At 41.3% G+C, this 288,358-nt stretch overlaps 2 protein-coding genes across 2 annotated transcripts; one reads left to right on the plus strand and one right to left on the minus strand.

Moving 5' to 3' along the window:
• Positions 1–21,833: 21,833 nt before the first annotated feature.
• Positions 21,834–222,790, minus strand: TMEM135 (transmembrane protein 135). Its single transcript, XM_068423686.1, has 15 exons — positions 222,537–222,790; positions 208,057–208,184; positions 200,247–200,339; positions 180,277–180,310; positions 140,300–140,365; positions 97,097–97,143; positions 46,101–46,142; positions 43,277–43,423; positions 41,047–41,116; positions 33,807–33,974; positions 30,924–30,987; positions 30,133–30,209; positions 28,409–28,507; positions 26,770–26,837; positions 21,834–24,154 (listed from the first exon to the last, which is right to left on the minus strand). The coding sequence occupies exons 1-15, from the start codon at positions 222,675–222,677 to the stop codon at positions 24,022–24,024; spliced, it is 1,377 nt and encodes a 458-aa protein (XP_068279787.1). The 5' UTR covers positions 222,678–222,790; the 3' UTR covers positions 21,834–24,021.
• Positions 222,791–244,387: 21,597 nt separating this feature from the next.
• On the plus strand, positions 244,388–250,631 carry FZD4 (frizzled class receptor 4). Its single transcript, XM_068425010.1, has 2 exons — positions 244,388–244,626; positions 245,766–250,631. The coding sequence occupies exons 1-2, from the start codon at positions 244,495–244,497 to the stop codon at positions 247,092–247,094; spliced, it is 1,461 nt and encodes a 486-aa protein (XP_068281111.1). The 5' UTR covers positions 244,388–244,494; the 3' UTR covers positions 247,095–250,631.
• The last annotated feature ends 37,727 nt before the right edge of the window (positions 250,632–288,358 follow it).

The following is a 288,358-nucleotide window of genomic DNA, read 5'->3' on the forward strand; positions in this document are numbered from 1 at the left end:
AGAACCTGAACCTGCCACAATGCATCACCTACCAGGTACTGCCACTCTTCAGCAGTGGGGAGCTCAGTGTCACGCACAGATTTCTGTGAGCACTTGCATATCATACAACGCATAGAGGATCCTACAAAGTCTCTATTTTGCATGGTAGAGGTGTCAAACACACTCTCCATTATATCTTACACTGTATGTGAAAGAGGGTTTACTATTTGATTTGAAGGATGGTACCATTAATTACCAAAATTTTACTACTATCTATTTAACTGGCCCTGCTGACAACTGGTGATTTGGTCCAAAACCCAAACTGTCAAAATGAAAATAGAGCCCAGATAATCATCAGCTTTGGCTTTATCTGATGAACTAGAAACTCGAAGCAGCAAAGATTAAAGATATATCTATGGTTTTGCAGTGCTTCGTGATACCTAATAGAGCTGGCCAGACATAACACTAGCGCTCCGCCATAGTAAACTCCCATTCCTCATCTTGCATCATCCTCTGAAAATTCACACAAGCCTGTTTTCCTAACTGATGTTCACAGAAAGCAGATTTCAGTGCCATATGCATGAAGGCAAGCTGCAAAAGCATTCAATAATCGACCAAGCTGGATGTGGTTATACTGCCGTGCGTTGCAGGGACAGTACAGACACCGTGTGACTCCCTAGCCAGTCATTACAAAGCCTAAGTAAGATTCATAGCATTTCTATACCGATCTCTTCAGAAAGTAGTTTGTGATCCATTTGTGGGAAGTGTCACTGCCTGCATTTTAAAGCCAGGAGGAAACATGACACTGAGAGATCTGGGATCATGAGGGCTACTTGAAATGCTCAGATTCCCTCTTCAGAAATGCTGTGAAAAATTCCAACAGCAATCCTGAAAACAAGGCTGCTAAGTTTGCCTTCTGTGTACCAAAGGCAATTAATCTGAAATAAGCAGTTTAAAAATGTAGTAGTGGCACTCTCTGCTTCCCTTTCTAGAGTTTCTACCCCTCGGAGCAGCCGCTGTTTTGGTATTTGGCTCAGCTCAAGGGGTAAAACATTTTCTGGGGAGCAGAGAGGGAATAAAGGCCTAGTGGTAGGAAGAAAGAGGAGAAGGCTGGGAGATCTGCAGTTTTGTGCAAGGGCCCCGTTCCTCAAGTAGCAGCTGTGGTTTAGGAGACTTTTGCCCTACACCTTCCCTTCTCTGCTCTTCGGTTGTGTCAAGGGCCAGGCAAGCTGTTTCTGTGGCCACGCAGCAACATGACAATTGCAGGAGAAAGAGCAACCTCTTAAAATGTTAATGCCAAGCTAAGTCAAATATTATTTCTGAAAATAAAAAAAAAAAAACACAAAGCTGGTTACCATTTAACAGCCCTATCTCAAAATAAACTGAGGAAAAGGAAAATCTATCCACGAACATCCATGAATTATTATTTTGCCTGATGTGCAGGTGATGTGTAGATGTGAATCCCAAAGGCATGGCCAGAGTAGAGCCCAGGACCCCTCATTCCTGCTCAAAGCACCCCAGAGGTTTCCTTATCCTTTTGTAAGAAAAGAATCAGTTATTGCAGTTAAGGGCAGCAGCAAAAGACCCTCAAAAAGAAAGACAATATCCCACAGGCAGAAAGGAATCCAAATTTGTCATATAAATGATTTACTGTGAATTTTTGGCTCAGCTCTGCAACTCAGATTGAAATTCATCCCAACAGGCACCTTCCATATGTCTGAAATCGTGTGATGCTCATTCTTGTCGGTACAATGCAATAATCGCTAACTGGCAGGTTGACCAAATACTTTCCATAATCGCAAAGAACAGATGTTGCACCATCCCCTCTGGCTATTAAAGTGAGAAATAATCGGTCTTTGTGCTAATATACTGACTTCTATTGCCCCATGATCTCAACACTCTTTCATATCCCTACCGTCTCCTATGAAATAGGAACAATAACCCATTAACACAGGAAAACAGGCTGTATTGGCTAAAAGTGCACTAGGAGCGGGTAGGCAAACACAGGAAACTTTTCCTCAGCCAGTTCAATTACTGAGGGCTGTTAATCCTTGCGGCATTCAGTTCTTCTCCAGAGAGCTCAAGACTGAATTAGGCTTTTAAAATAAAACAAGAAAAAAAAAAGTAGACTGTGTTTTACAGGGTTCAGTTTGACTAGATTTTTGGTTGGTTTATTTTCATCTTGTGAAAAACATACTGTAAATCACCATCTATCAAAGCCATCTTTCTACAACAATACAATTGCTTTAAACAGTTTACTTTGTTTTAAACTAAACTAAATAACCTCACGAAACTATGAGTTACAACCCTGACACAGATCATTATTTCTTTTTTAAGATTAAGATTTGTTTTGAAATTTTTAAATGTATTTAAAAGAGAATACAATTGACCAAGAGAAAAATAATCCCTATTTAAAAAATAACTTTGACCAGTTCTATTCCCTAAAAATTTCCAGAATATCACTCTTTTTTTTTTTTTTGCATTGCCCATGTAAGCCTCCTCCCATCTGACCAATGCCATTAAGGTAGCTTGGTCTGCCTCTGCAGGTCCCTTAGGGTAAGCAAGGATGGATTTCCCCTAACACACATGTGTAAGTTTCTAGCTGCAATCCACATGCTTGCTTGTTTAGGGTGCACGGATCTACAGTACATTGGGATGAGTATCAGACAGCCTGCTGCTTCAAGTATCTAAAGACAAATGAATTTCCCATGTTTAACATCAGTACTACTGACATGGCATGGCAGTTCAATTACCAGACATATTGTTTGGTTAGCCATCCAACCTTAAAATATTTCTTGTGTGAAATCACCCCAGCATGAGAAATTTCAGTCCAAGCATCAGAAGCATATTAAAGACCTAAAGTCAGTTTCTTTTACATGCTCCAGCACGACCAAGTATTTGTATGCTAGCCCACAGCCATAAACACAGCTCTGGTCATAACCAGCCTTTTCCCAAAAATGAGACTGCACACGTCTGCCACTTCTTTCCCTAAGCAGCAGAACACCAATTTTGAGGCAGTCCTGCAGGGCACAGATCACTCTGCCCTGCCTAAAATAGTTACAGATGCTTATGAAGTTGGAAGCTTGAGCTACAGGCTCAATGACAAGTGAGGCTAGCAGAGAAGCTGCTGTTCACAAAATCACAGAATATTTGACGTGGGAAATTGTCTAGTCCAAGTTCCTTCTCAAAGCAGGGTCAGCAAGAGTAGGTTGTTAAGGGCCATGTACAGCTGGATTTTTAATATCCTCATGGACTTCATACTGGCGATCACAACCCTTTTACCCCAGCAGTTCACGCAGTTTTTGGTCCACCTCCCTGTTTATTTAACTACTCTGTACTTCACCAGTTTGCCTATGAGAATGTTACAGAAGAGAGTGTCAAAAGCCATACTACGGTCAAGATAAACAACAACCACTTGTCTCCCCTCATCCACTGAGCTTGTCATTTCATTGTAGAAGGCTCTTCATTTGGTGTGGCACGACTCCCCCTTCTTTAACCCATGCTGACTACTCCCAATCACCTTCTTAAACTTAGTCTGTTTGGAAATTATTTCCAGGACTATTGTCTTCATTGCCTTCTCAAGGTGAGGCTGACCAGCCTGTAGTTCCCCAGACCCAACTTCTTGCCCGTCTGGAGACAGGAGTGACTCTGAGTGAGAGAAATACCAGAAATGAACCAAGAGACCATAACCAGCCAAGGCATCCATCCTGTTTTCCTCATTACCGAGGTTTGTTGCTGAGCTGTTTCACTACTGTAAAAATTGGAGCTGTCCCAGATAAGCAAGGTAAAGTTTATTCCTCCTTTTTGCCCTGCACCGGACACAGCTAAACAAGAAAAGAAACACAGCTGTGTGTTGACACCTGCTTAGGAAACCCACAACTCATTCTGTCTGCTGATTGTCCCTCCAGGAGATATTGGGATGTCCCCCATAAAGATCAGGATCTGTGAATATGAGACTTCTTCCAGCTGTCTGAGGAAGACTCAACTACTTTTTCCTGATCAGGTGGTCTGTAGCAGACATCTGCAACAACAGCACCTTCTAATCCTGACCCATAAGCTCCCAGTTTATGGCTAATCACCCATCCCAAGGCAGAGCTCCATGCATTCCCAGTGCTCTCTTGCATAAAGGACAACTCCTTCTCCTCGCGTTCCTGGCCTGTCCTTCCTAAAAAGCCTGTATCCAATCTCTAGAGATTGGTGAAGACTGTAGTGTGTTGACTCCAGTCAGTTTTGCACTGGTTCATCAGAGCCCATTTCCCCATGGCAGTCAGGGTGATGACAGGGCATGCATAGGAAGATGTACCCCAAGACCTGCACTGCCTAAAAGGGCTGAGCAATGAAGAGGATTTGCTCTCCTGTGCTGTCCCCTTTACTAAGCCCTTGTCCACCTCAACGTTCAGGACAGGTATGTGAAATTTTGCCACTTCCATGAAAAAGTTTCATCTGGTGCCTTTAAAGCATCTCGTCTTTCTGTATGCTCCTGTTTTGCCAGTGTGGACATGATCCTACTGAGTAATTTCACACTTCAGACACCCCAAAATCTCCCACCATTGACAAAAAGCAGATTCATTTCCCCCTGTGATGTACATGACCTGTCAACACCCTCTTATTTGGTTTTATTGGTATTTCAATCCTGTTTACAAGAACTGGGACCATCACACAATCCTAATGTGATCCTTCAGGGGCACAACCTACCTTACAAGTGTTCTTAAAAACAATGAGGTGAAATTCGTTTCAGAAAACTGATGTTCAACAGGTTGTGGTCACACAGAAACTCATTGGCCACCTTGGGACTGAACCAGCCAGACTTGAAGCCACTCATAAAAGATATGAAAACATGAGGCCTGAATCTATTCTCATTTATATTCCAGAAAATACTGTTGTTCAAGAGTAAATATCATATGCAAATAAAAGAAAGACTGCGAACTGTAGATGTTCAGCAGTAGATGAAACCATGAAATGTAGATTATCACTGGACTACTCCATGCATTTCGGTGATGTTAAATCCCTGAACTACAATGAACAGAGAACAAAAATCAGTGAACAAAACCCACATATTTCAATAAGATTTTCATACCTGATCATTCCTTTCATACCTGATCATTTCCTAAACAGAAAGATAAAAGTACAAGGCTTTATATGTATTTATACAATGCCACCTAGTGTCATATTGATCAACATTTTTTAATCTAAAGATCACACAATATTTTCAAAAAATCAGTGTCTTCTGGTAAATTGTCACCAAAATGCTTTTCAGTTACTGAAAACAAGCAATGACTTTATACATTCAGAGTTCATTCATTATCTCCATTTTCCCCATGTTGTTTGTTAGAATGCATGGAGGAACGTGCCTGTGAATGTATAAAAGGCATTTAATTCTTATTGTTCTAATCTTACAGCTATTTTATAAGGCACTTTCTGATGGTAAACACTGAGAAACATAGTTTATATGGCACTTGGAACACCTTTGCAGCCGTTGGAGAAAACTAGGCACTTCTAGGGACTATGTTGTCTCACCCTAAAACAGATATATGAGATATAGGACAGATGAATCACAGCCCCAAAGTGCCTCTTTCTCTCTCCAGACCCTCTCCACTATTCTGCAGTAGAGAAGCAGACAGTGTCTACCCCCACTAGAGAAGGGGAAGAGTGAAAGCTAGTGACTTCTGGCGCCAGGATGAAGGCTCCTGCCCCGCCTAAGGGCTTACAGCTTCAGAATAGTTTCACTGCCATCAAAGCTGAAGGGGAGTCAGATGTGACTACACGCAAAAGACCCAGTCCACTTAGCCTTAAATCGTGCAAGACTACTAGGTGAGTCATTGTAATGGGTCACTCCCTGCTGTGGGGGACAGAGGCACCTGTCTGTCACTCTGACCAAACATCTAGAAAGGCTTGCTGCTTGCCTTGAGCCAGGATCCAGGACATTGTGGAGGGACTGCCAAAGTTTGTCTAGCCCTATGAGTCAGGAAAAAATTCCAGGAGGCCTGCATGGTTGAAGGAGGAGCTCCTGGCCAAACTCAAACAAAAAAAAAGGAAGCATACAGAGTGTGGAAGCAAGGACGAGTAACCTGGGAGTAACACAGACATATTGTCTGAGCACCCAGGGACAAAATTAGAAAAGCCAAAGCCCAGCTGGAATTGAATCTGGCCAGGGCTGTCAAAGACAACAAGAAGGGCTTCTATAATTACACAGGAGACAAAAGGAAGACTAGGGCAAATGTGGGCTCATTGTTCACCAAGATGGAGGACCTGGTTACACAGGACAGAAAAATCTGAAGTGCTGAATGTCTTCTTTGCCTCAGTCTTCACTAGCAAGATCAGCCTTCAGGAAACACAGGTCTCAGAGACCAAGTAGAAAGTCTGCAGCAAGCAAGGTGTGCCTTTGGTGGAAGAGGATCAGATCAGGGAATACTTAAGCAATCTGCATGTACATAAGTCCATGGGCCCTGATGGGATGCACCCACAAGTTCTTAGGGAGCTGCCACATGTCATTGAAAGACCACTCAATAATCTTTGACCAGTCATGGCGAGTGGGAGAAAAGCAGATGTCTCTCCTATTTTCAGGAAGGGCAAGAGGGAGGATCCAGGCAACTACAGGCTGGACAACCTCACCTCAATCTCTGGGAAGGTGGTGGAGCAGAAAATCCTGGAAACTATTTCCAGGACCGTTAAGGACAAGAAAATAACCAGGAGTAGTCAGTATGGCTTCACCAAGAGAAAGTCATGCTTGACCAACTTGATAAACTTCTATGACTGCCTTGGCAGAGAAGGGGAGAGAAGTGGATATTGTGTACCTGGACTTCAGGAAGGCCTTTGATGCTGGCTCATATAAAATCCTCATACAGAGGCTGACTTGGAAGGAAAGGATAATCAAGGTCAAGGGCTAAAACTGTGCCTTGTCTAAGGTACATACCATTCAATGAATTGGACATCTTTCAGGAGATAATGGACTTCTTACATAAGTATAATGCAGAGTTTCTTTTTAAGCAAATATTTGATATAGTGCTTCATGTCCTAAAACAGGGTCTCCTGAAAGAGGAATTATCAGGCTAACAAGAGGTTATTAGTGCTGTTCCTCAATAGTCATTCTGGGCACTAAGCCTATTTAATGCCTTCATTTGGCTGTTGCCCTGTATCCCACTAAATTCAGGATTGCCATTCCTAGTCAAAGGGCACAGGCTTCATTCTATCTCTGCAAGGCCTCAGGACTTGCAAAGGCTTTGTTCAAACATGTCTTGGCTTGCCTAAACTTTTGCTTTATCTTGTTCAGCTGTAACAGCAGTTTTTCTAGTGAACATGGTAGCAATTGCCTGATTTGTTTTCTTTGTAATAATAATACCTTAAAAACATAATTTTTTATATAGACAATACTTATTCTGTACTAAATGAAGTATTTATGACCCCAGGATAATAATACATTGTACAGGAAAACAAGGCTGGTATGATAGCTGAGGCCTTGAGAATGGGGACACGGGATGTGGTGTCGGCAGGCAGGGGTGATTGGAGAAGGGACACATGTTGGCACTGGAGACCCTCAAGCCTATAAACAGCTCACCAGTGGTCTGTTTAAGAAATGCACACCTGGAGCTGGGCAAAACAGGTTTAGAGGTAACAAGAAGACCAAAGTAGTAGTCTTTTCACTTAAGTCTCATTGACAGCTGGAATTGTCACCTGCTATCCTGGGCATTGATCTAGAGAAAATGTTAAACCTATGCTTAACTTGAAAGAACACTAATGGAAATCAAAGCTTGAAGCAAATAGGATTTAAGCAGAAGTTTAAGTAGCTTCCTGAACTGAATGGGTTGTTTATACAAAAATATTGCAGCTCTGTGAAGCTGAGCAAAGTTTTCCAGTTCCCTCATGATGAAGTAATATTCCAAATACAAGAAGAATTATGTTCCCAAAATGTACATATAGTTGTGAACACAAGCTTATAAATACTTTCTTATTTACTAGGAGAATGATCTGCCTTCACTGTTACACTGCTTGCTACATACCTACCTAAAATTTTATGGTCTTAGTCTAAATGTTTATGATTTAAAAATCACATGCTTAAAACAGTAGTGCCAAGGACAAGGTAGTGCCTTACACAAACTCAATCTCAAACCAGCTTTTCTTCTGAGGATTTATTGATTTACATATATTGAGATTTTCGTCTTTTGAAAATGGGCTGTTCTCTCCCCCAGCCTCTCTAGTACAGCTGTGCAGCTTCGCTAGGCTGAATCATGCTCTTGCACCAGCTACAGCCCCAGTGAAGTGCTGATAAAGTTAGACTCTAGTTGGGTGGATTGCATTTAAATGAGGTGAGAATCTGACTGATTTCAGTAGCCCTGATTTTCTGAAAAGTAGAGGGAAATCAGGCCACAGATTTCTAAGCCTTCTCGTGAAGACAACCAGCATCACGCTGTCTCCTGTGCTCAAACATAGAGAGTTCCGTGCAACAAGTCCTCAGCTGGCATGAACTAGCACAACTAGGCAGGCAGAGCCCTCCCCAGTTTGTACCTGCTGAGAGCTGGGTCCAGAGGCACTAACGTCCTGGGATGACAAATGGGACCTCAGGTTCATTAGGCTGTTTCATCGCTGGTTGTCTTAGCTGTAAATTCAGCTATTACGGGATTGGAATGGCAGTGGGTGGGAAGGGAATTGGGCAATATGACATCCTTTGGGGCTTTTTCCTGGCTGGTAAAGTACTGCCATTTCCCATGTGGGTGTAATTATGCAGTACTAACCTTTGAGTTGTTTCTGGTAATCCTCTACCGACATTAGAAGAAATTTCCATTTTGGGCATGTCTTGGTCTTCTGACATCCTGGATGATGCAGTTTCAATGCACCAGTCACCACTGGGCTGGCAATGAACAGAAAACAGGAGAAATCATCTCTTTTAGGCCAAGCAGTAAGAAGTGGGTGAATTCTGTATAGCCCATATTAAAAACAGGTCAACTCTTATTAACTGTGGCTTTGACTATACCGTTAGTTGCACTACGATTCTTGTCCCACTCTTGGAGATCAGAAATATCTATTTCTACCTGTAGTTATCAGCTGCATAAAATAAAGGAGAATAAAGCATGGGAAAATCTAGCCAGAAACAAAGCAGAACATTTATTACCACTGGCAAAATCTCATGGTCATAGAATGATTGAATCTGGGCAGGGAGCTGAGCCATATGACCTTCCATGATCCCCTCCAAATTATATTACTCAGTGATTCCGTGACAGCGGAACCTCCTTCTGTTGTACAACTGCATAATGAAAGATCATCTTTAATAAAAAACAACTTTCGTTGTCTGCTCCAAAACCCACATACTTACAGTTAAAATGAAGTATCCTTTTGAATGAACAGGGCCAGGCAGGACGTGACGGACACTGAATGAAAGAGGAAACAAAAGAAAGACATTGAACAACGTTGCCCAATGTCATAGAAGAGGCTGAAAGCAGAAATGGAAATAAAACTCCATGCACAAGTCAGAACGAAGAAGGAAATGGGAGTTTTGAATCACTAAATCAAGGAAGATTGAGGAACATGATTGCTGAGGAGGGAAGGTTTTCAGAAGTAGCACTCTGCATGTGACAATTATTCCCTAATGCTGGCTTCCAGATGTGTCCAAAATCCCCTCAAAATCCCCATCTTCCCTGGAACAAGAGCTTGTCATCATGACTAATGGTGGCTCAAGACCTGGCCACATGCTGCAGAAACTCACAGACAGGACTGACTGTGGGGAAAACCCACCCGGTTGCTCGCCAAGCCATAAAGGGAGAAAGGGGCCCACATTTTGCTCATTTAAAGATCTCTGTTCAGGAATTTGTCTTTTCTTTCCTTAAACCAGGATACTGAGCAGAGGTGACCTGAGGACTACGTCCATGTTGGTAAACAGAGGAGGAGCCATGTCTGGTCCCTGGGGCTGCTCTTCCAGCAGCACAGATGTGCCCAGGAAGGCCACACAGCAGCAGGGTTATCACCATCCTGCCCATGTAGAGCTGAATTTCCATATCAAAGAGCCCCAGCAGCCTGCTCAAAGACGCTCATCCCCACCACTGCCCTGGGGAAGCCCCATGCCTCCCAGCACTGACTGGCAGCATGGGGCAGGCTGGATTTTTAAGACAACAAGCAGCATGAACATTTCAAAGCTACTCAGGGCACCGGCAGGCCTGCATCTCTGGTTTGCCACATCTCCACAAGTACTACACTGTGGGTGACCAGTGGTCATCATGCAAGTTTCCAGAGCAGAAGGTGACGGGAGGTGGCGTGTGGTGCCCAGGTGGGTTGTTGTGCCCCAAGTGCAGGACCAGGCATTTGGCCTTGTTGAACCTCACACAGTGGCCTCAGCCCATCAATCCAACCTGTCGAGATCCCTCTGCAGAGCCTTCCTACCCTCCAGGAGATCAACACTCCCACACAACTTGGTGTCATCTGCGAACTTACTGAGGGTACACTTGATCCCCTCGTCCAGATCATTGGTAAATGTATTAAATAGAACTGGCCCCAATACTGACCCTGGGGAACACCACTTGTGATCGTCCGCCAACTGGATTTAACTCCATTCAGCACAACTCCTTGGGCTCAGCCATCCAGCCAGTTTCATGATGTGAACATGTTTGGTGTTGCTGCTTGCTCAGGTACCTATAGTAAATATCTCATTTAACCTGATCTTTTTTAAGAAGTCATTGACTAAAAATTTAATTTCCAGTTTTCTGATGAAAACTTAGCATCTTATGGGAAAAAAAAAAAAAGATGCAAAAATAATTTTTTTAAAAAAAATGTTTCAGCAGAAAAAATGAAAGGACAGCTGGAGCCCTCCCAAAGAGGAACAGGAGACAGGACAAGTCAGGGACCCTCGCACAGCCTCTCATGGCCTTGTGACTCTGCAGGACTGCTGTCCCTGTGAGCCAGGAGATGCTCTCCTTCACTGTCCTCCATTACCCTCCCACCTGCTGCAGGGGAAGAACATTTATTCCATAAATCTTTACAGAGACAAATACATCAAACGTTTCAAAACAAAGCCAACGCAACAAACAGCAATGCCCATGCAGGAAAAAAAGGATACATCAATTCTGCAAGTCCAAGGTGTTCTGCCTTTTGGCAGGGCACAGCGTTTCACAGGCACTGTAGGGTGTAACTCAGGTTTCTCCTTTTTCACCTGCATCCTAATGAAGAGAGGGAGGATGCCTGTAATGGGCTAATTTGGACAAGTGGGCTCAGCTGCTCTTTGAGCCCACGAGCTCCCAGCCTGAATTGCTGTAACCTGGTACTCAGGGTCTTCTCAGAATAGATGCTGCTGACAGCAACTGGCACAGAGTATCGCAGCTCACATTCCCACGGGAACCAGGAAATAATATCTTTCCAATTATTTCCAGACCATATTAGCTTTTAATCTGACTATTCAGTGATTTTAAAAAAAAAAAAAAGATCCTTCTGCAGGGTTTGATTTGTCTGTGTCAGGGCTGCTGAACATTGGTCCAAATTGATTAGCACCTATATAAATATAATTTACCTGTCCTGTTTCTCCCCCCTCTGTCACCAGCAAGCCTGATCTCTTCTGGGCTGTCTGGTCTTGCCCTCTAAACACCGAGAGCAATAGATTTCCCTATTTCTATTTCATTTCCGTCAGCTATTTCCACTTCTTTCTTCTTTTCCTTCCTCCTTTATGATATTATGAACAATCTTGTAAGCATTTCCAATTGTGTGTAATGGTTCAGGGTATTTCACTGGTCAGCTGCTTGACTTGAGACCCCCTCAGGGAGTCTGATCTCTAGGATGTGAGGATTTTGTAGGAATCCAGAAAGGAAACCTTCCAGAGGTTTGGGGAGGGAGGTCTTACATTTTGCTTGGTTTTTTTTTTTCCCCTAGTGTAAGTTCAGCTCTATAAAAGCCTTTCGTTCACCAGCCACCTAATTATGAAGGGGCAGAGACAACATAGATTGCCAAAGACTCTTTCCAATGACTTCTTCCATCTTAGCTCTAGGTATGCTCTGACTTCGAGGGTGCAGATAGTTCTCCAGGACAGGTGTAATCTTTGGTGCTCCTGGCAAAAGTTGCAAAAGGTCCTCCACCCTCTGGGTCATTATCACAGCACCCAGCTGTGTCCCCGTTAGGCTCTGTGCACCCAGGGCTGTACAGCTGCAGCTGCTCAGCAAATCAGGTCACTTGGGCCAGCTGTGCCTGGTACCTGGAGGGATGAACCAGACCACAACATGTACTGCAAAGGGCCCAGCTCATGCAGAGTGCAGGAGAGGCAGCAGTTAGAATCTCAGGCTCAGCATGTGAGCATCAGTCAGTCCATGGTGGTGGGTCCGAGCCCATGCTTACACCCTTTGCTGGAGCAGTCCCCATGACAGGACATGGATGTGGCTTAGCTCTCTGTTATGATGAAGCAAGGTGAGGTCTCGTTGTACCAAAAACCTCACAAATGAAGTGCAGCATAGCAGGCCCAGACCTCAGAAATATTTCTTGGGTACTTTTGTTCTCATGCGAACTCCAGCTGGGGGGTCATGCAGCAAAAATAAAAGACAACTCCTCTTCCTCCTCCCACGATGACGCTATGCCCTTTGGCTCAGTGCATCCCTGCCATGGGCAACCCAGGGCTCACAGATCTGGGTGCTGGAGGCTCATCTCCCACTAGGGGTTCAAGGAGCCAAAATGTAGCACTCACTGCACTGAAAAGCACCCCAAGATCAAACCTACCAGCACCCCGGTACCTACTGTTTGGGAAATCATAAAAGTGGGCGCCCCTGTCCTGCCCTCTGACAGCATTCATCAACAAACTACAACCAGACAAGTCATTTGAAAATTAACTAATCAAATTACACCTCTGTTTTTTTGGGTTTGTTATCAACAGTTGCAGATCATGAGGTTTTTATGGTCATCACACGAAGGTTTCTGAAGAGATGGGTAAGCTTTGGGTCAGGCTTACGCGCTGGATGGGATCCAGCTCCTGCTAGAGTGAAGTCTTTCGCAGCTGCATCAGGGGAAGCTGCATCCAGAGCAAAAACTACCTCATACTCCTTTGCCCACCTAGAGACAACCCAAAAATCAGAAGGTAAAATTTTGGCCCCAGTGAATTCAAAGACTTCAATAGGGCAGGACATCATGCAAACAATCCTCACTGAAGATAGACTGCTGAGGAGTGACAAGGAAGCGTGTATCGGTGTAAGAAATGAGTCTTGACCAGTGTTTATTTGATGGAGACAGTTTAACTGTATAGTTTTATTTCCTATGGTTCATTTTTAATAGAAGTCTGTATCTTTACAAGAAGAAGATTGGTATCAACACTCAGCAGTACAGACTTTTATAAAGTACTGATGGGAGAGGAATACATACACACTTCATCTTTATTAAAAATGCACTTCCTTTATATTCTCCTTTGATTAAAAAAGAAAATCAAATGTCCCTTCTCACTGTGGCATCCCATTAAATGACATGAAGCAAAACTAAGCAAAATCAGCAAGGTTCCAAACCTTTTGTAGCCCACATTGTGGTCATCCATATGTGTGTACATGCCTGTGGGTGTATTTTTATACACTCCTAAGTCATCTCACAGTGTCAGGCAAATAGGGATGTGAAGGATTCCTGGGTGAGGAGTTTTGGAAATGTTTATTGATAGGGAGGTATTTCTCACCTTGGCATCTGAACACTGCGTGCAGTAAAGAGCCCTTGCCTTCCATGGGGGAAGCCCAAGCAGAAAGCAGGGCTGGATCTGAGTGTTCATGACCATCACGTAGGCAAGGGGTTGTGTGACTGGAGAGTACGAGCAACCAAGTTTGTAATAAGAAACTTTATTTCCTTCAGTTCTTTTAACTGGAGCAAACCTTTAAAAGGAGACAAGAGCAGAGCAAAGGCCAAGCCCCACGGCAGATTACAGGCATGTTGCAGATCTGAAGGGCAAGCTTTTCCCAGAATATCTGTATGAGAGATGGGTGATTTCCCCCAGAAAGGGACAATCTCTCAGACACAGGGACAGTAGGAGAGTAAGAGCAGAGGTTCCCCTGACCTGCTTGAAAGATGATGCCACATTCATGTACTGACCCCCCCATCTCTCCTACAGGGTCCACACTTGCTGTCTACCCATTAATGCTGATCCACTTTCTTATGCATGCTCTCAGAGCCTACTGCACACACTAAAATTAAACCTACGGAGCAACATTTCCTCTGCTTCACGTGTCGCTGGACAAGGAGCAACCCCAGACAGTTCACAAGACACATTAGAAATGGCAAATGCCTACGAGCAACTTGCAGTCAGAGGCAACCCTTCCTCTCCTCTCGAGTCCCTGTCTCTAACCAGGCTGCGCAATTCTTACTGCCTACTGGTTTTGTTAGCACAAAATGTACTATCATCTTCCCTGTGGAGTTGAACATGGGCCCACCCAGCCTATCATTAGCTTTTTGGAAATCTTATATATGTCGGGAGGGGCTGTTTTCCCTTACACGGTAGTGACTTGTTTTCCTCCTTCATTTCTTGAGCTTAAAAGCAAAAAAGGCGTTTTTGTTTAAAGAATAAGCAGTGAAAGGATGCTGATGAGAGCAGAGAGGGCTGCTTGGGAAGTCAGAACACCAACCAGACCCAAGTGGCTGGCCATTGCAGTATGAAGATACCCCTCTGGAAAATGAAAATGCTCCTTCTGTGCTGCAGGAGGACCCTGCCCTTGGTAGCACCTCTAGGAAGGGCTTCTCTGGCCGAGGAGGGAGGGCAGAGATGCGTCTCCTGCCCCAGGACACCCGCTGCAGCAACCCCTGTGGTGGCCCTGCTTGGGACACACTCGCTGCTGTTCCCTGCAGCCTGTGTGCAGTGGGGACTGTGGTTAGCACGGCTCTGTTGGCAACGTAAATGTGACCTTCCCAGTGATTTCCAGAGCGCAGACCAAGAGGTGAGCAAGAGGAAACGGGCACATCCATCTTCGCTCCGCACGCATCCGGTTTCCTCCCCTGCTCTGCCGCGTAGTAAATTATGGAGGTTAAATGGCATAAAATGCATATCACCCTGTCTGATCCCAGTCCTTGACAAAGCAGCACTGCTCCCTCCTAGAATGATTGCCCACAAGGGAAACATGTTTATGTCCATTACTGGCTCAGGTCATTAATTTGCAGCCATGCTAATGAATCTGAGAGCTCTTTGCCCGACTTCTTCCTCGCTGCCAGGCGCTCGTTTGTCTGGACAGAGTCCCTCGCAAGCAATTTCTCTGCATATTTCCTCAGGCCAATAGGAAACACCGTGACTCACTTTCCTCCCTTGCAACAGCAATAAGCGATGGCTGAGAATCAGAAACTTCCTGTGAAAACAAAAGGACAAAGCCTTGCCTTGACAAGTCCCATCAGGACTTAAACTTCTAGACCACAACAAAATCTTTGCAGATCTGCCAGCTTTGCAGAGCCCCTCTCGCTGCTTTCTGCTCTGCAGCAAGCACAGCAGCAGCCCCATGGAAGTGCTGGGGGAAGTGGGAAGCCCTGTCACACCCCATGCACTAATGCTGTGTCCATACCATAAATTGAAGAGTGCCAGGGGACGTTGCTGGACCAGGAATGGGTGGACTCTCAATGATAACTCATTAGCAAGCTCCTTGGCATTTGTTGTCCAGGACCAACCAATACATGGCCACTGGGTCCTGGAACACATCCAGGAGTTTGCATAGGCCAGACCTTGTTCCCTCTGGACAGTTTTCTCGGTGTCTTGGAGGTCTGGCCTTGGTAGAGGGACACCCACATTCCCATGTGCATGTGGGAGATGGGAGGCAGCTTAGCACTGTCACAGCTGAGGGCACCTGTGCAGAAGTGGTAGCACAGAAGAACCTCAGAGACCTTCACATCTGAAAAGAGCACACAAATGGCAAGTTAAACTGCAGTTCGGGTGGAAATTGAGAATCATGATTTGAGGCTGAAGCACCAAAAATGACAATGAGATTTTAAGTTCTCTGGGAGTCTAGTCCATGCCCTCACCTACTGCAGGAGACAGCAGACAGGAGTGGAGGGAGATCTTTCTTCTACATGATGGCATAAAGTCCTTAAATTGTCAAGTCTTAGGCCACTTTTCCCAACACAGCAAGCAAAAGGTTGCTCCTTCCTTACACCACAGAAAACTCTTAAGGATCAAGAGCTCAAAGAAAGATTTGGTCTAAGGGTCTGAGCTAAGGACTGAAAATCTGGCCCCAAGTCCCTAGGCTCCCAGGAAAATAGCTTTGCATTGGTACACACACTGTTTTATTTGGACTCATTCTCATCTCTGTGAGAATATTCTCCTCCCACCCCAACTTATTAAAGCAAAATAATTTCAAAGTAATTCATGGAATCGAAAATTAATCCCATGCTGAGTGGTATTATGATTGCTGGAGCAAGCAGTAATTCCTGTCCAGCATCCCTGTGTATGTACAGATCAAAGCCAGCATTATGGTAAAACACATCCTTGGCAGAGAAAGGCAGCCCCACTGCTGCTGTTCCTAGCTGAGCAAGAAGTTTCAGCTCACCCTGTTGGATCACCTTTGGATTTCACATGCCCTGGAGCAGGGATGAAGATAATCTTCAGCTGCTGTAGGTTACTGTTGGGTTGAATGAGAACAGTGAGGATGAAGGGGGACAGACAGGTGAGCAGAATCTCCAGCTGGGGTGAGCAAGACTTCAGCACAGAGCTTCCCACAGGAAGAGCTCTGGGGGCCCCCAACATAAGAAGGACATGGAGCTGTTGGACCAAGTCCAGAAAAGGGCTACGAAGATGATCAGAGGGCTGGAGCACCTCTCCTATGAAGACAGGCTAAGAGAGTTGGGGCTGTTCAGCCTGGAGAAGAGAAGGCTCCAGGGAGACCTTCTAGCAGCCTTCCAGTACCTGAAGGGGCCCTACAGAAAAGCCAGAGAGGGGCTTTTTACAAGGGCAAGTAGTGATAGGATGAGGGGCAAGAGTTTCAAACTGAAAAAGGGTAGATTTAGGTGAGATCTTAGGAAGAAATTCTTGACTGTGAGGGTGGTGAGACACTGGCACAGCTTGTCCAGAGAAGTTGTGGGTGCCCCCTCACTGGCAGTGTTCAAGGCCAGGTTGGATGGGGTTTTGATCAACCTGGTCTAGTGGAAGGTGTCCCTGCCCATGGCAGTGGGGTTGGAACTAGATGATCTTTAAGGTCCCTTCCAACCCAAACCATTCCATGATTCTATGATTCTATGAACATTGCAAATGCTGTTTTTCAGACTCCCTCTGTTTCCTGGAGCTGCAAAGCAGAGAACATGAAGCCCGAGGTTGTGCTCAGAAAGCAGCTGATCGTCAGAGACTGCATGGAGCCAAGTTTCCAGGCAGGCCAGCATGTGAAGAGCACTATTAAAGGGGGAGGATTTTCATCAGTGCAGCTTTGTTCTACACTTTGCAAATTGCAAATTGCTGGAGGCTGTCGGGCATGTCTCTGATGGCAGCAGCCAGTCTGGCTCAGTCCAGTTCGCTAGGACTGATCTAATCAGACTGGTCCCTGGTTCACTCCAGTAGCTTCTTGAGAAACAAACTCCAAAACATCAGAGGAAGACTGTGGTGGTGAGTGGCCTTGGGCTTAATGATCCGGAGTTTTTTCTTGTGGGCCTCTGGAGGCCCCCAGCCAGGATGCCTGGAGTTTCCTCTACCCCTGGGTAAATAATATTCCCAGCATGATGGGGCTGACCCAGAGCACTGGGTAACAGAAACATATGGAGGGAACAGGTAAAGGTGCAGGGTCAGGGCCACCTTTTTGGGCAGCACTACTGGAGATGGGGCTGGTGGAAATGCACCTGGTTTCCTTTCGTGATTACATAAGCCAGGATCACTGCGGGCATCAGCCAGGGCACCTTCTAGGAGCGAGGGAACATGCCCAGCTGGTGGATATCTCACCAAGCTGGTGAGAAATAGTAAATTTTACTGCTTGCAGGCCATACCCTCCCAGAGACAAGGGCTGGTGCCTCTGGTGCCTGAGGACTTGTGGTGGGCTGATGGGGCCCATGGCCAGGCTGTCCTGGGAGGTGACTTTTGTCCAAGTGCCTGGTCCTCATTACACAGTACCCAAAGCACCTCTAGATGAACATTATGCGCTGGTAATACGGTCTCAAACCCACACGGCAGTGAAGGCAACAGGGTGAGAATTGCACTGTGTGAGCCGCTGTCTTTTTGAAGCTTTCAGGTGTAGTTAGAGCTGAACTTTCGGCCACTTTTTCAACTCCTGGTCACAGGCAAGGAGTTCCCCACTTGAGTTACACAACACGGTGGGGGAAAAGTTTCTTTTTAAAATTTGTTTTAAGTCTGCTTAAGCTTAAGCTTCGTTTGGTGCTGCCAGTTCTCACAGCAGAGGAGACAGTGAGCGCCTGCCTCATGTTGCTGTAGAAGAAGCCAGATGTTGCCTCTGTAGAGCCCACACAGCCAGCCGAGAGCTGTCCCCCCACATCAGGCTACAGGCACCACCCAGAAGATGCCACAGGTGAACCAGGGGGTCACTTTCTGCTTCGGTTTCAAATTGTTTACAGGATATTATTTTTTTGTGTCCAAGGAGATGTTAAGACCATCTCAGCGCAAGACGGTTTGAGATGTTAAATCTGCTTGTGAATATAATCACAAGTGACCTGGGCTGGAAATGCCTGGTTTGGTTTTTTTTTTTACACCCAATAGACAATGAGCAAAACAACATTTCTGTATAGTTCAGAACTTTTCCTGCCTTTGTATCCCAATGGTGCAAGCAGCAGAGTCTTAATGTGGGACTGTCTCACACCACATAGAATCATAGAATCACAGAATGGTTTGGGTTAGAAGGGACCTTAAAGATCATCTAGTTCCAACCCCACTGCCACAGGCATCTGTTCATCCCAGCCCAATCTGCCCCTTCTTGCAAGCTTTTACTGACTGCAACGGGAAAGCAGGCCTTCACTCTTTAAAATAATAGGAAAACACAGGAAAAAGTCTTGCTTTTGTCCCTGACCCTGTGCAATCAGGTCTTCTGTAACCTTTGAGCAGTCCTGGGAACAGTCCTGTCAGCTCCTGCTCCGACAGCCACGGCAGCGTTTTTTATGTCTCTGTTGTGGCAGCTGAGGGGAAAAAACATCGACTGGATTCCACCGCCGTGAGAAGATTAATCATCTGCCTTGATTTCCAACGAGCCTCTTCTACCCTGGGTAAAGCCTTGGCATTAATACTTAAAATTCTTCTGACCGCTCACTGTTTTAATTAGCAAGTGGAAAACTCCCTGGCCTGTGCCAGGGGGAAAAAAAAAGTCCTTAAGATCAAAGTGGGCTCTAACTCACGTTTCTGCTTGCCACGTTCAAAGGAGCCTGTTGGTAAAACGAGTGTCCTATTTGATGGCGATGGAAGGACACAATCCCTCTGCTGTCAAAGGTGGGTGCTGTGTCCCAAGTGAAGCGATCCTGTTTCAAGGTGGCTAAAGGCAAGGGAGAGTGCTGGGTGATTTTGCCAGTACATCCACAGGGGCGAATTTAGGCTCCTTATATGGGAAAACATAGCCTTGCCTCAAATCTTACTGTAAATGTATCTACAGGATAAATAAACATTCATGACTTTCTATTAAATAATAATAAAACCCATGAAACTGTGTAGCGCAAGGGAAAGCGTCAAAGTCTTCTGTTGTATCCTCAAAGTACTGGGAGGAAACATATTTGTTTTGTAAAAGGAGGCGACCTGTGAAAGTGAGACACACACAGAACCCCCCCCCCAATTGAGTCATCAGCAAGTACCCCCCAGTGCAGGATTCGTCCGGGTGCAGAACAAGGGGTGAAGCGAGGGAAATGCCAGTCTCCCTGGAGAAAGGGTCACTGCTTAGAAACACGAATCTGGGAATGGAAACCTCCAGACCAGTATTCAGGCACAAAGCTCTGGCCACCAAAATGACCCCGCTGGCTCCAACTGCGTTTTGCTACATATCACCCTCTCCCTAGTCCTGCGTTTCTCCTGTGCCACGGCAAGGATTCATAACCCTTATGCTGTTGTAAAGAGCCTCAGCCCTACTTGTGCTCCACGCTAAATGTTGTGGAAAAAAAACCCCATAAACTAAGTAAAAGCTCAGTTTAAGCATCGGTGATTTTCTTGCTCTCTGTCTTTTTGTGCCTTGTCAATGTTCCCACCCCAGGACGATCTGTCCAGAAATATTTTGCCCTGGCAGAGATGGAAACTGAAGCATTTTCAGACAAGCTCTCCTGAATTTTTACCTCACCAAGCATAGGGCTGAGCTCAGACCAGAGCAGACCTCTGCCTAGGATATCACCAAACATCTGGAATGAAAGCCTCCCTCCTTCCTCAAAAAAATACAAAAGCACGGTGGCCTGGGCAAAAGGAAAGGAAATTCTCACAGGAGAAGGGGAACAACCCAGTAAGTCTTCTGAAGATTATTTTTGAGACTTACTGACAGTTCTCGGAAATGTCCCATCTCAGATGGCTGGGGTAAAGGGATCCCAGGTCTGCTATGAGAGGTGTGGGAAGCTGCTAGGAGAACAGGTTGTCTGCTAGGAGAGCATGGAGCTTCTTGACCACACAACAGAAACCTGTATTTTCTTAGAGCAGCCTTGCCCGGAGAGATGTCCCCTGCAGCGGGCAGAGCTTCCGAAACTGTCCTGGAGACCCAGGTGTGAGACAACACAAGGAAGCTCAAGGTTATACCTTCAGCAGTGAAATCGCTTCATCTACACTGAAGTAGTTCCGATATTACTCAACTTTCTCGTGAACTGAGACAGAGTTATCTACAAAAACTAAAAATGTGCCATTTTTGGCACTCTTGGCTTTTATTATTAGCTCTCCAAAATTCCTGCATTCAGCTCTGGGGCTCCCAAAATAAGAAGGACACGGAGCTGTTGGAGAGAGTCCAGAGGAGGGCCACGAAGATGATCAGAGGGCTGGAGCACCTCTCCTATGAAGACAGGCTGAGAGAGTTGGGGTTGTTCAGCCTGGAGAAGAGAAGGCTCTGGGGAGACCTTCTAGCAGCCTTCCAGTACCTGAAGGGGGCCTACAGGAAAGCAGGAGAGGGACTTTTTACAAGGGCATGTAGTGACAGGACGAGGGGGAATGGTTTTAAACTGAAAGAGCTTAGATTTAGTTGAGATATGAGGAAGACATTCTTGACTGTGAGGGTAGTGAGACACTGGCACAGCTTGTCCAGAGAAGCTGTGGATGCCCCCTCGGCAGTGTTCAAGGCCAGGCTGGATGGGGCTTTGAGCAACCTGGTCTAGTGGAAGGTGTCCCTACCCATGGCAGGGGGGTTGGAACTAGATGATCTTTAAGGTCTCTTCCAACCCAAATCATTCTATGATTCCATGATTCCTGCGCAGCCTCCCTAAGGACAACCCAAACCTCCACCTGAAGGAACTCTGGTATTTCAGGTTGACCCAACTGCTTCTCACCATCTCCTGAGCAAGTCTCCCCCTGTATTCTATTCCTCTTTGAAAAATCAACTTCTTTTGCAACACGTTTGATGGGATCAGACAAATACCCATCATATGACCAAAAAAATAAACAGCCGTGCCACATCAGGTGGTAGGAAATGCTGCCATTTCAGTCACATGAGGCCCAACCATCTAACCACGTGGCGAGAAGAGCTGGAGGCGTGAAGCTTTTCTCTGCCTTCATAGCTGGTTCTGTGGCTTTCTCTGTTTAAAAAAGAAACATTAAATAACGTCAACCCATATTGCGCAATTGCCCGTGGAAGCGCAGAGCTGAAGTTGTCAGCTGAACTGCTCTGGCATCACCTCTTCACTTTCACTGTGTTAGGACTTTATTTTGTAACAAATACATACAATTTAAATGCTCAGTCACATTCCTGGCATTCTTACACCACTGAGTATTACTTCACTCACGACTCCAGGTGGCTTATTAACAACAACATAGACAAAAAGTCACTTTTTCAAGAAGCAATTGTTTATTACTGGGAAAAACATTAGGACTCTATATTTTTTTTTCTCTTACATATACTTGATTTGAATAAAAATAATTTAAAAATTTTAAATTTCTTTTTATATTACATGAAAATAACTCAAAACAAAGACTGTGAATTTTGGAAGCAAGAAAACATAGACAAAATTGTTGTTTAGCTGCTGAGATGTAGTACTTGGATTTTTTTGAACTCAAATAGAGAAACAATCACAATTGTCATTCCAGTGAAGAAAATTAATCCATCTATAAAATATCTTGAAGTTTGAGAATGGTATAGAGTTACACGAGAAAGTACTCATAATATCGTGTGTGAGTTCTAACATATTACCTAAAATATATAACTTCTCAGACTTTACAAGGTCAAATATTTTAGACCATATTCCAGTGGAAAAACACTACAAACCTATTACAATCATTTTAAAGTTCTTGTTGAATTAACTTTTATTTCCTTTTGAGGAATTTTAATATAATATTTCAAGCAATAAAACATTGCATACGAACTAACTTTCAGAACTTTATTCACACTAACTTGGACAACCACGGCTTTAAAGGATGAATCACCTTCAGTAACAGTGACAAACCATCCCTGTTACAGTAGCTGATGAAGAAGCAGATTTTGTGCACAGATTGGTACAATTTTCATGACATCTCTCTAAAACTGATAAAAATTACTGCATATTCGGCAATAAGAAACCAATGGGAATTAAAATATGCTTAAGGTTGGGGTAGGATTACAGTGTTACAAGACAAAGATTTTATTAATTAATCCAAATTCATATTATCTGACAAAGACTTCCAATAAAACACTGATTTCTTTTTTTTTTTTCTTCTTAAAATACATGCAACCTGCTGCATTTTCCATTCCCTGGCTTACCTCGTCTCTTTTCAGCTGAATGTGAATACAGTTCATCTTTTCATTAAGTTCTAGGGTAACGAACACCATTCAGCATCACCTGAACGGATTCTAATAAAAAAAAAAGCCCCCAAAAGCAAAAAAAAAAAAAAGTAATGAGCATGTCAAGGTCTCGCTTTAGGACACAACTATTATCTGCAGAAATACGCAGGGTAAAAATGAGATGGGATCTGCGTAGGTAGTTATTTGCACTGAGTACCATATTAAATCGAATGCATCTGTCCCAGTTGTGGCTGTCTGATGGACCGACGGAAAACCACTCTTCAGGGAGTACAAGGAAAAAATACTATTAATACGATCGTCAAAACTGTTCTCTTGTAACAGTCTAACCTCAGCTGGAAATGCTGGCGGGCGTTGCAGCTTGACAAACAAGCCGATGCCATCTAAAGCGACAATGTCAAGCCCTTTAAAAATAAACATTTAATTTCAGTGTATTTTGGGGGAGTTTTGTTTTGTTTTGTTTTGTTCTTGGCCTTGTTATTTTTGTAACTGCTGTTTCCAGCACCATCTCAGAGCCCGGAATGTTTCATTCCTTCCTCTGCCGGTTTTGTCATTTTCCACTTGGCAGATGCTGACCACCACACCCCGCTGCTCCTCACGGCGCAGCACTCACCCGTACTGCCGCCTTATTTTCCTTGTCTCTTATCCGTATCTTCAGCGGGATTTACAGCCCTGGAATGTGATTTCTGAATTAATGCGCATTTTCTTTTCCTAAGGAATGCCTTACTTTGCAACCGTAGCTGTGCAAAAATATGGTAATTTTAAATAATGAGTGGGTGGTGGCTCTTTTGAGATAAATCAGTGACGCAATTTAAAAAGCCAACGAGGCTTTTTCACCCGACTGCAATAGTTTTAAGAACAGGTAAAATTTTGGACCTAAACTACGCCATTTGTCTTCCTTTTGTAAATTAAGAATTACTTTTAGTTTTACCAAGAAATGTTCTACTGGTGTGAACTACAGAATTTTTGAAATTATTATGCATATTTATGTTTTACTTCTCTAAATATATTACTCATTTGTTTAACTCATTCAGGAATCTACCATACTGTCAACCAACTACAGTAATCCAGAAATATTTTCTGCTTATGGAAGGGGCTTAATCACTAAGCCACATCTTCCTGCAAAGCTTCAGTATTTTTGATTGGTAAAAAGCATTTCTCATTGAAATAATACTGAAGTGGAGCCCAAGCCCTCCTCCATATATATGACTGTTAAGTTATGAACTTTTCAGGACAAAATGCTGGTCACATTCAATGACAAGATATACTATCGTTTTCAAGACAGCTCCAGCGGTAGCTCTGGTGGTACAACTGTGTATCTTGGGTCAAGCTTAGGTATAAAATCCTTGAAGTTCTTAGATGCTTCAGTACCAAATACATCTAAAACCTTCCTGTTCATGAGAGCAAACCTGAAAAAGAACAGACATGAGAGATCGAACAGATTATTAATTTACTTTTGAAAAAATAAATTATTAAGATTTAGTTTGTTTATAAAATATTTATTAATTTATGTTCTTTATTAAATTATTAAAATTATTTCACTTAATGAAAGTTTACCCAAATCTTTGAAATACAGGCTTCTGCCTGCATTGCTTAGAGATTGTAAGTTTTTCATCTTGAGCAATAAAGATTTAAATAAAAAATACATTTGACAAATCTGATTAACAGTGCTTGGTGTAGATACATTTTATACAACACAATGTGTGGAAAAGAGGTGAGGAGAGAGCCCCATTCCACTTTTAACTTCACCAAAAAAACTCACAGAATCACAGAATGGTTTCGGTTGGAAGGGACCTTAAAGATCATCTAGTTGCAGCCCCCCTGCCATGGGCAGGGACACCTTCGACTAGACTGGGTTGCTCAAAGCCCCATCCAACCTGGCCTTGAACACACTGCCAGGGAGGGGCATCCACAACGTCTCTGGACAACCTGTGCCAGTGTCTCACTACCCTGAAAGGAAAGAATTTCTTCCAAATATCTAATCTAAATCTACCGTCTTTCAGTTTAAAACCATTCCCCCTCGTCCTGTCACTACATGCCCTTGTAAAAAGTCCCTCTCCTGCTTTCCTGTAGCCCCTTCAGGTACTGCAAGGCTGCTAGAAGGTCTCCCTGGAGCCTTCTCTTCTCCAGGCTCAACAGCCCCAACTCTCTCAGCCTCTCTTCACAGGAAAGGTGCTCCAGCCCTCTCATCATCTTCGTGGCCCTCCTCTGGACTCTCTCCAACAGCTCCATGTCCTTCTTATGTTGGGGGCCCCAGAGCTGAACGCAGCACTGCAGGTGGGGTCTCACAAGAGCAGAGTAGAGGGGCAGAAACACCTTCCTCGACCTGCTGGCCATGCTGCTTTTGATGCAGCCCAGGATACGGTTGGCCTTCTGGGCTGCAAGCGCACATTGCTGGCTCATGGTGAGTTTCTCGTCAACCATCACCCCCAAGTCCTTCTCCTCAGGGCTGCTCTCAATCCATTCTCTGCCCAGCCTGTATTTGTGCTTGGGATTCCCCCGACCCACATGCAGGACCTTGCACTTGGCGTTGTTGAACTTCATGCAGCTTGCCCAGGCCCAGCTCTCAAGCCTGTCAAGGTCCCTCTGGATGGTACCTCTTCCCTCCAGCGTGTCGACCACACCGCACAGCTTGGTGTCATCGGCAAACTTGCTGAGGGCGCACTCAATCCCACTGTCTGTGTCGCTGACAAAGATGCTAAACAGGACCGGTCCCAATACCGGTGGTAAGTCAAAACAAAATATAATACTTCTCTTTCTCACCCCAGCAGAGAAAACTCTGGCCATGCCTCCCCAAGTCTGGGTAACAATTTTATGGGTGTTATAATATATTTCCATCTCTTTAGTCTCAAAATTGTTGAGTGAAAGATCTACAAAATGTCAAAAGAATCTGCCTCTATGAAGAGTGTCAAAATTACTATTACAGAGATTTGCTTTAGATATAATAAATGAGAACAAAATTTCTTCTCCCTTCTCTCTTTCAACTAAAGCAAACTTAGGATTAGCACAAGAGGGAAAAATGTAGCCAAAAGTGGACATCTGCACTGACATCATCCCCCATATCATGTTTGTGTGGCCTCAGAGGTTGCCTGCAGTCTGCGTCCAGGCATCCCAAGGAAAGCTTCCCACTAAGTCTAGCAACGTATTCAGTCACGGCATGTCCAGCTAAGAGTGTACTGTGCCATGGGGAGTGTCGGTTCAACATGCTCCAGGGACTGGCCTCTGATTTCACTTCTATTTTTATAGTCTGGAGAGCTCACTGTCACGACAAACATTACCTTTTATAATCCCATTCATGAACTGATCTACATCCCGATCTGGATGCCTTGGTTCTGCCACATACTACATCAGTATAAGAGCGTATGCTTCACTAAATTGTACTTTTATGCATCAATTACAGCAAAAGCTATTTTAAAAGGTATGCATTATAGATCCCGACAGCAAATAAGAGAAAAAATATCCAGTAAGATATTACAGTGTAAATTTATGGTTATAATCAGTGAAAATTTTTCATTAGTTTTCCAAGAAAAAAAAAATTCCCTTCCCAACTGAAATAGATGTCCTATAGAAAACTACTGAACCTTCAAAGTATTCTTAGGAAATACTCTGATATTTCTAGTAACGCTTTTAAACACGTAGTAATACCATGTTGTCAATCACTAAGTGATTTCTTAGTTGTACACACTAAGTGATTTCTTCAACCTGTATAGCTGTCTACTGGATTCTTCATATTCCACTGAAATCCGAAAGCATTCTACCCTCCAAATGAACTAAAGACAGAAAAGCCTTCAAGTAAAACACTCATCTGCTAAATAGTCTTCACTAGATTTAAGTCTTTGCTCCTGTCATTAGACTAAACCTAGCAGTGTCACTCCAGCAGCAAAGAACTTCAAGCAAAGTAAATACCCAGGAAATTCGCCCATACGTACTCCGACAGCTCTGCTCTTGACAGCGAATGACACAGAAAAATGAATGGGATCAAGGGCATGTTTACCCAAGCCGTAACATAGCCCTGATTACATACCTGCCGTTTGTTAGTCGTAAAAGAAATTTCCAGTACGAAGGTCTGAGGTTCTGAACTTCCATGACAGCCTGCAAGGAGAGTATTCTGTCAGAGCCAGCTGACAGCGTCAGGGAAAAGCTTCATCTGCTGCATTATATTGCCAAAACCAGTGAAAGGATAGTTATGGAAATACACATATATTTTTTAAATTTTTTTTTTAAATTATCTCATGATTCATGGACCAAAAGCAGCTGTGATCACCTGTCAATGTCCAGCGCTGTCAGTAGACAAACCACTCACAGCTGAATTCGATGCTCTATATGACCACCACCAGCACAGACTGATATTCCCGGAGGACTATCTTTCAGAAGTGGTGGTAATTAACTTAGATCTCATTGCAGACAAAGCAACAATAATCCTTATTATTCCTATGTACACGATTTTGCACTTGTGGATGCCAGATTTAGCTGCTATTTTATCCCCCACTCACTCTGCATTTTGTGATGTCCCATTTCTTGCAGTCATCTTTATATTTCATGTTACATATCTTAAATAATGTTATATACCAACATCCTTGTCTTCTCTCTATTCCATTATTTTTCCGGGTCACTTCTGAATATAGTGAGTAACAAACACCTCAGCAAAGATCCCTTTGCTGATTTCCCCCTCCTTCCTCCCTCCTAAACCTAGTAATTTATTTCCAGTCTTGGGGTCCTTTTCCAAGTAGTTATCAAGTAATGAAAAAACCCTTTCCTCTTTTCTCATATTAATTTTATTTCTGTTAGCCTTGTACGAAGGTCCTTGCCAATAGTAGTTTGGAGATATCAATGCTGCAGACTTTCAGGCATAACCCAAATACTAAAATATCAATTCACCTTGATACCAGAACGAGAGATATTCCCAAATACATGGGAGCAATGAGGAGGAGGAGCAGAACTGTTCTGTTAAGCACGAGACAGGAGACTGCTTTAGGATAATTTTATATTCTCTTTATTGAGGGGTACAAAAATATATTTCGTTATGGAAAAATTAAAAAAGATTCAGGGACATTTCAGCAGATCTAGAAAGGGGGAGATGTAGTGGAATAACGTAGAGTAATTTGGGTACCACTGAAAAGGAGTTTTTACAGCTGATGCAGCTGATAAAGGGACTTGTGGCGAAAACATGTAATTGGCTTGGAAAGGGCAAAAGATGGTAACCACAGCTTGTTTCAGACATAAAACTTCAGATTTTCTTGCTATTTCTTTCAAATAGGCAACCTGAATTCAAGTTTGCTAAAAAATTCCAGTTGATTAAAAAACCTATAAAATAGTACAATATATTGTTTGTCTCCTTGAAAAAGTCCTCTCATATGCTTATGAAAGTCCGTACATTTATGTTCATCTTCTGGGTCAATGCATTTTAAGATCTTTTCCAAAGAATTCAGGGCTTTGTATAATGTATTCATCTATAAAGATATGAGAAACTTGAGTCCTAGAAATGATCTTCCCACTGTGACATGGAAAACCAGGATGCAGGAGCCCTGATCCACAGCATCTTGCTGGAATCACTACATCACATCATCTTTTCTATATCACTGTATTCCTCTGCTTCTCATTTCATTCAAAATTTGACTTAAACTAGAAGAACTTCATATTCTTTTAGAAGACAACATACTTACTGCCTGAAAGCATATTGATGTAGAAATGGCATAGATGATGCTGTCTGCATGAGGAAAATAGGGAACCTTCCCTGCTTCAATGCCTTTGAAGTATATAGTCTACAAAAATAAACAAAAAATGCTGAATGAAACAAATTAAACAAAGTAGCTTTTTACTTTTTATTTATTTTACCTTTTCAAAGCAACATGTCAACCTTACTAATCTATGCTTATATATTTTTGTATATGTCCACAAAGTGACATTGATTGAGCTAGCTTATAGAAGTTATCCAAGATCAATAGAATAAGAGGCTATAAATGCATAGAACAGAACCTAGCAGCAGCTTGGGTGTTAAAAGGGTAGTATAGATCTTGAAGATAAAAAAAGGGAAAGTTAGCTATATTAAATTCTTCATCTTAAAAAAGCAACAGAACAATGCAATAACTCTTCCAACAAAGTGAATATTCACTGTTCTTAAACAGCTTGAAATCACATACTTTTCTTTCTGAGAAAACATGTACGGTTTATTTTCCTGAGCACAGCTTGACCTTCCAAAGCAGCACACGCCTCTTTGGTCAGTTACCCTTGGTTTGCGTAAGATGATAAAAGTAGGTTAAAAAAAAAAAAGAAAAAAAAAACAAAAAAAACACAGAAAGAAAGAACACACAGCACTTTTCTTATTTCACTGCAGCCACAATGTCTCAAAGTCCAGAGAAAACCATGAGCAATACAAGACAATATTGGGTTTTTTACAACTGGTGTTCTAAAAGTCAATATGGATAACTCAGAGTTGCTTTTATATAACCATTATGTGATCTACCTTCAGAGCTTGATCTAGGATTCCAAGGAGCAAGAATAAACAGAGTATATCTTCCCTTTTTATGTTTAATTATATGCTTAAAAAAAAAGTTCCTTCTTTTTATATTCTTTGAAATGAATTCTGCTGTAGTAATGGAGGTGGATAAATATCACTAGGGAATGGGGCCCTCAAGGTCTGGAGGAGAAAGCTTTGTGATTTGGGGATGATGGATAATAAAAGAATGCTCACGACTTATTCCAGTGGTGCTGTTGGGGAAAATAACCACGACTAAGTCCCGACTTCATGGAAAAATCACAGTAAGAAATCAAAAGCTGGTTAGCAAAGTATAATCGACACACCCAAACTCTACAAACTTTTTTTTTCCCGGGCTTCTAATTTTAACAAGTTCATAGAAATAATTCAAGTCTGAAAAACGGTAATTAGAACAAAGTTCATTGCAAAGCTGGGAATTCAATCAGTTGAAGTATGCTGACAAACACCTCCAGCTATAGACTAAAACCTAAGCTATTTTGAGTTATCTTAGATTGCTGAATGCCAAAATTAGGGAACAAAGGCAGGAAGTTAAGCTGTAGCTTTTGGCAATATATCTGCAATTAAAGACTAGGTTTGATTTATGTTTGATTTAACAAATCTGCAAAAGCTACAAAGCAAAGGACTATCAGGAGATTAAAAAAATTCATGAAGAATATATATGGAGACCAGTGGATAAAGGACTTTTAAAACGAGACACAGAAAGGAAAATAAGAAAGAAATGAGACCACAGAACGGCCCTGCCTCTTGGCACACACCTACTGAAACACACGACTGCCACACAACTTTGTATTATACTGGAATTGTCTGATAAAGCCTGCGAAGCTCATTTTCCTTTTCTGCCTTGAAAAAACAGATGAAATAAAGAACTCTGTTTGGAGGCTAACATCTTACCTCTACTAATTTGGATACCAGATACATAGAGATAGTAGTACTTTTGTAAAACATCATAGAAATTCCTGCTAGACACCCTGTAACAATTAGAAAACAAAAGTAGTGTTAAGACTGTGATTTATTGCTGCTGTTGCAGTACATCAGCTCAACAGACACTGCACAAGATTATGCTTTCTGTTGCTACAACAAAGTCCAGTGATGTTCCTGGGCTGTACATCAGAAGATGTTTTATGTAATTTAAAAAAAAAAAAAAAGAGAATTTTGAAACCCTGAAACAAATCTGTAGTTCAGTGCTCAGGAGCACAGTATCAAATCTCCTCTCTCATCCCACAGAGAAGAGAGACCTCTGAGGTTCCAATACGTGGTAGATGCACAAACAGCAGGGAAGGACCTGCAACGCTACACAAAAGGGTCCTTGTTCGGATCCAGTGGAGCCCATCTTTTCGAATGTGTACTCTGCCATGTATGGGAGAGTCAATATTTCAACCTCACATCTCTACAGTTGGAAAATAATGTACAAGTTTACATTTGTGCATACAATGAAGCTGACCATAAAAACCACACCATTTGACTGAATTTGCCTTACAATTTTAATTGCAACTCTTTATCTGAGACCACTTGAAACATCACTGTCACTTTGATGCAACCTTCATGCATACAGTCATCTATGTGATACTTTCATCACACAAGTCCGAAAAGGGAAGGAGAGAACAGACGTCCAACTATGCGCACAAGAGAAATCTCTGCAGAGTCCCAACAGAGGCAATATAGACTTCTTTTCATGGACTCACCAGCCACCAGTGCATGAAGCTCATCGTCTAGGTTTCGTACCCAACGCAGGAAGCAACTAGTACCCTGGAGATGAAGAGAGAGCGGGATTAGCCCTCGTTACTTCTCTTTCAGAATGCACAGACTGGAGATACTCCTCTATAAGCTAGTCATACAGCACACAGTACGAATTAAGAGTGTAGTGCGATAAAACCTATAATCCACAGCACCTGAAACATTTCAGTGTTTTAATTACCAGTTTGCGATTACTGTTTCTTTCAAAATCGGAGAGCAGACCAATCAAATTTGAATACCAATCTAATTCCAAAGCTAATCCTGAATTCACACCATCTTCATTTGCTGTAGTTGTCTAGACTCTTTCCTGTGATAAAGTCTGTTTTCAACTACACACCAAACACCCTGAGATTTTTCCATACGTCCAATAAATTCTGGAACCAGGAAAACACACTAATCTAAAAAGTTAGAACTGCATATGATTAAAAGACGCAGTGAAACATGTAATAACCTGTTTGTTGACACAGACAACAATACACAGCTGTTCAGGCCAGAATGGATGTAAGTAATTGTGGCTTAGGCTGCATTAAAATATATTTCATTTGTATGACCATTGGTTTCAAATATATTTCATTGGTCACCAAATGATCCAGATTGTTCCACATCTGCCACATCCTCCGCATTATTTTTTCAGCTATTTTGGAAATCCATACTTTGCCTCCAAATTTCATCCCTGAAAAATTTTCTGTTTGCTTCTAAATGGCTGGAGATCTGCTCAGTAACGCCCAATCCAGTGCTGATGGCACCAAGACAACATTATATAATTCCATATGACAGCCCACTGATGTCTATGATGAAATACGTGTGTCAGCCTCTTAATCTATCTGATGTGTGCTTTTCATGGAATCAAAGAATGATTTATGTTGGAAGGGACCTCTGAAGATCATCTGGTCCAGCCTGAAGCAGGTCTAATTAGAGCAGGTAGCTCAGGAACTTGTCCAGTGAGTTCTGAACAACTCCAAGGATGGCAACTACACAGCCTCAGCGGGCAACCTGTTCCAATATTTGGCCACCCTCACATGAAAACATATTTCCTTATATCTCTTCGCTATCCCCTGCATTTCAACTTGTATCCATTGCCTTTCATGCTATCACTTCACACTTCAAGAGGTGTAGGTAGCAATAAAATCTCCCCTGAGACTTTTTTCTCCAGCTTAAAACCCAGTTCTCTCAGCTTCTCCTTGCACATTGTATGACCCAGTCTTCAGATCATCTTGGTGGCCCTCAGGTGAACCCACTCTTGAAAAAGACATTAAAATTAAAAGAAGAAATGAAGTAATATCTGTGTCCAAAACGGGACACAATACCACAGATGTGGTCTCACTAGCTATTTTACAGTTCACATTTTTAATAAATAAATTCCTTGTAAAGCCATCGATACCTTGCAATTATGACAGTCAACTTCACTACTCCAACTTGTAAATTAATTTAAAAAAGGAAACCAGTCTACCATGGCCAACTTATTCTCTGCAAAACCATGTTTGCTGACGTTAATTAGCAGTAAGTTGAACACAAAATATTAAAAGTACAGCTACTACAATCCTACAATGGCATTTCAGACTGCTTTTAGGAACAAGATGGACTTTTTTTAAACGCAGCTCATAATGCAATTGCTTTGGGTTCAAAATGCATCAAGCATTTACTTTTTTTTGGCTGTGGTCCAATCTTTTGGAGTGACGAGAATCTCTGCTGCCCTACGTGCTTATTTCAAACTGGAAGAAAAATATAATGCAGCCCAAATCCATGTTGAGTTATGGAATGCAAACAATAACAGAAAGTACATACATAATAAACTATAAATAAAAGTCAGGGTATGTCACCCCTGTAAATGAGTGTCTATAGAACTAAATTACACTTTGTAATTGGAGCTTTTAAAAGACATCAAAATCATTTTGGCTTTTGCAATTTAAAAAATTTTTCTTCAAGTTTAAGCAAAACTTTAACTTTTAAACAAACTCTTAACAGCCCATTTGCACTTTGCTATCAAAAATTTTAAATTCTGTAACCTTCCAAATTCTTGTGTCTTAATCTGACTGCAAGTCAAGTGAAATGCTGCTTTGCTTACAAATAACACTTGTTTTAATTTTTAATAAGTAATATTTTTCCTGAATAATACAGAATTATCTTAACTTTGCAGAGCAAGTAAAGAGGCATGTGTGATTAAGAATACAAAAGAGCAAAAGCCCCTTCAGCACTGCACTTTGCAATATATTCTCCCTTAGGGTGTGTGCTTGCTCACATTGTCTTTTAGCATAAATAAACATAACTCAATTAACTCCAACAATGTTGTATGAATGCGTATCAGTTCACAATCTGTCATCTTAGAATGGCGTAGAAGGGTAGATTTTCAAGCGGTAAGTGCAACGTCTCCTCAGCTGCATATGATATATGTTCTGCAATCTCCTGCTACTTAGCGTCAAGTAAGAATTCCAGATATTTGAGCCAAAAAAAATCTGCAAATGGTTTCTCTCTGGCAACACTGCTGCTACTGCAGTCACTACTTGTGCCTGCTCTACAATGTTTTTGTGTAACAGCAAGTCCCTTTGAAACCTGAATTCACTTTCTCTGGAGTACTCCCTATCTCCTGATCTTGATACCATGCTGCAAAATCCACCTGGTTTATTCACAAGTGATAGAAAAAACACACAGAATGGAAGATTAGTTTGCTATTTACAATTTGATTACTGCAATACTATAGAATTTGTCGGTGACATGCTGTAGCAAACAGTATCAGTAATATCAAGCAGCTAGACTTATTTAGCTCTTCATGGTAGTCTGAAAAGTGAAATAGAAAACATGGCATTCGTCATTTCTGTATGTTATAAGCTTACTTTGTATATACTGACAAAAGATCCCAGAAAAGCACCAAGCTGGAAATTTTCCTTGTTGTAGAAGAGGGAAAGGAGCCGGGTTGGTTCTGTAAACAGATGCCGGAAGGTGGATGGAATCCGAAGGCAACACTGGATCAGGTAACCAATGCTAAACATCCTAATGAAGCCCTAGAGAAAAGAAAGAAAGATTCTGCGGTAACAAACCACAAATTCAGAAAAAGGAAAGGCAAAAACATCTACAGAAGTACTTATTTTTGACATTGAACAGTTTAAAACCCACTCTGCAGATACTGTGTAAAATGCATCCCCATCTTCAAACTCAAGACCAGTTTTTTTTTCCCGATTCCCCCGTAAAATAGCAAAGGCAGTAAAATCATAGACAATTGACTCTCCTTTAACTTCTGTGAATATCTGAGAGGCCTCTCCTTTAATTTCTATGAATATCTGAGAGGCCTCAATGGACAAACTCTATTTCTCTTCTGCTCCAAAATTCTGTCCTTTGAAATAATCCCGATGACTTCATTTCCAAGTTACTGACCAGCTTTTAACCACAAATGGGTATATAGAGGAAGGTAATGAGGTGGGAAAAAAGAGCACTTCTACACTCAAATATCTGGAGAAAGCACTAAAGGAGGAAAAAGTCCACAAAAAATAAATTTCAGAAAGTGTGAGAATTAGAAATTGACCCTGATGGCTTGGCATGCGCTCACTTACTTTCCCTCAACCAAACTGGAGGCTGAGTGACGCCTGCAGCAAGAGAAAGGGTGAAACTGGAAGGGAGATTATGTGCAGAGCTACTGAGAAAGGATAACAGGGGTTCCAATGATTTTTTTCTTACTATTCCACCTTGGATACAGATCTGCTTTTTTATACCATGTCACAAAACCACACTGACTTTTTATTTCCAAATTCTTCTCCCCAGTTTCTTATAACTTCCTCCACAACTTCCTATCATTATTCTTACCCTATGGCTGAACTTCTCTAATAATTCTGAATAAAATCTATCCATTTTTCAGTTGGAAGATGCCTTATCTGAAAACTATCTGTGCATTCACTATTGGCAAATAAGGCAGGCACCCAGTGCTGACGATCTCTGTAGTTTATATTTCAGAAGATACTCAGGGACACTAAGACAATTCCAGTTACAGGGATAACTGGCAGAGCGTTTGATTGAGCAACCTTTCCAACTCAGAAACTCAGAACATTTTTGCCTCCTACAGAACTTTATAATGCATCATAAAACTCATAAAATTTTATTGTGGTTAAACATCCAGTAATAAACTCTTCCTGAAGCAATTGCTCTCCCTGCTACTCACGAAGTGGTTTATGAGAATCAAGCGGAAGAAAATATATTGTGTTATCTGATGATCCAGTAGCTATGAGTGAAAAATTGCCATTTCTTCCTCTACTCTTGAAGTTGTGTAAATTCTATGTACTGAACAGCTAATGACACAGTGTTTTCTGATCTTGTAATGAAAATGCCTACTGAAAGGTATGTAAGGTAGGCAGAGATGTAAGTACACTGTAAATTTTGTATAGTTAAAATGTCAAAATCAAGATGAACGTATATTCGCACCTAAAATAAAGAGGTAGCGTGAAGTACCCCTCGTCTCCCACAAAAAATGAGATGATTACGATACCCAGTACCATTATATAAAAACAAAGTCCTAAACCCAGCAGTTATGAACACAGCCCAAAACAAGAGAACAACCATCAGTACGGTATGTTTGACATTTTCACCCAGCTGTAGGAAAGGTTACTCTGATGGGGTGAGGAACACTGCATTAGGAAACACTTACACTTCAACTGGAAACACTCAAATATATCACAGAATCACAGAATCACAGAATGTTAGGGATTGGAAGGGACCTCAAAAGATCATCTAGTCCAATCCCCCTGCCGGAGCAGGATTGCCTAGACCATATCACACAGGAACGCGTCCAGGCGGGTTTTGAATGTCTCCAGAGAAGGAGACTCCACAACCTCTCTGGGCAGCCTGTTCCAGTGTTCCGTCACCCTCACCGTAAAGAAGTTTTTCCTCATATTTATGTGGAACCTCACATGTTCCAGCTTGCACCCATTGCCCCTTGTCCTGTCAAGGGATGTCACTGAGAAGAGCCTGGCTCCATCCTCATGACACTTGCCCTTTCCATATTTATAAACATTAATGAGGTCACCCCTCAGTCTCCTCTTCTCCAAGCTAAAGAGACCCAGCTCCCTCAGCCTCTCCTCAGAAGGGAGATGTTCCACTCCCTTAATCATCTCTGTGGCTCTGCGCTGGACTCTCTCTAGCAGTTCCCTGTCCTTCTTGAACTGAGGGGATCAGAACTGGACACAATATTCCAGATGCGGCCTCACCAGCGCAGAGTAGAGGGGGAGGAGAACCTCTCTCGACCTGCTAACCACACCCCTTCTAATACACCCCAGGATGCCATTGGCCTTCTTGGCCACAAGGGCACACTGCTGGCTCATGGTCATCCTGTTGTCCACTAGGACCCCCAGGTCCCTTTCCCCTACGCTGCTCTCCAACAGGTCTGCCCCCAACTTGTACTGGTACATGGGGTTGTTCTTGCCCAGATGCAGGACTCTACACTTGCCCTTGTTATATTTCATTAAATTTCTCCCCGCCCAACTCTCCAGCCTGTCCAGGTCTCTCTGAATGGCTGCGCAGCCTTCCGGCATCTCAGCCACTCCTCCCAGTTTTGTGTCATCAGCGAACTTGCTGACAGTGCACTCTATTCCCTCATCCAAGTCATTAATGAATATATCGAATAGTACTGGTCCCAGTACCAACCCTTGAGGGACTCCGCTAGACACAGACCTCCAACTGGACTCAGTCCCATTGACCACCACTCTCTGGCTTCTTTCCTTCAGCCAGTTCACAATCCACCTCACTACCCGATCATCCACACCACACTTCCCCAGTTTAGCTGCGAGGATGCTGTGGGAGACCCTGTCAAACGCTTTACTGAAATCGAGATAGACCACATCCACAGCTTTACCATCATCTATCCACCGGGTTTCATCCTCATAAAAGGCTATCAAGTTGGTTAAGCATGACTTCCCCTTGGTGAAGCCATGGTGAGTGCCCCTAATGATCCCCCTATCCTTGATGTGTCTAGGGACAGCATCAAGGACAAGTTTTTCCATCACCTTTCCGGGGATGGAGGTGAGGCTGACCGGTCTATAGTTACCCGGGTCCTCCTTCTTGCCCTTTTTGAAGACTGGAGTGACATTCGCTTTCCTCCAGTCCTCAGGCACCTCTCCCGTTGCCCACGACTTAGTAAAGATGATGGAGAGTGATTTTATTTTTATCCGTGATTTTATTTTTATGAGTAGCCTACTTAGAAGTGCTGAACTGAAGGACTGAGGCTTACTTTTGATGTGCACCAAATAGCAATGAGTAGTGCACAAAATCTTTCTATTTAGCTCATTAAAACAACCTGGTGAATCCATATCACACTTATAGGTGTTTTTGAGTGTCACAGAAAGTATTACATCTTATAATCAATGCACAATATTGTAACTTCTATCTCTCATAAAAAGACCTCAAATAACAATGGAGGTAGAAAACAGTAGAGTATACACAGGATGATATAATAAACATAAGTGAGCAAAGAAAACTCTGCTAAGAGACGTTTCTCCACAGAAGTTTTGAGCTGGGACTCAGAGCAGCCAGAAGTAGCAGCACAGTGAAATTACATATCTGCAAAACTCATTGAATAAACCTTTTTTTCCCCCTTTTGGGAAACAGATTTCTTAAAAAGTTAATAATACAGTTAAGATATTGGCTATAACTCAAATTCAGAAAAGCATGTGCATGCACATAAACAGAGTTCAGTAACATACCAAAACTCAGTCAAACTGTTGTAATGTATTAGGAATTAGTCAAGATATTTAAAATAAATTAGTTAAGATATTTAAATTTTTTACTGAGTATATAGTTGCCGTTGTTCCTTCAAGAGACAGAATGCAGAGATTACAAACATTAGAAAATAATCTCATATTCTTTTTAGTCATCCTAGTGATTAGGTAAATTTGAGGGTCATCTGCAGCATCAGCAGAAAAAATGGACAACTGGACTACTACTGTTGGCTAATGTCTCCTCATTGTAATCAAGTAGAATCCAAAAGAGGAAAAATATTGTTTGATTGCTTCTGGTAGCTCTTTTCAGACATTTACAAACCCAAAACATTTTAAGTATTTAATGATATGAAATCAGATGGTATGTCATTACTAAATGTTACATAAAAGCTATCATGGATTATCTCCACTAGCTAACGTGCATTTAAATGTGAAGCAGGAGAAAAAGAGCATGCAATGACAATTAAAGCACAGCTATGACAATGAGAAGATGAGATGTTCAAGGGTAAGGGAAAATATAGCACGGATGGGAAATTTTGGCAACAAGCAGCTCATCAGATCATGATCAGTTTTGAAAGCTCCCTTACAGATATGGAATTATAAAAATATGCTTAAATCATGTCAGCTGACAGTCAACTGATCAACTCCAGGAACAGCCCTAGAGAGAACTGAAAATGCATTAACAATTTTGGATCTTTAAAAATCCCACTACATCAAAACTAATGTTTTCACTCATGTTTTAAGTTTTAAAAAAAGTCACAGAAAAGACAGGAAATTCACAGATCTGACTGCCACTTCAGTGATATTTCCCTGATTATATTATTGTAGTCAAGAATAATTTATACTAAAATATTATACAAGACTGGTACAAGAATGAAGTATAGTTCAAATGCACAACTGGTTTCTCTAAAGAGAGAATAGCCTTATAAAAATGTCTTTTTTTAAAAAATATTAATTTTAGTCAAGTCAAGACTTAGTTCATCTCCATTATCAGTTGAGTTTTCTTCTCCCCTTATCCCCTTCAAGGGTATACGAAACATATGCATATGAAAATGATGCTGAATAAACAACTGAGGAGGACAGAGACTCCTGAATATGCCCTTTTTGTTTTTCCTGTTGTTTTCATCATTAACATGTCTCCCTACACACCTAAGAAAGGACAGAAAGTAGTGTGGGGATGGCCTACTATAATCTGGCTCACAACCTGAAATGAGATTTGAGTCTCTCAACTAGAGTAATTCAACAAGATTAACTCCTATTTCTTGGTCACTCTTCTGTTTTAAAGGCATTTCAAGCTCATGATATTCCATAATGGTCAGATCACCTCTCTCTTTACCCACGAAGTCACACACACAATCATTTCTTCCAGCAGATTATGACAGTTTCCCATGGAGAAGAGGCATCAGTTCCATTACAAGTACTCTAACAGAAATCCTTACTTGTTTGTTCTAACTGCGCTTGTAAAATAATAGTGTTATGAGGGTCATAGAATCATAGACTGGTTTGGGTTGGAAGGGACCTTAAAGATCATCTAGTTCCAACCCTCCTGACATGGGCAGGGACACCTTCCACTAGACCAGGTTGCTCAAAGCCCCATCCAACCTGGCCTTGAACACTGCCAGGGAGGGGGCACCCACAACTTCTCTGGGCAACCTGTGCCAGTGTCTCACCACCCTCACAGTAAAGAATTTTTTCCTTGGGTCCTTATAGATTTGACTGCTGAGCATGTAGCACAGAATGCATAAGGATTTTGTGTGAGATTAATAAAAAGCTCAGAAAGGAAGCCTGGACTAACAGTAGTTAAGAGCTATTTTTACTGTAAAATATGCATAAGTAATGAAAGACAGCACTTCATGTAAAAGTGCAGCATATTTAAGTGACAGCAAGGCACCCATGAAAAAAGATGCATGCTAGGAGATACTACCATCAGCAGAGATCTGGAAATGCAGAGTATCAACCCATGAAATCACTTCTGCTTAATTTTAATCTTTGTTTGAATACAACCTTCACTGCAGTGTTGGACATTTATTCTGAGGGCCAGACACTGATATCTATGGGGAAAACACAGAGTACTGTGCAAATGAAGGCCCAGGGAATGTTTGCTCCCCAGGGGATACTGACCAAACATGAGCTCTCATGAGATGGGAGAGACAAAGTTGGCCAGGAAGCATTGAATGGAAAGTCTGTGTCCTAAAGATGTTATACCTTGAAGAAAAGAACAGCCCATGAATGAAACATTAAGTGGACTGAGACAGTGGTGACAGGTTGTAAAATTGTAATTTTAATCTGGGTTCTGTTAAATATATGTCATACCTACAACAGAAAAGGGACATAACTATCCTGAACTATTTGTGAATGCTCTATTGCATATTCTCATCCTACTTCAGCAGAACACTTAAGCACCATTGCAAATCCTATCAACTCCAGTGCAACTTACATCCATGCTACACAGTGGTACGGTAACATGCAGCAGTGTAAAAAGAGTGTAAACAGCTCTACAACACAAAATGACGCTGTTAATAAGCATACATGAATAGATGTTGTGCTAGATCTCTTCCGATGCTAAATTTAAGCATAGCTTTTCTGAGATAACATTAATTGTACATAAAATTTTAATTTTAAAAAGTTATTTTTGAAAGTAATATGTATCAAAAGCATCTGAAGATACTCAAATCTGTTTTTCCTGCTCCATAAATAAAAACGGGTAAATTATGAAGTGATTGAGATCTTCTGGAGTCTTACCAACTCCTAAAACAGGCATAGCAGGTGGTACCACCTGTGCCAACCCAACGCCAGCCAAAACAAATCTCCTCTACACAGTACCCCTCTGAAAAAAAAATGTGCTGATCACACATAAAGGAGGATGAATTCTGCCACCGGACATAAACAGCTCTTCCTGGGCACAGCAACTGTGACCAATCTCTCATTACCCTGAGCCCTTAAAATATCCGAAGGGAGAAGCGAGCCCAGCGCTGGGCAGCAGCGTGCCAGCCGCGCGCAGCTGTACGTGCGCCGGGGCTGTGCCGCCTGCCGAAGCAGCACATTCCCGGTGCTTTATTTAGGGTGGAGCCACAAGTGGGCTCAGACGTGGAGTGCATCACATACTTAAACAAGTTCCTTCCTTGCTAGTCTTTTTTTTTCCCACACATTTTTTGTTATTCATTCACTACGGCTAATCTGGAAGACCAGAGAACTTCAGCCCCACCACCACCCCGTCCTAAATTGAGAAAATCTGTTTTCAGGCTTGTCACATTTTCAATGGAAGAAGAATGAGTAACAGGCTCCTTTCTCACTTCCTAAGTACATGCTTTTTCTGACTAAAGACTTTTACCCTGTCTTTGCCAGAGTTGGTCAATTTAACTTTTTCTGCACTTACTTTAATACAATACGAGATGCAATTATCTCCATAGTGTTTACAGCATCTATGCCTTGGGCCATGTTTGCACCTGCAAAAAGCACAATGAAACACATATTAACTCGTAGCTGGTTTTTAGCATCATCGACAGGAGACTTCATAAATTTTTCACACCTAAAAATACATAAAGCGCTATTTTCCTACCACTCATTCTCCCTGTTACGCACTGAAGGGCACTGTGAACTTTTATGACACCATATAAGGACAATTAAAACTAACAATACTTTAGTTGTACAGCAAGAAGTGTCTGCACACTTGTTTGGATCCAACCTCTTGCCATGCTACATGTTAAAGACAAAATTAAAGAACAAATTTTCTGCTGTGGTCAACAGGGAGAAGTGATGTGGCCCTTCCTGGTTTGTCTCTGCTCCGTGGTTCTGGAAGGATATTTGACCAAGCATCCGTTATCTGGGTCCTCACATCTTTCATACCGTTGTAAGGTTCATTGGAGGGCAGAACATACAAATACACAAAGATACCCTGTCAGACTTCTCTCAATTACAAGCCTTTCACTGCTGGGCTATTTCTTCTACTGTGTTGATTTTTATGTAGCTCTTAGTTTGGACTGAGAATTTGACCTTGAGCATTTAAAAGAGACTGGCTTGGGATGGTGGGACGCGTGGATTGTACAGTTGTTAGCCCTGCATTATGCAGAATTAAAAGAAGTAATGTCATACCAGGTCTGAACATTATATTTTCCTATAGCCAAGTATTTAAGTTTTAATGCAAACTAAGTTACACAATTTATATACTGTGGCAAATATCTTGGAAGTTTTGAATCATGTACTATAAAGTCTAATGGCCATAAATCATCTGTGAGGTCAGTTTATGTAGCAAAAATTGTAATGAGAATGTGATCAGGTTACAGGCATTTAGACTTAATTATATTGAAAAGAACCATATGGAAGAGAAACCTGTGAGAGTATTAGGACTGAAAATTGGAAGTTTTCTGAATGTCTGAGTCGGGAGTTTCAAAACTTTAAAGAAAAAATGCTCTTCACCCATAGTCCCTTGATACTTGTATTTAACGAGCAGCTAAAGAGCTATGAACTGTATCTAGCAAACTGAATAAAGGGTATTTAAGGCAAAATAGGTATATGCAACTCAGCTAAAAGAATCTGAGTATGGCTGGAGCTGTCTTCTCCTTGTAGGTCTTTTGTTGTCTAATACAGTTGTGCCTGAGAAGCCACTGCCAACTTCCCTTACATTTTTCAATTAAAAACCACAGCAAATCATAGGAAGTCACCATGTGGTGTAGGTCACTTCATTTTTGTTCATTATCTGAGCAAGTAAGATAAGCCACTACTTTGAGAACACAATGCAGCACTTGGAAGACTTGTTTCTCTCCTGCATGTCAGCAGGTAAAGATCTGGTCATAAAACTGCTTCTGGAGAGGTCAATGGAAGCGAAGATTCATAGGTGTGGTACAAACAGACCCCTAGTCCATTTTTTATTTCATCTTCCCTGTAAAAAAATGACTCCTTGTGGTACCCAATGTGCCTAAACTGGACAAATCAAGCACAGCAGAAGTACATCATCTGAACATACTACCCTGAAAAGCTATCTGATGTCATTTCTTTAAGTTCATACTAAAGCACAATAAATCAGATCCTGTAGACCAGGAGGGAACCTCTCTTGCCTAACTTCAGATGTCTAGATCTGACCTTTTGCAAAACAGTTTTAGACTCACTCTTTGCTTTGCAATTTCCTATTTCCTGACAGAGGAGGCAAGCCAGGTGCTACCAATCCTGTTCATAAGCAGTTCTCCTTTATGCAATACAGGGATGTAGGTCACCAAAAAGATGATGTTACAGTCACTTAAGGCGACCTAAGTAAGGTCTCCCGCTGTGCAATTTCCCCTCCTTAACATCAGAACCATGCCATGAGCTGGTTTTGCTGAAAACTCTGGAAAAAGCAACCACCACTCTGCCACTTGCTTGAACTTACTCTCCCTCGTTAGACAACTGCATGTTGCAAGTCACTGCTACGACATACAGGTCTTAAAATTTGCTTTCATTAGAGTTCATCACTTGTCACTGCTAACTACCCAGTAAAAATGAAATGCAAAATACTTAAATACAAAGCAAAAGTATTACACTACATTGTCAAATACAATATAACAAACCATTAAAAAGAGCCAAGCAATAATGATTCATTTTGGTTTGTTTTTCTTTTGTTTTCTTCAACTCACACTTTGTCCATGAGCTTTTTTGTTAGAGCCAGTATGTTCGTTGGCTGTGATGTTTTTTCACAAGGCTTTATCTTTCTATCTATTTTTGAGAACGCTGCTTCAGGCGAAAATGAATGAGTGGGGATTTCTTCTTTCCCTACAATGAACCTGAAAGAAAAAAAACAAAACAGAACAAAACAACAATTATATAAATAACTCGAAGAAATACATAAAGTCCAATATAAGTCTCTAAGCCTTTAAGACAAGCTTGAAGTTACCCACAGGTCTGTAAAAGAAAATGCATCCTATACGGCTGTCAAACCTTCTATCTCTTTGAAAATATTGCTCTACCGACATATATTTAAACTTCAGATAATGGTCAGAATAGCTGCCAGGAATTTTTTAAAACTAGAAACAAAAACTTCACTGGGGAAGTCCATCTCTCCTACAAAGCAAGTACACGAAGTAAGAAAATAAAAAGGCACATGAAATATCTCAACTGTCTCCAGCAAAATGGGTTTACACAAAGGTTGATGATTACTATAATATTTTTATAAAATATCTACTTTGTAAAATCTTCAAAATGTTTTCACTCCCCCCAAGAGCATCAACTTTGTTTTGCTTGGTTTCATCTTCATCCCTCTTTCTTCACCCAGAAGTTGATATTGTCAATATGCCGATTCATCTTAGGTGTAGAATTACTGTATATCGAGGGCAAAGGAGGTCTTAACAGCAAGATGTTTCCTAACACTGCACTATGATCCAAATCACACTGTACTGTGGTAGTCTTGCTGAGGGTGACGAAGGTATAAAAACTTTGTTATTTGGTACATGACTGAATCTCCCAGTAAACTGGTGATTTCAGAAAGCACTGTTTCTGCACATTGCCACAGGAGTGTTTCATGTCCAGATGACATTCTGGACTATAGACTGAATTATTTAACCACTGGCACCTTATAACAAATTCCACAGTTGTTTCACAGGAGCAAACTCTATAAAATATTTTCCACTACCAATGACAGTAAGTCTGTCTTGCTTGACTTCAGCTCTTCTATCCACCTGTGAGTTGACACTGTCCACAGACTGAGCTGTCTGAGTGGTAGACAGGTAGCAGAGTATGCAAAGGACAGATAAGAATAACGTGTCTTTGTACTTCTGACATGAGACACAAAGATGGGAGAAGTTGGCATAACTACACAAATGAGTGAGTAACACCAGTGGGTCCCATCGCAAAGTAAATTCCAGGAGAGCCTGGACCATTAGGGCAGACATCAGGTTTAGTGGCACATTTAGGGTCTCTCAAGTGAATAAGCTACAAGTCCATGCTTTATTTGAGTGTTGGTCACGGAACTACTGATGTATTCATTCAACAATTTGTAAATACAGCAAATAAACTCCAGGTCAAAACACAGCAGTCACTTGCTTCCAGGAGAATATCAGGAAACATTAATCTCAATTTTAGAAAGAGAAAAGATTAACGCTCCTTCAAGAAAATGTAACCATATATCTGCATTTCCTTTCAGTCACGGTCCCAAATATTAAAAGATCCCTCTCTTGCCAGCGTATTATGCCTTATTCAAAATATCATAGAATCATAGAATCATAGACTATTTTGAGTTGGAAGGGACCTTAAAGATCATCTAGTTGCAACCCCACTGCCATGGGCAGGGACACCTTCCACTAGACCAGGTTGCTCAAAGCCCCATCCAACCTGGCCTTGAACACTGCCAGGGAGGGGGCATCCACAACTTCTCTGGGCAACCTGTGCCAGTGTCTCACCACCCTCACAGTCAAGAATTCCTTCCTAATAGCTAATCTAAATCTACCCCCTTTCAGTTTAAAACCATTCCCCCTCATCCTATCTCTACACGCCCTTCTAAAAAGTCCCTCTCCAGCTTTCCTGTAGGCCTCTTCAGGTACTGGAAGGCTGCTAGAAGGTCTCCCTGGAGCCTTCTCTTCTCCAGGCTCAACAGCCCCAACTCTCTCAGCCTCTCTTCACAGGAAAGGTGCTCCAGCCCTCTCATCATCTTCGTGGCCCTCCTCTGGACTCACTCCAACAGCTCCATGTCCTTCTTATGTTGGGGACCCCAGAGCTGAACGCTGCACTCCAGGTGGGGTCTCATGAGAGCAGAGTAGAGGGGCAGAATCCCCTCCCTCAACCTGCTGGCCACACAGTTTGTGATGCAGCCCAGTATACGGTTGGCCTTCTGGGCTGCAAACACACATTGCCGGCTCATGGTGAGCTTCTCATCAACCATCACCCCCAAGTCCTTCTCCTCAGGGCTGCTCTCAATCCATTCTCTGCCCAGCCTGTATTTGTGCTTGGGATTGCCCCGATCCACATGCAGGACCTTGCACTTGGCCTTGTTGAACTTCATGCGGTTCACACAGGCCCAGCTCTCCAGCCTGTCAAAGTCCCTCTGGATGACATCCCTTCCCTCCAGCGTGTCAACCGCACCTCACAGCTTGGTGTCATCAGCAAACTTGCTGAGGGCGCACTCAATCCCATTGTCCATGTCGCCGACAAAGATGTTAAACAGCACCAGTCCCAATACCGACCCCTGAGGAACGCCACTCGTCACTGGTGTCCACTTGGACATCGAGCCATTGACTGCAACGCTTTGAGTGCTACCGTCCAGCCAATTCCTTATCCACCGAGTGGTCCATCCGTCAAGTCCATGTCTCGAATTTAGAGGCAGGAATACTGTATACCCCAAAAGTTGGAAAAGTTTTAGAAGAGCATGATTTTTCTTAGGAATACCCTTTTCATACAATGCAGCTGCCACTGTGCACAATTCCTCAAAATCTTCACTTTCAGCTATGTACTCACACAAACTTTACTTACTTTAGTGCAGAGTATGTAAATCCTTTCAAGCCATCTTTGCACCTGAAACATAAACACAACAGTATTTTCTGTAATGAGCTGCTTGAAATACAGTATAAAGTGTTATGGATTAAATATTACGTGGAAGGGCTGCAGATGAACACCAGCTTCTCATTAATAGAAAACAGCATGTCTGTAAACAACTCTGTGGCTATCCCTGACTTCACAGTTGTCACCACGGCCTTGGGACATCTCAGAAACAAAGGGTGCAGCATACAAATGCCAGTGCTTCTCTCTTTTATCCAAAGTGAGAGTGGAGAAATTTTTAAAGGATGGTGACAGAACCACCGGGGTGACAATGGAAGATTTCATATGACAAAGAACTGTTGCTTTATGGAAAAGAAGTCATGATGAGTTTTATGAAACATAAATGTTACTGCAAGGAGAGAAAGGAGGGTTGGACCTCAATAAAATACCCACCCTCTTGTGAAGAGCTGCAGGGTACAGTTATTCTGACTTTGCGATAAACTGTTCTACTTTGCACAGTGCTGATCTCTGCAGCTTGTTACTTTAAGAAGATTCTCAATCTGAAAGTACCAGTTTTTCAATTACGTAGTGGTTGTTCTGATTCTGAGCTTGATTATATACATCCTTCCTTACAGACTATAAGGTTCATTGTGTGAATAATGACCACAATAGAGTCCATAACTGGCTGTGAAAGATTTAAGTTATTGACTTTTTTCTGTCCAGGATGCACTGAAAGGAGCTGAAGCTTGCAGCTGCTACAGATTCTTCCTGGAAGACTTCTCAGTGTCATGGTGGTAGAAAAGCAAAGAACAGATACTTGGGCTTTTTTCCCTTTCTCTTTTTATAGAATTGCATGGGGAATACATCATGGTAACAACACATTCCTCACACAATAGAGAAAGCACAAACTAGTAACTTATCAACACCATCATTTCAAGAACACATTTACTCTAAGAGAAGACAGGACGGAAGTTGTAAAAGCTTCGTAAGCAGAAGTAGATGAACACAATCCTTTCCCTTCCGCCTGCAGAGACCAAGTTGTCCCTGGAAAGTCTGTGCCTGAACCTTCCCGAGAGCATGTGACACCATGTCCCAGAAGGCACCATGTATGGTCAACACATGCTACCAATGGCTGGATACACACGAACAGTAGGAAGAACATAATGAGATGAAAGATGGCCACAGATCAAGAAAGTCTTGCTTTGTCCTGCCAGGTGGGTGCCTGGTGCAGTGCTGGTAAGATGTCACAGCATTAAACACTCATGGGAAACTCTTCCCAAGGGTATGGCCTTCAACACAGATGTTTCCAAGGACTTGGTTTTCTTACCATGTGTACAGTGCTAAATAAGTATCAGGCACAGTTACGTACAGCACCAGAAAATTCACCCTAAAGAGTTTCTCTTTTAAAATGGCTGCCCCTAAAATATTGGTCACATATATATGACCTATAGGGGTTCAAGGTAAACACCTACAAATAAAATTGCTCACGGTATCTTTAATTAATATAGAACATTGTAACCAAAATATGTAAACATTTCACTTTTTATGATTCTTTACCTATGGAATTCAGAAGCTGAAAATTATCATAGCACTTTTAGAGAAAGATGGACTAAAAGATGGAATGAAACAATTGGTAAGCGAGGGACTGAAACAAATGAAATCAGCTTTGCCCAGAGATCACAGCAAATCACTGGCAGAACTAAAATCAGAGCTCAAATGCACAGGGTTTACATACACTCCGTCTATCCACAGAACCATGGTCTGGTATCACAAGTTTGATTTTAAATCTCCAGTCGACCGTACGTTAAATGCTCTTTGAGCTAAGGGCATTCAACACATTACGTCTGCAAGCTGCCAGCTCAATAATAGGACTTTAGTTTCTCCTTTTCTTTTCCAGTAAATTAAAACCATACACAACCTGAAATGTAAACGTGCATATAAGTGTTTCTAGAATAATATCGAAACAGAAAAGCAATTACAGTATGAGCATAACGATGTTTTTTGCCTTAATCACTCCAATGCAACAGCACTTGGAGCTGCAAGTGCTGGATTGTTCCTTGATCGCGCCACCAGATGTCCCTGCCCAGCTGGTGCTGAGACCGGCCCCACCGCCCTGATGCCATCCTGCAACTCATCTGCTTTAAAGCCTCCCAAAGAAATAGTCAGTCACATCCTTTCTCCGCTAATACAGAAAAACAGAAGACACTTGAAGCACTGAAAGAGAAAACAACACTCCAACCCCCTCCTTATTACTCCAAGAAACATGAAAAAGATTTGTAATGCCTATTCTAATTACACGATTAAAGCCAATTCTATGCAGTATTTGGTATATTGAAATTTTATTATTATTTTTTTCTTATTTTATTAGCTATTCTATATAATTACAGAGCTACAGCTATGAATCTCCCTGCAAAATGCACCAAAGTTAAATATGTAGTTCAATACGGCAGTAACACTAAAGATACAATTCCATTTTTTCCCATTAACTTCCTAATTTTTTTAATTATAGCACAGTATAAAAGTGCTATTTAAGTTGTTAAATAGAAATTAATTAATTCATGCTGCTTGATGTCTAAAATTTCTTGCGTGAAGTCATTATGTGAGCTAACGGGTATGTGAAAATATCGCATATTAAAGGATTTCAAAAACAGGAGCCCTAGAGAAACAATACTTTTAATCAAGAGTAACTTGTACTGTAACTTTCCCTTCTCTGACATGACAAGTTTTGTCTTACAAATGAAGCAGCAACTACCAACAAAACTTGTATTTTAATATTTCGCTTTAAATCATGAATTCAGTAATTAAAGGCTGCAGAATACTGGTTTACAGACTGTAATTGCCTTATTTATTCACTCACTAGGTATATTGCATCACCAGCAGCAAAAAACCCTCCACGCTGACTCCAAACATGCTTCTTTTTTGGGGGGAACAACAAAAACCCATGCAGGGACAGCGCAGAGACGTCACAAATTCAGTTCCTGGCCTTGACGGTGACTGCTGAGGCCCAACGCTAGCTGCACATGGCACATTTCATGGACACCTGGCTGCTAATAACTGAACTAAGACTAATGATTTGCTTCATGCAGCCACTAATTGGTAATAATAATGCCACCACTAATTGGTAATAATAACTTTTACTCAATGCTTCATTGCTCAAGGGGTGAAAAAGCCTGCACTCCGCTGCTGACCCCCGCGAGCCATTCAAGCTGCAAATGAGCACAGTAAAACGCATTACATGTGCCCAGATATCCCTGAGAGGGGAAAATTCTCAGCAGTGTATTATAAGCTTGTTTTTAGGGTATTATTCAACCTGGAAGGTCTGAGATAACGGGTGAGTTCTACACCATTACAGGTACTCGGTGTAACTTACCTCCGCTACCATTCCCACCACCCTGAATGTCCCAGGAACCTAATTCCAAGATGCAGGAGGGCGGCACCATTTTTTGCCCAATGAGCAATAATTTAAAGGGTGCATAATCCGGTGACATTTTCCCATCAGAGGGGAATTTGCCCCTGGTACAAAGCCAGCGGCACCAGTGACTCTGCCAGTTGTCCCCGTTGGGCACTGTGTACCTGATCACACAGCAGAAATTCTCTGCTCTGCTCTGCTCCAGCTTGGCTTTGGCCAGAGCCACGGTTGGAGTCAGAGGAGCAGAAGAATCGAGAAGCCAAAGCAATAAATTCGGTTTCTCCAAATTCCCCTGCTGGGACAATTTTGGCACATGAGCAAGTAGGGTCGATTTTAATCGAGCAAATTTATAACATAAATGTAACTTACGGCCACATGCATTTATTTTTTCATAAAGAAAACAGCAAAACAGAATAGAGCCAAGGCTTGATACTAACTATACTTCCAACAAGACACGAACTAACTCTAATTATTTATGTTTGTGTATGTAAAGAGGTGCTGTACATGAGCTTACACTACTCTCCCTCCATCCTGTGGGAAGGAGAAGTTCCCACACTGAACTGTAAGGCTGGATGCCAGCAATTATGTTTTGGAGTTTTTTATTAGTACACTTTGTCCTAAGCCTTCTAAAGATTTTCTCCGTGACCAATTGATATACCCCGCGCAAGAACCCTTCTGAGGAAACAAGTCACTTTTCACCCATGGAACTGGTAAGGAGAAAGCAGCTCACAGCAACAACATATGCCATGTTTAACAACATCCCCATACTGCTTATGTTATCCTTCAGGGCAAGAGTAAATTAGAAACTCCTATATGCAGAGCTCTCATTATGGCCACGTGGGAAGGAAACACTGCAAGCACAGGACATGTGTGGCATATTACTGCAGCATATTTGCCCGTAAAGATTGGCCGGGGGGGACACCACGTTTCCGAGTTAAGGTGTCTTGTTTTACGGAGAAGGGAGGATCACAGTGATGAAACGTGACCGTGTCTGAGCACACAAGCTATATCGCTCGCTATTAAATCCCTTGCTATTAGGAATTAAAGGCTATCTGCGCTCATTTGTGAGCTCTGCTGAACTCTAGAGGATAATCCGTGTTCTATTTTAAGCTACTTAGAGAGGTTACTACGCCTTCCTCCTGTTTTCCTATCCTTCATTCCTTGTCTTCTCCCCAGTGTTAACAGTCAACAGCAACAGGCGTCATTTTTCTGAGATGTCTTCTGTATCCATTTCTCGTCTTCCTTTTCCATCTCCTCTTTCGCTCTTTCTTCCTGCAGGTCAAACTCCTATTTTGTGTTTCCCCCCATCTGTCCTCTAAATGTTGTTCTCAAAAGCTCATTTCTTTTTCATAAAAAAAAAAAGCCATCAGTACCTTTTCCATACCTCCTCACTGTCTGACACTTTCCACCACGCTAATCAAGTAGGTTGTGATTAGAGATTGAAAGTGGAGAATAAGTACCACTGCAGATCAGGATTATAAAGAAATTCAAGACTCAGGGACACGTGCTTGTACATTCTGAATCAGAGAAATGGAAGAATTAGTTCAAGCTCAGTTCTAAGCTGTTTTGAGACTAATTTGTTTATGTGGTGACTGTAACATAAAATCACATTTTGGAAATAGTAGTTTTCCAAAAGGCTCTGGGAACCAAAAACAATTCCAAACCAGTAAGACCTTCCTCACCGATGTAACTATGTAGAAAAAAGTTACTTTAAAATGAAATATTCTCTATCTGTGGATTTAAAATAAGAGCTAACCCAATCCAGTGTGATAAGACAAAGGAAACTGAAATCAAAGGTTGTTCAGAAATGTGTACCACTAGTATTCTTCCCAGTGGAAGAACACACGTTTTCATTTTTAAGTGGAAAATATGATTTCTAAAAATTATGATCGGTCATGCCACAAAATCTATTTTGACTTATCATTACATACTTGTGGTGAACTTTCCAACTATCTGAACAGTATCTAGATCCTCCTCAGTGACCGCAGAAGAACATGATTATTGTGCTAATCCTAATGCCCAATCCACCAAGCTGTCAGAGGTTTAGGACAATGCTGCAAAAAGACATTTTGGTCCTCATTTAGGTAAATCTATGGGAAACTGGATCCTAAAAATCTTTGTAGATATGGCTATACAATAGTCTTCTGACTTTAGGAGCTACTCATGACTTTCACATCAGCTTAAAAAAATGAATACCCTGCTTATATATTTTCCTATCGGAAATAAAGCACATCAAATCTGAAATTGCAGCACCCTACTTAGAAGCAGAGAGGCATTTAGATTCCTTTGGATCAAAACCACTGCTTGCAACTGAGTAGCATCTAAACACAAAGGAGCTTCCTTTCTAGATCTACAGCTACATGCGGCACAGGAGATCAAAATGCAGGAAGTTTTCTTCGCAGATGGTTAAGTTCCTTTAACATGGAAGATTTAATGCAATTTTATTGCTTTTTCTTTTGTAATTATGGTTATTTCAACTAATCACCTTTATTTGTATCTTATTAAAGACATTAAAACTTGCATATCTCACAAAGATAACTCAACCCAAAAGGAACATCCATATTTCGAACAAAGTTATGGTCCCCTTTATACACGTGCATACATTTTTGTCCATCCATCCAGATGGAAACATATCTCAAGACACTCAACAATCATCATATTAAGGCACTTGGAAATGTAGAGAGCAAAAATAATCTGTTCCATGCAATAGCTGCTGTTAACTTTAACATTTTCCCCAATATCAAACCTAAGCCCTTCCTTCATGCTATGTCTCCATATCCCAACTTTTCCCTGATGATGCAGGAGCAGGAATAACCTCCCGCTTTCCTCTCATCCTCCACTTTACGAGGACTGGGATGGAAAAACTTATGGAAAATTTTTTTCTTCCCCTCCTCTCATCAGGGGTCAGGTAGGAGGCCCCATCCCATTGGACCACATAACCTCAGGACAACCAGTGATAGCTACAGGCAGAGCACACATCACCATCACACTCAGAGCTGCCTCCTCCAAGGATCATGAGGCACGACTTGTGACTTGTGTGGAGGAAATCCAGAGGCAAATTTAAGGTAAAAAAGGATTTACACACGGATTCTTTCTCCTCTGAATTTCCTCTTTTCTGGATTAAACATTTATTTTCATTCTATCTTTCCTCACAGGTCTTACCTATTCAACCCAGGATTATGAAAAACATTATAAGGAGCAATTATAACAAAAAAATCTAATCTTGCACCCCACGGACAACACATAGCTTTGAGAAGACATGCCAGAAATCAGATTAAAAAATAACTGAAGTCAGAAGAATTGTAGCAGAAACTCTTACGAAAATTATACTTCAAGCTATTAAATACATAATGCGATTGGGATCAAAATGCAATGAAAAGTCTCATTGCTTGTGTTTCCAAATCAGATTGATAGTTTAACATTTGTGTGTTTAAATAAGAGGTGATAGAATGCATCCATGACATTTCTTTTAGTTGTATTTGAAGTATAAAATGATCTTTTATCAAGACCATATTTTTGTAACCATTAAATGCAGCAAATATAAAACTATATTATAAAACAAAGTAAATGAACAAAGAAAGAGCAAGTAGGAACAACATTCATAGAATCATAGACTGGTCTGGGCTGGAAGGGACCTTAAAGATATCTAGTTCCAACCCCACTGCCATGGGCAGGGACACCTTCCACTAGACCAGGTTGCTCCCAGAGACCCACCCAACCTGGCCTTGAACACTGCCAGGGAGGGGGCAGCCACAGCTTCTCTGGGCAACCTGTGCCAGTGTCTCACCACCCTGAAAGGAAAGAATTTGTTCCTCGTATCTCATCTAAATCTACCCCCTTTCAGTTTAAAACCGTTCCCCTTCGTCCTATCACTACATGCCCCTTGTAAGAAGTTCCTCTTCAGCTTTCCTGTAGGGCCCCTTCAGGTACTGGAAGGCTGCTAGAAGGTCTCCCTGGAGCCTTCTCTTCTCCAGGCTGAACAACCCCAACTCTCTCAGCCTGTCTCCATAGGAGAGGTGCTCCAGCCCTCTCATTATCTTCATGGCCCTCCTCTTCTGGACTCGCTCCAACAGCTCCATGTCCTTCTTATGTTGAGGGCCCCAGAGCTGGAGGCAGTACTCCAGGTGGGGTCTCACGAAAGCTGAGTAGAGGGGCAGAATCACCTCCCTCGACCTGCTGGCCACGCTGCTTTTGATGCAGCCCAGGATACGGTTGGCCTTCTGGGCTGCAAGCGCACACTGCCGGCTCATGGTGAGCTTCTCATCAACCATCACCCCCAAGTCCTTCTCCTCAGGGCTGCTCTCAGTCCATTCTCTGCCCAGCCTGTATTTGTGCTTGGGATTGCCCCGACCCACATGCAGAACCTTGCACTTGGCCTTGTTGAACTTCATGCAGTTCGCACAGGCCCACCTCTCAAGCTTGTCAAGGTCCCTCTGGGAGGCATCCTTTCCCTCCAGCGTGTCAACTGCACCACCCAGCTTGGTGTCGTCGGCAAACTTGCTGAGGGCGCACTCAATCCCACTGTCCACATCGCCGACAAAGATGTTAAACAGTGCCGGTCCCAGTACTGACCCAATATGGACATTTAAGAAGAGCAAAAGCAGCCCAGTAGAGCACGTACATCATTTTTTTCTAGACCTATACTGAATGCATCACTTACAATACTTGGAAAGAAAGGCTGAATGGAGATGGCAAACAGTGTAGTCAACAATGAACTATGGTCTCATTAAGCTTTCATGTAAATCCAGGGAATTACATTTGTGAAGAAAAATTCTGCAATTCTGGCAATAATGTGACACTGTATTTGAAAAGAAAGCTGTTTATACTGAAGCTAAATTACAATACTGGATTCAGGGTTGTAAACCAAAGCTGTTATCAATCAACACTTCACATCTGACTGCTAATCAAGTTTTGTGTGTTACTGCCAAATATGAAACCAGATTTCTAGTGATGTTAATTACCCTGCTACTTACAACACTCTCATTTCTTCAGAGATTAGTGCTTCCTGAAATATGCATTTTTGAGTAAATGCAATATCTCTCAAAAGATCTTAAAAGCGAAGAAAAAAATATTTTTCATTATTTTAGCTGGATGCAGCCCTGCCATGTCTTTGTGTAACAACGCTGTGCTGTGGGTTCAGGAGCAGCAACTGAGTCACTTAGATGGCCACGTTCCCTTCTCACAACCCTTCATCAGCGCCCCTGCCTCACCCAGCTAATTGAAGCAGCGAACATTAATTAAAAGAGCTGACTAAACAATGAAGTTAAGGTTTTATCTGCTTAGTTCAATTAGTTTGCTAAATTTTGGAAAGTGATGTCATTTTTCCACTACCCAATTTTAACCTTTTCCTTATAAGTGTTTTATCAAAAAACAGTAAACTTCTGCTCCAGCAAAACCCAAACACTCTCTCCAAATCAGGCACAGAACAAATATAGGAAATGGCAAAAAAACTCTGAAGGCATGAAAATGGGAAGTCAAATTGCCTCTAGGGGCAGGAGGATACACAGAAATGTACCTTGACGCGTGCACAAAACCACGTCCACCCCCGCGGTCGAGGTTGTGCCGATGCCGTTTCATTGTTGTTAGAACAAAGAGAACAGTCAGTCTGTCACCAAAGGCACACACTGTTATGAGATTAAAAAGCAAATCATCTTATATTCATACCACGTTTGGCTCAGGTTAAATAATGATGGCATCTGCAGTAATTCTATGTTACACTGAGACCTATGCTAAATTTATCTACTGCCAAATTCCCCTCCGGCTTTTTCTACTGGCTCTCTGCAGTTGGGGGAAAAAAAAAAAAAAAAAAAGAAGAAAAAAAGAAGCTAAGCTTGTTGGAACCATTTTCTGCAAACATAGTTCATGCTATTTGCAGGTGATTCAACATTTCAGTTAGTGAAACCTCTCTCATAGAGACTGATTGATTAATTCAAGTGTTCAAGAGAACTGGATACAACATTTGCTTTCCCCAAATGATCCAATAATTGGACTTGAGGGAAATGTCTGGCTGTTTGCTATTTCAATTTGGGGAAAATGTGAATACGAGGACATGATCCATTTATTTTTTTATATTATATTACCCATATCTCTGACATTTAATAAAATTGACATATATAATCAGAATAAACTTATAATGAACTGAAAAGCTATAAATGTATTTTAAAGAAATTAACAGTCATTCTGAACATGCCCAGGCCGTTGCTGAGTTAGGTTGAAGAGTGAAGGCGATACATGCCTTTTAGATCAGTGAGATATTATTTGTAATGACTTGAAGCGAGATTTTCATTCTGTTACTCAAAAATGTTCTTCATTGTCTATAATGCAAAACATTGCTGAAATCACCGAGACTGTTACAACTACAACCCCTTACTACAAGAAAGACATCGAGGTGCTGGAGCAAGTCCAGAGAAGGGCAACGAAGCTGGTGAAGGGTCCAGAGAACAAGTCTTATGAGGAGCAGCTGAGCGAACTGGGGTTGTTTAGTCTAGAGAAAAGGAGGCTCAAACCTTATCGCCCTTTACAAATACTTGAAAGGAAGTTGTAGCGAGGTGGGTGTTAGTCTCTTCTCCCAGGTAACAAGTGACAGGATGAGAGGGAACAGCCTCAAGTTGTGCCAGGGGAGGTTTAGATTGGATATCAGGAAAAAATTCTTCACCAGAAGGGTTGTCAAGCATTGGAACAGGCTGCCCAGGGAAGCGGTAGAGTCACCATCCCTGGAGGGATTTAAAAGACTAGCAGAGGTGGTGCTTTGGGACATGGTTTAGTGGTGAACTTGGCAGTGCTGGGTTAACAGTTGGACTCGATGATCTTAAAGGTCCTTTCCAACCAAAACAATTCTATGATTCTAACTAGGTACTGAGCCGTAAGCACTAGGCAGCATCAGTTTGTTACTACACTCAAGCTAAATGACCATGTTGCAAAGTTTGTTGTAACTTAAACTTTTATTTCTGGCTATGTAATATTTCTTTGTGATGACTGCCCCATGCAGATTTACCTGCTTACCTGGAGTTTACACACAGATCTCCAGCATGATGCGGTGCTGTGCAGACATGCCTCTAAGGTTCATAAGTATCATAGGAAGTCTTGAAAATAGATTAAAATCTCAAAACTGTGCTCAAAGAACCACAGGGTGAATAAAGTATTTGTGCATAGCCTCAGAAAACACTATTTTGAGAATCAAATTTCAGTGTTACCACAGAAATTCACTCCTGAGTAACTCCCTTGCTGGCTTATACTGTAGCAAGGGACCAAACTTTATTCTAACATAGTTTTGTCTTAAATTACTACAGTGCTGTTCCAACAGATCATATTTTTAGTACTGCAGATCCAGGTGCAGTATTTGAAATAGAAAGTTGCATCACCAAAAAAAAAAAAAAAAGTTGAGAGACTGGTCATGAAACTTGGAGTGATATAACACAAAGCCCAAGTCTATAGGTCACAGTCGGAGGAGGGAAGGATCAGCTCTGAGATAGACTTCTGGTCCTTTCTTATTCTAATAATCACATAAATATGGCTTCTGAACCTCTGTTTCCTTCCAACTTTGAGTTTTTACAACAAACAACTTTTAAAAAAATTAACTCCATACCAAGAATGTGTTCAATCATCCAGATAAAACACAAAATCTCCCCAAAAAGATGAAGAAAAAAAAAAATTTGTTATTAGGTAACAACACGGAATACTTTCTGCAACTAATTTAACTAAGTGAAAGAACATGATATTTATGAAAATAACCTTCCAAAAATTATTGCTGGGAATTTAACCACTGTTGATATCATTGTTTACGAGATCAATAAAACCTCCCACAATTATTCCGCTCTGCAAATATACTGGGGCACTTACAACTACTACGCCAGAGACAGTATCTACGCCAATTCCAATCACTATAGAGAGAGTGCCACCATGGCTGGACTCCATCACAGTGTCCACGTTCTTGGGTTGACTGGGTTTCATGAAATTATCAACTTTCTTTATCTAATTTTCACAGGGTAATTTCTAGCATCTCCAAGATGCAAAGCATGAACACAAGAATTGAATCAAGGAAATCAGAAACCCTAAATCCAATGCATACGTGTTGGCAGATCACAATAGATAAAAAACTTCTGGGAGAGGCATTGTGGTGGGTTTTTTGAGGTTGGAGTGTTGTCTTTTCAGACTTTGAGATTGGAAACAAAACCCAAATTTCCATTACACTTCATCTATACAGAGAGCTCTGGACACTTGCTACATCCTTTGCACTTGCACATGAGAGAAAGGAAAAAAAAAAAATCAGAGTTAAGATTAATCAAAGAAATATCAGCCCCACTTTCCAAGCTGGGGAAGGAAGGTATGTCACAGGGATATTATTATGAGCATTTTTTGTACTTTTCTTGCGGAGCACAGAAATTACACCAGGCAGCTGAGAGAATGCACCCACTTCAAAACCACAATATAGTGTGACTATATTGCTGAAAAATAACATTAGAAAACTTCTGCTACTTTCCTAACCCAGTCTATATATAAAAATTACATTTTGTTGTTCTTCAGTGCCATGTGCTAAATATGCATGCAATTACATGGTTCTCCATTTCTAGCATGCTTCAAGATGCACATCTACATACAACTGATGTGCCTTTTCCTAAAATATATGATCAACCAAGTATTTAGTATCTACTGATCAGATTTCAGCACAGTGGCAATGTTGCCAGTGATGTCTGATATTGGGAATGTGGCTTTGGACTTCAAACTGTACCTTGTTTCACCTCCATCCAATTTCTTATAAAACTTAAGAAAGTTTTAGATGCAAAATACTCCTCAAAAAATAACAAAAAACCCAGAAAACACAACAGATAAAGACACTTAGGTAAATTTTGGGCTGTATGAACCTGGGTATAAGTAACCCCCATAAAAATCAATATCCTTAAAAATGATGCAATTTTACTCCCTGTCCTTCCAGGAGTTATCCAGAAGTATAATGATACGCTATTCTGATGTAATTTTGGGAGCTAGAAGTAATGGCCACTTTGGTAGGAATAAGACTATACAAGCGGAAAAAGCAAATGGCACTGTGTTCAGAGCCTCTATATGTCTTTTAAAAAATTTATAGGGAATGATAAACATTTAAAATAGCTCAAAATTAGATGAAGATGAGTATTATTAACCCCAGTTCAGTTTGTGAGATTTTAAAGAACCATTAGCTACTCTCACCATTTCTCACCTCTTTTAAACTTCAGCTACTTGAGATAGAAAACATGTGACACTACACTCAGAAGCCAGAACTTATACATTAAAAATGTACACTTATTTGGCAAGGTAAATAAGGGACACTGACAAAACAGAAACAAGCTATCCAGAAGTACTGGCTAACATTGCCTCAATAAAGACATGCCAGAACCTCTATGGTAGAGCCAAATCTTGTTTAGGTCTACAAGTCAAAGTTTGAATCCCAGTTATTTGCATAAGCAAACATATCACCAAAGTCACAGAGAAATAATGTCAGAAAATCTTTAATGACTTGACTCATTTTTAGTCAAAAAATCTCTAATTTTCAACAGCTTCTACACTCTATCAGGCACAGCCATCATCAAACTCTGCATCTGTGTAGTTGCCACTGCTCCAGTAACAGGGAACAAAAAATACATGCAAGTTCCCAAGTAATATATACAATAAAAAGCACAAATAGGAGAATATTTTCTTTTCCTTCCATACTTTTTCTTGTTTTCTCGCAACATATATGGGGTCAGTTTCTAGGGGAAGTTATTACTGGCAAAGATGGGGATCTTCTCTTTATCATTATCAAGGAAGGTTGTCAGGTGTCCTACAAGAGTATGGCACTGGGGAGTCTGGCTACTGAACACATCCTTACTCCAGTCCCCCTGAACCAGTCCTTCTGCAGGCAACTCTTTGAGGGTACACTCACTTGATCAAAGCAATCTCACATGGAGCTATCTATCGAGTTAGCTCAGAACACAAGCTGAAGCACTCCTGTCCGTGTCACCGTCACACCACGCCCAGGTGAGTTGGTCCTACCAAGAAAAGCAATGATTAAACTGATCGTGGAAACTGGGCTAGCACTGCATGACACTACCGTGCCATGAAAATGTAACAACTCAATGGAAATGAACTCTTGTGTCTCCATCAAAGACCTACCTCACACAAAATCAACATGCCATTGGAAAATCACAGAAAGTTGGTCTTTTATAATAGATAAGGCCTAACTGTTGCTATTTTGGGAAAAAAAAAATATCTTATTCAGCCTTAAATTCAGGATAAGCATGGGTAACCAGCATAACTAATAGCATACTTGTGATGTGTTCACATCTGCTTTTGTTGACTACTAAATATGTAGCATAATCTTCATCTTCCTGTTAGCAAGTCATCTACTTTCTAGAAGGACAATTATGGACTGATTATGAGCCACCAATGGGACTGCAGTAGTGAGAAAGCTTCAGGATGCTTTAGACAAGGTATTTTTAGTAAAGGCAAAATTAAACAATAAATATCATACCGTCTGGGAAAGGAGGAATTAGACAAAACTGCAATTCAATTGGCTTCCTAAGGAGGAAGGTGCCTACTGTGAGAAACCATCATACATAAACAGCCATTGTAAGCACCTGGAAGACAATCATGAGGACACATCTAACAATCAACATACACTTACCAAAAAAAATCCCCAAACCCAAAACCCTTTTAACACTGAGTAACATTTTGTGACTAGAGAGGAAAAGCAGTATGTGTCATACACTACTGACTTGATTCAAGCTTTGGACACTGAAGCACATTACACTTTCTTTTAAAAACAATCAGGGAAGAATAATCTAATGGCAGGTATCTAGAACGAATACAAAACTTGTTAGACAAGAGTAGTAAAAGAGCAGTTATCAACGGCTCCCTGACAAACTGGAAGGACATACTAAGTGGTACTCCACAAGGACCTCTCCTGGATGTCTGCTACTCAATAATGTCAGCAATGGGAGAGGTGACAGAGCAAAAAGTGTACGCCTATTACATTTGCAGATAATGTCAAGCAGAAAAGAGCTAGAACTGGAAGAGACTGGCTCATAAAAAATAGGATGCCACGCATCGATTGCATGTGCATTATATATACGTAGAAACAATCAACTACACAAATACAGGATAAGAACTGTGGAGGGTCAAAAAAGCAAAAGCTACTCTGGGATGTAGAAGAACGGCCACAACCTGCAAAACACTGAATTAATTCTCTTGCTTTACCAGGTTTATCAGCTTTATCAGCTGAAATAAATTTCCTTATGCATCACAATTCAAGGTGGACTCATTTCAGGGAAACCAGAACAGAGCAACGAGAATTATTTATATGGAAATTTTGAAATAGCTGGGGTTGTTGGGACTAAAGAAGAGGGAAGAATGGCAGAGGGAGAAGCTGGGAGGACGTGGTGCTTGCTATTTAAGTTCACTACAAAGTGAAGGGAATAATCTGTTTTCTTCAACATTTGTGGAAGAAAAAGTAATAGACCAAAGTTTTATCAAGATATATTCAGATTAGACACTCAAAAAATCTTGTGATAAAAACAGCTAAGAATAGGAATAGATTGTTTATGGATGTCATGGACTCTCCATTACTGGAGATTTTAAAGAACAAGTTAGTCAGGTATTTGACATGAATGGAGTAAGTGATACTTCCTTAAGGTACAGGTAAAATTAAACAATTTCACATGATTGCTTTAAGCCCTTTTATTCTCTATTAAGAGACAGAAAAGTTTAAATAACGCTTTACTTAGGTGTTCTCAAATATCCAAAGGTTAAACCAACTACAGAACCTTATTAAGGTTGCCCCTGAAAATACGAAGTCAAATAAAATGGTGTGGCAACAAACCTTCATGTGGCTGCAATCCTAGCAGGTCTGGGAACAGAAGGTGTTGGATTGTGTTTGTTATCCAAAAGTAAAGGTCAGTTTTGGAGCTTAACTTCTAGTATGAGAACATGAAGAAAAAGTACAGATGTTGCCCAGTGCCCCTCAATGATGGGCCAACAGAAGAGGCACAACCAGGTAAGCGAATCCATATGGCCAGAGTACACACCTGGAGAAGCGACACAACTGCCTTAGTTGTGAAACGCAACCAAGGGACATCCGTAGAAGGGCCAGAAAGCACATCTGCCACTACTTCTATTTGACAAAAATGCGCAGCCAACAGGAATTAACTGTTCTACTTCCTTGTGCCAGGTACTTTTTCCAAAATTAACATTTCATAAGAAACGATGTCAGGCATGACTGATAGGCCCAGGACTCTGAGCATGAAGATGTGGGCTGTGCTTGTACCCATCCAAGTTAAGCAGACCACCCTTTCTCTATGGAGTGCTTCATTTTATGTCCCAGTCTTGCTTCTGAGATGCAAGATCCCTTTATAAGGTTGAAGCAAAAATAAACAAATAAACAAGTATCAGGAATTTCCAGTGACATATCCCTTTAATTCTGTTAGAGGCAACAAGATGTAGCAAACTAAAGAGTGTAATATGCAAAGGCAAATTTTGGCACACTGGACCTGCTAATACTACACGTTTTAGCAGTAAAGGAAGAAAATGAGCAGACAAAGGATTTGCACCATGAACCATTCCTTCAGCTCTGACAGCTTTCCAGTGAAAAAGTTCAGTTTACAGTAAAATATCCAGGCCGTTCGGACTGTTTTCTTCAGGGGATTACATTGCTTCATCTATCTCTCCCCAAGCCAGAACATGTCTTTTTTTCTAACTACACCTGATGCTGACTCACAGACTGCTCTGGATGCTGCAAAGCCATGAAAGCAGATTAGACAAGGCTGATTAATTTTTAATTTGCAGTAATTAGGTGGAGATGAATCCAAGTTCTGGTGGCATGTTCTTTGTCTTTTTTTACCACTTTAATATACTCATCAACGTTCTGTAAACAATTTTACAAGCTTCATACAGCAGATGGTAATTCTTGGACCTATACCATTTCAAGTGTTTATAATAAAGTTATACAACGTAATTCATGCAGAAGCTAACTGCAGAAAAATTATTACAGTTTCAAAATTTCACTTGTAATCCAGCAAGTAACTACAGCAATAGCTTTACTTTAGTATGGCAACCACAAGTCAACAAAATTACGCTTAAATCGGGCAAGTTATTATTAAGTATGTAAACCAGGCAGGACATAGCAGTTGTATGGTCATTCAGCCTATCAATCACTTACCAAAGTTTAATGTTATTATTTTCCACTGGCTACTGGCATACATCATTGTTTAAGAACAATGTTTCAGTATTATACATGTTTCACCCAAAATATACTAATAGTTGAAGGTAAAAAAATATAAGTATTGGTAAAAGCGGAAGAAATTAAAGGTTTATGAAATTAGGTAATTGCATGAATGTGCAGATTCATGGTAAATTTTAAATATGTACTCACAGAAGACAAGTTTTTAAATAACCGAAAATAAACTGCTCTTCAACAGGATTTGGGAAACCCACAGCACTTGTGAAAAGAGATGATTAGAACTGTAATCAACCAAGAGCTGACGTTTTCCAAAAAAAATGTGAAGAAGCCATGTTTTGAAATAATGTGTTTCAGTCTACAATACTGAGAATAAGGAAAGGATTCATGGCAAGGATTAGGATGCTACAAATCATATGGAACATATGAATAGGAGTCTGTTTCCATGTATCAATAGGGGTTTAAATTCTGAATGAGAAGCTTAAGCAAGGGCACATTCTTTTGTAAAACATCCCACGGGTTTCCTCGAATATGCAGACTTGGTAACATCCTCAGTTCTAACTTTCCTCAATAGGTTCTTGTAAATCTCTGATGAACATTTCATTTAATGCTTAAAAGAGTAAAAGATTGGAATTGATTTTTGAGGAGGATAATAAAAATGGAAATAAAGTTCATGACAGGTAGAAAATTAAATTCTCTCATTCTATAAAGAAATATTTATCAAGAAGAACTGGCTGTAACTTCTCAAAGTTTGCCACTCTGGCTGCTATCTGAAACGAAGATTTCCCAGGGTAAAAAAAAAAAAAAATAATCCTCAAACAGCTGGAACCCATCCTAGAGATATAAAATAAATCACTTGCGAGTGGATTCCACACTCAAAGCCGTAATCAGTACTCTATACAAGCGAGAAAACAAACAAAACCCAGAAGGAACATTAACATCCCTGGTAACTGGTGTCTACTAATTGCAGAGCATCAGGACAGCTTCAATGGGAACGCAGAGACTGAATAGGATTGTCTGATGAATCTACTGCTCTCAAACACTCCACACAGTATTCTTGACCCTGTAGGTCACAACCTTTTGCTCCCAAGTCACTCATGCAAAGGGGGATAAAGAGGTTTAGCCCATTCTATTAAATCCTTGTAATTATTTGTTACAGTTTTAAGTCATCTAGCATTACATACACAGTAATTTGGTGAATTATGCATGCCCTTTTCAAGTGAAAATACAACAGACAAAATGGATGTAATTCAAAAACCTTTAAGGTAGCCCAAAACTTTGTAAGTTTAATTACTTTTATATTTAGTGGGTAAGAATTCTGTGTAGTAGAAAAATTGTAGTAGACAAAGTAGATATAATGGTCTCCAATTATTCCTAAACCAAAGAAATGTGAATGGAAGGACATTCGAAATTTATCTAAAGCTTAAATCTACAACAAAGATGGGAAAAACACACATTGACCACAACTGGGTATGAAAATCAGGGTACCATCAGAGAGCAGCACAGTCATAAATAAGTCTTTGTATAATCAGTTTTCATTCTCAAATTTCATATCACTAACAGTTTGCTGTCAAATATAATATTTCTTTTATGGTGTAATTTGGGTGAAATCTGCCAAATGCACTGTATAAAAATGATTACTTCACCTTATGAATCACTTTTCATCAACATACTTTTAAATACAGCTGCGAAACTTTTGTTCTAGAGAAAAACAACAATTTTACATTGTTGATTTATCTGTGATGGAGTGAAGGGTGGATTCTGAGGATTTGTGATGTTTTCTTTTTTGTATTCATTTACTTGTTCAGAATTGTAAGTATAACTATTTCTTTTATAAATATATTTCAAAATACATAAAACTATGTGCATTTTTATCTTGCAAAACAACATTATATGGCAATCAGTGATGAATATGTTTCATGATGTGCTTGCAAAAAAATTGACCCGTGGAATGCAGCCAAGTGAGATTTGGGGGAAAAAGTCCCACCTCCAGTCCAGCGTATCAGAGTTCTGAAGGGAGTTTCATGAGGGAGTAAGTTTTAGCTGTATTTCTAATCCTACAACTAATGGTGAGGTCTAAACCCCCTAGAGACATGTGCTCTTCAAGGGCCGTATCTTGCAGCACAGGCAGAAGTATCTAAACTGACAGTTTAAAAGGACAAAATAACCAATGCCTGTCTGACTCATGCCAAATACTACTGGAGTATTTCATTAATTCTTTCCTCATTTTCAGATTCATGCTTCGTTCCTATGGGCCAGAAGAAAATATGTGCAAGAAAGTTTAGCATATAAGGAGCAGAGGAAAGTTCATCACAAGCAATTTGCACTATGAATAGCTTCAGTGCTTTCTGAGCTGTTTCAGAAAAAGTTCTCATAGGGGTTTTTTTTGTGTTTATAATGTGGACAAAATTACATTATTTAAAAGATCTTCTCTGGAAGGCAATCCTCCAAAATGTTGTGTATTCCTGTTCTCAGTGCAAATATTCCAGAGTTAAGAGGCTTCTTGACACAGGTGAGCAATGCTGATGTCTGGGATACTCATGAACCCCGTAGGTACAACTTTGACAAAGCAGCACGTGCCTTGAAGCTTCAGAATATTTTTGTGGTCAAGTCAAGGAGGCTCCACAGAGCCCTCCGCTGCATTTTGATATGGTCATACACATTTTACCTCTCTCTTGATCAAATGGTATCATTTTCTTTTATCTAGAATACGCCCCAGATCTTCCTATGCCTTGCAAATGAGTAACACGGGTTGCAGAATGCCTTTCCTCATGTGAAAGGCACATCAAGATGGAAGAGGCTCTGTAGCCTCAGTGTCAAATAAGAAGACTGACTAACCCTGCACCCCTGCATTAAACCTACCGGCTTGCCAGGACAGGTTTCTGTGTGTTAAGAAACTGTGAGGAGAAGTGCATCTGGTGCACTTCTTTATTTGGACTTGGCAGTGCTCAGTTAACGGTTGAACTCGATGATCTTAAAGGTCCTTTCCAGCCAAAACAATTCTGTGATTATCTGTACATGCTCCAGAGCTGCTGGTGTTTTGTATGATGAAGCTGTAGAGACAGATGATGGAAAAAAGACATCCTTTGTCTTCTCTTCTCAGATTTATGTTGCACTCCTGGAGGATTCGGATTCTCTTACTGGACCTGAACGTTGCCCAGCCTGTTTTCTGAGGTTTGTACACAAGGTTTTTCTGTTGTCCCATCGATACAGAATTTGCATGGTTGCAAACAATAACTGTAAAATTGATATTGAAATGATGTTCCAAATTAATTTAAATTAAGAATTAACAACATTCATCACCTTTTTTCTGTGATACTTCAAAGAATGCCAAAATTCTTGCTACCAGACATTTCCATGCAAAATACCACTATTTATTCATTCAATGATCAAAATCTGGAACAAACACTTTGTGAGTTCAATAAATGATGCTAACTACTAAACACACCACTAAACACATCCACAGAATTTTTTTCTGACATTTAAACACAACTGAATTATATTCTTTTAAAGAAGATCACATTAACATCACAGAAGACAGTAAACAGGACTGCTCCTGTTATTCTTCCCTTGGGTCAACACAGGGAAGACTTTATTCTGCTTCTATAAACTCCTTCTTTAATAGACCTTTGATTAGAGGAAGGGTTTAAAAGGTAAAGATGACCTTACATGTGCTTTCAGTATTGGGTTGAATTTCAATCAGAGAAAGAATTTTTTGATTCATCAATTAAATAAAAAAAAAAGTATAGCATTTTCTGTTTATTTTGAATTGAGTTGAAATTTTTATGAAAGGGTAGGTAAATTCCTGAATTAATCTGGCATCCTGAGTCAGCTATGTGATTTCATGTCCTGTACAACTTAGTTTTTGAGTATCTGCATACAGATAGTATTTTGTTGCTATTTACCTAACTTGCCAGCACATCATAGTGCGTCATGGTTAACTTCTTGTCTCCCTTCAAGTTTTTTTAATAAAGGAATTTTTCTTCTTTTTCTATTTAGAGTAAAAAATGAAAAATAAGGAAGCTATATTGAGAAAAGTGCACATAAACAGTTATGCCTTTTAGAGACAGAAAAAATACCAAGACTTTTGAATGCCATTTATTATTGACCATACAAGCTTTAAGGCATTTTGATCATCCACATTAAACTTCTCTAGCTATGGATAAAATACAGGAGAGCAGCAAAGTTGTTTAAAAACAACTAGGTTAAATAAGTTTTTCTTTTTTCATTAACAGTTAAACCAACAAGTTCTTCCAAGAGCAAACAAATCCACTGAGCCTGATTTCGTAGCAATTTGCACAGCAAACATATTCCATGAGCGTAACAACTTTGTGTGCTCTCTGGGGTCTACAAAGGTTCACCCGGGAGCCTGTGGTTGCCCGTATATCTGTCTTGTCTACATTGCTGCTTATTTTCATTAAAAAAAAGCTGAATTTTCTGTATCTTTGGGACCTTTATGCTTTTGCAAATCTGACCAAAACTGGCTCTCGGGTTCAAAGGTTCTTAGGAAGCAGACTGGTAGAAACACAAGACAGTGCTGTTACAAACATCCCTCCTCCTTCGGAAACCAGGCGAAACACGGCTGCGGGGTCAGGATTTCACTTGACAAATATACATGAGGTTTTGCAGTTATCTCCCCCGACAGAAATGATGTCTGTTAAAAGGCTAACGTGAAAAAGATACACTTAAGGAAAACAAACTCTCCCTGCATCTTATCTTGTTCACATCTCGTCATCTGTTTTTGTGGGAAGTTTCTATTAACATGTGTTCACAATATGATTTTCAGAAGTTGCATATTAAATTCAATCCATTATATTTTGAAATGGACACTCTCATAAATCATTTTTTACCCCCTTTTTTTCCTCAGACTGCCTCACTCCATAGGCACAAAGCAGCTTAATTTTAAATTCACAGTGAATTTGAAAATCACACTATTTGTTGTTTAAAAACTCATTAAATGAGCAGTTTTAAAACTTACAAGAGACATTTTTCTAAACAGATGCACCACAACTACAGTGATATTTCACAACAAGGTGCCTCCTCTTTTGCAAAACGTTCAAGGAAAACACTACAAAATGATACAAAGCAATATAAAACTGCAATAGTTTGCTTGCCACTAATTTCCTAAATCAATGCTTTAACGAGTATGATAATTTGAGCTGTAAGTACCTTACAAAAAACCCACACTCTCTAACACATCTACGCAAAACACTAACTGTGGATGTGTATATAAACTACATGAAAAACTAAATATAATCTACATTATAAATTACTCCTCAGTCCTTACCCTTCTCAGTCCCCAGTGTTAGTTGAGAAAAATTAAAACATTACACAAGCTTGAACATTGATGTCTATAGGTATAAATTAATATATATCTGTATCTAGACAGAATTACTCACTTTACTGGCAAAAATTTACTTATTTCTCCCAGACGGGTCTCGATGAAATTTCAGAAACTATGACGGAAAGGAAAATTCGCTGTTTGATGCTGTTCCTTTTTTATATTGTTCGGAAACACTTTGGCTCAATGTTAGATTAGCTGAGAAAGTGTATGTTAGTTACGGCAGCATTAACCACACAGCACAACACGAAAGCAAACATTATAAAGAACATTTTCCATTGGCAGGTAAGTGCAGAATAAAATGGGAATCTAGGTGAAATAGTAAAGCATTAAGATTTGTATATCCACATTTTCTTCATTTTTAAATGAGATTCACCGTATGAGAGAAATCTACTCTTTTTTCCTGTTGATGATTTTTAAAATGGACAATATATGGTGGTCCACTCTACCATCTGGGTGTGATGGTAGAGTGCCAGAAGGGTGTGAAGTTTTACTGGATTTTGCCAAATTCCTTCATGGATCACAATCACTCATGATACATACACGTATATATTTTTATATATACACATATGTATTTTTTGTCTTGTTCTCTAATAGAGGTACCTATCCTCAGGGATAAAATTTCTTAGATGCCATGTCCAGACTGTGGCAACACAGAGACATGGTTAGAAAGCAACTGTATTGCAGGAACATGCCCATTTTTCTCTCGAGTGGTTAAGTGTAATTATTCCAGGAGTAAGTAAATCAATCTCTCGGCAAGGAACACTGTATTTCTGATACGCAAATCTTCTGCTGTGACGTTATTCCAGAAGCTCATCAGGCTTCCTTGCTGTGAAGCCTTTCAGTAAGGAAGATGTGAAAAGAAAGGGAAATTAAAAGGTAGATTTTCCTTTTCTAAGTGCGTGGCATTCAGTTGGACTCAGGCAGGCCGTTCAAGGCTTGGTTGAATCTATTAAGTTTTAAGAGACACAAACATGACTTCAGATCTGGGTGGTCTGTGTAACATCTAGGAATATATGAATTGGCTCATCTTCAAAATAATATTTCTCTGAATTCTTTTTCTCAACTAATGAATTATGTCCACTTTTGCAATAAAATCACAGGGTAGTGTCTGACAATACTATTCCTCTACATATACTGCTGGGTATATCACCGATATCCATGTGTCTCTTCAATTCAAAATAGTGGGATCACTTCACTAAAACTATTACTACAACAGGATGAGCAGATAAAAAGTTGGAAGGCGCTGGTTTTATACAATTTTATAAACAGATTGAAAGCTTAATTTCAATCATGTCTTAATAAAAGAAAAAACAAGTCAGCTCTCCCTCTGTAAAATTAGCTATGTGCAAGGTGTAGATCACATTTTTTAGCCAGAACTCAACTGAAGCCAGGAGAAATCTGACAAAGCAGAAAAGAGCTGTAAAACTGAGTCCTGTCATAAATTGCTGAAGAAATCAAGATGTCAAGCTACTATCTTCTGTAAGATGTTTTCTGTGACAAAATCAGAGTTTCAATAATACAAACACCTGTATAGTGCTCCAAACATCATCACAGCACCTCAAGCTTAATCAACACTTCACGAATTCTTAACTGTAATATAAAATTAACGTTCAATCAGATCCAATCTTGTTAAATCATACTACACCTCTGATTATGTATCTCAAGTGTATTGATTAGTTTTAGTTTTTATTTTATATTTCCTAGTTCCCAATTATACCTGATTTTTACACAGGAAACAATTGTTAAGTACTAGTAAGTATTAAAAGAATAATTTTTTTTTGTATTACTGATGTGAACGTAAGATATTTCAAGAGCAAATGTGCTAAATAGAGTATTTAATTTTCTGAGACCAAAACCCACAGTATGTCAGCTTTAACTTTGTACTAAGCATCCATATTAAACCATTAAAACACCTTGCCACCCGACACACACTGGGCCAAACATATTTAAAGAAACACTGTCATAGTCACCTGGTTTGAAAAAAATAAAGAAAACTGGCAGAGGAATGAGGAGAAAATTAACCAAAAATCTGATTTCTTCTGCAAATCTGGCATGAACACGTATATTACTTGTTCTGCATCTTTTCACCATCAAACATTCATTATTGTAGATGTGCTGCTTAGGGACATGGTTTAGTGGTAGACTTGGCAGTGCTGGGTTAATGGTTGAACTCGATGATCTTAAAGGTCCTTTCCAACCAAAACAATTCTATGATTCCGTGATTATCAGGTTCTCTCACCCAAAAGTTTTCAATCAGCTTTGAAACCCAAACAACTTCAATTTAAATGAACCAGAACATCACTTGCTAATATGCGAGATCTCTAACAACATACATACCTCCAGCAGAAGTACCACTAGATATCCATCAAAACACATCTTTGCCAGAGACCACAGCAGGAAATGTGCTGTCGCAAGCAGGACTCCAGTTGAGCCTAACAGATGAGTCTCTCTGGACACCATTACCTGAACTCAGCTCATCACCCACCAACAACACTCATTTCTTCAATATTGAAGGATTTCCCAGCCCTGAAAGAGCCAGAGTAGCCCAGCAGACTCCCAGCAGGACGACTTCCACATGGCTTCCTCTGTAGTTCCTCAACCTACAACAGCCAGGCTTTCAAGAACATTATTAATATTTTCTTCTAATTGCTTCCAAGAAAGAAAGGGAAATTCCTTCTTTTCCATCCTCCAATACAGGATTCACAACCCACATGCCATGGACTACTCGGCAACCTGCTCCCCATCACATTTTAGTAGGCGCTACATCAAACTGAAGATACCTTAACCAGTTTTTCAAGAGCAGAGGGTCACTCATACATATCTTAAATTCATGACCAACCACACGTAGACCTGTTTACATATTTTGGGTCCTTACTGCAATCGTGACAGACAGACATAGCTACACATCTGAAGACTGTTCCCATTTCTTCAGCTACAGATGATCTATGGTGTCTGGTTTGCACTTTCACAAGACACACTGCACCCTGCAAGCGCAGCTCTGAGCTGTTCTGAGATCACTGCTTAAGCATCTTCCCCCAAGGAAAGGGGCAACTGCTTGTTAATTAGCAGAACTGAAATACATATGGATATCATTTAACAAAAAATGATAGAATCATAGAATCGTTTTGGTTGGAAAGGACCCTTAAGATCATCAAGTCCAACCATTAACATAGCACTGCCAAGTCCACCACTAAACCATGTCCCTAAGTACCACATCTACTCGTTTTTTAAATACCTCCAGGGATGGTGACTCCACCACTTCCCTGGGCAGCCTGTTCCAATAATTTTTTTTTATTATAGTTTACAGGGTAGTTTGACGCAAGTTCTCTCCCTTCTACAATCCACCCTTTTTCCATCTTACATCAGATTCCTACTCTTCCAGGACTTTGCACAGGCATGAGAACGAGGAGCTACCTTCTCTGCTCCTGGGGAGGGCAGGATGGGCACAGAAGACCTGGGGTGTCAACCTGGCTCTAACGGGCACTCCCGGCTACACAATCCCATTTTGCAAGCATAGAGCAAGCGCCCACAAGCAGTGGCCTCCCTGTGACAAGTACAACCCAGAAGAGCACTGCTCCATTATGGATTTTTTGGAAAGTACCTTCTAGCACTGAGACTTTTTAAGTCATTGAAGGAATGAGACCTCCTGTGGGGGAGGAAGACAGAGGTGGGGGGAGGTTAGTCACCCATGATTTGTACCCAGTTGGCAGGTCTCCAGCTGGGTTAAGCATTGCGTGACAGACTTGATATCCTGATCAAGTCCCTGATTTACACTTTGGCATGCTTCACCAGCACTTCTCAGCAGGACTAGATGAATCATTGATCTGTTCCAGTACAATAATTTCTATGTATGTTCATAACCTTGGAAGAATCTATATAAAATTTGAACAGGCATTTAGTCTGCACAGTGCTCAGCTGGATGATTTTCAGTCTTTAAACACCGAATTTATTCAAGTTGTGCAGTTACATTGGTTTGCATGTTTAAAACAAAATTAATTTTGAGGAAAAAAAAGATCATCTCCTAGGTCTTATTTTAGGTCTTAAACTTCTTGTGAGATAAATAGTTCATAGATTAGTTGTACCAGACAATGTTACTCTTGAAAATCCCTGACCTCAAAAAAGCTTGACTTAATTGCTGAATAAAATAAATGTAGCAAGAGAGACAGTCAGCCCTTGAGCATTTTTTCTGAATTCTGCCTCAGCCAAGCTCGTGTGGGTCAGACGCAAACAGAAAGAGACCTCATAGACAAATGGAAGTAACTATAGCTGCCAGCACTCAGAGAGCTCAAATAACTCTCCACCATTGCACAGTCAGGAGCTCACTGACATCACTTTTTAAAACAAAGGAAAAAGTTTAAAAAAAACATAACCAGCTAAAGAAATTTCCTGTTATTCTGCACAAGAGAAAACCCCCATCCCACGTCCTTCACATATGGCAGAGACCGTCAGCATTTGCAGGCTCAAGACTAACCGAGTGTCTCCTTAATGAGCTTTACAGACAGTTTTCTGAAGCTGTAACCTGCGAAACCTTCAGAGCACCAGGAGCTCCAGGCTCCCGCCAGCGCTCAGTGTGTCCGTGACCTCCTCTTCGCAGGTGGGTGCTGCAAGGCTGAGGATTGGAGGAGCTCTGCTTCCCACCTGCCACCTCCTCTGCTCTGAAAAGATGGATTTTTCAGCCTTGCCTTCCCTTTCGTTTTCCTCGAATTTTAGGCTCAAACTGATCCTTACAGCTCCATTTCATGTCTAACGTTCCAAATACTGGCCATTAGTATAAAAGAGGAGACAATTATCTGATTATAGAAAATATTTTATACAATGCAGATGTGGCTTTTTCCTGTATATATCTGAGAATGCTTGAGCTTTCATAGAATGTTATTTAAGAAATATTCATTATACAATTATATACAGGAAACACTGAATATTTTGCATTACTGAGTCTTGCTCAAGCTGGGGGACACCAGCACATTTCCTATCAACTATCAACTGACAGCTCTTACTTGAAAGTGAAAGCTAAGCAATTTCTGTGTCTTTCTTAGATATACATATCAGAAAACATTTGAGATGATTATATTAGATTAATAACCTAATTCCTGAGTGTTACTTTTAATACAGCAGGGAGAATAATTCAGGTAATATCCCACTTAAAATCATAGAATCATTTTGGTTGGAAAGGACCTTTAAGATCATCAAGTCCAACTGTTAACCCAGCACTGCCAACTCCACCACTAAACCATGTCCCCAAGCACCACATCTACACGTCTTTTAAATACCTCCAAGGATGGTGACTCCACCACTTCCCTGGGCAGCCTGTTCCAATGCTTGATAAATAGTTCATAGAAACAATAAATCTAAAGAAGTGTTTATCTATTATTCCTACAAATTACAGCAAAGACTGCTTTAATGGAAAGAAAAATTAAAATAGACCTTATGCTTCCTCCCTTGCCCTTTTTTTATTGTCAATCAATAAATCAAAAAATCAATATCAGAAGTAAAAAGTTCTTAAAAAGTCAGGAAATGTCATTGTAGAGCTACAACACCCAGTATTCAAAATTTACTATTAATTTTTAAAAACCCCAGATGAACCTTAAATGGTAATGCCTTCTGAAGTACCAACAATGTAATTTATTAAATTTTCTTTTATCTGTCTTTACCTTTTAAACTGCAATCCTTATACAGTGTGAAATAAAGCACATGGAAATTGCTATTTAAAAAAGGTCATTTGAGTGCACATTTTAAAATAATAGTACTTGACAACTCTTAGGTGAAGAAGAGATTTCTGGAGAACCTTTGTCAATCTAAAAATGCAGATAAGCTCTATCTATCTTCTACCTGCTGTGATAAGAAACAAACCAAGATATCCGCACCAAATTAGATCTGACATAAGACAAGAAAAGCAAAGCACAGGAGAAGGGACGCCGAACAGAACAGGGAAGGCATTGAGTTGCTGAGATGAATGCCACGTATGCCAGGCAATCTTTTCCAGTTAAGTGGAAAAAAATAAAAAACGTATTATCAAGCACATGGCTACCAAGAGTCATTCTCCAAAAGCTCACTCAACATGGTGGTAGAGTTAAGAGGTATGTCCAATTACCACACTGAGGTTTACTAGCAGTCTAATGGTACATAGTATGACACAGAGTACTTGCATAAGTGAAAAATTATCCTTCACTGTGTCCTTCTTAAAGCACTTTACACCTGAATTAACTTTATCCATACGTTATCAAGTAGCTTCTGAAATGTTGAAGGCGGCTGGTTTTTTGGGTTTTTTTTTCCCTTAATTTCCTGTTTTTGCAAATAGAATAAAATGACAGAAAAAGCAGAAGTCTAGCAGACCATCTCATTCATGGAAAGGAAACCTCCAGGACTGATCTAATGGTAAGGTTAGGATAATTTGAGGTTTAAACTTTTGCAGTTTCCCAACAAGAAAAGCACCACTAAATAGATTACTTCTTTAGGATTAATGTACAAAAGAGAGCAGAAAAGACTGGGATGACCATGAGATGGTAGAGTTCAGGATCTCATGTGGCAGGAACAGAATAGCTAGCAGAATCACAACCCTGAACTTCAGGAGGGCCAACTTTGGCCTTTTCAAGCAATTGCTAGGGGAAATCCCATGGGACAGGGTACTAGAAGGTAAGGGGGCCCAAGATAGTTGGTTAGCATTCAAGGACTGCTTCTTCCGAGCTCAAGATCAGTGCATCCCAACAGGTAGGAAGTCAAGGAAGTGTACCAGGAGACCTGCATGGTTGAACAGGGAACTGCTGGGCAAACTCAAGTGGAAGAAGAGGGTGTACAGATCGTGGAAGGAGGGGCTGGCCACTTGGGAGGAATATAAGTCTGTTGTCAGAGGATGTAGGGAGGCAACTAGGAAAGCTAAGGCCTCCTTGGAATTAAACCTTGCAAGAGAGGTCAAGGACAACAGAAAGGGCTTCTTCAAATACATTGCAGGTAAAGCCAACACTCGAGGCAATGTAGGCCCACTGATGAATGAGGTGGGGGTCCTGGAGACAGAGGATAGAAAGAAGGCGGAGTTACTGAATGCCTTCTTTGCCTCTCTCTATACTGTTGGAGGCTGTCCTGAGGAGCCCCGGACCCCTGAGGCCTCAGAAGAAGTCAGGATAGAGGAGGAATCTGTCTTGGTTGATGAGGGCTGGGTCAGGGACCAATTAAGCAACCTGGACGTCCATAAATCCATGGGCCCTGATGGGATGCACCCGCGGGTGCTGAGGGAGCTGGCGGAAGTCATTGCTAGGCCACTCTCCATCATCTTTGCTAAGTCGTGGGCAACGGGAGAGGTGCCTGAGGACTGGAGGAAAGCGAATGTCACTCCAGTCTTCAAAAAGGGCAGGAAGGAGGACCCGGGTAACTATAGACAGGTCAGCCTCACCTCCATCCCTGGAAAGGTGATGGAGCAACTTGTTCTTGGTGCTGTCTCTAGGCACATCAAGGATAGGGGGATCATTAGGGGCACTCAGCATGGCTTCACCAACGGGAAGTCATGCTCAACCAACTTGATAGCCTTTTATGAGGATGTTACCCGGTGGATAGATGATGGTAAAGCTGTGGATGTGGTCTATCTCGATTTCAGTAAAGCGTTTGACACAGTCTCCCCCAGCATCCTCGCAGCTAAACTGGGGAAGTGTGGTCTGGATGATCGGGTAGTGAGGTGGATTGTGAACTGGCTGAAGGAAAGAAGCCAGAGAGTGGTGGTCAGCGGGACAGAGTCCAGTTGGAGGTCTGTGTCTAGCGGAGTTCCGCAAGGGTCGGTTCTGGGACCAGTTCTATTCAATATATTCATTAATGACTTGGATGAGGGAATAGAGTGCGCTGTCAGCAAGTTCGCTGATGACACAAAACTGGGAGGAGTGGCTGATGTGCCGGAAGGCTGCGCAGCCATTCAGAGAGACCTGGACAGGCTGGAGAGTTGGGCGGGGAGAAATTTAATGAAATATAACAAGGGCAAGTATAGAGTCCTGCATCTGGGCAAGAACAACCCCATGTACCAGTACAAGTTGGGGGACAGACCTGTTGGAGAGCAGCGTAGGGGAAAGGGACCTGGGGGTCCTAGTGGACAACAGGATGACCATGAGTCAGCAGTGTGCCCTTGTGGCCAAGAAGGCCAGTGGCATCCTGGGGTGTATTAGAAGGGGTGTGGTTAGCAGATCAAGAGAGGTTCTCCTCCCCCTCTACTCTGCGCTGGTGAGGCCGCATCTGGAATATTGTGTCCAGTTCTGGGCCCCTCAGTTCAAGAAGGACAGGGAACTGCTAGAGAGAGTCCAGTGCAGAGCCACGAAGATGATTAAGGGAGTGGAACATCTCCCTTATGAGGAGAGGCTGAGGGAGCTGGGTCTCTTTAGCTTGGAGAAGAGGAGACTGAGGGGTGACCTCATTAATGTTTATAAATATGGAAAGGGCAAGTGTCAAGAGGATGGAGCCAGGCTCTTCTCAGTGACATCCCTTGACAGGACAAGGGGCAATGGGTGCAAGCTGGAGCACAGGAGGTTCCACTTAAATTTGAGGAAAAACTTCTTTACGGTGAGGGTGACTGAACACTGGAACAGGCTGCCCAGAGAGGTTGTGGAGTCTCCTTCTCTGGAGACATTCAAAACCCGCCTGGACGCTTTCCTGTGTGATATGGTCTAGGCAATCCTGCCCCGGCAGGGGGATTGGACTAGATGATCTTTCGAGGTCCCTTCCAATCCCTAACATTCTGTGATTCTGTGATTCTGTGAAAACAAGACCTCAAACTTATCCTTATGGCACTTTAAAGCATCATATCCTTTCTAATATGGAATCTTAAGTTATTTCAAGTAATAGAGGGCTTCTGTATATATGCACACAATACAGCATTTATGTACAAAATTATTTTGCTCAAACTCAAAGAACAGTTTGAGCTAAAATTGTTCTTCAGGAGAAGAAAAAAAGAGCTAGCAATCAGAGGGCAAATAATAGAAATGCACATTTTTAATACAATTAAGGGGAAGATGGAAAAACAAATTGTTCCTGGAACTCAAAACATACCATCATAGCTTTGATTGTTTTCCAAGTCTTGTTTACTTTATATTAAATTAATACAGTAGTATAAATTAAATCCTTAAAATGCACTTGTAGATCCAATGACAGAGGACTTTTTCAAGATTTGAATTGAAAGGGATCTCCAAGACCAGACATTTTCACCTTTGAGTACATTACTTAGTGAGACTGCATTTAAGAATAATCACAAGAAAATTAATTTTATATTCATTTTTTCCTTCCTGGGAAATGCTGCAATTTTCTGTAATGCCTTTCATTGAAACCTAGATAATTGCTTTTCAACGGGTGCATGTGCGCACAAACGTGCCTATCACTAACAGCGTTATCTGTAATTCTGAGTACCAGGTGGCATGTTCAGGATACTTTTATTAATCACTGCTATGCTGTTTAATTGCAAGTGCACTTTAAGAAGACAGAAATGCATGGGATTATGCATAATAAATGATTTTAATGTGATTTTTAAATATTTTAAATTAGTATTTTATATTTTTAAATTAATATTAGCTGTTTATGAATCAAATGTGTCCGAAATAAGGATGTGCTGAAAGACTGAGAGTGAAAGTGCAGCAGACCAGATCGCTTTGGCAAGTCACAATAATGACTTCTGGGTAACTCACTATACGCTTCCCAAAGCCAACCGATAGCGTATACGTAGACAGCGAACACACTATAAATGATCACATCTTCAACTTCAGCTTATCAAACATGTAATGTAAGCGAATATTTCTTATATACCCAAAGAGAAAAGCACGGATATTGGGTGAGAAACCTGAATAATTTATTCCTGCACTTACCTTTTATATTCATCAGTCATTAAAACAAACTCCAGCACTTCATAACACACACTAAACAATTTTGATAAAAGCCTAGAGAAGTCAATGGATTTACAGTAGGATGTTAGCCTATATTATTTCTAATAATATTACTCATGAGACTAGTACTGCTTGGGGGGGTTGTGCTGATCTAACTCAAACTGACTCTGCCTTGTCAGCAACTCACAGCACACACAGTATAGCGAAAACTTTCACGTTCTTATCAGAAGCCACAGATAACGCTCCAAACATCTTAAAAGATCTGCAAGTTTAGCTTTCAACATAAGGCTTACCCTTTGTTTGTCGTCATGAGAAGAGGTGTATCAGCAAGAAATTATCAGTAACCGTCAGTGTGTATTACAGAGTGACAACAGAGGATGAGTTAAATTCCAATTTCATTATGTCAGCTTTGGAAGGTGACAAATGCAGAAGACTTAATAGTGATTCCTTTTAGCTGGGTCTAAAATTAAACTTTTCAAATCAAACGACTTTACAGAATTAAAAGAGTAAACTTGAAACAGAATCCCAGACTGAAACTTTTCTGTTTTCTTCTACATTCTGGTTTCAAGCATTTTATTAATTTAGGTTTTCCCCAAGTGCTACAGGCAGTTATCTATTTATTTAGTTCTCCATGCAGCAACAGAGAGAGAAAAGAAATTCTAAACCAGGAAATGAATAATTGGAAAAAACTGTAAGCTACTTGGTATTTCCAACATACAACTGATGAGATTTCAAGACTGACAAGATTTCAAACGGCCTTCGACAGCAGCTGCTAAATAAAGGTCTCAGCTACAGTCATACAGTTTTTTCTCTCTTTCTTCCTACAGGAGACCTTGCACTCCTAAAACAAATGCATACAAGCACGTACTAGAGAACCAGTATACGATTACTGCCATGCATGTTTATGTTGTATTAAATCACAAAGGTGTTCCAGTTACTCCTTAGCATGTCATCTCCCTCATATAACCGATCTTTGTTGCTTCAGTGACATCTTATTTATTTTGCTAGCAGTCCTTCCCCATAAATTCTACTGCTAAATACAACTTACTGTTCTCTGGCATCTAGGTGACACACACAAAATGTCACATTTCTAATGGATTATCTTTAAGGAGTAGTGGTTCACTCCTTATGCAGGAATAATTCCTGAAGGCAATGGAAATCTGAATATTTTTTAAAAATCTAACACAAATACCGAAATTTATGTTAGTTTGACACCCACCCATTTAGCCCCCATTTACAAACGCTTGCCCACTTCAGTAGTCCTCCTGAGCACAGAACCAACATGCAGCCTCACAGAGAGAATCATAATCACACTTCCACTTATATCACAAGTTATATAGAATAATCACATAAAATTACAGAAGGTAAGAACACAAGAAATTTCACATAGTCCATTCTCCATCAAAAACAAGGACTGCAGCTCTACCATTCGTGTCTAACCTGGACTTCCATGACGGACGACGGAATGATGGAATCTCCCTGCTTGTGAACTACCCCACTGTTCAGCGAGTCTTAATATTAGAAAGTTTCCCCAACGTAATTATTTCCAAACTGCATCTACCTTGCTTCAATTTTAGTCTATTATTTCTTTTACTTTTCACCCAAGAGAGAAGTCATTATTCTTTTCCTCATTAGAAAAGTATTGCATACATGAGAAGACTATTATCAGTCTAGACTTTTTCTAGACTAAACAAAACATTTCAAGGCAAAAACGCCAGGAGGCCTTCACGGATGAACAAGGAGTTCCTGGATAAACTCAGGCACAAGAAGGAAGCCTACAGAGGGTGGAAGCAAGGGCAGGTAGCCTGGGAAGAATACAGGGAAATTGTCCGAGAAGCCAGGGACCAGGTTAGGAAAGCTAAAGCCCTGATAGAATTAAATCTGGCCAGGGATGTCAAGGACAACAAGAAATGCTTCTGCAGGTATGTCAGTGATAAAAGGAAGACTAGGGAAAATGTGGGTCCTCTCCGGAAGGAAACGGGAGACCTGGTTACCCACGATATGGAGAAGGCTGAGGTACTTAATGAGTTTTTTGTCTCATTCTTCACCGGCAAGTGCTCTAGCCTCACCACCCAAGTCGCAGAAGGCAGGGGCAGGGACTGGGAGAATGAAGAATCGCCCACTGTAGAAGAGGATCAGGTTTGAGACCATCTAAGGAACCTGAAGGTGCACAAGTCCATGGGACCTGAGGAGGTGCATCCACAGGTCCTGAGGGAACTGGTGGATGAAGTTGCTAAGCTGCTATCCATCATTTCTGAGAAGTCGTGGCAGTCTGGTGAAGATCCCACTGACTGGAAAAGGGGAAACATAACCCCCATTTTCAAGAAGGGAAAAAAGGAAGACCCGGGGAACTACAGGCCAGTCAGTCTCACCTCTGTGCCTGGCAACATCATGGAGCAGATCCTCCTGGAAACTATACTGAAGCACATGGAAATCAAGGAGGTGATTGGTGACAGCCAACATGGCTTCACTAAGGGTAAATTGTGCCTGACAAATTTGGTGGCCTTCTATGATGGAGTTACAGCACTGGTGGATAGGCGAAGAGCGACTGATGTCATCTGCGTGGACTTGTGCAAAGCATTTGACATTGTCCCGCATTACATCCTTGTCTCTAAATTGGAGAGACATGGACTTGACGGATGGACCACTCGGTGGATAAAGAACTGGCTGGATGGTAGCACTCAAAGAGTTGCGGTCAATGGCTTGATGTCCAAGTGAAGACCAGTGATGAGTGGTGTTCCTCAGGGGTCAGTATTGGGACCGGTCCCGTTTAGCATCTTTGTCAGTGACATGAACAGTGGGATTGAGTGCGCCCTCAGCAAGTTTGCCGACGACACCAAGCTGTGAGGTGCGGTCAACACGCTGGAGGGGAGGGATGTCATCCAGAGAGACTTTGACAGGCTGGAGAGCTGGGACCATGCAAACCAAATGATGTTCAACAAGGCCAAGTGCAAGGTCCTGCACATGGGTCGGGGCAATCCCAAGCACAAATACAGGCTGGGTGGAGAATGGATTGAGAGCAGCCCTGAGGAGAAGGACTTGGGGATAATGGTTGATGAGAAGCTCAACGTGAGCCGGCAACGTGCGCTTGCAGCCCAGAAGGCCAACCATATCCTGGGCTGCATCAAAAGAAGCGTGGCCAGCAGGTCGAGGAAGGTGATTCTGCCCCTCTACTCTGCTCTTGTGAGACCCCACCTGGAGTACTGCGCTCAGCTCTGGGGTCCCCAACAGAAGAAGGACATGGAGCTGTTGGAGCGAGTCCAGAGGAGGGCCACGAAGATGATGAGAGGGCTGGAGCACCTCTCCTCTGAACACAGGCTAAGAGAGTTGGGGCTGTTCAGCCTGGAGAAGAGAAGGCTCCAGGGAGACCTTCTAGCAGCCTTCCAGTACCTGAAGGGGCCTACAGGAAAGCTGGAGAGGGACTTTTTACAAGGGCATGTAGCAATAGGACGAGGGAGAATGGTTTTTAAACTGAAAGAGGGTAGATTTAGATGAGATATTTGGAAGAAATTCTTTCCTGTGAGGGTGGTGAGACACTGGCACAGGTTGTCCAGAGACGTTGTGGATGCCCCCTCCCTGGCAGTGTTCAAGGCCAGGTTGGATGGGGCTTTGAGCAATGTGGCTTGGTGGAAGGTGTCCCTGCCCATGGCAGGGGGGTTGGAACTAGATGATCTTTAAGATCCCTTCCAACCCAAACCATTCCATGATTCTATGAAGTAATTTCAAGTTCCTCAAAGAATATAGTCTATAAATGTCTGATCATTCTCATTCTGCTCTGGGGTCTGCACAATTTGTCCATGTATAGACTGAATTTTATTAAATCTGTGGATAAAACCAGACATCTTGAAACACTGTTTGGGTCTCATTGTTCAACAACTTTATTAATGACCAGGATGATGACTTAGAGTTGATATTAAATCTGTGGATGGAATCAATTATCCCTGGACGATACTTCCACTCTGACAGTAAACTCAGTACTCAGGTTTTTCAGCCAGTTTTAAGTAGGAGGTTTTTTTCTACAGCATACTTAGAGGCCTTGCTTATGAGAAAGTCACATGAGAGTCTGTCTAAAGACTTACTGAAGATTCATGATATCCTCTATTACTTCTGAATCAACGAAGCCTCTTATCTTCACAGAAGGAAGCCAGATTAACTTGACACAATTCATTCTTAACCAGTAACTATGCAGGCTGTTATTCAACTCCTTGTTTCTTCTAAGTGTCTTCAAAGAGCGTATTTGAGGAATCATGCCAGAATTTTTGGCATTTGCATGATCCTGGGCTAAACACTACTTTAATATTTCATTGAAAAAATTTAAATACGATTTCATTCTAATTTATATAGAAAAAAATCTCTCACAGTATTGTGATATAGCAGAAAAATACTATTTAAAATACCTAAGGTATTCTTCCTACTTTAAAAACCATAAATTTTAACCTAAAATGCATTAATTCTTACTCTTTAGAGCAAATTCTCAACTACGAATATGACTGTTTTAACTTAGTGTTTCTTCAGGTTTTTCCTCACTTAATATTTACTTACACAATTGTCTTTCACAATAAGTGAAATTCAATTTTCTTAAAAATCCATAAAAAATTTGCCACTGAATTTTTGAACCACAGTTTCACCTAATGATTAGACCCACGGCTTGATAGCAATGTTAGCAAGAGCGGAGTCAGATTCTGAATGCCAGTTTGCTATTATGTTAACTGCTTTGGGGCAAGGATTATTTAGGCTAAAAATATATGACTAGAAACCTTTCACAGTATGGCTTCTAGTCAATATATCAAGCATATGAAAGAGAATAAAGAATGTCTCATTCTTCAGAATATTTGAAATGGCCCATAAAGTCTCAGTTTCACAGAAGAAGCTGGTTTTAAGCAGTAGTTTCTTTTTCTGTGAAATTGAGACTTTATGAACTGAAGTATGTCTGTGAAAATCATCTATGACATAATTTATACTCTTCTAACCAAATAATATATAAGCAGGAGGTAGAATGAAGAAGAATGATGTAATTCAATGTTTATAAAGTAGCAGACCTTTGACAGGCTTGAAATTATGTCCAGGATACACTGATTGATACCATTATCCGTTAGTGTGTTTTCCCTGACATTTTATCTTAGGGCCAAAAGCCAAAAGAAAGACCACAAACATCTAACCACAAAGTAGCTCTTATTTTCCTATTCTAGTCAGCAATTAGCTCACAGGAACAGAATTCCAAGTATTTCCAATGCCTGTAGTTAAAAATATGCCTGTTTCTAAAATGAAATATAAATGTCATATGTTAAAAGCCATATTTGGGACTGCAGTCTTTAGATTACAAATATACATTCAAGTTGCGCAGTGGTTACATGTAAAATATTTAATTGTGTGCAACAGTTACATAAACAGAAAGACTATTGATTTTAAAAATACATACCCAAACATGTAGATTCTAATCTAATGTAATTGCCTTCTGCTTCCCATGAAATGGAGATTTTCTGCCCTGACTGCTATCAAATCAGAAACATGTGATGAGTGCGAGTTACCAGTTTAGGACTAGCATTTCATGACTGTGATGGTGTCTGCAAGAACCACAGCTCAGTTTCTCCACAAAGGATTGTAGCAATCAAATAAATACAGGTAACATTCAAATGACAGGTAGGATTTTCTGAAATCTGAGTCATCCTCTAAGAATTATGATTTATTTCTTGGTGTGACTCTCCTTTCCTTGATGCATTTTGTAAATAAACAGATTGTTCTTAAAAATTTCATAACTGCTACTCAAAGGGATCTCTTCTTTCTTTAACGTCAGGAGGATTTTGTTTTTCTCAGTTAAATAAGCAACTACACAGACATATCCCTCAGCTCAGCAAAACTAGATAACTATTTTTAATAGAGCAGCAGCAAAAACAGGAAGAGCTGACAGGAAACAGTTGGGAAAAAGAAATTAAGCCAAGGAGCTGGAAGAGTAAAGAAAACAAGAGAAATAAGAGTACAAAAACATTAATTCGATTTCACTTTCACCATATTACAAAAGTACATCTCTCAAATCCTGACATGTAAAGTTCCCCAGGAAAACATTGCATAAGGTAATGACAAAAAGTAAAAAAAGCTTTTACAGTTGCACAGTCCGTTTGTTGCTCAGCTCCTTTTCTCTCCCTATTCTCTTTTGAAAATCAGTTAAAAGGCAAAGAGAATATTAGGAAACTGAAATTCATGTTCCTACTCTCTCAGAAAGCCAAAATACAATGAAAGTATCCGATTCTTCTGAAAAAGGATAGGAAGAATACCTCTGTTGAGCTAGTGTTTATTTGGTTTAAAACTCTACCTTGTTATACAGCTGCTTATATACTGCTTCCTGCCTTAATTCTCTGACAGCAATTCTGTACCATGCCCCACTTTTTAAAGTTAAATTATGTCCCACAACAGGAATGCAGGAGAGATAGCCTTGTGATTTAAGAACCGGACTGGAACCCTATGCCTCAAAGGCATTGCTACCACAAATTTTGTATCTGACCTTCTGCAGGCTACTTAAACCTTCTGCCTTTAATACTCCATCTGTAAAATGTGAAGTGCCTCAAATGTATCCGTCCCTAACTATTCTGTGATTCTGTAATTAGCTGCCAAATCTGTACTATATAGAGAATATACACACAAAAAAAAATCTTAAAAAAAATAATTTTAAATAAGGAGGAAAAAAATCTTTCTATAATGCTTGGCAAAACATAGGCAAAATATATCTAACAGTTCTGAAATCCTGCAAAAAATAAAATACAAACCCTATACCCTGTGAATAGATCTTTTTAGCACCAGCATTAAAGCAGCCGGAAATCTTGTCGGCACTATGCTTCCACTCACAGACATTGACACTTTAATGCCAGGATCAAAGAGAGAAATCGAATCCGTGAAGCTCAATTGCTTTCTCATCATCTGACTTGTAATATCAGCCTTGTTCTGACCACTGCCTCGGGAGTTGGAAGCCACATGGGCCATGTGTGGCATCGCCAGCAATTGCAGCCCCGCAGAAGGCTTTCCAGGGCAGCTGGGACACCGAGGTCGCCGGCAGCCACAAGCAGTTTATTCTCAAAGCCAGAGAACCAGAAGTTATTTCCCTTCTTTTATTTTGCATTTAAGGATGACAGGAAGATGATAAACAGCCAAAGCCCAGGCACATCGATACGCTAGCAGGACAAAAGCCCTTTGTGCTGGACAGGCGAAACCTCAAGAAGGGGAGGAGACCCTCTTTTTCTTCCTTTGGGGATGGTTCTAGACAGAGACGCCTGAAACTTTAGCCCTCAAAAGCTTCTCCATTACCACCAGATCACCTTGCAGGTAAACACCTTCCTGGTTCATTGAGTCACTGTTACGTATCTGAAAAAGAATCTCCACTGAAAAGTGATAATGGTGGAAAAATACTCCCTATTGTACAGCCATAATTCTTGTACCGCTTGTCTGTAGCCAATGAGTTTCCTCTCTTGAGGAGGCTGTGCAACTGGATCCAACTAGCTGTAAAGCAATCTGTTAAAACGAGGACAAGATTTACTGTTGGAAAGAACAGGTTTAAATAAATTCCAGGAGCCTATGTACCATATGTCTAAAAGTGACCAAACACAGAAAATTAAATTTAATATCTTAGTATTATATTCAAAAGTTAGTATTTTCTATAAAAGAGCAAACTTATTAATTTAGCAAATGCCATGAACTATTTGCAATAACCAGTGTTCCATTTTAACTCCTAGAGAAACTAATTTCTCTAGACTATTTAGTTACATTTTTAATAGTGTGTATACAGTACTAAAATCCCCATTTCAGTTGTTTTATGGCATGCAGCAATTTGCATGTACCATGCAAGGCGGCAATGGAAAACATAAAATACTTTTATTGAAATGTATTCCTTTCTTTCCATATAGTCACAAAATCATTTGCACTACTTAATCCACGGGAAACAACGAAGCAAGTGGTTTTGTTTCTATTTAAAAGCAGCGAAGCCCAACAAAAGAGAAGTCACCCACTTTAAAGAGTATCTTCTTGACTTTTGACATGTGTATTGCTAAGGAACAGATGTATCAGTGTATCTCAATATGAAAAGCTGCAACCACAAAAAAAGCTAGGAGAGAAGGGAATTGAACAGAACAGCATTTTCTTTACTCACTGACAGCTGAGCAAGCCTACTCTGCAGCCTTTCTGCATATTGGAGGATCAGGAGCAGCGTGATTTAACCAGGGGAAAATAGAAAACCAACCTGACTTCAGCCGACACAGCTAATATTCCTCATTTGGATCTAATCTACCCACAGCTTATACCTTCAAGAACAGAGCTAGTTTGAAGACAAGAGTATAATACAGCAACAAAATACACGCCTGCTTATTTCAACCCACTATCACCTTTTCAATTTGAAAGACAGTGAAAAATAGTACGAACTGGGACTGGAAAACCTCCTTTAACAAGAAACATGGTTCAAGGGATTTGAGGCAGTATCCATCTTTTTAAAAGAAAGCCAAAAGGACAATGATCACCTTTATTCTGGGGTATCATCTTAATATAATAAAGGTTTAGGTAATACTTGGGTATATAAAAACAGAGTCAAAGACACAGTGCTCCAAGAGCATATAATGTTTCTCTATTAGATCAAGGGGAAGAGAAAAAGGGGGAAAATGACCTGGTGACTTGTAAATTAGGTACCTGGATGATCCAATATGCTTTCAAATAAGTACCCTCTCTAAAGAGCTTTAGTAAAACCAAAGACACAAAGCTGCACTACAGCTTTAATAATGCAACCGCCCGTGTTCTCCCACTCCTTTTGCTACCCCTGGTTCATGGCTGGTGGAAACCCTGTCCTGCGTGGCCCCTTACTCCTTCACTGCAGATATCATCCTGCCTCCCCTCCTTGGGTTTCTCTTTTCTTTTCTGGTCAAGCAGCACATCTGATAATGAGCAGGTAAAGGGGAAGCAGCCAGTTTTGGCACTTGGCGTAGCCCATCAGTCATCCTGAATTGTACACAGAGTCAAAGGAGTGAGAGAAATTCAAAGATGAAAAAGTTTTGAAAGGCACTCGAGAGGAGCATCCCTTTCCCTGCTGCACACAATGCCCAGCCAGCGCCTCCTCCCAGCCCCTTCCCTCCCCGCGTCTCCCACCGCCACGGCCAACAACCGACTGCGACGTGGGGAAAGCAACACAAATCACCTGTCTCTGCTGACAATAACACTGCTGCTGTGTTGTAGACCCTAACTCAGCTTTCCTGTCCTCTCACCCGCTTTTCAGGAGAGACTGTGGAGCTGCTGGCTGGGACGGAGGGAGGCAGAGACTGGCACTGGGCACCGGCATGGCTCTGCACCGGGATGGCACCAGGTAACAGTTGCTCTGATTTCTAAGAGACGCTCCTCTCCTAAAACTTACTTATAAAGATATTTATGCTTATCGCTTTGAACACCTAAATCTTACGATACAGATGCTGAGGTCTGGCTTGTTCTCTGTGGTGCATACAGACGTGCACTCTGTAACCTTGACATTGCTTGGCTTGGCATGACAGTCATACTGTGGGGGACAGTAAAATAGTGAGGGCAGGAATAAAAACTGATGTGGCATTTCCTTAGAAGGAACTGTAAATACAACAGGCATCAAGCGATTAACAATCATCATCAAAATGTCAAAAGTTTTCTCTCAGGATGTTTTCAGGAAAGTAGCCCAGTAACTCCTGGTATCTTAAGAATAAAGTAATCATGTTCCAGTAACATTTCAGTATCACAAACATATATTCAGAAGGTAAACAGGAATATTAAATGTTACATTCTAATCACTAAACTTACTATATTTTTATCACATACTTTGTCAAGAAAATATATATAGCAACAGAAAAAAAAAATTATGACACTGAATATTTGACAGATGCCTAATTGAAAGGAATACTTTAAATGCTATTACCAAATTGGCAAAAAATGACAGACATCAGGTGATCATTATCAGAAGTGCTTGTGAAATTCCATAACAAGACAATGACAACATGGTTGTGTATTTTTTGAAAGATAAAAAATAAAACAACAGCAAATTTAAATTGCCTTCCCAATTCATGAGGATGAATCAGAAGGATAAAGAAGGATGCATCAGAAGTATAAATGGTTTCTTTTTACTCTTGACAAGGATCTAAACGGATTATAAAGTTCACTGTCAGTTTGTACTTTATATTAGTGTACAAATTAAAATAATTCTATTTAGAATTCAGAAGGAGGCTTTCAAACATTTGACATAATTTTTCCATGTAGGAAAGAATTAATTCTATGGTGTCTTTCTCCCGTCATTCCCATCCAAAAACTTCAATGATATTCCAGAAAAATCAATACTTAAATATATACTTTAGAGAGAGATATATATATATATGTCCCCTTCCTTTTCTGCTTTTATTAGTAGAACAGAAGGTTTTTTTTTTTTTCATATGAAAGCTAAAAAATGGCTTGATGAAACAGAAAGCTAATACAAGCCACGTATGCAGAATAAGTTAAAAAAAACATCTTCCATGACCTCTCAGCATTTCATGAATTCTTAACACTTACCACCTCTCAGAATTATTTTAACATGGTTTCTAGGTAATTTTAAGTAAAGACATTAGCCTAGATTTATTCCACCTAGATCTATGCAAGTAGGTGTGGTGCACAATCACTTCTCTCATCAGTTAGAGAAGAGGCAGCTCTGCAACATAAATTAAGCCCACACAAGATAGGAATTGCCCTCTTCATTTGCCCATCTTCTTCCTCATATTTCCTAACCTAAACATATCATACAGGTGCCTAAAACTGAAGATAAATCTTGAAAACCTATTTACAACAGGCACCGCAGGCATGCTAAAGATCTAAATGTTGTGAGGTTCTCTTTAATGCTAGACTGGAAATCAGAATTGATTTCTTTTAATTTTATGAATACTATTATTGTCCCATTCCTCCCGCACTACCCAAATGAACAGGTGAGAAATAGTGATTTGTACTTGCAAATATAAAAACACAGAAATAGAAAAAGTGGGATTTGCTCATGCACGTCCTACAGCAGCCACCAGAGATGACTATGGAAGGTCAAGAACATCATCAGGAGAGGCTCCCAAACCTACTAGAGATGCCCACCATGTTCCACTGGACACAACGATTTTGCCCTAATATATATTTTCTTTGTAATACCTTTAAGTCTAGAAATTCTTCTTACCTTTAGGAATAACTAATAATCTCAAATTCTTGCACTCAAAATATACGCTTAAAACATATCTTTAACTCTACTATATCCTTTTTGAGATAGAGGTGGATACACAACACGAGCTTGGGGAGACCAGTCTCCCTCTCCTGTGAATGCAGTAGAGAGCCAGGACCAGAGCTCTGCAAAACTCTGGATCAACTTCCCTTCAAACCAAAACCAAAGCAATACTACATGGCATTGCAAGTTTGAATGGACAAAAAAAGAAGGGAAATTCAGTGGAAGTCCAGTAAAAGAGTATGAGAGAGAGAAAATATGTGCTTCATGAAAATAAAAAAGTAAAAATACTTTTTCACCTTTTATTCTATTGGAATATAAACAGAAAAGAGACAATCTCACCTTTCTACCCAAGTTTGTATTTGAACTGAGCCTGTGCAACTCCAAACGCAGTGCTCAGCCAGAGCAGTGTCAGAGTTAACCTATAAGGTTATCTTCTCATCTGCAACCCCCTCCTGCGATCCCATGTTTTACTTTTGCTCGCACTAAATAAAACTAACTGAAATTTATAGCATTTCTTAAGAGACTGAATGTTTTCATCAACTCACCAGGTCATCCAAAATACCTTAGAAATCAAGTTTCTTGACAGTTACCAAAACAATGCTTTGAACCACTAACTTTGAAATGTTTATAGAAGGACAGTAAAAAACATATATAAACACGGAAAAAAATTTTCATCTGCTTTTTTCTTCTGATTTATTACCTAATAATTCAATAGCAGACAACTTTTAATGTACTCCTGTAATTCTACAGCAAACTTAAAAGACTTAAAAATGAGACAGGGGAAGAGTATTTGATATTAAATCCATACAATAGCAACTCCGACTATTAAGCTTGCTCCGTCTACAGTAAAAAAAAAAAGAGAGTAGAATTAAAAGGCAAAAATATCTTTCAGGTAGTTGCTTCTGTACAAAAGGGAGATTATGTGATTAAACGAGAGACTGACACGGCACTGGTACCACACATTTTTAAAAGAAAATAAAGGCACTTTGAAGCATCATGTCGAAAACACTGAGTAAATTACAGGATATGTGTTTCACAGGGAAAGAAGAGTAAATAGCCATAATTTGTGAGGCTAGAATTTCATTAATGAGAGAGAATAAAGGGCTCTGCAAACAAAAGGACCTTTCTTAAAGGTTTTCAGTGACTTTATGCAAGTTTCAGTATTCCATCTTAATGGCAGTATATGACAGTGCATCTGCATTTCTTAGATGTTCTTTTCATTATATTTTTCATTATCCATTTTCAATCAACAGATAATATATGGATGACATTAAGAGATCAGGAGGTTTCTGTTGTGAGCTATGCAAACCCCGAGTTATGAAAAACACCATGTTCTGCTTTGTGAAATCACAGAAATAACTTCTGATTGTCTGAAATTATTGTTTCAGAAATAACATTTGAACATGTATCCCTGTAGAAGGCAGAATTCATCCTCAACTTATGATCAATCAATCATCAGAAACGTCCAACTTCCCATAATAGCTGGTTTCAACTCATACATGGAGCTCTCCTTTCTAGGGCTCAGAGCAGATGAATTAACATATCTCTATTACAAACTGGTAGTGTATAGTCAAAGGATTAACTACTATAGCAACCAGTGCTATAGTTTGCCAACATATATTCACCCAAATTGCTGGATTTTCTAAGTTTATGTGGATAGGATTTATATGTACGAGTTCATTTATTGTGCAGAGATTGCAAGTTTTCTATTATGTGGATTTCTTCAAGTATGTATAAAAGCACAGCCATGGCATCTCCTGTCCAAAAAACTCCCAGTGTAATATTCCAGATAAAACCCCTACTAAAATAATATTAATTCAATTGTATTTTACAAATATTTATTTTACACATTATAGGATTCCTCATGCTTGTGCATTTTATTCTATTCAATTATTCTAGAACACTATTCCGGACAGCCAGAACCATGAATTATTCGAACTGAAAGAAGATGACATGAAATCATGGTATAGTAAAAACCTTTCCACCCATAACCTTAATTCCATGCAAACTGTAATCTTTTTAAAAAATAGAAGCATTAAAGAGAAGTGTGCTTTTGTTCCAAGACACTTTAAAAAAGGTGCATTTTAAAACAAATCATACATTACATCATATGACATCACAAACGCCTTTTGTTTTGAGTAAGCAGTGAGTATTAAGTGCCAGTGGAGTTCAATGTCACCTGAAAATTAATTCCTAAAAGTATGGGAATGTTCCTCTCCCCAGATACACTTCTGTATGTAAGTTTTTTAGGAAAAAAAAAATGGGTGGAAGGGGAAAGAATCCTGTTTCAGCTGTGGTTACCTGTATGTGTGCGTTAAATACACGTATGACAGATTTCACTATACAAGTTACTGTAAACTACAATTATCCACAAATGAGTGATTCATAATTTCATCACTTCCAATGGAGCGGAGCAGAAGCATTTTGAGAAAAATGGAGGTATAAGTTAGGAGAAAAATACTAGAAAAGAAGGATGGAAGAAAAGAAAGAAAAAAATACTACACTAAAATATGCTTCCTCTGTCTGTAAATAGAACTTCATTGCTTGTAAACCTATCATCTGCATCTCAGCTGCTTTTTTCCTAGTATATTCTTCTATTTTTTGTCCTGTCTGCTGACATGATCTTATTTTTTCCCTCTTCAGTCAGTCTCTCCTTCCCTCTTGCTACTGTCTTCCTTTCTAGATTTCTCTTCTGAACATACCTTTCATTCTGACTCCCTTCTCACTTTAGCTAGTCTGGAGCAATTATTCCTGGTTTTATTTCTACCATTTCAGTTCAGTAACCTCACTTCTTGGTGGACTTGGCAGTGCTAGGTTGACAGTTGGACTTGATCTTAAAAGTCTTTTCCAACCAAAATGATTCATCGTTTTATGATTCTATAATTCTTGAGATTTAGCACCTTCTTTTTCTTGTCGTCCTGTAGTAGATGCAATAACATTTGAACAGTCCAACAGAATTTTGGGGAAACTCCAGTGATAAATATCAAGGCTGCTTGGTGAAGTTTTCCACTAGTGCAAAACATCTGCCACAGGGATGGGCTAGGAGGATCAGGGATAGCAAGTCAACATGATGTGAAGACAAAGCCTTCCAACAGAGAGTAAAGGGCATTCGTTTTACAATTGGAGAAACCTTTTCTATACCAAATGAGAGGAACATTATCTGAATACTTTCATTTTTTTAATAATAACGTCCCAGATCCTTTATATAGGCTTTTGAGCCTTTCTGCTGCTTTGGAGGCAGAAATCAAGACATGTAAGGGTTGGCAGTCAGAGAGAAGCATCAGCAAATTATAACCACCTGGCCAAAGGACTATTCCAGAATTTGTTTTGAAAATCATTCAAGAGAGATGTAATGAGATACTGAGAAAATTCATTCATATATCTGTTATAGCACGATTCTATGTAGTATTTCCTAACTGTATGGGTACCACACCAAGGGAGAGGTATAATCATGTTACAATTATGTGCCATAGTGATTTTTTCTCTTTTAGTGGATAACTACCAACCAGAGCGCTTGTCTTCCTGAAGCAACACTAAGCAAGCTCAACTTATCACAGAATCACAGAATGGTTGGGGTTGGAAGGGACCTCTGGAGAACATCTAGTCCAACCCCCTGCCAAAGCAGGTTCCCCCAGAGCACGTTGCACAGGGTCGCGTCCAGGTGGGCTTTGAATATCTCCAGAGAAGGAGACTCCACACCCTCCCTGGGCAGCCTGTTCCAGTGCTCTGTCACCCTCAAAGTAAACAAGTTTTTTTCTCATATTTAGATGGAACTTCCCATGTTTCAGTTTGTGCCTGTTGCCCCTTCTCCTGTTATCAGGCTATTAACATGGCAACCTGAAAGATATCCTGAAAGTTGTGTGATGTATAGAACATATCTTAATTCCTCCATGACGAACACAGTCGTGAACTTTCCAACTCAAATAACTTTTCACCTCCTAGGTTAAGCAAAGATCACCTTAAGCCATGCTGGAATGTAGTCACTTTAAAATGACAAAAGTCCATGTGAATGCTGAAGAGCATCTCTGCATTCCACGCTTATCCCAATCACCACCGCTGGCTCACAGCATCGATGCCAGTTACCGTGCATCATGGTATGAGCTGTGCAAGGAAAATGATCCAGCCCAAAACTACACAGAGCAAAACCAGTGGCTAAGTTCAGTTAACCCTGGAGCTGCCAGGCATGCTAATGCTAACCAGAGCTTCCAACTGGGGACAGTCATCACTTTTAAGTTTAGGGAACCTGATAACCTCAGATAAGGCAATTTCTATGAACTCAGAAAATAAAGACCACTTTGCTTTTATTCCCTGTGACATTTGACTCCCAAGCATCAGTCATATTTTGGTAGCATAGAGGTAGACTTACATTAAGTCTTGTTTTAGAAAGGTTTTAAGCTTCAAATTACACCATTTAGATATTAGGATTTTATCTTTAATGATGAAGGGGATTATACATGATCTTGGTGACCAAGGCTGATACTGCTCTCAGCATCTTTTTAGACATTTTGGTGGGGTGGAGAGGACAAAAATATACCGTGGGAACAGAGTTGTTTTGGGACAAAGCAAAAGAGAGTTTTCTCTTTGTTTTTCAGGTCAATAAATGCTTGTTAGCAGTAAACAGGGTTTTATAGTCAATGGGAAAATATTCTACAAGCCAAGTATATCTGAGTTTGAATAAGGTGTTTTTTCTGAAAGTACTAACATGATTTTGTCAGTTTGATCCACTTATGATCAGGAAAAGGCTGAACTGATTTTGAGTCATTAAACATAGGAGATGTAGTTTAACGACTCTCCCAATTATTTTCTACTTTAGATGACAACAAAGACAGGAAGATTGCCTCCCCTGGGACTCTGGATAGATCCACAAAGGATTCTTCCAAGCACTGCCAAAATCTAAATGAAGGGGATCAATGCCGAATTCACATATGGGATAAAACAATGACCAACTTAAAATCTCAGTCCAGACAAACTGGAAAACAACTCTGAGGACTGATCAAGTGACCTTTCTGTTGTCTCTCTTCTCCCTGAGCAGTAGTTGTTCTCCTATTATATGTCTATGACTAGAAATTGTGGAAAAGAGCTGTCATTTGCTGTAGCAGAAGAGTCGCATTTCTCCCTCTACTAATTTTCAGAGATGCCCCTGTCCGCCTGGACCTCTGATGTGTTCTCTGTCTCTGCCTGCCCACCTGTCCTCCTCTCCATATGTTCTACAAGACATGGTGATTTCTACAGCACAGAGCTGTAATTTGGAACTTTTTCCAGGTATACCTTTCAATTTGCATTCAAAAAAGCACAGCAAGGTTATCCTCCTCAAAAGCCTTTACTGGCCGCTCTCTTTGACAGCTTATTACATTAAATGTTTCAAAATATGACAGCCATTGATGTGCATCAAAAAGTGGAAGAGACTAGGAAGCCAAATAGTCCAATCCTTTCCCTAAGCGGTAACACCCGTGTTATCCAAAATCTGTTCCTACAGATCTGAATGGACAGACAATCTGTAGCCTCACCAGGGAAACCTTTCACCTCTTCCTGCTTAAGGTTTCCTTCCTCACTATCTAAGTGAATTCATCCCTGCTGCAATTTATTTTTGTAAGAAGAAATGTCTTGCTCTGTTATCTCTTATCCCTTCTATAAGAGCCAGTGAGAACAGACTATTTATTACCGTCCTCTTTTCAGCAGTCTTGTACGTACATGAAGGTAGTTATTCCATCCCTTCTTTATTTTTTTTTTTAAATTAAACAACCACAATCCATCCTTTTAAATAAAGCATGTTTTCCAAACTCCAGATCACTGGAGGAGAAACTTTGAGGTTTCTCTGCCTTTTCCATATTCTTCTTGGCTTGTAATAATCAAAAAGGACACAAAAATGCACTGAGAACTGAAACTTTAAGTACAACAAAAAGACAACTTTATGTACCTCACAAGCTCTATACATCCCTTTTAGCCCAATCATGTTCCCTTGTTACAGGAATGTGACACTGTTGACTTACACTCACCTGGCAGTGTGCGACAACTGCCATTGGGTCTTTTTTCAGTGAACTGCTCCCAAACCATTTGATTCTCCACAGCTCATTATCTGTAAATGTATTACCTCAACCTTCTCATTACTAAGCAGCTTTATAGTTTTTTCGATCATATCTCCAGTTTGCATCTATCTGAATTCCAAGTCTGTTCTGCAAAGCAACTGCAGTTCCCAGCCAGTAGTTTTACCTACACATGTAATAACCATTTCCACTCCTATCTTTGTCATTATTTAAATATAAAAATATTAAACAATGGAAGACCTGTGTAGGTGCTGGTCAACACAGTCAATACATCCTCTGTCTGACAGTCAATCTCTGACAACCAACTCTGTCCACATTGTTATCCCGGGGGTTCTGTGCTTACCCAAAGGTATTTTCACACAGACCATCTATCCCTGGTTACTTTAGGAAAGTACCACGTGAATCACTGTGAAGAAGTTCTAATCACAATAATGATCACACTCAGAAAGAAAAAAAGAAAATAAATTGGTCTGTGCTAATTATTTTTTGATAAATCTACTTTGACTTACTGCTTTTGTTTCTGTTTACAAAAAACAATTATTTTGATTCTTTTTTTTTTAGAGAATTAAACTAATGGACTTATAACCTCCTGGTCCGGTATTTTAATACCTCTGTTACAACACCAGAGACAAAGGATTTAAATGTTCCTGATGACCAGCAACCCCAGCGTGGAGGGACTAATTTAGAAAGCAAGTGGTTTGGAGCCCATTCAACTGCCAGTGTTGCTGTGTCAAGTCAGGGAGGAATTCACCAAATACCTCTGGGCTCTGGTCAGTTCTCACTGAATTTCCAGGTTGTCTCTAAAACACTGGTTCATTACCAAAGACACAGACAGGAGACAACTAGCCTCATTCAAAATCAAACCACTTTTATAGTGTTGAACAGCATTTTAGTGTTTTGAGTTGGTTTGATCAGCATTCATACAGACAGGTGTCTAATGTCAACCTTACATGTCAAATTCTCTGAGGCTGTTATGCCATGACTCTGGCAAGTAGGAGAAATTAAAGCAAGGAGAGGACTGCCAATACGAAGGTCTTAATGGGTGGTAGATGAAAGGAGGAATTCTTCCTCAAATCCTTTAAATTAACAGTTCTCTCCCAACCACAGACTGTTCTTGGCCAATATCCATACGTAATTTGTAAGTAATGGAATTATGAAAAAACAAGCTGTAGCTTCTAGAGTTTTGCAATTACCAGGGGATCATATGGCTTGAAGAATCATAGATGGCTACAAGCCACAGAAAATTCTAAGTCAAAGGGCTGTAGTCAAAGGTTACTTTAGCAAGCAGCTTTCCAGCTTGGGATATAATAAAGAAAATTTGAGAGGTCTGGTATTTAAAAGGGAAACAAGGACAAGGTAAATGACTTATTACATATATTTTGCAAACTGAGAGAGAAATAAAAGTTATTGAGTGACTCATCCGACCCCACTACTGTATATTTTAGAAAAGGAATACAACTGATAACTTGTGAAAATGTATGTGAAACTAGTTTACTCTAAAATTAAAAGAAGGTAGTTGCACCTGCATGCATGTCAAATATTTGATATTATTTAAGACTATAAAATTTCATTGCCTGTTCTCCTCTGTTTTCACAAGAAGAAAAAAACGTTATCTTCCCTATTTAAGAACACACATGAAAAGCAGTCTTTCAGCCATTTTCCTACTATGTAATGTTAGATCTCCAGGGTCTTAATTATGAGATGAGGGAGGCTCCTTAAGTAATCAGTATCATCTCCAGAAGATTTAAAGCATTTAACTCAGCATTTCCCTTTTTAGCCCAATTATGTTCCCAGCACTGTGTTTTTAATGCCATGGAAACTCTCTGTTCAATTCAGAAAGTTTGAGTCGAGAATATATGTTTTCAGATGAATACCAAACATCAAGTAAGCTCTTAGAAATGCTGTTTAAAATAACCTTTACAAACATAAATAGATATACTAGTAACATACCTGAAAAAGAACATGAACAGAGCAGCTGTGATGCAGAACAAAAGGACCTACAAGAAGGAGAAAGAATGTTATTACATAAAACATCACACTACTACTACGTGTTCTGGATCATGAAGATTTTACAGCTGTAACTATAAAAGTTACACTTTATTTATACTCTTGATGTGCCAGAATGAAAGCTTGTCTGAATCCACCAAAAAAGGATTCTCTTGTTTCTAGTTGACTTTGAGCCGTTCCTGTAGAAGTTATAAAAAATATGATATCCAAACCAGGGCAGTGGGACAACAGACACAGCAAATGACACCACTTAAAATACTCTGGAATAAAATAAGAAATAATAAAACAATGGAATGAAAACAACAAAGCAATAGAACAGAAATTTAAACATTATATTTTGTCTGTCTTTCGTGATTTATTGAAATACCATATTGCTAGTTTCAGGTTAAAAGGCAGGATATTTAAGATGTCTGTACAGACAGCTGCTTCTGCTTAACTGCTTTCCAGCAAGACTGAGAGTAGATAATTCTATTCCCAAACAAGAGTATCCTTTCTAGTACCTTATCTCAATGTTAAACTCACTTGGAATAATCCCATCTTGCTCTGGGACAAGAAGCCTTGACAGCTGGAGCAATGATATTGAGAAATAAGTGAGAAATGACAAAAAAACAGTTTTCTGGAAAAAAAAAAAGTATGCCTTTGCATATTAAAAACACTCACTTGATTAAATAGTCTCTTTTTCTTTCCCTTCTATCTTTTCTTCCTTTTTTTACCTTTTTTGAAATGAGTTTGATAGCAACCTAACAAGTATACAAGTGTATATCACTAAGATTCCCTCCGAGTTCTCTTCAGGTTAAACCATCGCCGCTCTCTCAGCCTCTCCTTGTACAAGAGATGCTCCAAGCCCTTCATCATCTTTGTGGCTCTTCATTCCAGTAAGTTTATGTCTCGTACTGGGAAGCCCAGCACTGGACACAACACTCCAGATGTGTCTCACCACGGCTGAGTAGAGGGGAAGGATCACCTCCCTTGACCTGCTGGTAATGCTGCTTCTAATGCAGCCCAAGAGGCTGATGGCCTCCTTTGCTGGAAGGGTCCATTGCTGGCTTATGTTCAGCTTGGTGGCCACCAGGACTCACAGGTTCTTTTCTGCAAAGCTGCTTTCCAGATGCCCTCAGCATATACTGGTGCTTGGGGTTAATTCCTCCCCAGGGGCAGAACTTGGCACTTCCCTTTGTTGAACCTCATGAGGTTCCCACTGGCCTATTTCTCCAGCCTGTTGATGTTCCTCTGGATGGCAGAACAACTAACCTGGTGTGGCAACAACTCCTCCCAGGTTTGTATCATCTGCAAGCCTGCTGAGGGTGCAGCCTCCTGTCCATTCATCCAGGTCATTAATGAAGATGCTACTGACCCCAGCATGGACCTCTGGGGTACACCACCAGGGACTGGCCTTCCACTGGACTTTGCGCTGCTGAGCACAACCCTTTGAGTCTGTTAGTTCAGCCCAGCCAGTTTTCAGTCCACCTCACCATCCACCGATCACCAATTTGTCTATAACCTGTATTCTATTTGGCAAAATCTGGGCAACTTTTAAAGTACTTAAAGAACTTGCTCAATCAACCCCTACAGTTATCAGATGTCTTCCAGAACTTAATAATATTCTTTGAAAAAAATAAGATGTGGAAGACATTGGCCAGGTGGAAACGAAGAAACAGGTACCAATTTTTGTAAATGAGAAGTTCAGGGAATAATGTAAATGAGAAGTTTAGGAATCAAAGGACTGGAGCATCTCTCTTATGAGGAGAGGCTGAGGGAGCTGGGTCTGTTCAGCTTAGAGAAGAAAAGACTGAGGGGGGATCTTATCAACACTTACAAATACCTTAGGTGTGGGTGTCAAGAGGAGGGGACCAGACTCTTCTCAGTGGTACCCAGTGACACAACAAGGGGTAATGGGCACAAACTGAAACATGGGAAGTTCCATCTCAATATGAGCAAAAACTTCTTTGAGGGTGACAGAGCACTGGAACAGGCTGCGCAGGGAGGTTGTGGAGTCTCCTTCTCTGGAGATATTCAAAACCCACCTGGACGCGACCCTGTGCAACGTGCTCTGGGGGAACCTGCTCTGGCAGGGGGTTGGACTAGATGACCTCCAGAGGTCCCTTCCAGCCCTTAACTATTCTGTGATTCTGTGAATATTAGATGGTCAACTAGGCCACTTCTAATATCCACAACTATATTAGAACGAATTATTTGAAACAACCAGTTTATAAACATCTAGATAACAAGACGATAAGAAACAACCAACACAACAAACAAGTAAATTAAAACTACTGTGATTTTCTTCTTTGATAGATGTTTTAAAAGGAAAGAAGTAGGTGTAATTTATCTGAACTTTAACGCACCTCTGTGGCAGTTGCATATGTTAATTAAGTAGGCACAGAGCTGCCCAAGAACACTACAGGAGAAAACTCTAATAGTCAGCAGTTCATTATCAAACTAAAAGGAATTTTAACTGAGGTCAGCAAAGAGGTTTTGCTTCCCTCTTCAGTAATGATTTGAATGATGGCACAGAAATTATGTCACAAATTCACAAAAACCTTTAGAGGCCAGGTCTTCATGTAAAGTGATTGAATTGCCCAAAGACAAGAAGATGAAATTCAATAAAAAGAAATACCAAGTAGTTGGCAGGAGAAATCACATACATAAAAACCATGACAAGAAACAACTGTGTAGGCTGTACAAGAGCATAACAAATTCCACAGATCACAAATAAATAGGCACCAGCAATGCAATGCTGTGGAAAGCGCTGTAAAATATTACAGGCTCTTTTAGAAGCAGAGAAGGTAAAACATAGCAGCGTATTACACTAATGACCTGGTGCTAGCAACATCCCAAAATACCGTGTTGGGCACTACTGTTAAAGACAAGCATAGACAAAACAGGACAGTCCAGAAGATCAGGATGAAAATAACAGGCTGTTGGGAAACCGCTTAAACTAAACAAGAGGTATGTAGCTAGTGACAAACATGACAGCTATTTTCATATAATTATCATATACTGATAAATCTGTCTCATTGAGTACAGAAGGAGGAAGACAGAGCTCAATCTACAGCGAAGAGAACGTAGGTTAGATATCAGGCAGAGCTCTCCCTACAGGGTAGTGATACACCAGAACAAGTTGCCTGTGAGATTGTGGAATCTCCTTTATCAGAGGTGTTTAAGAGCAGTAGAGGCAAACATCTCCTAGCAATGCTCTGGGCATGTTTGAGACTGTCTCTCCCAACATTTACACAACTGAAGGACAGCAAGACTTGCAGCTAAACCAGACTATTTTACATGAAATGCACAGCCCAAACTGGAAAGCCCAGTGATAGTTTTCTCACCATAGCACCAAGAAACAGAAGGCAAATGGTCACCATGCTCCAAAATTAAGCTACTTTCAAAATAAGCCTTTTTTGCAACTTTTCCCCATTCTATAGAATTTTTTGTAGGATCCTCAGTACAATATGTAATACCTATTTTAGATTTTAAAATAACTGTACTAAAAAAGAAAAATAGTAAGGCCTACAGAAATAAAATTCTAAAAATTGATTGAATTTAAGTCTTAAAATCTAGTGAGCAGAAAGTCTCGTTTGGGATTTTTCTTGCAGAGTCCATCACTATTTGATTTACGATACAAGGTCAACAAATTGTGCTTGGCAACACGCAGACCTTGAAACTTTCCAGCTGCAGAAAGAGATACAAGCAGCAGACAACCTACATGTTTCTAATGAGAATGATACACCCTAAATATTTTCACATTTTTAAAGAGATGTGCACAGATTACAAGGAAAAATCCCTATGCTTATGGTGCGTAAGGTGAGCACTGTAATTAATTATACTTTACTGTACAATACTAAACTTTAATAAATAAAGAGGAAAGTTGCTGACAAAATTTAAGAGGTACTTTTTCCAGATCTCTGTTGGCTGACAAAGCCAAATTGTTTTTTCAAGAAAGCTTAGCCCTCATATAAACAGCATCATGAAGCAACATTCAGCAGTTCTCAGTTCTGAGCACAAAACAAAAAACTCTGGCTGAAAGCAGTTACCAGCAGCCCCAGTAACACCAGCAGCCCCAGTAACACCAGCAGCTGCTCGTAGACAACTTCCCCTTGCAGCCAGATCCACAGATAGAAATCTTGGACCAGAGAAAGGAAAAGTAACATTGACAAAACTACTAAAACTACTCCCGAGTCTCATGTGTTCTGAATTTTTGTGTATATTACCTAATCCTAAGGTTACATGTATTCTCCTTAAGCATTTTCATTATAGTCAGATTTCCTGGGGTAAAAAAGTCTCTGATCGGAGCCTGCTGGTTCTCCCATCCAGTCAGAACAAAGAGCGGCACTCAAGACTGTGCTAAAGTAACAGACCTTGTAATTAAAAAGAAAAAGCACTGAAGATACACATAAGCTATGTAAGTGAAGACAGGAGGAGGAAAAAGGGACAGATTGGTGGTATCAGCTGGTAGAAGCATTTTGAGTGTCAGAGCTACAGTTCAACACTGAATAGTGCTAAACCCAGCTCACAGATGATCTCGGGCTATTTCAACAACTGGCACATCAACACCTGACTTCAAGCATATTCATGAAGCCTGAAAACCATCACCTTCTTGATCAACCACTTCACAATTCATGTGAGCCCTATCTCTACACTCGATAAAAAAGAAAAGTTACTGCTCCTAGTCATTATAGGATTATATCTTGGTGCAAATCATAGAAATTCATGGAATGGTTTGGGTTGGAAAGGACCCTAAAGATCATCTAGTTCCACACCTTCAACTAGACCAGCTTGCTCCAAGCCCTATCCACCCTGGCCTTGAACACTGCCAGGGAGGGGGCATCCACAGCTTCTCTGGGCAACCTGCTCCAGAGTCTCACCATCCTCATGGTAAAGAATTTCCTCCTAATACCTATCATTTGTTACTTGGGAGGAGAGACCATAAACCCATGCTGACCAGACCTGATCGCCTGGTTGTCCTGTACGTGCCGTGTGATGGCACTCAAGATGATCTGCTCCATAACCTTCCCTGGCACCAAGGTCTGACAGGCCTGTAGTTCCCCGGATCCTCCTTCCAGCCCTTCTTGTAGATGGGCGTCATATTTGCTAATTTCCAGTCAACTGGGACCTCCCCAGTTAGCCAGGACTGATGATAAAAGATGGAAAGTGGCCTGGTGAGCACTTGCGCCAGCTCTCTCAGTACCCTTGGATGGATCCCATCTGGCCCCATAGACTTGTGTGTGTCTAAGTGGCATAGCAGGTTTCTAACCATTTCCCTGTGGATTATGGGGGCTTCATTCCGCTCCCTGTCCCTGTCTTCCAGCTCAGGGGGCTGCGTACCCGGAGAACAACTCATCTTACTACTAAAGACTGAGGCAAAGAAGGCATTAAGCACCTCAGCCTTTTCCTCATCCTTCTCCCAGCTGCTTACAGAATACTTCACCTACCTCTTCATCCTGACTGGGTGGTCTATAGCAGACTCTCACCATGATATCTGCCTTGTTGGCCTTCCTCCAATCCTTACCGATGAACACTCAACCCTATCGTCACCATCCTCAGGCTCTAAACAATCAAAACACTCCCTAACATACAGGGTCACCCCACCACTTCTCCTACCTTGCCTATCCCTTCCGAAGAGTTTATAGCCATCCATTGCAGCACTCCAGTTGTGCGAGTCATCCCACCATGTTTCAGTGACAGCAACTACATCATAGTTTTCCTGCTGCACAAGGGCTTCCAGCTTCTCCTGTTTGTTGCCCATGCTGTGTGTCCTGGTGTAGATGCACTTGAGCTAGGCTACTGATCCCGCTACCTTTGTGGGGGGAGAATCCCTAATTCCTACATGACCGTTCTGGGGCACTTCCGCAGTTTCTAACCCACCACCAAGCCTTGCGTCTCTGCTGCCACATGGCTCTTCATCCCCTGCCTCCACTGAGACAGCAGACCAAAGGACCTCACTAGCACATCGTCCCACAAACACTGGCATGCCCACCTCAGGCTTGTCTCTAGTGAGCCTGGTTTTACCCCCTTCCCCCTTCAATGCTAGTTTAATAATGGAACCATCTCTCTCTGGACATTTCAAGTTATGCAATGTTTTACCTTCTTTTTATAGTAAATCCTGTTAAATCAAAACCTTTGTATCACCTGGTGTCCTTCTCTACTTGAAATCCACCATATTTGGGGAGAATTTCATGAGCTACCAAAAGTACTGGTGAAAACTATTGTCATAATCCTGGTCATCCACACAACGACTACTTTTCTGTTTAAATTAGGTAACTTCTGAAGCAATGCAACATTGCTACTGCTTTAAAATTGACAGGCCTTATGAAAACGCAGGAAAAAATTTGTCAGATCCTTATTGGGCACTTGGCCAATTTAGCTACACCTACACCACTTCAGCTGTTAGAGGCTCTTGATTTTTTTTCTGCCATCAAGCCTCAAGCAATCTCTAGACAGATAAGATCAAAAGAAACACTAGTATGTGTTATTAAGCAAGAGATTATGTAGATTCACGTTAAAGCACTGTTGTTTGATCACGATTAAATTATTAGAATTGGCAAATGTAGAAGGTAACTGAGCCAAGACGGGGAGCACCTGCCAGTCTCAGAAGAGGAGCATGAAAGAATAAAAGAGAAAATTAAACCCTTGATTTTCTAGTTCACAAATTCCATATATATACACACGTATAGTTAAGCACTTCAGCACCCTTCATTTGTTTTCTCAAGAAACACTTCTCAAGCCTCCTCCCTCATTTTTCGTATTCTCTTAACCACAGCAAAAAAAGCTACAACACACTGTAATGGAGCCACGAAACAGCCTTTCTTAAAGCTCTTGACAAGAGTCCATTGCTTTCAAGGATGCACAACGCTTGAGAGACTGAAGTACACAAAAGTAATTGTCAAAGAAAACAGCAGTACCTTACTTTTGTGCCTTCTTAAGAGAGCAAAGAACTATTTTACAGATTATCATATTGGAAGAGCTGGTCCAGGATCTTTTCTGAAACTAATCAACCCTTTGACACACAGCTTGCAGGCATCTCCAACACCAAGCAATGGGGATGCACCTCCAATCCTGTTCTTTACCCTTCTGGTATTCCTGGGTCTCCAAGTCACATCCCAGGCTATAAAACATAAACCCTCAATTACCAGCTGTAACAACATCATTCTGTTACGCTGCCAGCCAGCCACCTTCTAACTTCAAATAGTATCTAACTCAAAAAAAAGCACACACACAAAATTATATATACATAGAAAGTAAGTACAATACCTTAGGGCTACAGAGACATCAAATTATTTGGGAGGGTTGCTCTTTCCTGAATTAAAAAAAATACTCGTCTGGCTTAGTAATAATTACAAGAGGAAGAAAAAAGCAGGAGGAAACTCCAGCCAATATTTCACACGAACAAGAAACTACCTTCCTGAAACAGAATACTTCGAATAAATCACAACAAATATTCTAAAGATAACGACTTTTAAAAAATCAAGGGTTTTTTTTTTTTTTGCCATATTGTAAGGTGCATTTAAATTAAACAAACTATTTTTCCCCTGTACATCTGGCTGGATAACACTATGGACTCAACTGCTCGGTACAGAGACACATAGAGTATCATATGCATAACCTACATTTAAAGGGGATAAGTAGAACTGAAAGATGTGATGCTTCCTTAAAGACAGCTCATTTTTAAGTTATTATTACTCAGTAGTAGGTATAAAATGAAATGCCCCCAAATTATCTTTATTAGAATTTATCAAAATTATCTTTATTATTATTATTCCACTGACCACCAAGACACTGCATCAGAATCAAGGAGGAGGGGGGTGTAAGCATCACCTTTATATTCTGAAAATAACATTTAGGTGTATCTTCTTCAACACAAGCCTTTGTAGCAGCTTTTCTTCCTTATTTTGCATTTACCAGCGTGGAAAAAAAAAAGCATAAAAGCTAGAGGCCTGGTGTGGTTCATTAGGAGGATCGTGCTCGGTGCTTCTGCAACATGTTCCTGCCTGAGGTCTGTGTTGTGCTCACAGGGGCACACATGCTCACATACCCAGCCCTGCACAATCAAGTGCCCGTCTCCTAAAACTGTACCTTGACACATGGAATCGGTACATTCAAACATTAACAGAAACACTGTCAAATGGATTGCTGTTGAAAGCTTACACTTGGAATTCTGACCAAAAAAGGAAAAAATAACAGCTCCAGTGATTAGTCCCTACAAGAGACAATTTTTTGCCATGAGACATGGTAAATTCTCTGCTTACACACCACAAGAAATGTATTAAATGTGACACTGCTGCATTTTCAGTTCATTCCCATTTCCTGATATAGCTCAATTTAAGCCCCCCAACCACGACTTTAATACTCAGACAGTTGGCAATTTGGGGGCTTTGGTTTTCTAGATTTGCTTTGGTTGTGGAGGCCTCCTGAGAAAATCAGCATATCCTCAGAAGGGCAAGTCTTGCTACATTAGGCCTGGCTGGGTGGACATGAACATTGATGACTTTTGAAACCTTGATTTTCATTACTGTGTTTTAAGAGAATAACTAACAGCTATCCGGCAGATTTTATAGTTCATTTCTAATTACCGGGGAATATTTGCAGTTACGTCGATCGTATTTTTCCAATAGTCACAAAGAAAGTTGTCACAAAGAAAATTCCTCTACAATTTTTTAAAAGTCAAGAATTTGACTAATGAAAACTTTTCATATGAAAACCCAAGTAGATCAAAGAGAAATCCCCTATCTTAAAAGGCTGCCTATTGCTTGTGAGCTACAAAGCCTTCTTAGACAGAGCTTTTCAAAGCAGGGACTCTAGAAAATTCTCCATAAAATAAACCCAAAACATTTATCAGTCAGTAAAAGCGTATGTCCAGCTCTCTTTAAATAGCCAGGTTGTCTTTGCCTGAGAACCAGGAGTAAGACAGACATGCAGTAAGGCAGGACTCCAAAACAACTCAATATCTTCCCGCTGTGAGAGTGATTAGACACGAAGTGGAGTCACACAGTCACTTGTAATCCTTCACAGTGCTCAGGCACTCGGAAACTGAAATACTTTAAGTTTCTCTGCCTTTCAGATATAAACAGTCTCTAACTCGTACAAGGCTAATTGTGGTAAAGACTGGTGCAGGAACCTATGTCATTTGATCAAATTCTTCAGAGATCTCCCAAGAAAACATAATAAACCTCCTTCTCCTTCCCAACAAAGGGTGTACTGAAACTATGGAGTGAAGCAAAAATTAGGGGAGTATGTTCTTGATCAATACCTCACCAAAAATACTGTGTTTTAATAGGCAATATTCTTGAGAAGAACAGGCTTCTGGAGTCTGAAAATTCATATATATATAAGGACACGACAGAGAGAGTCCAGCAAGCACCACAAAGATGATCAAGGGCCTGGAGGAGAAACTGAGATAATTGGGATTGTTTAGTCCGGAGAAGAGAAGACCCTGGGGGGGAATTTCAGCAATGTGTATAAATAAATTCCTGGTGGGGTGAATTAAGAAGACTGAGCTGGACTCTTCTCAGTGGCACCAAGTCACAGGAAAGGAGGTGATGGGCATAAGTGGAAACAGGATATTCTGTTTAAATCTGAGAAATAACTTTTGGATTGTGAGAGTGGTCAGGCACTGGAGCGGGTTGCCCAGTGAAGCCTCCATTCTTGGAGGTCGAAGCCTCCATTCTTGGAGGTCCTCAAAAATCAACCAGACAAAGCCCTGAGGAACCTGCTCCACTGGACCCTGATCTGAGGAGGGAGGTTGGACTAGCTGATCTCCAGAGGTGCCTTCCAACCTCAACTCTTTTGTGAGCTGGTGAAGTACTAGATCCTCGAATAGCCTAGCAAACTGCATTTGCATACAGACTCTATATAGAACTATACTGTACTGAACAACATTATGAAAAGAAGTATTTTTTCCACATGATTATTAAAAAGACCTATCTGTTTGCCTACTGATTTTTCTAATTTGATGATAAATTAACACAAATTAGAGAGGAAAATGTCCAATTGCTTGGAACAAAGAACACCACATAATGTAACAAATCTAGATATACATTATGCCCTTAATGCAATAATAAATATCTTAGAATTGTGCCAAAGTAATAAAATTGCAATTCCATCAAGTAGATGTTGGAGTAAAATTTAGAATGCAAAGAGATTTCAAATGTTGATCTGCACACCTGAACATCTTGCAAGACCTTGCATTCATCACTATTTTTACAGATGCAAATATTCCCAGAAACTTCCAATGAGTAAAATAACTTAAGGATTAACCCCAATAGACCTGTGGTCTGCACCCATCTGTTTCTGTTCAAATTACTTTGACAAAAATAATGTAGATACTCTTTTATGTACCTATAATTAAGGTTGATTTTGTGTCAGGTTGCTTTGGTTTGGGGTGTTTTGGTATTTCTATAGGGATTTAGCAGCTATTTTACCTTTCCCCACTTACAACTCTTTGACTGTAATATAACTTTTCAGAGTATTTACAACCAAAGAATAAATATAATTGAATATGATTAAAAGTGCAATGATATCAAATCATTGAGCTTATCTAATTCTCACTCAATTCCCAAATCTTACTTGTAAGCATCAATGCTAATTTTTCTTCCTGGCTTTATCATGTTTTGCATGAGTTATTTGGATGCCTTGCCTCAATTTTTCCTTTCTGTTACCATTCATGGTTCACTTATCAGTGTGATTTCAACTATAAATTTCCTGTACTTAAAATGCCCAGATCTGGACAACTGCAACTTTTCTCTGGTGTTGTTTTCATCATCCTCAAGTTACACAAACATGTTCCTAATCCGACTTTGACCAGTGTAGACTTTTATCAGGAAACAACATTATCTCAAAAACTTGAAGCTGAAATTCTGTTTCACACAAAATCTGCTCTTGCCAGCTTTCTCCCATTAGCTGAAGTGATCCTCATTTCTTAATCCTAGAAATCAAAAAAGCCCTACAACTAGTAACTCTTTCTGACCATATTAGTTTGCATGTTAGTCTGACTCAGGCAAAAACACAATAACCATTAATTCTGGTCAATTAAAAAACTTACAGAGAATAAAATATTCCTATGCTTTTAATTTCCTAAAGAAAGACTAAAGAAAGTGTATTTTTCGGACTTCCCCTTTGTTGGGATGCATCGCTCCTGAGCTTGGAGGAGGTGATCCATGAATATTAACCAGCTTTCTTCAGCCCCTCTTCCCCCTAGGGCTTTATCCCAAGGTACTCTACCAAGCAGGTCCCTGAAGAGACCAAAGTCTGCTCTCCTGAAATCCAGTGTGGTGAGCTTGCTGTGTGCCTTCCTCTCTGCTCTAAGAATCTTGACCTCCACCATTTCACGGTCACTGCAGCAAGGCTGCCCTTTAGCTTCACATCCCCTACCAGCCCTTCTTTGTTGGTGAGAACAAGGTCCAGCACAGCACCTCTCCGAGCTGGCTCCTCTATCACTTGGAGAAGGAACTTATCATCAACGTGCATATATATCTCTCTCTAGATATATCTTCTTGTATTTATTGCTAATATATGCTACAGGGTCCAGGATATTCATCGGCAACACATGCAAGAGTTTTATATTATACCACTAGACCGTGTTGAACCAAATTTAAAAAGCTACACTTCAAAGCTACATTTAAAGTCTGAGATTGTCTAAGATTGGGTCACTGCAATACTACTACAAGCTGGTGAGTTCTTCATGACGCCTACACATTTTGCTGTGCAGGTTTGCTCATCATTGGGCCGTGCTCTCAGTTCAGGCTGAAGCTTCATGAATTACTTCCAGACAACGTCAATTTACGTAGTCACCGTTCCTCCTCTCTGGCACCTTTTTTTTTCCGATTACTGCCATGTGTCTTCTGCTGACACAGAAATGCACAGAAAAACAAATCATAGACCTGATCCATCTAAAAGTAACTATTTTCCCCTCCCAAGGATTGAACGAGGGCAGGGCAGGCAGCTGGGGTTCACATCTACCTAAACCAGCTTTAGCCACACCGAGATCATATCGTAGCCTGTTACATACTGCAATCTCCTAACAGTGCAGTCAATTCAACCAGCACTATTTGAACCTCCCATCTATAACTTTGATGAATAAATGTGAAGTAGTTGTGAACTGTTCAAATTAGGATATACTGAAAATGCAGAATTATAAATATACTTGAAGTCTAATGTTGCAGATGAAAACTACAAAAACGCTAACATCTCTAAATATTAAATCCATATGTAAGGTGAAATTCAAGTCTGGATACTTATCCTACAAGAACATTACAAATGTAGTAAATACTAAAATAACAATAATTTTTCTTAGTGGTCTGTGCGGATGTCTCATATGAGACTTCTGAACATAACCCCTTAGCTCATGTTACGGATATCATCCAAGATTTCATCTCTACCATGAGGATTTCTGCTTGCCTCTTTTTCTTCCAGAGCTCATAATCACTGAAGAATTACAAGGTTTGTTATTACTTCAGTATCCAAAAGGAACTGCAAGAGATATTTGTCTTTAAAATTTCCAGGTGTTGAAATAATTCCGTTGCTGCTAAGCACTTGTATTAAAATAATGTTCCACCAAGCATAATATTCTGTGCAAGGCAGCGTCATGAAAGCCACTGTATCCAGTAATCATTCATACTGGTGAAAATTATAAACCGTGTCAGAACGTGACGAAATTCTGATAAACACTAAAAACTAGTAAAGGGACAGGTTTAAAGGTGCAGAAATAAATAATGTATTTTCACAATGCAGAAATAAACAGCAGGGTTCTCCCACCATTGCAACCACCTAAATATTACTTTAAGCAGTGTATTCGATAATTAGAGTAAGTTAGATGGACAAAGTTTAAAATTACTAGAAACTTTAGCATGCTCAGACTTACTGTAATTTAGTTACAACAGACAAACAGTTATTTTTCAGCCTCAAAAATTCCGTGATCCACATGCCTGAGCCCTTAGCTACCCTTTCTGTTCTGCTGGGGAAACTGTGGGGCAGGGGCAGGAAGGAGCTGAGGAAGCCAATACTGCAGCCACGAGAAATATGCATTAAAGAATGCACTCAGGAACTGTGGATTTCTTTTCTTAAAGATGATGTACGACTAGCAGACACCTCCTACAAATGTTTTATATATATATACACCTATACAATGGTATTTTGGTGTTTACTAACTGAAGAAAAAATATTTAAAATTTATAAATATTTATGTTTATGCATAAATCCTGGTACCTTGCATATGATGTCATTTAACATCAGCATTTCTGTATCTTTCCACTACTTTGGCAGAGTTTTCAATAACATTGTGAACTACACGCATTTCTTTGCAAGTAAGAGCCCCCCTGAGAACGTGAGGAGGGGGAAATCGCATGGTAAGCTGAAACACCTCTCACATTTCCCAAGATACGAGCCTCCACAACGTACAGCTGACAGTAGTTGTCATCGTAAGATACAGTTAACTCCTCAGGGTAACGAGGGCTCTTAACAATTAAGATTTTATGTGAGCATGCTAGGAAAGACGTATAATCGGAATTGTTGGGAAGGAGGTGAAAGCAGAGATTATCTTGCTGTTGAATGAAGGAGTTCATACTCAGTGGAATTACTTCTCAGTGAAGCTTCCTGAGAAGGCATAGATACTTCTGTGTCACGGGAAAGGAATGACTGAGCAAGTAGAAGACGTTCTCGCCACAGATGTCTACTCCATCCCACTGCCGGAGGTTACCTTTTATTTGGCTTTACCTCACAGCAGCGAAGCAGCTGGTGCGAGCGCTCAGCATCCGCTTCGCTGCAGTGAGCCAGGTAAGGGAGTCACGCTGTCGGGGACAGCTGGGCAACATAGAGCAACTCCTTTTGCTTTGGAGAGCCCCTCATTTGGTCCTTTTAACCATCTCCTACATGGAGACTGAGTGGAAGGAGGAGATGCCAACCAGAAGCTAAGAGAAGCACTATTTTAAACCGTTCTAGCTAGATTCACAGTGCCTTTCCCTAATTTTTTATTAAGCTTTAAGACTCTTACAACTAAAAAAGAGAAGCTCAAAACTGATACAGAAATAAGTGGAAAAACAATGGTGTTTTACTGAAATCTTATTAATATAATTCTTTTTAAAAGATACAACACTGCAAAAGCTCGCACAACAGGAAACATGCATTTTTCTTCTATTATACAACTTCATTACAACTTCATTAGGATAAACAGTTGAAATTATATTATGCTACTCTTTCTCCTGGCAGTTTTAAAATCATCTTGTCTGTTTTACTGATTGCCATTTAAATGCTAGAGGATCTGTCACCCACTTCTTAACACTTAAGTTATATGTTCAGGAAAAAGCCTTGGCACTAGCAGAGAATGCTGATTACTGTCTATTCCTCCTGCTACTGTTACTCCTACCACAACACAGGAAAAAAAATAATATTAAAACAACAAACATAATGTGAAACAAGGTTAATGTAAGATTATGACTTTTGGTGATTGTTTAAATATTCTCTTAAATGTTTAAAAGCTGGTACAGATGTTTGTTCATGCCTAAAGGCATTACTTTGTTGCTAATACCACAGCAATATCCCAATACAGAATATGACATTTCAGAATTGGTATGCAGCAAACCAACTAAAATCATCACAATTTCCTTAATATTATGCCACTGACCTATTCTGCTATGCACCTTCTTGGTTGCTCTGCACCTCCCCACCCCCCACCCTTCCCTGGGAAGTGGGAGGGCTACCTGCACCCAACGCCTCCCAGTCAGGAGCTGGGGAGGGGACAGCTGCCACAAGAGCTGTCTCAGCACCTTAAGTGACATCTTTCACGGCAGCCAGCACGGTGGGTAAAGTCCCCAATGGCAAATTGCACCCATACAGTGGGATCAGATCAGTGGGAAAAGGTGGAGAGGGGAGACAGGGGAAGGAACAGAAATTGTGGTCTATCTGGTCTACCAAATCTCACCAGCCTCCTTCTGGAGAACTTCACAAGTAGGGTCATACTAGATGGTACTGTGATTTTTTTACTTTTTTAAAATATAAATGAGGACAGATTCAAATCAGATTACTTACAACTGTATATACCATAGAACCATAGAATGGTTTGGGTTGGAAGGGACCTTAAAGATCATCTAGTTCCAACCCCCTGCCATGGGCAGGGACACCTTTCACTAGACCAGGTTGCTCAAAGCCTCATCCAACCTGGCCTTCAACACTGCCAGGGAGGGGGCAAACAAAACAATCTCAAAGAACGAACTGCGACCTTGATAAACACAGTTCACGAAAACTCTTGAAAAGCATATAGCCATGAGCTGGTTATCAGGATCTAAACCAACTCATTTGCAAAGATTTGCAGATGGAGGAGAATCCTGGATTACCTTAAAAAAAAATGAGAAAACGAAGACAGAAGACTGGGCCTGCATCCTTCTGGGTTAGTCAGTCTCTCTTAAGATCATCTAAGAAGAAAAGCTGAAAACTGAGACAGAGCACAACTCCAGGCAGTCAAGAAACTGAGTGGAGCAGTCTTCTTGCCAAATGGATTGTCAAACTTTCAGTCCAATTAAAGTATGCATCAAACAGATGTACTTAGATCACCACTCTGCACACATGCAAAATCAGAAATTCAATGCCAAATTTGCAGTTTTTCACTTGAAAAACTCAACCACAGAACTCGCTTCTGCAGAGACACCTGCTACTGAAGAAACATAAAACTGGACACCTTCGAACACATCGTGCCCGGGCTGCCTACGATCTACAGAGATGGTCTTGTCCCTGGCTTGCTAGGTAATGATAATGACCATTGTAACTGGAACATGAGTCTTAGCACAAAGAACCATCAAATGTTTTTCATTATTTTATGTAAATAATGTAAAATACTGCATGATGGGGAATTCACCTCATCTAATGTTACCCAAGGAGCTAGGTATTTACTTTAAGCTCTCTTTAATTTAGGCGCTCTCTCTCCTCAGTAACGAGAGACTCAGTAAGCAACCCCCCGAGATGATAACTAGTCCACATGAGAAGACCTTCAAGCAGCTAAAGCTCAGTGAGAAGCCCACTCTTTCTTGCAGCAGCACCTCTCTCTCTCACAATTTTTCCAGTCTGAACCACACAGACATCAAATACTCTATCATTGTTTTCTCAAATGTTTGTAAATACATTAAACTGATGACTGGATTTAGTGTTAAGGAAACCATACCACAAACAAGATGTTTTCACAAAGTTTTAAACTGTTGCTAATTATGAATTTTTGATCTGAATTTCACATTTGAATTTGCTGCAGAACCAAGGCTAAAATTGAGTAAAAGTCACGTCTATGCCATCAGAGTATGTAGTACAACACAGCATGAGGGAGTTCAACTCTTTTTTAATATGCAATTCTAAATTTCAATACAGCACACAACAAAAATTATCCCATGAGAACAACTTACATCTGAAAAATGTCTTACTCCACTAAAAACTTAGAAAAAAATTATTTTTAAAATGTACTTTTTTTAGTTCATGGAAAAATAAGGTAAGTTATAAAAATTTAAAGGCTTATAATATGTGTGATTTTTAACTAGAGGAGAAAAATAGAGATTATTTAAACACTTTAATTAATGCTTTCATTAATCAAACATCTGCATTTAATACAGTTGATTACTCCTCTAAAAGACACCAATTATTTTCTTCCCTGTAAAATTCATGCTATAGATTTGAATCTTCAAAAACTTCATACTTTCATAACTGTTATGAGATTTTTTTTTTTCCCCCTAATATTGCATTCAAGTAATTCTCAGCACTGAATTAGTCCTAAGTGTCTCCAGAGTCCACCTCACCTTAGCTTGCCTGGTGAGCCACAACACAAGTACTCACATTTGAAAGACCAGTTTGTTTTGGTTGACAGCAAAGGATGAACAACCTCTAGTCAAGTACAAAGACTTCTCGTGATAAGGAGGAAAACTGAAGGAAAGCTCATCATGAAATCACTCAGTACACTGAACTGTGTAAAATGACTTAACACAAATATCTTCAAATAAAACACCAAAGAGCTCAACCGATTTCTTTATGCTTTCCAGAACACATCTGCTTGTCCTTTTGAACCCTCTCATTAAGTATTGCTCTGAAGCACAAAGACACTGAGCTTTATCTAGCGAAGATTACAAGGCTCCACACATCGCTCTTTCAGGAAACATTAATTTGATTCTGTATCTTCTGCACCTACAGCCCACGAACGGTGCAGAAGTCCAAATGATTGGGTTACGTCCCAGCAGTTAAAGGCTTTTTTGATTACAGGTTAGGCACTTTAAAAGCAGTACAGAAAACGGTGAAATGCACCCATAGCTGGTCGTGAAATATTTGCTCCATTAAACTGACTCAAGTTTTCCAAATCACCACTGAGAAATTCTGCATTTCCCAAAGCAAGGTGTGTGAACAGATGAACTGCCAATTAATGAAGTAAAATGGCATTCAAAATGGGATTATACTGAGAAAATACTATTTAAACTTCAAAGATGATGGATAATTATCATATAAATGAAACCAACCAAAGGTCCTTGGGTACAGGGATGACCAGTTGAAAACACCCTTTCATCTCTCAGCTACTCCTAGACAGTCTCTGCAAAAAAGTACCAGGAACAAATTACGGAGCCAGTCCCCTACTCCACCAAAATACGTTATCCTGATGTTAGCTGTACTCAACAGCATGAACGAGCTATGAGGACATCTAACTGCAATGCAACACTAGAATCCTCTCTTTCCAACCATAAATTTAGCACTTTTATATCATAACACTCAAAACAAGAGCTAAACAGAACGTCACAGCTCACTATGCTATTATATGAATGGGTTAACAAATTGAAGTCCAGAAAAATTTAAACTCAAGGTAAAACTTCTTTCCTGCAAATTGCAGCAATGTAATTAAAATTAAACTGCTTTTAGTTTAAATCCTGTTATCACTGGAAACTCTTTTTAAAAAGTCAGCAGTTTTGGCATAATTATATTTCTGGCCTGTTTCCTCAACAGTCTCAAAATACTTTCCTGTAAAACAGCTTAAGCGCACATCCTACTCTGTAAAATGACAGAGTGCGTAATATCGGGGTATCCATCACATACAGAAGATGTGATTTTTTCTTTCCCAATAGGGCATGTAAGAATAAATCAATCAACCAAAAAAAAAAGATCCCAGATTAAAAAAAAAAATATTTCTGCTGACTTAATAACAAAGACACTTGAGATAAAGACGACATTATAGTTTATCATCTCATCAAATTTCATGATTCCATATTCAAGGGAATACTTTCATAAATACTCCTGAAATATTTGAGTAATCTGTTATATCACAGTTTCCAGGGATTTCGGGGATTTTAGTCATTTCTCTGAAATCCAAGGAAGTAACAGAAGGATTTAATCTTTCCTTTGTTTCTTTAATAACAACCACAACAACCCCCCACCGCTCAGCACCACAACCACTTGCACTCACGTTTACACAGGCAAAGGGCTACCACAGTGAGGCCAAGAGCTCCTTATTTTCCACTAGCCAACAAGAGCTCATCAGAGTATGAGAAGTCTAGAAACTTACAATTTAGAAGAGGCTTATTAAAGAGCTGAAGAAAAATAGAGAGTTTTGTTGTTGCTGTTGGTTGTTTTTTTCTTTTCAGAATATCTTGCCTGCCTTACTACCTTCTATCACTGTTACAAGTATTATTAAATTACTTCTTAGCATTAGCTAGTGGAGACAGAAATCCTTTGAGCTTACAATCACTCATATCTATACATTGCTTCCTACTTTGCAAAAGGTATTTTCAGCCTAGAGTCACCTCTACTTTTTGGACACTTGAAGAAAATATTTGGTCTTCCCTCCAAGGTCTCTTATAGTCATCAATTACTAAAATTATCCCTTAGCTGGACCAATTTCCTTTTCACACTACCCAAGTTCAGGTGGTGGTTAAACAGAAACAGCTTTGTTAACCCACACCCATTAAAAGTAGTGAAATAAAACGTGTAAAACAAGAAAAAGACAAAATCTGAGAGAGAAGATCCCCAAACGCAGTCCTTTTCCAGGAAGTATTTAAACAACGGAAAACAAAAGGAGGTCAGGAGCAGGAGAATATTCAGCAATTCAAATTTGAACCTAAAGACACAACAAACTACGTGCAGCATCCTTGCAGGCTGCTCACAAATCCCCGGGCCTCTAGATTAAATACAGGAAACACCATGTGACCCCCCCCACCATATCTGTCATTATTTGCACTGTCTGTGAGGTACGGTTGACCTCACGTGGACCTTAATGTTCACAGACCGCAGGGAATCATTACAAAAGTGAAAACAACGGAGACAAAAGCAGAAGGGAGCAGCGCAGGCAGCACAGGCCCCAGGACAGCTAAAATTCAGGCGAATGGCTCAGATTACACATATTCAAGCCAATATATGCCAGTGTAAAACACGGACTGATAGTTTCAGTTATCAAATTACAGAAAAAAACTTGCAGAAATACAATGCTGTTATACACAAAGTTTTAATCTGGACAACACTTTAATAGATTAGTCATGTTACAGATATTTGGCTGAAAGTTTGGAAATAAATATAATAGTTTTGGTGAATTAAAATGAACTATTTTGCTCACATAAGTCTCTTCTTAGTGAACATCTTGCAAATAATACTTTAAGATACTTTATTCATACAATCAAAATGATCCCGTCACATAATAACAGATCAAAATCATTTGCATTAGAGGCATTAATGTTTTTAACACTTTAGAGTACTTGGCATCAATTACAGCCCCCTCTGAGAACAAAAGAAATATTGAAAGAAACCCTACATATTAAGAGGAGCACATAAGACTTGGATATATTCTCTTTGGCGAGAAGTGGGAAGTACTCCCCTTTACTGATTAGTACATCCAATTTCTACAGTGACTAGGCCTTGAATATGTAAACCAAAAATGTCTAGTCTTTACTCTTACAAAGGTATTTTACATGTAATCCAAGGGGAAAATAACATGCTATTATTTCAGTTCACAAGCTTGTGTCTTTCAGGTATTTCTCCTGCCATACTTGAAGTGTACCCACATGTCATATTAGGTTGCTGGGGTTTTTTCTGAACATCAGAACACCACTTCTTTGAGCAAACTGATACCTTCAGAGCAACCCCTGTAATCTTCCATTTAATTTCTAGTAATGACAAAGCTTTCAAGTCTGAGACAGCCCGTTTCGCAGAGTCTGAGCACCAGGTGAGTGCAGCGTACACTTGAGGTCATCCCTTCAACACAGCTTGCTGCACCCACTGATGCTGACTTGTCTCTGTGTAATTCAGTTGCTTTTGTTAAGGGACAATGCAACTTGGACAAAAGTCTGTTCACCATGAGACAAGTTCATGAAGACTCAGTAAAATGTATCAACTATTCTGACTCACACAGTAATCAATTTTGTTCTCCTATTGCAGAAAGTTTTTTTCACATTTACCCACCCAGGACTTTTTTATAGACAGGAATTTCATCTCCTCACTTTGCTATGCCCTGCCTCCTTATCACCTGCCATAAATCAAATGCTATTGCAGAATTATGCTATTCAACCCCTGGAAAAAAAAAACAAAATTGATAATTAGTGTCTTTCTGCATTCCTTCAGAAGTAACTGAGCAGAGCAGCGCACAACCAGAAGCGGTTCATCAGGTGAGATGGATCACACAGAAGTAGGCTAATAACAGCATAGCCCTATAATGTAGAAAACATTGAAGGTGGCAACAGCAAAAGGTTATTCAAGGACACAGAAAAGGAGTTCACTTCTTGTGAACCAAAGGCCAGGTTGGATGGGGCTTTGAGCAACCTGGTCTAGTGGAAGGTGTCCCTGCCCATGGCAGGGGGGTTGGAATTAGATGATCTTTAAGGTCCCTTCCAACCCAAACCATTCTGTGATTCTATGATTCTATAATATAGAAATTATAAAAGAGGGTGCTTTTGGTAGGGTTTGGTCTTTGTATAAATCGGTTACTCCCTAGCCTGAGAGTGACATGAAAGATGCATTTCCTGAAGCAAAAGGGGAAAAAGGAAATAACGATGAAGACATTGATGGAGACAATATGGAAAAGTTCAACATGTTGAGCTATTTTAAGTTAAGAAAAAATGCCAGGAATCTGGGAAAGAAAAAATATTACAAGAGGGAGACAATTTTAGTTTAATTTTTTAAAATGTGTTAGAAAAATTATGAGTACTTTAAGGGGAAATATTGCACCCAGTAAAACTGATTTAAACCCTCTAAATTACGGCCAGGACGATCACAAAGGAATTGAAAAAAGACCCATTAGATCCAAAGAAAATGTCTGAATGACTTATTTATAATTAAGTAAAACACAGGTTACCTGAGGAAAAATAATTCACTAGTACGACTTACAAAAAAATGAAACAAAACAGCAAGAACAGTTTTACCACTGTCCCGTCATCAGTGGAGCTGGTCAATTCTGGGCTAGTCATCAGTCTACTCACTGATATTTAGGAATAATTAAACCTGTCAGGACAAGGAAGAGGAATAAATTAGTAGACCATTAGAAGTCCCTTTCAACCCTAATTACAAGCCGCCTTGCTTTTGTGGAAAAAAAAAAAAAAAACAAAAAAAAAAACCCAACCAACAAAATAACATGTGTTAGGGGTTTGCTTCCTTTGTGTTAAAGAGCCTCAGTTTAAACTGCAAAAAGAAGAAACTAAAGTGAGCCTTGTACAAGGACCTTAACTTGGTATCCATGTACAAATATCGTAACATCAAAGCGATTCTCAGATTGCTTCCAGAACTGCTGGCAGGGTTTCATGCTATGGGAAGAACACCTCCTTCACCACTGGGGCAATGAAATGCTTCTGCAAACACTGACCAATATTGTGGCACATTACCAAGGAAGAAGTGCATATAAAAATATTGTTTTGGGGGAAAATCAGAGAACGTTATTACTATTTGGCTTCTTAACACAAAAACCAAACTCACAACACAGACACACCACAATAAAACAGAATGAAGGCGTAATACTAGCAGATTTAATAGAAGCAGTGTATATGAATCTGACCTGAGGTTCCTACGCTTTTAAGCAGAAATAAATCCAAGACACAAAACAGCCAAGCTTAAGGAACTAAAAAATAAAAAATAAATACTTCAAAATTTAATTCTTTTATCATCTAGTTTGTTCTGAAAATGCTGCTTCTACTGGACAGCCTTGAGATAAAACTTAGGAGCCTTCTCAGGTCTTACCTAGAATAAGTACTGAATCACTAGCAAAGATTTTTTTCTTCCAATTAAAAAATGTATGCACTAGAAAGGTGTCTATCAATAAAAAGACAGTCTTACACAACTGGATATAAATTCTTGGATATTATGAAAGGCTGTAACTTTGCCAATTCTATAGAAAAAAATGATAAATGGATATAAAAAATAAAACTCTTAAATCTTTTCTCTCCCCCAAATATAGCACTGTTTTTATCTGCTTGTTAGGTCACCTGAGCAGAAACTACTTTAGAATCGTGGAAAAAGGACAAATCGGGTCTTATCTTCAAAGCTGGTGGTGGGAAAACCCAAAGGAATTTAAAACCGCTGAGATATCAACAAAGAATTTAATTATGAAGTGATTTACTACAGTATTTTGATACTATAATCTGCCTACAATACAGGAATAGGTCAAAGAAAGAAAAATTCAAGCAACCCTCGTTCATTAGTATATCTTCATATGGGTAATACGTATACTTTTAAATGTTTAATATAATACCAGATAAGAACATCAGAAAACAAAACACAATTCATTTTTTTAAAAGATCTTGGATAAAATTCCTTAAGATACCCTGAAGGAATTAATATAGACAAATTTGAACCCTAACCTATACTTGGAAACTGACTGAATTAGATATTCCATCAGTAAGAGCAGCTTTGTCTAATTTTAGCTCTCCTAAAATCCCTGCTTAGGGAAATTTTCACATTCAGTGCTGTGGGACTGGAGACATCTTAATAGCAGACAGCACAGAAACCATGTTGTAACTTATAGATCACCTTTCCCATGGTCTTCTCCTGATCAGGTTAGGTTAGGCCAAAGACTCTCCCTTCAACAGGCTGGCCCAGTCTTCCCAGTACCACTCCAGCAAGGCTTGCACTCTCTCCCATCTCTCTGCACATAGCTCTCACTTTGGGGACAATGCTGTGGGAGCACAAATCTAGGGGGCTGTTTCTCCTCACTATAAGAAAAGACTTTGTCTTGATAGCACCTTAAAAAAAGTCCTGTTGAAATACGGGAGAAAACAAACAGGGAGAGGGAACAAGATGCAAGGACACCTTGGGGTGATGTGCACTGAGCTCCTGTGAGCCAGGAACGGGGATTGCATGGCCACAAGTCTCTGCCTGGCCACCTAATAGAGACCCAGCAGGACTTCTGCACGCTAAGGGGTACAGGCAGATGTCTTTGCACAACCACTTGGAAGAACAAAAAACATCCCAAGGCAAAACTTAGAAATGTCTTATTTTATGGCTGTTATAAGGCTCATAATGAAAGGAAGGGCAGTAACGTGGCATCTCGGAAGTGACAAGTGCTGGTATGGTGTGAGCAGAGCGAGCACTTGGGTAAGAAAGTGCTAAGACTGGTTAAAATATACCAAAGCAGGGATTACGCCAAGCGTTGCGTGCACAGGGCTAGTTTGCAGGATCCTCCCGCCCCAGCAGCGTGGATGGACACCCACTCCAAAGGCAGCCCATGATCACCCTCTGGAGAGGACAGCGCTACCCGCCACGCTGCCTGCTCTACGGTCACACCTAGTAGTGACAAGTTACTTCTTACGGGCACGTCTGGCAAACTGGGAAGGAATCAAGTGAGAGTTGGCAAATTCTGAACCCTTTTGTCCAGCTTCTCTAAAATTCTTCATCACTTTCAAGTGCGCAAACCATTCTCTCTGCTTCAGACATAAGCACAGTTGTTGAAATGGTAAACAGCTGTCACTTTTCATTCCAGTATCAGTAACACAACCTCCAATACTAATTTTGTTTGCATAAAAATGCTTTGGGGAAGTGGCTGAGGGAGGAACCTTTCTTTTTGCCAGTTATTTGTCAGTATGTCCATTGTTGAGCAGCACTTTAATTGCTATTGTAGTAAAATCTTGTACTGATATTTTAATATATGGTAGGGCAAAACTTATCTCAAAACGTTTATTAGAGTCAGCAAAAATAAATCTCTCTATAGTGTATTTTAGGATAAATTACCTTTTTTTTTTCTTCTGCATTAACAGATGGCATATAAACCATCTGTGCAATGTTAACAAAGTACTAATGAGTGGTATTTTACAGTATGATGTAGTCAATCCAAAACAAGACTGCATTTAATACAGTTCCACCAAGCTGATGAATACAATTTACCATAATGGTGCATTTCTGTCCTTTGTGTACACAGTTCCATTACTGATAACAATATTTCCCATATTAATGTCACATTAAAATAATGAAAATATTTTGTGAACCTCAATGTTAAATGCTATTTCTAGAAATTGCATATACTTGAACTGAAATAATTTATATTGGGAGATTAAGTTATGAAAAAATACTAATTTAAGACAGTTTCACAAGTACAGTTAGCTGCTGGAAGGACATGCTTTGCAAAATGGATACTTAATGTCTCACAACGAAATTATTTCTTGATAACCGCTGCCTCTACCAGGCCATACTGTTTATCAGCTGCTGCTTTAAACGGCTCTTTTCTATTTGAGATGAAACAAGAGAATAAGATCTTCAGTGGATACCAAGAACATGGAAACATAAATCAATCAATCTTTCCTTTACACATCATCACTAGCATTCAAATAAAAAGTGAAGGACACTTTCTTTAAGTCTGATAAACAGTCCCAGGGTCAGATTTGATTACACAAAAGCTCTGAGTTTCAACAAATTAAAAGACTTTTTTCTTTAAAAAAAAAAAAAGTTTTGTTAAACATGTGTGCACACTTCCAAACGTCTGGAATTCCAAGCACTTTTCTCATGACTGGAAAACTGTACCCACTCACGGCCTCTTGCACACAGTCCTTGCAAAGTAAAACTGAGTTCAAGGGCGTAGAGATGACACATGGAAATTTTATTTGCCTACATATTTCTCCTGAATTTACACAAAGCCCAACGAGCTGTAATGAATGCTACAGGAGAGGAGTACATTGTGTACAAAACACAGTTACTGAAAAGAAATATTTCCACATCTGCCTCTGTTCAGTTCCATTCTGCACAGACCGTAAAATGACACAGTTCAGACAGAGCGAAGAAAATTCAGAGAATTAAAAATGACTGTTGAACTCTTCTTACAAACAAGTTAACAGAGACTGAAAATCCAACACATGCATGGGAGTCGAAGGGCCCATCCCACAAAATTATAAAACCAGAGAGGAATTTTGTAAAGAACACAGTTTATCTCTACATGTATTACAAACAGTTCAGCAACATATGAAAGGAGGCAGCGACATGGTTAGGGTTATCCCAGTAAAACACCAGCCTTTTTCTTCCAAATTTCATACAATCATAGAACGGTTTGGGTTGGAAGGGACCTTAAAGATCATCTAGTTCCAACCCCACTGCCATGGGCAGGGACACCTTCCACCAAGCCACATTGCTCAAAGCCCCATCCAACCTGACCTTGAACACTGCCAGGGAGGGGGCAGCCACAGCTTCTCTGGGCAACATATGCCAGTGTCTCACCACCCTCACAGTCAAGAATTTCTTCCTAAGATCTACTCTAAATCTACCCTCTTTCAGTTTAAAACCATTACCCCTCATCCTATCACTACATGCCCTTGCAAATAGTCTCTCTCCAGCTTTCCTGTAGGCCTCCTTCAGGTACTGGAAGGCTGCTAGAAGGTCTCCCTGGAGCCTTCTCTTCTCCAGGCTGAACAACCCCAACTCTCTCAGCCTGTCTCCATAGGAGAGGTGCTCCAGCCCTCTCATCATCTTTGTGGCCTCCTCTGGACTCGCTCCACCAGCTCCGTGTCCTTCTTATGTTGGGGACCCCAGAGCTGAATGCAGTACTGCAGGTGGGGTCTCACGAGAGCAGAGTAGAGGGGCAGAATCACCTCCCTCGACCTGCTGGCCACACTGCTTGTGATGCAGCCCAGGATACGGTTGGCCTTCTGTGCTGCAAGCGCACATTGCTGGCTCATGGTGAGCTTCTTGTCAACCATCACCCCCATGTCCTTCTCCTCAGGGCTGCTCTCAATCCATTCCCTGCCCAGCCTGTATTTGCGCTTGGGATTGCTTGTGATTTCAGTGACATTCAAAAACAGGCAAAGTGATATGATCAATCTAACATCCCAACAATATTATTAGTCACTAAATTTGTAGAATGAGATTTACAGGGCAGCCTGAGCATTACCTTATCACTGGATGGTTGCAAAGAACAGAGGTGGGCCAAGCCACTGGGACTCAACTCCACTGGCACCTAAAACTTCAGGAGACCACCCGGGTTACCAAGACCAGTGTTCTTTCACTGCAGGTAACCCCATTAGTGAGTTTATGATAGGAATTAAGGATAACTATTGTATGACCCATTGCAAAACAATCGGTGGCATTTCACCCTTACAGTTGAGGAGATAAAAGGTTTACTTCTCACTTTTACCTGTATGACTCCAACTTAGTCACTTATCTACCCAAGCCTTGCATGGAGATATTAATACTACACTTTTTCCAGCCTTATTCCAGGTTTATTTAGGTACTTAACTGTTCGGAGCAGGAATTATCCCTTAAGTTCATGTGGTTCTCAACACATGTTGCTGGTGCAACTGTAATTCAGGTCTCCAAGTGCATGTGTCTTTCATTACTTCATCACGTGGTAGGTTTTGCAAAAGACCTTGGTCTCCTTCATGAATGGAGGTAAATCAAGATTGCATAGGAAAAAAAACTTGAGGGGCACCAGCCTCATTTGGTTTAGAAAGTTTCAGCCTGAGCAGTTCAAAGTAAGAGCGTATGCAATTGAAAATAGGCTTAGAAAGGGACAGACTGATAAACTCTACTCACTAATGGTGCTACAAGTCCATCTACAAAAGAGATTACTGAAAGGTATACTTATGCACTTAAGGAGAAACCTCAGCATCATTTTTAAAATGGCTGTTTACTACCCAAAAAACCCTACTCCTCTTCATTACAATGAGAAATACCCCAGATACACCAAGGATGGTAAATATAAGCCAGGGGTGGTAAATATTCCAGGGACAGTAAATACAAGGCTAAGTCAGTGCTCATTGCAATGGGTCTGTCAATGCTCTGATTTAAAAAAAAAATAAAAATTTAAGTACATGCTTAAATTATTACTTCCTGTCTAGCAAAAAGTTTAAGTCACCTATTTGGCTAAATACTGTTGAAATCAAGGGGACATATACACATACTTAAATTCACTCCCTACTGAGTAAAGCACTAGAGCATGTGCTAAACGTGCCTTTGGGAATTAATGTCTCCTGCCGCATGCTCTTGCAAACATTGAGGCACATGTTTAGCCTCGTTACCATGAATATTTCCATTGATAAACATGTCCATAGCTGTTAGCAGGAACAAAACTTTGAGCACTACTGAGAAGGCAATTATATTGAACAAATTACAACTGCAATATTACTTCTCTTTGTAAACTAAAATCCTATAGAGGTGAATGAGAGATTTATCTATATGAAGAGGTAAGAGAAAGGGAGTCGAAACCTTTACGGGGAAAAATATACTACAAAAAAACCCATCAAATAATTGTCACAGCTGACAAACAGAAAGGTCAATTTTCTTTGCTCAACTTCCACATTTTTTTCAGAACTCACTGTACTTCAAGAGGGTATATAAATCAACAAGACCACAGTATTTGTACTTTTAATTCTGCATAGTTAATGACCAGTTTTCCCTTTTGCTGCAATCAGAACCCCCATATAGGAAAATATAAGCCAATTGATGCCATATGTCCCTCTGAATTGTTATTCCAGATGTATTCCTTGGAGTCACAGAATCGAAGTTCCTGTTTCCTTTAAATAACACATTCCTAAATACTCAACTGAAGTAATTTTGAGTATAAAGTAGTTTGTTAATATGATTAATTTTTTTTGTAATATTCAGTTCCTTCAACATTTTTTTCCCTATAACGTGAGTACAAAATGAAGAAACATTTTACCTATGACATATTAAATTGTCAAGAAGCACATGTGCACTTGCGCTTTAGCTTTCAGTCTGAGATTTCCATGGCCAGAATGGTGACCTTACACAGGCATTTGAGAACTAATTTTTAAGTTTTAATTTCCATTAGCACCAAAGAACTTCACCCATACAGTGATGCAGTTGGATTTGATCAGAACACTTGTTTTTAAGAAGCTGCAGAGTTTCATTATCTTTCCCTTTGACTTTAACCTGTCATAAAGAGAGAAATAACATAGTGTACAATTTTTGTGGGAATATTTGCTTAATGGAAGGTTAACAGTGCTAAGTGAAAATAAAAAATGGGGAAGGGAGTTTCAGCAATAGCTTTCCCACATTGCCCTGCCAACAACCTCAGCCTTGTTGGGCCATTTACTCTGAGGGCTAGAAGTAATTAAGTTTCTTTGCTAAATCAGTCCTGAGCCTGTCTTGAGCAGAAAACTCACTTATGCTTAATTACACGTGGTGATGTGGTGAACAGTCTATTAGGCAGACTGCAGATACCAGTTTCTTTTTTTGCAGCTCTGCAGGATACTTAAAAATGAAAGGTCATTACATTATCCAGGCAGTCACTTGAATAATACGTATTTCCTACAGAAAACAGTGCTACTTCAAAAAAGGCTCATTATTTGAGTTTATGTTACATAGTTATACTAAATATTATTTTGAGGGTTGCTGAGTTTAAAAAGACAAGTTTCTGAAACTTAGAAACAACTAAACTGAATATTTAGTCTATTATAATAAACGTATAGATATTTAACGATCAATATTATAATTTTATCAATTATAGTACATATATTTAAAAACAAGTATATATAAAAACTAAATTAAACTGCCCATCATTTTTAATATATGAAGTTGCATATCTAATATATATGCACAGTCATACACACACATCTGAACACATGCATATGTCCAGAGGAATGTGCTCCATGACCTTAAAAAACTCTGCATACTGTTTGCTAATCAGAACCACATATTTTTCACCTCATTCCATCAACAAAGAATTAGTTTCCATAAAATTATAACCAACAGGAACAGATTGGTTTCATGGTTCAGAGTGGGAGAATTGTTCCAACAGTTCATTCACGCTAACATTCCTGCTGCTGGCAGATCTTCACCTATCGTAACCATCTCACACAAAGATACTAGTCAAGAAAAACAATATAAATCTCTCTGAGATAGCAATTTAATACTGTAAAAATATTACAATAAATTATTACAATAAACCAATGCAGGCAGTTACTACAGACTCTTAACAATACAAAGTTCAACTAACCCTTGTGTCCAAGAAGACTAATGGTTTCCGGGGGTGCATTAGGAAGTGTGTGGCCAGCAGTCCAAGGAAGGTTCTCCTCCCCCTCTACACTGCCCTAGTGAGGCCACACCTGGAGTACTGTGTCCAGTTCTGGGCCCCCCAGTTCAAGAAAGACAGGGAACTACTGGAGAGAGTCCAGCAGAGGGCTACAAAAATGATCAGAGGACTGGAGCATCTCTCTTACGAGGAGAGGCTGAGGGAGCTGGGTCTGTTTAGTCTGGAGAAAAGACGGCTGAGGGGGGATCTTATCAATGCTTGCAAATACCTTAGGGACAGGTGTCAAGAGGATGGGGCCAGACTCTTCTCAGTGGTGCCCAGTGACAGGAAAAAGGGGCAACGGGCACAAACTGAAACATGGGAAGTTCCATCTGAACATGAGGAAAAACTTCTGTGCTTGGAGGATGACAGAGCACTGGCACAGGCTGCCCATGGAGGCTGTGGAGTCTCCTTCTCTGAAGATATTCAAAACCCGCCTGGACACGACCCTGTGCAACGTGCTCTGGGGGAACCTGCTTTGGCAGGGGGTTGGACTAGATGATCTCCAGAGGTCCCTTCCAAACCCAGCCATTCTGTGATTCTGTAACACCCACTATTATTGATTCTTGAAGTGCCCACAATGCTCACACTTGAGCACTGAGCAATGGTATTTGACCTTTTCCATAACAAAGACTTGCTTTACATTTGAAGAGGTATGTAAATGTCTAAGGCTAGACTGTCCTCCTAAACATCGTCTTATCTAGGTATAGGGCTGGCCTCCCAAAGCAACCTCATAAAAGTTCTTTAAAAGAAGGAAGAAAAGCAAAGATTTTAAGTATGAACTGATTTCAGATCACTGGAGTGTGATAGCAGACCTACAGTATCCATAAAAGCCAGCTGTTCTCACCCGATAAGGATCACGATCTGTCATATGATGGAGATGATCCACAGTGTCTTCCCTCCCAACACCAATTAATATTACAGCAGAGATACTACACACTGTTTTGGTAATTCTCCCTATGAATCTGAGAAAACAAACAGTATTTTCTCACATCTTTACTTTTTGGAAGGCATACTAAAACCCTTAGCCTTTATAAACTGGAATTGTTTGCCTTAGGTGCTGTCTTGATTTTTTTCTACAACATAAAAGAAGTTTATATAAGGATTATTTAAATTTTAAACTTTGTATAATATTAATCAAATATAAGCCCAATAAAAGTGTCATTACCCTAGTTTTACACATACAGGAAAATACGCAAAGTTTGAAAATTTAGCTCTTTAAACACAAACAGAAGTCCACAGACATACAGAATGGTTGGGGTTGGAAGGCACCTCTGGAAGTCACCTGGTCCAACTGCCCTGCTCTAGCAAGGCCACCTAGAGCCAGTTGCCCAGGACCATGTCCAGACAGTTTTTGACAGCTTTTGAATACCTCCAAGGATGGAGACTATACAACCTCTCTAGGCAACCTGTGCCAGTGCCTGGTCACCCTCACAGGAAAAAAGTGTTTCCTGATGTTCAGGCAGCACCTCTGTGTTTCAGTTTGTGCCCATGGCCTCTGGTCCTGGCACTGGACACCACTGTAGAGAGTCTGGCTCAGTCTTCTTTGCACCCTGCCTTCAGGTATTTATATACATTGATGAGATCCTCCCTGAGCCTTCTCTTCTCCAGGCTGAACAGTCCCAGCTCTCTCAGCCTTTCCTCATAGGAGAGATACTCCAGTCCCTTTATCATCTTTTGTGGCCCTTCATTGGACTCCCTCCAGGATGTCCATGTCTGTCTTGTACTGAGGAGCCCAGAACTGGACATAGTACCCCAGGTGTGGCCTCACACCTGGAGTAGAGATGTGAGTAGAGCGAAAGGATCACCTTCTTGCCCTGCTGGTAATACTTTGTCTAATGCAACCCAGGATACTATTAGACACCTTTGCAGCAAGTGCTCATGCAGCTGGCTCACATTCAACTTGGTGTTCACTAAGACCAGGACCGCCACGTCCTCTTCTGCCAAGCTGCTTTCCAGATGCATGGCCCCAGCATATGTTGGTGCCTGGGGTTGTTCCACACGAGGTGCAGGACTCTGCACTTCTTCTTGAACTTCATGAGGTTCCTGTCAATACATTTTTCCACCCTGTCAAGGTCTCTCTGGAGGACAGTACGACTCTGGTGTATCAGTTACTCCTCCCAGTTTAGTGTCATCAGTAAACTTGCAGAGGGTACACTCTGCCCCATCACCCAGATCATTAATGAATATGTTGAACAGGATCGGACCCAGTATTGACCCCTGGGGTACACTGCTAGTTACTGGCTTCCAAGTAAACTTTGTGCCACTGATCACTACCTTTTGGGCCCAGCTGTTCAGCCAGTTTTCAACCCACCTCACTGTCTGTTCATCTAGCCCATACTTCAACTGCTTGACTATGAAGATCTTACAGGAGAAATATTATTTATTACTACTTATTTCATTCATTCTGTTCATATCTCTCCCTTTCTTTCTTTTCAATTTCTTCACTTCTTATCAGTTCACCAGCTACAATCTAAAATTACTCATTAATAAAAAAATATAAACTATTATTTGCATTATTTTCACCAAACTTTGAACATCGAAAAGGAAATAGAAAGGGCTTTCTCGCTGCCTGTTGCACATTCATCCTCTTTTTAGAAACCCAGAAAAATGCATTTCAAATTGTATTTAGATTTATGCAATCTGTTTATATACAGGACAATTAGAAGTTGTTAAAGACTACTGCTTTTTTTTGTTTGTAAAAATATCTTTGAACATACACTAGTCTAACGTATGGACAGGGAGCATAAAATAACTTGAACTGAAACAGCAGAATGAATGAGAACATTAAAAATATGAGTGGACAAGAAGAAATACAGTGATTTCCTTTTATCCCCAGTCACTTGACCAGATGAAAAAGCCTGCGATGCAAAGTCCAAAACTGGTCTCAACTCCTCAGTCATTGCAATCTGTCTTGGTATTTGTTCCTTGTCAAACTGACTTGTCCCATCAACTGGGCTTTCAAGAACGGTCACGAGCCACTCCTACGTCTGCCATAGAAATGGGAGGAAGTTATTTAAATAATCGATTTCAATTATAATTCTGATGAGCAAGCAGGAAAAAACAACAATCCCTTTAATGTTATTCTTACATTTGCATTGTTTTTCTAAAACAATATTAAATTTCATCTGTTGGAAATCATTGAATGTAAATAACGTTTACACTAAACTATCCTTTCTTCAAAGTGACTCTACATACGGTATAAGCAACAAGTTAGTTGACATGCATATATTTTTATTGTAAAGTGTCAGAGAAAATGACAATGCATTTATACATTGGCAAGACTATTATTCCAACAACTTGAGTCAAACAGCTTGCACGGAAACTGAAGATCAGTTGAGCGTATGCTTTAATTACATCTTTAGCAAGTATTTAGCATTCTTAAATGCATACAGGAATGTGAACGCACTCTTAGCTTTATCAGTTTAAATAGCTTTTTACAGTCGCCAATTTCTTCAACTATATGAACGCATTAAGATAACACTAACATCAACAACACTGAAGTGAGAAAGAAGCATAACTCAAGTACCAACGTCCTATAATACCTGTTGTGCCTTTCCTCATATATAGAGGTAAAATTCTCTACAGGTTATTCTTGCTCTGGTAGGACAATGGAGTTGCCAGACCCTGTCTTTGGGGGCAGGTTTTAAGTATAAAGCAAGAGGACAGTTTCATTCCAAGGCCGTGACATGTAAGACCACAATTTGAATATTTGTTAAATAAATGCTGTCAGCTTACAGAAAAGAAATGCTTGTGTTTGAAATTACAATAGTTAATTATATTTTGCATTGAGAAAGGAATTAAGAACAATTATCTTAATAAAACAATCTTCCCAGTACCATATTTATTGATGACCAGAAGACATGTTAAAACAAAAACTAGATTGGAAAGTAAATATATTTCCTCACATCTAGTTTTTGTTGCCACAGTTTTATACTGTTTGCATCTGCCATGCACTCGCTCTTTTGCTGATGAAAAAGAGTAAGAAATCTGAAAAATACAGGCAAGGCATCAGAAAATTTTAAGAAAGAAACCTTTCAAATAGGTAATTCCCTCCTTCCTTTAGTCCTTGTCAAAAACATCCTGGTGGAAGATACCTGGGAAATACTTCTGAGCATAATTCAATTTACTTTTTATCCTTGTATTTCACTTCACAAAGGGGAAGTTATGGTTATTGTAAGATAAATATATACTATCATCCTGCATTAAAAAAAATACTTTATAAGAAAAAGAATGTATAGCATGATTATGTCAAACACTTAAGTACTAAACCCCATCATTCCACTCTATGAAAAATAGACACATTATGTATTTTAAATGTATTGTCCATACATTTAAAAGAAGAATATTAAGCACGAATCACCTAGATAACTTTCAAAACAGAAGTGAACTCATAAACTAAGTTTCCAAACTTGTGTGTTACCTTTTTTCTGTGTAACTCTCCATATTCTGGAATATGTAGCTATTATCCTATTTTTATGTATTTCTACCTTAAATTTACACCAGACACGATTCCCACAGCATATTCATTTTTCCCATTCCCTAACCAATGAATTCCACCACTTTAAAATTATTTGTAACAGGTCAATATCTTTTTCAAGGTCCATAATAATTTTTAGTAAGAAACAATATCCTCAGGCAAATTGCATATTACAAGAGCAGAAAAGTTCTTCATACTCAACTAAGGTTTTGAGACAAATTTACTTTCCTCTTCATGACTAAAAATGAATTATAAACCACATAAAATGGATAATCCAGAGCAATCTAGTACCAAACATGTAGTAACATGGACAAATAACACCTTTACACAACTGAACGCATGGCGACAATACCACTCAAACCCTGGACACTGAACAACTTGAAGGTAATCTGGTGGTTTTCCTCCCTAGGGATCAATGGCATTCTCTCTCTCTCTCTCTTCAGATCAAGCTTTAGTTTCCACTGCATTTAATCAGAATAATTATTTACTTTTGACTTATTTCCAGATAATATTGATAAGGTAAGCCAGTCTAAAGCAATTAAATTACTTTCGAACTGTTACCCATTGTGACCTGCCAGAAGGACTTCCCAGATACCGACACTATTTTTAAGTACTTCTGACACATGACCCAAACCAAAACCCTGAGTAGGTAGACTACAAAATAGTTCTATTCTTATGAATACTTTTATCCATTTCCTGCTCCTTTACAAGAAGTTATAAAAGATAGGCTCAATACTACTTCTAAAAAAGATTTCACTAAACATAAAGTTGTAACTATGTACACCAATAATTTAAAGGGCTTTTTTAATTTATGTGATCTAGGATCACTTTTTTCTTTTTTTTTTTTAAAAACACATTTCCTTTGAAAAAGCTAAAAATCAAAGTACAGATTATTCTCTTGGGAACAGAGAGATACGAGACCTCCCTTTTAGAGGAAAAGGGACTCAGACCTGCCCGCAAGCAACTCCTTCCTTTTAGTTTTGCAAATACCTTCCAAAAATAAGACGGTAATGATAAGAGAAATGAATACTGAAATCTACTGGCACTTTGGATCTTACACCAAACATTCAGAAAATACGGTTTGGTTAAAGTAAATTGACGCTGTTTTGCAACATATTACATTTAAAAACCAAACACTTTTCTGTGTACTAGCAACCAGGAGGGAAAAAAACACAGGATAAGATCCAAGAGACTGACAGTCCTACTCTGATGGCAGAAAAAGCCCATGAATGTTATGACATGACCTTACAAAAATTTAAGTTTCATTGTACCAAACCAGATTTCTTTTGCAATGTCAAACACGGTTTGCTAGGAAGCTTTATCATTCCAGTGAGAACAAACCAGGCTCATTTTGACCAACAGCGCTGCTTTTGAAACGTGTCCTTGGCTAAAGACAGAAGGCTGCATAAGCAGAGAGCCTTCAGGACCATAACTACAGTGTCTCTACTGCTGCAAGATTCACGTAAATCTGAGAAAACATCTTTCCTCACATATTAACATGACAGTAACAAAGTATTCAAGAAGAAAGCATGGAAACCAGAGATGTTGGGGTAGTCTGTGAGAGCAGAACTTTTGAACCCCGGATAATAAAGACATCTTTGTGATCGGAAGGCACGAGGGCGAGGGGATCAGATGTCCGCTATCCCGTTGCCCTTTGGTTTCTGATGGGCCTGTAAGTGATCAGGCCTGAGATGCCCCCGAGCTGAAATCACAGGGAACAGTGTACTCAAAGCAATTTTATTTCAATGAAAATTAATCTTAAGCGATTCACGGTACTTCTTCAGGATCTAAAATGTTATCATTTAGGAAGACTTCCTGCAATTCTTGTATTACAAATGAAGCTGGACAAAAATACAAGCAGAAACATCATTGTGACAAACCCCAAAATTTAAAAATCAAATGTAGAATTTGGTAATTTCTAGAAAAAAACCCTTTATATAGAAAAGAGATCATCATTTAAATGAGCACTCTGTTCCATGGCACCTTTACAGCACACAACTGAATATGACTGAGGTGTCTTAAGATCTCTTTCTAATTGCTCCAATGGCAAGTAAAATTAGGAAGTCCCTTCTCGTGGGAAAAAAAATTATTACAGCTATTGCTATTAACAAAAAAGGTTCTTGTCTACATGACTTAATTACACAGCTGAGTTTCCAGGACTTTACACTGCACTCTGCTACGACATGGTGGACAGGGAAGAAGAGGGCAAGGAACCTTGAGCTAGCAGCTATGTCACTTTAACATTGTCCCCTCCTTTCCTAGATTGAAATTCTTTCTTAAAATCAACGCAAGATAAAATTTCACTGTTGAAGACAACCTACACATATATGCATATATATGCATGCATGCATATAGGCATACATATAGTTTAAAGAGACAAAATTGTTTTAGAAATGTAACTTTAGTGACCACTGAGTTTTGTGATCTATTTATCATTTAGTGCAACCCACAAATGCAGGAAATGAATGCTTGCACAATTTCTTTGGCTTTTTAGAACATTTTAAAACTTATTATTTACTTTAATATCATTATTCTAAAATATATCTACATCCCCTCAAATAACAAAGTAGCCCATAGTTTTGATTTCTAAAGAAAGAATATTCCGGTTGAACAAGAATTGTCAAAACAAGCATTTTATCACAAAAATGTATGAATTGTTCATTTGGAGATAATTGCATTGCTGTTACTAAGCTCCTTCCTATTCAGTCCAAAACAAACTGATGTTTATCTTGAGAGTTGTTCCAGTGCTTGTTTTAAAGCTTGAACCCAAGTCACACAGGTGGCACTTGGACCATGTCATCACATCTGTCACAACTGCAAACAGTAAAGTGGATGATAAACTCTGTGTAACTAACAAAAGAACCATTGCATGGATATTTCATATAGCTGTTTCCACTTTTATCTGTTTACTTGTAAAAAAAAAAAAAAAATAAATTGCATTTTAAAGATCCTTACTAATCCCCTTGTTTAACTTTTAGCTAGGAATTTAATCACAAGTGACACTTCACATTATTTACCTTACAGTAAATACACAGAACAAAAATTTCATTCTGAAATCTATTAAACATAGCTTTAAACAAAAGCAAAGGCGTCTTCTTACAACAAAGTACACTTTCAAGCATGGGTATCTACTGCCATAGCAAAGCATTTGTTTCCCTCCTCTAGAAGGACTGAGAACATCAGTCCTGCAAGCTAATTGTCTTAATCAGATCCCTCCTTCTTGTTCAGCACCTCCACATGACATACCAATCTTATGTGACACACTGTTTTTGATATATCATTTGCTCAATGTGAACAAAATTGGTCATTTCCAATTAAAATTAGGGAAGTTTTCTCTCTCTGTGCATAGTCATTGAAATTCAACTTGGCCTGTGTCAAATGTGTTCTATCTCCTTACCATGCATCTGCTGACTCCTCATAGCCACTGCTGCCAATCCTTACTCCTCCTCCTGGCTCTCCCCTGGGAGCTGGGCACACAATAGCAGAAGCTCCAGAGGATGCAGAACTGGGAAGCATGAACAGTCAACCCTGAAGCACTAGCCTCCTCCTATTCCTCTTCTCACCCTCTTCAGGAGGCAGGCTGTAGTTGCTCTTGTTTCCTCAATTCCCTCCCTGCTGCCACATCAGCCAGCACCCACAAAGACAGTGGCTCTGTCTGGAAGAGGCTGGACAGCGTGAGGAACAGATGGCAGCAGATCTTAGCCTGCTGCATGAGGACAAGAAGCAGAAGCAACAGCTGGAGAAGCTCTCTTGGTGGTGTCAGGTCCAGGCACCCTGAATGCACAGCTCTCAGCTATGCCTATGACCAACTCTAAACCTTGTGACATTAATGAAACGCGCCCTAGGACTTCTGTACACAAGCACAGCCATGGATTTGGTGTGATCCCATCTGTTCATACAATTTTTTGATCATTTAGGAACAAGCTAGAAGGGCTAACGGAAATGAATAAACTCTACAAGGCTCTGCCTCACGCTCCACCCCCAAAACAAAGCAACTGACAGAAATAACTAATTAACATAAAAAACATCCTCTTGAATCCTGAAAATGAATTACGTTCCTGGGTTTGATTCCCTTCCATGGATGCTACTACACTTCAATCCAACCCAGAGCAAGGGAACTGCTGAGAAGATTCTTCAGGAAACTTCATGATCTATATCCCACAGTTAAACAATTTTTAGCACTATGTCCTCAAATTTGATAACTACTTTTGGCAGCACACTTTTCTAAACTCTCGACAGTAATTTTGCAAACCACATGCAAAAGTGAAAAAAACAGTACAACCTCATTCTTCCATTTCTTCAAGAACAACAAAGGAAAAAATTAAAGATTCTGTATGCATAAAGGCTTGATGAGTCCCAAGGAATGGGGAAAGGTTGGAAGAAGAAGAAAAGGGATTTCCCATAGACATTCAATATTCTAAATTATAAATGGATAGTTTTTCATGCACTCTATTTTGCCTGTATGGAATAAACATTTGCACATTCATCTGTTCAGTAGTGCAGACAGAATATTGTCATTTTTTAATTAATTAATTTAAAACAAATAAGTATTTACATGATTTTTGCCTTCTAGTATTGAGCAGTTTTACCCCCTCTGAAATGTTAAATGAGGTTACATTTTTAAGTACTGCTACGAAAGCTGAACAGCACGTTTGTACATTTGGACTGATGCCTCCGTAGTTTGGAATTTCCAATAAACACGTTACTCTGCTTTGTTTTTCACTGCCAAGTTCGCACTTCTCAAACAGAATACAGTCAACTTCAGTTCATAATCAGCTTTTTTTCTGGCTCTCTTTCTACTTACGCACTGTGCAAACATTTAGCAATTTCTTGGAAGAGCTAAAAAAAATTTTAATATGACTCTTGGTAATTATATGTTTCTTCTGGAAGCATTAATTTCATTTGATTAATGTCATTCCTCATTTTCAGACTAAATAAATTATAATTCCACAATGGAATTTAATGAAAAGGTCTTCCTTGAGTCAAAATATTTTTCCCCCTGCACATAGCCTGATAAAAACATAAGAGAGAAAAAAAAAATCTTTCTATTTCTCCCACTGCCTTCTTACACAAAAAGCCAACTCTGGACAGTTCTCACATGTTTTATCTATAAATTATCTAACTTAGCATTAACTGCATTTCCACTGAAGCCCAATACCTCAGAAATAGTGTCACAAGACACAGTACACCAACGTACAGTTCCCCATCATCAACTAGATGCACTTTCACCCAGTTCCTTTCTTGCTAATCATGGCTGCATCCTCTCATCACTTATCTTGCTGCTTCTCATCTGGTTCTCTCTAGTCCTTGAGGCAGTTTAATTGATAAAAGATCAGAGGGAATATCTGAAGAAAAAAGTGGAAATTTTTCTACCACATCAGTGAGCTGAACTGGCTCAACATAAGATATATCAGACGCAGAAATTACTAGCATCGTTCACAACAGAGATCATTATGCCTGTAATCCTCCCAGTATTTTGCATCACATGATACAATTAGTTACACTTTAAAAAAAAATGTATCGTTTGATTTTTCCATAACTCACACCATTCACTGGGTAACTACAAGGATAGAGATTCCAAACACTCTCTGGGCAACCTGATCATTGAAACACAGAAAAATAAATACCCGTCACCGAAAAAAAAAAAACCTAAACAGGGAGAATTTGGAAGGGTTGCACATATTCCATAACAAACACTTCTGGAAATTGCATTACAGTCTTCTGTAGAAAAGAATGAAGAGCAACACATAAAAAGTATAGAGGATCTATATTCAGAAATGCTAAAACTACGTACAACAGCAGGATAGGAAATCTGAGGTACATCTTCAGACACTGATGCAAAGATATATTACTTCAATTCAAAAGAGAAATTAAAGCAACTTCATCAGCATAAGGAACATTTTACAGCACAGCTGGGATTTCAGGGTAAGCCTAGGTCTAGATTCCAGATTGAATGCTGTATCTACTATACGAACTTTTCACAAACTTACCTAAGAATTTGATCAAAATCAGATTGCCATGAAAAAACACTGAGGTTTCCATGTTTAAAAACCTACACACTGTAGCATCCAGCTGTGGTAAATCCCAGACCAGTCTGCGCTGGACTCTCTCTAGCAGTTCCCTGTCCTTCTTGAACTGAGGGGCCCAGAACTGGACACAATATTCCAGATGCGGCCTCACCAGGGCAGAGTAGAGGGGGAGGAGAACCTCTCTCGACCTGCTGACCACACCCCTTCTAATACACCCCAGGATGCCATTGGCCTTCTTGGCCACAAGGACACACTGCTGGCTCATGGTCATCCTGCTGTCCACTAGGACCCCCACGTCCCTTTCCCCTACGCTGCTCTCCAACAGCTCTGCCCCCAACTTGTACTGGTACATGGGGTTGTTCTTGCCCAGATGCAGGACTCTACACTTGCCCTTGTTATATTTCATTAAATTTCTCCCTGCCCAACTCTCCAGCCTGTCCAGGTCCCTCTGAATGGCTGCGCAGCCTTCCGGTGTGTCAGCCACTCCTCCCAGTTTGGTGTCATCAGCGAACTTGCTCACAGTGCACTCTATTCCCTCATCCAAGTCATTAATGAATATATTGAATAGTACTGGTCCCAGTACCGACCCTTGAGGGACTCCGCTGGACACAGGCCTCCAACTGGACTCAGTCCCATTGACCACCACTCTCTGGCTTCTTTCCTTCAGCCAGTTCACAATCCACCTCACTACCCGATCATCCACACCACACTTCCTCAGTTTAGCTGCGAGGATGCTGTGGGAGACCGTGTCAAACGCTTTACTGAAATCGAGATAGACCACATCCACAGCTTTACCATCATCTATCCACCGGGTTACGTCCTCATAAAAGGCTATCAAGTTGGTTAAGCATGACTTCCCCTTGGTGAAGCCATGCTGAGTGCCCCTAATGATCCCCCTATCCTTGATGTGCCTAGAGACAGCATCAAGAACAAGTTGTTCCATCACCTTTCTGGGGATGGAGGTGAGGCTGACCGGTCTATAGCTACCCGGGTCCTCCTTCTTGCCCTTTTTGAAGACTGGAGTGACATTCGCTTTCCTCCAGTCCTCAGGCACCTCTCCCGTTGCCCACGACTTAGCAAAGATGATGGACAGTGGCCTAGCAATGACTTCCGCCAGCTCCCTCAGCACCCGCGGGTGCATCCCATCAGGGCCTATGGATTTATGGATGTCCAGGTTGCTTAATTGGTCCCTGACCCAGCCCTCATCAACCAAGACAGATTCCTCCTCTATCCTGACTTCTTCTGGGGCCTCAGAGGTCCGGGGCTCCTCAGGTCAGCCTCCAACAGTATAGAGAGAGGCAAAGAAGGCATTCAGTAACTCTGCCTTCTTTTTATCCTCTGTCTCCAGGGCCCCCACCTCATTCATCAGTGGGCCTACATTGCCTCTAGTGTTGGCTTTACCTGCAATGTATTTGAAGAAGCCCTTTCTGTTGTCCTTGACCTCTCTTGCAAGGTTTAATTCTAAGGAGGCCTTAGCTTTCCTAGTTGCCTCCCTACATCCTCTGACAACAGACTTATATTCCTCCCAAGTGGCCAGCCCCTCCTTCCATGATCTGTACACCTTCTTCTTCCACTTGAGTTTGCCCAGCAGTTCCCTGTTTAACCATGCAGGTCTCCTCGTACCCTTCCTTGACTTCCTACCTGCTGAGATGCTCTGATCTTGAGCTCGGAAGAAGCAGTCCTTGAATGCTAACCAACTATCTTGGGCCCCCTTACCTTCTAGTACCCTGTCCCATGGGATTTCCCCTAGCAATCGCTTGAAAAGGCCAAAGTTGGCCCTCCTGAAGTCCAGGGTTGTGATTCTGCTAGCTATTCTGTGCCTGCCGCATGAGATCCTGAACTCTACCATCTCATGGTCACTACAACCAAGGCTGCCCTCAACCTTCACCTCTTCAACCAGACCCTCCTTGTTAGTGAGGATCAGATCCAGCAGCGCTCCTCTCCTAGTTGGCTCATCCACCATTTGCATCAGAAAGTTATCATCAATGCACTGGAGGAACCTCCTGGACTGAGGATGGCTGGCTGAGTAGGCCTCCCAGCAAATATCAGGGTAGTTGAAATCCCCCACAACAACCAGGCCCTGTAATTGCGAGACTGCTCTCAGCTGCTTGTAGAAGGCCTCATCACCCTCCTCATCCTGATCCGGTGGCCTGTAATAGACACCCACAACAGTATCACCCCTGCCAGCCTGACCCTTAATTCGCACCCACAAACTCTCAACTCGCTCCTGATCTGCCTCTGGACAGAACTCAATACATTCTAGCTGCTCACTCACATAAAGAGCAACTCCACCACCTCTCCTTAGCGGCCTGTCTTTCCTGAACAAGACATAGCCATCCATGACCACATTCCAGTCATGCGAGGCGTCCCACCAAGTCTCTGTAATTGCCACTAGATCATAGCCCCCCGACCGAACACGGATTTCTAACTCCTCCTGCTTATTCCCCATGCTGCGTGCATTGGTGTACAGGCATTTCAGGGAGCGAGCTGAGCACACCGATTTCACCCCAGGGGGATGGGAGGCCTCTGGTCTACCTCAACACTAGAGCGTTGCCCCAGTGGTGCAAGCCCAGCTACTACCCCATCCCCCTTCGAATCTACTTTAAAGCTCTCCGAATGAGCCCTGCTTAATCAGCAATGTTCAAGACAACGTCTACCTGATATAAAACCACACAAAGACGAAAACAAATGTTCACCATCAACAGAAGCATGTATCAGCAACATAATATTCAAACATATTTATCCTCTTTAGAATAATTAAGGTATTAATACTTCATATACTACCTGAAGTTACTGATTTCTTGAAAGGAACAGGCAAAGGATGAAGTAACCTCTCTGCAGCTACCCAATAACAAAGATCAATCTCATATGAATTTCTCTAGATTCTACAATTTTTAATAGAGAAAATAGAGTGGAAAAAATACCTGCCTAAAAGGACACTCTTGTGACTCACTTCTATTATAAGGCCAAATTATCTCTCAGGCAAAGAGAAAAACAGAGCTTTTTTTGAAGAATACACTAGGCAGGATTGAAATTCTTTTTCTCCTTTAAAAAAAAAAAATCTATAATGTACATATGCAAATTATATACAGTCCAGCCCTCTTCACTTCCCTGATGACAATATGTCTCCTAGGAATTTATAGAGCATTACATTAATAAAACATTATACCACGTGCAAAAAAAAAAAAAAAAAAAAAAGATATATTTAGCCTTACTTCTCCGTGTCTTAAAGGTGTAATAGCTCCTCTTGCTACTGCCATTCGGAACAACGTTTCTGTAGCCTGCATCAAGAAACAGACACGCAAATTAGTTATTTAAAAAACAGACAACCCAGCTCATAAAGAGTTGTTTCGTCTTTTACAACATTTTTTAAAGCGTCAGCTACCTTTAGCACCCATTTTACAACTGCATCACTTCAATAAGTTACTCAGAACAGTCTGCACAGGTTAGGCAAAGGTTTATTGCAAAGTGAGAGGTCTATCGAGGATTTTGGTCTCAGCATAAGTAACCACCTAAACAGTGCACGGTCCCTCCTGCGACACAGCAGCAGATGATACACAAGACTCTTCATTCAGGTGAGAGATGCTCGGCCCCACATAGTGGTCTTCCACAGGCTGTCAGGTAAAAGTGGGATACTAAGGGAAAAATAGCTATATGGTATTTTACAACTCATTAAACTAATTAATTTTAAAAATTATTGTTTAATATTATACACTTAAATTAACAAACTAGCATCAAAAAACAAGAGTATGATGCAACTCTTTCCCTAAAAGCACCTGAGCCCCTCTTAACTCTTAATAACAGGGCATTACAAACCACAACATTGTCATGTGCAAATGACAGGGAACACAACTTTGGGGAAATCTTTAATTAAGTTAATCTTTAGTTAGGTTGCATACCTTTTGGCGCTAATTGTCCCATCCCTTCTTTAATCCAGTGGGACAATTAACACATACTTCTGACATAAACATAGATTACTGACTCTTAATTCAGGCTATCATACAAAAAAACCACATAGGTTCTGTATCACATTTCTTTCTAGAAGCTAGTTGCAAAAAGGCATGAAAAAAATTCACCGGTTACATAAAAACATGGATTGGCAGACCAGTGTACACAAGAACAGATTTGTTTTAAAGACTTGTTTCCATAGCAAGCAGAGAAGCCGGTTTCAATTTCAACTGCAACGAAACATGTTTTTAATATCTGGTTCTAATAAAAAAAAAATATTCTTACATTTAAGGATCCATGTTAAAAAGTAATTAGTAGGCTGTTTGAAAAAGCATTTAGAAAGTTTATAAATAAAAGTAGTTTGCAGCAGCTGACTGTCTTTCTAAATAGTGATTTAAAATATAAGCATCTCAATGCTTACACGAGTGCAAGACTTGCTGGGTTCGTGCTACACTACCTTAAGATAGCTGCATCTCAACAAATGTAATATCAAAGACATCTCTTGAGATTAATTTCTCAGTCTTCCTAGACACAGATTAAGTGGGGTTTACCCTTTTCTAAATAAATGCCTGTAGAAAAGAACTTCATAAAAAAGTTTTTAAACTGCCTTATGCTTCCCCCCCGCCACATCTGTAAATGAAGTGTGAGCTCCAGAACATCAGTCTGCAAAAGGTATTACTTCATTTACACCCACGAGGATGCAGGGCAATGCCTAAGTGCGATTCTTCTTCTCAAACCTTTCTTTCTTTGAGAGATGAACTGAACCTCATACAATCTTTTGTATTTCCCAAAATTGGTTTCTTTCACCAACATTTTCAAGGGTGTTTCAACCGAATTGAGCATTCTGTCAATACACCTAAGCTGCTTTTGTTTCTTTTGAAAACCACTGGTGTGTGTGACTTTCTTTTACATCTACCAGTAAAAGATCTCTCTTAATACACTTGTACATCGTTAATGCCAGATGTCAAAACCATTCAGAAACAAGAAAAAAAAACCCACAGCAACAAATCTAGCACCACTGATGTCCTCCTACGGGTGCCGCTCTTCATGTGCTGAGTATCACTAAGAAGATTAGCGCTACAATCACAGCTTCCTACCCAACCAGCATGGGGGGGATGAGGCCACCTATGGCCATTCATGTACTGACAATGACAAGGCTGGAGAAAAAGTTATTGGGTTTTTAGGTATGCAAAATCCAAGAGGATGCTTAAAGAAGTTCATTTTTCAAAAGAGTAATCAGATCCAAGCTTACTGTTGGTGTAATGTTTAAGGTGAGGGAGGTGGGCACTAGCAGAAAACATCTCAAGTGTGTATCCTTTCTAGAACGAAAACTAAGCGTGAACAAGTGTTGAGATTTGAATAAGGCAACGTCTTACATGGAAGAACAACAAGATGAAAACATTCAGAAATTTCTTTAACACTTTCACAAAACTATAACATCACTAATGATAAAAGTGATCAGGCTAGGAAAATTTGGTCAGTCTTAAAATCTGAATTTATCTCTAACACTTCCGTTCTGGACAAACTCCGACACTGTCTTCAATTTCCAGCTTTTTCCTTTCTGTCCCATAAATGCAGGCACAAATAGAATCGTTTGTCAGAGACCACCTGGGCCATCTGGTCCTACCCAGGAGCAGGTTGCTCAGGGCTTATTCAAGCACATATTCAGCATCTCTAAGGATGGAGGTCCCACAACCTCTCTGATCAGCCTGTTCCAGTATTTCACAACGTTTTCAGTGACAAGTCCACAAAAAAAATGCAATTTACAGGTGACCTGTAGATTCCCTGTGCTTCCCAAAGAAGCACAGCCCAATTCCCCAAATTCTCCATAAGTGGTGAAAATGCTTCATCCCAGCCAAGTGGAAGGTCATCCTTCCTCATGTGGTTTCTAGCTGTGACGAGACAAGCCACACTGAAATCCCAAAACACAGAGTGTCTTCCTGGCATTCAAGCTGCACAGGTTGAATATGGAGGAATAAGCATGGGCATGGAGAAACTTAAAATATAAATTCACCAAAAAACTCTTGTTTTCTTGAAACGTTTAAGACAAACTCCATCATACTTAATGCTCCATAAAGAACAGGGGAAAAAAGCTGCACGAATGAATAATCCCACAACAGTAATGAAAAAAGGACAATACACTCCCACACTTCATACACTTTCTGAAATTCTGTATGTGATAATACTTTGTTGATAGTAAAATAAGCCCTACAAGACATTAAATCTACTTTGACTAAAAACCCAGTTTATTGAACACATCTCGCCTGCATATTCTTGGGTTTTAATTTCAAATCTACCAAAGTTATTAGTACAATAATAGCTAATATCCATCCTGCATAATATTCTCATACAACTTGTTTCAATATTGATGAAGCTTAAATCCATTGAACACAAACGTCACAACTTTAAATAAATTTTTTTTTAAAAAGTATTAAGTGTATTGAAATAGGAAGTTTGTTTAGGAATAGTTTCAGTTGGAAAGGACCTTAAAGATCATCTAGTTCCAACCCCCCTGACACAGGCAGGGACACCTTCCACTAGAACAGGTTGCTCAAAGCCCCATCCAACCTGGCCTTGAACACTGCCAGGGAGGGGACAGCCACAGCTTCTCTGGGCAACCTCACCACCCTCACAGTTAGGAATTTCTTCCTAAGATCTAATCTAAATCTCCCCTCTTTCAGTTTAAAACAATTCCCCCTCGTCCTGTCACTCCATGCCCTTGTAAAAAGTCCCTCTCCAGCTTTCCTGTAGCCCCTTCAGGTACTGGAAGGCTGCTAGAAGGTCTCCCCGGAGCCTTCTCTTCTCCAGGCTGAACAGCCCCAACTCTCTCAGCCTGTCTTCATAGGAGAGGTGCTCATTTATTGGTTCCTAATTTAAAAATACAGCATAAATTACATCAATTTTTAAATGCTGAAAATATTAAGATAATCGTGCATTTTATGTTAGGATGTGTAACTGTAACTATGAAACACAACTGATTGGAAATATTTATCATTGTGTCAGGATAACCAACTGAAAAGGCAAAACTGTCCTTTTAAAAAATAATAATAGTGTTCCCAAAGAAATCACCAGCTAGGATTTTGGTTCATTTTTAACTGCTTCTGCCTCTGTTAGCATTAAATATTTCAGTATAATCAGATTTTTTTATGAAGCTGTAAAAATTTAAGATTTATTTGTATTCAATTCACTGTGAGTAAGCGTTAAATAAGAATCATTACAGGCTTAGGCAATGACTTCAGATACTTCTATTCAGAGATGGGAGTCAGAGGTCCATAAGAAAGCAAATTATCAACAGATGGTTTTAGTGATCTCAGTGTGAGATAAATGTGTTGCCAAGCTGATAGTTACCGAATCCTAAAATTGTTCTTCGTTGTAAGGAATGTATACTGTGTTACATTATATGTGAGGTGAAACGGCAGCCTCATGTATCTACCACTCTAACACCGTGCGAGCTCTCATGTCATCTCCAGACAAAGATGACCAACTGCTCCCCCTCCAAGAAAGCAGTCGCTCCTGTTCAAATTCCTTGCAAGTGGGGTAAAAAAAAAAAAATAAAAAAAAAGGGAAACCACTTGTATGAACCAGAACTAAAGTGGAAAATAATTGTGCATTATTGATGGAAATTGTAGGAAAAACAGCAAGGAAAACAGTACTTTAGATTCCAGATGTTTTGAATTTTCTAGGTATTCACAAAAATAAAATGGTCTTATAATACTTCATCAAAATAGTCACTGTTTTACCCAAGTTAAAACTGCAAATGCAAGCAGTGGAGGGGATTGCTAGTGCAAATCAATTAATTTAGCAATGCATGCTTTTTATCACCTGACAAATTTTGGCATCTACTTCTAAACGTGTAATTTAAATAAAAAAAAAAAGTCTATTTAAAGATATGTCCTGAAAGGCACAGATCTTTGGAAGTCATTCACAGCAATTTACAGATTTAATTAAAATGAAAATGGTGCAATTTGTTACAAGAATAAATATGGATGGAATACCACAAAAGACTTTTTTCACTCCTATTAAGTTTGCTGATCTTGGCTACAATAGCTGGCTGACAGCTCCAGCCTGTAAAATTTGTGTTTCTTCACAAAAAGCAAATTATATTAAAAAAGGTTCTTGGCAGTCTATCCGAAATCATCAATAACATTTTTCAATGAACTATTGTTACAGCCCTTATTAGCCAACCATCACACAGCTCTTGCAAACAAGCACGAGTGCTATAAAAAAGAAGAGATTTGGTGAGATTCAGAGGCAATAGCGTATAGGAAAATGTACAAGAAGTTTCTGAAATAAATTTTTTTCCTAATTTCTGTCCACAAAATTTCAAGTGTAAGGCAACCCTCTCCATCTAAACCTTCCTCCAGATGGCAGATTTAACTTAACTGATGAGCTTATTTATTGTTACAGCTTTTGATTAAATTACAGCAATACCAATATAGAATTTACTGCCATTCTATATATTTTATGAATTTAAAATATATTTAAAATATCTTAAAATACAACACTGAAGCTGGACTGATCCTTTTAAAAAGACATAGATTTAAATTCTTATTTTCTGGCAAGCCATAAAAAAATGTAATTCACTCCATTTTAGAGGTATGAATTCCATGTACCTCTGTATTTTACTTTTTCAAAGGAGTCTGAATATCTCTACCTTCATTACTGAACCATTTGAACCTTACTTGTACAATGAGCAGATCAGTATATACTTGACATCTGTGAGACACAAGCTCTTTCCATTCAGTCATTGGCAGATGAAATCACTTCTTACCTTTGCCTTCTATAAAAGCAACTTAACTATGAAGTCTACAAACACTAAACAATTTAAATCCCACCATAAAGCATATTTTACTGAGCTCATGATGGCCTTGTACCCGTTTTCTGAAACTTCTCTAATTTTTTCCCATTTTCAGCTTTCAGAACGTGAACACCCAGAGAAAATATTGCACCGAACACTCACCTTTGCACTCCGTAATATTTGATCTCTCTTTCCTCTAGTTTCTTACACAACATTTGTGAACCTTTCTTAGAAGGATAATATAATTCTATTACATAATCACATTTTAGTGCCTTCCCCAAATAAAAATAAACACACACATAAGGACTGGAAGGACACACAGCTGCAATATTCACAAGCCCCAGAAACTATCAGCTTGTAGGACTATCTTCTGGAAGCTCTGGATGCACAAGAGAAAGGTCAAAACTGCTTTAATTTATGGGGCAGGAGGAACAGCAGCTTGAAGATTAGAGAGTAGAAAGCAAACAAAGCACATACATGACCATGTATCTTATACAACAAAAGTACTAACTGAAAACAATTCTCCTTTCTCAAATAATAAATGTCTGTTGATTCTCTAACTAGATGTTTGGGGGTTTGTAAAACTCATCACTAATATAGCATAAATAAACCAGTATTAAAAGTAACAAGATTAATAGCCCAGGTAGCTCTTTTTGAGTCATGTCTTGCTCCTTCCTTAGGATATTTGCAGATTTGTCGTGTAAACACAGGTTCAAATTTACACACAAATATTTGATCCGTTCAGTGCAATTTCTTTCACACCAACAAATTCTATTTGCTCACTGAATTAAATATGCACTTTCAGGGTTAATGAACTCTCTTAGGAATTAATTTACCTCTACCCTGACCTTCATAACACCCAAAAGATAATATACATCATGGTGACAGACTCTGCATTTACCTTCGCTATGTCTCCACTGCAAGAACTCCCTCTTGGCCGCAGACCGGCTCAGGAACCTCAGCCTCTCCTTAAAAGAGCTTTAAAACTTGCAGCTGCAGAACACACACTCAACAAATGAACCAAGGGCAAAAATAATCAAGCATTGTGCGCTGCCAAGAGGATGAAATAAAACCATTAGTGTTTCTTTATCTTAATCTGAACCCAGTAGTCTGCAATTGTGGTATTTGTAACTTTTCCAAAGATTATCATAATTTTTTTTCTTCTCCTGACTTTTTCTCTACCTGTTCTTCTCCCTTTCCTCCCTCCCATCCCCTTCCCAAAAAAATGCTTGGTATTTAACTGGGATTCCTGGTCCCAGCCTGTAACTGACTTTCACCTTCTTCTGGTTTTCTCTGCAGAAAGGATTGAACAACTCAACGCTACAATTAACTAAATATCAGGAAGCCACAAAAAAAAAAAAATCCAGCAGTATAATGCTCATGAACTGAATTACCCACAAATGAGGCCAGCAGCCAACATGGGAAATTGGAGAAATAGGCCATTTAATCTCCTCTCCCTTGACAGAAATGCCAGCGAAAGGAGGTCCAAGGGAGGCTGCTTCGCCACCAGCACCGAGCAGAGGTTTCTGCATCTGAGAAGCAAACCACCAAAGCCAGCTAAAACCTTCCTCCTTTCCACTCGCACAGCAGAAGGACAGAAAACAGCTGCAAGCCAGCCCACAGCAAGCACATGACAACTGTCAAAAATGGTTTTGATTAGTAATGCTGCCAGACAGAATAAAAGGTAAGAGCTGAAAGACCACTCTGGCCAGCCCAGGAATATACGAGCACGCTTGCACGTAATCAGGGCTCCCCCAGGTCTCGGGGGCAGCGAACTTTCAGATTTCCAGCTCCAAAATGGTGAGAAGGAGCACATGCACCCATCCATCCCTCACCACCCCAGCAGCGGGAAGACTTCCCACCTCCCCGCATCCCGTTTAGAATTGATCCATGGGGGATGTTTCTGTTGCCTGGGCAGGGGCCGCTGGAACAACACCCAGAAACAACAGGTCTGTCCAGGCTTCATGCACCCACCAAGTGTCAGGGTAACAGGGCAACACTGCCCTGAGCCCACAGCTCTACTGAACTCCAACACTACACAGAATCACAGAATGGTTTGGGTTGGAAGGGACCTTAAAGATCATCTAGTTCCAACCCCACTGCCATGGGCAGGGACACCTTCCACTAGATCAGGTTGCTCAAAGCCCCATTCAACCTGGCCTTAAACACTGCCAGGGAGGGGGCATCCACAGCTTCTCTGGGCAACCTGTGCCAGTGTCTCACCACCCTCACAGTCAAGAATTTCTTCCTAAGATCTAATCTGAATCTACTCTCAGTTTAAAACCATCGCCCTTTGTCCTGTCACTCCAGACCCTGGTAAAAAGTCTGCCCCATCTTTCTCATAAGCTCACTTTAAGTGTTGAAAGGCCACAATAAGGTGTTCCCGGAGCCTTCTCTTCTCCAGGCTGAACAGCCCAAAGTCTCTCAGCCTGTCTCCATCGGAGAGGTGCTCCAGCCCTCTCATCATCTTCGTGGCCCTCCTCTGGACTCGCTCCAACAGCTCCATGTTCTTCTTATGTTGGAGGCCTCAGAGCTGGACGCAGCACTGCAGGTGGGTTCTCATGAGAGTGGAGTAGAGGGGCAGAATCCCCTCCCTCGACCTGCTAGCCGTGCTGCTTTGGATGCAGCCCAGGATACGGTTGGCCTTCTGGGCTGCAAGTACACATTGCTGGCTCATGTCCAATGTTTCATCCACCAGTACCCCCAAGTCCTTCTCCACAGGGCTGCTTTCAATCCCTTCATCTCCCGGCCCATATTGATACCGGGGGTTGCCCCAACCCATGTGCAGGACCTTGCACTTGGCCTTGCTGAACTACTGAACTACATCCCTCCATGCCTGGCCACTCTGGCTCCTTGCTGTGATTTTCTAGCACTTGGCACTGCTGGTCCAAAGACCACTGGTGAAGATCACCATGAAAGAAAGCCAACAGATGAAAAGGAAGAGTGTGTGACATGGCAATGAGCACCAGGATGTTCCTGTAGAATTCATTCCCAATAACTGAAGTCAAACCCTTTTGTGATACACATAAAATCATATTGAGGTGAGCTTTCAGTCCACCCACAGTTACTCAGAATTACTGGGACAACTGAGAGCAAAATCCAAAGACCCCTGATCCTTGTTCTCCACTCTAACCCCTGGAAAATGGCACAGATTTACACACTCAATGACACTGGCAAGCTAGTCAGCAGCCTTGGGTCTGTAACATAGACATTTTTAAGTTTCACTATGACCACTAAATTAATGAGAGCTGCATATTTAGGCAGCTTTATTTCCTATTATCCAAGCACATGTTCTGGAATTCCAGACTAATTCAAATACAGTTCCTTTATTTTCCTTCATTGACCAGAATTTCTTGTTAGCATGAACTCTGAGCGGGTTCAATTCAGTGCATTCCCTACGAGTTTTACAAGATTTATGTTCAATGTGTTTCACAACCATGGTCCTTTTTCTTTAGGGGATTACCTCATCTTTTACATTTCCCACTGGTAGCAATTTTAAGTAGTAGCTTTCAGTATTTGCAAATGGAACAAAAATTTCTTTGTCTCAATTGGTTTGTTTCCATGTATTGTAATTTACCCACGGAGTTACGAGTTAAACTAATACAAACCTAATCTAAAAAACATTTTCAAACTAGTGATTTATCATCACCATGCTGTAAACAATAAGTAATATGGACTACATCTACTTTGGATGAGATGCTCAACTCACTTCCCAACCTTATTGTTTAAACATGTGTATGTCACACAAAATTTCTGAACTAATTAGAAACAGAACACACAGGTTAATGCTACTGCATTTTTGGTGCAGCTTATAAAAATGCCTCCCTTCTCTGTCTAAAGAAGTTTCACTGATGCTGGACAACAGCTAAATTGTTTTCGATGAAGGATATGTATGTTCTGGAGATGACCTACCAAAAAATGAACTGGTGTGATTTTACTCATCACATGCTGTTTTCCATTTTAAAAAAAAAAAAAACAAATGCTGATTGTAACTGATCAAAGCCATTTAATACAAAACAGTCAGCAATAAATTTCAGAAAGTCAATTTTGGTATGTATTATATGGGGAATGGTAACTAACTACTAACATAATGCAGCATTCTGCATTATTAAAAAAATAACTTCTTTTTCTTTTAAGCAGAGCTAAAAATTTCAGGGCTTAGAACACTATTTTGAGAGCTGGCAGAAGCGCTGGTCAACCTCCTGTTGTTGAGAAAGCTGCTCTTATTTTGCCCAAGAGCAACTACAGGCTGCACAATGCTCAACAGTGCTTGCTATGAGTTTGAAACCAAATCCATTTCAGATAAACTGAAGCAAGATTTCTTCTTCCCAAGTATCTTTTTTGGAAGTGGGGTTTGAGAACAGCCTTCCCTGCTGAGCAGCCTGGGGCCCATTGCAAAGCACACTTACATACTGTTTTCTCTTTTCAAGAAAGGCAGGAAGCTTTTATCGTAAGACCAATCTCAGAAGGAAGTCACACTTCTTTACGCACACTATCAGAAGGGCCACGTCTATTCTGAATACTAAGCCTGTTGACAGAAGCTGCAGTGTAATTGTACTCCAGAAGCCCTGTTTTTTAATAATCGAGGTTTTGACATAACATCTAGCCATGATCATGAAAATGTTATGCAAATATACAACAGCAAAAGGTAGTAAAGTCTGTCAAATCTGCTCAAACAAAAATTATGAGAACTCATCACCTTTAATTTTGTGGCTAAAGAATTCTGGATTTCCAAAAACATAGCAGAATTCACCCAGGTACAGCAACTAAGTTTAAAACATTTAATTTCTGTCTCTCTGTCATGCTAAGAGCTGGATACTCCTCTTTCCTGCTCTTGAACATCTTCCACAAAGAGAAGCTAACTGCACCGACCTGCCAACTGATGAATTACCATAGCCAGCCCAGCAGCAGGACTGGAGGACAAACACCAAATGTCATAGCAGGAGAAAGTACATGTAGCAAGCTAAATTAGTAAAATGCCCTTAAAAATCAAGGCATTGGCCAGACTCGGACTCAAACCCCCTAAGGATGAAGTTGGCTATAATCTCCATGTCCTGAAAAACATTAGATCCAAAGAGGTTTTCAGGCAGGCCTACTCCACAATATTGCAATTGCCAAAATTACCATCATGAATTGTCTTCAATACTATGAAAAATCCTTGCCTGGTGTATAACGACCTGGTAATTATTGCCAACTGGCTTAGTAAACCTAACAATAACACAGTATGTTCTTATACGGGGAAAAAAGTTTAGCCTACTCTAACGCAAAAAATGTGAGACTTGATGTCTACTGTCACAAATCAGTTGTCTCACAGGGTATTAGCCTTTCATCAAAATTTGGATGGGTGCTACAGACAATGGTAGAAGAAGAAACTAAAGCTACATGGCGATCAACGCCAGGTCTGTAAAACCCCTGCTTCACTTTTTTTTAAAATTTGGAAGGCAAATCATGAGCAAAGCAGGAAGAACCACAATGAGAGCTTTGGTAAAACAAGTAAAATTCATGCAAATAAGATGGATTCTAGCTTTTGTTCTTCTTACCCGTTATCAGGCAAAACAACTGAAATACAGAGGATTTTTCTGACATAAGCACACTGTGGTCTTCTTTCCCAAGGGTGGGAAATCAAGAGGTCCTAAAAATCTACTCCTGATGGTACTACCATGGCAATTCCTCCTCCAAAAGAGGAATAATACTTTTCACTTACCTCAAAAAGTCATAACGAATATTGAATTACTTATTTCCATCCATCACCTTGAGGACGTACAGATCAACTAAAATTCCAATATGCTAAAAAAAATATAAATCAACAAATTTGGAAAGAGCAAGGGGCAAATGTCTCTGCTTTCTAACACTGAATCACAGTAAGTTATCGAATACTTTTCGAACACCATCGGAATAAATAATTCTAGGCAACTACTTCTCATGCCTGAAATGGTTACCATATTTGCCACTTCACAGTTGATTGACGAGGATAAATTTTAACAGTCTGTGAAGTCTTAACAGACCACAGCTGATGAGCATCAGAGAAAAGCCCATGGAGGAACTGGTAACTTTTGAACATACACCAATGGTTATGGTTAAAACAAAATGTTGAGCAGCTCCTAATCCAGAAGACACCTTCAATCATTTATTGGGAAGGAGCAAGGTTCCCGAGGAAATGACATGATGTGATCGCAGTTAAAGACCATTTTTATGCACTTGTACAGATTGACGTTAAACAAGCACCTCATTAGTGCAACAATTTCTCTCTATAGGATTGATATCCTATGGATATTCTGTAAGTAGAGTTTAAACTTCAACATAATTTAGAAAAAAAAGCGATGCTCACTTTGGAGTGAAAACAATCTTTCTCTTTGGCCTGTTTTTAATAATAACCTCCCCACACATATAAATGAACCATATGACTGTAACGTAATATTTTGCACTCCAAATTTAATTCCTCTCACGATGACATGGAGAATTTTATTATTCAGTATTATTATTCAGAAGTGTATTATTCTCAATTCTTATTATACTGAAAGATATGTAACCTCAAGGCTGAAGCATCGTGTCAGTAACAAAAAAAATGAAATCTGTAAGAATAATTATCCCTGCAGCTAGCTTTAGAAATCTAGAGAAAATAAAAAACTACAATAAAACTTAAAAGAAATACAAAGTAGTTAAAATACAGAAGAACTGTGTTAAGCACGGGCCTCCAGCAGTGCCGTCTTTTAAAGAAGAACCTAAATTTAACTACAAATCTGGTCATTAGAGTAACATTTATTCTTAGAGTTCCTTCTTATTTTTCAGTGACAAGGATATCAAAGATTCAGTTTCCTCCAGCAAAATACAATAAATCCAAAGAGCAAAACACAGCAACATTAAAAAAAAAAAAAAACCACCATAAAACGCCCAAAAAAACATCAAAACCATCCAAAGCCTGTTTAAGAAGCAAGCTTTTTGCACAATAAACTTAACAGAAATTTTACAATGTAAAGAGAAGAAATGTTAGCCCCAAACGTGGGCTAACAATCTCATACATATCATAATAACCAAATTATTCTAGAACAAAATGCTTCTCTAGAATTAATATTTTACTCATGATGAATTTGCACTATTAATCTAAATTTGTTACACTAATACACAATTTCTGTACACAAGTACGACACCATTAAATTCTCATTTAAAAAAAACCTTGAAAAACACTTATTTGGAAAACCTTGCATTCATGTTTCATTTTTGCAGCACAAGTCCAGAACCAATTGAATTACTGCAAGAATTAGTAGATGAACGTCTGCAGGTACCTTAAATGTAGGTTTGTGTATTCTGTCATAGCAGTCTGCTCTGCTCATAAGATGTATCACTTATGAAAATAGGAAATTTGCATGTCCTAGTGCACAACATGTGATATCCACACAGAGCAAAGACAAAGCAAGAGATTTTTAAACCTGCAGTTGAGTTTGCACATTTCTTAGGACAACACAAGCAGCATCAACCAGTAAATCACCTGCTAGATTTACCAAATCCAGAAACTGCAGCATAGTCCTAAACTACTCCAAGCGATGTCGAGTTGTATCACAAGATTGGGAAAGCAGGGGAAGCAATGAGGAGATAGCTTAAACATCCTTTTAAATTTAAGCTGAAATTCCTGCTCCCCACCTCAGGGGCAGACAAATCACAGAATCCCTTCACCAGACCACTTTACTCACCCTACACTCACCCATTCCCTTTACGTTAAACACGTAAGGAAGCTAAAAAAACTAAACGGATTTTCAGATTCACAACAAACGCTTCAACCAAGTACAAAATGACAAGAAAAAGGATTTTTGACCAGGAACAAAACGTACAGTTATTCCTGGCAAGGTTGAAAGGTATCAAATCCATGTAGCAGGTCTGTTACATAAACCGCACTGGATCGCATGGATAAGCACATTCGTTTGAACATCCTGTACGTTAGCACAGCCAAAGAATAGCTCATACCTCTTGGGGAAAAAGTACATAAATCACGCTTACAGAAGAAGGAACTGTATAAGGAATGTAGCAATACCAAAAACAATTTAGAGACAATCGCAGACAATCAACTGAGACTAAAACATGCTGCGTTCCCCATCAAATGAGTAAATTAATCCTGATAAGTGCAGAAACATCCAACAGGCTCATAAATCAGACTGTTTAATGTCTCGTCTCACACTTTAGAAAGCTTTCAAAATACGTCTGAAGAAAGAATGCAGCTGTTTTGCAATCGTTAAGACTAGCTAACAACAGGTTAAACTATCATGTATCAGGCTAGATCTTCACTAGAAGCTTTTCCCTCTCATCTATCAGATGTTCAAAGTCTCACCTCTTCATTGACATAATGCACAGGGAAAAAAAAACCTGGCGCTGAAGCTGCTAAAACCGATGGGTTTTGTTGGCATGTAAAGGAGTTGCATAATCAAAACACAAGAAAAATTGTTAGTATGAGTTGTCACCAGTAAGATGCTCCCCAGATGTAGCTGTGTTGCAGCCTTTACACTAACACAAGTATCTACGTGGGAACGCTTACTGACAGCAGTCAGCTCCTTCACTCAGTAGAAAGGGAGAAAGATGAATTACCATTTTACAAAAGCCTCTGGATAAAACAGCTTCTACTAGAGCAGTGAGGTGTGTTTCTGTTGTTTCAAACACAGATCTTCTCAAAGGAAGCAGGAGATGCTCATCTTTGTTAAGTCTTGGTCTAAAGGCCCAGTAGCTGTTTAAAAACTAAGTTATCAACCAGAAGTCTCTAAAAAAGGCTAATGGAAAAGGTTTGTCATCAAGCTGGGAGAGGTCTGTCATTAAACCAGACATCAAATTAAAATGGCTACTACAAGCTGCAAGTAAGTCCTATTCCAAAATTGATCCATTTTCACTGAGGTTGAAAAACACCCTTCAGCCCTTCTTCCCCCCACTCAGAAAAAGGATCATAGAATGTCCTGAGTTGGAAGAGACCCACAAGGATCATCAAGTCCAACTCCTGTCCCAGCATAGGACAGCCCCAGAATTCACACCATGTGTCTGAGGGCATAGTCCAAATGCTTCTTGAATGTTGTCAGGCTTGGCGCCATGACTGCTTCCCTGGGGAGCCTGTTCCAGTGCTCCACCACCCTCTGAGTGAAGAACCTTTTCCTAATATCCAACCTAAACCTCCTCTGGCATATCTTCCTGCCATTCCCTCGAGTTCTGTCACTGGTCGCCAGGGTGAAGAGGTCAATGTCTACTCCTCCACTTCCCCTTGTGAAGAAGTTGTAGACTGCAATGAGGTCTCCCCTCAGTCTTCTCTTCTCCAAGCTGAACAGACCCAGCGGCTCCTCGTACGGCTTCCCCTCTAAACCCTTCACCATCTTTGTGGCTCTCTTCTGGACACTCTCTAGTATCTTCATATCCTTTTTATACTGTGGTGCTCAAAACTGCACACACTACTCAAGGTGAGGCCGCACCAGTGCGGAGTAGAGCAGGACAATCACCTCCCTCGACCAGCTAACAATACTATGCTTGATGCACCCCATGACACGGTTGGCCCTCTTGGCTGCCAGGGCACACTCTTGGCTCACGTTCAACGTGCCGTCAACCAGAACCCCCAGATCCCTTTCTGCAGGGCTGCTCTCCAGCCTCTCGTTCCCAGTCTCTATGTACATCCAGGGTTGCCAGGTCCCAGGTGCAAAATCCGGCACTTTCCCTTGTTAAGCTTTGTGCGGTTGGTGATCACCCACCTTTCTAATTTATCTAGGGGATGTGGCATTTTATGTTATATTTTTAATTATCCTGACTCCTACCACAGAAGGTCTTTCTCACTTTCTTCCTATGCACCAAGCTTTCACTTCCACAATGTACTACAGGCGTAGCAACACGTGCCCGTAAACAGCCAGACCCCATTACAGCTTCCAAAATGCAAGTGCCACGGAAACGTGGAGCCGTGAATCGGGATTAGGCTTCAGAAGTTGCTGGAGTCTCTGTGGCTGGCACCCAGGGAGCCAGAAACGCTGAATGAATGGATCCCTCAGTGTTTTATAGTAATTAGGTACATTTCTGAAACCAGCACTTCGATAACTTCGTCTGCGCTAATTGAGCACAATGCAAAACACTGCTCTGAAATGCCAAATGGCAAATTTAACAGCCTTATAAAAGAGCCAGGAATACAGAACCCTTTTTTTTTTATTATTAAAGAAAAAAAAAAGCACTGGGCTAACTTCTCGCTACACAAAACAGAGAGCTGGCAAGTGTCCAAAATTGCTCTGTAAGTGTCGTTTCATTAGCCTGAGACTGTTAATAAATATATTGTAAAGAACTTATACTTGCTTGGGTGGATATAAAGAAATAATTGTATCGCTGTTCTTACAACGTTTACAATTTACTCTAGTTCTTCACTTTTTTAATCCTAGTTACACTGTTTCCTACACTAGTGTACCTTAGCAACTGACATTTATTTGGTCTATAAATTACCCTAATGCAGTTTAATGCTCTTTCATAAATTTTACAAACACAACACTTACAGAACATAGACTTGCATTAATTAAAGCCATGCCTACACAAATCTAACATTTCCTTTAACGTTTTTACTTACTAATTCTGGAAAACATACAGACTGACAAAGGATTTCTCTTCCCTTTCACCAGGTGTGTTTTTAAAGTTTTTCTATATATATGTATATATGAACATGTATTTTTTGTGTGCGTATCTTATTACCAGTGTGCCACAGCTGATAATACACAATCTCTGACATGAAAAACACTGTCTTTCAAGGACTTGGCATACTGAGTTACAAATTAGATCCTTTCATTAAGAGAAACTTAATTAATTCTTAGCAATTTCCACTTTTGACTTTACCATTGCAAGACTTCTGTTACTTAATTTACTTGTTAGAAACAGCTTTAGCTATTTCTAACTCTAGATGTTAAAGGTATTTAAAGAGTAACTCTTGGCATCCATAATGAAAGTTCAGGAAATTTGAAAAAGGGCTTGTTTCTTACAGGAACAAAAAAAGTCTGAGGTACATATTGATAGATAGGTAAGGTAAAATTCGCCAGGGGAGGTTCAGGTTGGACATTAGGAAGAATTTCTTTACAGAAAGGGTTATTAGACATTGGAATGGGCTGCCCAGGGAGGTGGTGGAGTCACCATCTCTGGATGTGTTTAAGAAAAGACTGGACATGGCACTTAGTGCCATGGTCTAGTTGACAGGGTGGTGTCAGGGCAACGGTTGGACTCGATGATCCCTGAGGTCTCTTCCAACCTGGTTGATTCTGTGATTCTGTGATTCTGTGATCCATTGAGAGGACAAGGGGCAATGGGTGCAAGCTGGAACACAGGAGGTTCCACATAAATATGAGGAAAAACTTCTTTACAGTGAGGGTAGCTGAACACTGGAACAGGCTGCCCAGAGAGGTTGTGGAGTCTCCTTCTCTGGAGACATTCAAAGCCTGCCTGGCCGCGTTCCTGTGTGACATGATCTGGGTAATCCTGCTCCGGCAGGGGGATTGGACTACACAGAATCACAGAATCACAGAATGTCAGGGATTGGAAGGGACCTCGAAAGATCATCTAGTCCAATCCCCCTGCCGGGGCAGGATTGCCTAGACCATAATGATCTAGACCATAATGACTAGATGATCTTTCGAGGTCCCTTCCAATCCCTAACATTCTGTGATTCTGTGATTCTGTGAAATACTAAGGTAACTTTGGTTTTATAACGTTTTTCATGTCTAAGTTTAGTTTTAAAAGGGAAAAATAAAGCTACTGTTGTAGTGGCATATGAATATTCAGTGGATATACTGAATAAATATTCAATAAATATTCAATAAATATAGCAATAGCGGTAGACTACACAACAACATAGGAAGAGATACATGACATATATATGACAATGCATGTAATACGCAGTTAATATGCTATTTAGCCATACTTCTCTCCTATTTGCAAATATTTTAAAATCTGCTATACTGTCTACAGAAAATACATCGTACCATTCATAAGAAGAACAACTTGAGGTGCTGCACACCCTGCCCTGGACTCACCTGCCTCCCTCACACGAAGCCCCTGGGCTCCCAGCACACACAACCTGAGGTGAGCAACACAAATAACCCCACCACTAACCCATACCCAAGGTCTCGCTCAACACCTACAACCACAAAGCAACTCAGACAGACTGTCCTGTGTAAGACCACTATCCGCTGCGCTGCAAGTAGAGGATGGAGCTCCAGGTTTGGTGTTTTAGCTTGCTCTGGTCGCTCACGCGCCATGGCAGCAGGGCCAGGTCTGCACGTCCACAGCCTCTCAGACACACACATTCCCATCCCCGGCAGCAGGAAGTGTTGCTCACGGGTGTATATAAACCCTACACAGGCATTTAATCCGACATGACATCTCAGTGAACAATTTAAGCTAACACAGCAGCACTTACGCCACAGTAAAACCTTAGAGATATGATAAATAATTTACAAGAGCAGCGCAGTCCCTACCAGTGTTTGTTTTCTCAGTGGTCTTTATGAAACCAAATCACTAGGATTAAAGCTACTACAACAAAAACTGGAGACAGACATGAGCGGGTTGACAACTTTTCTGTTTGTTTAAACCAGCCTTACTGAGGAGACTCACGTTAAATATGACCAGAAATAAATTTGGCATAATACAATTTCGATTCTCAAATATCTGGAACCAATTAACTTTGGGAACGTTTCAAAAGGGCCACCCAGTAATAAACACAAAATAATTTGTGTCTGCTGTCTTGTTTGTGATAATTTTTTTTATTGCTACCTCAGTTTCAGATGTCAGTAACGACTTCCACATTCCGATTAAAATGTGAATTGAATCCATATGGAAAAGATGCTCAAACCCATCAAAATCAAACGAACTCCCTTATTTCTAACTTCTTATACAGTGAAGTTTATAAATTGCAACATTTTGACCATTCTCAATTTAAATTAGGGAAATTTTTAAAACTATAACCAAAATAATTAGATATGTAATGGGAGGACATACCTATTACGTCAGGAAAATGTTAATGCAACCTATTTTAATTAAAGGTCTCTAGTGAAAATACCGTTTAACCCTTTGAATGATGTAACACTCGTAATTGCTCAAGTGATTTCATTTCCTGTTATAATTATTTAGGAAATAGACATTATTATCATTAAATAATGTTCTATGCTTTCAGCTATTTACATCAAAGATTCCATATACAGCATATTTATCTTCCTACTTAAAAGTACACTGAGGAAATTGCTGAGCCTCAAAAGCACTTTAAAAAGAAGCTATCTCATCCTTTCTGCAGTCACAAAGCCGTCGTCCTTTCCCTCCCTCCAGCCTGAAAAAAAGAAATACCTCTCCTGAAGATTTGTTTCTAACTAGATAACAGAGAATAAAAAGAGTTACAGGCAGAACTGCTAATGGCATTAGCATGGTTCTTTAAAACTTTCCAGTAATTCTTTGTATTTCTTTTAAAAACTTTATTATTTCTGAAGAGATCTGCTTTGTCTGATAAACAGATAAAGCAAAACTACAGTATCAGTGATAAGAAGGTCTTACTAATCACGTTGCTAAAAAGCTCCCCCCATCTCTGTCCACTGGAACAGGCTTGCTCCCAAGTACCAAATGCTGTGGGGCTTCCCTGCCTTTGCTCTCACTGCTTGCCACAAGATGCCTGGTTGTTTTACATATGGTAAAAAGAATTAAGTAGAGAGAAAATCCTGCTTCAATAAGTTCGATTAATTATTGCACGGACAGCCAGGGTAATTAAAAACAAATACCAAGGTAACAGGCTACACACCAAGATGGGGTGGGAAGCGGCATGATGTGCTTCAGCAAGCTCTCCATGGACTGCGTGGGGTCCCGCAGGTCACCCCGCTAACTGCTGGAATCGTGTCTCAACTTACCCACACCGCAAAATGCCTTCCTGCTGCTGGAGTCGAACTGGCCCAAGGTACAAGACTCACCTCCCCAGACGTAGATGTATAAAGTCTTCGAACTCACCTTCCAAAAGTGGAAGGAGAAATACCTGTATTAAACCCAAGAGCACAAAAATGGCCACACCAGAAGAGGTCCACAGCCCACTGAGCTCAATTCTTTGTCTCTAACAACCAGCAGTGACAAATGCCTGAAAAACACATTCCCTGCTACACACTTCAGCAAATTATAGGCCAGAGCTGCCAGAACAAGATACAGGATCTTCACATTTGATTGCCCTAATGAATTATTTTTCCCCCCTCCATGATTTCTCTTCTTGTTGCCCACAAGAAAGCTTTCGGCATCCACAACGTCCTGCGTCAACAAGCTCCTCACTGTAGCTTTGTATGTGGGTGCATCAGCTTGTTTTGAACAGCTAACAATTTTCTTTGGCATCCCTTCGTTCTTGTACTACAAGTAAATAGTTCATCACTATTCCACCTCACCGTACAAACGTGATTTTACATACTTGTCTCCTATTCCTCCTTAGTCATCCTCCCCCAGGCTAAGTTTACTTAGTTTAGCTCCTCCACTTACACATGTTCTTCACCACCTTTGCATCTTTATTTTTCCACAAGGTACTTTCTCTACTTGTATTACACTTTAAAGAGGACCAGAACTGCTGACAGTAGTAAACCTGTCAGCACACCCATGATTTATGCAGTGGAGTGATAATGATTTTTCTGTTTTATCCTCAATCCCTTACCCAGTCATCCTTAATATTAAATTGAGGGGGCTGCGGGGGGGTGGGGGGTGTTTAATAGCTACAAAGTGTTGAAGGGACATTTTCCTCATCATCCCAACTTCCTGTCCTTCCAAGTAACAATTCAGAGTCCAACACTGTGTGTATATAAAAACGGATTTTTCTCCCCACACATCGCCAACAGCACAGTATCATGAGTCTTCTGCCAGTCTCCAGAACCAGCTTTTATTTTCACAATCCTAGACAAATTATAAATAATAAAACTTTGCCTTCTCAGTTTCCTCTTTTTCAGAGCATTTATGACAATGACAACCAGTGCTTTTCCCCATTACCCAGTATTTTACCATAATGGTATGATCCTCATTTTTGCAGTGCCAACCTGAAATTCTGTGGCTGAATTTAAAGACCTAAAAATGGAGTTAGTGAACATGATTCCATAAAAACTAGCAATATGAAAAAAGAAAGAAAAAAATCAGATTCTGTGCTTCCAAGATCAGCATACAGATGTGTATACAATTTCTCGGTATTTATTTTTTACCTGTAGAACACGAATATTTTATAAATTCTTCAATCAACTAATCTTGGTATTCTCTTTGTGAACAATTAATTCCCCTTTCTCTGACCAATGTATTTTTCCACTTTTCTTCTGAAGATACATCTTACAAGTCTTTAAGCTTCTCAGATTACTATATAAAAGGAGAATCTATTCATACTTAAAATTGCTAAATGCTGTTTTTTACAGAATCACAGAATGTTAGGGATTGGAAGGGACCTCGAAAGATCATCTAGTCCAATCCCCCTGCCAGAGCAGGATTGCCTAGACCATATCACACAGGAACGCGTCCAGGCGGGTTTTGAATGTCTCCAGAGAAGGAGACTCCACAACCTCTCTGGGCAGCCTGTTCCGGTGTTCCGTCACCCTCACCGTAAAGAAGTTTTTCCTCATATTTATGTGGAACCTCCTGTGTTCCAGCTTGCACCCATTGCCCCTTGTCCTGTCAAGGGAAGTCACTGAGAAGAGCCTGGCTCCATCCTCATGACACTTGCCCTTTACATATTTAGAAACATTAATGAGGTCACCCCTCAGTCTCCTCTTCTCCAAGCTAAAGAGACCCAGCTCCCTCAGCCTCTCCTCAGAAGGGAGATGTTCCACTCCCTTAATCATCTTCGTGGCTCTGCGCTGGACTCTCTCTAGCAGTTCCCTGTCCTTCTTGAACTGAGGGGCCCAGAACTGGACACAATACTCCAGATGCGGCCTCACCAGGGCAGAGTAGAGGGGGAGGAGAACCTCTCTCGACCTGCTGACCACACCCCTTCTAATACACCCCAGGATGCCATTGGCCTTCTTGGCCACAAGGGCACATTGCTGGCTCATGGTCATCCTGTTGTCCACTAGGACCCCCAGGTCCCTTTCCCCTACACTGCTCTCCAACAGCTCTGCCCTCAACTTGTACTCATACCTGGGGTTGTTCTTGCCCAGATGCAGGACTCTACACTTGCCCTTGTTATATTTCATTAAATTTCTCCCCGCCCAACTCTCCAGCCTGTCCAGGTCTCTCTGAATGGCTGCGCAGCCTTCCAGCGTGTCAGCCACTCCTCCCAGTTTGGTGTCATCAGCGAACTTGCTGACAGTGCACTCTATTCCCTCATCCAAGTCATTAATGAATATATTGAATAGTGCTGGTCCCAGTACCAACCCTTGAGGGACTCCGCTAGACACAGGCCTCCAACTGGACTCTGTCCCATTGACCACCACTCTCTGGCTTCTTTCCTTCAGCCAGTTCACAATCCACCTCACTACCCGATCATCCAGACCACACTTCCTCAGTTTAGCTGCAAGGATGCTGTGGCCCCAAGTTTTTGCAAAAAAACCCCACAAGTTTTTAATATAGGCACACAAAGTACAACATGCTTCATACTTTTTCCTTATTCTCACCTTCCCTTTTCCTCCTCAGCCATCACACAGCACATAAGAAAATTCATAAGCTTCCCTTTCTGCTCATTTTTGCTTCTCTATCACCTACTCCACTGCTCATCAATCCAATGACAGAAGGAGGGCAACTGCCAGCTTTGCTCGGTGACAATTTGTACAGCACAGTGGTGCACCTTCACTACTTGTAGTCTTACCACTTCCAGCACTGTCCACAATCTCAGACTACTTTTGCACCAGGTTGCACCTTTCTGGGAGTCATGGCGTGGTTTTACCCAATAAAGCTGCTATTTAAGACTTGAATGTGGACCTCGAGGATCATCATATGTGCTTACCCACACATTTGTCAATATAATTTCAACAGTCTAAAAATATTTCAAGAGACAAAAAAAAAATGGCATAGAGACTGTCAGAGTTATTGTGTTTTAATGAGATAAATTTCCTCTCATGATTCGTTTTATCTATCTAATAGATATTAAACAATTATTTAAAAATATTTCAAGAGCTCCCTATGGGGTTTTTGTCCTCAAAATTCAGTATTAGCACTATTACCAAGCCTGTGAAGTATTTTCCTCCAAATCATCTGTTCAAGCTACCTGTAAACTCTTGCTCCATTTGTTCCCACCCATTTTTCTTAAAAAGCAAGCAACATAAACAAACACTTTCTTGTTCATCATGATGTTAACCCATTGAAGTTTAAACATACACTCTGTAAACTTGTTCTCGTTAACAAAAATGATCTCTAATCAGGGACACTTCCTGTTGTAAAAGAATTCTCTTAGTTTTCTAATCAACAGGTAAATATCAGTGAAGTAACAGATTAATGAATTCTTTGCATTTAAAATAACAAGTCAAAATTTAAAGCAATGTTTTGAACACTGCTGGAAGATAAATAGTACGCGACTGAGTACAAAACAACAGTAACCACAGATCAATGTAGAATTATTACGTTTACAAATATTTATTGCAGTGCACTGAAGCCAGTGAAGTAGACTTGGCAGGTTGAAGGGAGTGAAAAGAACCATGCCTACACTACAGCCCAAAAAGATACATGGTCCTGGGGCTTAATTTAGATACGACCATAGCGTGGGACCTACATGTACAGCTTGGTGATGATTTTGCACACAAGATGACCTACAAACTGAAAAAGTTATGTTAAAAATGCAAAAATGAACACAGACTACAGTTTTTGTCTCTTAGGGCACTGCAAAACACCAACTGACTAATTTTCTTCATTTTAGTGCCTAACAGTTTCTTTGATCTAATGATTTCAGTAAATGTCAAGTAATTAATCATCTACTTTTGCTAAAGGTCACGCTGCTCACTCACAGACTACTACACTGGCCTTTCTTCTTAATCCAGTGGCAAAATTCCTGTAGCTACAGTTTCCTAATACTGCTCATAACACCTTTCTGTTTTCAGTTCACAGTAATTTTGGAAAACTTTCACTGCATAGGCTGAAGGTTTTCCACACCCCGGATCTGTGTTTGAGGCTTCCTTCCAACACCTCCTTCCATATGAGGGGATACTGGTTAACACAAATCAGTTTGACTTTGTTTTAAGTTGCTGCTCAAACTATAGATTGCAGTAACTCCATTCAGTAAAGTTCCAGAAATAATCTTTCTAGTTTGACCCACTAGAAAGTTTGACTAGTTCTTTAAGTCTCCACGTGCAAAATTTACAACCTACATGACACACAGGCTAGAATTCAGAGAGAAAAATGACAGATTTTTGCTCATTAGTAAGACTTTCTTAATGAATCAGTGAAAGGCTTCACTCCAAAATTTATCAAAATAGAGATATATTCAACCTCTGGTATATTCAGATTCATAAAGGGAGTACAAGCAGGCAGTCATACAATTCACTAAAAATCCTATATAGCTTTTCTTATGGGGAGAGGGGGGGAGGTGTCCAAGAGCTTTGTTATTTATGACCACGCGAAGTTCTCCAGTAAGGTTATTTACATCACTGAATTCCCATCACCTCTTGCTTTGCCTAAGGCCACTAACTTACTATGATTTGCAAGCATTCGCAAACAATGCCCATATTCAAGTTCAGCGTATCCATTTCCACACAAAATGGTTGATATTGTACGCCAGAGTCATGGCTCAGGACTCAAGGGGCCAGTTTGCACAGCTTAACATGCTCAGGAACCTGGTTCAGTTCCCAGCAATCTTAATTAGGCTAAGAATAAGAGACATGGTGAAGATCAAGGTTTAAATGTAAAGCAAAAGGGTTATTCAAGAAGTCATTTCTTGCACAGCAGAGAATTTCAGCGTGTTAAAAGAACTGCTGTCACCAAATACAGCTGCGTATTTTTATATGGGAGAATGACCATAATTTGTAAAGCTCCTGCTGGTTAACAAAAACATCCCCGAAGACAGAAAAAGAGAAAAATAGAGAAAAAGACAGTATGTGCACGCACGCACACGTGTGTGTGTCAAGAAGCAGGAAAGGGTTTTTGATCTTCTTAAACAAAAAAAAAATACCCTATACAAACATCTAAAATATTTAAAATTTTCAAATATTTAAAGCAAATATAATTGTTTATAAAGTATTTGTAAGCAGCTTGTGGGGCATGAGCTTACACACACACAGTGTCTATTTCCAATCCAACTGTACAAGCATTCTTTCAAAATTTTTGCAACATGATTGGTACTTAAAGACCTGTTAATCAATATACTGATCTGCAAAACAACACATAAAATTATGTAAATTAAATGCTGCAAACAGAACGTTGCCTCAGGAATGGTACCAGCAACCTTGAATAAAAAAGACTGAAGTCACCAGTTACTTTACCCAAGGTTACGGACACAAAAGATTTTATATAAATGAAAGCATAACTTTCCAAGACAAAGAGATCTGCAATTGAAAAAAAGAGTATAATCATCAATATTTTAAAATATTCAATGGTGATAATTTATTAAGTTTGATTTTGGAGGAGGGTTAAACAAATTCAGGACATTTTTAATGAAGTTAATTAAAATTCATGGAAAGTCAATCTGACCCATCTTACTGAAACCAAAGCTCAGATTTCTTCTAAGCCAAGCTATGGTGGACAACCTTAACAAAATTCAGAAACATTGCATGTGTGCTTATTCATTGACAAAACATGTTCTGTCAACAACCAGGTATTAAAGTCAAGAAACGTATGTTTTTAAATAGATGGCATTCAGTCCTTCTTCCTGATTCTCACTTCAGATCATTTTTCTCTCTGGAAATACTGAATGTGGAATTTCCATTTCCAGACTTATTTTAACAAAGTCTGCAAAAATCTCCTGCAATCCTCAAGACTCGAGAAGAACAGCAGCTACTGAAGCACTCCATGGCTTCTGAGCAGACAGAAAAAATTACTGAACCATAAAGAAACTCCTCAAAGAATCACACAACTCACATTACAAAAACATTAAAGATCTCCATGGAAGTGACCATGAAACCAACCTCAAACAATGCAGTTTCTCTGAAATAACCCTATTTAACAGAATATTGTAAGAAAGATACGATAATGGATGCACTATGGAAATTTCCATAGTGACTAATGGTTTGATTTGTTGATCATTGCTCTGTTGTATGGAAAGGATAGAAAAGATAGAGGAGGCAATTCAGAAAAGATCCTACTGTCACACTCGTCTCTGGATTTTCCTGTAAAAATGCTATTAAAGTCAGTTTGTCTTCGAAAGACAGAACAGTCTTAAAGACAGGACACTAATTGGAAACTTTCACATGTGAACAGGGCTCAAACCAGCATAAAAAAAAATGCCTTAGGAAAACCAGTCAGCTTTAGATGTAGCTAAAATAAATCTTACTGTCTTCAACTTTCCCCACGTTTACTGGATGTAGTTTGATACTTCAGAATTACTTCCTTCTGCTTGACCAAAAATGATCACAATTCTACATTTACTTAAAAAATGTTTCCTCGTTAGAGCTCAGCTTTGGGAAAGGATTTTTTTCTTTTCACTTTTCCGACACCAATATTGTTTCCAAGCTGACCTCTCTCCCAGCCACGCTGACATTTACAAGCTGTGCTAGAAGTTCTCCTCCTCCGCTTTTCTAACCTTATTAGAGGCATAAGGAGCATATCACAGAGACAAGATTTCCAATGAACCACCTCCCCCTGAATGCCAAACCAGTGACTGTTTACACAATTAAAAAACTTAGTCTCAGCACTGTTTAAAAATCTATGTATCCTGGAACAGCATCATGTAAAGAACTTAAACAGTCACGTGTTAACATTTGCCAGCTTACACAAGGCTATAGCTACACACCAGCACATCCATTATATCTGATTATAAACACAAGTAAAAATATTTACTTATTTACAATAAGACTTTATAATCATTTTTATACATAGCCATGAGACACACTTTTTAACACAGAAAATAGAAGTGAAAATATAAAATCAATTATTATTTCAGACTGTGCAAAGATATAGTTTTTGTTTCGCATCACAGAAACTGTGAAAAAGGAGAAGACAGCCATAATATTTTCCAAAACAACTCACTTTTGTACAGAAAAAGCTGTTTATAATTTTTAGGCCAAACTTTTTTTGCTCCAAAACTTTATGTGGAACTAGTATTTAAGCCTTGCAAACACATGATTGACTTTTATTTTGACAGCTTAAGAGTTTTAAAAGGAGTAAAATTATCTCTGGGCTGAAACTGCTGCTCTGTTTAATTATCATTATCCTATAAACCACGTCAGGAACAATATCAGACTAGAAGTGGCACTAGTATACTAGGAGTGGATATAAGTAATTAAAAGCATGAAGGATTTGATTTCAACTGAAATTTGCAGCACAGAAAATAATAATTAAATGTAATATATGATCATTCAGAAACCATGCATGTTCATTCTACCAGCCAGTTCTATAGTAAGAAAAAAAAATTTAACAAAAAAATAAAATCACAAACCAGCAGGATGAACTTACACTTTGTAAACTGTATTCTTCTTAGAAATTCTTTTATTCTGCATATTTTGAATACAGAATGGAAGCTTTCTTCTTCTATAAAATGAAATCAGTACTCCAAAACTAGTTTTTGTAATACTTTATCGACCTCAGAAACTGTAAAGAAACAGTTTGACAACAACTATCATCAACACAATAAAAGGAAGATTTTAAGTAGGACTGCCAAAACTACAAACAATGAAGATTCCAAAATTCTATACATTAAAACTTGCCAGTTTTCTTAAAAGGCAGTAGAGAGGCACAGTTAAAGTTGGTATTTACAGACTTTAGCCAACGCACCCAGTTAGCAGTTCTGCTGATCCACCAACCTCTGTATCTTTGACTACGTACATTTCCTTTGTGCTCCAACAACGGCAAGCTGATTAAATTGTGTGTGTTCCTGGTAAATCTCATATCTGACAATAGATCATCACAACTGTTCCCCAAAACATCAAGAGTTTGCTGAGAACCCAGGTCAGGAACACCTTTCCTTCATTCTTTACGCCTCAGCTCACCATTTGATAAAGTAGATAACGTTAACAGCCCACCTCATCAAATACTGTCCTGTTATGCACCACTCCCACGAACCGCAGGACATCCACTCTGATTTTCGAACTTCAGCGGAGGACTTCAGGGCTTGGGGCGAGCAAAGGAGTGAGGAGCCTGCAGCAGCATTTTACCCGCTTCTCTGAACACCCAGGGCACTTCCCTCCTGCCAGCAGCACCTGGACCCTGAGCATTGCTCTGAAGCAGAGGTGAAGATGTAAATAGCAAATATTGCTGGAAATGGAAAAAATCCCTCCCTTCCAAAGAAGCTTCCATTTCTACACCTACATTACCACATACAGAAAGAGAAAGCATCAGAATCATAGAATTATTTTGGTTGGAAAAGACCTTTCAGATCATCAAGTCCAACCGTTAACCCAGCACTGCCAAGTCCACCACTAAACCATGTCCCTAAGCACCACATCTACACAGCTTTTAAATACCTCCAGGGATGGTGACTCCACCACTTCCCTGGGTAGCCTGTGCCAATGTTTGATGACCCTTTCAACGAAGAAATTTTTCCTGATATCCAATCCAAACCTCCCCTGGCACAACTTGAGGCCCTTTTCTCTTGTCCTATTGCTTGTTACCTGGGAGAAGAGACCAACACCCACCTTGCCACAACCTCCTTTCAGGTAGTCGCAGAGAGCGTTAAGGTCTTCCCTCAGCCTCCTTTTCTCCAGGCGAAACACCCCCAGTTCCCTCAGCCACTCCTCATCAGACTTATGCTCCAGACCCTTCATCAGCTTCGTTGCCCTTCTTTGGACTCTCTCCAGCACCTCAATGTCTTTCTTGTAGTGAGGGGCCCAAAACTGAACACAGGATTTGAGGTGCAAATTACTTTTCTTAAGGTCCCACCTCAACTTCTTCAGCCCTCAGACTGCATTTTCCCCCTCCTTCCCAAACCTCACAAACTCAGAAGGAAGAGAGGGCAGCAGAAACTGCCAGGTAACAGGGACTGCTGCTCAGAAAGGAGGATATTACCTGCGTTTCTTGAAGGTTTGAGGAGGACAATATGACTGCCTGACAATGTAAAGATCTGAGAGAAGGGAAGATGACTGCTAAGATTGTTGTGAAGTAGGAAACTTCCCCCAGAAGACCTCTGAAACCATTTCCTTAAACCAGGAAAACCCTCAAATGCCTTGAAACACTACTGGGATTTCACCTGCTGGGAAGCCTCGAATTCTGTCTTGACCATCCTTTTGATGTATCAAATCACTGCCCACCACCATTCTTGTAATCAGAAATGCTATGTGCACTAGAGATGGGTGTCTGAGAGCTCTTCAGAATCTGAAGTTAAGTATTACTTTCATCTCAATTGCTAACTAGCAAAGAGGTAACTATAGAAGTCAACTAGCTTTCTTTAGCACTCAGTATATTTCTGATATGAAATTCTGCATAAGCTATAAGCTTTAGCTGAGAGGTAAGTCTCGAAACTGACTTGCAATATTGACACTTTTGCTAATTCTAGAAAGTCAAATGAGCAGTTATTCACTATAAAAGATCATGTTAAAGGAGCATAAAGACAAGTATTACATCGAGCTTCTAAAGAGATACACTGGAAGGTTCAAAAATGCAAAGCAGCTTTGCATTGAAAGCAAGAGACAAAGTATTAAATGTTTTCTCTGACTCTTGCCAAATGTCCTGCTCTGAAGTGATGGATGAGGTTTCCCGAGGCTAAGATGCCAAAGCCAATTAGCCATGTCAATCCACAAGAACGCCAGCTGCCAGGATCTAACTTTATTACTGTATTACTTAAAAGTGAAGACATCAGCAATGTTTAAGTTCACATGACTCCTAATTTTAAAACCTGCCTTTTAAAGATTTACGGTGGGGGTAGTGACAATGACCTTAAGTTTCAGTCTTTTAAAATCATCAGAGTGCCACGAATTATCTATAATTTGATTATGTAAAGTATTCTGTTAATCAAATTAGTCTACATTATGCTCTATTCAAAAGAAAGACAGACTTCAGCTTATTTCCCTCCTCATATGAGTTTTATGTAACGTTTATATTTACAAGTAGCAATTTATTTCAATATTGCATGTTTCAGTTGCCAAACTGCCTATCCCACAGAACCCGATATGTGTAAAGCATATACCTTACTCATTTATGGCAGCTAATTCTGAATTCCAAAATAAAATTTTTGGAAAGTGTCTTCAGCATTTGTTGACTAGAATAAAACATGTCCAAGTCTTTGATAATTTGAAAACATCTGCATTTAATATCTAAGCAAGGAGTTTGGAAATATTGATCATACAAAACACCTCCCTGCACAGTCACCACAATAAACTCAATGATTCTGTGAAAGGGTAAAATTTTTCTTCTGCTGATCTGAACATTACTGTCAGGCATTAAAAAGCACCCATTTCTTTCAAATAAGTTCCACATTCCTCCAAACTACTCAGAAAAAATTGCTCCTTTTCAAGTCGTCTACTTTAACTTTATTAATATCTTAATAGAAACTGTTTCAGCTTTTTGCTACTATGACATTTACAGTTCCTTTACTTTATCACTCCAGTATACAACTGGCACATGATATTAACAGCATCTCTTCCTGAACTGCTCTGTACCCTGGGGATGCTGAGAATGAGACAAAAGCAGAAAAACGACAAGGTTAAGAACAGTTACAAGTCTTCTGCAAAGAGAAAACAAGCTTTCTTTTCCACATTCTTATTCAACATTATTCTTCTTATTCACATTGTTATTATTTGGTGGACTTGGCAGTGCTGGGTTAACGGTTGGACTTGATGATCTTAAAGGTCTTTTCCAACCAAAACAATTCTGTGATTCAAAACTGGGTTTAGTTAGTTTCAGTTATCTCTAAGCTGGAGTTCTTTAACTATTTCTGCAAACACGTGCATATATATACCTACGTATTACAGCAACCAAGAAGCATTAGAAGAGCTTAAAACTAACAAAAGCTAGTTCTCAGTTATTGATTCTACCTGTCAGAGTGCCAACCAAAGGAAAGAGAGACCAGAACGAGAACAAGTCTTCTTGTTTCATTATTATTTTTTCCTTCCTTTGAGATGTTTCTGAAAGACAACTTCATACTTTAAGGCTTTACTTTGCAAAATAATCTAAGTGCCACTAGTGCCTGGGAAATCTATATTTCATTACCATTTAATTATAGAGTATTAAAGATCGCTTATTGAAATTATGTAAAAAAAAAACAAACCATGTCTCACTCAAGCACACCGTCTTCAAGCCTAAACTAATGTGTGATTAGCTTTCTTCTTTGAGATTTGCTCTTTAAAATCTAAAGGATAAAAATCCATCAATCTTGGTTCTTTTTCCTGAGTTTGGTAAACCAGATTACATTCAAGTCCTCTGTCATTGTCAAAAAGTGCACTTGTGATGCCTGATTGTCCATGCTGTGACACCAGCCATACCCCAGGTGTCATTCTGAGAATGAGGGGCTGACTCTGCCTGGCTTTAAACCGTAAGACAGAGTAAATGATGTGAAGGCCACAGACCAAATGTCGGATGAGCTCCATGTGAGTATGCCTTCTATGAAATAGAGAAGATGCGAGGTCTTTCTTTTCTACCTCATTTTTCCACTAAGATCCATGGAGTAAAGAAGCAGAAGCTACAGAAAAGGATCTCCTTCTAAATCCAGATGACAAAACAGCAGAAAAATACCATTCCACAATAAAAGGAAGGACTTACCAAGAAACATCGCATCTGACAGAAGCAGAAGCAAACAACTCTTCACAAAATCCCAAGTTATAGCGTGGGCCAAATTAGTAGCAAAACTGCCACTTGTAGAAGTGGGGTCTCAGGACTCTCAGCTGAGCTTGAAACTTGAGATGTATTAAGGAAGAAGCATACATCAGAACTGTAGCCTCAGGGAAAAGACTAGTGAGTTGATATTCATGTCTAAATTGGTACCAGAGAAGACTTGCTTCTTGTTAATACTAAAATTAAAGGCTTAACTTATGACAGAAGTTCAAAAATTATCAACTACAGCCAGCGGAAAGTCATCGCCTGAGGCAGTTTGTTCATGCAATGTCAGAAATTTTGCCATAGGTGAGTACTTGAGACTTCTTTCCAGATAGTATTAAATTCTGTCCTTTTTGCTCTTCCCTTACCCAGGTGGAGATGACAGAAGCTTCCCTAGGGAGATCAGTACATTGCTTCATACACCTGAAGGGAGCCTACAAGAAAGCTGGAGAGGGACTTTTTAAAGGGCATGTAGTGATAGGATGAGGGGGAACGGTTTTAAACTGAAAGAGGGGAGATTTAGATTAGATTCTAGGAAGAGACTCTTTACTGTGAGGGTGGTGAGACACTGGAACAGGTTGCCCAGAGAAGCTGTGGATGCCCCCTCCCTGGCAGTGTTCAAGGCCAGGTTGGATGGGGCTTTGAGCAACCTGGTCTAGTGGAAGGTGTCCCTGCCCATGGCAGGGGGGTTGGATCTAGATGATCTTTAAGGTCCCTTCCAACCCAAACCATTCTATGATTCTATGATTGAGAACACTGTCCCAACAATGGGCTTTGTCCTCCATGAGGCAGGAATTACTTTACGATCCTGAGTTCCAGCTTAGTGTGGTTTTCAATAAGGAAAACCTAAGAGCTTCCCTATGAACTTTCAAACAGGATTTTTTTTTCCTCTAAGTTAACCCGGTCAGAAGAAGAGAATCATAAAATCATTTAGGTTGCAAAAGACCCTTAAGATCATTGAGTCCAACCATAAATCTAACACTGCCCGGTCCACCACTAAATCATGTCCCTAAGCGCGATGTCTACATGTCTTTGAAATACCTCCAGGAATGGTGAATCAAGCACTTCCCTGGGCAGCCTGTTCCAATGCTTGATAACCCTTTTGGTGAGGAAATTTTTCCTAATATCCAATTTAAACCAAATATCAAAGTATTTGTGCTGTTCTAACAAGAATTTATAAAAGAAAAAAAATAAGAAGACTTACTGTTCTAACAGCAAAGCTAGCCTGCTACTTAAGTTTTTTTGCCTGCAAGAAGGCACTAAGAATGGTTTTACTTCAACCAACACCCTATCGACTCAAAAGATGACAACGCAACGAATGAAAGAGGAATCTACCCTGGACACCATTAGAGAATAAATATACATGGTCCCTGCCAGCTGCTGCTGTAACCAAAGCCACTGTCATCCCAGAAGAGGGTCACAGATAACAGTGACAAATGAAGGAAGAGATGGTGGCAGGAGGACAGCTAGCATCCTGAAAGACAAGTGTCTCAAGCACTTACTTGATGTACTTTCAGTTATGGAGATTACTTCTGAAATGTTAAAAAACTAAAAAAAAATTCCAGGTATTCCTGTCGCGGCTAATATGCTAGAAGAATAGCTAAGCTCCCCTATCCCGGCATAATGTTAACGCTAAGAATTACATGAAAGCTCACAATAAAATTTTAATTATCTGAAAAGGCAGGAGTGGTCAAATCCATTTTACTAGACCTCAGCACTTCTAAAAACTTTAAAATATGTTTTGGGTAAAAGTAAATCCATCCGCTCTTCTTCATCCTGGATTGCCTCCATCTTTTGACTAAAATGCAATTGTTCCCAATGAAGAAAAGGAGTCAGTCAGTGCCTTGTTTATAAAATGACAGTTTAGTAAGTTTAAACAGAAAACTTTTTTTTGTGTTACAATAAAAAAAAACCTGTGTGACCAAATATAATGGTTTGCCAAAACAAATGGAACATGTTAAATACTTATTATTTCATAGAATTATTAATGAAGAAGTGACAATCATGAACTTTTATTTTAAAGGGTATTTCTGAATTGGGATACTTTTATAGCATATAACAGCACTAGGTGATAATCATCAGAGTTGCAAGTTATGCAAATGACAAACATGATTTTATAGTCAAACAGTACATTACTCAAAAAAAAACCAACCAAACAAAAAAATACCTTCAACCTGTATTATTCGTAATGTCTTCCCGCATTTAATTGCAACTGGCACAAGGTATTTCTTGAAACATACATAACAACTCAGACACATTGGGAATTTTGTACAGAAAGCACCTGGTAAGCTGGTGAGAAAAATCACTCAAGAATGCTCAGTGTCAGAGCACTTCATAGAATCACAGAATGGTTTGGGTTGGAAGGGACCTTAAAGATCATCTAGTTGCAGCCCCCCTGCCACAGGCAGGGACACCTTCCACTAGACCAGGTTGCTCAAAGCCTCATCCAACCTGGCCTTGAACACTGCCAGGGAGGGGGCAGCCACAGCTTCTCTGGGCAACCTGTGCCAGTGTCTCACTACCCTCACAGTCAAGAATTTCTTCCTAAAATCTAATCTAAATGTACCCTCTTTCAGTTTAAAACCATTCCCCCTCATCCTGTCACTACTTGCCCTTGTGAAAAATCCCTCTCCCACTTTCCTGTAGGCCCCTTCAGGTACTGGAAGGCTGCTAGAAGGTCTCCCTGGAGACTTCTCTTCTCCAGGCTGAACAGCCCCAACTCTCTCAGCCTGTCTTCATAGGAGAGGGGCTCCAGCCCTCTCATCATCTTCACGGCCCTCCTCTGGACTTGCTCCAACAGCTCCATGTCCTTCTTATATTGGGGGCCCCAGAGATGGACGCAGTGCTCTACGTGTGGTCTCACAAGAGCGGAGTGGAGGGGCAGAATCCCCTCCCTCGACCTGCTGGCCACGCTGCTGGGGATGCAGCCCAGGATACGGTTGGCCTTCTGGGCTGCAAGCGCACACTGCCAGCTCATGTTGAGCTTCTCATCAACCATCACCCCCAAGTCCTTCTCCTAAGGGCTCCTCTCAATCCACTCTCTGCCCAGCCTGTATTTGTGCCTGGGATTGCCCCGACCCACGTGCAGGACCTTGCACTTGGCCTCGTTGAACTTCGTGTGGTTTGCCCAGGCCCAGTTCTCAAACCTGTCAAGGTCCCTCTGGATGGCATCCCTTCCCTCCAACAGGCTGACCACACCACGCAGCTTGGTGTCGTCGGCAAACTTGTTGAGGGCGCACTCCATCCTACTGTCCATGTCACCAACAAAGGTGTTAAACAGGACCATGCCCAATACCAACCCCTGAGGAACGCCACTCGGCACTGGTCTCCACTTGAACATCGAGCCATTGACCGTATCTCTTTGAGGGTGATCATCCAGCCAATTCCTTATCCATCGAGTGGTCCATCCGAGTGGTCCATGGTACTTGCATGCAAGTACCTTCCTTTACAATATTACCAGTTTGCCTATAGCGAAAACTTAGAACTACAGGATCTACACAAGCACAGCTTAAAAGTGGATTTCTGTTCTTGCTTTTTCTCTTGCCATAGCAAGTCTCACTCCTCTTTCTTTCATCCCTCCATGTACCACCCCCACAAAACATGAAACAATAATAACAAATTCGGTGTATATGGAAAGCGATACTGGAGGGTCCTTGGCCTCAAACATTTAAACTGTGTTTTATATTGTGCCATATCTCTGTCAAGCTTAGTATCTACTTTGCTGCCTGCATGTGCCATATATCTTAAATTAAGCTAACAGCTTTTATTTTTTTAAAATATTGCAAAACATGAGGATTTAGTGATATTTTGAATCACTGTGACTTCCATCCTGTAAAAAAACATACAAATATATGGAATTAAAGCTGACTGAAGAGCACTGGATACTCATTTCTCCACTAGATCCTGAGGGATTTCTTTTTAAGTCCATCCTTCAGCATTTCTGCATGCTCCTAGACCAAATATTTCACGTTTTAAGAGCACAACTTACACGCGGCCTTCACATTGACTGGTTGGAATAAACAAAGATACAGCCAAAATGAACCCAGATTTAGTCTATTTATGCAACTGTAAAACAATTCCACTCTGAAAGTGCTTGGACTACTTTAAAACTGCAAGAAACTTTGTGGTCAGCTATATTACTTGTTCTCTATCATATAGAAAAGTAGAGCATCACCCACTGGAATCCTTTGATCAACTTGTTTGGTTCAGTATTTGTTTAATGCAAACAGTATTTCTTAGTAGCTTTAACTATTTCTTAATTGGACTTGAAATACAAATGAAGAAAGTATTTCTGAAATAGGAGACGCAGGGAAGGGAAGGAGTTGCTATGTCTGAAAGCAGGTTCTCAGCTTCATTAGCAGGCTGTTAAACTCAACATGGTCACAGCAGCTCTCAGAGGTTTTTCAAAAAACGTCACGAGTTTGGATGTACAAAATTTTGAAGGTCTTCCCTTACTGCACTCTTCTTACGCTCTTGACTGTCCTCTCAGCATTTCTATTCATCATCATTGGTCTCTCATGTATGATCACCACATCGCACTGCATCTGGGAAGATGTACCCTTCTCCCCAGACTTTGCTTTCATACTACTGATGAGAAGCAGGGCTGTACATTTCTTACTTTAAAACAACATCTCTTCCTTTGTATATGAGGACCTATGTACGATACTTCATAAATGGCAGATGTACTGATGACCTAACATCAGCACAGCGATAAATAAAACACAGCATCTTCATATTTCTGTGTAAACTTTATCCAGATGCAATTGCTGAGAACAATTGCTCCAACTCCCATATCTAGGACTTCAATGATACCCTCTCTCTGTCTCTCTTTCTGGGATCTTCCTAAATTTCTCTTCATATTAATTGCAACAAAAATTCATCCTTTCCTTTCCCTGCAAACCCATTTTCTTTATCATCTGCTCACTGCTTTAACTTGAATAGACTCTACGTTTTCTCATCTTTCTTCTACTTGTTATACCTGTAACACTCCCACAAACCAATTCCCATTACACCAGCCCAGCTCCAGTCCCTTCATGTCTCTTGCCACAATAAATTCTCATTTCTCATCTTTAGATTGTACTTCTCTGCCTCCTTTTCTTCCTATCTTTCTTGTCTTATTTTTCAAATTTATATCTTTCCACTTCCTAATAATCTCTCTATGGCTGGGCCAGATTCCTACACCTCTTCCTCCCATCATACTCAAGAACTAGTCCTCAACAGCACCACTCTGCCTTTTGCATCCAGCTGCCTTATCTTATGTTTGAGCTTTACATCGTTTAATCCATGACCCTCAAGAGCAACTTGTTAATATTAACATTTCCAGTTTCCTAAGTACAATACTGTACATTAGAAGCCACAGTACAAAATGAAGAAAGCCTTGACATAGTGATGCACAGTTGAATTTCAAACATAGCACGTAAAGAAACTTCCATTTTTTTCTGATAAAAGAAAAAAAAAAAAATCATATTTTGTAGTTCAGCACATGCTAGGATAACTGCTTCTTTGGTGTAGCTTTTCAATGACAACATATCAATTTTCCTAAATTTTTGTTTCTCAAAAGTGTTATATCAAATCACTCCTAGTCCAGATTAGTCTATTCCTATCTTGCATATTGAAGGCAGCCTTTGTTTTGTTTTCAAAACCAAAAAAAATCCCTAATGCAAAGACATGGTTTATTCAACTCAAAAGCAACAACTCAACTGTTGAGCTGTTCACAATAAAGCATGCCTTAACTGTTTTGAAATATAAGAGCTATAGGTCTTACTCATGGGCAGTCATTAATATCATCTACTTTTCCAGATAAAAATAACCAAAGAGATTACATTTCACTTTCCACCTTTTGTTGGAATCTTGGGGTTCCTTTTGATCTCAAATTATCCATGAAGGATCATCTTATATGTTCACTACCAATGCATCTCTTACAATCCTAGAAATTTCTTGACTTTAACATGTGCAATCCAAAATAGAACTTGAAAGGCTCCATGCTTCTGTGTGATCCACAGCACTGATGACTGCTACTCTGTGCGAGGGTAGTACAGAAACGTCAGGTCTCAGACTGAAACTAGTCAAAAATTTCCAAACCCACCTGTTCAGCAATGTTAGGGCTCAGGTATATTAATTTACTTCTAAAAACTTTGACTGACTTCCAGCGAGAAGCTCAGAAGTTGGTTTTAGACTCTGAATATCAAAATTAAAACTATGGCTCCTTCACTCCTATACTTACTTCTAGTTCTTATCTTAAAAAAAAAAAAAAGAAAACCCACACCAAAAAAAAAAAAAAAATCCAAGCCCTGAAGTGCATTGTTGTATAGCTTCAACTTAGCAGAAAGCTAGTCTAAGAAAGCATTTTTATTTGATCTTTCCATAGAGCATATATAGCCTAAACAGCCTATTTTTAATCTGTTATTTTATTGTGTAAGCAGCAAGGAAATGTAACTGGGGAGTTCAGGTTCACATAAATCTATAATCACAGACTTATTTAAAATTAGCCAGCACACTTATTCACACGTGTCTAGTAGCTCCAGATTAAAAAACACTAAAAACGTCACCTTTAGGACAAGAGTCCTTAGACCCACTGCCTTTCACGTTCTACTGCATGTCACTCAGTGAACTGAGGAACAGCAGCCATGCATAAAGACTTTAACACACCTTCCTCCTTTCACTCAGTAAATTCATCTCTGCGGACAAATTGTCACACACTGCCAACAGGACAACAGAAAAAAAAATTTCTGATTTATAAGCCTCAATATGACTATAAAAATTCACTGCAGCAACAGTCATGATAATTGCTTATACTAACCAATAAATCTAATTACAATTACCTCCTGTCTGTCTAACCAAAGGCACTCATGAAGAATCCCACAAAAAGCCTCAATTATTATTGCTCAGGTTGCAAAACATCGTTTAGCAAAACATGGAACAAAACAAAGGCATATATTTAGTTCAATAAATAGCTTAATAGGTCCTGACACGAGTTTCACAGAATGCAAAAAATGCAGCATAATTTCACAATCCAGCTGCCATCACTAATGATTAAAAATCATCAGCTTTCAGAATGGGGCATGCTGCAATCTAAAGATGACAGAAATAAATGTTTTAAAGGCTTAGTAAATTCATAAGTGAATCTTATCAAAGCATATAAAGTTCTAAACCAAAGATAAGCAACACAAATAGGGAAACATTTACCGTGATTACACAGCTTGCTAACAAGGTATGTTATGATCAAGGGCAGCTTACAAAGCAAACCGTGGTAGCCCTGAGTTCCCCAAAGACTTGTGACTAAAATAAACCGTTATGCTGAAGAGAATAACCATTGTATCGAATGGCGTCCATAAAATGCAACTGCATCAGTTGACTTTTCCCTTACGACACCGTCCAACGTCATGTGAACTGTGTGGCATCGTAGCTTAAGTGCTGTGAAGGCGGTGACAGCTTTCTCAGAATTGGGATACTCAGAGGCACTGCTATTTAAGCACACCTATTTCACCCTTCTCTTGAAAAGTCCGTTCCAAATGAACACTGGCATGTCCAACTAGTTATCACCATCCTTATAATCTATGTTTCCTGAACAATGAGTTTCTACACATTTGCTCTTCTGAATTAAAGGAAAACTACAAACCTTGCAAGGTTGAGATGTCCTTGCAGGAATCAAACCTTGTTCCCATGTGTTACTGGGAGTCTGAACACCTAATTAACTAAATTGCAAGAAAAGGATGTGTCATCTTTTTAAATTAGGTAAAAAAACTTTATAAAGAAAATGAATCCTAAAGGATAGAGTATAAGCCATCCAAGTCAAGCAGCTATCAAAGTTAAAACGGCACTTGACAATAAAAAAGTTAACTGCAAAAATTAATTTCATCACTTCTGAAGTCTGTAAGCTCCACTCATGAGTCTGTCTGTAAGGGCAGGCAGTCCATGAATATCGAATAACTTAAGAAACAATTTCTGCCTAAAAGAAATTGTTAAACACCAGAATCTGAGAGAGAACTCTAATGGGTTTGGCAAATGCATATAGGGAGTTTCCAGGATATTTATTTACCTGCTAGCAAACATACGATGTCACCTCCTTCCAAAAGGATGGAAGAGAAGGCACCAATTTTATCACCCTAATCTGAACTACAATACATCAACTTTGTCTCATCAATAGATAAATTTACTACTGCTTTTTATTTTAATGAGATTATAAGCAATATGATACAAAATTTAAATTGATATGACCATGTGGTAAAAAAGTTTGCATGCACAATAGCTGATATCAGTTTGAAAAACAATTAATTACACAACTAAAGTATATGGTGTCGGACTACTCATCTGCAAAATAATGACCATTGAAGTACCAGATGCCATTCTACTATGGAGAAGACACACAAAATCACCCACCTTCTTGGGGCTAAGATACAAGAAATTTTGAGCATAGTACAATGAACTATGTACATTTCAGAACATTTCAGCCTCTGCTTTACAGCTACTTCTGAAAGACCTATAGTCACAATTTGCTCTTAAGGTAACTTTAGTTATCTAATAACACATAATTCTTAAGAAAAAGAAAAATCCTGGAACAATTAAAAAGGAAATGAATCTCAGCATCAATCAATTGTAAACAAGATTATTTCCAATGGATCTTACATATTTTTATTCTTGAAATAAAGGACTACTTACTTGATTGGCCATGTAAATTGTGAGGAGACCTCTCCTATAAACAGAAATGATAAAATCAGTGAATGAATTAAATATTTTTTGCACACTGAAGAAAAACACTTTAAGCATTAAGAACATTTTATTAAAGAAGCGAGTTTAAAAAACAGATTATTGACGGAGGATGACTCATTACCACCCTATAGAAAAATAAGTATGAAACCAAAAATAGCACCTTGATAGCACGGTATCCGAAGCGGTGAGGAATTACACGAACCAAGTTATATATAGCAACTTGCTACCGCACACGAGTCCTGAAGCCGTCATGAAGGGGCAAGGCATCTGGAATTACACAGCACTTATCACAAAATAAAAGCCTACACACGAGCTGGTAACGTAAGCATACAAACGGTGGCCAAAGCCTAAGTTAAATAGTGAATTTACAGAAAAATGCTTGTGTGTAAGCTTCTGGTTTGTGATCAGTGCAATGTAACTGAAGGCTCCCTAGCCCTTCTGCCTACATTATCATGAAAAGTGTTTTCTACCGAGACTGATGATGCAGAAATCTTGGCTCAAGCCAGTACGCTCCACCTTTTCTAGTTGAGAGTCCCAATGTCAAAAGTGCCCTGGCACAGCAGCCACCATTTTCTCTTCTAACCTTTATCTAATTTTTTTCCCTTCTATTTTTGGATTTCTCCCTATGTCTCAGCCCATAGCTCACACCGCTATTTAGACAGGAAAAGTATAAACTTGAGCTCATGCTCTCACACTTTTGCTGATGCTACTGCAGCATAAGACCAAAACTGAACTCAACTATGCAGATGTGAGCTGCTCCAGTAACAGACTGTATTAATGTCACTGTAGGGTCCAGATGAAAAAAATAACAGTTATTTTCTGTACATCATTCGCAAGTCACCATCGGCCTTAAGGAAGTGGAAGACCGCACCACTGCAGATTTGCTTTGCCCTCATTCATTCCTCCTCTTCTGCAAAGATCAGCCTAGAGACTATGGCCAAAGGTTGGAAAACTCAATATTCCTTACTGGATTGGTGTTCTTAACTTCTTGATTTGACTGTCAGCCTTGTAGTATTTGGGATTGGGATTTTTCTTATTGTCCCCACTGCTGTTACACACAAAACTTGAAAATAACATAGATGGTACCACATGTTCAACTGTTAAAAGTTTCTCAATGTGGAACTGAGTTTATAATCTGAATTTATATTTGTCTTTATTAAGATTTTTTTTTTATATTGCTACTACATGAATAACAGAAGGTCCAACCAGGCATGTATGTTCCATTTCATCATGACATTTTAAGTTTTCAAGCATTCATAGAGTTCTTAAGAGAACAGTATGTTAACAGAATATATCTTGCCATCACTTCAGTTGAAGAAGCAAAAGAAAACCACAGGTAGCAGGGAACAGAGAAATTCCTATTGAATATTTCACAGGCATCAACCAGCCAAAAAAAAAGCTTACCCAGCATTTTCTGACCCCCATGTTTAGGTGTTTATAACTCTGCCAGGCTAGGCATCCAGATCAAGGGCTTTCACGGCAGATATCTAGGGCACAGGGTTATATTCCACTTAAAAGCTGCAATGCTGTCACACCACTTTGAATTTGTGGGAAGCAACAATGCACCATCCTGAGTTCCATAAGTTGCACTCTTCAAGGAAGCTTCAAATTTGGCTGAAGTTCAAAATTTTAACTAGCAAAAGCAGTTTGGGGTTTTTTTTAAAAAAAAACAGAGTTACGAAGCCCCTCTTCGTATACCTTCTCCAGCTAGTACCACTCTGTGCCAGGTTTTAGAAACAAGGCTCTTACCGTAGGAACCTACAAAAAAGAAGTCTGAATCTAAAGATTTGGTGAGGATGAGGCACACAAGAAACAAAAAGACAACAGATATGGAATAGGGTCTGTAAACATTCAAGCAGAGAGACCTCTACAGCTTGTAATGAAGCATCAAAATACTGCATGTTTCTGACCATGAAGAGGTGAAAATTCACCTCATGTAATAGATGAATTCATCTCTCAAGCTGGTCTGCAAACAATCACCTAGTCTTTCAGCCAATTAGCTCAGCTGATAAAATAATATTGGTGCCCTGACCCTCCTGATTACCAAAGTGGCAGCCAACACAGTCTTGTGTAATGTAAATTTTATTTTAATTTGTACTCATGGGGAAAAATACTGGATATTTCATGTTTCTTGAATTTCTTTTCTTACCCTTGTAATAGTATGAAAAGTTTAGGATAAATATCCAAACACTCAGTTCTTTGGAAACACAGAATTAAATTTACTCATGAGCACTAATCTGATAACTCAGTGCATTTTGAGCATTCTGGAAAACATCAGAACTTCAAAGATGTCCCGCAGTAACACACTTACCTACGAGAAGCTACCACCAGCTACTGAGTGACAGATGCAGCTTTAAGAGTACAGTGTGTGCATTCCCAATTGTGTTATATACAGCGTGCACAGAACAGCACATTTATCGTATGTGCACAGAATCTACTTGGTGGATTCTCTCCCTCAGTCTCTCTGTCATGCAGGCAGGGATGATAGGAAAGCAGGGTCTTCTAGCCTCTCACTGATTTTTTTTTTTTTAATTTTTTTTTTTAAGTATTAAAAAGCTAAGAATTTGATCTAACAAAGTTTTAGCTTCTATTGTGGTCCCTTTTGGCCAAGTGTAAAACGCAACTCACTAACTGCAAAAACAAAGAAAGGAAAAGGGGCTAGAGAAGAGGAAGGAAAGAAATCAGAAGCTGCAGCACAGCTGCAGCAAGACCGATGCAAGAAGTAGGTGGTCAGGAGCAGGGAAAACGTGCAGACACCAAATGTGCACAAGGAAGTAACTTCCAGAGCTGAAAATACAGCACGTTGCCAGATGACATCATCTGAAATTGCCTGCAGCAAGCCCGTTCCTATCTGCTGCTGTACGAGGCCCTGGCTAACTCCAAGCAGAAAGTTTTCTTCCTCCAAATTAATTCTGTGACTGTTTTAAAAACAAACAGCCCTATGTTTTGGGGGGGTGGGGGGGGGGAAGGGAAGGGACTCTTCGTGGCCCCGTGCAAATGTGATCCAGCCAGCTTAACCCAACCCTGAACGCGACTGTTAAAAAGTGGGTGGATGTTCAGAAAATGTTGCCCTATTTTGTAGCAATGACAGCTGATGGAAAACAGGACAGAAAGACGGAGGTAGGCCAAGCAAAAGGGTCCCCGGTACAACCCAAGGACTGTATTAAAACCGCAGCTGGTAAATAAGACAAAGATATAATTGGGAAATGGTATTACAAGAGTAGGAAATAATTAAACAAATTAGTCAGCCACGTCTCACCACCTGCTTTGGGAATCACAGAATGGTTGGGGTTGGAAGGGACCTCTAGAGAGCATCTAGTCCAACCCTCTGCCAAAGCAGGTTCCCCAGAGCAAGTTGCACAGGGTAGTGTCCAGGCGGGTTTTGAATGTCTCCAGAGACGGAGACTCCACAACCTCCCTGGGCAGCCTGTGCCAGTGCTCTGTAAAGCAAGGTCATTACACTGCTCTGCAAAGGGAAGGTTTAAAGATACTAAATCAGCTAACATTTCATCCCTGAAGTCCACGAACCAGTGTTGAAATTTAATCTCAGGAGCACCAACATCAGCAGGTAGTTACACCAGTGATGGTCTGGCAAAATCATTATAGGAAAGCCCAAGCAGATGCACACAAATCCTTACTGCCCCGTCCTCCTCCATCATCTCCATCTCATGCCATTTTCTTCCAGAAGCCACACTCAAAGATCTTCATTTTGGCTTTCCACTGCCTCCCTCTCACCTCTTCAACTGACAGTATCTCCCATACCCCGCTCTGTTTCTAATGACAGATGCGATCTCTAATTCAGGAAGGAAAAACACAAGCTCGGGGCAAAATTCATGAGCAGCAGACCAAGGCTGAACTAGGACAAGGACGTTAAGTCAGCAACTAAGAGAGCTGCATATGTGGGACAAGAGATGGGATGGCACATCCTGGTTCATCCTGCCAGTATGTTGTGTAAAGTTAAAGAACAGAAGGAAAACTGCTCTGAAAAAATCTTCACAAGACTGCAATTTTTTACCTGAAAAGGAGGATTGCACAAAAGCAATCACATTTTTTAATTACTCTTTAATTCAAGTACCAAAGAGTAGTACTGTTTAGCATACTTTTCATTTTGTTTCTCCTTTTTTTTTTCCCCCCAATTAATACTTTCACATGAATTTTCTTGTATGCTCGTTAGAGAACTGAGCAGGCAATGTCTCATGAGTTTAATTGTTCAGCACAGGTCACGTCATCTGTGGCTGAACAATTCCAATCTCATGAATTCCACTTTCAATGTTTAAATCACGACAGACCATAGGCTTCCAGAAGATAATTCTCTTGTTCATTTATACCTTCCTCAAAGAAAAGTTTCACTTGATAAAATTTGGTTTTCGAACAACTGGGTAATGTTCAGACCAAATTCTAACAGCAATAGCTCTTAAACTATGGCCTATAAACCTCAACAGAGAACGACATATTTTTGTCATTGCACTGCCCAGAGGAAAGAGTCTAAAATAACTGTTAAAAAAAAAACAAAAAGCTATAGGACAAAAATAGCAAGGAAGCCTAGCAGTGTACTGAGCCGTATTACCAGAAGTGTAGGTAGGAGGTCAAGGGAAATGATTAATCCCCTTTACTCGGCACTCACTACACCACAGAGTACTGCGCCCAGTTTTGGTCCCCAACAAAACAGGCATTGATCAACCAGCGGGAAGGACCACAAGCAAGGCCAGGGAGATTTTGACTTGACCTGAGGAAACAGCATTTTCTCCATCAAGACAGCCAAGCATAGGACCAGGGACCCAGAGGGGCTGTCGGACCTCTGTCCTCAGAGGTTTGCAAGGCTGACCGGACAAATCCCTAAGCAAGCTGCTCTGAACTCAGTGCTGGTCCCACTCCAAGCAGGACGCTGTACTAGCTGATCCCAAGGCTCAACTGAAAAACTTTGTCATTCTATGGGGAAAAAAGGTGGCAAGCAACTTCAAAATATCATACATAATTTTTACCACAGATTATAAAATCAGAAGAGATTACAGTGATAAATAATCTGGCTTCCTAATATAAAACACAAACTTTTCTTTAATGAATTAGCCACTTCTTTAAAAAGATCAAATTTGTCTTTAAGTATTTCCAATGAAGTCACCACAACCACTGATAAGTTATTCTAATGCTACTTACCTTTACAGTGTGCACTCTACCTTAGATAAGAATCTGCCCGGTCACTGAAACCAGTTACCTCTTTACCTCCACTGTAACACTAGAGTCCAACCAAGTCACCCACCTACCATTTCTTAAACAAAGCCTGAGCTTCTTCAGTTTTTCCTCAGTTTTCCCTAAGATTTCATGGCTCTTTACTGAAACTATCCCAGTTTTGCAGAACTCATCTTTGAGTACTCAAAATGAAAATACAGGAAATAAAAGACAGATTAAAGATTTCCTAGTCTTTATTTAATCAATAGTATTTTAAAGTCAAAGAAATCACTAAGTGCCACTCTCAGACTTTGAAGGCATCTGCCTGTGAGCAAGGTTATTTATATTTTTGTGTAAGTGCTCTAAATTCTGGAAAACTTATTTGATTGAGGCCAAAGTCCAATCCCCCTTACACGAGTTAAAAATCCTATTCGTACCAATAGAAGCAACGACAACTGTCCAAATCTGCATGCCAACATATTGTTTGCGGAACAGTTTCCTAAAGAATGTTTTCTTGCTTAGCTTGACACGTCATAAAATTCAAAGAATAACTTTACTTTCACAAGTAGCATGAGCTTTTGCTTCATGTAATAGCAAATCATACAAAATACTGATTTTTAAAATGCAACCAAGATATTTTTTCCTATGAAACTCATTGCCAGTTCTCTCTCCTTATTTATGGTTTTCCTTCAATATATTTATGGTTTTCCTTAAATATACAGTTGTTGCTAAGCTTAAAAAAGGCAACAATTAAAAAAAAAGAAAAAAGAAAAAAAAAAAAAAAACACAACAAAAATAACCTTGCCTGAAGGTGGGATGAATCCTTAGAACATGCTTATGCTCATGGCAACTCTACCATAAATTAATTATTGTAACCACAGCAGCACTCAAAGAAAATTTCCAACAGAAAGCAAACACCTTCTCTTTCTCTAAAAAGCCACAGAAGAGACATAGACGCCTGTCATTTTTAAGCTATTTCTCTCTCAATATTCATTCCTTCTTTTGAATATTATTTTTTTCATACGTTTTGCCTTGCCCTGTCCATCTTATATGTCTAATACGCAGCACTCCAGTCCCTGCGGTTTTCTCATGAAGAACTTGTTTTGGCCACACTAAGTTTAAAGCATTGTCTTCTCTATTGCCTTGTTTCAGTTAAACCACAAACCTTTCCGCGTAGACATCCCGAAATCTAAACATTCACTGCAATTAATTAAACATATTTGAACTACTGTAATTGCATTTTTATGTGTCTTGTGTTTTTTTATGATCACTTTTTTTTTCTTGCCCAAAACTAAAGGGGAAATAAGTGACCAAGTCAGAAATAACAGGAAATAACTACAGCAAGATGAATACCACTAGGTACAAAATTCACATGAATTGACTGAACAGGCACGTCTCTCAGGGAGAATAGCTCCAGGTGTGAGCTGTAAGAGTGAGCCAGTAAAGTCACACCAAAGGGCAAGGTACACACTGGGACAAGTACACCCAGGCGCCATACACTGCTACAGCTCTTGTAACCCAGAGGACAGGAGCAGTTAGGAGCAGTGATGGCTAGAAGGAGTCTGAAGATGGATAAAGCAGCTTTTTAAAAATCTTCATGTATGCAATTAAGAGAATGCGTTCTCCGATGAAACAGCCTCACTGATGGGTTGTGTTTCTCCACATATATAGGAAATTTAAACAGTTGGGGGTCAAAACCCCACAAAATAAAAATATCTAACTCACTGCTAAGACAAGAATAACTTTAGCTTTGCTATAAAGATTTCTAACTTCATCCTCAGTCCAAAACATCATGTTCCCACTATTCAGTTTTCAAAAATTCTTAGTGTTGTCAAACCAACAAGCCTGACCTGAGAATAAATAGGTACTAGAATGAAACAAGTCAAATTTCCTTTTCTTGTGACCTATAAGACAAGATCTGAACTATGCGTGGCTTTAACATAGAGAATTTATGAAAAAATACAATTTTAATAATAAGTTTCCTAAAAATTCGAGTTTGAATCTTATACAAATACCACTGTTCATTAAGTCTTCTGCATATACTGACAGTTATCACCTTATTTTAACTGATAATCCATTTTGAGTTCTCTACAAGTCTAAGAAATCACAAAGAGAACTACTTTCAAAGTAATCAGTGGATTCAAAGGTATATATGGGGTGGAATTAAAAAAAAAGGTAAAGAGCACATAACATGCTGTACTGACTTGTTATAGTAAAATTTGAGAACATTAGTCCTTTAAAAAGAAAAAAAAAAGGAATAGTTAACTCTGGCTTTAATTTCTGAACATAAACTAAGAAGCTAACATAATAGTTTGTAATGGCTCCCCAGACAGGATTTGTGGTCTGCAAAAACAGGAAGAATTCCTCCCCCCAGCTTCCCCCACACACACACTGTAAAACACACCACTTTATAACCTGCAGAATTAAATCAAATACACAAATCACAAGTTTACCCTGAAATGAAAAAGGTCAAAATGAAGAGGGTTTTTTTTCTGCTCTACAGCAGCTTGACACCACAAGCTAACCAACTATAGATCTGGAGCTGCGATTGCATCCCTGTAATAACACAAGTACTACAGATTATGTTCAGGGTATCGTTAATCTCTCACACCCACCAATTTCCTACTGAAAGCTGGAGGCCAGCAGCGAAATCTGGTGCAAAAGTTCACTTAAAATCAGCAGGAACAGATAAGCTTTCAAAATAATGCCAAAAATTATGAAAACAGACCTAAGCAATAAGCTTTCAAAAAAGAAAATGATTACTTTTTGAACTTAGTAAATACCAGTAGAAAATCTTTTACACAAAGATAATGTTCAGGCACACAACTTCATCTCAAAAATACACAGTGTAAGGACCCATGACCCATTTTAAAGGAATTTTCTATTTCAAAATTTTGGGTTGTTTAAAGTAGGAAATGGACACATTACAGGTTGGGAAATTGAAGTTGCTCAAAACTGCAAGTCAGTAATACTTGCTTTGAGCACATTACACGGTAGGTAAAATGGTTTCTTGCAAATACTCGGTATTTGTTGTTCTTAAAAGGAAAGAAAATAAACTCAACATGTTCTATGATTTGAACACGTGCCAAAGAAAGGGTATGAGAAAACTGGAAAGGGAGAGAAGCCAAAAAGAAAATATATCTACAGTAATACATTCCAGTTAAATTAGTACCAATATTTCTTACAGAGTTTTCAGCTAGTGCAACACAAGATAACATCTACAGTTTAATTTTTTTAACTGTTTTATGCTCTGTTTTATATAGATTTTCTTTCAACATTCCCTCCCTCTTCCTCCTCTCCCAGTTTCTCTTTGGGGCCTACAGAGCCAACAGAGTCAAAACAAAGGCTGACCTATAGAGGGGAAAAAACCTCTTAATTAAAGTGTGATTTAACCTCACAAGATTCCATGAGGAGATAAAAATCAGATTCCAAAAGGCTTATTAGTTTCATAAAAGGATTGACTAGTAGATAACAGAAGAATAACAACTTAATCAAATCTCAGGAAAAGAAATGAAGGATTTCCAGCAATTTTTTAAATTATTAACCTTCTTGGTATAGAAGGCCTATCTAGTGTTAAGTAAGGCCCCAAACAACAATTTCTTTGGATTGTTGATAGTAACACAGGATTGTTTCTAATCAGCTCAGTCAATCAAAAAGAAAACACTCAGTTCTTTTCTGGGCACCTTCTCAGTCGGGATACAGCATGTGCTGCTTGGCCGCTCTCTCTGGAAGGTATGTGTGTAGGGCACACAAGCAAATTCTCTCCTTTTGAGCAAAACTGCTTTGGGGATCCTTAGCAGCAGCAGGCCATTGCTTCTATATATTTTGCTGGCAATCACTGCTGTTTCATAGCAAAAAGAGGACATAATAAACAGAACTGTTAATAAAAATTAGGAAGAAGAGCAAGGCAACGCACAGAAATTTCAGAGTGGAAGAGATATGCAATATTCACTGGCCTTAGACATACACTTGGTATATTTTGGGAGTGAGAAGGACAGGAAGAAGGAGAAAAAAATTCTTATGTAAGTCTACTAATCTAGCAGACAGCTTGGGGTTGTCCCAACAACAGTGGAAATTCATCCAGTATTTCACCTGTTCTCCTCCACCTCTACCCTCCAGCCCTTTGCAGGTTAAGAGCCATTCACCCATACCCTGTCTGCACATCCCAAACCCCGGCCACAGCAGCTTGGGGAGAAGCAGCTCCAGAAGCTTCCCAAGAAGGTTTAGATTGGATATCAGGAAAAATTTCTTCACCGAAAGGGTTATCAAGCATTGGAACAGGCTGCCCAGGGAAGTGGTGGAGTTACCATCCCTGGAGGTATTTAAAAGGTGAGTAGACGTGGTGCTTAGGGATATGTTTTAGTGGTGGACTTGGCAGTGATGGGTTAATGGTTGGACTTGATGATCTTAAAGGTCCTTTCCAACCAAAATGATTCTATGATTCTATAAGGAGCCTCCTGAAAGAGCTTCCTTTCCCTCCCCAAGTCATACTCTGTGCCCAGTTTGAGATGTTCCATTCCACAATACAAGTTTTTTGATAAGGTACTCAAATCATCAGGTTTTTCATCTATTTCAAAAGACTTAAGCAGCCTAATGCTCTTTTTCTAGTCTGTCAAACTAGTCGCTATTGTTTGGTTTGCATGTTTAGAGTGAATTTTCTCTTTAGACTCATAATGTTTTAATGATTACATTTGTGATCAGATTACACTGTTTATAAAATACCTAAAGCAATACGCAAAAAAAAAAAAGCTAACGTGACAAATCAATCCAACTCAAACAGAAGACTTCTGCAGTTTTTCACATGGTGTGACTAACTTCTAAATGCCCTTATATTCAGAAACAGCAGACCAGCTATCCCAACAGAAGTAGGGAATGGAGTCAGACTTGCCAACATACAGAGTCTTTTGGGTGGGTTTTCTTCCCCCAAGAGAACCCAAATGACAGTATATTATGTCATATTAAAAACAGGCTTCAAATCCAGTTAGGAACTATGAGTTAGTCGTGCAGAAGACAGATTAATGCTGTTAGGAGTGTGCCTGCATCCATAAGGGCCTGGAACACAAGGGGTCCCAAGGACCAGCAGTGTCAGAAGCCAATGTAAACCTTCTCTAGAAAGGTAGGCAAGCCATAGTAAGAGTTCAGCTGAGAGTCATTTCAACACATCCCTGTTGACTGAGAAGTCAGTTTCTGGCAGGACATCAGCATTCGATGGTGAACTGTGCAATACTACAGACAGACGTTAATGTGATATTTCACCTACCAAAGACAGAATGAAGCTATTGCCAAGTCCAGTTTGAACCTATTATTTTCTAACTTTAAGCTCAAAGATCCAAAATGCCAATGGTTGATATTAGAACATTTTTGCTAGTTCCAAAGGCCATTGCTCATGAGGAGTGAACAACAGACACTGAAGAAGCGCTTAAAAGGAAAATCTTATCATTGATGAAGCAAGATGGAGCACATATAAATTCCTTCAAGTAGACAAAACGATGTTGTACTACCAGACAGTCCATATTGTTTCAGTCACTCGCTGAAGCTGTAGCAGTCTGGATTGTGATGACAGGTACTGGTCCAAATTCACAAGACCTGTTTAATGCTTGCCTTTGATGCTGTGGACTCTGTTGTTCCTGTTTTTCAGACAGATCATCTTTAGCAGAAAGTTTTAACAGCGTACACTGACTTTATCAAAAAGTTTCAATCTGGAGTGGAGGTCATCTGATTACAAGAAACACTATGCAATTCATAGGACTTACTAAAGGAAGTAAACCAGTGTCATTTTCTGTCCTGGGATGTAGAGGGGAGAGGGCAGGAAGGGGAAGCAAGATGTTTAACCACAGTACACTACTGTAATCTTTACCACAGAAAACCTTTGCACGGTTAAATATAGCATAACGTTACCATTCTAGGTTCCTACCTCCACACTCTTCCTGCTGCAGGAGCTAATAGCAATGTTAATTCCTTGGCAATAATGAGGCTACAGGAAAGAGTCACTTATTTATGGAGGGTTTATAGGTGTGGCTCATGTGGAAACAAAGATTTAAGCTCCTCTCATCTCTACTATCTAAAAACAATATCCTATGAGCTGACCTGAGGAACATATCACCGAAAAGTTCCCTCAAAGACTTTCAGCCATTGTACCAGAGGCACTGTAGGCTCAGATGTCATCTCGCCAGGTAAATGTCAAGCTTTTCATTGCCACATCAGCCAGCTCACCCAGGCAGCATCTGAAGTTTATTCTATACTAGCAGAATATTTATTATTCCCCCTCCGGGAGCTGCATGTTACACACAAGCATTCAGACACAGAAGATGTATTAAGTGTTTGCTTCAGCCAAGGAAGTTCAAATGAGTGTCTCCTGGATGTTAGTGCTGAGCAGACAGAACAGAGTAATTAATCCACTGTTTGGGCCATTTTAATCCAAGTCAGACTTGCAGGATAGTCCAATGTTCAGCAGCAGTCTCAATTTTAACATTTTATTTGTAGGCATTTCAACAGAACTGTAAGTTTTCTAGGGGTTTTTGTGGGGTTTTGGGGGTTAATGATGAAAAACAGAATACAAAGTTACACTAATAGTCAGATGACTAAATCACTTTTATTTAGTTTTCAGCTGACAAAGTGAATATTTGAAAAACAGATCTGTCAAAAGTGGTCCTTCAAAGAATAAAAAAAAAAATTAAACTTTAACTATAATCAAGTCTCTACTCACAGAGCAACACAGGAAGAGCTAGCTACACAGAGGCACCTGGGATCTATCAGAGCTCGTAGCTTGACCTTAGCACTACCCTTTGTCCATCCATGCTGGCCCCACGTGAACTGATAGAGGTAGTCCGGATCTTAATGGGTGCTGCCTGTGACGACTTTACATTATTATTCATGAAGTATCCTCATGGCTGGTGCTGTGCCTAAGCTGGCAAATCCTCCTGAAACTCAGGGAACTGGAGACCACCGAGTCCTGCATGATCCAGCTCAGCCCTGACTGTAACAACAGTAAGAGAAAATAAACCCAGTCTGTACAGAGCCACACAGATGTCTGCAACACATTCTCCAGCATCTCCAGGATCACAGGTACATATTTTACATGGGATCTTCCAGTATTCTTACCCTGTCTGCCTGTGTTATCCCAGAAAATGGATTGTTCACTCTAAAGCTATAGCTGCTCTCCTGCTCTTCCATCTTGCACAAGACTTCAAGGACCACAAAAGCAAGCTGGACCGAATTTTTCCAACACTCGAATGCTGCAGGCTGAAAATTCATGAAACTTGGTTGCTGAACACTTCTGCAAACATGGTTACAGTTTTTCAGAGGCCTGATTAGTTTATAACCCCGGCTGATTGACTATAAATGCATGGGACCAGAATCACTGATCCCCAAAGGATCCTTCTTGCTCTGTTCACAACTATAGGATTCACCTTGCCAAACTTTTGCCATCTGAAATGGATGAAATCTAGCTCAAGACAGTTATCTAGCCTTCGCAACTGAGACACAATGGTGATTCACTTGACTGACTGGGCAGAGATGACTGGTATGAAATAGAAACACACATTTCAGATGGCTACAAAAGTCGAAGTGTTGACTGTAACCACTTCTTTTTAAAAGGCATGCAGAAGTGTAAGGATTATACCTACAACATGTGCATACACAGAATCACAAGAAGTAAAGGGCAGGGGTAAAGGATAGACTGTAGGAATAATTAAGAACACAGCATGGGAGACAGGATCTTTCTTGCCTAAAGAACAAAATGGTTTCCATTGTTCATTTAAATGCAGCAAATTTAACTCTGCAGCTACTTTTACAAATGGAGCACACAGTTTACACTTGCTAGTAACACAGCATCTTTTTATGGCCCACAGAGGACATCCTTTTCCCTTACACAGGACTGCTGCACAATCCAGATACAACTTAAATGACAGCCTTTCCTTCATCCACGAGGCGGGCGAGCTTGTCATAGAAGGATATCAAATTAGTTAAACAGGACTTTCCCTTTGTGAACCCATGTTGACAGTGCCTGATGACTGTATGGTTCTCTAAATGCTTTTCAATAGCACTCAATACAATCTTCTCCATATTTTTTCCAGGAACTGACATTAGACTAACAGCTCTGTAGTTCCCTGGGTCTTCCCTCATGCCCTTCTTGTCAATTGGAATAACCTTGGCTGGCTTCCAGTCAGCAGGGACCTCCACAGACTCCCAAGACCTCTGGTATATGACAGAGGTGTCCTGCTGTAACATCCACTAGCTCCTTCAGTACTCTGGGATGAATCCCATCAGGCCCCATGGACTTGTGAACATTCAGCTCATACAGCTGATCCCTTACAATTTCAGTGTCCACTAATGGAAAGTCACTGTTCCCACACTCGTGCTCCTCCAACTCAGGGGACCGGGCAGCCCAAGGTCTAACAGTATTATTAAAGACTGAAGCAAAAAAAGCATTGAATGCCTCTGCTTTCTCTTCATCCCTATTAGTCAGGTCACCATCTTCAACACGTATCATCAGTCCAATGTTTTCTTTAGACCTCCTTTTCCTACTGACATACTTAAAAAATCCCTTCTGGTTGACAGATACAACACCCGGCAGTTTCAGCTCTAATGGAGCATTTGGCCTTTGGTGTCTCCTCCCTGCATATGCAGACCACAGCTCTGTACTCCTCCTGCAAAGCCTGACCTCGCTTCCAGAGATCATACAATTTCTTTTTCCTCTTTAGCTCCACGAGGAGTCCCCTGTTCAGCCAAGCTGTTCTTCGCCCTGCTTGCTTGACTTATGACACAGTGGAATTGCCTTCTCCTGTGCTTCTAAAAGGTGGTTCTTAAAAACTGACTTCATTAATGTTGATTTAACTGAACAGAGTTAAATCAACTTCAGGAACTTTTTCTAGAATTAACATGTAATGCTACAACAATAAGTGAAAAACAGAAATCTCTTTGAAAATATCAACAAAGTTATGATTGTTGGGGATATACCCTACAGAGATCATCGAACTTACTAGTGTAAAATACCAGGCTATTGTGTTTTTTTTTCCAAACCGGAGACTGAGTGCGTCAGGACAAACATAGCATAAACCAGGTGATCCCATTTCTCAGAAAGACAAATTACTGTAAATCATTGATTAGAAATACTTTAGCACTGTGCTGGGCAAGAGCTCCCAGCTCTCAGAGCTCTCACTAAAATGCAAAGTCACCAAGAGATGCTATTTGCCATGAAAAACACTCCCAAGAGCTGCCCATCCTGAGCTAACCGCCATTCACAATGTTCCCACAACCACAGCATCTTCCAGATCGACTCCTGCACTCCCAGGCAACCTTGAACGATCAGTGTTTTTCCTCCCTCTGATAACTATAGCAGTAGCAGCCCTCAAAGCATGCAGCAAAACATGTTCAAATGTTTACATGCCATTACTATGAAAACATAGATCTCTCACACATCGGCTCTCACCAAGGTAGTTGCTGAAGTGCAACAGATTTTAACATATTCTGGTTTAGAAACAAAAAGCATTCCCATTAACTTCTACAGCATGGCTCCATATTTCACAGTAATAATCACTCTAGAGCAGTAAAACTCCGAAATAATTTGTTTCCCTGCTAGCTCTCCTTACCAGATTAAACACAAAATACTCATGTGAGTGATCCAAAGTTGAGGGGTTTATTTCACTCCAACACAAAAAATATGCAAAAAAATCGTCCCTCAATGTACCTTGCTCTCTCCGTTTCTTACCTGTAGCACGAAGACTAAAGCTTGCAAAAACACTTGCTGTGTTAAAAGAGTTTGTTTACTTGTTTTGATCACCCACCCCCATCCTGGTTATTTATAGGTTTCCCTAAAATACAACATCAAACTGAATACCTGTAAAACATTTTAAGAAAGGAAATCATCTCCTCAAGTCTAAATATACTATACTACTATACAGAAATATATACCAACAGATTTGTATTTGAATGGACAAACTTACAAAACCACTGTACTTATTTACAGCATATACTTTTTACCATTACTATGCTGACATATTCTTCCTTTATAACGTAATTAGACTAATGGCATCTATGACAAGCAAATAACCCTAACAGCAACTGAATGTTTCATCAGAAGAACATACAGTCTAAAAATTCCACGCTGTCCTTACATAAATGTTTCTGCCACCTTTCTAAGCAATATATAGCAATACTTCTGTTTACAAGAACACTAAATATAGGTATATATAGATGCTCTCTATAACGTGCACTGTTGCACTATATCACTTTTTAAATGCACACGCTTTAAATATTTTTGAGTCCAATATACTGAACTTTTTTGATGAAAAACACCCAAAGCTTTCAACTAAAAACATGTTGCAAATAGTTGCCCAGAGCAAGATTTTACCACCAAATTATAAAAGCCCTAAATCTCAAGTTTTATAATACCATCAGTGACACAGTCTTAACTGTAGCGACGAGACAGGCGCCGCTAGAATGTTAACAGCCAGTACGTAAACATTAACGCAGCCAAAGGGGGGAGAAGGAGGCAATCCCAGAAGGGTCCCTCCAGGACTGCCACACAGCTTATAGGTGGCTGTAGTTAAACTTCCGTTGGCTTAATTACTTACAAAGGGCAGGAGGAAAAAAAAAAAAGTTAGCCAGGCAGTAAGACAATTAATTTCCTTAAAACTGTAATTCTTAAAGCTACTTCTTAAAGCTTTAGTTATAGTTCTTGAAACTCACTAATACATTATTTTTGAACAAGAGTCCAACAAACTGAAGATCGCCATTTAGCTATTAGCAAAACACAACTTAAACGGTTTCGAAATATCAGCACATATACAAAACACTTCAGAGAACATCATTCGTTTCCTTGAGAGTAATCACAGAGGTCTTAATACAGGCTCTTCAGTAACATACAACCCATCTCATCAGATTTTCAGTAATAGGCTGGCTTCAACCAAGCCTCAAGTCACATTTCAACAGCTTCATTCACAACAATTTTAATGAGTATATTCAGTTACTTCCTTGCCTTCTAACAGTCTCAGTGCTTCCAGAACAAGGCAGTACCATGTCTTTCAGTCTAAGCCACATACCTCCTCCTCTACTACATGCTGAATTCTTGTTGATAACATTTAATAGATGTTGAAAAAACTGACAAGAGACTGTAACTTTTAATTACAAACAGAAGCCAAAAGACATAAGCAAAATATTAGTTTTTTCAAAATTACAAACAAATAAAATTGCTTCTTATCAACAATTTGAAACAACATGTATAGGAGTAAACAAGGAGTACACTGGTAAAACAACTCCATACAAAGGTTAATGAAAGGCAGACCTTGCTAAGAAAGACTAATGAAATTAATGTAACTGAGTCATACTTCTATTTTTGAGGAGACATTAACACAACTTTTGATGTCTAACACTACAAAACTAAATCCTGCAACAAAAGAATTGCACATTTTTCTTTAATAGAAGATGCAAAAAAGGTGAAACTGTAAAGAAAATTATATTCTTTTAAACAAACTTGTGCAAGTGCACCTGTTAGAACCTTATTTATTATAATACAGCCATAATTATTATGACAATATATACATAAAGAGTAATAAAAATGTTGAAGTCACAGCCAAATAATCAAAACAAATTAGAAAAATATATTTTAATTAATTGTGTACATTTCTTCAGGAAAAGGGAGTACTTTGCTTATTTGCAACAACATTTTCTTTGCATGTGAAAACACATAGTACACTAGTAAGACCTACAATACTTTTTGTTTCATTTCTCATTTTTCAACACCTCTGCCAGAGCCTTAAATAAATACAGCAAAAAGAAATAACATGGCAGGACTAACACTAAAAACGATTTAAAAGATCTGTACCGTGTGAGATAATGTACTGTCAAAATCAGTTGAAATTTAACTCTGTGCCCTCTTAGCACTTCTCAGAGCATCAGGCGTACACCAGCTATGCAGCGAACAGATGTCAGACCGTCATTTACGAATTCTGCACTGGCCACTAAGGATGCTTCCTCCTAAGCCTAACAGGCAACCCAGACTGCTTCAGAGTATCAGAAAAAGGCAAAAATTCTGAGTTACTGCTACCAGAGTAAGAGACTAAAGGCATAGAATATGAATCCGCCAATTACAAACACATAATGTCCATGTTTATGTATCTACATTCAATTCTTATCTAAGAAATAATTCTTATCAAAACATTACTTAATCATAATAATGTGACTAGTTCTCTTCCAGTAATCTCACAGAACATTTATATATACATATATAAAAAAGTTTACAAGTGCTTTTATTCCCGGCCCTTTCCACAGATCCTAATAAACTAGTTTTCACTGACAGGATAACCATATTTTACAACCACCAAATAGACTACACGTGGACACACTGACATGTAATTTATATCTTTATAGAACAGTAACAGCATAATATAATGAGATCATTTCCTGAGTCTGCGTGAAGTTTCTAAGCAATGTCACCTCCCCTTCTCATTGCCAGTGCCATGCAAATTTGCAATTATATATTACACAGGTACAAACTACAAACTAGTTCTGTAACACACTAGAAAACATGCTCCTCCTCAGGATTACAATGTGCCTAGACGAGCTATTCATCTCTTTTTCCCATTCTTCCGTAAGAATTATAAAAGGTAAAGGCTGGCACACATGAACAGCAACACTCAGACGAAAATCTGATTTACAAGCCTGCTGTTCCCAAGTTCAGGACTGACAGGGATGCTGTGCAAGCAAATGCCAATCAGATACTTAAAATAGGGTATCCACTTGGGAAGAGATTAAGTGATTAAGTTTGATGTTGCTGCCAGCTGCTACTAGCAATTTAAAGGACTAGAGACGTGTTTATGAACTCAAATCAGGACTTGACTTTTTCTCACCTCCCTGATTTTTAAATACCATTTGTTGTAAGCTACTCAGGACACGACTGAAAATGCCACCGTGTCTCCATGGCAAACGTCAGTTTCCTAAGAGACTACAAGTCTATTAACATTTACACAGAAACACAGAACGGTTGGGGTTGGAACGGACCTCTGGAGATCATCTAGTCCAACCCTCTGCCAAAGCAGGTTCACTTAGAGCACGTTTTACACGGTCACATCCAGGCGGGTTTGAATTTTAATTTTGCCTGTAACAGAAGCTAACAAGCAAACAGATGTGAAATCAAGTCATATTTCACTAAGTGTCAGCAGCATTTCACACATTATACATAGTTAGCATCTCATAACATACCAAACAACTTTGTATTTTAAAAAACCTAAACTTTCAAATACCTTTTCCAATACCACTAAACCATGTCCCTAAGCACTACATCTACACGGCTTTTAAATCCCTCCAGGGATGGTGACTCCACCACCTTCCTGGGCAGCCTGTTCCAATACTTGATAACCCTTTCAGGGAAGAAATCTTTCCTGATATCCAATTTAAACCTCCCCTGGCACAACTTGAGGTCATTTCCTCTCATCCTGTCGCTTGTTACCTGGGAGAAGAGACTGACACGACCTCACTACAGCCTCCTTTCAGGTGGTTGTAGAGAGCGATAAGGTCTCCCCTCAGCCTCCTTTTCTCCAGGCTAAACAACCCCAGTTCCCTCAGCCGCTCCTCATAAGACTTGTGCTCCAGACCCTTCACCAGCTTCGTTGCCCTTCTTTGGACAACAAAGAAATTTAGAGTGCTCCCACCTTTCCAGAACGTCTTACACATCCTCAGTCTTCAAAAGCAATGTATAATGCATTCTTTTCAACGGACAGAACTTTGACAATCTTACCTAAAACTTGGCTTGGGCTTTGCTTATTCCATGACTGAAGTTTAGGAATGGGGCCTGACAGTCAGTCAACAACATGATGTATATGTGTTTGCAGTTATTTTGAAATGGCCACTTAAGGAAGACTCAAATATTCACAGTAACCAAAAGCATATTCACATCAACTCTAATCCTAAACATCCCCCCCCCACATCTTTTAAAGACTAAACCCTTACATCACCCTTTTGTCACCTTCTCTACTTTGAATAAAACCTACCAACCAGGTGACTAAAGCATCTCATTCCACATTAAAGTAATTAAGCATTATAGCTTTCACTATTGATACAAGCTACCAATATAAGTTGAATTTCAAAACATTAAAACTTTACCACGCAGGGTTTCACCTGCCACCTTTCATGGCCACACTACAAACGGCAGCTTTCGGCTATCCTTGGATCACTCAGAGCTTTCTTCCTCTCTCTTCATGCTTTCATAACGAACTTCCCATTGATAGCTCAACTTCTGCACCTCTCCTTAAGTGAAAGGCTTTGTTTTCTGTATCATTACATTTCATCCAATTTGGACTACTTCAGCTCTTCTAGTCAGTTTTTTCCACAATATCCTATTACTCCTCTAGCTTAACTAATGTCACATTGTTAACTCAAGTCATCAGCAACTTTCATTAGCATGCTCCTTCTCTGTGACTAATCACAAACATTATTTAAATTATATTTAAAAAAAAAACAACAGCAGCCTCAGTAGCAAATCCTAAGCAACCGAGCTTCATCAGGCAATCCTAAGCAACCTAATTACACATTAAACACAAAAAACAAGCCACAAAAAAGAAACTGAAAGTTTGTAAAGCATTTTTTCACCGTAGCTTCCTAGATTTAAATCTAAGGTTGCAAAAGACACTATTCAAATGAACTACATTTACAGCATTCTGAAAGAAAACCACTGATTTCTCAAATGTCAATCATCAAATGACCAAAACAAGAAATATTATTATATAAAACTGAAAATCCATAAACACAAACCATACCTGCTTTTCCTTTCGATGAGAATAGCCATATAAGAAGCAGGTAAAGCAGCACCAAAGCCAGGAGACCAAAAGTAGAATTTTCCAAGTATCTTCCTGAAAATGTAATTTGTACACATATTACATGCAAAGCAACTGAAACATTCATGTACAACATCATATTTCATCTTTATCATAAAACTACGCAGGCTTTATTAAGATTAATTTTGTCCCTTTACATAAATCAATACTTACAAATAAATACTAATCATTATATTTTTACAGTTGGATAGTTCTCAGAGGGGTTCCCAAAGTGCTTCATAAACATTAAACACCTGAAATACTTCATTAACGTATGCATTTCCTTTAAAGGATTACTTTGTGTCACAGCAAGCAGTGCTTTCAAGAGATGTTTCTGAAAAGCTGCAGATATTAATTACAGAAAAATCTTCTAAAAGAACTTATAGTTGCTCCTCTCTCTGCTACTTGGCCAAATACATCTTCAGGAAGATGTGCCTTGTGGAATGTAGGGATGTAATCAGGTGAGCCAGAAATCAAATCAAATTATTATAATATATGTTATGTTCCAAAGGCAGGTAGTCAACTGATGCTAAAAAGAATAAACCACTCACTTACAGTAAGCCAAGGAATCAATCTGTACATTACAAATAGAAGTGACAGTGACATTCCAGTTCTATTAAGGTGGAAAAGCTCCCATTTTTCACAACAAGATCTGTATTTCACTCAGAGAGTCCACACAATTTCAGCTATCAAAATTCCTCCAAGAATAAGAATTGAAAAAAATAGTTACACAAATGACAACGTCTAAAAAAACATTTCTATACATTGGTCGCTGTTAAAGGAGGAAAACCAAAATGCATGTCAGACACAATGGCACCAACCACATTTGGTCTGTTCAGGACACCTGCACCTTCAAGCCAAGTCAGGTTGATCTCAGAAGCAAACAATAGTCACACAGTCATGAAATTTGATAGCATGATAATAAACGTACTTCAGTTACACCGATGATGCTCAGCTGATAACCACTATCAGTTCAGGAAAACAGTGTTACAATGAAGTCTACCCTTCTAAAAACACAGCGAACAAAATACAACAAACAAAAGGGCAAACACATACGGAGTAGAAAAGGAAATTTTCTCAGATAAAATTTCATGTTGACAACACAGAAGAGAGAACAAAAGATAATTAATCAATACCCTCTGATCAGCTCACTTCCATTCTTGCTGTAAAGGGCATAATCAGCCTCATTTCATACTTCTGCAAAAATAACATTACCAGTGAGCAATGCCAGCTTATGCTCATAACTGAAAAGAGAGCCAGTGTATCAGCAGCAAGTGATGTAATGGCAATTACACACACTGCTCATTCCCACGGCTGCAAACGGATAATTTCTCAGGATGACAATGCCAAATGCTGCAGGAGCTAAAGTTCATTATTAGGACTCTCTTGGAAAGCAATTACTGTATGAAGTTTCAGAGAAGCCATTTTAAACATCTTAATAAGTATGAACACATCTTACCAGACACACCTGTTAAGTAACAGAACAAATGTCTTTTCTATGGGAAAGAAACAGGAATTTGTTCTTTTGGCATGGTTTAGAATCCCTCTACGAATCCTTACGTGTTCAGTTTGATAAGATTTTGGAAACAACAGTAACAGATTTCACATAATAAAACCTAGTGGAAATTAAAACGTCCAATCAGTAAGTGAAACATTTAAAATTCTGCTAAAGTAAAATGAAAATAAGTTTTTGTTATTTGCATGCTTATTTTCACGTGGTCTATGGTTAGGAACTGGAATGAGAAATATGAGTTCTTTCAGGTTATGCATCTAATTCCGCAATGTACAACTGTATCCAAAATTCAAAGGCTGGCTGATACATAAGGTTGAATGTAATTAAGCAAGCTAACGTAAAGCTGTACATGGACAAACTTAATTACTCTAGTTGCTAGACTAAGAGAACCATGTCTTTATGAGATTTTGCATTTAGTAAACCAAAAAACTAAAAATCACACTTTTCATTTAACAGAGTCAACACTGGAGCCTAGCACTTCTGTCTGAAGCTCACACAGGTGTAGTCTTCTGGATCTCACCAGCAGAAAAGACTGCAACCCCCAGCTGGCCCAGCACACATTGGTAACATAGATCATCACCCCCACTGCTCTGCCAACAGAGCAGTCTGCACATATTCCCCAATTCACTCCAGGAAAAAAAAAGGAGAAAGGAAAAAAACAATAAAAAAAGTCAGGCAAGTTAGCCTCGTAGTCTGTTCTAGAAGGAGAACACCCATCCACAGCCTAAGCCATTGCTGATATTGGACTTCAATGTTTCTGAAATTTTTCCCACCTATGAAATGGTGAGAATATTAAACAATGATTAATATGTGTTAATATCACAGAATCATATAATCTTAGAATGTTAGGGGTTGGAAGGGACCTCTGGAGATCATCGAGTCCAACCCCCCGCCAGAGCAGGACCAATCTACGGCAAGTTACACAGGAACGCATCCAGACGGGTCTTGAAAGTCTCCAGAGAAGGAGACTTCACAATCTCTCTGGGGAGCCTGTTCCAGTGCTCTGTAACCCTTACAGTAAAGAAGTTCTTCCTCATGTTGAGTTTGAACTTCCTGTGCTCTAGCTTGCATCCATTGCCCCTTGTCCTATCGCAGGGCACAAGTAAAAAGAGGTTGCCCCTTTCCCCTTGACACCCAGCCCTCGTATATTTATACACATTAATCAGATCCCCTCTGTCTTCTCTTCTCCAGACTAAAAAGCCCCAGGTCTCTCAACCTTTCCTCATAAGGCAGGTGTTCCAGTCCCTTAATCATCCTCATAGCCCTCCATTGGACTCTCTCCAGTAGATCTCTGTCCCTCTTGAACTGGGGAGCCCAGAACTGAATGCAATACTCCAGGTGAGGTCTCACCAGGGTAGAGTAGAGGGGAAGGAGGACCTCACCCGATCTGCTGGACACACTCTTCTTAATGCACCCCAGGATACCATTGGCCTTCTTGGCCACAAGGGCACATTGCTGTCCCATGGATAACTTGTTGTCCACCAGGACTCCAAGGTCCTTCTCCACGGAGCTGCTCTCCAGCAGATCGCCTCCTAACCTGTACTGGTGCATTTTATTACTCCTTCCCGGGTGCAGGACTCTGCACTTATTCTTGTTGAACCTCATTAGGTTCCTCTTTGCCCAGCTCTCCAGTCTGTCCAAATCACGCTGAATGGCTGCACAGCCTTCAGGTGTATCAGCCAAACCTCCCAGCTTCCTATCAACAGCAAACTTGCTGACAAGACACTCTGTCCCTTCATCAAGGTCGTAGATGAAGATGTTGAACAGGACTGGACCCAGCACTTATCCTTGGGGGACTCCACTAGTTACAGGTCTCCAGCTGGACTTGGGACCATTGATTACCACTCTTTGGGCTCTATTGTGTAGCCATTTCTTAATCCATCTCACTGTCTGTTCTTCTACCTCACACTTCCTGAGTTTGCTCATGATGATGTCATGGGAAACTGTGTCAAACGCCTTGCTAAGGTCAAGGTAGACTACATCCACTGGTCTCCCTGCATCTACCCATTCAGTCATGACATCATAGAATGCTATCAGGTTAGTCAAGCATGATTTCCCCTTGATAAATCCATGCTGACTACTCCTGGTAACCTTTTTCTCTTCCATGTGCTTAGAGATGACCTCCAAAATGAGCCGCTCCATCATTTTTCCAGGGATGGAGGTGAGGCTGACTGGTCTGTAGTTTGCTGGATCATCCTTCTTTCCTTTTTTGAAGACTGGAGTGACACTGGCTTTCCTCCAGTCCTCAGGCACCTCTCCTGTTTGCCACGATCTTGTAAAAATGATGGAGAGCGGTAGAGCAACAACATCAGCCAGTTTTCTCAACACTCTTGGGTGCATCTCATCCGGGCCCATGGACTTGTGTGTATTCAATTTCCGTAACTGATCACTAACCCAGTCTTCACTGACTAGTGGAGAGCCTTCCCTCCTCCAGGCTTCCTCTCATACATCCAGGGTCTGGACATCACAAGTGCTGGTTTTAGGATTAACGACCAAAGCAAAAAAGGTATTCAGCAACTATGTCTTTTTGATCCAGTTCTTTCTTTGAGTTTTTGTTTAACCCCTCCCTGGAAGTGTTCAAGGCCAGGTCAGACGGGGCTTTGAGCAACCTGGTCTAGTGGAAGGTGTCCCTGCCCATGGCAGTGGGGGTTGGAACTAGATGATCTTTAAGGTCCCTTCCAACCCAAACCATTCTACGGTTCTATGAAGTTTTACATCCTTGAAAATATTTGCAGTGGTTTCAATTTCAGTGGTTTTCCCTAGCTGAAAGGAAACAAATACTACAAGAGCATCAAAAAGACATATTAGCACAAGCCAGACTTCTCACTGACAATTACATTTCATATTTAGGTCCTTTAATTGTTACTGGATGACTAAGATGTATTTTCAGTATACACAGTGACTGAAGATTCACTGGGACTTTGGTAAAAGGATGAATATGTGAAGTGGTCACTTTATCCAGGACACCCTATATGCCTGCCAATACATCTCTGTGGTGCTACAAAAGAAGGGAACAGGCAACTCTTCTCAAACCAGCAATTGTGCAGGTAAATATGATGTTAACACGTCCAGCTACAAACCCTTTAATCTGTTGCTTTGGACTAGAACTTCAGAAGGGTAAGATCAGTCAGCTGCATGGGGCGTGCCGGGCAATTCTGCCTCTGAGTTACTGCTGCTTCCGCTATAACACACCTTCCAACCAAACAGATACCAAAACTGCAGCACACATCCTACTATAGACATCTATCACATCCAACCTCTCATTACTATCTAGAATCAGATATTAATAGCATCTAGGTCTCCAAATTCTCAGACTATCTCTTTGCATGGTTGCAAATCAAATTCAGAAATACTCAGGCCACAGTTATGCAGAGCACCGCAGAGGTACTGATATTTCTTTCATGGATTAAAACATACAATACCAAATCACACTCTGGGCTGGAAAATTACATACGATTACTTTTGCTCTCAGGGGCTACTGAAGGAAGTACACTGTACCCCACAGTAATTAATTCAAGTAATCATAAAATTTCAAACAAAACATTAAAAAAAAATGTAAAAAACCCACATGAAGTGGTTAAAAAAAAAAAAAAAGAGTTAAGTCTCACATTTCCATCCTCCTTCACCCATCCAACAACAGATGAGAGAAGGAAGCTTATACAGCTCAAGCTGCAAGACAATGTTGATATTAAGTACATTCCAAGTGAAGGACTTGTCAACATTATGATCTTAGGAGAACCTCTTAAAAACAAAAAAGAAAAAAGGCATACAGTACTCAACTTGTAAAGATGTCATGTATTTATACAGCTTTCTGGCTTGTTCTCATTTTCTCTCCAAATAACTCTTACTCGGCTCCTCGACCATATTCAAGTACTGAACTGATTTGTTCAAAGAACCTACCCATGACAACTTTCAAGCACCTTCTCAATCAATAGTAGCTAGTTTAAAGCCCATCTGTGTGTAAGAATAGGACTGCTTTTTTCCTCCCAATGCATTACGTTGCACTTTATCAAATTTCGCAAGTGATTTTAATCAACAGATCTTTCTGAAATGAATGAGAGTCAGTTTTAGATTTTTGTAACCTAAATAATCTCATACAATCTCTCACACTACTCTTCATCCCTTTTTCCAGATTCTTTAGGTATATCCAGAAGAAAGGACACACCAGGAACATCACAGCCAACCTCTTCCTATTACGAAAGTTTCTTATTTATCCCTTGTTTTGTTTCATACATATTAACTCTTTGGGAATCATTTACTAATTCCTGGAAGACAGAGGATCTTTCCTCTTGAAGAGTCCTAGCAAACAATCTTGTCAAAGTCATTTGGGAATTCACGGATAACGCAACAATCGGATCATCATCAGATATACATTTCTCCTTCAAAGGACACAAGTAAATTTGGAAAGTATTACTTTTCTGATAATCATGTTACCCATTGTTTTCTAAAATGTCATTTAATAGCTCTTACATATCCTATTCACTTAACTGCAGAGGCTCCGAATTTTATTCCGGTCAGGAAAGCTGCAAAATACTCCTTATAACTGGACATTCATATACTTCAACAGGCACAACGCATAAGGCTGCCTAAACACTTTCTTCTTTTGCCTCTACTAGTGATTTCACTTCACCAGCTCCAATCAGCACCCTGGCCAACAGACTGACATTTTTTATTTGCAAGTCCTGCAACTGCAGGTTATGGGCGGTCTGCAGAGACCCTACCAGCAAAGATTCTGCTGGAGGTGACAACTCTTCATGGGCATCTCTTTGTAACAGAAAAAGCATGTACACCTCCCAAGATGTTGGTTGGTTACTCTGCTGCACAGCTGTAAAAACAGTAGGGTAAACATTTACATGTATCCCTTGTCACATTAAATTGTTAGAATCATCCTTTGCGTGGTTTTGGCCTGGGTCAACCCAAAGAATGCTTCAAGGGGACTTGAACGGTGCATGGACTAGGTACCATTTCCATTACCCAGTCTGCATCTGGCCATGCTCTTTTGGAGGTCAAAACAGCTTTAGGCAGCTATGCTCCTTGTAGGTGAAAGCGGTGCCATACCAATTGGCTTCAGAGTAAGACACTAATCTCTTACTTGCTTTATTACTAGCACAGGCAGTCTCATAGATCTGCTAGACGGCTAGTAACCTCTGTTAGAGGAACAGCTGACAATAATATAACTTAAAACCACACCAGCTTTATTTAGAGAGTAACATCTAGCTACAGCACTGAAGTAAGCCATTGCAGATTTGCAGGCAAGTACAAGGAAGACCACAGTACAGCTCAGAGGAGTAGAGACACATCAATATTAATACAACTCAGATTGCTAGAAAAATTCATATTCTTTAGAGCTTGTTACTTAAAGATCCACTTTGAACTTTGCAATAATTTGCTGAAAAAACATTCCATGGCTCCTCAGTCAGCTCCTCTTCTTAGCCTTCTCCCTCAGCTTTGAAGCAAAGTTGAGAGGCCTCTAAACAGATCTAGAAGTAGGGCATAACGGGTTTGATTAACTTTTAGAGGGGCTGTTGAGTGCACTGTCAGATAACTTTCCAAAACTCATAGCTACTGTAGGCTTTACATGTCTATGTATAACATCTCTTACAATAAATGCATTTAGATCTAGGACATCGTCATGTTCATAAACAGGAAAGTTTAATTTTTAGCTATTCTGATTGTTATTTGAAATATACACGGGAAACAGCTCAGAATACAGAAGTGCCTTTTAAACTCATCTTTCAAAGCAAGTCTGTATATCTTAGAGAACCCCAGAAGCTGTGCTGGGATTTCCTTCATTTACGACCACAAATAAGGAAAGTACAAACTTGGATGGCTGGAAAAAGTTTAGGATAATTAAAAGTTATCACAGCCCCTGCATCAGGAAAATAGAAACCAACATCAAATTACATCAATTCTTTCTAGGACATAAAGATTAGGCCTTCATTTCCCCTCTAGAATATATTTGAATTTCCTGCAACAATGTATTTTTAATCAGTAAAACAGAGAAAAGGAATCAAAGTAAAAACATTGACATGTTTATTGATTTAAAAGATTACAAAAATGAGAAGGGAAAAAAAAAGGTTCATAGTCAAGTGGTAAGACCAGAAATCAAGATGATGGCACATCTGTTGCTTTTCTTACTCCCACCCATTACAAACAAGCCTATTATAAAAAAAGACATATTATTATATAAATATAAAAGTTGTTTCTTATTACATTTCATTTTTAGGACAGTATACCAACCTTAAAATGCAAAAGCAAGCAATATACAAGGTCCCATTTGCTGTCAGAAAGGAAGTTGACTGCAAGATCTCAGGTAGCAGTTTGTGCAAATAATAGTCAAGTTTTCGTTTCCTGAGAATAGCTGCAATCTGAGGGAGGAGGGAAGACAAAAAAAAAGGGGGGACAAACTTTAATTCAGTTAGGCTCTTTTTTGCACATTGTAAAGAAAAATAAAAAAGGAAAAGGAGACATGCCCATTTAAGTAGTAAATCAAAGTCTCTTAAATTTACTGCTTTTATGAACAATACCACAGAGATTTCCTTTGAACTTGTTTCAACTGTTACAATATTTATACCAGGAAATACCTCAAGCAACCCTAAATGCGAACTATAAGCAGAATTTTATTACCTTGTTACCGTTGACCATAACAGTCAGAAATGTTATCTGCCAGATACAAGAACTTTTAAGATGTGATAAATTTACACTGAGTTTTGTCTTCCAGACAATTGAACTATCACATAATTGAGGTCAGAATATCACTATAGTAATACAGATACAGGCCCTACACAGTGTCTAGGAAGTGAGGATGTATTTCTAAAGGTTTTCTACTGCAATTAACCAACTGCAAGTCCTCCAAAAAATGTTCACCATCTGCTGGAAGAACAAAATATTCCTGACAAATTTTATAGAAATGGTATGTTATCTCTTAAAAGCTGTGTATAGCAGAAAACAGGCTGGATCTAGAAAAATAAATGTTCTTTTTGGTCAGTCTAATGTATGCCCCATGTTTTACAAAGAACAGTTACTTAATGACTCAAACACTGAAGGTCCTCAAAGTCTTTTTTTGTCCACAGAAATTCTGCAACTATCTCATGGGAAGGTGTAGAGAACCAGGCTCTTCTCAGAGGTGCACAGAGATAAGACAAGAGGCAACAGACAAGTTCAGATATGAGAAAGACAGATGAGACCTAAGGAAGAAAACTTTCCACTTGAAGGTGGCTGAATATCGGAGTAGGTTGCCCAAAGCAATTGTGGACTCTCCATCACTGGACATCCTTGAAACTCAACTGGAAAAGACCCCAAGTAACCTCATCCAACAGGCCCTGCTTTGAGCACGAGGCTGGGACTACACGGCCTCCCAAGGTCCCTCCAACCTGCGTGCTCCTATGACTCCATGAAATTATACTTTGGGTGCATCACGACACAGATTGTATTGTTTTTTCTTTTTAATAGCATTATCATCTTTATCTGCACTGATCTCCCAGGGAGTCTCAAAACTGGCAGGAGTTTTCGGTCAATGCTTATAATTAGGGAAGTTCCAAACAGAGCGAGCTTCATAGTGCTGGTGCTGATGAGAACAACAAAAGACGTCCTGTTGCATCGGGACTGGCAACACCTCTCAAGGTCTTGTTCCTCAATCTAAAAACATGGGGGAGGGAGCTGTTCTTCTGAAACACTGTCCGCTTGTACTGAAGAGCAAGTAGATGTTTTAGATTCAGAGACGGGCTGAGGATTCTGCTTAAACTAACTACAGGAAAGTTCTGCCAAAATCTGTTTCCAAAATGAAGCTGCACTAAGAATTAAGGAGAAATACATGCATCAACAGACTTCTGAAAACAGATTTACACATTACTTAATCAAGTGTCAAGGCTGCTTAAACCATAATGGATTAGGCAATAATGCAATCCAGATAATCTTTTTGTTGAAGGAAAGTCTTAACATAGTCTAAATGCCGGATCACTAGTTGCTACCTCCTCAGATATTTCTAGCCTGTTGTACAAAGGTCATGAACATTTGGATCAAAATAACATTTTTTTTTTTTGTTTTAAGAACACAGACATTATACCTGAAGTGTGAAGCCTTGCTTCCTCAGACCAAAGTGCCAGAAGTATAACAGGAAAAGATTGGTATCTTATAAACTAACATCAAACCAAAGTCTAAAATTTATTTCTGTAGCTTCTCTGACAATTTTTAGACTAATATAACTTTCTGCTTTCCCTTATCTTTACTATTCTACTCCCAAGTGAAAAATAGAAAAGAACCAGGAACAACGACACACAAACCACTCCAAAGAAACAATGCTCATGATAACTGAATGAGCTGTATGAGTAAGGGCAATGGAGCTTGATGCATGCCCATTAGAAAAAAAAAAACAACAAGAAAACCAAAACCAAATAATGCTCATAATTTTCAAAGTGCTTTATAAACATCAACTAAGCTAAATACTGTGTACAGCTGAAAAAAAGGCAAGAGCAGACTATGGAGCAGGTTCTCCTCCTCCACCACCAATGGTCTGATTACATGGAAAAACTACCAGAAATACTTCTGGACACCACCTTGCTCTCCCTTTCAGTTCCACACACTTCAGAAAAGTACTATTAAAGTTGAGATTGGCAAGACAGAAAGATTATGAAATCTGTCAGACTGCAGTGTTCATGGCTCCTACTGCAATACATTTCACTCAAGTGAGCTAGGAGGACAGTGTGATGAATGCCCAATTCTTACAACAAATGCACTGCTCAAGGCTTGGCAGCGGACGTCGGTAGCACATAGCAGCATGGAAGGAGAAGGCATCAGGACATCCAGCAGATATTTCCTTGGCAAACTATTAATCTCCATGAAGAAGCTAACAGATGTAGCAGAAGGGCTGTAAGTTACCTGAGACTCTCTGCAGAGTCAGTCAGACAGAAATTAACATCTCGTTGACATTACAGTCTCAGCTCTCCAGCTATAAAAGGAGCATACCAATCCTAGGACACCTTTATTTAGGCACCTCGGGGTGGTCTGTATCAGGACCTTAGCGCTCATAGCTGTAAAAGTTAGTTTGGGGTGTTATTCACTACAAGAATGAAGGACTGCAATTCTGATTCAGCTCACTGATCCAAACAGTTGACTATCATGTATCCAGGAATGGCCAAAACCAGCTCCGTACCTCCCATTCCTCTTGTCACCCTTCTCCATAATTTCTTAGTTTCACTATTCTCTTTTTGAGATGGAGTGACAAGAATTTTACAAAATAAAATTCTTCAGTGCTTACAAATTATTGTAGATGTTCAGCTTTAGTAAGACAGTACGGCGTGTCCGCAACACAAGTGGAGCACTGCTGTGATAGGTAATGCCACCAGTGTTTGCTGCTACATGAAACCCAGACACAATGCTGCCTCCCCTCAATCTCATGCTGCTGGTGCTGCCTCACCTCACCTCCTAACCCAGAGGTTCAGCCATAATCCAGGGAGCAGAAGCGACACACTCCTCACACCACTGTAAGATCACAATTTCACGGGAAAGAAAAGCACAATCCACTTCCAGTGCTGCCTCTCCCTCTATTTCTGAAGCCATGGCTTTTCTCCTGCCTATTACCCTTTATGAGAAGGAGAGGACAGCCCAAAAAATGTCTGGAATCAGGGAGAGGAGATTCCACCGAATGCCAGTGGATTAAGACCCAGGTTTCATTTATTCATGACTTCTCCAGGCAGACCACAGCAATGTAGCCTTACCTACCTCAGGGTGAAGAATGCTCCAGCATCTCCTTTGACTAACAGCAGCTTAGGAACACACTAGATCTGCTGCAACTTCCTACTCTGGCTTTCCATAAAACACTGAGTCACTCTTAAAATCTCTTATTTTCAAGGCATGTAATGACCTGGCCTTAGGATATTTAGAAGAACTATAAAACTGTCTGGGATAAAGACAGTCATTAACAACTCCACCCTGCAATGGAACTTAACATTGAACCAAGACAACCCTTCCCTGTACAGCACCACCTTTCCTTTAAAGAAAAATCAGTAAGACTGTGGAATAAAGTTTCACAGATACTAAGAGCTATCACTGACTGCACTGTTTTCCATTCCAGATAGAAGGCACACGGCTTTTGCTTCTCATTTACATATATACTGTATATTGTCCATTTAAAAAAAAATATGACAACACTGTAAAATCAAAATGTCACCCTGTACACCCATCTCTCTAGGGAAGAGACTACAAAGGGAATGAAAGACGTAATGTAACCAATGTCCATCACGTAAACCAATACACTTGTCACCGACATTTGAAGTAATAGATAATGGCACTTTCTCAAGGCAATTTGCTCTCTGCAGGTGAAGAATATCCAGGTTTGAAATACTTACTTAACATTAAAGATTTATTTATTCATCAAGAAAACTTGCAGCCCTATTAAGAATTAAGCATCTGAGTCAGAGCAGAGTGTAACCACTCCTTGTAACTTAATTTGCAAGAATTCCAAGATACCTGGAAAGTAATAAAGAGAACCCACATTTCAAAAACTAAAACTGATCTTTTCCTCTCGCCACAATTTAAGTTTTCTTACGCTATGACGTTTTATGCACAAAAAAGAAACTTTAAGCAGTAGTACAGTCTGCAGCCTTTATTTGGCCTATGTAACCATGAAACAGAGACTTCAGTACTCATTATCCACAGCCCATACCAACAGCTGAGCATTTGCCTGTAACGGCCTTCACAGCCCTTCCTGCAATTTAACTCCCCTGTATTCTCTCTCAAAACCAGCAGAGCTCAAGCCACAGAGCTCTAGAAATAGGACAGAGAGCCCAGCTTTGCTAACATTTTTACATTCTCATTTTCTAATACTAATAAGTCCTGTCTTTCCCAATCTCCCACAAGAAATATTTTTCTAGATGCCCAAACACTCAACAACTAAGAGCAAAATGGATTTTAAAACAAATCATACACTGTCACAGGGTAGATGGCCTAAGAATGTCCAAAGTTTTTACAACTTTCTAATTTCCTTCTATTCACATCCACAAGTTCCAGCTCTTGATCTCCCTTCAGTCCAACTCAATCTGCAGAAAATACAGACATACCACAGAAGAAACGAATGAATCACAGTTAGAGGAAAGAAAAGGATCAACGGGGGGAAAAAGGGTGAAGCAAAAAGAATCCTAGATATTTCATCATTAAAAATATAAACAGTAGAGCTAGGAAAAAAAAAGATAACAGAGAAAATGTTTCAGGAAAAAAGCTGAAAATAACAGATTTCATTAAGAAATAAGTAGAAAATTTTCAAGTATTCAAATATCATAATACAGGCATTAAAGGATGTTTTAATATTTTAAATGCCTGTTGCTACTTTTCCAGTGATTTGCAAACCCCTAAGACAAAATTCCAAGCCTCTCCTACATACAAGACTAGAGTTTTGTTATTTAAGTGACAGCCGAGTAACACATACATAACTGTGTACTGAAATTTTGAGGAAGTAAAAAAATTTCCTAGCAACGAGTCTAAAGAATTAGCAGCACAAGTGGAGATAGCTTATGAAAATTATCATTATATTTATTGCTGTATTTGCTTCACCTGCGCACAAGTACTTCACAACTAAAACCCAGAAGACTATTAAACTACATAGTCTGTGTATCACTGGATATTATAATTATGAGGGTAAGCATATGTGCATCTGGATTAAATTTACATAGATCACAACACTGCAGTCCTCAGACAACCAAACTTTTGCATGCTACAGTCAGACAAGACACGTGCATTACTGTTTAATAACATCTCCAAGTGAGAACCTCATTTGATGAAATATACCCCAGTTGTCCTCATGTGACATATGTGCCCTACACACACACTGGACAGGGGAATTAAACACCTGCCAGCCTGACTTCCTGAGAAAATACTTCTGTCCCCAAACACGATTAGTTTGGTACTAAGAATGTGGTCAGGTAAAGCCTCTTGAATAAGATCAGTCAAGAATGGGGGAAAGATTTCCTTTCCACACTTGAAGACTGATCCAGCACTGCCCTGTGTCCCACCACCACCTGTGGGAAAACTGAAAACAAGAAGCCTCTGACTTATTTTTTAAGAAAAACAACTCCATTCCTCACTTCTGCACACAACTGTTTAAAACTTGAAACCCAAAATTCAATTATGCTTTACTGCAGGCCTGGCAGAAGGCTTTTGAAGGCAACCCCACACCATCCTTACTATCAAAGGGAATGAACAGCAGGATTAATACATGACAGACACCACAGCAAAAGACATGACCACAAACCTGCCCTCCAGAATCCTTGAATATACAAGCACCATAACGATTCCCTAAACAGCTGATTATCTTTTATGCACCCAGCCCAGACTGGAAGATTTCTCCTTCTTCTGTTCAGCAACCCAATGTAAACTGATGACAGATCTACTCTGCAATGGTAATCGCCCCATTTCCCTTACAGTTGAAAAGAAGCTCTGATTTAACCCTCACTAAAACACTTTGGCCATTACCATCTTGAAATAGATAGAAAGAAAATGTTCATATATGTGAAAAACTCTATTTAATACATTTTTAAAAAATTGCTATGAAATTATATTTAGCATAGGTGGAAAAAAACATGAAAGAGAGGCTACTACATCTCTAAGACTGTTTTCATGTGAATGAAATGAGGGTAGGAAGAAGAAATGTTTTTTAGACCTTTATGTACAGTGCAATATAGAGGGGAGCTGGAAGGAGGAGATCATCCCTCAAATTAAATGCAAACACTCATGAAATAATACAGTAGTCACTCAAAGAAAAAACATTGCTAATGATTTGAACTCTAAGGCCTCCTGTATTTTATGTATTTTAAAAAGCCTGCTCAGTAAAAATAAAGAAATAGACAGAAAAACTGCTTTCTAGCATTAACCACAGAATTCACACAACTGCATTTTGACTCTCCAACATGAAAACATAATTATGAAAAAAACAGTCCACCAGATTCAGGATACCATCAGTTTGTGCAAGAGTACTACTGAAGCCCTTTCTTTTTTTAATTTAGTCTTCATACACAAATTTTAAGCCCTATAGAACTAAGAAATCAGAATTGATTTATTCCATCTTAACCATGGAATAATATATGCATTTCCCACATCATCCTTAAAATACAGCTACATAGTGCAAGACTTTGAGCTAAGTTATGAATGTGTTCCAGCAGAGAAGGACTCCAAAACAAGCTTTCCCATGATCAGAGGCACCAGTCAGGCCTGATTATTTTAACGATGTGTGATGTAACCCCGACAAGTAATCATCATCCAACCGCAATAACCTGAGCTTCACCTCCAGTATCCTCAGTCTTCATCTTCGTTCCTGAACTAGGATTTCACAGGAGGCATTTGACTTAATGAACGTGCTAATTGGCTGCCCAATGTACATAGTCTTACAGGTTACGTGGCAGGCTAAAAAACCGCAGACCTTGCACCAACTCTACCATCACGTGTACAACGTTATTTTTTCTTTCCCTCCTCCATCAAACCACCATTTCCTAAGTTGGTACAAAGTGTATGTGTTTAAGAACACTACCCCTCCATCACATTTTAGTTAAATTAGCCAACATATACAGCACTGATTGATGGAAGCTGAAAAAAGCACCATCATATCTCTCTCATTCCTACATGATACCCAACTAAAATCAAGCACATTGTAACAAACTTTTATTTAAAAAAAAAAAAGAAAGAAGGAAAAAAAAAAAGCTACAGAAATATTCAGACACCTAGCCAAATCTCCAGGAAGGCACAATTCAATGATATTTATAAGAGTGACTATCTGGCACATTTAGGCACCTTTAAAATGCAAATTTAGAGACGATCAATAACGCTGTGTAGATGGTTTACATAATACATACACTGCCAGTCATGTATTATGTCAAATAATACAGTCAAAAAACCCACGGAAAATTTTATACCTGAAGTCACATGTGCATGCTAAAAGTGAAGCAATCCTCCCTATTTAAAGTAGTTAAGAAAATACCTCAGATTACTGAAGCAGCAGGCAAAGCTACAGACTGATGGCAGATTTCTTTCATAATTATATTCAATTATTTATATGTTCTTTCATAACCATTTGCAACTTTGTATGAATTTTACAAGAACATTATTGCATTTGCTTTATATAAATTATTTTTAAGTGCTTTGGAGTAACTTAATCTCAAAATGCCCTCAGGTAACACTTGGGTTTTGAAAGACACTTGTTCAAATCAGCAATTTGTTTCTCATGCCTCCTCTTAAACATTCAGATTTGTCGTTCCTCAATTAGCTGATCCCTCCCTGATTTCACTCATTACAAAACCAGGCTTCCAGATTTTTTAATTTCGTAAGTCAGTTCCTCCAATGCTCTGAGGAAGAGTGTCCTGCTCTCTCCTCTGACTTCCTCTGTCCCTTGTGAGATGTCATATAAGGATCACCATCAGGGGGTTGGGTTGTTTTGGTTTGGCTTTTTTTAAAATTTTCCGTATCATCCACCCAACTAAATAAAGAAATGAACAGGAGTACTCCTGTACTCTTTGAATGACATCTAAATTACCTTCAATCCTGGCATCACTCTCATTCCATGACAGCTTATCTTCGCCACTTGTTTCCCTTGTACTTAAAGGAGCAGAGGGCTATTTTTCATTCCCCCTGAAATGTCTAACTCAGTATAATTTTCAATTATTTTCCTCCTACCACGAAATTCTTGCACTTTACTATACAGTTGTATCAACTTAAGAGAACAGACTTACATCTCCTTAATAAACAGTCCCTTTAACGATTTTTGCTGGTTCCCAGTATCTGCAGTGTCTTTACCAAGGCTCACTCAGTCAAGGCTGGGGCTTTCCCTGGTTTCCACCATTACTGGGACGCAGGTTCCAGGTTACTCCTTCCATCTTGGAGCATAAATTTTTCAGTCCACCTGAATTCATTAACTGATTCTTTTAAAATTCTCAGTATCTCAGCATCTCAGCAAAATACTATTTTTGTTTATTTTCAATTTATGAAAGAATTTTACTGGTCTGGCCCGAAAGCCACCTGAACAGAACAGAATGATCACAGCCTGGAATGAAGATGTCACAACCAGGTTCTTACTTTAGCAACATTTAAGCTAATTTTAGCCATATTTAACCCAGCTTCCAGAAGAATCTAAAGACAAGAACACACCGACCTACACGTCGTTCATAACATAGCACAGAGATACGGGACACAGCACAGTATTCAGATGATCAGCTATACCAGCACAACGCAATCACACACCACTATCACAGCAACTCCAGGTACCAGGTCCTGACAGAAATGAGTTTCCTGATGGCCCACCCCAGAGATCCAAGCTGGCATACAGATGCAGATTCAAGGGTAACACTAACATCCTTCTTAGTCTCCCCACCCTACTTCCAAATACACAATGGTTCGCAGCACAAACAAACAAAAACCACATTTTAATACACCCAGCAATTCTGGGCTATTTTAGAATACAATCTGGCCAGTACGGCCTTCTTGCACACCTCAGAAGGATGACACATTATGACTATGTCTACACTGGCAGATAAGACAGGATCTGTTCTAGTGTTAGCTGGCTCCCCGGCTTTGCTCAGAACCAGTCCAAACAGCTCTCCCTAAGAGAAACGGCACGTGAAGCGAGCCTGAAGCAGCAGCAGCATGGCCGGCGTGGACCATCCATCGGTGGGGCCGACCTCTGGCCCTATCCTACAGCAATGTAAATATAGCCAGGAAAGTGATGTGACACTCACACTTCACTCTGCCTCACCTCGACTTTGGATGATGGTTCTGTCTTCCATCCAACAGTTTTCAAAATAATTCATTAGCACAACAATTAGGTTTGTTCTTGTTATTGTCTCTAGTCAATTGGTGATTTATCAGTGAAGAGACCTGACAGCTACCATTTGCAAGATCACCTCACCCATGCTGTACTAGTACCAATGTCCCTCCCATGTTTAGACAGGAAGAAAAAACGCCTTATACTTGTACAATTGCTGACAGCAGATGTGTCTTTAACAATGCTATATACAATGCTGCCCTAGGGAGCTCACAAAATAAATAATACAGATTAAAAGAAAGAATACAGACACTGAGGGGTCAATTAGAGCCAAAGAAGATATCAGCACTGGAATTGAAAGTAGGAAAAAAAAAATTGACACAGAAAGAAAAAGCAGCAATTGGCATCTAAGCATCTGAAAGCTATTACAAGCACAGGACGTAGCAGATATGGCACACGCATGAAAAATATTACAAGTGAGACCAAAATTAGTATGAAATTAGTATGAAAAGAGTATCAAAAGTGAGACCAAAATGAGTATGAAAAAGGTACAAGAAGAAATTAAGTGAAAGAAATCAATAAAATATAGCAAGCCCCAAGGATCATTAAAAAATGTCCAGGAATAGCAGACTCCGGTTACACCTGTTCTGCTAAATAATTGGCTGAACCATCCCCTGGTCCAGAGGACACGTCGAACAGACCTGCTGGCATCCACGCTGCTTTAGGCCTGCTGCTCCTCTCCTCTACACCAGCAGATCTGTCTGGGAGAGAGGCATTTGGAGCCAGAGCCAGGAGTAAATCAATGGGCAGCGTGAACCACGAAGGGGCCAGTGCTCAAGCACTTCCTCAAGGAGAGGAAGGCTTGTGTTTGAGAAGGGCAGGACAGCAGCTCAGTTGGAGAGGCAGGGAGGGAGCCTGGCTTAAATTAAGTGAAGAAAACACATGATCAGACCATGAGAAAGAAAAGGTGAAAGACACGAATTACTCTTGCCATCCCACAGGCAAAAAGTTAGATGAATTAGCTTAAATGCAAAGTTAAGATTTTTACCTTATTTAGATCAAGAGAAAATGTTATCAACAGATACGATTATCTCGAGATACTACAAAGATTTCATACATACTACTGCAAAACACGTGCCATCATCAAACAAGTGCCTAAAACCTACAAGCCCTCAGGAAACAGAGGACTTTGGTCTAAGGCATGTGATGAACGGCAGATTTCCCATAAGAAATCAACAGAAATGCCGGGAAACAGAAGCCAAGACAATTAAAATCCAATATTCCAGCCTCTCATTTCCCTTTCCCCAGCTTTATGCAATTTCCCTGTGAAATCATTCACTTCTCCTCACCTCTGTGAATTTCTAGAAGTCTGAATTCTTCAACTTTGAAAATACAAGATTACACCTTCACATTTTCTTTAGCCTTGACTAGTCTAAAACAGAAGTATAGATAGAACAAAGTACAACAAACTATGATGAAGGACTTTTTCAGTAAAGTCTTCTTAAGATATCAAGAGAGGCACTTTTTAAGAAGTGTAATTATAAGGTTTGGGGGAAATTGCTTGGGATTTCTTTTGGGGGTATGAGGTGTTCAGCAAATTTTAACTTTTTTTTTTTTTTTACATTGGGGCACTTGGTTTGTGAAATATAAGCAGTCTTTATTATGAAATAGACATTCCTGTCAGCTACTTCGTAAGGAGAAGGACAATTCAATTTAGATACAAAACCTACTTTTGCTAAAGCAATCAATTTGTACTGGAGCAAAAATAAAGATAGTGGAAGTATGATATCTGAAGATTATATTTTTTCCAACTAAACAAAAATACTCAAGCACAGTTATTTAAAAAAACACCCCACAGTACAGCACTACTTAAAGGCAAAGAGTCTTTGCAGCCATTTATGGAAAACCAGTATTTCATTCATTAAATGCTAGTAGCACTTAACTTGGCTCCATCAGTCCCCCATTGACTGAAGAGTAGCAAAATATTTAAGAGATGTGGGTGTAGATGTTATGGGTTTGGACTCTGGATTATAACTGTCCCTAACCATTTTCTCTCCCAGGAGAACCTCTGGCAATTGATTGTCATTCATTTCCACACAAGCTTTTGTGAGAGGAAACTCTCATCTACTTTCCTTAGTTATAAGCTTGTGGCAGCAGAAGGAACAAATAAGCAGAAGCCATTTTAGAGGCTTGACATAGAAAAATTAAGTGCAATTTTTTGTTGCTGAGCTCTGCAAAGGACTGGGACTAAGTAGTACCAGAAACATTCTGAACATACATAGATATAACTATAAAGATAAAATAACTTAAGTTCATCCCCTTATGAGAATCTCGGAATACAGAAAAGGACTGAACATTTGTGCTGTACAACTGTGATATTTCATTTACAAATACAAGGTTTTCAAGCACAGCTTTAAGCCCAGCAAAGAGTGAATTTAGCGATGGTTCTCTTAATTCAGGATTGTTCTTTCTCTGCCAAGCTACTTAATGTGCAAGGCTTCTGCTTCCTCCTCTGCAGTCCTCACGCACCCTTTCACTCCTTACCTTACCCTGGCTCTGGTGCTCGTCAAACTCTGCTTAATAAATCAATTCAATTCATTAATGCAGCTGAAAATTACCCCAGCTAAAAGCAGGGTAGTAACCTCTTCTGAGTTAGTGAACAAATCGAATCTGCTCAAGGAAAGTTGAGGTCCAAGGCCACAGAAAGAAAGGAGTACAGTTATGTGTCTGGGAGCAAAGGAAGGCAAGTGCTTCCTTTGCTTCCTCCCTCTTTAGGTAGCAGTAAGATTTTAGAGCAGCTCAGCTTTACTCTGACAAGTCAAGCTAAACGCTGTCAACAAAAACCTAAGAAAATTAAAAACTGTAAAGACGGCAGCGTAAAAACTGATACAGATGCTTTGCAGGGCAGTGTGACATTGGTTGAGAAGGTTCCCACCCCACCTTGGATTTGTGACAAGATGTAACTGTTTATGTAGCTACAATGTAAAACACATCAGGAAAACTTTTCGGGTTTTGGGTTTGTTTTTCTTTTCAAAGAAATAAAAACAGCGAGCTTTTCCCCTAACCCGTGACTGCACAACTGAGTGAACTGTAACACAGCTATGAGCTTGAATCTCTTTACCAGGCTTGGCTGCTGGAGAACTTTGATTTAATTACAGAGCTGTTTAAGCTGCTTTATCTTTAGCCAGACCTGACAGATCACCACTAGACCTCTCATGGCTCATTTCAGGCCCATTCTCTGCTGGTACAAGTATTTATGCTCCCACACAGTAAAGTGGATAAGAATACAGATACAAAGAAAAAACTACTGGGGGGGGACAGGAGTAGGAGAGGGAGCGTTCTTCTATTAGTTTCCTGATCCAGCTCACTGTATGCTCACACAAACAGCTGCTACTTCTGTTTGTGTCAGCTCAGAGTAAAAATGTTCAGTGTCAGACATGACAACTCCTTAGGTCCACGCTGCTACCAAAGAGCTATTAACTTTTTTTATCATGTAATTGGATATTGTCACAATTTTCACTCAAGACACACTTCAATGGGAGCTTAAAGGAATTATGTCAGGACTGGTGCAGTCCCACTCCTTCCCTTCTCTTTATTACATAGCTCGATAATTTTGTTGTACCTGCACTGGTACAGAGTTGAAAGTACAGACTCAATGACTTGTTTTTCTTTCTTTAAGACTTAGCTTGGGGCCACCTCACTACTCAATCCTGCAAGCACCACTACAGGAGAAACACAGAGGTGGGGACAGAAGGAAGAGCTCACCTGCAGCAATTCCAGCTTAGATCAGCTTCCAGGACATGTTTACACAGATGGCTGCAAACAGATCCCGACTCCTCTACCTACACCCTAATTTTCTGGAAGCAAGCCAGCTGCAACTGAGGTGATATAACCAAGCCTAACTGCACACTCAAGCTAAGATACCTTACCTGTAGGATACTTTCTGAATACCTAAGACTCCTTTAGCCTTAATGCATTTTTTTAGCCTTGCTTCATTATACAAGGGAACCTCTTTGATCCTAAGGCACTGAGTACCAAGGTGTCAGCAACAGTAATACACATGTGCTCATGCTACTGCCAAAGATACAACACTAGCCTCCCAGGCAAATATTAAGTTCTTTTATTCAGGTATCATAGGTACTGGAAAATGACAAACAGGATATTCAGGCTGTGCCCATGCCCTCCTACCTCACCAGCTTCACCCCTCTCACAGCATCTGTTATGCCACCAGACCCCATCACCCCCCATGCCCTTCTCCTCCTCTCCTAGGGCCAGATTCAACACACACCCCCTCTCCTGCCCCTCCTCCCTCAAGCACCAGGCTCTCCCCCCCCATAAAACACTTATGCCCTCTAGCCCTCAAACCAAGCTGCCCCCACCATCATCTCTCTCCTCCCCAGCACCAGACTCCCCCAAAAAGATCCTTTTTGCTCTCCTCACCCCAATGTCAGGCTGCCCCTTGACATCTCTCCTGCCCTTCCTCTTCCAACATACCCCTCTCCCTCCACCCCAGACCAGCATCCCCCTCCCTTGATACACCTCATGCCCTTCCCCCTCCCCCCCCCATCCGCCAAGCCAGACTCCCCCTGCTCCGATATCCCTTGTGCTCCCCCAAAATACCCCTCATGCCCTTCCGCCTCACCTCAGGCCAGGCTCCCCCTCCCATGTCCCCTGTACCCTTCCCTTCCACCCCAGGCCAGGCTCCCCCCACCCTGATATCCCTCATGGCCTACCACCCAAAAACAAGGCCAGGCTCCCACCTCTCTGATACCCCTTGTGCCTTTCCCCTACGCCAGCCCCCCCCTCATGCCCTTGCCCCCTCATACCAGACCCTCCCCTCATGCCCCCTCCTAGGCCAGACCCTCCCCTCATGCCCTTGCCCCCTCCTAGACCAGACCCTCCCCTCATGCCCCCTCCTAGGCCAGACCCTCCCCTCATGCCCCCTCCCAGGCCAGGCTCCCCCCCCTCCCCACACACCCACCAAGTAGAGGGTGCCGTAGATGCGGAGGGACTCGGCCAGGGCCCCCTGCGTGACGTGCAGGACGGCCCAGGAGCACCGCGGGTGCCAGGTGTGCCCGATCTCGTAGCAGTTGTGGGGGATGGATTTGCTCAGCGCCGCCATCTTCGCCGCGCGCGGACGGGAGGGGAGGGGGCGCGCGCGGCCGCCGCGTCACCGCCGATGCAGGAGAAAGGTCGCGCGGGCGGCGGCGGGGTTACTCGCGGGCAGCCGCTCTCCCCCCCCTCCCCTCCGCGCGGCTCGCGTGAGGCCGGCAGCCAATCCGCGGCCGCCGGGGGCGGGGAGCGGCGGGGGCGGGGTAGCGCGAGCCGGCGCGCACGTGGGCTGGGGGCACGCGGCGGTGACCGTGCCGCGCCGTGTCGCGATCCCCCCCCGGAGCCTGACCCGGTGCCGCTGCCCGCGGGGGGGCTGCGGGTGATGTACGGGGAGGGGGGAACTGCCCGGAGCGCCCCGCGGGACCCTGAGCTGTCCGGGGGGACCGTGACAGGGGAGAGCTGGGCCCGAACGGCTGGAGTCCGGCAAGGCCAAGTGCAAGGTACTGCACGTGGGTCGGGACAATCCCGAGCACAAATACAGGCTGGGGGGAGAATGGATTGAGAGCAGCCCTGAGGAGAAGGACTTGGGGGTGATGGTTGATGAGAAGCTCAACATGAGCCGGCAATGTGCGCTTGCAGCCCAGAAGGCCAACCGTATCCTGGGCTGCATCACAAGCAGCGTGGCCAGCAGGTCAAGGGAGGGGATTCTGCCCCTTTACTCCGCTCTCGTGAGACCCCACCTGCAGTGCTGCGTCCAGCGCTGGGGCCCCCACATAATAAGAACATGGAGCTGTTGGAGAGAGTCCAGAGGAGGCCACGAAGATGATGAGAGGGCTGGAGCACCTCTGCTATGGAGACAGGCTGAGAGAGTTGGGGCTGTTGAGCCTGGAGAAGAGAAGGCTCCGGGGAGACCTTCTAGCAGCCTTCCAGTACCTGAAGGGGCCTACAGGAAAGCTGGAGAGGGACTTTTTACAAGGGCATGTAGTGATAGGACGAGGGGTAACGGTTTTAAACCGAAAGAGGGTAGATTTAGATTAGATCTTAGGAAGAAATTCTTTCCTGTAAGGGTGGTGAGACACTGGCACAGGTTGCCCAGAGAAGCTGTGGATGCCCCCTCCCTGGCAGGGTTCAAGGCCAGGCTGGATGAGGCTTTGAGCAACCTGTTCTAGTGGAAGGTGTCCCTGCCTGTGTCAGGGGAATTGGAACTAGATGATCTTCAAGTCCCTTCCAACCGAAACCATTCTATGATTCTGTGAGCAGCTGCCAGGCACAGAGCTGGCAGGTTGCGGCTCCTGGCACTGCAGGTGCAGGCAGGGAAGGCGTCCGAGGGCTGCACATCAGCAGTGAGGCTTGAGAAGCAGCAGCGTTGTGCTGGTGCTTGAAGCCTCGGTGCACCCACGCCTTGAGAACAATGTGCAGTTTTGGGCTCTGCATTTCCTGATGTAGGTGAGCAGGGAGAAAGGCAACTAAAGTCATAGAGGGAGTGAGGGCAACTGCATGGTGAGGAGAAGCTTAAAAGAGGTTGATTCTCTCTGGTTTGGAAAGGAGGGGGTGATATGATGGAGTTTTACAAACCCATGAAGGCAGTGACTGATAACACGGTTATAGTTCAGCTGCAAAACTATTACAGGACTAGAGGACACAGCCTCAGGCTGCACCAGGGGAGGTTCAGGTTAGACATTAGGAAAAATTTCTTCACAGAAAGGGTTATTAGGCATTGGAATGGGCTACCCAGGGAGGTGGTTGTGTCACCATCCCTGGAGGTGTTTAAGAAAAGACTGGATGTGGCACTTAGTGCCATGGTCTAGTTGACACAGTGGTGTTATGTCAAAGGTTGGACTCGATGATCCCAGAGATCTCTTCCAACCTAGGTGATTCTGTGATTCTGTGATCTGATTCCAGCTTGAAATTCTGATTATTTTGGGACTAAATGGGCTAGGTGTGTCAGGACCAGGGGATTTTACCTTAGGTCTCTGTTAAGTAACAGTTGGCAAACGCTCAGTCCTGATGGAGCAAGTACACTCTCAGCCTTCTGTGCAGTGGTTAAGTCAGGAGAGGTTATTTCAAGACCTAGATGGGAGATGCGTCCCGAAACATAGGAAGATCAGCAAACTAACCAGCAGTCAAATAGAGACTTGGAACAGATCTGCTTCAAGAAAATTCCTCCCCCTTACAACCTGCCTCAAATTCTATTCCTGCAGAGTTCACCTCATTGATCAGACTTGAGACCAGTCTGAACCACTCCCCAATAAGACAGAGCAAAGTTGTCATTAATTTTGCAAAACCCTTTACCGTTCCTCCCGAGGAGCCTGCTGTGGGTGCAAGAGCATACTTGCATTTCAAATTCAGCAGCACATAGACGGGTAAGTTGGACGGTTCACAGAACTTGGAGCCGCTGAGAGGCTATTTGCAGACTCCCAGCAAGTCTGCAGGAGAAGATTTTTGGCCTAAATAGTGCAATTATGCTATTTCAGTCAAGCGTGCTTGACCAACCAACCCTGTGTTAGGTAGAACTCCTGTCTGTGACAGTCTGTATTTAAAATCTTAGTAGAAGCCCGTAGAGATAACTTTAAATTCAGTTTTAGTGCTGAGGTACAGCTCCCCTGCGGCTGCGGTTACGTGTCTGACTAAGGGAGTGAATATTGCTGTGTGCTGACCCTCATAAATAAGCAGCATTGGCAAGATAACCTGCTGCAACGTTGTCTGGACTTTGGCTTGGGCCCGGTGCCTCGGTTGCTGTTTCTGTAATACTCTGTTAAAGAACTGCTTGTGGGTAGACAAGGCGATTACTGCCTAAGATACGGATTCTGGCTCTCTTACATGCATGTTTTGGCTTTGCTGCTACTCTGGGCTTAAGGCTTTGCTTGCTGCCTTGTATTTGTGGGCAGGGAACTATGGCACGTACAATATTAATAATTGCACAAGCTAATAATTTCACTTCTGAGTCACGTTTTTGCAAACAGTCCTAATTTTGTAGGACTTACCCTGTTCAAGTTAAAGAAAAGCGGTAAAGGAGGACCCAACAAGATACCCTGTTCATTTGTGCAGCAGCCCTGATCTAGCTGAATAGCTGCCTGCTCAGGGCTGGAGGCTTTTGCATCTCTCTTGTTGGGCCAGCTGAGGAAGACTCTGAGGATGCACTAATAAAGAAGAAGGCCCAGCCCTGACGTTGCTCCAGGCCCTCTTCCATGGGGTTGCAATACTCTATTCTGGGAAGAAGCCCTAGGGGTAAAGCAGCATGGGAGTATCACTGATAGCCCAGTTGGCATCAGATGCCAGCCCAGGCTGCTCTGTCCTGGGAGACACTTACCCTTAATTGGAACTGGGACAAAATAGTCTTGGAAAAGGAAGGAGTCACATGAATTAAAAAAAGCATTGAGGACCTTTACTTTTGCCCCTGTAAGCACCTGGGGTTTTCAGGAGCTCTCCTTGTCGCTGAACAAGGCTGTATGCTGGGAATAGCAGGCTGTGTCTATAGTGTGACTTAAACAAGTGCCAGTGATGAGTCCCATGGCATAAGGCCAGGTGACATGGCCCACGCTGTTCAGGACTTGCCTTGAAATATCCAGGTGCCTTGGAGAGAGTTACTCGGAGCAGCCCCAAAAACAAAGCCAGGGAGTGAGCTAATTGCTAAGCAGCGTGAAGCAGGGGGAGTTGAGAGTGCTCAGCTTACTCCCTGGTCCTCATTAATGTAGCAGTATCAGATTTACCAATGTATCTGAATAAAAATTTAGGCAGCCAGACACGCATGTGAGCCTTGTTGGACTAGGACAGCTATGATACCGCAGTCTCCGTGCCTTATGCCACCCAAAGGAGCAATGTGGCAGCATCTCACTGCGTTTAGGCTCTCTGCTCCAGTTGCCCACATCCTCATTTGCAGCTGGGTTAACAAAACACAGCTTTCAGCACAAGTCCAGGGCCAGACTCAGTCTTTAGCAAGAGACCTTAACTGGTGGACAGCACTGCAATCCTCCAGTTCACCTACACAGTTGATCACTGGTTATATTCGGGAATCAGATAGCTTGAGTGGCAATTGCTGAATGAAGAAGAGTAGTGCCTGCCTTTCCAGGTTTCAGTGGGTCTCACAGCCTGAGAACATTCTCTGCTAATATCTTCAGTGTCTGACAAATATGATGTCTGCAAGTGAATTACGTATCTCGTCTCTCAGCCCGTGAGAGTGGCTGGAGGTGTGAGGAATTCCGCCTGCCTTCGCAGCGAGTAGGTGTCAGTGTTACGAGGTGGTCTAGCTGGGAATCCAAGGCGCAGCATTTAACTCATTGGAACAAAATCAGACAGGAAAACAAAGAAACCGAGGAAAGAAGCCAAACGGGGAACTTCACATTGCAGGAGGCTTTGCCTTCCAAATGCATTGGGATCTGGGAAATCTTCCTTCTCAACATTTTTGAATATCAGAACAATCTGGAAACATTTTAACTTGGAAGAAATGTAGTCCTTTGCCCTCTCCTCGTGCTGCTTTCCAACTTGTGTGCTTTTTTTCTTGCCATGTATTTGTTTTCTCCCTCGGGACAGGTGATCCAGCTTTTCCCTGCTACTCGTGCAGTTCTCAGTGCCTAGACCTCGCTTCTCTTGTCAGATAACGGCTCTTTCCAGCAGAAGGGGTTTTTTTTGCACTCACTTATTTTCCTTCTTTTCCCATTCTTCCACTCTCATTGTTTTTCTCCTTCGGTTTGTTCTCCTGCCATCTGTGCAATTGTCTCATGCCTCCACCGAAAAGTTTATGAAACCCAGACTGAAAAATCTGCTGCTGCTAAAGAAGCTAAGGATTAAATTCATCCTTCTGCTCAGGTCAGTGGGGGCAATGTGTACATACAGACATCTGCTTCCTTCAGTAAACTGCCTTGGACCTTGGAGATGTTGCTATGATGTCTCTTCTCCAAGGAATGGTCAGAATATGGCCAGAAAAAAAAAAAAAAAAGGAGCAAATTTCAGGAGAGAGCTGAAGACTTTGGAGAAAGGAGGTCTGGAGTTTCACGCCATCAGTGCTGTATCTAGGGATAGTCAGCTCCACCAATCTCCATTGCTTCTCAAAAAACAAGGTAAATGGTAGGTACAGTATATAATTCATTTTATAGAAATAAACCACAAGCTTGTAACATATGTCACTAACACGTGAAATGGCTGTCTAGAATGGGAGTGAATGGCTGTTAGTTGAGCTGGTTTTACTTTCCTCCAAGTAAAAAAGAACTTTAAGAACTACTTTTCACCCTTGTCTCTGAAATACTTAAACTTTGAACTTAACCCATGTTGCATTATTTGAAGAGGGATTCTCTTCTGGCTTGCAGTCATGAATGCTACTTGTTCATTTTTTAGCAGGGAGTAATATCTCAAAATACCCTTGTGTTTGCTGATATTTCAAGGTAAAGGAATTAACTGGAAGTTTTCCCATTTTCCAGATGTAATAATGTCCAAAATAAATATGGTATGGGCTGTGGGATAATACCCTGTGAACATTTTAATACACGCAATAATATTCTCCAGTTTATACAAATCTGGATTTTTTCCAGATGTAAATGTTGCAGTCTTTCTTACAGAGGTACCAAGGACTACATCAAGAAAACAAAATCATAATGTTCACCACGCTGATTCTGCAGGCCAAACCAAGAGATGACATACTGAGCCATATTTGTGCTACTGGCATCCGTAGAATTGTACTTCAGCTGTATTTAGCCTATGGTGCTGCCATTCCTGGAGACAGTGATTTCTTCTTTCTAAATCAGGTGACAGAATTGGTCGTTAAAGGCTAAATCAAGCCACTGGGTTCACTAGAAAAGGAGTCAGAGGCAGTGCATGTGGAGAGCATCCCAGGAGCAGCCAAGAACAGCAACTGCGACCCTGCTGCTTCTCTGCTGCTTTCCTGCTTTCCAGGAAGGTGCTTTCTGTAGTTCTGGAAAGAATGCAAATCTTGCATCATCCAGGTACCTCAGCATACTCCTGTGCTTGAAACTCCCTCGCACGGATAATAAAGGCTAGTTCCCTCCCTTCACTGGACTGAAACCTCTTCAACCCACCTTTACGCCACCCAGATGGAATAAAATCTTTTCTGGTGGAAAAGTTGTGTGCTATCAAAAGGTATGTCTGCCCATGCTCTACAGTCACAGCGCTGCCTCTGGAACTCATGTCCTTCCTCCACCATCCTCCCTTCTCGGTGTTTATCGAATTCAGCAGTCAAGACAGACCTGTCCCACATAGCTTCCATGTCCTTCATTTCTGCGTACCAGGTGGGGGCAGCAGCCTTCAAACCTGCAGGTGATGTTCACCTTTCCATGACCATGAGTGGCAAGGATGAGGAGCAGGCTGGGCTTCCACACTGCTGCGCACACGGGGCTCTGAGGCAGCATTAGGTGGGTCTCCACTCCTAAAGAGGTCCAAGGAGTGAACTAGAGCTCTGAACCTCTATTGTCTGTGCCACCTGATTGCTAATTCACTCTCTGGCTCCTTTTTGGGCCTTTTGAATGGGATCTGAGATAAATACGCTATAGAGAGGTCTGGCCCTAAGTGAGGTAGGTACCGGCCAGTCATTACAATTTGCCCGTAGGAGCAGCAGTAAGTGGTTGGCTGTTCTTCAGCAGCATCAATGCAAAGGATCTTTCACAAAGTAGGAGAGAAAAAGGAGGCAGGAATGAATGATGAAATCCCCAAGTAAAAAAAATTTGTTTGCCTCTGCTCTTCACCATTTCCATCTTATTTGAGGTCATTACTGCAACATTATTTATGCTTCAAACACAGGCATTTTTTCAAAGTCATGAATAGCTTCATGAACTTAAGAAAAGACTCAGAAGGAGCCATTTTTTCTCTGTTTGAAGTTCCTAGCACACTTAAAGTTTCTGTAATAAAACCGTCAGTCCATAAAGTTGGGCTGTGAAGGCCATAGATAGAAATGTAGTCACTCTAAAGCAACTGAGCACCCAACAGCTCCTTTGAAAAATAATAATAGTTTCTAGGAACTCAACACTTTTGAAAAGGCTTTCAATATAAGCCTGAATTTTTCCAGAGGAATAATGAACAGTAAAATTCAGCAACTTAATTTTCAAATGCTCATGTTGAAATAGCCTCAGGACTCTGATCACTCCTGCTACCAGCACTTGGATGTCACAGCAATAGAATTCAGCAGCCTCAGTAGCAGCTGCTGAATCACTGTGTTTTGCAGGTTTGTATTTTCAAGCAGATGATTGGCAGCAATTTTAGTTTATCCTGCAATGTTGGGGACAATAAACTACATTGTCCTTCAGCAGGAGTCTGGACGTCCAAAGCTGCGAGCAGGGTGAATGGCTTGGAAGAGGCTCTTGGAGGCAGTCTGCCCCCTTTGCCTTTATTTTCAGCAGGGTGGCTGAGCAGCCACCCTTTACTGAGAGATGCCTTGAAAGCACTTCAAATTGCAAATGAAAGAAGCAACACACCCATGATTACACTTAGGTTTTGAAAGACTGGATTTAGGAGGGAAGATGTGGCTTTTGGCATCCACGTTTGGACCTCGTCAGTATAAAAACCAGTTGTGGATTTGATGGGACTGCAAAGATACTGATAGCAACAACAGACTCTGCTTTTGGTTTCTCTCTGCTGGACCGAGCTTTGAATGTACATGAAAAAGAGTCAAGGAAAGAAGTTGAAGCAAACTAGTTCAAACTCTCAAAAGAACCGTTTTTTTAGAAACATTCAGAGAACAAAACCTTCTTTTCAGTGCCCCTGGCTCATTCCTAGGGGCCATTTCTTACATTTCTGCTAAATCAGTCAAGAAAGTCACTAAAGCATAGCAACGTTGCAGTGTCCCTAGGAAAAAAAAAAGGCACCCAAGAGCCCTGAAAAAACTCTGAATAGCGCAGAAAGCAAGAACAAATGTTTTATATATGTGGTATTGTTAAAACTCCCAAGTGGCATAAATATAATAAACAATAGTGAAGAATGGGATATTTCTGTTTGTTTCCCCACACTTGAGATGACCTAACCTACCTCAGGCATCGTTCCACTTTGGGACTTGTGAGTTATTTGATCAGTCCAAACTTGTGAAAATAAACACTATTATTCTACTGTTCTACATTGTGCGTTCTTTTGTTCTCTGTAAATAGACTGAGAACTAGCAAATGAAAGTAAATTATAATAAAATACAAATCAAAATAAAAACTGCAGATAAACCAAAACCACCACATGGGGAAAAAAAAGTAATAAGCACAAAAATAACTAGATTGTATACTCATCACTGAGCACAACTCTGTGTGCTCCAGATGACTTTGTCAGCATTTCATGGTTGAGTTCTGATCTCATTTACAGATGTCTCCTGCAGAGATTTCCCTCATCTGGCATGGCCAAGATAAAAATCTGACATTTTAAGGTCTGTATTTTCAGAGAACCCTGTGGGAGTTAGATGCTCAACTAGTTGGATTTCAGTGCAGGTTGGACACCTAATTTTGTGTCCCTAAAAGAAATCTTCTCCTTTGAGTAACAGGTTGTTTCTTTGGGCCTCCCAATATGGTCTTCCATATAGTTTCCAGTGTTTTGTATAGTTGTAAGTAAATCATCACAGAATCACTGAATGGTTTGGGTTGGAAGGGACCTTAAAGATCATCTAGTTCCAACCACCCTCCCACAGGCAGGGACACGTTCCACTAGCTGGGTACTCAGATACCAAGATAACCCCACAACACCAACCTGTGTGGTACGGTCGACACGCTGGAGGGAACGGATGCCATCCAGAAGGATCTTGACAGGCTTGAGAGCTGGGCCTGTGCAAACTGCATGAATCATAGAATCATAGAAATGTTTGGGTTAGAAGGGACCTTAAAGATCATCTAGTTCCAACCCCCTGCCACAGGCAGGGACACCTTTCCACTAGACCAGGTTGCTCAAAGCCCCATCCAATCTGGCCTTGAACACTGCCAGGGAGGGGGCATCCACAGCTTCTCTGGGCAACCTGTGCCAGTGTTTCACCACCCTCAGAGTCAAGAATTTCTTCCTCATAACTCATCTAAATCTCCCCTCTTTCAGTTTAAAACCGTTCCCGCTCATTCTGTCACTACTTGCGCTTGTAAAAAGCCCCTTTGAAGTTCAGCAAGGCCAAGTGCAAGGCCCACATGTGGGTCGGGGCAATCCCAAGCACACAGGCTGGGGGGAGAAAGGATTGAGAGCAGCCCTGAGGAGAAGGACTTGGGGGTGATGGTTGACAAGAAGCTCACCATGAGCCGGCAATGTGCGCTTGCAGCCCAGAAGGCCAACCGTATCCTGGGCTGCATCACAAGCAGCGTGACCAGCAGGTCGAGGGAGGTGATTCTGCCCCACTACTCCGCTCTCGTGAGACCCCACCTGCAGTGCTGTGTCCAGCTCTGGGGCCCCAAACATAAGAAGGACATGGAGCTGTTGGAGCAAGTCCAGAAGTGGGCCATGAAGATGATGAGAGGGCTGGAGCACCTCTGCTATGAAGACAGGCTGAGAGAGTTGGGGTTGTTCAGCCTGGAGAAGAGAAGGCTCTGGGGAGACCTTCTAGCAGCCTTTCAGTACCTGAAGGGCTCTACAAGAAATCTGGAGAGGGACTTTTTACAAGGGCATGTAGTGATAGGACAAGGGGTAACGGTTTTAAACTGAAAAAGGGTAGATTTAGATAAGATCTTAGGAAGAAATTCTTGACTGTGAGGGTGGTGAGACACTGAAACAGGTTGCCCAGAGAAGTTGTGGATGCCCCCTCCCTGGAGGTGTTCAAGGCAAGTGTTCAACTTGAGTGCAAATTTTTTATTATGAATAGGTTTGCTCTTTGGACCCTAAGCCCAAAGCCCCATCCATTCCTCTATGTAGCAGTAACATCTCAAAGGCATGTTTTGCTGATCATTTAACGTTTGTCCAGCTTTGTGCACATCATGTGTTAAGAATTACTATTGTTTATAACATACACGATAGGGCTTTCACCACTCCCCGGGAGAGGTCATTTTGCAGCCTGATGTATGTCACTGTCAGAAAGCTTCTCTTGATGTTTTTATAGGGTTTTTTAGCATTGGAAGATTTTGCAGATAGGGAGCAGAAAACTTACTGTGTTGGCTAGAGTTGGGTATGCGTGTGCATATGCATGTGCATAGAGATGAGGTAACTGGTCAGACATGGTCTCATTTTACATTCCCCTCCCACACCAGGAAAACACCTTCTTTCTACATCCTATTTGTAGAAAATAAAAGAATAGTGCTTTAATTTTTTTTTTTTTTTGAGAAGAGGTGTAATGGTAATATTTTATACAGATCTCTTTGGTCAAAAACCCAGGGGGAAACTGATACAGCTCTGGTTGGGAAGTGTACTGCCCTAAACACAAGGCACTGAGGATGGTTTATGACCTGATATCCGTGGACGTGCAATTTATGTCTCAGCACCACGAAGCAGCATTAACCCAAATGATGTATTTCAAATAAGTTCCCTCATACTAGAACTTTAGTAAGCTTTACATGGGAAGTCACAAGGCAAGAAATTACACCTCCTCCCAGCACTCCCATTCCCACAGAAGTGCATCCATCTCTGTTTAGGGAGAAAGGTTTTGCATTAAAATAGTGCAGAAAAGCATATTTTCAGATGATGAAGTGAAATTTTAAGTTAACTAAATAGCCCAGGTTGAAAGTTTTACCACTGTACAAAGGAGCTATAATTATTGGTGATCCTAAAAAAGACATATACAGGTTTACAGTACAGCTTACCAGAAGCTTGTTGTCTCAAATTCATTTAACATCCAGCATCTCAGTTTGTTTTAGCTGAAGAAAATAAACCCCAGGGCCATCTCTTACCAGTTCCACTTTCTAGAAGGACTTTTGAAAACTCTCTCTTCCCCTGTGTCTGCTTGACTAATGACCTCTTGAAACGCTGGGTTTTTACTTACTGAAATCATGTCGTTGGGACCCAGTTCATCCTTTCATAATTCAGAGCCTGGAGCGGCGTGACATTACACTTTACATGCGAGTCTTACAATAAAGGTATTAAATGATCCTCCTGTCAGGCTGAAACCAAGAATTTTTTGCCCTATGGTTACGTATTGTTGCCCAAGGGTTCTTGCATAAATTCTCCCTTACTCCCCACCTTCTTATTACACTTGAGCCTATGTTAATTCCTCTTAACTTTACCCAACTACTTGGAGCAGCTAAGGAATGAGATAGACATCCTAAGCTCTTGTGATAGTCAAGGGAAAGTGGAGCATCTCCAGTGCCGCCGTATTAGATCTGATCTGGATTCTCGAGTACCTTCTCTGTCTGCCTAGACTAGACAGGATTCAATGGGAAACTAACCTATCAACGGCAAAACCTATCAAAAAAAAACTCGTCCTTGGCTGCACAACCGCTACATCAGATGGGTAGGAAGGAGAGGCAAGGTTTGGGGCAGCATGGAGAGCATCACTGGCCTTTTCAGTGCTTGTCCTCCGTTGCAGTTGTCTTGGTGTGGTGACAAAGTGCACCCTTCAGAGCCTTTCCTGCAAGATTAAAATAAGGAGGGATCCATCTAGGTCTTAGCCTCAGGAACTGGCTGCACTGGAAGGGCAGATACAGTGGCTTTTATCTAAATTGGGAGACTGACTCTTCACTGCATTGCACTTTGCATTCAGAGCAAAGAGGTTTGTATGCTGGTCTTCTTTCCAACAGATTTCTTCATCTAGATGGAGTGATTTTATGTCATAAACTGAGTAATAACCTTACCCCTCGATACAGCACTATGCCCGGCTTTGGCCTGAAATTTTCGTATTTGGGAAACAATTGGCTTTAGATTTGCTTGGGGAATTATTTGGGTTAAATGGCAGCTTTCTTATGTTTTTTATGCACATTTTTAGGAGTTTACTTTTTATATTTTTCATAGTTCCCTAAGGATGTTTGTGTAGTGTCAACAGTAATGAATGACATGAACTTTTACTGTAAGGAACTGAAATATCATGGTAATCTAGTTTTCATGGTAATTTGGCCCTGTGGACATCTCTCCGAGGAATAAAAATGCCTGAGAAAAATGGAATTCACATAAACTCTTGTTATTTTCTAAGTTCATCTATATGTCTGCGGGGAACTAGATGAATTTTCAGCCTCCAAATATAAATTACACTGCTCAAGAATGAAAGATCAGTACGTACTCAAGTGCTGGAACCAGCAATAATAAAAATAAAATTCTGCATTTGTTCCGTTGATAACAAAACCTTGGTACAGTGCTAAAATACCAAGATGATCAGCACAGTAGAAAAGAATCAGGGTGCGGTTCCTTGACAGTTGAAGCCAATCTGTGCTGATGTGTTTTTTTTCATGGTCACACCACCCCTCCTCGTCATCACAGGACTATTTATTTTATTCTGTTAGTTTTCTAACAATTAGTAGCTGGACCTACCCTGCCAGGGAGTCAGCAGAAGAGCATATATGCCTGTAGGGTAAAGTGGGTTGCACTCCATGTCATCACCTGGACACGTGCAAAGAACACAAGGTACATGTAAAATGGCAGCAAAGCCTTCTGGACAAGAGTGAATGACATTATTTATGCTCAGACTAATTTGGAAAGTCCTTTAGCCTGTGTAACAGTAATCCATATGATTAATTTGCCAACTTGGATAGAAATTAAGAAACCTGTTTGCCAAAGACTTGCCAAACCAGTCCTTCTCACTGTCTGGAATGAAGTTTATGTGTTTGTCTTCATATGAATGTAGCACTGCTTTAACTGGGTAGGAATAGGTAAAGAAAAAGGAAAACTATGAATGTCATATACACATGGTTCATGGAAGAGCAGCTCTGTGTGAGAAAGGGGGATAAACTATACTGGAAGAGGGGGTAGAATAAAGCAGGTATCTTTTGCAATTACATCCATGCTGTATGCCTAAATATATTAGCAAAAACTCATCTCCTTCAATGAAATAATTATACCAGCTCCCAAACTGAGTGCATACTGTGATCATTGAAAGAGAAAACAACCATTAATAAATAAAAAAACAAATTAGAAGAATTGCAGAGGAGACTGGAATTTGGAAATAATTAGCTCTCACTGGCTATATGTTAAATGGCCCACAAAATGAAGAATAGTGCCGCTGTGAATTGGGCAGCCCAGCTAGAGCTGGAAGAGTCAAGTATTCTGCCTGTTTAAACTTCTCTGCTATTCTAGAAGGACCTGAAGGCACTCATGTCTATAACTTAAAGCCACTTCACCGGCGCGTGAAGAGGCTCCTCGTGAGAGCTGTGCCAACAGTCCCTACCAGCAAGGAGACAGGTTTCACTGTCATATCCAGTCCCCCTTTGTGTATTCACAGACGCAACAAAAGCGGTGTGAATGCAGCGAACTTCACCTCCTGGCAGATGTCGGATTTCTTTCCCAGGAGAATGACCCACCGCCTGCCTAAAACAACACAAAGAAGGGTTTTTTTTCCAGCCGTGCCCTGCAAGTCAATACTTGCTGTTATGTAATTAAACACAGTGTATCAGCTCACATGGGCTTTTTAATGGGGAAAAATAGTACATTTTAAGATTTGTGGCCAGATTCATCAGCGCTCTTGACAGCTCTGTGCTGCTCCAGTGACACAAAACAACCTTAAGCCTGTAGTAACTGATTGATTGAACCAGCTCATCACGGTATGGCTGGAACAGTGCAAACCAGCCAAAGTGTATAGGCAAATCCACCTTCTCAGCTCCTATTTTAAGGGGTTTATATCTCAGCCTAACTTAATTTCCAAAGTTTAAAAATTGAATCAATTTAATTTAATTAATTAATTAATTTCCATGTTTAAAAGCTTGGTATTTACTTCTTGGATAATAATTAATTTAAATGTTTAAAAGCTTAGTGTTTACTTCTTCAGTAATACATTTGAGGAGAAAGCGCTATAGGATGCTCTCAAAAAAATCTGTCCCCTGTGTTCATAAGCAGGTTTGTGTGATGTGGGTGACAACTGGATGTGAGGACCAGGACTGGGTGCAGTCTGGGTGAGTGAGGAGCAGTGATTTACCTCGGCATGCCATGGGAGGCAGAGAGAGTCCTCCTTAAATAACGTCCAGTGAAATTTGCTTTACAGAACGTACAAAATGCCACTGAAAGCCAAGTACGATGTTGCTTAAGGAGAGCAAATATACAGGAAATAACCTCTGACGCTACTATAGTGTTAAAGCAAAACAGGACGCGGAAAGATTTAGTGGGAAAGATGACTCTGCAAAAAGGAAACTAAGCCGTATTTATAAAGCAAGACTCGTGACCTCTCAGAGAAACAGAACTCAGCCTGTCCTTTTCTACCATGGTGAAATCACGCCTTGTGAATGATCGGTCTATTATTTCCAAAAGTCTCAGGCTAGTTTGCTATTGTGAAATTAAATTTCTTCAAATGAGACGAAAAGTGCATTCCTCCTTCAGGATTGCACTCTGCACATGCCAAATCCGAAGTTATAAAACCAAGCTGTTTTGGAGTTATCTGAGCATAAAAAAAAAAAAAAAAAAAAAAGAGGTCTCTGAACAATTTTCTCAGAAGAAAACTGTTCATCGTTTTCCAGAAAAAAAAAAAAATCCCTTGGGCTAAGGTCAAGTGTGGGAAATTTCAAGCTAAAATGCAAATCTCAGAGAGTTTCAGAAGCAAAGACGAGCAGCAGTTCAAACCGAAAGTCATTTTGGGAGGCAGAAGCACTAACTCCAAAATACAGGCTGAATTTTGCCTCATCTGTGGGTCTGATTTTCAAGCCACAGTCTGCTAATTTTCCCAAAAAGAACAGATTTTCTTGAAGTTGGGCACGCTGGATCTCTGCAGGAGAGCTTTCCTGAGAAGTCTGGTAAAATCAAGCAAGGGAGGAGGGCTGGTTGTTTCGGATGAGTTTGTATTTTAGTACACGATTTTATTAATGTAGCTACACTCTGAAAAAAAAATCATTGTGCAAATGTTTTTCTCTCACCGGATCCTGCCAGTGACTTTTCCTCGCAGCTTCTTGTCTCTTCTGCTAATCTGGCTGGAGATATAGATCAATCTCTAAATTATTTGAGGAAAGGGGCTTTGGGAAAACTGTTGAAAAATAAAAGAATTATTCTTAAGCACAGAAAGAGAAATAGCTGGGTGAAAAAAATACTAACACATAGATAAAGTGACCTTTATATGGGCACCTTTCATCTTAGGAAAGTTATGGCCAGCTTTGCTCTCAGTGCTCCGTGGAATGTTGTGTGTGATACATCTGTGTCTTCTGGATTTCTAACCACACATGTCATCTGAAAAATCCTCTTGCATTGTCTAATGTTCTGATGCTATCTAAATGCAAAGGATTTCTCAAAATGATGCATATTAAGTAGCACTGAAATCTCCTGTTTACAGTACTATAAACCCAAATTCTCAGGTCTCTGTGCAGACCAAAATATTGACTTTCAGGGGTCATGGAGCAACTATTGACCCATTCTGGCATGTGAGGAATTACACATGTGAATCCAGATACGGGATCTATGAGTCAGAGCTTAGCTGCACCAAAGTACATTAAAGTATGTTACAGTTATGTCTGCACAAAAACAGAGATTAACAGCATGTCAGGAGACCTGCCCTCCATTGCTGGTATTGTCCGGGTCTCCCTTGGCTGCAGAGAGAGCTGGCTCACATGGAGGCACCAAAGGCTAGAGAGTTGAGCAGAGAGGAACCTCATGAAGTTCAACAAAGGAAAGTGTAGGGTCCTTCACCTAGGGAGGAATAACCCCATGCAACAGTACAGGCTGGGGGTTGACCTGCTGGAAAGCAGCTCTGTGGAGAAAGACCTGGGAGTTCTGGTGGACAAGTTCACCATGAGCTGACAATGTGCTGTCATGGCCAAGAAGGCCAATGGTATCCTGGGGTGCATTACGAAGAGTGTGGCCAACAGGTCAAGGGAGTTATCCCCTGCTTCTACACTGCCCTGGTGAGGCCACATGTGGAGTACTGTGTGCAGTTCTGGGCTGCCCAGTTCAAGAAAGAAAAGGAATTATTGGAGAGACTCCAGCGGAGGGATACGAAGATGATCAGAGGACTGGAGCATCTCTCCTACAAGGAGACGCTGAGGGAGCTGGGTCTGTTTAGCCTGGAGAAGAGAAGACTGACGGGGGATCTTATCAATGCTTACAAATACCTTAGGGATGGGTGTCGAGGATGGGGCCAGACTCTTCTCAGTGGCGCCCAGTGAAGGAAAAAGGGGCAGCGGGCACAAACTGAAACATGGGAAGTTCCATCTAAATATGAGGAAAAACTTCTTCACTTTGAGGGTGCCAGAGCACCCAGGCTGCCCAGGGAGGGTGGGGAGTCTCCTTCTCTGGAGATATTCAAAACCCGCCTGGATGACACCTTGTGCAACATGCTGTAGGTGAACCTGCTTTGGCAGGGTGTTGGACTAGATGATCTCCAGAGGTCCCTTCCAACCCCAACCGTTCTGTGACTCTGTGTAAAGGTAGGAACCTAAACAAAGTATCCTGAGAGCATCAGGGGCCAAATCCCACCCTGCTTGATCAGGCCCGGAAAGGTGCTGCCGTGCACCGTGGCAGGTGGATTTGCACATGCTATATACTTTATTTTAAGGTCTGGGACACATTCTGCCCCATTGAGATCAATGTTGATTGATTCAATGTCATTAAATCAGAACACCAATCTGTGCTCTGCCTTGTGCACACCCTAGGTTTGCACTCTGGCACTCCCACTCATATTATATATGAATATTTTGTATATATTTAAAACATATATATGTGTGTATGTATTTGCATATGTATATATATATACACATAAATACATATGCAGCTCACTGCACTGTGTTGTTTCCTGAGGTCAAGTAGAGCCATGTTCACTTGAAGTGTCATGACCAAACAAACCATTTATTTTCTGATTGTTACTGGACAATTGAAATGCTGATTATAATGTATAAATACAGCAGGATAAATGCAAATCAGGGAATAGACATATTTCCTGCTTTAAAAAGGACAGCCTCATAAAGTACAGAAGTAAGTAGGGGAGAGAATTCCTATTAAGCATGTGAATAGTAATTAGGAATCAATTTTAAATATATTACTAGATGCCTGAAAAGCCATCACTGAATAAAGAAAGTGATATGTCTTGATTAAAAAAATTAGCTAACTTTATAGATGGAAAAATTAAAGAAAAAAATTTAATAAAATTTAAAAATTATAAAGTTAATAAAGTTTAAGAAAAGCAGAAATGTCAAACAGTAGAAAGTAGACATTGATTGGAATGAATATAAATCCAAAAAGAATTACAAGAGTGTAATAAAATAAGCAAAACCAAAAAATTAATGGGCAGACGGTCAAAGACAAAAGTGTTTTATGTAAAGTGAAACAAAGAGAAAGTCATTAATGGTACTGGTACCTTACTTTATGAAGTTGTGGAATTGTCAGTAAACAAAGCAGGTGACAGAGTGTCCAACAGATATTTTTGTTGTATATTGGAAAATATATATGAGATGAGTGGCATGGTAGAGATAACAAACAATAGTTAATGCATTCTTACAATTTCAATGTCCCAAAACAGCTCTAGAAATTACACATTTTAAAAACTCTGCATGTTTAGATAACTTATATCCAAGGGTGGCAGTATCAATGTCCTCTGTCACTGAGTCCCAGGAGACCAGCAGGAAGGCAGGGACTGCTCCCGTCCAGCGTTCGACACCTCTCGGTGAGCTTTCACCTCTGGGCTAGTCGTCCTAGGTTCCCTCCACCGTCAATTGAGAGGTAGAGGCATGTTTAGAATAAAATTACCAAAAGTTGACAACTATATTTGGTTAAAATAATCACATCCTGATGTGGTATCCACTTTTTTAAAAAAATCAGGAGTGCCCGAGGTTTCTTAGGTCTGCCCACAAGGCACCAGTCCTGCTCTCAGTGTGATGCTGTGGGGTACATAGTGTCCTTGGAGTGTCTAAGCAGAGTGATCTTGTGTAGGAATGAAGAGGTGATTTTACCCGCACATTTGACATTAGTGTCACTCCTACAGGAAAGCTGAGCCATGTTCTTGTGCTACAGTTGAGGCAAATGTTGATGCATTGAAAATGTTTGCAGAAGAGTTATGAACCTTCTCAGATTCCCTTCAAGACGATTGAAGACTCTGAGAGGTGCTGGTAAGCATTATTTATTTTTGTAATGTAAAAATATGTTCACAGCTTTAATAAATATGCAAAAAATGGCATACAAACTTAAGGGGGAAATAGTAATAACAACATAATAATAAATTATAAGTAGGATTTTATATTCATGTAATTCCTATTATGTGAGTTGCCTTCTGCAAGTGTCTGCCTATCCTAGGTGGCTCTAAAGCGACCAGGGGTGCTCAGGCTACGGATTCAGCCATATCCACTAAGACGGTAAAGGATGGTTTGGGCTGAAAGTGCTTTTCAAACAACAGGGTCAAATCTTGCTCCTTTAAAATCACAAGTATGATTAAAGAATTGAAAAAGACACCTTACAGTAAGAAACTCAGGAAGTTCAATCTATTTTGCTTACTACAAAAAGGTCAAAAGGTGACTTAATCACAGCCTGACATTACCTACAGGGATAATCTCGGTAATCACTTCTCAACCTGGCCAGTAAAGATAAAACAAAAGGCAGGGGCTGGAAGCTAAAGATAACTCAGACTGGAAACCAAATATGATTATTGGCGGCCACAATAAATAACAATTATCAGGGTGGCTGATGATACTTTAACGAAGGCAACCTCAAAATCGAAATCAGATTTATTAAAAAAAAATACGCTGTAAGTCAGGCAATAATCGAGGAAGGAACATGGCTTGTGCTGAGCCGGACTCAGGCCAGCTTCTCACACTGCCCAGCAATCTAAGAATCTAGAAACCCGCTGTCCCGGAGGTTTCTTACTTTGATCTGTTTAAAGAAACTATTATATACATGCTTATCATGGTGACATGTAATCACTGTTAATGTATGCACGAGGTTCAAAGCAGGGTAATTACCATTTTTTCTGACTCTGACCTCTCGTATGATTTGTCACCGCCTCTCCCAGCGCTCTTGTTTTGAAAGCTAATTCCCATTATCTGAAAGACTTTCCAAAGCAAACACAGCAGTGTAGCACTTTCTAATATTTATTTTGTGTTCTCAAAGAAAAGGCAATAGCGGTAGGGTTTTTTTTTTTTGAGGGGGGAAGAGTTCTTCTCAGAAGATACTTGTGTCCACTGTGACTTTAAAATGTCCCCCTGCCCCTTTGCTGAGTCCAAGGACCAGGTCCGTGGGCAGAAGGTTTTGCTGTGTAACTGCTGAATATGCAGTAGATGATTTTTTTCATGGGAATTAGGCAAAGGTCCTGCTCTGGTAGAAGAAAACTCTGCTTCAGTGCCTAACTGCCGCAGCAGACTGCAGATGAGAAGGGGTTTTCTATAAAACAAAGATGCATAGTTTTTAAGGTCACCATGATTGTCCCTCTGGTCTTCTTTCCTACATAATTTGAACAAAAAAAAAAAACAAAAAACTTCTCTGCCTTCTGCTTTTGGGTGTTTGACTGTATGGAGGGTGCCCAGCACCCATTCCCTGCACTTGTCTGATTCAGTTGGCAACCTCGGTGGGGCTGGGAACCGCTTGGCGGACACGTGCAGCACGCTGTGTGCGCTCACGGCGTTATCGTCCACCCAGATACGCAGCCGAGCGCTGCTGGTCACGGATGGCCACGCTTGCGAGTAAATACAGGCCTTGCAAGATACACGTTGGGCTGCAGCCTGCGTCGTAGGCTCCTTGCCTGACCTTGGGACTGTAGCACTGTCTGCCTCTGTGTTTAAAACGTTCAGATAATATTACTTGTCTGCCTCGCAAGGATTTCCTAAGGTTATGGGCACTGTTTATGGGAGCTAGCTGGAGACTATTAACGGTGATGAGAGCTATGTAAATATCTATGCTCGAGAAACCTCAATTAAAACACTATCCGTCTTGCTAGAGGAAAGAACCCTTAAAGCCCATCAGTCCCTACAACATCACGGTACAGCTCACGCACACGTTTCCTGCATCTGGGGTGAAAAAAAACAGATGGCAACGGAGCCGCAGAGGGGAAACCCGCAGTGACTGAGCACCGGGCACTTAATAGCGTGGGGTTTGCTGCGGTTTACAATCTTGTGCTTGGAAAGGAGCCATTGTTAAGCGCTGCCTTAGTCTTAGTCTTAGCCTTAGTCCGGTGATGCAGCCGGGAGACGTCCGGGAGAAGCGAAGGTCCGGAGGTGCGTACGGAGGCATAGCTGCTCGTGACGGACATGCTCAGGAGCACATGCACATGCCACACACCGTACACACACAGTAAGAGGTTACTTAACTGGGGCTTTACAAACATTTTCAAAGTGCTTTGCAAACAATTCATTAATAGATGACATATTTTTGCTAAAGGCACACCAGCTCGACCAGATTTTATTACAGGTATAAATAATACTGAGAGAATTTAAGCGTAAGCTTCATTTCTCCGCTCTTAATCCTTCCTCCCGCTGACACATTAAAGGTCTGCTTAATCATCCAGCCCTTTCCCCTCCAAATCCATGAATGCTTCATCCACACTTATTTATTTTACAGAGAATTACACAAATGCCAGAAGGTACCTAGCAGTGCCCTCCAGGTTCCTTGGCCCCCATGAAGAAACAATGCTAAAACCCAGGTGTAACCCAGCTCCCAGCGGTGTGATTTAACTCATTAGGAAGAAAAGGTGGCAGCTTAGAAAACCACCCTGGACATTTTTAACCTGACTGTGAATAAGCTGAGCACCATTAGCTGAAGAAAGATAGGCCAGAAGTGAGGGCAGGGCTGGGGCACGATGGTCCCCAACATGTATGTGGGTCTGTCAGCCCACCCTGTCTGGAGAGAGTCCAGCAGAAGGCTACAGAGATGATCAGAGGACTGGAGCATCTCTCTTACGAGGAGAGGCTGAGGGAGCTGGGTCTGTTTAACCTGGAGAAGAGAAGACTGAAGGGGGGATCTTATCAATGCTTACTAATACCTTAAAGGCAGGTATCAAGAGGATGGGGCCAGACTCTTCTCAGCGGTGCCCAGTGACAGGACAAGGGGCAACAGGCACAAACTGAGACATGGGAAGTTCCATCTGAATATGAGGAAAAACTTCTTTACTTTGAAGGTGACAGAGCCCTGGCACAGGCTGCCCAGGGAGGTTGTGGAGTCTCCTTCTCTGGAGATATTCAAAACCCGCCCGGACACGACCCTGTGCAACGTGTTCTAGGGGAACCTGCTTTGGCAGGGCGTTGGACTGGATGATCTCCAGAGGTCCCTTCCAACCCCAACCGTTCTGTGATTCTGTGTGACTGGGGTGCCATGGGGAGCCCGCTGTCCCAGCACCCATGCTGGGGAGGCGTGGTGGGGACACTGGGATGATGGGGAAGTCTCCCCATGACGCCAGTCATGCGGGAGGGAGGGAGGGGGGTGCCTGTTGTGGGGAGAAGGGGCACGGGCAGGGCTCCCCGGGGTGTGTCTGAGGGACAAGGATGGGGGGTGCAGGTAGGGGGTCCCCAGCGACGAGAAGCGGGGGGACCCTTGTGAGGTGGTGCAGCCAGGAGGAAGGGCGCTTCTCGGGGGTGGGGGTGCGGGTCGGGGCTCCTCAGGGAGCGGGGGGCACTCCCCGATGCCGGGGTGGGGGGCGCAGGTAGGAGCCCACCCCCCCCGAGGGGCGGGCCGAGGGCGCGGGGCGGTGCCGCCCCTCCCCTGGGCAGTTTCTCGGCGCGGCTGTTTAATAGCGGAGCCGCCCCCGGCCCCTCCCCGTTGGAGCCGGCCCGTGCGGCACGGCGCGGCCGGGGCCGGGGCCGGGGCCGGGCCGGGGCAGGTGGGGCGCTGCTCGGGCCATGGCGGCGGCGGGGGGCGGTGGCGGGGGGGCGGCCGGTGTCGGGCGGCTGCTGGCCGTGCTGCTGGCGGGGCTGCTCGGCGGGGCGCGGGGCTTCGGTGACGAGGAGGAGCGGCGCTGCGACGCCATCCGCATCGCCATGTGCCAGAACCTGGGCTACAATGTCACCAAGATGCCCAACCTGGTGGGACACGAGCTGCAGGCGGACGCGGAGCTACAACTCACCACCTTCACCCCCCTCATCCAGTACGGCTGCTCCAGCCAGCTCCAGGTGGGTTCGGGGCCCCGGGGGTCCCCTTTTGTCCGTGGCCGGGGCCGTGCCCGGACCGGGTGCCACCCCCCCATCCTCATCCCCATCCCCTCGGCTCAGTCAGAAATTTAAAAAAAAAAAAAAAAAAAAAAAATAAAAAATAAATAAACCCTAAAGCCTTGTAGTGCTATTCCCGACTGGCTGGGGAGAGCACGGTTGGTCCCGGGTGGAGGTGCGGAGGGTGCCGGGGCTGCGCAGCGCAGTCCCGGGGGTCGGCGGGTGTCCCGGCGGCGGGGAGGGGTCCCTCCGTCCCGCCTGGGAAAGCCGGGGCTCCCGGAGCTCTGCCCGGTCGCTGCCCTCCCTATCTGTTGTCGCCGAGGTGCTGCACCCCTCTGAAGTGAGAAGCCAAGGGAGCTGGGCTCGGGGAGCTGCCGGCAGCCCGGGACCTCCGCCGAGAGCTCCGCCGCGGGAGTTTCTGTCCCAGGCGAATGGCAAGAGCCTTGTCCTCCCCACGGGCAGGGACTTCATCAAACAAAACCCACCCTGTTTCTTGAGGCAGAGTTCCCGAAGTAGCACGCGATCCCTCACGTTGTCGCGTTGCAGAATTGCGATTATTCAAAAGCCGAGAACACGACAGTGTTTTATTACCGTTGTAAATACGTACGTGACTTTATGGTAAAAGAAAAGATGTTCTTTTAGGAGGATCATGAACAGAAGTAATTCCATAAATGCCTTTTCTTCTGTTTGTTTGTTAGCTGTAATAGCCAGGCAGTGCCTAGAACAAAGATATGTATTTGTTTAAACCGCTTCAATTTGTTTTTTTCACTTTCTGAACTTGCACCCTTGAGGTTTAGATCTGGCTAAATCCCGCTCACTGTATTGAAACTGATGGGCTAAATTTACGTGGAGCTAATCTAGAGAGTAAAATGTTCAGGCTTTGGCTTCAGACCACATTTGAACTGAAAGAAGACAACGTTTTTAGTTTTTTTTTTTTCTTACTTTGTTTTTGTTCTCGGTTATTTGTTTTATGCTGCTTCCTGTTTTTTAAGGCAGAGGACCAAATATTGCTGCTAAAAAGGAAAAAAAAAAGAAAACTTGTTATATTTTAACCTGTTTAATTTTCCCCTATCGCAGCTGTGATTTCTGTTTCTCTCTTCCAGTTCTTCCTTTGTTCGGTCTATGTCCCGATGTGCACAGAGAAGATTAACATCCCCATAGGTCCCTGTGGTGGCATGTGCCTCTCTGTCAAAAGAAGGTGCGAACCCGTTTTAAAAGAATTTGGATTTGCCTGGCCAGACAGCCTGAACTGCAGCAAATTCCCACCCCAGAATGATCACAACCACATGTGCATGGAGGGCCCAGGAGACGAAGAGGTCCCCCTTCATAGCAAGACCTCCTTGCAGCCTGGAGAAGAGTGCCACAGCATGGGATCTAACTCGGATCAGTACATCTGGGTGAAGAGAAGCTTGAACTGTGTCCTGAAGTGTGGCTATGACGCCGGTCTCTACAGCAGGTCAGCTAAGGAATTCACAGATATCTGGATGGCCGTGTGGGCCAGTCTTTGCTTCATCTCGACTGCATTCACAGTCCTGACCTTCCTGATTGATTCATCCAGATTTTCCTACCCGGAGCGCCCAATCATATTTTTGAGCATGTGCTACAATATTTATAGCATTGCTTATATTGTCAGGCTAACTGTGGGCAGGGAAAGGATATCCTGTGATTTTGAAGAGGCAGCAGAACCTGTTCTTATCCAAGAAGGTCTTAAGAACACAGGATGTGCTATAATTTTCTTGCTGATGTATTTTTTCGGGATGGCGAGCTCCATCTGGTGGGTTATTCTCACATTGACGTGGTTTCTGGCTGCAGGACTCAAGTGGGGCCACGAAGCTATAGAAATGCACAGCTCTTATTTCCATATTGCAGCCTGGGCTATCCCCGCAGTGAAGACCATCGTCATTTTGATTATGAGACTAGTAGATGCAGACGAGCTCACCGGTCTGTGCTACGTTGGGAACCAGAACATAGATGCGCTGACGGGCTTTGTCGTCGCTCCGCTTTTTACCTACCTGGTCATTGGGACTTTATTCATTGCAGCAGGACTTGTGGCCTTATTTAAAATCAGGTCTAATCTTCAGAAAGACGGAACTAAAACTGACAAACTGGAAAGGCTGATGGTCAAAATCGGTGTCTTTTCAGTGCTGTACACCGTCCCAGCAACGTGTGTCATTGCCTGTTATTTCTACGAAATCTCCAACTGGGCCATTTTCCGCTTTTCGGCAGATGATTCCAATATGGCAGTGGAGATGCTCAAAATCTTCATGTCCCTCCTGGTGGGTATTACATCAGGTATGTGGATCTGGTCAGCCAAAACTCTGCACACGTGGCAGAAGTGCTCGAACAGACTGGTGAACTCAGGGAAAGTGAAACGGGAGAAGAGAGCTGATGGCTGGGTGAAACCTGGGAAAGGGAACGAGACAGTGGTATGAGAAAAGGACGGCACCCCGATGGTCTGACTGCTCTCCTGTGAAGGACTGATCGTGTGTAAGCATTGCTGTGTAAATGTTGGGAGTAGAGTAGGGAGACGGTTACACGACCTGTCTCTGGGGGATGGAAAAAAAAAAGCCTTAAAAAATAAACAGCAAAAAGGTTGTGCTGCAGATACAATAGCCATAAACCATGCTGCCCAAAATAGGAAAGCCGGGGGAGGCTTTAAAAGCTGTGAAATATCCAAACACGTTATCTTCCTTTTTTTTTTTTTTTTTTTTTTAAAGCAGGATGCAATATACTGAAGTCTTTAGAAGCTGAGGGACTGTAGCCCACAGCTGTGGGATGTTGTTTTCTTTCCATCGTCTTATAGCTGATGGAGGAAAGGCGGTCCGGGGCCGAATTCTGAGCTGATTTAGAGTCCAGTTATCAGAAGGCAGATCACACAAGACCTCAGTTAGATGTCTTCTTTCCGAGTTCAGCATCGTGAAGGAAGCACGTGCCGAGGGTTGTGTCTTTATGCCCTGGGGAATTCTGTTGCTCCCATATGCTGCACAAGTCAGCCAAGGATCAGGTCCTCTAACAATTACCAAGTGGACTTCCCAGGTCTGAGAATTACCCATGATGAGTAGGATCTAGTGAGGTATCAGTGAGGATGATGCTTTAAGTCATCTGATGGTCTAATAATAATTTTGACTCATTCTTTTTACTGTTTGTAACCTGGTCTGAATTGAGAGTTGACTCTGCCTTGCAGGAATTTGAACCTCCCTAGGTCCCTTCCCACCTGAATTATTCCATGGCTTTATCAATATTTCTAATTTTTATAAAGCTTTACTCAAGGCCAGAAGTAGAGGAGTCAGTGGGAGCTGGGAAACTGTGTATGGTCTTCTGCATCGATTATCGTTATCTGCCTGCCTCCGTTCCTGTCCTTTCAGGTGCTTCCGCTATTTCCAGCGGACTACTTTATTCTGCTGCATTTAATAGCTTTAAATAAAGTCTTACTTTATAGCGTTCCTTCCTCTGGGACAAGAAAAATGAGTTGAGAGTCTCTTCAAACAATGCCAGTTTTCTCCAAGTAAACTTATCTGGCTCTCTCTGGAGACCCATTGCATGAAGCAATTAAGTCTTAATATATTTCATTCAATGCGATGGTATCTCTGCAGACGCCAGTCTGGGGAGAAGCGAAATGTTAAGTTCCTTGGCACCGTCATGTTCACACAGATCAGTTGTATAATTATGTGTGTCAGTTACAATTAAAAGAACATTCTCAGCCCATGACATCGCAGTGCAGCTGACTGCCTCACAACGATGCTCCAATTGCTCACTGACAGCTATGGAGGGTTTTATAAGGTATATTTACATGCAGAATGTGAGCAGGCATTCAGTCCTTGGGAATGACAAGAGACATTTCCAGTTTTTGTAAAGGGATTTCAAGAGAAGAGATCCAGCTTCCTGGTGAATAATGTTGTTTCATAGCAAATGTTGAGTTCTCTTATCCTTTTATTTGAGGAGGCATCAGCTTGTGCTTGTGGGGAGCTTGAACCTTGTGTCAGGGGCTTGTTTGGCTAATAAGAAAAGTGATACAAATAGAAATAGCCCAGAAGCACTTAACACTGTTCTGATACTCTATCCCTTTGAAGGACCTTTGGTTTTATCTGTGTGCCCTAAACTTTTGCTTCATTTGTTTATGTGGAACCCAGTCAGCTGCGGAGCATCCGCCCGGTGCCCCAACTCGTGTGACCTTCGAGGGCAGCTGAGAACAGGCACTGCTTTATTACAGTCCTTGCTTTTCACACAGGTGCCCCGTGTGCTTCCCAAACCACAATTCATTCCAGCTCTGGCTGTGAGCACTAATCTGTCCCAGAAGCGTGTATTGTTTCAATGTCAATGTTGAAACATGTGCTACAGCACATTTAAAAAAAAAAAAAAACACACACAACGAAACCCCAAACAAACCCTAATTGCAGTCTTTGCGGTTGGGCTCCCTCTCCAGCAGAACAAGTGACAACTTGACACATTCTGCTCAAGACGCACAAGCATCGTCTTGGCCAACGCTGCATACCAGCCGAGCCTTTTCATCCTCTCCATAAAGTCTCTTGCTATTAGTGTTGTGTTTGGATCTGGTTATTACTCTGTGGATGAGGAGTTCTGCAAGTAGGAGATCTTCAGATGGCTGAGCTTCTCCATCGTGTGATCTTTCTCCTGGCGCAGTGAAGGATACAAAGTCAGCAGCTATATGTTGACTTTCAAGGGGTGAGGATGCAGTATGAGTCTTGTCTTGCAACCTAGTATTGGGCTGTGCCAAGGTGTCACGTTCACTGAAGTGTCCTTCACTGTGAAACAGTTTGGATATTCTCCTGGCCCCTCTGACCCATGTTTGACCTGACTTATTCAATAAATGGTGTTTTTAACCATGTTATGTACACAAAAGTGACTGTTAAGTAGTACCTTGTTATCAGATCCCTCCATCTCCGTGTGTGACCCTGTGGACTCTGACAGCCGGATGTCCCCAGTGATCTGAGATGTTGGAATTGAGTTGGATGAGGATAGCACTGCATAGCCCTGTGAGGGACCAGGGGGGATATTCCATTAAAGAGTGTGAGGGACTTAAATACTATGGGCAGAAGGTGGGCTGGGGAGAGACACCAGCTGCTGTTCCTGAAGGAACAGAAAATCATAGAATGGTTTGGGTTGGAAGGGACCTTAAAGATCATCTAGTTCCAACCCCCGTGCCATGGGCAAGGACACCTTCCACTAGACCAGGTTGCTCAAAGCCCCATCCAACCAGGCCTTGAACACTGCCAGGGAGGGAGCAGCCACAGTTTCTCTGGGCAACCTGTTCCAGTGTCTCACCACCCTCAGAGTCAAGAATTTCTTCCTAATATCTAATCTAAATCTACCCTCTTTCAGTTTAAAACCATTACTGAAAGAAATGGAAAACATCTTTCCCAAGCATTCAGGGGACACTGTACCAACCCAAAGTGAGATTAGCTGTTGTAGCGATGAAACCGTTCCATAAATGTATTCATCCACGTGCGTTTACCTTGCTCCGGTTCAGGGCTGTACGAGTGGGAGGTCACAGCAAATACCCACTCTTGGTAACCACCAGGTTTTAGGTTATCTGCAACGTGTATGTTCTCTCGTTTCAATGTTGTTATGAATTTAAAGCCAAAAAATGTGTGACTAATCCTGTCTCGGAAGTGCTGTTGCTGTGGTTATACAACTAGAAACTTTGCAGCAGTTTTACCTTCCTTGCACAGTCCCTGCTCCCTTCTCCCCCCACTGGCGTGTGCTCTTCTCACTGAAGGTTTTGGAAACGTCTGCGGAGAGGTACAAGTTTGCTCTTACATTAAACAGACAAGTTCGCTCCTTTTTCTGAATTTAAAGGAAATAGACACTGATTTTTTTGGGGTGTACAGAAAATATATCTACTTCAATGTATGTACTGTAAATTTCTAATTTATCACTGTAAAAAAACCCACAACTTTGCTATTTAATTTTTCTATCAAAATAAAATTTTAACCTCTGTGGATAACTAAGGTATTCCTGGCAGCCCTCACATTTTTGGTGAGTTTGGTTCTTAATTGTCTTCATCATTGTTGGAAGTGCTTTTTTTTTCCCCTGAAGGAAGAAGAACTGAAATGCTCACGCTGTGGTGAAGGGATGCTCAGAATGGGTTAATCCAGCACAGTTTGGATCTAAATGTGGGTTGCGAGAAATAACTGAGAACAAAACATCATTGGGCAACAGTGAAAGTACGTGCATGGTTCAGGGTTTGCCCGTGGGGTGGACAGAAACAGTTTCAAAGATGGCACACGGGTCCTGGGCGCTGGCTGGGGACACAGCTGGAGCTTTGGGCTTGTCTGAGCATGTCCCCAAAGCCGAAGGGGAGTGCGAGATGGAGGCACAACCATCCGCGGCTGTAACGCTGCTGTGATGCGGGGAGAGCAGAGCCTCCTGTAAGGCTCCTTTTTACTTCACATGTTATGGAAAACGTGCATCCAAAGGTGCACTGAGCATCCAGATCGGGGCGTATGTTGAGTATGTGAGAACTATACTGGCTTTTGGAAGGGGCAAATTCCATTTTTAGTAACGTGTTAGAAATGAATTCAGTCCTAGGGGTGATTTCAGCCCTTCAGAGGACAAATTCAATTGATTGTCTACATTTTAATGCCTTTTTTTTTATTTTACAAATTAAGCTTATTAATGCTCTGCTTATTTTTCATTCCTTTTTACCATTTCTGTTCACCGTTAGGATGTACAGCGGCAGCGAGGAGTTCCTTCTTTTTGTGTACGTCCCTCACCAGTTTCTCTGACGCTGATAGTATACTTTGTGATATTAGTCATCATCGAAACCTGCTTAATCATCTCCATCATGAAGCATCCTGTGTGCGGGATTACTTAATTAGCATGTTATTCTAATAAGAACTTAAATCAAACTAAAGCAGATAATAGTGAGAATGTGCTATAAAGAAGACAGTAGGAATTATCACCTGTGCTAATCAAGTTTTGAAGAGCAGCATCTAAACCTGGTAATTAGAGTGATTTGCTCATTCTTTTGGCAGCTCATCACTGTAATGTTCTCAGGGGGGTGATTAATGAGATCTCTGACTTGAAACTTATAATTAGGAGTCTTTAATACAGGTACAGTTAAACGTAACAAACATAAAAGGGGGAGGGAGGGAGATCTCCCTCTTGTCTTTGGGGCTGTTCACACCAACAGAGATCCTCAGGCACAGCGTTTGGGATGGTGTCGGCTGCTCCAAGCCTCTCCAATGCCCACTTGCCCTTAGACATGTCCCCCACATCAAGCATCTCAGAGCATCGCCAGTGAAGTGACAGTGGATTGCTGGAGTGTCTCTGAACAGGGGACAGCCTTGCCGAGCCACTGGGGTGATGAATCAGCCCAGGTTTGCCTACAGAGGGGAGTATGTGGCTGTATAGAGAACTCAACAACAACAAAAAAATAATAGCCTGTATCAGGACTTTTTGTGGTGTTTTGCTATTTAGGCTTGGATTTTTTTGCTTGGTTGGTTGGTTTTGTCTTGTTTTGTTAAAGCTGTCTTTAAAGAGAGCAAATGTTAAGGAGTTTGCAATGAAGGAGACCAGAGTTCTGCTGCCAGAAATCAGGAGCATCCTAAGCTCCAGTAATGCAAGAATGTGGTATCATGAGACCCTGGCTTTGGCAGTGGAGTTTCCACCACACCCCCTCCGTCCTCAGCCGCTCGTTCCCATAACTGCGCCACATTTCAGCTCCTCCTTCATTTTACCAGTACAGATAACTGCGGTGCTGAGCTGCAAAGCAGATCAGCAAAAAGATCCGGGTTAAAAATAACTATCCAAGTTTTCGCTTTGGTTTATGCTGGAGGTTTATTTTTAACTTGGGTCATGTAAGTGATCTGGTTTATGCAGCAGCCCCACCAAGAGCTGTACTGGCACAGCGAGGCAGCATAAACTGCCGGGGGGGAACAGGGGTCTGACTTACATTGCCTTGGCTCCCGAAGGCAGCGTCCTGCGGAGCTGCTCCCCAAGCCCTCTTGCACCATCATCCCCAGGAGACCAGACCTGCATCTACCTGCAAGGATGCAGGAATGGGCAAGAGACAAATGTCAACTACCCAACAACTTCTAGCTTCCCCAGCCTCTGCTAAAATAGCAAGTCCTTCAGTAAGGTGGTTGGTAAAGCCCCAGGTTTGATGCTTTGCCTGGGATGATTGAGTCCAGCTTTGAACTGCTCACCTATAGGTGAAGCCCCATTGCACAGCCCCATAGCAGCTGTGTTGCTGATGCTCCATAGTGGCCTTTTTGCCATGCTTGAGCTGATTGGGTCATCATATGAGTCCCTCTGTACTCAGCACTCGTGATGCCACACCTCGAATCCTGTGTTCAGTTTTGGGCCCCTCACTACAAGAAAGACATTGAGGTGCTGGAGAGAGTCCAAAGAATGGCAACGAAGCTGGTGAAGGGTCTAGAGCACAAGTCTGATGAGGAGCGGCTGAGGGAACTGGCATTGTTTAGTCTGGAGAAAAAGAGGCTCAGGGGAGACCTTATTGCTGTCTACAACTACCTGAAAGGAGGTTGTAGCAAGGTGGGAGTCGGTGTCTTCTCCCAGGTAACAAGCGATAGGACAAGAGGAAATGACCTCAAGTTGTGCCAGAGGAGGTTTAGATTGGATATCAGGAAAAATTTCTTCATGGAAAGGGTTGTCAAGCATTGGAACAGGCTGCCCAGGGAAGTGGTGGAGTCACCATCCCTGGAGGTATTTAAAAGACGAGTAGATGTGGTGCTAAGGGACATGGTTTAGTGGTGGACTTGGCAGTGCTGGGTTAACGGTTGGACTCGATGATCTTAAACGTCCTTTCCAACCAAAACTATTCTATGACTATATGTATGATTCTATGATTCTATATATGCCAGGAGTTTCCAGCCTCTGTCTCAATCTAGGATGGTTCAACCAGACTGCCAAATATTAATGTAGTTTGACTACAAAGCAGAGCATCTCTTCATGCTTGTAAAGCCAGTGCTGTCTGCGACAGTGACGAGGCAGAGCATGGCCCTGGCTCGAGCTGTGCCATGCCATGCTCCCGCTGCACCTTGCCAAGAAGAACGGATGGGAAGATCGGTGAAGATCAGGCAGCTCCCGGCTGATACTGAGCTGGTACAGTAGATCCCATATCACTAATATTTCCTGCAGCTGGGAAACGATTTCTGGACAGAGGTCCTGCGCATCCTGGCAGACTCCAGCTGTTGGAACAGCTTTGCGTTGTTAACAACCAGATGTTTTGTTTTACGCTCTGGGAACAGCCTACCAAACAGTCACCACGGGGCTGGAAGAGCATGAAGGTGGCTTAGAGGGCAATGGCAACAAACGAGGACTCACGTGATAAGGTATCACTGAGAAATTCTTGTTCTCTTTTCCTGGTTTTGGGGGTGGGGAGCAGGGACCTCCTGTGTGCTAGACGTTAGGTACAACACCAGAGGAAATGGATTAAGCTCCAAACACAAATATTATTGCACTGCAAAGTTTACTGTAATTTGTAACTTTTAATTTTGTTTCTGTGTTTGCAGCTGATTAATTAGATCCACTTCAAAAGGTTCGGGGAAGGGAGACTTAACTTTAATGCTGTCCATTTTAAAATCAATGGTTTAAAACATTAAAAAAACACAATTACGCATTGGCTTGTCGAAACAGTGGTAAGATAAATATCTTCATTTTATATTTCCATCAGCGTATAGCTAGTTCCTGCCTGGTTCTCTCATTTCCTGAGCTTACTCTGAGGAAGGGAAAAACATCCTTCCTGCAAAATAGATGCAAATCATCTGACAATCTGCTTTTACAATATTAAGTTTTAAAACATTATCCTGCAGAGAAACAGTCTGACATTCAACGTTTTAATGGATGAAGTGAAGTATTTCCTTCCGAAGCAACTCGGAGACGCTCACTCAGGTACTTGGTAAAGGATGATAAGCGGAGTGCCACGGAAAAGCAGGAGTTGAGTATTTTCAGGGCTTTTTCTTGCGTTGTGGGGGTCTTTTGCTTTGCAGCAAGGAGCGGCTGACATCTAGTGGCAGCTGCACCCTGGCCCCAGCCCCTCGCTGCCGCTCACCGCCGCTCCCCACTCCTCTCCAGGCCATTCCTGGGGGTTGCTTGGGGCAGATTTGCTTTTCATGGCACTGCGGGGCTGGGGTGCAAAGTGGGGAGATGCTGCCAGACTGGGGCTCCTCACCTCCACCCGCTCCCCAGACCTTCCAGGCTGCACCCTGACCCACATCGCATCACTCCTGGGAGGGTTGGTACCTCTTTGATAAGACCAACGTGGCTTTAGGGATTCATAGAATCATTGAATGGTTTGGGTTGGAAGGGACCTTTAAAGGCCTTCTAGTCCAACCCCCCTGCAATGAACAGGGACATCTTCAACTAGATCAGGTTGCCCAGAGCCCCATCCAACCTGGCCTTGAATGTTTCCAGAGATGGGGCATCTACCACCTCTCTGGGCAAACTGTGCCAGTGTTTCACCACCCTGGCTTTCTTCCAGGCTCCTAATGTTGAAACCACTAAATAGGTGTTCAGAGGCAATGGGGTGCAGCAACAGGAGGACCGTCCATGCCCTCCCTCCATCAAGGCTCCAAACCAACATCTGTAAAAGTGAGGGCAAAGCGGGGCATGTGCCTCAGCTGCTGGTGTGAAGACTTTGCCCAGCAGCACATCTACCAGCCCTGGGCCATAAGTGATGCTTTGTACCAAGCTCGTCAGCTAAGGAAATCACAAACTCACCCTCCGTTTAATATTAATCTCTCCTTCCTCAGCCCCGGGCGTGGGGCTGGTGTGACTACAGCAGGTTGCTAACACTCTGCAGCATCTCTTTCATGAGGAGAGGCTGAGGGAGCTGGATCTGTTCAGCTGGAGAAGAGAAGACTGACAGGGGATCTTATCAATGCTTACAAATACTTTAAGGGCAGGTGTCAAGTGGATGGGGCCAGACTCTTCTCAGTGGTACCCAGTGACAGGAAAAAGGGGCAACAGGCACAAACTGAAACACTGAAAGTTCCGTCTGAATATGAGGAAAAACTTCTTTACTTTGAGGATGACAGAGCACTGGAACAGGCTGCCCGGGGAGGTTGTGGAGTCTCCTTCTCTGGAGATATTCAAAACCCACCTGGACATGACCCTATGCAATGTGCTCTGGGTGAACCTGCTTTGGCAGGGGGTTGGACTAGATGATCTCCAGAGGTCCCTTCCAACCCCACCCATTCTGTGATTCTGTGATTCTGTGGCTGCTCATGGAGAAAAAAAAAGACCCGATAACATGGTAGTGTGACAAAAGGCCCAAAGGGACATCTGTCCCCTGCTGTGGCGAGGGAAGCTGCTGGTAGCAGAAGCCAGCAGCACATATAGTCCGAAAAGGTCATCCAAAAGACTTAACATGATGTCTTCCTTGCCCTCACGCTAATTATGTTTAAAAGAAAAAGGCCTGGGAGAGCACAGCAGAAAGGAAAGCCTCCAGCCTGAGATGGCAGATAGCCTTTCTTCTTTCTGCTGCCATTTGGCAGCGGTGGGAAAAAGCTGGCAGGCCCCAAGCAGAAAGCAAAAAGCGTTTAATAGCCGGCCCAGCTTTAAACTGTGACACAGAGTCATGCGCAAGAGAACCACAATAAAACCATAGCATCTTTCTGAAAGGTAGGGAGTGTGGGAGAGGCCTGGAAATGGGGAAGAGGTGTTCTCAGAGAAGGAGGGAATATATACATAATTGTCCTGATTTGGCCTGTGGTGCATGAAAGGAATCTGTTGGGAAAAACTGTCTGGGTCCTTCCTGCTACGGGCAAAGGTAAACCCATTCGTGGGATTGCTTTTGCTCAGGGACCTGGATGTACTTGGTGGATGATGCTGCAGGATGGTGAAGTCTGATGTGTCCCTGAAGGTGATCTAATTCTGGGTGAGAATACTTAATTCTGGACTGTATGATGTTAATTGCTGCATAATACTAACAGTGTTCATAAGTGTTTTTCAGGTTAAGGCAGTGGTGATTAGACCAGAGCTAGCTCATCAAGTGGCGTCCAGTAACCTCCTCAAGACTGACATCTTTAACCTGCAACCCATGGGCACGAACCGTGACAAAGCTCATACCATCTCTCCTGCCCTGAGAGACTGCTAGCCAGATGGAAACCCACAATCCTGAACTAAATGAACTTAATGAACTTTTTGAATAGAGATGAATCATAAACTAGTGATATCTGTATATATTTGAAAATGAAAAGGTAGTAGTGATCTGAGTATGACGTGAATGGTATGGAATAAGGGGTGGAATGTCCTGGTTTGGCCTAAACCAGGCCAATTTTCCTTTCAGTGATTTTTCCTTTCGGCTAAGTCTCTTCTAAGTAACTGCACTTTCTGAAACTAACTGCATGTTTTGCAGACAGTGTCTGCTTCTAGGACTGATAACGTTCGAAGTTTGTAGTTATCACTGAGGCACCGGTAGGGATGTTATGCAGAAAGGCTCTTGCTGTACTTATTCTTAGAGAAACCAAGGTCACTGCTGAATTCCTCACTGCTTACGAGTGAAGAGCCGCAGGGGGGTCGCACCTGCAGGGAGGAGCAGACAGGGCAGGTGACCGAAAATTGACCAACGAAGGTATTCCATCCCATACACGTCATTCTCAGTATAAAGCAGGGGATCACGAGGGTCTCGCTCTCTTTCTGCTATGGCTGGTGTCCGAAGAGGACTCTGTCCGTTTTCCTGCTGCCCCCGATCCCGATCCGTGCATCCCTGAATCCAGCTCTCGACCGTCGCTAGGCTCAGCCTGGGCCTTCCCGGAGCCTGCCCTGCAGTGCCGGTGGTGACGTGGCTGACATCGGGGGAGCTCGATCTTGGTTTTGTATATATTTGTATATATTTGATTATTCCAATATTATTATTATACTCTTTTTCATTATTATAGTTTATTAAAACTGTTTTAACTTTCCAACCCATAAGTCTCTCTCCCTTTTCCCTTTCCCTTCGGGGGGCGAGGAGGGTTAACAGAGAGCATCTGCCACAGGTTTAATAGCTGGCCCAGCTTTAAACCGTGACAATAATGCTGAAAAAAACATCTACAGAGGCCCCAGCGTATGAAAGTTATGACAAACAATAATACCATTCCACTCACAGAACAATCATGTTTCTACAGCTGTGGCCTGAGTGGAGCCAAAAGAAGTGAGGAGCCATCACTGCTTCCCTGGAGAGTGGTTTTATAACCGAAGCAGGGAAAGGGGCAGATCTCATCCTGACACACCAGTAACTCATCCTGTCAGCATCGGCAAAGCCAGCCCTCAGTTTACCACGGGATAAGCTGGGCTTCACATCTGTGAGCTCACGAGGTCCCTCCCTCTCCAAAATGCCCAAGAGCAGCATCTGCATCTACCAGAGCCCTGCCAGCTTCGGGATGTACCAGGACACGGCACCGGGCTGCATCCCTTCTTCCCCCTCTCCTCGGGATATCAAGTGCTTTTTCTTTTTTTTGGCTGTGAAAAGTCAAGTCTGAGAGACATGGCCACCAGCCCAGTCCTCCTCGCTTGTGTGGCCTTTGCAGTAGCTGTGCTCGGCAGCCCCATGACTCCCTCCTGCAGCCTGGGCTCCCATCAGGAGTCAGGGGTTTGCAGTCCCATTCCCAAAGCTGCTACTGAGCTGCTGTCTCGTGTCACAGAGGGGATGGCTCTGCCGTGGCGGACTAAGAGAGAGAGCAGGATCCAAGAGCTGCCATGGCTGTTGGGACATGGGTGATGATAGGACAAGAGTAAACAGCCTCAAGTTGTGCCAGGGGAGGTTTAGATTGTATATCAGGAAAAATTTCACCAAAAGGGTTGTCAGGCATTGGAACAGGCTGCCCAGGGAAGTGGTGGAGTCACCATCCCTGGAGGTATTTAAAAGACGTGTAGATGTGGTGCTTAGGGGCATTAGTGGTGGGCTTGGTAGTGCTGGGTTAACGGTTGGACTCGATGATCTTAAAGGTCCTTTCCAACCTAAATAATTCTATGATTCTATGACACTACTTCGGTACCGGGCCATGCAGAGCAAGGCTGTGTACGGGTATGCATGGAGTGCCTGGGACGTCCACACCTCTGTAAAGCAACTGAAGCAGAAGAGGCACAAGTTTTTAAATGCTCAGCGTTGAAAGCCTTTCCCTACAACCCCAGAAGAACCCAACTAACCTCCTAGCAACAGAAGAAAGACCAAGAGCTTCGAGGATCTGTTGGCCCAAGAGGCACACATGGTGAGATGAGCAGGAGAATATGCGTTATTGAAAAAAAAGACTGCAAAGTCCTTTCTCCATGTAACTACTAGATCTCGTCTACAAATCTACACACAAATTTGGCTAAGAGTGGTGTTTTAACTAATGCAGACATAGGTAGCCTTTAGAAATTGCTATCTCAGAATCATATTCTTAATGAAGATTAAGAAGGTTAAATAATTTACCTCCCATTACAGAGGAAGGGATTGCTGAGCCTGGGACTAGAAGGCCAGTGTTTATGGACCTCAGGCTGCATCTCCTTCTGAAAACCACCTCCAAGTTCTTAATTCCTAGGAAGCACTAGAGCAGGCAGACGCAGGGCTGCCACATGCCAGCCGCCGAAGGAGATGGAGCTGCTGTGCTGCGCAGTGGCACCCATGGCAAGGAGCGGCTGCGATCCGAGGCTGCCTTTCCTGGCTAGCCAGGGCCCTTGGAACAGGCTTTGGAGAAAAAGTACAGATGTGACCACCAAACCCAGGGTCTCCTGAGCTGCACCATGTTCTTGTGCTAACGCGTTGATTCCCCTGGATGCAGAAGAAAAAAGAAAAACCTCTTTAATAACACAGGGGTTGGAAAACAAACTCGACTTGAGTCCTGTAGAGCAGAGGAAGGAGGAAGGAAGACACCAGAGATGCAGACACGAACTGTATGGAAGGAGGGCTCAGAGGTGCCCCAGAGCATGGGCAGACCTCTGTCCCCAGACCAGCCATGTCTGCTTAGCTCTCCCACAGGGCTGCTGGCAAAGGGACAACATGTGACACCTCAAAAGTATGGGGTGTTTAAACTAATCTGGGCGTCACTGCCCAGAGCAGATGAGGCAGCTCCCAGCTCTTGGCAGAGCTGAAGGGTCAGTAGCTGCCAGCAGAGGCAAAAACTGAGAGTGAAAGATTTTCAATAAATGCAGCTGTTTGCAAAGTGCATGTCTGTCCACAGCTGACCATACTATCATAGAATCATTAGGTTGGAAAAGACCCTTAAGATCATCGAGTCCAACTGTAAACCTAACACCCTTTAGCCCTTTTTTATTTATGGCTTCATATGCTCTAGTCAGATCCTCACAGTAACAGGAACACTTTAAGCTGGCATTTGAACAGCACAAAACCAGCATTTCAGCTCAACCTGGTATCAGCTTGGAGGTCCTTGCCAGCTTCAAGCCACTAGCTCAGGTTGCTGTTTGATACTTCAAACCACCTAACATTTGCTGGCGGTGAGGCAAAGTGGTTTTGGCTGTGACAAGAACATGACATGTTATATCCGTGAAGGTAATAGCCATTTATCTGGTAAATAAACAGAAAAAAATAATTACTACCCTTCTTGGCTGGGGTCAGTAACCACTGACTTGGCCATAAGTAACCATGAGAGTGGTTACAATCTGGTCACCGTATCAATTAAATTGCCTGAGGGTTGGGCTTGGTTCTGGGAGCTCTACGTGTAATTCAGCAGGGCTTTATGAATCCAGATTTCTATAGTTATCACTCATGATGGGAAAGGAAGAATTCATTTCAGTGTGCATTTCGTAAAGAAAAAAGAGATTAGAAAGAAAGAAGACCTTTTAAAGAAGTACCAAACTCTCAGGAAGTATTACTCCAAGGAGTAATGGAGAAAGGACTGGAAGGGGCATTTCCATGGCATGAGTGTGTGGCAACACCATGCAAATCCTGTTTCTTCTTGAAACAGGAACACATGAGGACAGACACATTAATTTCTGTCATTTCACTAAAAAGCTGGGGTTTTTTTTAATTATTCTACATAATGTGAGTATAACTTTAGCTGGATCAACTGCCTCACCAACTTCACTGAACTTCAATGCATCAACAGGAAAAAAATGATTTATCTTCAAAAACATTGATTTTGACTCTTGATTCAAAGTATTTCAACCTAAATTTTGTGGGAATAAATACCATTTGATTGATTACTCCCAAAATATTGACTCTGATCTGGAGTGTTTGCTCAGTGACCAGCCTCAGAGCCCTCTGAAATCATGGGGGTGGTGTTTACTTGCTTGATGGTGTTTACTTGCTTGATGGATGCCAGACTGGTGAGCAGGAGGAAGGCTTCAATAAATCGTTTCTGACATTAACCTTGCAGAAACAAATTCCCAAGGGTATTTGCGTTAGTTCTGTGCCAGTGCTTGTGCAAACACTGTGGGACAGAATTCACACCGCTATCTTTCTGTGACTAGTTTTGCAAACAAAACTTCCTCATCGGCATTTCCAGGCAAAGTCAATGGGACAGGCAGGGATGAAGGAAAATGCGCTTTGTTTATTCAAACAACTGTTAGTGTGTCATTAGCAAATATGCATGAAACTTTCATAACAGATTTTGGGGCTGATAAAAAAAGAAAGCATGCACTGGATTAAGCAATGAAATATCATTTTTATTTGTATAAATAAGCAAAATGTTCCAAATGTCCAGTGTCTGGCATCTGTACTTTTTTGTATGCATTATTTTTAGCCATCTATGCCACAAAATTTTCCTTGCAGTTTGTTGTGTAGCATAGTGATTATGTGATTAAGATGATATGGATCAGACCTTCTCGGTCTATCATGAGAAACAGCTGGATATGGAAACCTCTGTTTCTGAGGACAGACGCTGGTAAGTAGCATGTACAGGGGACATATGTATACACATATATATTTGTATTTTTAATTTAAAAGGTCTCCTAGTGATAACCTTGTGCAGAATTGCCATAATCTCTTCAAAAACAGCTTCAGCAAAACCTCTAACTGCAGAAGTCATAGTGGAACATCACTCTGCAAGGACACGGACCTGCTTGCATTTGTACTGTGGGGAACTGTGGCTGATTGGCTGAGCACCACTGCCTGAGATCTGCCAGCACGTGGGGATGTCATATCACCACCACAAAGCACTGGCTGAGACCTGAGACCCCACTGATATCCCACCGATTGCAGAGCTGGGCTCTTGATTGCAGTTTCTAAACAGAAAGTCTTTTTTTAGCAGTGAGCCCTGAAAACACATTACAGAATCACAGAATCACAGAATGGTTAAGGGTTGGAAGGGACCTCTGGAGATCATCTAGTCCAACCCCATTTTTAGATCTTGAGGGCCAGCCGAGTGCTTCCCAGACTCAGGATGAGACTTTGGATGTTCTAAAGCCCCTACGTGGAGCTCAGTCACTTCTCCATTACTTCTGTTGAGAACAAGCAGGATAGTCTTGCTTCTGCCACTAAATTAAATAGGAGGCTCTGACCTCCTTTGGGGAGCAAGACTTTGGCCCTGTTTGCTGCTTAGAGAAGGCTGGATTAGACTCTCCTGGTGTGTGATGTGAGTGGTCTGCTCAGTCCCACGCAGTGTCGAGGGGGTGTCCAGGGGACGAAGGATATTCCTGCTGTGGCAGCATTGCTGTCTACCCACACTCCCGCATGGTCCTGCCAGGCACAGCCTACACATGGGTGCATCACCCAGAGTTTCTTCCTGCTGAGCCACCTCCCCATGGATGGAGAAGGGTGTCCTAAGGCAGCAAAAGCCAAAAGAAAAGCTTTCCAGCCTGGGTTGTCCAGCTGCTGTACCCTACACTGTCAAATAACAGCAGTCTGCCCGATCTGTGATGGACCTTTCCACCAAACATATCTCAGAGCCAAGGAAAGCTTTATTTTTCTATAACCCACAACATTGCTCCCTTCAAGTAAGAGGCGAAAAACATCTCTGACCTCAGCAGAGCTCTCAGTGAACTGCTGCAAACACTCATTAATAAAACATCACACTTCCCTGACTGCTCCTGTAACTTTTGCCACATGTTAAGCCCCTCGGCAAGGGGATGGTTCAATGATTTCAGGGGCCCTTTTTCCACAAAGATAGATTAAAATTCTGCCTTTGACAAATTAAAAGGAAAACTTCCCTGGTGTTTTTTAGCAGGTGGTTCTTCCCACATCACCAGACACAAAGTCCCTTGGAATAGGTTATTTTTACTTGGCAGAAAGGTGAAAACAGTTGACTGAAACATGAGAAATCAGCATATGGGCTTAACAGACCACACTGCCCACTAACCCGCCATCGCTCATTCATCCAGGCAGTTGCAGTGAGAGGGAAAGGAGTGGGTTTTTTTCCCTTTTGGGAACACCAGTCTGGAGAAAACAACCCCTCTGAGTCTGCACTCACTGTTCAGTGACTGAGCCAGGGCAGCCCCATGCCACCAGCCACCACTGGACTCTCTCCAGTATGTCCCACCTGCAGTAGGAAAGAGTCCAGTGAAGTGCCACAAAGATGATGCAAGGAAATGGAGCATCTCTCCTATGAGGAAAGGCTGAGAGTTCTGAGACTATTCAGCCTGGAGAAGAGAAGGCTCTGGGGGGATCTCATCAGTATGTATAAATACCTGCAGGGAGGGTGCAAAGAAGATGGAGCCAGGCTCTCTTCAGTGGTGCCCAGTGCCAGGACCAGAGGCCATGGGCACAAACTGAAACACAGGAGGTGCCGTCTGAACATCAGAGGAAATACCTTTTTTTCTTTTTGCTGCAAGTGTGATCAAGCACTGGCACAGGTTGCCTGGAGGTGCTGTGGACTCTTCATCTTTGGAGATATTCAAAACCCATCTGGACATGGTCCTGGGCAACCAGCTCGAGCTGGCCCCGCTTGAGCAGGGAGGTTGGATGAGATGACCTCCAGAGGTCCCTTCCAACCTCAACCATTCTGTGAGTCTGTGACTCCTGCCAAAGACAAGCCTGCAGCTCTGACAGTGGGAGAAATCTTCCATTTACACCCTGGAAACTGAACTTCCCCGTGATGAACACAGGACTTTCCCCCTATCTCCAAGTCAATCTTCTTTCCACCCTGTTGATAGGTAGCACGCTCACCAAATCAAAGTGCAATAGCTGCAGATTCAAGAGGAGCTTCTCATTTCTGAGCAGCCCTTTTCCTTCGGTGGCCACAGACTGGTGCGTTCCCATGTGTAACCTCCACTCTGCCTGCAAGAGCAAGCCTAGGAAAACAAGTCTGCTGTCAGCAGCAGCCTGCATCGTGTCCTGAAAATTTGTGGGCATCTGCAAACTGAAGAAAGGTTAACTGTGTCCCAGTTAGCATCCTTCATGATCCTTTTGTCCTTACATCAATCCAGGAATGAGGAATAATCAGCAAATTCTGCTGTCAGTTTAGCTACTCATAAGTGGTGTTGTCCTACAGGCAGGCACAGAGCAACCTTATCCCATCCCCTCTACAGAGGGAACCAAGAGGTGCATTTCTCCAAGTCCTAAGGTGCTCAGACTTTTATTAAATGCTGTACATGTTCAGTTTGATGGATTGTGTAGAAAGATTTTCTGTTGAAACAACTGAAGAGGTTGCCCCTCAGGAGTGAAAGGACAGCCTTATCCCAAGGCACAGGCCTGAGTGCTCGGAAGGAGGAAAGAATTTGTCAAAATAAAGTAAGAATGCCTGGAATTTCACCTGGTTTCAGGGTATGCAAGTGGAGTCTGAAAGCAGAGAGGGGCTGCTCAGAGATGTCACCCTGTCTGCCTCTTTGCTTTCTGTATTCCTGGCTCAATGGCGTTCAGCTCCAGACACCCTTTGGATCCTTGTTCTCTTGACACTTTTGAAATGACAAATGCAATTTACACTGCTTAGAAGTAAAAATATTCAGATGTTAAGTTCTGGCATGGAAAGGGCACTTTTAAGTCTTAAAAATTATCACAAAAATTGTCAAGAGAAGTTTTTATTCCTCCTGACACAGCTAAAAGAAAGTGGTATTTGAAGACTAAGAACCTCTGGCATCTCTTGATTCAGGGTAGATTTTGAATTATTTTCTCCTGGTTTAAGTCTAAGGGCTCAACATTCTGTAGATTTGTGCTGCTAATGCCCTGCCCAAGGCACACAGAAGCTCACCTGGTTACTGGTCAAAGGTGAAAGTGTTCTCAACTCTAAAACCCACATCTACTCTGTCGACTTAACTGGGACCAACTGATTGGTGAGCTGACGTGTATTTGTCTACCTGTTCTGTTCCAGCAGCACAAGCGCACCTGCTGCTGTGGCTCTGGGCAGATAAAGCAGCTTTGATAAGGGGTCTGACATGTCAGCTGCACATGGCGTACTTCGGCAAGCTGCCACGCTCACAACCGACGCATTTTATTTACGTTTTGCTCTTGGTGGTGTGAGTTATGCCTCAGCCAGTTCTTTCATTTGCTGGTATTTTCACAATGCCCCTATGGAAGTTCATACCCCAATCCAAGCAAGCTGTTCTTCCTTCCTATTGCCCTCATGCTTTTTAACTATCTTACTTCACACAATTTCTGGGTCTTTCAGGAGAAGGCTCTGATGCACCTCCTTAGCAGGGCCATCCGAAACAAAGAGCCAAAAGGAGATGCTTGCAAGGTTATTCAAGACTGTGACAATCTGTGACATGAAGATTTCCATAGACAATCCCAACTGGGGCTTCCAAAGGTGTCAGTCCCTTCTGAAACTGGAGGCTTAGATCTTGCTCTTTGCTACCAAGGATCTTCCAGGCTTACTCTTCTCCTGTCAATACACGACTGTCAACTTTTACACTGGTCCAAAAATTACCACCCCCAGCCCTCTTCCTGCGCCTACTCAGGCCTTGTAAATCTTTCACCACATTAACTCAGTTTCTACCATATATTTACAAAGGTTTGTGGCCTTTAACTATAGTCAATCATTCCCCATGGTCTCATTTGTCTCTTTTCCCCCCACAGCACCTTCATCACACTGCCATTGCCGGTAAATGATTTACCCAGCGCTTGCAGAGCACCAACTGTATCCCTCAAGGCATGCACAGCTCCCTTGCAGTCCTGCTCTGGTTTACAGTTCCCAGATTTTCTGGTGTCTCATTCAGATCTCCTTGCCCTCTGTTACAGCACTTGCTCCTCATCTTCAGCACAGCAGGTAATGGGCTGTGTTAAAGAGACTCTGGACATGAACTGTGGTTCGTGTAAGTGCAAAGTGGGCAGTAGCTCATGTGGATGAAGGAGTGTCGATCACTGGTGTGGAGTTGTGGGAGTGTGCCCTATTTAAACACACCCTCACACATATATATGTTCATATATCTGTGTGTGGTCACAATGTTTGCATGCGTTATTACTACTTGGGTGTATTTTGCATATGAAGTTCAGTGTCAGTAATTTGGGGACACTCAGCTCTATCTCCCATCCTCCCTGTGAGTTCATCAGAACATTCTTTAAGTGTCCAGACAATCTTTAAAGTGAACTTAATAAATATCAAATTAAGTTAAAAATTAAAGTTAAATATTAGTTTTTAAATCTAAATCTTAAATGTATTTAACTAAAGTGAATTTAAATAAAAAAAATGTTTGAAACAGACCTATGAGAAGAAACACAGCTGGCCCTGGAATGTCCTGTCTCTGTACATGGCTCATGTGGAGCTGTTCATACAGCCATCATCACTGGGACATGGGCAGGACTGCCACAGCATCTGCACCTAAAGCAGGAGTTTAGACCCCAGTCAGGAGGCCTGTGAACGAGAAGTTTAATGTTTCACTTCACAGCACCGCTGCATCTAAGTCCCTTAGTTTTTTCCCTGGATTTTGAATGCTTGGATGAGGTTGCCAACAGGAATGCCTATTACTGCACTCTCTAGTGGAGTTTGGAATATTAAAATTTATATTTTAGGAGGCTAATCAAGACCAGCAGCTCATTTCATTGCTGGAAAAATTAATATCATATTAGTGATAAACCTCTGGAAAGTAAACCATCCACTGTGATAAACAGACTGTTTGCCTGGTCAAAAAAAGCAAACCTACCAGTAAAAGTCGATGTGTTTATTGACCACATCCACTGAGCCTTGGATTAAGTTACAGGCCAGACGTACCATCACAGCAATCATTGCTGGACAAGCTGCAGATGGACTGCAGAGACTTGAGGGCACGTGGACACAGGAGCCAGGAACTAGGCAGAACATCCACAAACAAGCCTGCTTGTTTAGAACAAGTCTGAGCACAGGTTTTTTGGCCCCCTTATAAGTGAGACAAAGGCCATAGGTTATTGCACAGAGGCAAATGTGAATTTCAAACCCAAACCTAGCAACGATCATCATCATCATCATCTAAACTGGTTTCAAGGTGGGTGGATGAATTTCTGTGTGGTTGCCACATGGCCACTGCAGCAGGGCTGGCTCATGGTGGCTGTCAAGAGGAGCAAAACCCACCGGTGTGGATTAGGAGGGTGACACCAGGCAAGGGGATTCCTCAAAATCATAGAATCGTAGAATCTAAGTACCTGATAGGAGTTTGTAGCGAGGAGGGTGTTAAATCTCTTCTCCCAGGTAACAAGCTATAGGACGAGAGGAAACGGCCTCAAGTTGCACCAGGGGAGATTTAGATTGGATTTTAGGAAAAATTTCTTCACAGAAAGGGTTGTCAAGCATTGGAACAGGCTGCCCAGGGAAGTGGTGGAGTTGCCATTCCTGGAGGTATTTAAAAGACGTGTAGATGTGGTGCTTAGGGATATTGTTTAGGGATACTGTTTAGCAGTTGACTAGGTAGTGTTAGGTTAATGGTTGCACTTGATGATCTTAAAGGTCCTTTCCAACCAAGACGATTCTGTGATTCTGTAATCATAGAATCACAGAACAGTTTGGGTTGGAAGGGACCTTAAAGATCATCTAGTTCCAAGCCCCTGCCACAGTCAGGGACACCTTCCACTGGACCAGGTTGCTCAAAGCCCCATCCAACCTGGCCTTGAACACTGCCAGGAAGGGAGTATCCACAGCTTCTCTGGGCAATCTGTGCCACTGTCTCATCACCCTCACAGTCATGAATTTCTTCCTAAAAATCTAATCTAAAAGATCCACAGGCAGCCTGACCAAAGCAAAATCTTCCTTTAATATGTGACAATCCTTTGAAAATATGTTCCGATGTTCCAACCGGTGTTCTTACAGAAACCTTGAGCCTTTTTCCTATCCCTGGTGGGGTCTGAAGACCGGCGAGATGGTCTCCAAGGGCTGTGGGAGCAGCATCTGGCTGCCCGGGACCTCGCGAGTGTGACCACTAGGTGTCACAGCTGTCCCACGGAAGCCACCTTGTCCCAGCGAGCTGGAACTACGAGAGGGTCCCTTGCTCTTGTCGGCTGCCAGAAACCACACAGTCCTGATAAAACCGTGCAGAGGAGGCAGAGCCTATGCCTGGCCCTACCCTGCCTCCATGGAGGGGGAGCAGAGGTGGGGGGACTCCCCAGGGTGTCCCCAGAGCCACCGTCTGTCTCCAGTGCAGCACGCCGAGGGCAGGGAATTGGAGGTGCAGGACGGATTTTTCAGATTGGCTTGCAAAAGTGTTATTCATAAGGCACAATGTCTCATAAAACAGGGTCCGTATTCCCCAGGGGTCTCAGTTTACAGTCTGTGCACATGAGCCAGGAAAAATTTAATATTTCTTTAACGTGGCTAACGGGAGTTGTACCCAGTACTTCAGGTTAAGTTTCACATGTCCTACAAGAATATTATTAACAGTCTTAAACCCTTTCCCTTTCTTGTGGTGTATTTTCCCAGGATGAGTTTCCCCAGTTCATTTTTAAGCTCTGCTTCTCCACAAAAGGAAAAGTGGCAAATACTTTACCTACTGTAATTTCCACCCAGATCATAAATCCAATATTTCAGAGAAAATAGCCTGCTTTCTTCCTGGTCCTTAAAAGCATTACTATATGAGGTTTATCTAATCCTTTTTTCTACTGTGTTTATCACCAAGTGCTCAGCCAGGCTCATGATGGAGATTTCATACAGCCAGATTGTGTCTGTGAGAAAGGAGGCAGCTCAAACATTTACTCTGTCCCTGAAGCATCCTCTTCCTTGCTACCAAGCACCCCGCATGTCTTCTGCTCTCTTTTAGCACCATCCACATGCCCGCATCCAGCCAGCCCCTCTATTTACTTTTCCACTGCTGGAGCTGGGATTACCCTCACGGGGAGGCTGTGTGGATCAGCCGCCTCCCGTCGTGATCTGCTTCATTATTAAAGCTTTCTTGGGTCTGTTTTCAAGACGGCATGCGGGAAATGCACACCACCTCCCAGTAATGTAAATTAATATTAATTGAGCTGTATGAGAGATTCCCTGTGAGCTGCTTTGCAATGATGGTCCTGCAGGACATGTCAGGAGTCGTTAACACATCTGCTGGAGCACATCCAACAGTCTGAAAAAGATTTCTGAGGGACTAATCCCTCCGGTGGCAGAGCTCTGTTGGCCTCTGGCAGAGTTACGTCATGGGTGAATTGAGCCTCCATTGTCTAACATCAGACAGACTTGGCACCAGAGGAATAACGACGACAATAGCGGGTGAGCATTATATAGGCAGAGCTTGACATGCCAGAGTATCTCTCATCCCCAGCCTCCTATTGTTTCAGAAGGAGCTCCTGAGCCCATTCAGTTATCAAACACGTATTCAGAAAATTGAACCATCCCTGGAGGTATTTGAAAGCCGAGTAGATGTGGTGCTTAGGGATGTGGTTTAGTCGTGGACTTGGCAGTGCTGGGTTAATGGTTGGACTAGATGATCTTAAAGGTCCTTTCCAACCAAAACGATTCTATGGTTCTATGAAGTCAGCACAGGGAGCACACAGTGGGGTGTCTCCCAGCATAAGCCTTTGGGCATCCTGATAGCTTTTCTCTCTTCTCGTTACATACATCATTTCTGATGACAACTTCATGAAATGAAACATAATTTTTATTTTCACTCCAAGAGTCACTAAACAAACTCGCTGCTATGCTTCACCCTGATTTGGCATACAAGAACATGAGCCGTGGAACAAAACAAGCAAGTACAGACTGCATTCATCTTCAATAATTCGCGCTTTCATTGATGGCATTTTGTCAAGAGTTTTGGTAGACAGTGAGAGGAGGTCTGGTGCCTTTATCACAGAACTGAACACAGGCTTGGGGGTGATTCACGCTCCTGTTAAGGGGTGACCATCGGCCAGCCATTTAATCTCTCTGCATCTCTGAGCATCACTCCTCCTTTCCACCATGTTTTTATCTTACGGTCTGTCTTTTCCTTTCTGCTTGTACAGTGTCTTGTAGGGTAGGACAGTCTCAGCTGAGGTCACCAAGTGTGTGAGCGATCTGATAGAGAGTATAACAAGCTCCTCTGATTCAGAAGCACTGGTGGGTATTTGTCTCATGTAGGTGCCAGGATCCCAGGGCAGTATCTTTTTGTGAAATCAAGAGAGTTTGCAAATCTATTTGGATGACTTCACACAGGAAATGCACAGAAGTCAGCATTAAAGGGGTATGAGAAATGAACAGAACTTACTGTACTACACTTAGGGAATAAATTGCCAGAAGTCTGCAATTAAATCTTGCAGACAGGAGGCCTTCTGGACTAGGGTTACTTTCTATATGGAGTGCTTGACAGTTAAAATTCAAGTCTGTTGAACTTTGCTACCTAAATATACTTGTGTTTCTTTCTTTTCATTTATGAGTCATAGTAGTCTGTTTTACTTATTTCTGTGCGATGAAGCTTTAAGAAAAGATTTAAAAAGCAGAAGTGTGGCCACTGATGGTGCTAATCATATCTGTCTGCAAGAAAACTCAGTAAGATATTTGGGAAGGAATGATTTTTGCATGTGGACTGTGTTTATTCATTTTATGACAATGTAAGTTAAACAGCATAGCCTTAAATCTTCAGAAATTAATTATGAAATTTAGAAGGCAGCTGGTCCTGACACTAAGCAAACACAATGGAAAGTACAACGTACAAATAATGCTCTAGCTCTCCACAGGGCGTTGTACTCCTGTGTGGGCAGCCGGTCCTCTCATGAATTTTTATCATTACCGGTCTCGAGTCCCTGTGCTATTTGCAGCCTGCAAAAACCTATCTATCTGTCAAGATTCAGTGCCAAATAGCACTAAGAACAAGCAAAGCCACTTGTTTAACGGCTCAGGAACCCTCCAATTTAGCACAGAGAATACAATTAGGTAGTAGCCTGTGCTCTTCCTGGAAATCAGCTGTGTGTTTCTGTTGCTAACGTTTAGCTGCTTTAACAGATGGTTTAGAAAACTGGATTCCACTTCCCAAGCTGAGGACATGTATTGAGCAAAACAAAGATTTTTTTTTTTTTTTAGGCAGCACCCAAGGACAGAACTCAAAGAAGTCAACAACTACCCAGTGGTTTTTAATCTGAGGACTGGAAAAAGCTGCTTGTATGGACTTTTTTTGCATGTCTAGGATCAAATCCAGAAAATTTCTCAAATTTTTTGATAAACTTCTCAAGTTCAGCATGGAGTCTCTGGTCAAAATTGATTTGCTTTTGACCCAGAACAACGAATTGATCATGCCATTGACCTGGGACATGAAGAGTATCTTGAAAGTTCCAACTCTGCCAAAGTCAGATCAAGAACTTGAATTTAGGTCACTCCTCCCACTCTAAGGAAAGTGCCCCCGTCCCAAGGTTATTGATTATTCTGATGACCTGCCTCACATTTTTCATTATAAACTCCAGAAGATGTTCATGTTATCCCTGATGGAGAACACAAAACATTTTCATTCATCAGAATTCATAGGATGGGCATATAGATGAGATACTGACTCTGAATTTTTTACTACTGAATTCAAATGTTGAAATATTTACTATAAAATATATTTACTGGAAATATATCCTGCAAAATACAAGCTTCCATAGCTCCCACTCGCACTGCAAACCAACCAGAATACTGTTTCATGGCCGCAGCAGACATCTGCCAATCCTTGTCTGTGTTTCATCAATTAAGAGATTTCAGTCTCTGCAGATGGAAGGACCACACCATTGGAATTAGACAGGTAACACTGAAGTTGCTGTTGAGAAGAAAGTCTTCAAAGATAACTCCAAAGGACCAACCCAATCCATCACAGATAGATATTAATTATGATTGTAAAGACCAAAATCCAGTAGGGATCCTGAAGCATACATTTCCAGTCCATGGCACTGTTGTACAATGTGGCGATTTAAGCACAAGAGACTGGCATACCATTTCCCTCAATCCTATTTATACCCCACAATTTTACAACAAATAGCTCCGTAAAATGCAACTAGTTCCCATCCACGTACCATAAAAGCAAACATACCAGAATACCAAAATACCAGACACAATTTGTCATAACCAACATCCACCCACAATCTTAAAAGCAGAAACATAAAAATGCAGCCCAAATAAGTCATCCTCAGAATGTATGAAAAGGAAAATTGCCTACAAAATGAGGTCTAAGAGCATTTTTCAAAGATGAAACCATATAATGTTTGGCTAGGGCCTCTTGACACAAGGATGCGAACATCTGGAGAGTCTGCCTCACAGCCTAACATAACATGGATTGACCTCACCCCCTGTAAGCATGAAAGTTAAAGTTAGTATGTGAACATCTACTGCTTGTGAGAGAAAAGCAACCTGGCAGATCATGCTCAAGATGCTTTGGTAGGACTGCTGGGATGGGACAAGCCTTGCCAGAGGAATAAGATATCAAGGCTTGAGATGGATGTACTTCTTGGGATCTTCTCAAGAGAGAAGACCTATTTAATGAGATGATATCCAAGGTCAGGGCTGAAAGATAGAGTTGGGTGAGAAAGAAGGAAGGCAACAGAAGAGATTTTACACCACATCCCAACACTTTTGGGTAATCTTTTCATTACCCAAAGGTCTCAGTTGCCCTGTGGCAACCATGACCACATGAAGGAGGACAGAAACCTCCTTTCCAGGCAGTGGTGCTAGACAAGTGGCTGTAGTAGAAATGTCAAATCAGAGCCTTTGACAGGGTTTGTATCTTCCTTCCATTGTAACTATGTTTTCATTAATTTAGTTGTATTACCGACTTATCTGTGAGATTTTCCACAATGCTTCTGAGAAAGTCACACAATAGACACAAGGACCATCAAACCCAGTTCAAGATGCGTTGTCCAACCATGCCAGCCTTTATAAAATCATTGCGGTATAGAAGCATATGCAGCACTCAGTATAGCAGGTTTTTCTGTCTTTCAGCCTTTAGAAGCAGCCAACACTGTTGGAAGAAAGCTGTTAACACAGAAGAACATGAGACAAAATTTAATTTCTTATGCAATTTTATGTGAGTTTCACCAAAGATTTATCTGTCTATACACTTATTCTGGAAAAAATGTTCAGAGAGAACATTTGTATCCAGAGATGTCATTCTCTGCCAAAACAGCCCTAGGTTTAGAGATCAGCATCCCTGCAACAGTAACTCCAACTGTGTTCAGAAGATGTATGTTTATATATACAAATGTATACACATAAATATGTATTTTCTCCATGTATTTTTGAAATAAAGTAGAAAGATTCCCACATACACAGTAGAAGACCCAGGGAGTTCAAGGCTTTCCATGGAAGCCGCTTTTATTTCTATTATACCTTTGAAGGTGTTGGTTTCATCCTGAGCATTGTTGAAACTGTGAACTTCTTTGTAAGCTGAAGAAAACTCTTTTCCACCCAACTTTAAACATAGCTCGTGATGCATACACCTAGTCATGCTATCCGTAGCAGTGTGAAGGATGTTTGTATGGGAATGCACTGGAGTGAGATTTAGGTTCAAATTCTGACTGTCATAGGAGCATCCATGCTACACCTTGTGGGCAGGTATGAGGCCAGCTGTAAGCACAATGGACCAAGCAATTTCCCCATCTGCTGCCCATATGGGATGAGTGACTGACATGTATCTACTGATGCATAACCCATCAGAGAGACAGGCTGGAGCATGCCCTAGCTGTTCTATATGTGAATCTGGGGCAGCCTTCAAAAGCCCCTGGCAGCCTACAAAATGCTGCATAGACGTGTCATCTCATGTAGGTTTTTCAAAATCTGCACCTGCCTGTCACCTATAAAATTGGGACAAAAGAGCTTATTTTCTCCATTCTTGATGTTTGCAAACTAGAGCATTTTTGAGTCGGAGTTCACCTCTAACCATGGGGTATATTTAAGGCTGGCCAGGAAATGTTTTTCCTGCCCTGTTTGAAAATATTCACAGTTCACAAATGTTTCCAATCACTCATTCAGGCAAAACAAACACCTTTGGAAGCAGAGATGAACCTTGACTGCAACAACAGCCTCAAGGTGCTGTGCTGCAGATGACACAAAACAGAGAGGAGAACTACTTCATCAGAGGAAGATCATTTATGTGAAAAACATCAGTCAAAGGAGACTCCTTAAAAGCACTGGCTCAGCTCTTGGAGAATTCAGTAAGGGCTGTGGTAGTTACCAATGCTTCCTGCTCCTCCACACCAGGAAAGAATGAAGGAGCTTCACATTATAAGCACTCTGAGCTTTCACCATTCATATGCCACTTCCCTTCAAGCCTTGGAGAAAATTCTTTTCATAGGAAGACTCAGGGCTTTTGCTCTATCATGTTTCAGGTATCTTGAGGAAGGGAGGGAGCCAGCAGGAGCGAGATGCATAAGCCACAAGCACGAGGAGCTTCATGCTGCAGCTCTCACCCTTATGTTTATCTCAGAAGTACTGAAGTATGTGATGTTCCTTGCTTCTCTTGCCTGGGAGAAAAATCCACGTATGAAAAATCAATACAGAAACAAGCTTCTTACAGGGCTAAACTCAAACTAGTCAACAGAAAAGAGACTGCTGGCTCTGGCGGTCAGGCTGTCTTGGTGTGGTGGATATTTTTCATTAAATCTCATCCGTACTGTGCTATAGCATCTATACTATTCCCAGCTTCTGTGTAGTAATGATGGGGCCTTGGCAGAAACAGTATGAGGGGAATAGTGACAGAGACAACAAAGGAGTGTGATACACTTTTAAAATACATTTCTCCACGCAGGATTTGTTGGACTCTCCAGGACCTATAATTCACCTGAAATGAAAAATCACATGCAGACACTCCTGATGTTTAGTGAACTCAGATCCTAATCTGATTTTCAAGTTTTTATCAAGTTTTGACTACTCAGAATAGGTTGAATATTGTTTCTACTTCATCTTTCCTTGGTCCTTCTCCCAGTCTGTAGGAACTGCACTCATGATGGACAGAGGTATGAAATAATCTTTTTTTTTTTTTTCTGGAGGAAAAAAGGTTATCTGCAGCCCAAGTTATCCATCTGTATTTTATTTGAGCAAAGAGACAAAACCAAGATAATCCATTTTCAGCCAAAATCAGCAACCGTGAAAAATACAGTTCTGTCCACTCACTTAGTCATCCTGCACGTTGCCTATTTGATTTGGTTTAGAGCAAAACAAAGAACTAAAAAGAATAGTGTGTGTTGCGTTAGGATCTGTACCAAAGTCTGTAAGGGGAGCCAGAGAAAAAATGACTCACACACTGGGAAGAATTCCACCTGTTCCCATCCAAATTATGTTTCCCCATCAGGCTGGAAGCAGCCGATGCACTGGTTCCCATGGGAATATTTTCATCTTGAACAATATGCACATTTAAAACCACTTCCTGAGTTTGTCCTATTTACGATTATGTTTGCATTAAATGCTGTCCTCTAACCAGTGCAGAGCCTGGTGCTGAGTGAGCACTTCTCCCCCGTACTAGACTTCAGCTCTGCTCTGATTATTTGAGGAAATTAAGGGTAACTAATGTAAGAAAGGCATTACTATCACCAAGACTGGGAAAGCCATTGAAAAGCCCCCCCTGTGAAAAAGGTTTTAGTGGGAAGCAGGAACAAGGGGAAAGAAATTAATTTGCTTGAAGAGATATGCTAAAGACCATGAAATTCAAAAGAAAACCATGCCACATAAAGAAAGGCTCACAGGGTGGCTACAGTAATGGCCTAAATTGCACTGCCTAGAGATATTTCATGAGTATTTCTTCCAGTAATTGAGAATCCATTATTAAAAGGCTAGTCGATTGTGCATAAAAGAATGCATCAGGAGTTAAAAATCACAGAGCCACTGAATCCCAGTGCCCACTACAGCTGTTTCTTCCTATGCTGCATGGCCACAAAAAGAAATAGAGATAGGGACTGACCATAAGCAGGCAGATTTTACAGGGACTTTTTCAAGCTGTTCCTCCAGATGCCTCAGAATCACAATTCTGTAGATGCGAATCAGCCTTGAACATAGGGAGCAAACCAGAACTGCTGCATTGCATTCCTTTGCTTGGTGCCTGAGTGATGGTGAGGAACGATAGCGGTAACTCGCTCCTGCGTCACTCTGGATGAAGCTGTGTGAGTGAGAGAATTAGGCATGAGGCTGGAATTTATGGATATGTCTACACAGACACGTACAGGCAGATGTGAGCTTGTCTTGCTATGTTCACAACTAGCCAAATATCAATAAGACAGATGTGGTTTTACTGCTCCAGGTCTGTATCCATCTGTATGGACTTCTGTGGTTGTCTTCTGAGGTCTAGTTCTGATGTTGCCACTAATTTGTCTGTGACTGCATGATCATTTCTGCATTTCAGACTATCTTCTAGTTAAAAGATTTTTCAAGAGTGACCATGTGTTGAGGGATGAGTCCTCAGTTCGTCCATCTATTCTCATACTGATGTTGGACTGGCTCTGAAGAGAATTGGGTCCATTCCCTAGCTCAGCTAATATTGCTTCTGTTTTCAGGCATGCCATTTATTCCTCTATCTGCAAAACAAGGGTAAATATTTCATCACTTGGAGCAGGGTTTATAAAAAACATCTGTCATGTGAAACGTCTTTGTGAACTAGGTTGTCATTACAGTGACTGTGAGTAAAGTAAGCACCTACCATGCAAGTGGTAAGACCTCTTACTAGCTTCAGCTTCTACACAGTTATTGTTGTTGTTACTATTACATTGTCATTACTTATTCAACACTTCAAGAAAATGAAGAAAATGAGCCATAATTCAATGGAATGGAAAAATAAAAACTATTTTTTTTTATATTGAATAATACAGAATAGTGCTGTATTCTATTATTCTTCCATTTACTGTTGATCACAGGAAGGCATTTCACTGCTTCAGTCGTAACAACTAGAATATTGCAGAATGTTCCTACATGGTTGTTCTTCAAATAAAACTCGTTGTCTTTAAAAGTGAATCCAATGAGCTTTTAGTTTAAGGTCATGAATATCTCCATAGCATGTTCATAGCATAGATTTGAGCCAGATGTTTTACATTTTTCATGCCCGAGTCATGAGCTGAATGTCTGACTATTGACCTGTGTTTTGGAGTGAAAACGTCAAGAAATCCTTTGCGGTAACTGTAGCTTCCTGTCAGCAGGAAAAATGTTGGAAAGTCTTTCTCATGAACTTCTGTCCTTCACTGGCTGCATTTCCTGTCCAAGACCTTTCTAAGTGAGTTGGCAGGGTGACAAACCTTATCTAATATGCAATCGCTGATTAGAGAAAAAGGGAATGTAAGTGGCAGCTTAGACAGACTATAAGGAGACTTTTCCTAACTCAGTTTTTTAAGGCAAGAAGGCATATGGCAAAAGAATATAATAATTGCAATTTGTGTATCATTCAGACTAGCGTCCTCAGAGCAGTTACTAGCTAACATTCATGATTTCATTTGTACTTGGCAACATTCATATTTCAGATGTACTCGAGCAGATTAGGTTTTGTCGTGGTAAACAAGAAAATAAAAAGCCAAAAACCATCATAAGTGCTTGAAGCAGCCTGGAAGGTTGAATATTTATATTGTCAGGACCTGATATGACCTTCATTAAAATCTATGGCAAGAATGAAACTGAATTCAATATGAGATGGATCGGAACTACAAATGCTTTCTATAGCAATGTAGGTTTAATTAAAGAACAGAGAGAGGAATTTTGAAGCCAGAATTTTGTTGACCAGGCTTGGTAAAGAGACAGATGAGCTAATGTGACTTGCTGAGGTGGATTGCCTCTTAACTCACTTGAAGATGTTGAGCTCTTTGAGAAAGGAGATCTAGACTGAGGAGTTAGCCTTCTTCAGATGGATAACCAAGAAGCCACTAAGTCAGAGATCAGGCAGCAAGCTGATTACACCAGGTTTTCACTGATTTTCTGAGAGGGGAAAGATGGGGTTAAAAAAATCTGTACCAGCTCTGCAGTTCTGTGTAGTGTGTTTGCACAGAAAGCTGCGTGAACCTATTTCATTTATGATCCCAGATTTAATGACAAGTGAAGGCTGCTCGGGCTCCTTGCTGATGACTCTTATGATAAGAATGTAGATCACTCGTTTTGCATTTTTTTCTCAGGAGAACCTCACATTTAGCTTCCTGCATAAGGCACACTAGGTCAGGTTCCATGACGCTAATGTGCAACGGCCATGATCTGAATTGGTCTCTTGGGAACCTTGAAAAGAAACCCCTGAAAGGAGAGGTGCTTCCAGGACACATTTTGCTTTCTTATGAGGCATTTAATCCAAGTTCTGCTACATAGTAGACATAATGGTGATGTAGCTGATTGCAAATCTACACAGGTCCCTGAAGAACACCTCTGTGCTTCCTTTCCTCTTAAAACATTCAGCCAAAATCAGTAAGAAATTATCTTTGTGATTTCTTATCATTAGATTGATATTTCTTAAGTCAGATGTTTATAGAACAAGACTTAGCCTATATGATGAGGAACAATAACAAAAAAACCCTCAACCCCAGTCTCCATATGACAGCCACTCAGAGCATACACTTCTCAAGGGGCTCATAGTGTCTTGGCAAACTTTTTCATTCTGAGATGTACAAGAAGACAAACCAGAGACCACTGTTCCAGGGGACTTTTCTCTTATGTATCTAGTCTCAACTTTACTATAGACACCTCTTTTATTTCTGTCTCCCTTTGAGCTATAGAAAATCGATCAGCTGATTCTGCTGATTTTATTAGTTGCTGATGGATATGCAAACTTTCAAACTGGATTGTGGCTGAAAGGTTAAGCAGCTTCATGGAGGAAAGTATTAAATGTGAGGTGGCTGAGACCCAGAACCAAGTCCAAATGCATAACTAGCTACTGGAGTTTGTTTGTACATCCATTCTGTGTCTGGAGGAACATGCACATAATCATAGAATCACAGAATGGTTTGGGTTGGAAGGGACCTTAATGATCATCTAGTTCCAACCCCCTGCCACGGGCAGGGACACCTTCCACCAGACCATGTTGCTCAAAGCCTCATCCAGCCTGGCCTTGAACACTGCCAGGGAGGGGGCAGCCACAGCTTCTCTGGGCAACCCGGGCCAGTGTCTCACCACCCTCATAGCAAAGAATTTCTTCCTCATATCTCATCTAAATCTACCCTCTTTCAGTTTAAAACCGCTTCCCCTCGTCCTGTCACTCCATGCCTTTGTAAAAAGTCCCTCTCTAGCTTTCCTGTAGCCCCTTCAGGTACTGGAAGGTGCTAGAAGGTCTCCCCGGAGCCTTCGCCAGACTCTTCTACTCCTACTTTAACCAGAGGCAACAAAGATTAAAGTAGTATAAATAAGAGGGGATGCAACATCACTGACTTTAGTGAGATTATATGAATTCTTGAAAAAGAAGATGAAAAAGCTGACTTGAAAAAGCTAGATGTAAAGTGAGACTCCACAATTAGATATAAAGTGAGGCATCAGGAAAACCAGAGGAGTCGTTGCCAGTATCAGAACTATATGGTCAATGTTGGAATAAAAGGAAAACCAGCACAGTATCATGGGAATATACCAGCACTAGGTATTAGGGGGAAAGGAGGATCAAGAAATCCTAACCTTCATTCCGCAGTTCTGTGCATCATTGCAGCTCATTTACGCCTTCTGCAAAAGCAAATAGCAATAAAATGTCATTGTGATAATTCAGATTGATCTCAGCCTGTAACTGCTGCTTGGTTAACTCAAACTTCCCAGTCTGTTTGCTTTAATTACCTGCTGTCTCTCATCCATGGCTATGTACATGCAGCACCGAAGCTTAAGGCATAAACCTGGTGTGTTTCATGCAGTGGTGGCTAAGGAGGCACTTAAAGAGTTACAACAATGTATGAGAAAATGGCCCCTCGATGGCCAAGTGGTAAATTTGCCATGTCGGGGCAAAGCTGCTTTTATTTTGGCTCACAGAAGACATTTTAAGATGTCTTGAATTGTTACCAAGTTGTCACCCCCTAACTGCTTCTGAGTTCATGGCCAGGAGGCAAATTATTTCGGCCAGAAACAGTACCTTTTAATTAGGTATTTTGCAATGTCTAGCATAATAGATTAAGATTATTTAGGCACAAGCACAGTACTAATAATAAGTATAATGTAAAGAATAAATAAACATTCAAGTTATAAAGCAGTATAAAATAAGTCCTCCCATTTTCAAATCCTTTCATTAAGATAATAAAAATATGCAGGCAGGAAAAAGGTTTTTATAATAAAACATCATTTGCTTCATCAAGCAAAATCAGGATATTCTTGCCAAACTGAAAGCACAAATGATTCATAATTAGTTCTGTATTATAGATTCTTCCCTTAAATAAATGGAAATTATTTTGCTAGTTTATGTAAAAATAATTCAATGCCTGAACGATCTAGCAAGAGATGTTTCTCTTCGTGGAAAAACTTTTCCTTTCTCTCACCTGAAATAACGTGTTTACAAGTGATAATACAGAGAAACTCTTCCTTAACAGTGCTCTGAGCCCAGAGTACCAGCAATTAAAACAATCATGAAATGCAAACTCCATTCTTCAGTAAAAGCCTCAGTCAATGCCCCCAGCAAGTGGTATAAGACACAAGTTGTCCCCGAACTGATGCCCCCGATGTCCATTCCTAGAAAAACGAACACAATTTTGTAGATAATAAACCTGCTTGTCACTTGAGATAAATCTTTTTACTTCCATTTATGATTCATCACTCTGTATAAACACACTCTGACTGTGGACATACAACTTTCTAGTCCTCTCTGTTGAGATGTACCTAGAACCTTTTTTGCACTATGTGTCTACCCTTTCCCCATCCACCATACAGCAGGTTGTTTTTATAAATCCCCATGTATGGATTTCATTATCACACAGACTGTGAGTTCAACAAGGCCATTTTAATCCTATTAGCAGCCTTGGTTCAGCTCTGATCCAAGTTCCAGCTGGCAAAAAAGACTGAATGATTTTGCACATATAAAGACAAGGCATGACAATCAGCTTGGAAAGATCATGCTCAGGAAGAAGGAACTCTCCAATGACCGGAGCTTGGCCAGTCCTTTCCTGGTGTAGAGCCAAATCTCAGACCTTTAATCTACTAATTTCACATGTCCCCAAAAAGGGGATGGTGACAGAGTGAGTAGAAACGTGAAGTCCAAGAATGGAAGGAAAGTTGAAAAACCTCCGATTCCTCCATACTGGTGTTCAGGACATACTGCAATCCCACCTTTTCTAACACTTGTCATATAGCATTTGTCAATAAGGCAAAAATAATCATAGAATCATAGAATGGTTTGGGGTGGAAGGGACCTTTAAAGGTCATCTAGTCCAACCCCCCTGCAATGAGCAGGGACATCTTCAAGTAGATCAGGTTGCTCAGAGCCCCGTCCAACCTGACCTTGAATGTTTCCAGGGATGGGGCATCTACCACCTCTCTGGGCAACTTGTGCCAATGTCTCACCACCCTCATTGTAAAAAATTTCTTCCTTATATCTAGTCTGAATGCACCCTCTTTTAGTTTAAAACCATTACCACTTGTCCTATCACTACAGGCTCTATTAAAAAAATCTGTCCCCGTCTTTCTTATAAGCCCCTTTTAAGTATTGAAAGGCCACAATAAGGTCTCCCTGGAGCCTTCTCTTCTCCAGGCAGTAATAATCTGGCAGTAGTAATGTGCTTTTCAATGCAAGGGGTATAACTGTAAAGAGAGGATACAGTAACAACCCTTGATCTATATCTGTATGAGCACGGTTGGCAGCAGAGGACATCTAGTGGTGTTTAGCTGTAAATTATAAGAATAAACAGGAGTCTTTGTGCGTTATTCCTCTGGCAACGCTGGCTGCCAGGGTAAGGTTTGTGTGTTCAAGTGCTGCTGGAGCAGCTGTGTGCCTTCAGGAAGCATCTGTACTCCTGCTCTTTGCAACTCAACAATATATGACTGCATTACATAAAAATTAGGTATTTATGTACACAGGCTAGAAACACAGTTATAATTTATATACTTATAAATATATATGGAGGAGGAAATCTACTACAAGCTTGTCTTTTAATGAAGCTATGAACTAAGCTTATTCAACTGTGTAAAACAGATCACATATAGTTTTTACTTACAAAAATATAATGCTGGGGTGTATCAGAAAAACCTGAACTAAAACTAAATAGCTGCTAGCATCACATAAAATAATGTTACCCCTTGGGATGAGACACTGCTGCGAAAACCCAATGAATAGTCACATTACAGCAACACCACTATCGCATGTCTGTGTACCCCTTTATTAGCCACTCCTTGTGATATTGCATGCTTGCTCTAAGTCCACACAGAGAAAGCTTCTCATAATGCCTTTGCCATACAGCTAGAAAATCATAGAATCATAACGTTGGAAGAGACCTTAAACATAATCTAGTTCCAACCCCCTCCTGCCGTGGGTAGGGACACCTTCCACTAGAACAGGTTGCTCAAAGCCCCATCCAACCTGGCCTTGAACACTGCCAGGGAGGGGGCAGCCACAGCTTCTCTGGGCAACCTGTGCCAGTGTCTCATCACCCTCACAGGAAAGAATTTCTTCCTAATATCTAATCTAAATCCACCCTCTTTCAGTTTAATAACGTTACCCTCGTCCTATCACTACATGCCCTTGTACAAAGTCCCTCTCCAGCCTTCCTCTAGCCCCCCTTCAGGTACTGGAAGGCTGCTAGAAGGTCTCCCTGGAGCCTTCTCTTCTCCAGGCTCAACAGCCCCAACTCTCTCAGTGTGTCTCCATAGGAGAGGGGCTCCAGCCCTCTCATCATCTTTGTGGCCCTCCTCTAGACTTGCTCCAACAGCTCCATGTCCTTCTTATGTTGGGGGCCCCAGAACTGGACATAGTATTCCAGATGGGGTCTCACAATAGCAGAGTAGAGGGGCAGAATCACCTCCCTCGACCTGCTGGGGACGCTGTTTGTGATGCAGCCCAGGGTACGGTTGGCCTTCTGGGCTACAAGCACACACTGACGGCTCATGTTGAGCTTCTCATCAACCATCATCCCCAAGTCCTTCTCCTAAGGGCTGCTCTCAATCCATTCTCTGCCCAGCCTGTATTTGTGCTTGGGATTCCCCCGACCCACATGCAGGACCTTGCACTTGGCCTTGTTGAACTTCATGCGGTTCACACAGGCCCAGCTCTCCAGCCTGTCAAGGTCCCTCTGGATGGCATCCCTTCCCTCCAGCGTGTCGACCACACCGCACAGCTTGGTGTCGTCGGCAAACTTGCTGAGGTCGCACTCAATCCCACTGTCCATGTCTCCGACAAAGGTGTTAATGGCTGATTTTATTTATTTACTTGTTTGTTTATTTTGTTTATTTACTTGTTTATTTTATTTATTTACTTGTTTACTTAAAAATCCATTTGGGAAGAGAGGCAAGGAAAGCCACTGAAAAGGCTGTCTTTTCTGTTTAGCTACATGGCAAACACACCTTTGGGATGGATTTTCAGCACAGTACCTTTTCTGGCCCTGATGCAGCAAAGCACTGAAGTCTAAGGCTGAAGTTAAACATGTGTTTATGTGCTTTGCTGGACTAGGGCCAGAACACTGAATACTTTGCACAGTCAAATCTCACGTGCATTTGTGCAATAAACAAAAAATAGCACTAAAAATGTCACCAGAAGTTCCAGCTGTGTTCTGAGAATTTATTTCTATACTCCTGGAAAATTAACTTGCATGCTGAGCAGAGACCAATCAATGGTGAAATCCAATGCATGTGGCAGACTGGTTGGTGAAGTTGATATTGTGAGTGTGTCTGCAGTTCTGCACAGAATATCCAACCTGGTAAACTTTTTAAATTCTCTTGTTATAGAAGACAAGGCAATTTGACACTTATGTGACTGCCCAAATTGTCAAAATTCATGTAAAAACATTTTTCTTGTAGTCATTGATTTTTCTTTTGTTTGTTAGTTTTGAAAAAAGAAAGAAAGAAAGAAGAAAAAGCATCCAAACCAAGTTCCACATTACCCTGCTACTTTGTCCTGGTTTGGATTAGGACAGAAACAATTTTCCTTTCAGTGATTTTTCCTTTCAGTTAAGTTTTCTCTAAGAAACTGCACTTTCTGAAAATAACTGCATGTTTTTCAGACAGTGTCTGCTTCTAGGATTGATAACGCTCGAAGTTTATAGTTATTACTAAGGTAACAGCATGAATGGTAAGCAGAAAGGCTCTTGCTTATATTGATTCCTATAGAAACCAAGGTCACTGCTAAATTCCTCATGGTCCACAAGTGAAAGACTGTAAAAGGGTTGCATTTGCGGGGAGGAGCGGACGGGACAGGTGACCCAAAATTGACCAATGAAGTATTCCATCCCATACATGTAATTCTCAGTTTAAAGGTGAGGGGTCATGAGGGTCACCCTCTCTTCTTCTATGGCTGGTTCCCGAAGAGGACTCTGTTCATTTTCCTTCTGCCTTCGTTCCCAATCCATGCGTTCCTGAATCCAGTTTCCAACTGCCACTGAGTCCAGTCCGGGACTTCCTGGAGCCTGCCTTGCAACACCAGTGGTGACATGATCATCATCAGGGGAGCTCAATCTTGGGTTTGTGTATATTTGTATACATGTAATTATTTCCATTATTATTATTATTTTTACACTCTTTTTCATAGTTATTGTTTAGAACCATAGAATGTTTTGGGTCGGAAGGGACCTTAAAGATCATCTAGTCCAACCCCCCTGCCATGGGCAGGGACACCTTCCACTAGACCAGGTTGCTCAGGGCCCCATCCAACTGGCCTTGAACACTGCCAGGGAGGGGGCATCCACAGCTTCTCTGGGCAAGTTGTTCCACTGTCTCACCACCCTCACAGTCAAGAACTTCTTCCTAAGACCTAACCTACACCTCCACTGTTTCAGTTTAAAATTGTTCCCCCTTGTCCTAGCACTCTACGCCCTTGTAAAAAGCCCCTCTCCCGCTTTCCTGTAGCCCCTTCGGATACCGGAAGGCTGCTATAAGGTCTCCCTGGAGCCTTCTCTTCTCCAGGCTGAACAGCCCCAACTCTTTCAGCCTGTGTCCATAGGAGAGGTGCTCCAGCCCTCTGATCATCTTCGTGGCCCTCTTCTGGACTCGCTCCAACAGGTCCATGTCCTCCTTATGCTGGGGGCCCCAGAGCTGAACGCAGTACTCCAGAGGACAGAAAAACAAATCTGGAAAATGCCAGGAAAGATGAACTCCTTCTTGTTTGTGAATAATCAGCAACTTGGCGGCAGGGCAGGAGCATCCGCCGGGCTCCTCAGCCCAGCCCAGCCCAGCCCAGCCCAGCCCAGCCCAGCCCAGCGGCGGTTCAGCACCCTGGACAGGGCCCGCAGCGTCCCACGTGGGCGCGGCCCCGGCCCCGCGCTGCCCCGGGGCTGGAGACACGGCTGCGCTGCACGGAGCTGGGAAGGGAGCAGCCCTCGACGTGAGGCCAACATTGCTTCAGTTCCTTCCACAAAATCCACAAAGCCCTGGACTTCAGTAAAGGGTGGAAGGGATTTAGAGGTGTCTGTGGGCTGGGCTACACTTTTCATGCTGGGGTGGAAGTGTTAATCAGCTGTTAAGCATTAATACTCAAACCAGCTGCAAAGAGAGCTGTTTATGAATCTTTAGCTACAGCAATTTCTTGGCTTGTATTGAAAGTGCCTGCAAAGTTCTTAGGCAATGTCAAATTACTTTGCTATGACATTTCAGTCTGCTTTTTTTCTTCACTTTGGCTAACAGTGGCTTATTACTGCTTGCAAAAGAAAAACATGTCCATGAGCAAAACAGTGGTGAGCTTCTTAGGATGTGATCATAAATAGATGTCAAGAATTCATGATCTCCCCGAGCATTACATGCTATTGAACGGGAGAGGATGAAAGGGGAAGAGAAAGGTCTGCAACACAGGATACATTAAGACCCCTGAAGGTTTACATTGTTAAACTCACATGTGTACAGTCCTCTCTGGTGGTTTCCCACCTGATGGTGTCTATCAAGTCTCAGATCCCGTTGTCCATTGGCTCCTTCATCCCTACAAAAGATGATTTCTTTTATTTGATTTCCCAAGGAGTTAATTAAGCTCATTGTATTTACACACTCACTACTCTAAGAGCAAGTAAATCCTGCTTCTGCCACCTGCACTGAGTTGGGTGTCCTGCTATCTTCCCGATACTCTCTGAAAACCAACAGCACTGTTGCCATGGGTTGACACAGGGTCTTCATTCCCCATCCCCTTCACAGACCTCCTCGAGCAGACACGCCTCTCTCGCAAAGACTTACCCATCCATCAGTTTTTGGGGTCCCCCAGGAATTCAGCTCACTCTGGTCCTTCCTGTGTCATCACAGCCTGTCTCAATTTTTCTGGACACCGTGTCTTTGCAAAGGGCCCTCACCTTCCTCCATCAGCACAGCTGCTTTCCAGCTCTAGAGCAATAAGAGACTCCACAGCACTGGGAAGCCTGGGACAGGGGAAGAAGAGGGATGTGACTGTCCTTAACCCACCTCACAGAATCACAGAATGGTTGGGGTTGGAAGGGACCTCTGGAGATCATCTGGTCCAACCCCCTGCCAAAGCAGGTTCCCCCCTAGCACGTTGCGCAGGGTCATGTCCAGGCGGGTTTTGAATATCTCCAGAGAAGGAGACTCCACAGTCTCCCTGGGCAGCCTGTGCCAGTGCTCTGTCACCCTCAAAGTAAAGAAGTTTTTCCTCATATTCAGATGGAACTTCCCATGTTCCAGTTTGTGCCCGTTGCCCCTTGTCCTGTCACTGGGCACCACACCACTGGCTCTTCGCAAGAGGTGAAGAAAACATCCCTCACCCCTCCCTGGGGGCAGGATGGTGGTGAGGAGCTGCTGCCCTCACCCCGGGGCTGGAGATGACAACCCACCTGCCTGGGGGACAGGGATGGGGACACCCCCCACCACCCCTCTGCAACAGCAGCAGTGACAACACCCCCCACACCTCTGGGGCGCGGGGTGGGTAACGACCCCCAAGCCAGTGCCTGTGGGGTGTCTCTGAGGACGTGGGGACGTACCCCCCCCGCCCCCCAGCCGCCGCTCCCACCCGCGGCGCCCCCGCAGCTCCCGCCTTGCCGAGGGGCTCCAGCCGCCCTCACCGCAGCTCCCGCCGCAGCCGGCCCCGCTCCCCTCCCGGTGCCGCCGGGCGCCCTCCCCGCCGGAGCGGGCCATGCCGGCGGGGCGAGCCGGGGCCGTGCCGCCCTCCCCGCTCCTGCTGCTGCTGCTGCTGGCGCTGCCCGGCCCGGGGCCGGCGGGTGAGTGCGGGGGAACCGCGTGTCCCCCGGGAGGGCGGGAGGAGAGGGGCGGGGGGGGCTCCCCGCACCCCCGGGCCGGGGGCCCGAGCCCCGACCCCCAGTCCCGGCCGGGCGGGGCGGAGGCGCGGCAGCTGCCGGGAGGGAGGAGCCGGTGGGGAGTTTTCAGCGGGGCAATTAGAAAAGGCTAAAAAATTATAATGGACGGAATAATTAATGGAAGGTGCTGGGCTGGTTTGGGTTTTTTTTCCCCTTTCTTTTCTGTTTTGTAAAAATCGAAGCCTTTTCTGCTGGAGTAGCCTGAAAGAGGAACTAGGATGGGAGCAAATCAGTTGTGATATGCATGTTTTGTTTGGAAACGCTCCTGTGTCCTTTGGCAAGAGCCAGGTGCCTCGCATTGATTTTCCCTTTTCACTCGTTGGCCTTGACACACTTAAACAAGGTGCTTAAATGCTGCATTAATGCACAGGTGCAAGAGCAGGCGCTCAGGTAGCCCGGGCTGCCCTCACTGCCCATTCCTGCCCCACAGTGAGTGTGGGCTGGGGAAAAGGCAATGAGGAAATGAGGTGAACCTGCCCTGACCCCCCCAAACCCGCCCCGACCCCCAGGCCAGCAGCCAGGGATGTCCTGGGCTCAGTCCAGCACCTGGGCTGTGCCACAGCGGGTGTCAGGCCTTGGGACTCTGGTGGCCATTGTCATCCTCAGCTGTTTAATTACAGTGCTGTGGTCGAAGCCTTAGCTAAACATTTGTATTCAGCAGGAGAGCTGGAGGCTCTCTTGCCTCTCCCTTCCCAGCACTCCAGGGTGTTATGCTCACTTCTACCTGTGCCCACACGCTACAGGGGCAGCTCTGTGGCTGCTGCACCCTCTTGTCCTCACCCTCATGTACCTCACACGCACAGAGGATGCCTTGCCTGGAGGACAGTCCTCTTCTGGTGGCGTTCTCCACATGCACTGCCTTGGCAGAGGGGTTACTGCTCTGACAGACAGCCATGGAGATGCAGGACACCTCTGGGGAGTTCTTGGGTCTTGGTAACCATTTCTTCTCTGTCTTCTATTGTCACTGTTTGAGCCTTTGTAGATGGAGAAGGAAATTCTAAGTAGGGCAAGAAAATACACGTAAGTTGGTACCAACGGGGTCAGCATGAACTTCTCCATTCTCATCCCCACTTCTGTCCCTATAAGCCATTTGCAAAAGATGGGAGCATTGCTAGAACCATGCATTTCTCCCACAACCTCGTATGTTCTGTTATGAGGGTAGGGGAGCAATGTCATGTATCTCCAGAGAAGGATGTATCTCCTTTTGATGCCCTACAACCGCAAGCA

Source organism: Nyctibius grandis, chromosome 2, assembly GCF_013368605.1.
Source record: "Nyctibius grandis isolate bNycGra1 chromosome 2, bNycGra1.pri, whole genome shotgun sequence".
Lineage (NCBI taxonomy): Eukaryota > Metazoa > Chordata > Aves > Nyctibiiformes > Nyctibiidae > Nyctibius > Nyctibius grandis.

What these genes read in the sequence shown, in the direction of transcription:
- TMEM135 (XM_068423686.1), bottom strand. Translation starts at nt 222,677, where the DNA reads ATGGCGGCGCTGAGCAAATCCATCCCCCACAACTGCTACGAGATCGGG. An exon ending in CTCATCGAAAGGAAAAGCAG is followed by an intron (nt 180,311 to 200,246) that starts GTATGGTTTGTG and finishes TTCTGTTTATAG; the next exon opens with GAGAGGTCTCCTCACAATTT. An exon ending in GCATCTCGTATTGTATTAAA is followed by an intron (nt 33,975 to 41,046) that starts GTAAGTGCAGAA and finishes TCTTTTCTCTAG; the next exon opens with GGCTTCATTAGGATGTTTAG.
- FZD4 (XM_068425010.1), top strand. Translation starts at nt 244,495, where the DNA reads ATGTGCCAGAACCTGGGCTACAATGTCACCAAGATGCCCAACCTGGTG. An exon ending in GCTGCTCCAGCCAGCTCCAG is followed by an intron (nt 244,627 to 245,765) that starts GTGGGTTCGGGG and finishes TCTCTCTTCCAG; the next exon opens with TTCTTCCTTTGTTCGGTCTA.